This window comes from Mastacembelus armatus, chromosome 2 (assembly GCF_900324485.2).
Source record: "Mastacembelus armatus chromosome 2, fMasArm1.2, whole genome shotgun sequence".
Taxonomy (NCBI): domain Eukaryota; kingdom Metazoa; phylum Chordata; class Actinopteri; order Synbranchiformes; family Mastacembelidae; genus Mastacembelus; species Mastacembelus armatus.
Window position 1 is genome coordinate 9,645,030 of NC_046634.1, and position 283,890 is coordinate 9,928,919.

Here is a 283,890-nt window from a genome sequence, read left to right on the forward strand (position 1 = left end):
ATTAGAGGGAAATTGATGTCAATCTAAACATTTAAAGAATGAGCTTTCTGTGTTTAAGTACTGACATTACTGAGCATCGACTTCTAATATTATTGGTGCAGGCATTTTTTAAGCTTCATCTTTTGATAAATGACATAATCACTCAAGTCGGTTTTATTTTGATTTCCCTATATCACAGATTTGTCACTGAGCATTTTGCAGCCCCTTGTCCCTAGATGAGGAAAACCAATGAGGAGGTGTTGTTCCTGCTACACACAAGCAGCATTAGCGTCATTATAACATGACAATATATAACATGACAAAATGTATTTTCAGTGTCCACAGAGCCACAAAGAGCTGCAGGGTCCACGTGGCTCTAAATGTATGAGCCCAAAGACTGTTCAGATACATAGACACCCAGTGTGGGATCATCCACACCCAAGTTAATCAGTTAATCACTCAGAGCTGATTGTTTTTGACTCACGTTACTGTTGTGTTTGAGTTGTTTGCACTATTCAAACCCTTTGCACCGACTGTTTGGTTCATATTTAATGTATAATTAGATTTTGCTGCTTTCACTCATGCTTCTATGTTTATTCTTAAAAATCTAAGGGATAGTTTGCCCATGTTTTGAGACGTATTCCTTGCAGTGCAGCAAGTCTTTTATATAAAATACATGAGCTGACGCTTTAGGGTGTAGCGAAGAGGCCAGTGGTCTAAGCTGGAAGCAGAACACTGAGGTGTTTGTGTTCGGCTGTGTTTGCCCAGATTAAGGGACGATTAATGCAGTTATTTAAGGGAAAAAGTAAGTCTCTCCTCTTTTTTCCTCCTGTCCGTGTTTTTGTGTCTAAGTCAAATGCTCTGAATAATGCAGAGGCTATGAATGGTGTTTGCTTTGGCAGCGACTTTGCAAGCTACAGGAGAAAGTCACATGTAACGAGGAGCATCGTAGCGCTTTACTCACGGATGTGTTTACTCATGAATTATCACGTGTGTGTCGCCATTGACTCACGATGGACTACATTTCCTTGCTGATGTAATTTTCTTGCGCCCACCACCACCACCCACTCGCTGACACTTATCGACGGCTGCTCCTCTGCACATTTGATGACTCCCTAGATGAAATTTAGGAGGATTTTGCCCAGCCGAAGGTAATTAATTCTTCAATTAAAATGTTGTTAAACATTTTTAATGAGTAATTGGCACCAGGGAATCAGATACAAAACTATGTTTAACCAGAGACAGACAGACAACACGGATGTTTCAAAGTTAGTTTCTGCAAATCTGTTCATTGACCCACTTTTTTTCCTCCCTGAGTATTGCACGGCACAGAAATATAAATAAAAAATCAAATGTGAAGTGTCTCCTGGCACAGAGGATGTGTCCTTCATCTCAGGTGACTACTGCTTCATTTGGCTCCCTCTTTTTTCCCTCACTGCTCCCTAATTAGGACACGAGACGGCAGACAACAACCTGAGATATAGAGCTGCAGTAAATTCTGGCATCACAGGGCAGGAACGAGATCCACTTAACCTGAATTCACTGCAGTGTGAACGCAGACGAGGAGAGATCGAAGGAACAGGGCATGTTTCATTAATCGCCGGCAGATGACACAAATAAAAACCCTTTTATGAAGCAGGGTTCACTTTTTAAACATGTGGCAGTATTTTTTACCTACACAATGAAAAGCACAGGGGAAAAAGTTCCACCTGTTTTTATCCTGGGACTTTGTAAAGTTTTAAAGATGGTTACTTCATTTTCTGCTAAATGCTCAATGAAAAGTGATTTAACTTCTGAGCAGCAGATATTATTTCTCATATAAATATTCACAGTGTGACTGAGCTCAACTCGTCCTCCTCTTTCAGCTGCTTGAATAAATCTACCTAACTAGAATTGACAGTAGTTTTCCATCGGTCCCCCACTGCACTGCTTCCCACAATCCCTTGTAAATCATGGAAACACATCTGTATCTGACGGAGTCCATCTTCCTCTGCAGCAGGAGGAAGAGGGTGAGTGTTTTGCGTATTCACGAGCTGCGACGTAAGCTAATCATGAAGCTGGTTCAGGGAGCCTCAGTTCATTACAGCTCTGCACTCTGTAGGTTCCTGGCATTGTTCTCTCAATTAGAGACTTGTAAATGTGTTGCTTGCTTAATCACCCAAAAACTGGCCCCTAGGACTTCCCCCTAATGCAACCCCATTAAGAGGGGCCATCAAAACAAAAGATCTGCCTCTAATGGCAATAATCCCTCACTTCTGTCACGTCGAAGCCAAACTTGTATCTTAAATGAGCGATGATGGATGAGAGCAGGCCTCTGTGTCAAAGAGCTTTATTACTGGTGATGGATGTACCGGGCACGCCGCGCACCAAACCTCGACCAGGGCCTGTCGCTGTCAGAGCTGGCCCATCCCAAGTGCGTCTCACTTAACCCAGCATCTCTGGAAGTCAGATGGCCGCTTGTGGCACCGAGGGGGAACGGAGGGAGAAAATAAGGGCTTATCCAAACAAGCTCATTAGCACAATTAGCGCTCGTTTCTTGCCGATGAACCCCTGGAGCTCTCCAAAACTTTGACTACACACTGCGAGCTGGACGACGAGTCGCAGGACCCGGGAGGGGGTGACGAGCAGCTGCTTTAACGAGTCTAAGACGTGATCTTGAAGCAGGTGGTGCTGCATATTTCAATCTGACAGTGATTTGCAACAGTGGGTTTGGTTGAAAATGGCATTTTGTCAGGTATTTTCCTTGGCTTGGCTTGGAGCTCTGTGTTTCCAGATGGGCAGGCTCTGCCTAATAGAACCACATCTAATCAGACCTAATCAGAGTTGATTCAGCCCATATCTGTCAGTCATTATGTGGTGGCTCTTGAAAAAGGACATTTTCACCTTGTCAGTTAATTTTCCAGGACTCCATGAACATCTTGAAAGTAGGTCCACAAAGATTTTATATACACAGTTGGAATCTGCAACAATTTGAAGAAATCTTGTCCAACCACGACTCATAGTTGTTTCTAAAGAAAGCTACACCACACTGCTGCAGCCATTAAGGTGCAGCACAAAGACACATAAACCCTCTAACGTCGTATTCTCCTTAATTATATATGGAAGCCATTATATTCCCCAGACAGCCTGGTATATTTAAAGAAACCAGAGTCCTTCCAACACTTCTCCTCTCAGGGATCTCATACTTAACAGGAGATCTGCTCTTAAGGGAGCCTCCTCTGGGCACGCAGGATAGAAAGAGCCAATCACAACCACAATGCGGCTACGCTGTGCCAGCGCCGCCCCAGCACTCCAACTCATTATATATATTTGAAGAGCAAAGTGTGCAGATGTAAATCTCAGCAGAGAAAGGTTTTACTGTTAACATTCACAGCAGCAGAGGACAGATCCATATTAGACTTGCAAACATGAAAATATGATGAGTACAAAGGTGTTGGTTACCTTTAGGTTGTGGTTCTGAATCTGTTGTTTGTGCTAAAGCTGCTACAAGCCACATTGATGAGAATCCTGCCTTTAAATTTGTCATAAATTCAGAAGATTTTCATTTTCAGAACAGATGAGATTTTAAAAGCAGTGATCACAGGCTGATAGAGGGAGCTGTAGAGATTTGATATAGAAGTTTAGGAAGGTGCCAAACGAAACAGAAACTTGTACTGCACTGCCTACTGCAGTTTGGATGCACGTTAAGTCATACGAGCAGTATCTGTGATGTAAAGAAGCTTTGCACATTTACTCAAATACTCTGATATTTACAGTGCTGTGTAGTTTTACTGCACTACATTTCTTTAAGTTATATTATACGAGTTACTCCACATATGTTCAGTTTACCAAGTATGTAAACTGAAAGGCAGTTCGAGTTAGCTACAGGTTGAAGAGAAACTAAATAAATGTTAAAGGTTTTGCTCAGGTAGGATTAGAGTTTTTATATACATGCATGTTCACATCCCAGAACCTCAGACTGTAAAAAAAAAAGCTGTTTGCCGTTTCTACCTGTGCATTAGTGCAGAGTTTGTTTAGATCCAAACTTTGCAGGGAGACACCGGAGGAGCAGAACCAAACCCTCTCCTTCCAACAGGAAGTGCCTTCACACCTCTGTAATTAAAGGCGTTGCAGAGCGGGGCTTTCAGCTGCATTAGCAGGCATTTCCAGTGACAGGTAATAAAGCAGATCGGTTAATTGCAAATGAATGCACACACCCCCGTTCCATTAGGCATAAATAATTTGGCCACTTGGGTATGTGCCTCCCAAATTACTTATTCTTTTTGTGTCTGAAATTACCTATTCTTTCTGATGTTGCCTTTACTTGATTAGTGCGCTGCGTGCGACTAGCCATTGGCTTTTTCCAGGTTTTCAGCCCGTTTTCATTTTTCATAAGGTAAAGGAGCGTTCAGATCAGGCTGTGGATTTGTTGTTGGAGCCGTTTTATTTAGTTTGTGCACATGCACGGGGGCAAACCACTTTCATTACTGCTTTGAATGGTAATTTATGCAGTTAGCCCCAACTTTTGCATTTTTGGTGCGATTCTGTGCAGGCTTTCCTTCTCACACCTTGTATAGTTTTTGCTTGGGGATGTTGGATGAATATTAAATACAGTGCAGTGGCACTGGGCTTATTGCTTTGTTTTCATCAAGCACACACACATATAGCCAGTACATATAATGCCTAATATTTCGCATTCATGAAAGATTTATTGTCCTTGCTTGTCTCTAATATACATAAATATTTTCAAGACAAAGGGATAGTTGGTTTTTTTTTTTGCTGCTTGTGATCCTGGTGGTCTCAGTTTTAAGTTGATTCTTTTCTTGGTCTCGTTGGAAGTCGTGCTCCGGTTGTGAGTGTGAACTAAAAGACCTGTAAATGGGTTATCTCATACATGCATATTATCATGTAAATCCCCTGTGACGTAATCAATTTTTAATTTAACAGACCTATTTTTGGTATTCATAGGAGTTAGTTTCATTTCAACACAGACATGAGTTGATGTTAATGCCCTTTTCTGCAGGCAGTTTTCTGCATTTCATGTTGAAGTGGGATGGTAAAAGTTTTGAGTTTGGTGAATCTTTCCAAACAATAATTCTGAAATGGAAGTTTAGTCCTGTTTTGATTATCACTTGATGGAAAAAGTCTACAATAACCTGTAGACGTGGCTTTGAATTGAGGAGGCCACACATCATCTTATAACAGACTTTGAGATTTTTCTGTCTTGTGTTTTGTCTTTTCCATTTCAGACCTGGTTGCTAAAAAAAAACAAAACAGTTTGTCTTGGTTTGTTTTTTGTTTTTTCAAGTTGTGCAGCATCAGACTAATATGGGATATGAAATATTTGCCTGTGTGCGATTTCACGTGTTCTCATTGTACAATTTAACAATATTGGCTTGTTACGTCAAATGACCTGAAACGTCCATATTTACTGGGTTTTTAAGCCCTTTCATATTATTCTTTGAGCTTTTACCGGTTGTACTTCAGATCAGGATGTTTTAGTAAGTCCATGAAATGCATCTTCTTATTAAAAGCTGACTGAAATCTGTCCTGTCAGGTCAGTTTGCAGTTTGGTTACAGCATTTACTGCTCAAAAACCCAAATCAGAGTCCAGTACCAGGATGACTTTCATTCTTTTCATTCCCTTTCCCTAATTTAATTTAGCTTTGAACTCAATTTGAGTTTTTGAAACAAAAATATGAATAATGTGTCATCATAGTATGGCCTTCTATGCAGATTTCATTTAAAATGCAGCGAGACTTTCACCAGTCAAAGTCCCAGAAGGAGGTGTGATGGTGACCAGACCCCCTCCCGTCCTCCCTCACGCCCCCCGCCGTGCACGCTCACATGTCGTCCCCAGGTTGCGACAGCCCTAATTAAAATGTCCTTCCTCATTATCATCGATTGCCCTGCGCATTTTGGAAAACAACTGCAGTGCTGAGCTCTGGCAGCGGCGGCGACGGCGGCCAAATATAGACATGTGACACTGGTCTTTAGCCCCGTCAGATGGCCCCGGTCCGACATGAGAGCGAGAAAAGTGGGGCAGCAGCCGAGTCTCCCCAGTGGACGCTGGACCACAGCTCTCACACACACACAAGACCGCAGATGGCCGGTGCCCCATTCCAGGGTTCATCAGCCACAGGAAGGAAAAAAACAGACACAAGAAAAACAAACTTCCAGTCATTAATGATATGATTTATTCATTAACAAGTGTCTGTGTTGTCAAGAAAGATTCTCATTTCCACAGTCCGTGACAGTGTTTCTACATTTGTAGTGGACAAACAGTCGTGAACCTGCTCCCCCCGTCACACATTAACCATTAACCCACTAACCATGATTATTAAATCTTCACCTTAATCCCTTCAGCAGTAGATCTGGATGTGTCGGCCTCTGTCAAGGTGACTTTTCTCTACATTTCAGCTACTCTGCTGATGTGTTTGGTTGTTTTGCAGCAGAGAAGTGTTCGTCGATGAGTGACTTTTGTGACTTTACATGCGATGCAAAACTGTTTTTGTGCAGAACATTGTTGCCTCGCACGGTTTTTAGCAGCAATTGTGTTGGTAGATGTGAGACATTTGTGTCACACGTCTGCGTCTTCACAACCAGAACCAAGGAAAGTGAGTTTGGTGGCTCAGTTTTTGCACAGGGCCCTGCTGTGATTGATGATACTGATGAAAAGCTACAGTGATTAGTCAAATTTGCAGAAAGGCTGCACTGTTGAGTTTGTGTGAATTGTGGAGGAACTGGTTTAGGTGTTGTGTTCTAGTTTTAAAATGGGAAAAGGCTCAGTACTGTAACATGTTGCTATCAATCATTCATCAGCCAACGTGGCCGCTGAAACATGCCAGCCGATCAATGATTCATGGGAACATATTTTCTTCCATGAACCTTTTTTAGATATTATTTCCTATCAGGAGATAAAAGTCTGGCTTTGCTGTCCCTTTAAATGCCAGCGTGCATTTTTATAATCTACAGTAGCTTCAGACTTCACCCACTTGATGGACAGATGGATGGTCGAATGGACAGACTGAGTGAGGCAGACAGACACACAGGCATGTCAGAGGAGGCATGTTGCCGGCTGGCGAGGCAGGAGAGAGGGAGCATCTGCCGGCGGGTTTGAGGAGCAGCCATGGGTTCTGTGAATCAGGATCTCCCCTGACGCCGGTGGCAGGCCAAGAAGGGCCATTGTGGTGCCAGTGGGTCAGGAGATTCACAAATGGTTCAAAATATCATCACCTAAAAGGGCCAAATTATCTTATCAGTCTGACATACATAAAAAAAACATTAGAATTAACTTTATTTTCTTCAGAAAACTTAAAAAACATGTAAAGTAATTTAGAGTTTAATACTAATCGGTCGGTCAGTGTACATAGCTCTGAGATATGTGTTTATTTCTTTGGATTTTCTGTTGGACAGAAGGTTGGGGAGCCGTGTATTATAACGTGGAAGCAGCAACAAAACCCGAAAGGGAGTTTTGAAAACCACAGCTTTCGATTTCGACTCCACCGACAGATCCCAGCTGATTTGACTGTTGTCTTACTGTTGAATAGACGTTATCAGTGTACATTAGTCCTGTTTATACTGGAGACACTGGGACTCAATGGCGATTAGCATTAGCTAATGCTAACACAGCTAATGCTGTATGTTTTTGTTCGTTTTATTTCCTAACCCTGACCAAAACGTTTTAATAAAAATATAACCGACTAACTTACGTAATCTACATAATGACGATCATGAAAATCTATGGGATAAAAACGACCTATTGAACCTACCAGTAGGTTCCAGTAGGTGAGTAGGGACCTACTGGCCTATATAAATAGGACTGACATACGCTGAAAACGCTATTCAATAGTAAGACAACAGTCAAACCGGGTGCAGATCCAGTCATTTAGTCCATTTGGGGCAAGTTTTTCATGTTGCTGATTTAACAGGGTAGACTTTAAAATTCTTTCAGGGCAGAATGCAACACCAGAGTCACGCTCATTCGTTTTCTTCATACCCAAATGCTAGAGCTCACCCAAGTCCGTCTCCCCCTCTCTGCTGGTTATCTACAGAGAGCCGCAGAAACCCGAGCAGGGGGGCTCACCAAACACAGCCACAGCCCATTTGACCACAGGGGAGGCCTGTCAATGGCCCAGATAGTTCTGGGAATTTCTCAACCCTGACTCTGCTGCTGTGTTTTACATATTCAGAGAGGGAATCAAATATGTGGGGACTCCCTTTGTTCTGGTGAGTTTGCTGGGGCAGGGCCACGTTCTCCTCTGGTTCTACGCCTTGAAGACAAGAAAAGTGTTAGGTATATTTGAAATAGTGAGGAGAAGAGGAACAGAAGTAAACAGGATTAGTCTTATCAGCTGCACTTGTAAGGGAATACACACACTCGCACATACTGTGTGTGTATGTATATATATATATATATATATATATATATGAGGATGCAAACACACACAAGGAATTGCAAATGAAAGATAAATAAGTAAAGCAATAAAGGATTGTCGATGCACTGGCCTCAGTCATCTGCTCGGACTATGTTGTCGCATAAGTGTTTTTCTTAATCTAAGCAGTCGAGCGTGATCCTGAATGGACCGATAACTGACCTAAATGTTCCTCTTTGTGAAGGCACCGACAGCAACACATGGCTCATAATGGGATGAAAGCGTAGGGGGCAAATACGAGGGAGGCGCCGATCCTTCAATTCCAACCAAACAGACGATCAGTTAAAATAAAAAAGTGCGCTCGCCACTCATCGTCATGTGTGCGTTCCCCCCTGTGGCACCTTGAAGAATGAACGTGATTTTCTGAAACTTGTTTCTGCGTGTTTTCTGAATATCAGATATCAGAGGGGCCGTTATTTTGAAAATCATGCTCTCCTTCCCCTGCCCCTTCCCCCCACAATACAAGCGGCGGATGGTGCTAATTTCAAAAACATCATCTCCTCCACGCCGAGTTCAGGAAGTTGATTTATAGACGGTACTCGCGGAGTTAATTGCAGTGCGCGACACCAATCAGTCTTTGGGGAGATTTCTAAGGCGGGCGAGGATTAAATCGACACCCAGCACAAACAAACAAACAAACAAACATATTCATATCTCCCATATTTATGTATCAATGTTTTAGATTGCACTCTGCCTCCGAGATTGCCCCCTTTTTCTGCCGAAGATTCAATAAGTTGACAGAAACATTGTCAGCACCAGGGTGTCGCTTTATATCGGTGCTGCCAACAAATCTGTCTTTGGGAAAATGGAAATGTATGTGTTAACCATGCCCAAGTGATGCAGACCCCCCACCCTTCCAGCACCCCTCCCTCGTTGCATCCTCGAGAGTTGCTCCTCCACGAAATGATCATCGTTGTGTTTGGAAGCATTCATCTTGATTATACAGACAGAAATGCTTTGATAATGATCTGCGGGAGACGGTCGTCAGAAGTTTGTCAAAAAACACTAAATGTCAAATCCCCGGCGGTGGTATCTAACTATCCGGTGGTGTGACACAGGCTGTCACACACACACACACACACACACACACACACACACACACACTCTCTCTCCCAGCCTTAGCCAATGAGACGTATGCCTCTTATTGCCTCCCGTGCCTCCTCACTGTATTACACTGAGAGAGGGATGGCGTGGAGAGCACGCAGCTGCAGACCAACAACAGCAGCAGTGTGTGTTTGCGTGAGGTCGCCTGGCAGAACATGTATGATCAAGGACACAAAAACACAGCGTGAAAATGGTGCATTTGTTTTAAAGCTGCCAGAGTCTGTGTTGGTGGATTAGAGTATTAGTAGTGTTTGTTAAATGTGTTTCTGGAGCTGAGGGGAAATTAAGAAGTTTTACAGCTTGAGTTTTGTTTTTGTACTAGTGTCCATGTTTGCACTTTATTTACAGGTCAAACTAAAAGTGAGCGACATCTGAAATGTTGTAAAGACAAAGTGCAGCAAGTCATCGATCTGTACCTTGAAGAGTTTGGCAAACCTGTGTGTCTTGTCCTTTCAAACTGTATCTCTGCTCGTGTTTGTTGACACATCTCAGCAAATACCTTAATACAAACAACCAGAATCAACCTGTTGTAACAACAAAACGTCAGATATTTAACAAACCCTCTTTTGCTGTAAATCCAGCTGTTCTGTCGATATTTAACTTTACACTTTAGCTCATGTCCTGCAGCAGCACTTACTAATAATGTGAATATTTTATGCTTCATATTGTTAGTTTAAATGTGTGCAGACGTTTCCTTCTGGACAGTTCAGTTCGGTCTCAGAAGGAAAATCTGAGAAGCTGATTGTCAAATCTAAACTTTCTGGCTCCAGACTAACCTTTGAGACGCAGGAAAGGTGGCACAGATTGTAAAATACTCAGAATCACTGCGTGACACACACACACACACAGAGGAGCTGCATTATAATTTAGATGTTAATGACATCACAGATTTCTGTTCTTCAGTTGGGAGCTGTAAGAAGAGGCGCTCACGCTCACAAATGTGGACTGGCAGGTACTAAACGGAAAACGAGTGGTATTCCTCTTTAAAATGCTAATGAGAGTCGGCTCAAATCTGTGTGTGTGTCTGAATGAATGCACAGGCAGGCTGCCACTGTATATGCATGAGCGCGTGTATATGTATTTGCAGCTTTTAATGAACTGCCAGCTTTCAATACGATTACGATATGTGACCTTTCAAAGGGACTGACATAATATACAGGATTTAGTTTGTTATTGACCAACTTTATGCGGCGCAGGCTTTTCTTTTTGACAGGTTAGATCACAAAGAAGCCAGATAAGGAGCTCAGACAAATGTATTCCAGCGTCTGACTAAAGCTCATTGTTTAAAACCTGCACTTTTAATAGATTTCAGGGGTTTTAGGGAGTAAAAACTGACTGTTTTGTCAATAAATGCTTTCTAGTTTCTCACATATCATGAATGTGTGAGCCCTGAGTTGCCCGCTACCCGCCCACCCCCCGTGTTCGTTTTCTCTCCACATATGGCTAGAGCGGCCGCGCCCGCCACCCACCACCGCCGCCGACAGCCTCAGTGGCTTCCCGGCGAGCAGGCAAACATCTTGAGCGGGTACAAACGTGGACCGACCCTCCCTTTGGCTGACGTCCAAACTCTGTCTCGCGTCTTCTGGGAGAACAAGAGGAGAAATGGAACAACTGGTTTTAATGAAACAATTACAAGACACTAATTATTATGTTAATGTTTTGCTACTATCATCAGCCACCGCTAACAGCCTCCTGCACCTAGAGGTTCAGAGCCTGCCGTGTGTGCATGTGCATGTGTTTTTTCTTTTCAGCTAGGTGGGAAGATAGACATTTTTCAATAGGCAGCCGTGTGTATGGCAGGAATGTGTTGAAATGTAAAAGGGGCCACAAAGCGCCGGCTGTTGTCATTGAATGTCAGGTACATTAATTCCCATAATGCTCAGCACAAATAAATTACCAGCAGGGTTGCCAGTGATTCAAAGCCATCAGTTTTAGGTGTGTGTGTGTGTGTGTGTGTGTGTGTGTGTGTGTGTGTGTGTGTGTGGGAGGTGAGGTGAGGTGGAGTGAAGGCTCAGGAGACAGGCCTGGAGGCGCGAACACACACATGAGGCACAAAACACGTGCACACTCGCAGAAATAAACACATGCATCACACAGACGCATGAATACACACATGTAAACACATGCATCAAAGGCTCGCTCTCCCTCCACACACACACACACACACAGCAGCAGTGTAGTGTAGAGGCCATTGTTAATGCCGCAGCAGTTGTATATGTGTTTGTATTAAAGGATAATTCCGTCTTATTCTCTTCTTCAGCCTGTGGAAGCACCAGGTCAAAGTGGGACCATGATATTTTGTAAATACACAAAGTATTCGCTGCTGAATGAATAAATAAATATCTGCTGGATTTTTCATCGAGAGAAAATTATTACCATCTTTTCAGTCGTCATTTAGTAAAATACAGAACATCCTCTGATGCCAGTTCCCTTCGCTGTAAACTTGTAACTTACATTTTTTTACTGTTTCTCTCACATGTATAACACAAAAGTAAGCAATGAAAATATGTGCAGTGTGAGTGCTTGTACTAGAATCAACGCACATAAACTTGAATTTGGTAAAAAAGCTGCTTCACCCAAATCAAACAGAGGAAATGAAGTTACTTTTATTATTTTCTCCTTTGAGGCAAAAAGTAGTCAAGCTGACAGTTATTAACAACAACTACCCTGGGACATGTTTGTCGAATGACATGTTTCTTTGTCAGATGTTTTTACTTGGACAAGCACAAACATATTTCCGAAACATTCAGCAGGTCAGAACAAGGGCAGAGATTAAGGAGGTAAAGTCCATCAGTGTTTCATTTTGCACTTTAGGACAATTGACCCTTTAATTGTGAGTCGACAGGTTTTTGTGTGTTTGTGTTTGTGCTGTTGTGGCTGCGCTCTAAGCCAGGTCTCTCTGGGAAAGCCTGTTTTTTTTTTTTTTTTTTTTTTTGCTCTCGGTGGGACTACCTGGCTGAATGATGGGTCACTGAAAGGCAGAACAATGTCGCAGACTGTCTGCCATAAGTCAGTGAAAGAGGTGATTCATGAACAGTGGGCACTAGGTCTTGGCTCGGACTCTTTGATTGAAACCTGTTTAGCAACAACTGCTAATTTCATTACATGGTGTCAGTGCACACTGAGCGGCTCCTAAAGGGCCCGCTTTGAACTCTCAGGGTCCAAACAATGACACGGGCCAGTCGGGGGGCCTGATGGGAGTGTGACGGGACAGTGGTGGGTGGAAAAACAAAACCTCCCTAAAAAAAAAAAAAAAAAAGGATGAAGGTTTTTTCATAATGCTGAAGTCTGTCAAATATTTTGATATGTCCCACACACCATGGTGCAGCTCCTCCTGGGCTTTTTGCCTTTCAGCAGGGGAACAATTGACTTTCTTCACGATCAAGTTGTTTGCCTCCCCGCCTCCAGGCAAAACCTTTCATGAGCAGCCATGGCTTGCCGTTGCAGCTGTTGTGCTAGGGTTCTTCCCATGGACACCGGGGATAAAAACTCTTTGAGGAAGCCACTTCAGTTGTGTGGCCTTGCAGGTTCCTCTTTTTCTTTTTTTTTCTTGCATCTAAAACTTGGCTCACCAGAAAGTTTTTTTTTTTCTTTGTTGGGCTGAGGTTTGCTCTCAGCTTCATCTTTTTCTTTTCTTTTCCCCGTGCTGATGTGGTGACACAAAACAATAAGTTCAGTGCAACGACTGGCTCTTGATTTCTATTTCCAAATCTTGGTGCACTGCAATCTAGAGTTTCTTTTATTGAGCCCCATCAGTCTGGAGGTTTTTTAAATCATCAGTAAAGGTCAACAAACTGGGGCAGGGTTCAGCTTCTTTGCTGCAGCTTCTAGAAAGAGGGTGGACATCTCATTTACTGTTTTAGTGTCAAGTAATTTTAAGGTGAAGACATTTCCTAAATGACATTTTTTGCAGTGTGTACAACCTTTTCTAGTGAGTGAACATCCTCTGTAGCAGAGTGAGAACAGCAGACTTCCAGAACATGCACCATGAAGGTAACTTTGTAAAGTTCACTGCGGATAGAGGAGGCGTATGAATATTCATGAAAAATTACCCGAGCTTGCTGTGCCTGATAGCGGGCCCTTTTCTGCTGCAGTATTAGGTCTGTAAAAGAGATGAAAGGCTTGTGAACCATCCCCACTTCCTTGGCCTTATACTGGGACACAATGGCCAACCAGCCGCTCAATTAGTCTGCCATCTTAGACTGACTGTTTGACAGGTCTAGCTAATTGTTAATCCCGCCATAACTGTTGCTCAGAGTAATTAATCATGTAACAAAAGGGCTCTCAGTGAGGCAACCCTACCAGTGCGGATGTGTGTCAAGCCAGGAAGCAAGAGCTGAGAACGAGAAAAGCATCTGTAAAGGTTTCCAATTTACAGCCGAGGTTGATCAACAAATATTTAATCATCATTTGCAGCACCTTTGTGGTGGATAGCGTCTCCATCGCTTGTTTTTTTCCAGATGTAAACAAGTTCATGCGTGAGATCTTCTGGCCTATGTAAATGGCAGCTCCATGCGAGCCCCACAGGAATGGGTTCCAGAGGTCAAGTACCATTCATCATGAGATGGAGTGTCATTTTCTCCACTTCATACGCAGGCAGCTGCTTAAGAGGCGGAAGAGAAAAGGAGGTATTCTTTGAGGGGCGAAAGAAAAGGCAGAGCCGAGCACAATCCGGGCTTCAGAGAGGAGATGGCGGGGAGGTGGGGAGTGAATAGGAACACAAGGTGCCACTGTGTCAGAATTCAAATGTGATGTCATTCACCTCCCCATCCCCACCTCGAGTCATGAGACGAGCTGCGTTCCTGGGAACAGGAAACGGACACAAAGAGCCACCGTGTTTTGGAGTTGTGCAGTCCTGATTCATTTTGCTGTGACCCATAAGTGATTTTTCTTTTCCTCGGTGTGTCCAAACGATGATTAATATCTGTTTTCTATCTCCGCCGCGAATCATCACAGCAGCAAACAAGAACTTCTCTTGTTAGGATGGAAAGGGAATTCTCCCAGGCTATGGGATCTCATAAAGGCCAAAGTGGATAATTTGAGGGAAAATGGACATGGGTCATATCTCATCTCCATCTTTTTTTAGAGATTTAAAGACAGTCACGCCAGAGATCTGGTGTCCGTGTAAAGATGAGACTTCTCTGTGCTGCCAAGAGCCTGTTTTTATCTTAACTGTTTGGAAGTACAAGGTGAAACTCCTGGAACAAAAGAAAAATCAGAAGGCTGATATTTCACCTCATCCACCGTCATAATTCCTTCTTGAAAGTCTTCCTAATTTTCTGACACTGTACCAAACCTCATTTTCCCTCTGTGAGTAACAATCGGCAGTCCAATATGACAAGGGCTGCTTTATTGCTCTGCCAAAGAGGATAAAAACCTGATGATTTGAGCAACAAACAAAAGCCTCTGAGGAGCCTCGGGCCGTCCCGCCGGCCGACCCACCTCCACCACGACGCACAGGACCAAAGCACAATGCCACACAAAACCTGCAGACAATAAACAGAAACAGTAGGAATCCTTCTCTAATTTGACTTGCTCCACAGGTGGTCACCAGCTGCTTGCGAACAGGTTACTGGGGGCCTCAGCGGAGGAGCGGGGATTTTCATTTTAAGTGGAACAATGGGCAACTGCTCAGGTCCCAAAACCAGGAGGTCATTTCTTTCTTTTTTCTTTTTTTTTTTTTTTATTTGGCAGTGCCTGGAGGTAAGTCGCAGCTCCACGGCAGCAGACAGTGAAGTCTTTTGTCTCTATGTCTGTGCACAGAAATGGGGGCTATCAGAAATTCCCCCTGTCTTAGTTCACATGATTCAATGAGAGCCCTGTGTGTCAGTGTGAGGGCTGTTCTTTTCTTGTCTATTCATGTCATACACCGAAGGGAAAGACCCGGCGATGCTGACGGCTGGAGGCCTGCTTTTACTCATCCGACGAGACAACAAACTCTGCAGAACTCAGAATTCATTAACTCGTAATTACAGGGCTCGTCATGCAGAATGGCTCTTCAGTGAAGCCAGGGTGTTTGAAGTGGGCAGTGGTCATTCACCAATCCTTAAATTTCTTAAATCGAACTTGAATTTGCATCAATACCATCACAGAAAATCTCTCATCTGGAGAAATCGCCTCTGTAGCTAAAGCCAAGCATGCAGCTAAACAGATAATAAACACAGAGGAAGACTCTCAGGCAGGCACGAGGTCCGATTCAGGAAACCGAAAGATGAATCTGAGCAGGATGTTTTGCAGGCAGAGGGGCTTTCCAATAATCTCTAACCAGAAGCTTGTGCACTGCTGAGGTGGAAGGAGAACCTGACCACCCAATGAAAGGAAGTGCATTAGTGTAAGAAACTCGTAATGGTTCCCTCTGGAATAATCTGCATACGTACGGAAAACAGAAAAATTGTCGGCAGTTAAAGATGCCATCATTTAAATTTGCTGCACAGCATTAAATAATCCATGATTTGATCAACTTTATGATTTCAAACTCCACTGGGATTGCAACATCATTAGCTCTCTGGCACGTAAACTAATATGAACAATTCCTTTCATGCAAATTGAGGATTATATTGTCCAAAATTACAGAGAATTGTTGAATTTGTCATTGAAACAGCCTTGGAAGGAAACAGTTTTTTTTGGCAGTGGCAGGAACGGTGGTTGCTGGCAAACAGTGTGATCATTGGAATCCGCCAATGTCCATTCTGCTTGGTTTCAACATATCAAACCACAGATCTTCCAAAAGTGAATGACACCAAAATAAAAGAAAAGAAAAACGAGTTAATCTGAAGGTTTATGATGATAAAGTCCAAAAAGAAGAAGCTAAATTGAAGTTTCTTTGCTTTGGAACCAGATTTTGTTTTGAATCGGTGGAGAACAGCACCAGACGAATGAATAGCTGCTCTTTTCTAAAACTGCCTCCAAGTTGGAAAAACGTTTGACAGAACATTGAGAAGCAAAAACACAAAGCAGGACAATTGAATAAGAAAATCATATATTAGACAAGTTCATTGAATTGCATTGTTGGACTGAAAAGTATAAACTAGACAAATAGAAAACACATGTAGTTTTTAATTACTATCATCCTGTGAGTTGATGTTGACATTTTGGGTCCTGAACCATCATCCATCATATACCCTCTTATTCCTTAACCAGGGTCCCAGGGACCTGCTGGAGCCTATCCCAGCTCTCTCTGGGTGAAAGGCAGGGGTCCGCCCTGGACAGGTCCCCAGTCCATCACAGGGCCACATAGAGACAAACAACCTCACACACTCACACTCACTCCTATGGGCAATTTAGAGTCACCAATCAACCTGACATACATGTTTTTGGACTGTGGGAGGAAACCAGAGTACCTGGAGACAACCCACACAAGCACAGGGAGAACACTGTGCTCTGAACCTTCATTTTAGACACATTTCCTCTAAAACATTTACATGTTGTTAGACTAGAATTGTCACAATATGAAATTATCCACATGAGGAAAAGTCAGATGAATATAAAGCAGCACCAACAGAAAACCTAAAGAAATCCAGATTATGCACGTTGCCTCCAACCACAAGTTCTACAACAGTTAATTTATGTATTTTTAATGTACTTTTATTGTTTTGCATCCTTCCCCCTGAGTTCATTTGGGGCTACAGCTTGACGAGCTGTGGCGGCAGGTTCCTCAGGGGTCACCTTAAAGTGCTGTCAGGGCGCTCGGTCCCTCCTCTCACCCTAAAATAAAACTTTCATCTTCCTCATCATCGCATCCCGAACTTGCCCCCGTGTCCCTTCATTTAAATTCACACAGCTGATGTTTGTTGTGAACAGGCGCTGTCAGAGAGGATAAAGAAAGGTTACCTGGTGGCTGAGAGCGAGATGCTTTACACCAGCAGATTTATCCACACTGATGTTTTGATGTCACCATCGGCTCCTCCGGGCACTTTGCTGTTGTAACGAACCAAACCCCAATCAAATCTTTGAAGTAGTCATGTATGCATAAGCGCTGTCTACCTTAATGCTAAATAATTAGCAAGCGAGCGCGGCTCACTGGGATTGCTACCTCAGGGCTAAACTTGCTTTTCCTGCTTTGATCATTACATTAATTAAATCTGGCTCCGTTGACAGGTTGGGGGCTAAAAAACAGGTAGGTGTCATAGGCACCTCGGCAGAAACAGAAGCACCTGGTGTGTGTGAGCGCCGCGGCTGTCAGCAGCAATGCCTTAAGAGTCAGACGTGGTGGCGTTAATTCGAACCGATGTCCCAAAAGGGGAGGGGAACAACTCAGTCGTAAGACACCCTGATTCTCCGGTCTGGAGGCGGGCGAGGCTGCAGCTTTGCAACAGCTTTGGCCAGAGGAGGAAAGAAGTCATGTTGTCAGACCTCAGTGTCAGCTCACGTCATAACCAGCGCCTGGGGGACAAATTAGAAGTGTGTTTCAAGAAATGTGTCAAAAGTGTTCTCGGTCCACATCACAGCAGAGACGTCGGGCGAAGAGGGACCTAAACCAAAGTCAAATGCCAACAGGAGTCAGAGGAGGAGCTCACCTATGATTTATTTACATCAAAATAGCTTGAAACTATGAGTAATTACACACATGTGCATTCATGTGTAGTCTTTTTATGTAATTATTCATATTTAGCTTGTTCAGGAGGTCAACATTAGGCTGTAAACACTGGAACAGCGAGAGGTTCCACTGATTCCTCAACCAGAACGTTTTCAAAATATGTCTTATACATCTCAACATTTATAAGAATTATAATGATATTGTGCAAGTTTCTGTAACATGAACACCATATTTGCTTTTTTAAAAACTAATGAAGATGAGATTTTCACCTCCTGTGGCCAAAAACCAAAAGTTTTATTTTCCCCAACACCTCAGGAGCATTTTCTCTCTTGTACCACCTTCTGTTTGGTTGTTTTTACATGAATAATATCATTGCACATTCTCACCTGTAAAGCAAAATACAGGTCTAGTGATCGGTTCCCATAAAAACATGGAGATGTGGAGTCGTGTCTGTCCACGTGCTGCAGTTTCCAGCAGTCAGGTAGTTATGGGGCCTAAGACCTGGACCCGACAGATTGACTTCACCCCTTGCCGACCTTTAGTTCACTAATACAAACATATCTATTGGTCATTATGTTTCTGCGTTTAACTAAAGACACTCCTTAGCGTGTGTGTGTGTGTGGCACAGTCAGTATAATCCACTTGAAAATAATCAAACTAGAAGCAACAATAATGGCTGATTGTGTTTGGGCAGGTGACTGCTCTGTATCAGCTCAGAGCTCATCTGGAACATGGCACTGTTTAGAGATTCAAGCAAATCAGACTCTCACAGTAAAATCCAGCCAAGTTTAGAGCCAATTAGAAGGAACATGAGACAACTGAAGGTGCTTCAAAGAGGTTAAATCTTCTGTGGTCCAGCTGCAGGTGCATCAGTCCAAAAACTGCTCTGACTGTTGATATTTCAAAATATACATTTATGCCATTTCAAAGTAAAAGTCCTTTTTAAGGAGCCTTTATCTTTTCTTCAGGCTGGAAGTGGGTGTCTCCTCCACAGAAGTTGACACTGGCTACAGGGCGGATAAATCTCCTTGTCCATGATGAAAATGAGGCAAATGACATTAATTTCATATGAAATAATGTAGATTGTGTTTGTTGGATCTGCTCGGATTCAAAGCGACTTTCTGCCTGAGCCCGGCGGCCTTTCCTCCACATCCTCATCCAGCGCCCCACACCACAGAGCATTCAGTAGTAATTAGTGTCTTCAATATGTTTAACCATCCCACATACCTGTTTAATCAAACAATTTTCTGGGCATGTATTCAACCTTCAAAGGCAGCTTTTGAAAAGGACTCGGAAAACACAAAAGCAAGTCGTCTCTGAAGCTCCTTTTGATCTAGATCATTAACGTTTTGGAATCAGAAGTTGACATAAGGCCCGGTTTTGTTGCCGCACTCCTGGATCCATTTCTGTGCGGTGGAAGTTGAAGATGTTTGGAAAATTGCTCCGATTATAGTGTTCATGTGCCATTTGATACCAGTTCCAAGAACAAGGGGAGCTGCAGCCAAACCAGACTACACCAATAAGTGCTGGCGGAACTGGCCGTCCTTTCATAGACCACATGGTCTCTTTACCGAGTGGACACATTTTATTATCATGGTAATCGACTTTGTAATTTCGATGTGAACAGCCCCACCCTGCTCCATTTACAATGGAGAGATCTCAACACCAATTAAAGCAGAGGCTATCAAGGAACAATAGTTTACTAGAAAGGACAAATCAACTGGACACTGACGATTTAAATGGCTACAGGTCCATCATTATCTGTCAAAGACGTCATATTTCAGAGCAGATGGATCAATAGCTGCTGCGGTTTTACCTGGCCCTGGTAGAAAACCTCATTAGGGCTCAGATAAATCCTTCTCTATGTTGGTACAACTTATAAAACCTGCTCTCTGCCAACATACATTAGCTCAGGGTTTGGCTGCGTGCATCAAGGGCTGAGTCGATCATGGAAAAGTTGTTGCATCAAAGGATCCACTCAAAGTGAGCTGATGGGAAATCTTCATCACTGTCCAACGGGAACATCAAATGAGGACACAATACATTCTTGGACTTCACGAAGACAGTTCGGACTTAGGGACTGAAGCTTGCTCCGTGTCCAGGCCTTTCAAGCACGGGCCCTTCATCGTGCGACTTCTTTGAGCGCCGTCCTCCCTGTGACGGGTGCTTCAAAAGTGAAAAGCACTCATCGTCACATCATCAACCTGTCTCTCTCTCTCTCTCTTCGAGGCTTGAAGCGGCAACGCCCACGGGCAGCGTTTCTGAGAAATCACAAGAAGTTAATTTCCTCCCTGGATGGAGAATAACAAAGGCATTCCTTATGACAGGCTGCTCTTCCTGTCATCTGCAGGCCACAAGTCTACTGTCTATTAATAGAAACCCCCTCCTCTGTCCTTCTTTATCACAACCAGACTGCGGTTCTCTCATCAGGTGATTCGATTAATACTTTGCAGGCAGGCAGGAAGTCTGTGAGAAGTTTAAGCGAAGGTAAAAACAGATAAACATATACTGTGGGGAGGGTAGTATACCCTATTAAACCATGATTTCATTACTCTTTACTCAGAAGCAGATTTCTGACCTAGTTCAGAGTAATTAGGTTTACACTGCTCAGCCACTTTAGTAAACAAGGATATTTTCCTGGTGAGATAACTTCCAGCAGCTCTCGATATCTTGGCGCAGAGCCTCAGTGGGGATTATCTTCAATCTGAAGTAGATACCTATCTGTTATGTTGATATTTCTGTTTTAATAACAGCGCTCTGTCCCACTGGACAGGTGCTGAAAGAGCTCAGCGTACTAAGGTTTTCATGTTTTCGGTCTTTATTGCCACTTGTGCTGCACATGCTCACGGCTTTGTGTGGTGGAGCAGGTGCTTTGTTTGGTTTGTTGTAGCTCTGCTCACACGTGTTCGCATCATGAAGCATCTCCTAGTTAGATTTTATGTCCCGACATTAGCGTGTACACTTTATGCATGCAGGTCTCCTCCTCGCTCTGTCCAGTCCACACACAAATGAGTATGGCAGAGTCTGTGTGGTGAGATGCTGTAGCCCGTCCGTCACCCGTCAGTGAGCCTGAGCTAACTTACAGACAGGCAGACGGTCTGTCGGTCCATCACAGCAGTCGATCGTGCACTAATATCTCGGGGCATCAGCAGCTATTCCAGAAGCAGAACTAACAAGTTAAGCCCAAACATTGGGTTTGCATGGCGGTGGGGGGGGGGGGTGGGGGGGCATGCATGCATACATCAAACACAGACGTTCGGTCAATATTGGGGTATGGAGAATCAACACCCTTTTTTTAAAGGAGAGGCTTATGCTCAAACATCACAGTGCCAGTTGCCGGGCCTGAGCGTTTCCTGAGGCCCGGATCGCCGTTTCTCATTTGTTGCATTAGCAGGAAAGACGGCGTACAAATAAAATTTCCCTGAGCAAGGGAGGTATCTGCATACAAAACAAGGCTGTGTGTAATTTTCAACGGGGTGAGAGGGGAAATGAAAGTGTAAGAGAGGGGAGAGAAATATGCACCTTCATCAGCACTGCAGACACAGCCTGGAAAACACATTTAGGAAATTAGCATTTTTAAAATAGTGCATTTTAAGAGAGAAACTGTTTTCCTGATGGGGGAATAAGTAGTGAGAGGGTTAGAGGTTAGAGTTACACACGAGAAAGTGGAATTTGGCAGATAATTTGATTATTTGGGTGGTTTTCATTCACCGTTCTGGGTTTGATAAGCTCACCTGGAGGCACTTCTCTTTCACAGAAAGGCGTCAGCTTCACTCTCTGTCTTACCAAAGATGTTTGCATCTAAAGGTGTAAATCAGGGAGCATGCACAGCAGCTTCTGCCATTCAGTTTTGAGGAGAAGAATAAAATGTCTGCCTCAAAAACAGACTCGACTTTAACTCGCACTTCATTTTTAGAAGCCCAGTTGAGCTTTATTGGCCGTTTGCCGCAACGCAAACACACACAAATAGTCATTCCTCTTCAAAATATTAGAGTCAGTGCTGATTGCCACCACCTGCGTTATCACAGAGGCCACTAAACAGATGCAGGGGAACGATCTCAGTGTAGAAATCACAGCTGAGACATGGCATGAAATCTGGCAAAATGCTGAAAGAATCTGTTTCAGCAGCAGCACAGAGACCAGATCTGCACCAGCTACACACATCTCCCAGCGAAAGACATGAAAAACTATCCAGTCCCTGCCCACAGTGTAAGATGACAGAAGACACCTACAACCGCTGCATGTGCTGTGGACACAGTCTAGTACACCCGTGGTCAAATATAGAGCAGGAGCAGGAGCTGGAGAGTATTTTTGGCGCCGGGTCTGATGTGAACTCTGTTCTCAGTTTCCCTTATGGGAAGATTCGCTATGAAAACTATTCATGGGTGTAGTCTCTGATATGTGAGTAGCTGTACAAGATCAAGTCATCTTTCAGTTTATTGTCCACATGTTAAGTCTGAGCAAAACAGAACAATAGGTGCAGCTTTTACAGTAACCTCTTTGTTTATGACGACATGGTTTCATCAGTAATGTCAGACCTGGATGCAGGTTAAACATATTTAAGCATTGAGATTAAACCTGAGCTGAGTGAAAGTTTTCAAAAAATATATAACTAGAAAAGCTGTGGTATCACAACATGACATTTCCTGTGTATCTGCCTGAACCTATTAAAGAAAAATGCTTCACCTCAGATCCACTTCCAGGTCTGTCCCTGTAGTTACAAATGCCCGTTGTGTTTTCAGCAGTGTTTTATTTTGTGACATTTTAATGAAGAGAAGGCAGACCACCTGTTTCCAACCTGGGGATCCACGAGATGCATTTGAGGCCCCAGATAATTTCCTACGTGTAAGGAAATGTAACGTTTTTATCAAATTGGTCATTGTGTGGAATTAAGTTGACACTTTTATTCATCTGCTCTTTTCTCTTTGACCTTTCCAGCCTCTAAATATCATTGAGATAAAAGAAGAATGACATAAGTTACACAGCCTTCGCACAGCTGTAAACAACCTTAACGATTGGTGACGGAGGGTCGCAAAGTTTGGGAACCACTGAAGCTTTTTGTGCAGCCACAGATGCTTTACAGCACCCATGGCACCGACGCCCCTTCGGGTGTTTCTTTTTCGCTCTTTATCGGCTCTTCCCTGGTTTCGTTGTCACCTTGTGTTCAGAACTACACGGCAAAGGAGGATTGTTGACTTGTTCTGCAGATTCATGCTGGTTCGAGCTACACTCCCTGTTTGAAAGGCAACACCCTGCCATCAATGAAACACTCTCCCTCCACCTCTCCCTCTTGTCATGCCAAATTGTGTTTTACAGCATCTGTTCATTATAGATGGCCGACATGATGGATATGGTCATAATATTAATGTAAGACTGACACAGCAGAGACATGAATCATGGCCAACTTTATTTCAAAGCCAGCGTTTCATTGGCCCACCACTAAAAAGTGATATATAAATGTCAGCGAATGGCAGCCGTAAAGCATTATGAAGTACATTTGATGGTGCATTTTCACCGTTATCAACCCGCGGTTATTTACTAATGTGTCTTCTTCATGTGACAGCCGCTGTGGACGTCCACGTCTGTGTCATTTGCAGATTGTGTACTTACAGAGCCTCCACCTTTTGTCTCTTTCAGGTGCTGCCCCGGCTGTGACGAGATGAAAAGGTAAGAGCAAGCTCCAAAAGGATGTTGTCATTGTTGCCGTTGGCCTTTAGCTGTGGAAGTCCAGCAGTGACTTTTAAATTGAAAGTGTTCAATCAAATTGATATTTCATTTCCCATATGTGAATATGATGTATGACAGGGGATCATCATTCTTTTCAGACTGAGAGTTTATTGGTGTTTTTGTTTTTATTATCACAGACGAGTGAAAATGGGTTGTTTTTTTTTTTAAATCACCAAAAATGGATTTTAAAGATATTTGTCCCACGAACTATTATTTGTTTATAATCATTGTTGTAATTTGCATTTTTCTTCCATTTTTCTTTTTGGCTTTTATTATTTGACAAGCTGTGAGCTGCTTGTTTACTGGGGAATCAGTGTCTCATAGCAGAAGATAGGTGGCTAGTCCCGCCTGGTGACCAGGTAATCACAGTGTCCCATTAATTATGTAATTTCCTTTCAATGAATGTAAAAACAAAACCACAGTTACTGCACAAACTGGCTGTTTATCTAAGAGATTTGACAACTTTAATGTTAATGTATGGCAGGGTTATGCCACCCAACTTTAGTGGAGATTTACTTTTATATTTTATTTCCTTTGGCAAACACGGTAATGAAACTGGATGTCATGCAGACGCATTTGCTAAAGAAAGTTCTGCTTGAAAAGATTTCACTTCTTTCACGTTTCTCCGGTGCGGTTTAAAAACGACTCAAACGTTTATGTATTTCTGCCAAACAAGCTTCAACAGTTTAATATTCATTTCACAAAAGCAGCACGTGAAGTTTTCACAGTCTGCTAAAGTGGGCCGGTTCTGGCCTCGAGACACCTGAGACACCTGAGCTCTTTCTCTGCTCTGGGAATGAGTCAGTTCAGATTAGAGACAACCTGCTTGTAAGTGTAAGCAGCCATGTAATCCTCTGAAATACTGACACATTGGGAAAGTGATTACCTGGGTTATTCATCCCCAAAACAATGTCATGTGACCTGTTCGGTTTAGCCACAGGCACCTGTATTTTACAAGCTGTTCGCACTCTGATCGGAAATTGTTCATGTTAGTCAATTACTATGCAGGAATTATGATTTTCTGTGTTTCCTGTCATTATTAATGTGATATTTTAGGTTTTGGACCGTGACCAGCACAGAACAAGCAATTTGAAGATTTCATTTTGAGCTCAGAAGAAACTTTAATGGGCTTTTTTATTTATTTATTTATTTATTTATTTTTTGATGCTATTTTCTGACACAGAATCGTTAGACAGTAGCACTGTAGCAAAAAAAGTTTGGTGAATTTCAGTTTCATATCACAAAAAGCTTCTTCACCCTCCTGTAAAGACAGATGTATAAGGAAATTACTGAATGCATGAATAGTTAGAGAAAATCTAGCAGTTTGCGGTTATATAGTTACATAGGCTGCATCACCTCTAGTGTCAGCGTGGAAGAGAAACACAAATGACATGACAGGACAACAGGATTAAAGTGAGAAAGGCTTTTATATGAACCGGGTTATTCTGCAGACTGTATGCGAAGCCTCCAGCTCAGGCTGGGATTGGCTGCCTGTCAGTGACGTTGTGAATTGGCTGAAGGTTCATGTCAGTTAATGGCATAATCACTGCAACTTAAGTGGTCAAGTGGCCTGTTAGAGATATGTGTGTGTGTGTGTGTGTGTGTGTGTGTGTGTGTGTGTGTGTGTGTGTGTGTGTGTGTGTGATTCCTATTTCCCATCCTGCATCACTCTCTGAGATCCCCTCCGTCGTGTTACAGACTGCGGATAAAAACAATCTTCATCAAATATTTTTCCATGACATCAAGTAATGTAAATTACAACGGGGTGTTGGTATGTAGTCTGTAATTACACATCACCCCCCCCCCCCTTGCTCCCTGCCTCCTCCTCCTCCTCCTCCTCTTCGTTTCGGAGCGTTAGTGGTTCTTGTGTTCAGGCCTCGGTCTGCTCTGCCTCCTCCATCTCCGGCTCTGTGCTCGGCTCTGCAGCAGCTTTCAGCTCGTCCTGTTTGAAAGACGACTGCTGCACCCTACAGTTTAAAAACCGTCTCTCCCTGCTCCCGCTCAGCCTCCAAACACTGCTCACTCTCTGTTCCTCACTCTGAAGACTGACCAATGTTGATTTCTTTTTTATTTTTAATTAAATATCAGATACAAAGCAGCTCCTCTGGCGCCGCTACAAGGGGAAAATCCTGACTTTCTGTTTGAATCTTTAGTGTTTTTTAAAAAAAACAGGCACAATTTGAAGCACAATAAGGAATGGATTAGGAGTGTCACTGCCATTTAAAACGCGTCCAACTCTGGAATAAATGCACTAGTCGAGTTTCACTGCTTAGTTTTAGTGTCTTACAGTGAACTAAATGAGATACCAAAGGCTTTTCCCTTATCGAGGAGAAAAATCTACAGTAAACAGTGAATATTTAAAATATATTGGCATGAAAAACATGTTTAACATTTCCACTAAAATGTGGACAAATTTATTTATATTAGTCAAAATCTGACACAGATTTTATGTTTTGTTTTTTTTTGAGTGAACATGCTCCAGTGCCAAATATTCTTGAATTGTCTTTTCAGTCAAATATTTTATATATATATTTTCAACATTACACTAAAATATGAATGAACAGTCATAAAGGCTATACACATATCCATAATATTGTTCCATGATGTAAAATGTAAGTGTGAATCCACACAAAGCAAACAGATTATTTATATCCCATAATCTGGTTTCAATCCATAATAACTATACAGTGGCATGTTGAAGTATATTTTATATATCGCCACAAGAAAAATGTCTAAAGTATTAAAATATATATATTTGTATTATGTAACATCTAGTTTCTCCTCAGTGCACAGAATAATTAATAATAATCCTGGTGTATTTTCTTTATTCTGACCAATTTAGAGACAATAACCTTCAATGGGCATATTTACTTCTAATTAGTAAATAAGTATTTCAATTTATTTTAAAGACAATTCCCTGAATTTTGTTATTTAGCGAGATTCTCAAAGCTTTAGAGTAAAAAAAAAAAAAAAAAACCTGAGAGAAGTGATTTCATCCATCTTCATCTTCATAATCTCTTCTGTCAGATTTATTCTCAGTTCAGAGCGTCTGTAGATGGTTGCATCTTTTCTTTTTTTTTTTAGAGGTTGGATCCACAATTAAATTTTACAGGATATAATATAATATCATCTGGAACCTTCGGCATCATCGCATCGTGAAGCAGCTAAAATATTTGTCTTAAATGGTGGAGTATAATAAAGTTTAGAGGGTGTCTTTATAATTTCCATTATAGTCGTTTCTTTAGGCACCAGCACTTTTCTTTAAATTACTGTGACATTTCAACCAAACTTTTCTTCTGTTAAGGTTTTATCCGTGTAAATTAGAGACACCTGGGTTTAGTTCAGACGATGAGCGAGTGCTGTGCGTGTCGGGGTCACAACACTTGACCTTTTGTAAGACCGAAACCTTAACCAGTTTTTAGTTTTCACTTAGGGGGGGGGACCAGCACAGACAAAGAGTGAGACACATGATTTAAATCCGACTGAAGGGAAGGGAACAAACGAAAGCTGTGGCTGTAAATCTCACTTCCGGCAGTGGAACCTTCACCACACACACACACACACACACACACACACACACACAGATTCTTCCTGACAGCTCTGGACAGTATTTCCAAAGCCCTAATTGTACTGTTACACCATCCAAATGTAAATACTGCAGGAGAGGAAACAGCGTTAATTATCACAAACTGCTCCACTGGAGTTTTTGAGGCTTTTTTTTTTTTTTCTTAACATTTTTGAGAAGAGCTGTGACCTTATTAATGATCATCTCGTTAGTGTTTCCTTAGTCTGTTTTTCTCCACCTTTGGTCACAGCATAGACTGGTTTGAACGTTGGTTTAAAGTTGCACATTTTATGGTTAAAGCTTTTCTTAATCTTAAATAGAAACAGTGAAGAATTAGATTAGATGCAGTGTGACTTGTCACACTTTGGTGTCAGTTTTCCCTTCGGGCAATTATTCGATCAGTCACATTTTAGCATTTAAGATAAAAGTTAACAGCATTAATTGTGTCGCAGTCAAACATTTTTAATATGAAAAATAGTTTAAGGGATTCTCCAAGTGAAGTTTCTTCTCCAAACCTAAAATCTTAACATCTTTGTGCTGTACGTTGGATTCAGTCAGTAGATAATGTCAGAAAAGGACAATACTAAGCCAAATCAGATGCTGATCAACTAATAAACTGATCAATAGCTCCAGTAAAAGCAGGGTGGTCTGAAAACACCCAACACAACACAATCCCCCAGAAACACATTTGTTTCCACATCAGCCGTTATTGTTTATAACAGTGAACAGTGCTGTACCGACTGTTATTGAAAATGTTCTGCATATATTTTAATCCAACCACATACTATACTAATACTATAGTAATACTACAGTAATACTACTACTACTACCTGTTCAAATCTGTGTACAACAATTATACGTTTATATGATGTAACATGATTATCAGTGTAGTATTAATGTTAAATACTCAGTTATGCATAAAACATATAAAGACATAATTACAATACATGGTCACCCGCCTGTATATCCTGTACACGCATCGTGTGTGTGTGTAAATATCGATCATCTCGATAAAATACTGGCCCTTCAGTCAAAGGTAAAACCAGTGAAGCGTCTTAATGTTTAGTCTAAGAGGAGCAGACAAACCCAGCAGCTTACCTGTGGTCCGGTTCACACCAGAACTGAACGTCCGACCCGAACAGCCTCACAGACGGAGCCACAATGGAAAGTTGCCACAACCACTGCTGACACAGAAAACCAGGAAACTCACACACTCGTTTACTGCTTTTTTCACTTCTGGTCAACAGTGAGACATTAAAGTCTTTCAGAGAATTTAACGGCACAGAATTACATCTTTTTTTATTTAAAATTTTATTTTGAAGAAAACTGCTTGAAATCAAATTTGATGCTGACTGAAAAGTCGAGCACAGATATTTATTTCAGGCTTTTCTACATTTATCTTTTATTCAGACATCACCTTGTTGCCTGTTCCTGACTATAAAAACAGTAACAGAGTCACAATATTTATAATTTACAAACACATTGACCTCCCAGGGAGCATCGTTATGGACATTTAGCTTTCAACTTTATCATCATTCAGGCTTTTTCCTTTAATTTACACTTCAATCGCAATAAAAATACCTGTTTTAATTGTCTAAGTTCCTCGAATAAACAGCTAATGCTGCTGGAGCCTGTTGTTTGCAGTGTTTTCTGTCATTAGAAATCACATTAAGGATGTTACGATGTTGCAGGTGTGTGTTTGGCTGTGGCTTCACACACTTTAGAAAACAGAGTTTGCAGCATTTTGGATGCCAAATTTAAAAAAATGACCAAAAACTATAAATATGCGTAAAATGGTCCAATAAGTTGACTTAGATTTAGGTTGTGTTGGTCTTTTAATAGTTGCACAAACAAGGATTGAAACTTAAATTTAATCAAGAAACTTCCAAAATAAGGGCAAGTTAATCTGAGGTTTATATAAACGTGCTTTTATTTTGTTGACAAAGCAGTGATCCTTTTATTTGTCTTAAACGGTTTCCTGAGATTACCTGTCACTTCTGTTAGTGATAGAAGTTTTAAATTAAAACCCTGAGTTCACAAAATGATCTGATTGTGCTCCGGTTTGAAATGAGTCCAGCTTCAGGGTCTGAGCTTCTGCTGTGCAAACCAAAGCTACTCAGGGGAAGTAGAGGAGGGAGGTGAAAGTTGAAGAACCGAGATGGAGACGCTTTGACTTATCTGTGGACGCCTTAAGTGAAGCCGTTTGGAGATAGACAGAGTAAATAGAAAACAGCGATTGTCGTCTCGCTCTGCCTCCCTCTCTGTAATCTGATTGGGCACGTTCCCCCGAATTGAGGGCAACGCCAAAACAAAAGATCACCAATCAGATAGAAGGGGCTCCCACTGAAGTTCTTGGCATGGTATGAATGCTTTGCCCTCTCATGTGCGCTAGTATCTAGCGGCGAGATTCCCTGTGTCGCTTTTATGTGTTAATCGTCACCGCTCAGTGAGACTATTGTGCTGTCTGCAACGCTGGGGGAGGAAACCACAAAAAAAAAAAAAATAGAGAGGGAAAAGTGTATATGGGCAATGAATGCGAGCGGCGGAGACTGCCAGCACCGTTTCACACGAGCACAGAGTTGCCTCATCCCCCCGTTGACGAAGGTCCAAGAGTGCAATGTGGTGCTCTGCCACCACAGACGTCTCTAATTGGTGGGAAAGAAACGACGAGCAAATGAAGAGTTCGTTGATATATTCAGGGTGGAAAGACCATTATCACCTGAAGTCCCCTTTTTTTTTTACGGTTCTACAGTATAGAAGAGCCAGGTGTTAAAAGCTCTGCCGACCGCTCGCCGAATTTCTCTGTGATCCTTTAATCGTGTTTATATCTCAGTGTTTCTAAAGACACCGACATGTCAGGATTCGTTTGATGTAATTCTGTTACCGAAAGCAAAACATGGCATCTTGACATTGAGTATTTCAACGATTATATATATGAAGCATAATTAAAGGAAAAGGCCGTATATAGTCACATTCCTGCCTGTGGTTAAACACAAGAAGTCAGACGACGCAGTAAACAGGTCGACCAAGTCCGAGTGAGGATGAGGAGTCGACAAACCAGGACTTCTGTTCTTTCCTTTAGTTTCCTTGTGTTTTTATAATCGGCTCTAGAGGTTTGAGGTACTTGTCTTAAATTAGTGGGCGTTGTGTTTAAACTGTAGCTCAACTCTTTAATTTTCCAACAATAACAAATATTTCAGGAGAAAATATGAAAAAATGTGTGTGCAATATTTTTATTTAATGTAACTGATATACAGCCACGTGAAGTGTTGAATGGATTATATTGCATTATCAATTTTATTTTGAATTATTTCTTTGAATCTTAAAACTGCATAAGCCAGAAGATCAAGTGAAACTTAAATGTTGACTTCAACAGCTCAGTTTCTCTCCTACATTTCATTTTGTATTCCAGTGATTTGGGCTTGATTTTCCTTAAAGAGGCACATCTAAATTAAAAAAAGTCAATTTTTGAGTGTATTTCCAAACATGCTGCATCCTACATCTCCCACATAGCTGGTTACTAGACTCCATATCTGCAGCTTTGTTGTGCATCTTACTGTTAAAATCAAAAATTGGCCTGATAATGTGGGTTGTTTTCTGAAGACGTAGGCCGGGTACTCCCCCAGTGATGACTAAAGTGACATTTATGTGTAAAATTGGTGGAGTGGCCCTTTAATTTCCCCTTTAATTAGCTTAGTATCACATGTGACGTTGTGACACAGATGCAGTTTTTGCATTTCATCGCTTAGAGACTTTTCTCCAAAACCCAGACTGATGCATTTGGGTTTTTAATGTTTTTTTTTTTTATTTATTTGTAAATTGTGGCATCAGATAAAGTTGTTTAAGTCTGAACGGTGCTTTGTTGCACGATGTGAGACTGTAATGAAGGAGCTACTGCAGAGTGACTAGTTGAAGAGGTTAACAGGAATTTACAGTGTGAAGTTAAGTGATTTTGCTCTCCAGCTGCTAAAAAAGCAGGAATACACAGAAAAGCTGCTCAGTTGCAGTTCTGCTCTGAATGATAATATCTCAGCAATGTGTGTGTGTGTGTGGGTGTGTAAAGCAGATGCCATTCTGCTGATCTCAGTCCACATCCATCCGTCTATAACCCAAATTTTCCCGGGGGCCACCGGGATGAGCCGCCCTCCCCGTAGCCTTTTCCCTCCGCAGGTCAGGCAGAGTCTGAACTGCTTCATCTCGTCTCGCAGGTCGACCGACGCCTGACGAAGAACATCTGCCCGCCGAAAATTCACAGGCTGCCACAGAAACAACATCAACAGTCAGTTTGTGTTTCTGCTGCCACACAGTGTCACCGACAGTGTTGTATGTTGACGCATCTGTTGTGCTGTCGAGTCTTAACAAGTTTCCATGTGATCTCTGAAGATTACAGCAACAAAACAGGACTGAGGATGAACTCAGGTGGATCAGTGGCTGCAAATCTGTTTATTTACATTTAGTTAAGATTTCAAGGTCATCTTTATATTATTTATTTTACAGTCAAGTCAATATAAAAAATTCTGTTAGATATAGGAAAATGTAGTATATAGCGGCAACATGCAAAATTAAAATAATTAGCAAATTTAAAAATTACAGAAATAACAAAATAGTGAAGTATTGTTAAAAGGTGTACGGAGAAAATACAAAGACAAAAATAAAGGTAAAAAATAGGAATTGATATTGATATATACAAAATATATCTTTGAAAACTAGGAAAATATTTCAAGTTAAAAATTAATAGATAAAATAATTATAAATATATATATATATATATATATATATATAATAAAGCATGGATAGAAAAAATACATACAAGAAAAAAACTTGTTTTGTTCTGTTTCAAAACATATAATGTCAACTTTCTAAGAAAATTGCTGCAGGTTTTTTAACAGTAAAGCCCTTTGACCCTGATCCACTGTAGCTGACAAAGCTAATCATCGTTTGGTTTTACAAAATCACCGTGATGTTTTGGAAATGAGCTCTAAAAGTGTGTTTGCAGCAGCAGAACAAAGACAAGTTTGGAGAGGTCGAAAGGTCGCGTGTGTCGAAAGTGCAGCTCGTTACGACTCAAACTGCGAGTCTTCTCGTTTGCGGGAAAGAGGGTTTAAAGGTTGTATTCAATGAGACGAAATGCAGTGAAACCGTTTGACTTCCTGGGAAAGTCAGTGTTGTACGAGGCTTTAATGGTCAAACATATGCATATTTTCTGCTCCAGTCCTCCTCTGCTGGTAAAGCTCAGATACATTCAGCATCATTTATCAGACACTGGGAGGAGGTGGGAGACGGCGGGGGGCGACGAGGGGAGGCTGCAGAACAGAAGTTAGGTTTCGCCACGGTACCGAGCAGTTATTTTATTGACGTGAGAAGACACAGGAAACGAGCTGCTTTCACTCTTGCATGTCGAGTCCTTCTGTTGGCGCACGAATCCAAAACAATTTCAGATTTTGAGAAATACGGGGGCAGCTGGCGTTCCCACAGCCGTGCTGGAATTAGCCGTTTACGCGCTGCAACCCTATCTGCTCTGCACCTGGGCGGCTAGCATGGCTGGCCTGCACCTTTGACTCGGGCACACAGGCCACGGCTGCAGTGTGTGTGTGTGTGTGTGTGTGTGTGTGTGTGTGTGTGTGTGTGTGTGTGTGTGTGTGTGTGTGTGTGTGTGTGTGTTCAGTGTGAGTGTGTGTCGTTGCACAAGGAAAAAGTGACTCTGTAACTCCTTCCTGCATGTTTGACATTTTCTTTCTGTGAGCTGGAGGTTTGTTTACTGTGATTTAGTGAGTTTCATCACTGTGGTGTGATTCAGAGCCGTGTAGAAGCACAACAGTCCCAGATACAGCGACGGCTCCTCTCATGAGTTTGACTTTCAATTCAGATAAATAAAAACATTACCAGACTGTGCAGAGCAACAAAACAAATCTGCACTGAAGAAAAAAACAAACAGGCAATACTTTTCTTTTTTTATTCCCTCAACGAAAAAGAGTTTAAAGTCTAAACAGACCAGGTGATGTTTGCTCAGGCGTCGTCATGTGATTCACATAGTTTGAAATGTAAACGTTATCATTTTAATTTAATCGTTTAAAAACTACAAAATGAAGCTTCTTTAAATTGTTCATTAGTAAAATGTTAAAGCCTAAAGCTCCACAAACCAAGACACAGGTAAGTGCTGCCGTGCTCTGCCTGCTGCGTCTCGTTTTCAGTGACTTTGGGTTTTTAAGAGCTGCGTTATGTAAGTCAGCTGTTTGTCAGTGGAACCAAAAAGGCACGTTTGTGTCTCTGACCACTGCAGAGCTGTGTCGCCTTTATAACTGGACTCGTGACCACAGTGTCTGTGTGCTCAGCTGTCAGATATTCAGTTTTCATCTTATCGCATCAACTGAACGAGATGCAACAGAGAAAAAAATAGTAGTTTGGCTCAACTTGGAAAAGACAATAGTTTAAAGTCAGTATGAAATTCATGCAGCTAGTTGTCTGTTGTTCAGTGGTTTAACCTCTAGGCTGTATGTAGGAAATATATATGTATTGAAACTCACTAAAACAAGTGTCAAATTAATAAGAGGATCATTTCTGGAAAACAGCCTAAACTGATTTATTGTCAACTATTGTTTCATTATTTCTGTAAAAACGATCATAGAAATTTGTGAAATATTCAGTAATTACTTTTTGTTAAAGAAACCTGGAGTGGAAGTTCATAAATGCTGCAGTGAATTAATGTTTAATTAGCAGCACCTCATTAGTTTGTGTTGCAGCGGAGACGTTTTCAGAGGTTTGTCCAACCTGCCAAAACCCAAACTCTGCATTCGCCGTCGCCGACTTCACCCTGAGAACCGACTGTGGCGGACCCGAGCGGGGCCGTGTCGCTGGGCCGACGCTGGGACAGCCAGGCGTGGTAAACAGCGGTGACGAGCGAACATGTTGTCGCTCGTGTTGAACATCTGACCTGGCTGGAACCTGCGGCGAGCGGCACAGCTGAACAGGAGGCCGTCTGGATGGGAGCGGGGGGGAGGAGGAGGGAGGAAGGCTTGGCTCTACATGCTTGGCTACTTGCCCCGGTCCCATTGACCAGACAGCTGAACTAGTGAGGGAGGAAGGGAGGGACAGACAGAAGCAGGGAAGGGATGGAGCTTCTGTTTTTTATACATTACACAGTAATAATACACAAACTGTTATTTAACCTGCATCTTTGTCAGCGTTGAAGTGTGTGTGTGTGTGTGTGTGTGTGTCATCAAAACACACACATGGACATCAACCAAATAGTTTTTCATTGGACCATGTTTATTAATCCTGTCATGTCTGTAATTGTGTTGTTTCCTACCCAACGCATTTTCTGTAATTTATATGTAGTGCTCCTGTCAGTCGACGCCTCGCCACGAGGTCCACCACAGCACCGTTATCAGGAGTAACACAGCGATTAGCAGCCAACACTCATTTTAACCCTGTCATCTAGGAATTAGATTCATATAGTAGAAATGACTTGCTGTTGTTTTTATATATGATGTTTTTCTCCCTGCAGACATGAGATGATACCTCAGGAGGTTGACACTGACCCTGGAAGGAGGTCAAATAAAATCCGTCAGTCAGCAGCATTTACAGGACGTCACAGGTATTTTTGATTTTGTCTAAATTTAGTGAATTATTTATTTTTTATTTTTTAATTATTCAGAAGTAAAAATGTGAAATCCTAAAAGCAGTCGAACTGAACCCTTTAAATCTGGATTAGTTAAGTATTTATTCCTAAACACATGAATATATGATCAGAAATCTGCAGTGTTTAGTTTAAACTTCTGATTTATTTGCGTTTTACCTGCAGATTTGGTTGTAAATGTTTGAATTATTGTCATTTGTCTTCACACAGGTGTGTGTGTGTGTGTGTGTGTGTGTGTGTGTGTGTGTGTGTGTGTGCGTGCAGTAAATGATCGATCATACACTTACACAGCATGAGCACGTGTTCATGTTGTCTCTTTCCTCATCTGTCCCCGTCAGTGTGTCCGCATGTTTCTGCCTCCTCTGGGTCCCCGGGGGGGGGGTGTTCAGTTGGCCCCGCCCACCCAGGGCTGGTTCCAGCCAATCAAGTGCTAATGTGTGGGAACAGGAGTGGGCTGCGCTGACAGATGGCGAGCTGACCTGGAAAACCTGCCCCCTTTTCAGGGTTCAGCAGTCGGCAGATGACAGGTATTATTTCATAACCCAAAGACTGAAGACGGGTTGGTGACCACACACACACACACACACACACTACTGTTGAGTTGTTTGCTCTTATTAGTGAATTCTGATTGACTCAAATGTTGTAGCACATGGTTTAACTCTATGTTTATTCATTCTTAATGTCCTGTTTCACATATTCGGCCATTTATTTCCTTTCACTCTGTGGTTTGATATTCTCAGATCGAATTACAGGCACCAGATCTCTTTGCAGAGTCTTAATATTTGTTGTTATGAGGATGCATACACACACACACACACACACACAGTGCACACAGGTTACACACTGGCATACTAGCTCACCTAATTTCACACTTAACCACCAACACACACATTTGTCTGAGGCTCCAACCAGCCATGTAACTTCGATGTCAGGGCAAATCTGTCTGGCAGAAAGTGCTTTTTGATGAAGTCGTTCATAAATTTTAATACAACATGTCAGCTAACATGATGTATAGACTGGCTGCTCATTCATATTTCAGGCTGCCACTGAGAAAACCTTGTACCTTGTTCTACCTTAAAGTGCTGTGTGGTTACGGCTGTCAGGGTCGGAGCCGGGGTGCAGAGAAACGCTGTCAGCATGTCTGATCTTCAGGTATTGGGATTTTATTTCTGTTATTTCAGGCTGCGTCATCCAGGAGCACAGAAAAACGCTACAGCTCAGATATAACCTCCACTAATTCAATAAAAGCTGATACATATTGTCATGTGAAACAGCTTTGAAGCTATAAATCTTATATAAATCCTGTAATTTGACTTTACAAATGAAGCAAACGTTGCGTGTTGATTGGACTTATCAGGCTTTTGGATGCACAGACAGTGACCTGTGTGTTAGTTAATGATGTGTTGGTTTTCAGTTTAAAGTTTGAAACCAGAGCAACATGGAGCCACTTTTCAGATTCGAATACTTGAAAGATCTCAAACATTGAGTGTTAAAAATGTTTGGGGTCAGAAGGAGAAATAAGAAGCAGATAAAAAATATTCATCGTGCGATTCTGCTCTGAACAGCTGAGCCTCATATCGAATTCCCCTGCACAGAACTCCAACTGATGCTCGCTCTTGCTGAGTCGAAGGTGGCCAGTATCTGATTTTCCCAACCTAAGACTCTCGCCTTGTATGAAAATGAGACACATTACCGGTCCATTAATTGATCTGGGCTCTGCTTTGAAATGTGGACCGCCCTGAGAATCAGGAATTAGGGCCGACTCCGGGGCCAATTAGGTGAGTCTGCACCGCGTCTCTGCCGGCTCCTCCGACGCATCTCAATCAGTCGGGTCAGTCCGCAGGTGAAATGCCAGACCGAGCCTCCGGCCGCCGTCGTGAATTCTAAAGGAGGGTCGGGCAGTAATGCTATTCATGGCCAAATCATGCCACGCATACAGCACAGGGGGCAGAGGCTAACAGCTTCTCATTGGCTGGTTTTATCTTTCATGATCCTCCACCTGCTGCTAAACATCATCGACTGATCGGCAGCAGGTTCTTCTCAGTGTGTGATTCCACCTTTTACCTTCACGTTTCAGCTCTGCCAGTAACAGAAGCAGCACATCTAAGAATAGCAAAGAAGAAGAGACGAGGAGGTAATTATCCCTCTGTCCCTCGTTTCACAGATTTTAGGACTGAATGCACAGTGACACGTGACAAGATGCAGGTTTGATAATGTTTTATTGATTCCTGAAGAGGAATTCTTCTTGTTTATATCTGCACAGGGAGGTCAGAGGTCAGAAGTCAGCAGGTAGCACTTCACAGTCCGGTTCATTTCAAACATTTAGAGAAATTTTTACAGCAAAAAAATCTAAACGTATATGTTTTAATAGACAATTCCTCTTCCTAATTATGAGCGCCTGTCTGTCATTTTTCAGCCATATAATCCCTGAGAGCTGACTGGCTGGCCATGTGCTGTGTTCAGATGTGTCCTGCCACTCTAAACCCTGTTGTAATCCCGCGTTCTGCCAGCGTGAGCCTTAATTGAAATAATCCCTGCTGATGAGCGGGGCGGTGCTGCACAAACCCACAGCCCGAGCCAGTTTCATGATGGGTCCAGTTTAACCCACTGTGTGACTCTGACCTTTCCCTCGCTGCTCGCTGGGACCATCTGAACCCGTCCCAGTAAGGACATCTGGTCGGATACTGGGGAGGTCGTTTGATCTGCCTGGCTGGTCCCAGAGGCCTTTCAGACCCTCTCAGACTTACTGTACAATGCTGAGTGCTGCTGGAGGGGCACATGACGGCAGCACCGGGCTGCAGAGCACAGTTTAGTATCAGTGCAGGACAGAGGAGCTTTAGTCAAACTGTTGAACAGTCTGCACAGACATCTAATCAGCAGGTAGTTAGTTTGTTAATGGCAAGGTAACGAGAACTGACCCTGTTTTAGTTTCTTTATTTGCATGACAGGAAGAGTCTTCACTGAGTCTCATTATTCAGTGCCTCATATTCAAAACATAGAAATAACTTTCATCCATTGGCTGGAATAAGCACAGTTAGTGTTAGATAAAGTCCAGGTTAGCTCTCAAAAACTACATTAAAATATTACACCTAGGATGAATGAAGGCCCACCCGGTTTGTCATGGGCTAAATAAGAAGCTGTACCACGTCTCTTATGTCCTGTAAATTATACAACCTGCACCGACTGAAGGTTTTAAACAGAGAATCTTATGTTAATAAACTGAGCGACAGCACAAGAGGAAAACAAGCAAAACCTACACACTGTCTGTTTCTAAGATTTTAAACATACCCACTTTGTTTAAACAGCACTGTTTATAATGCATCACCTCTGAATTATTATCCACTGTGTGTTCTTCACTAATGAATGTGTTTCTCTCTCTGTATTTAGTTATTCTGTGTCTCAGTGGGTCTGTCTCTGCCTCTTTTTCCTGCCACTGTATCTAAAACAGTGCATTAACATCTGCAGCCCATTTAGTGCTGCTGACACCAGGCTAATAACAGTGTGAGTGTGAGAGAGTGTGTGTGTGTGTGTGTGTGTGTGTTAGCGTGTAGCATAAGCACAAGCCAACAAGCACAGCTGAAAGGTGTCACCGAGGCTCCTACGCCTCCTCTAACAGTTACTGATTCAGGGGGCGCTTGTTTTTTTTTTTTTCTTCCCTTCTTCTTCTTCTTTCTTCTGTTTTTTTGTCTCAAGCTGCCAGCTTTAAAGGAACATTACACACAAATGCTTTGTGTTCAACATCCAGTTTCTGTGCCGGCCGAGTTATTATCAAACACCTCAGTAGGTCGACCTCGCCGGCACCTGAGGGACTAGTTTTCCAAATCTGCAGGTGAACGAGGGTGTGTGCGGATGGAGATGAGGGGTGGGTGTTAAAAACAAAAATAAATGTGTAGCACAATGTCCAGACCCTGTGCATGTGCTTCCTTTCTCTCTATGTCACTATTGTTATTTGTCCATTTCAAATTATTGATCTTTTACAAATATTTTTCAAGGTATCTTAATTACTCGCAAAAGAAGCGGTGCCTTGGCTGGCGGACAACACAAATAAGTTAATTTGCATTTCTGTGTTGTGAGTGTTTTGGCAGGCGCTGTGCTGGTCCAGATTGTAACCCCTATTTCTGCCTCCAAAAACCTGCCTTGGAGGAGCGTCCACGGAGGGATTAGGGATTTAGTGGGGAAGGTAAGTGTGACTACAAGCTTTGGCTCGCCATCTGCTCCCCAGCAGAGTTGAGGCCAACCTGTGCAGCCTGCAGCAAAGACCTGGGCACTGTGCTAACTCTGGCTCGAGCCAACCTGGCGCCCGCGGCCCCAATCACCAACAGTCTGCTGATTAGTTGTAAGAAGCACTCCATATGTAGCAAAGTTTTTTTCTTCCTCTCTGTCTCCTTCCCTTCCTTCCTCTCCTCCTCATGTGTTCTCTCACCACATTAAATAAATATGGATGTATGGATTTGATTTTTTTTTTTTTTAGCAAACGACGGGCTGCCTTCGGTCGTCTGTTCTTCTTCTCTCTTTCTCCCTCTCACCTCTGGTAGAATACCAAGCCAGGGAAGGAAAAGAAGAAGAAATCCTGGCTGTCCTCCTCTCTTCTTCTCCCTCCTTCCCTTGCTCTCTTTTGCCTGGCAGCTCCGGGAGACAGATGACAAGGGTTTGTGGCCGTCTGATCACCCCTGGGTGGGTATTTTCTAATTTATTTAACGGCAGCTTATTAAAGAAAAAGCACGAGGAGGAGGAGGAGGAGGAAGAATAAAGAACACAGGCGGAAGACAGGTCTCTCGCCCCAGCAACCAGGGGAGTCAACCCAGCCAAGGAAAAACCAACGAAGAAGAAGAAGAGGATGCACCAACTCCCCTGGTAGAGATACCCAAGAAGATCAAACGACACTGGAGGAGGAGGAGAGAAAGAAAAGTAGGGAAAAACACAAGAAACATAATGCTCATTATTAAATTGCAGCTATTCCTGTTGCCAGGAACCTATTTCTCACTATCAATTATTCATATTTTATTTCAGTAATCCAATACTCAGGTGAGAGCGGCTGCTTGTGATAGAACATGTAATTTTGAAGCCTAATGGCAGCAGAGCAGCCTGAGCAAGGGATTAGAAGCAGAGTATAAATCACTAATGGCTGCGTGAACGTATGGCGGCTTGAATCCGTCTTGCTTTGTGTTTACTTGTGTTTTATTGCACTACGTTGCTCCGAGGGAAACACTTTGTGATGACCTCTCTCCTGAACTTGAGAAAGTGAAAGAGAGGGTGGGGGTGAAATCATGTTCTACAGGCAGAATAAGATGTGTAATTTCCTGATTTGTCTAAACAAAGAGTTCATCAGCATCTTTCTCTCTTTCCCTGGCTGACAACGAATATACAAGAGCAGAGGGCAGAGGAGGCGTGACATATTTGCAAATGCACATGTGGCCTGATTCATACATGTTTTTCCAGCAGAATAACGCCATCACTTACGTTTGATCCGATTAGCTTGAATCTCCCGTCTCCCTCTTTTCTCTTTGCTGCATAAAATTCATCTCTTCTTCTCCCAAACACCTCAATTTGTCTGCCCGCTGAAACACTTCATGATATTAACAATTTATGTTCTTGCAGGAATTTGGGGAAGATTATAAACATACAGTCAGCTAACTGTAAAGCCTGAGGCCATGCCTTTTTATTTTATGCTCTCACATAAATGTCGGTCTTCTCCTTCCCCATCACTGTTGGACAGGCTGACTTTCCATCCATATTCCCTGCAGAACACTTGGAGAAGAGGAGGAGGACAGGTGAGACATGTTTGCTTTTGGATACTGTAATGTAATGCCATAAATCTTTTTCTACATGCTTCTAATACAGGAGCACATTTACGTCATAGAATAAAGGTACCACTCACTATTAAGGCACATAAATGGTTTAGTAATGGTCTTATTTACCGACTGAGCTCCGTCTAAAGTTACCACACCTGCCTGTCATCATCTCCAAAGCTCACAGAAACCCCACAGTGTAAAACTGTAACTGGCTTTAGTCTTTTGTTTAGTGTCCAGATGTGTGAATGAAAAAATGAGTGGCTGCAAACCCACCCAGGGTCAGAGGTCGTCAGTAAGGCGTGCAAAACTGGAGCGACTCAGAATGTCCAAAAGTAGTACTGTGCAAAGTACTATTGGTATTTAGTATTAGAGTGGAGCTTTTAATTGTCATCGAACAAAGCAAGCTGGCTAAAAACACCTCCGCCCACAGGGAGCACAAACGTCTGTGAATGTAAACCAACTGTAAATGTGCAGTAGGTTTTACAATGCACGTGTGAAAAGTGGATTTTTGACATCCACTTCTCTTTTGGGGAGGGTGGGGGGGGGGGAAGGTGCTGGCCAGCATTTAGCCTCACAAGAAAAAAGGCAATTAGGTCATCGAGTATGCACACATCTTGCATGCTCTCTGGTCTCCCGCAATTTGGGCTAAAAAAAGTAAAGGTCAGCCACGTTAGTCACATTGCGCTCGACAAATTCTAAAAAGGCTCGCTGGTCACGTCGAATGTATTCCCTGCAACATAATTAGCCCCCTCAATTCCCTGTAGGGCCTGGCTACCGGGTGTCTCAAAAGCCCCACCCCTTTCCCCCCAAAATGCCTTTCACCTCTGCTTGTTCTGCAGCGATGCCCCCCCTCGTTGTCTTCCCCTCACCGCTCTGTCACACATTGTTGCTACCCTAAACTTGCTGCAGATGCATAAATTAGTCATCAACATTAGCATTAGCCAGCGCGTGGCACCCGGTGCCAACTGCTCTCCGAACGGCCATAAAAGGTCATGTTTTGATGACTGAATGCCACACAGGCACCTTGGCTCCCCGGAGGAGGGTTCCCCAGGTGCACGTGAAAGGTTAAAAATTACCTACCCGCCGCCGCCTGTCTCTGGCGAAGGAAATAATTAGGGGGTTTTTAGGGAGCGGCAGAATGCCTCGCTGTCAGATGACAGAGCGTTACCTAATGGTCGTATCTGGGGAAGAGTCAACCGGCCTGTCATTCTCTTGACAGGACAAATGAGCATAATGGTGGCAGGGAAATGGGCGCCTGTTCCCCCTTTTTTCCAGCCAGGGAGGGTGGGAGGGAGGAGGGAGGTGGTGAAATGGCAGCGCCTGAGCAGAATAACACAAGGACGTTAACCTTTTACATAAATCTGTTAACACGTGTATGAGTGCTGTTTAAAAGTGAGGCTTGATGCTCTGGCCCTCCAAGGTGGGCCGAGCCTGCAGCAGTTTGTTCTGCTGCTTTCTGATTGAATCTTTTTGCTGCTCCAAACTAGACTCTTCTCCTGTAAACGCATGTTTGACCTGGAGCTGCAGAAGAAGAAGAAACAGCAGCAGGACTGTAGGTTTGTTCCACTGAAGCAAAAACAAACAGTAAAAGTACACGCAGTAAGTTGGTAAATACTGAAAATGCCTACTTTACTGTGTATTTGTAATACTAGGTTTTCAAATGCAACACTTCCTTCCTATAACAGCAAAGACTGCTAATGGTGGTGTTGAGTGTGCAGCAGTTCGAGGTAACATGAAACTCATAAGTGAATTTCTTTAAATTGTGTAGCCACGTGTGTTTCCCCTCCGAGGCAGCAGGTGGCAGTGGTGCACGTCAAACATTATCACTAGTTTGCAAAAACCTCATGAGGTTTGTCAGATTTTAATCAGGGTAAGAAACATACGGGGTTGCCGTATTTATAAAGATTTTCAAACGGACATTAACGAAGGTCAAACAAAAATCAAAATGTTTGAATTATAGGCATCTGTTTGTTGTTGGTTTCATCAATTTGTCCTTGTCTGACTGTAGCTTCAGACATGTAATATGGAAATAACTACAAATCAACCAAAATTATACGATTGATTATATCTTACATGAAATTGGAGCCACGAGGTATTTATAGAAATATCCTATTTTTTCTGACTGTGATTTTCACGTTTTTATTCTGTGGAACGAAGTATGTGAAATAATGTTAAATGTGAGGGGGTACCAAGTTAGACTGTTTGTATTAAATTAATCCGTGACAATTTTATTGAATAACGTGGTTTGGGTTTATAATTGACCAGCTATTTCCTATTTGCTATTGGAAATGTTTTGTATAGATATTTCATATTTTTTAGTTGTTAGTTTTTGTCCAGGATTCAAGAGCTGGTTCAAATACAGACGCACAATGTAGCACAAAGCCACCTTGTGGATTATGCCTTGGGGAACATGGGCAGTGGGAAACATATATACTGAGGAACACAAGTATTGGGGAACATATAGATGTAGGAAACATATACTGGGGAACATATATACAGAGAAACATATAGGTAGTGGGGAACATATATACTGGGGAACATAGGTAGGTAGTGGGGAACATATATACTGAGGAACTCAAGTATTGGGGAACATATAGGTACTGGGGAACATATAGATGGTAGGGAACATACACTGGGGAACATATATGTAGGTAGTGGGGAACATATGTACTGGGGAACATATAGGTAGTGGGGAACATGTAGGTACTGGGAACCATATAGGTAGTGGGGAACATATAGGTAGTGAGGAACATATATACTGGGGAACATATAGGTAGTGAGGAACATATATACTGGGGAACATATAGGTATTGGGGAACATATAAGTAGTAGGGAACATATATATTGAGGAACATATGGAACATATATACTGAGGAACATATAGGTAGTGAGGAACATATATACTGGGAACATATATATATTGAGGAACATATATACTGGGGAACATATAGGTAGTGGGGAACATATAGGTAGTGAGGAACATATATACTGGGGAACATATAGGTAGTGAGGAACATATATACTGGGGAACATATAGGTATTGGGGAACATATATATTGGGAACATATGGAACATATATACTGAGGAACATATAGGTAGTGAGGAACATATATACTGGGAACATATATATATTGAGGAACATATATACTGGGGAACATATAGGTAGTGGGGAACATATACATTGGGAACACATAGGTACTGGGGAACATATAGGTAGTGGGGAACATAGGTACTGGGGAATATATAGGTAGTGGGGAACATATATACTGGGAACATATAGGTACTGGGGAACATATAGGTAGTAGGGAACATAGGTAGCGCCAGGATAGCATGTAGTTGATATGACATTGCTAATTAATATCCGTGAGATTTTTTAATTAAGCTGGTCTTTTTTAAAGCTCAGGCAGTGATGATGCACTCAGCTGACAACAAACTGGTCAAAGATAAAATGGAGGCAACATTTCAAGACCAAGCCACAGCCTCCATGGACAGATTCCTGGGTATAGCTCGGTAAGAATGAGACTGAATTGTTGACAGTTTTTGATCGTGTTACTTGTTTGCTCTAATGTTTTATTTCGTGTTTAAGATTGGTCAAGACTTCACAATGCTCTTTGGAAGTGTCGGGGAGATTCTGCAACATTCTTCAACCTGATGGTCATTGCAAACATCTTCTTCACAGTGTGCATGTGAATTACCTGCTGTTGGCTGCACAATATGAAGATACTGGGAAGTGTAAATAGATTAGATTGCAGTAGCAGACAAGCCCCTACATTACCCATCTTCAAAGTACAATTTAAAACTTATTTGTATACTCAAGCCTTTGGACCCATGTACACTTCCAAAGTGTTGAAATCAACTCTGATAGTGTTAATTTGCTGATTCTGCTGTGTAGAGTGAGGCTGAAGACCATGTCGGAGCAGTTACATGCAGTTTAAGGATTTAAAGATCAGTGTCTGATCTTGTCATTATTTTCCAGATTCAGCAGCGTTGGCTGTGGTTGCAGCAGCACCTGGATTCTGTCGACTTTGACCAAGTCTTCCTGAAGTTCCACCGCTCACTTCCAGTCGGGTGAGCCGTATTTTCCGTTTTCCATTTTCAGGTCAGAGCAAAGTTTCCTAAGACGCCTAATTTCAGTCTTAATTTGAAATGGACCACATGATCATTGTGTGGTCTTTTGGGTTAGCCTCAGGTGGATGTTGGATTAGACTCGGGTGTGCTGGTCATGACTTTAGTCTACTCCTGTCAGCTCTTCACACCTCTGATCAGCATCAGATCTTTCCCTGAGCTTGTGAGGTGCATCTACACTCTGCTGCTCTTCCCCCACACCGGTGTCATCTCTGTTCTCCCTGTGCCACATCCTGCATGCTAACAGAGGGGTTATTAACATAACAAACTTAAATGCCCTATATAAATAATACGTTCGCAGAAATGCAAACTGGCTCAGCTGACACTGTTTAGGCAGCGCCTCCAACATCTGTTTATGAGCACTTTGCCTAATGATATCATCCGATATCATTAACTGTGGCAGTGCGTGCCGCAGCAGCAGGTGCAGCTGTTTATGCTCCCCCCAAACACCTCCCTCACACACACACACACACACACACACACACACACTCGAAGAGAAAAGACTTTCACATTCTCCTCAGACACCAGCACCAACCCGTCCCTCCCTTCTACCCCAGGAATCGCCAAACCACTCATTAGGACAATTTTCCTCAACAAAAAAAGCGGGCCCTATGATTTCAATCTGTATATCACCTGTAATTGTAGTTTTTAGCAAGAGCCTGATTCCATACATTTAGCGTGAGTAAACTGCGACTGCGGGTGCGGGCGCTGGAAGCACGCCTCTCGCTGCAGCCGCCAGCTGCAGATGCTGTTTTTAGATGGCAGTCGTTTTCCGTGGGGAGGCTCTCACAGGCCTGTGTGTGTGTGTATTTGGGAGGTGGAGGCGGAGCTTGGCGGGCCCCTGCTTTGTTTCCTGACTTGGTTTGCTCTGTTTAGATGCTAGAAATTATAGAAAATTATTGAAATTATTATTTCTGGCAGCAACAATGAAGCTGCTTCCTCTTCCTGACCGGAAGGCCACATTCAGGGTCTTCACAGGTTCTCTGGAGCCTGATTTGATCGTGCGCTGCTGTAATTAGTCAGATGGTGGATTCAAATGTTGTGCGACACAGAGCTATCTGTTGCATTAGCACTGTACCCGAGGCGATTACAGTATTTATAGATCCAAAACAAACAATGCATATGGCAAAATATGAACTGGCTCTTTCTTCATTTTTATTTCGGGGACAGAAACAAAATAAGAACAATCACTTCTCAGTTGTCAGGTGCTACACTGAAATATTCGTTTCCTAACATTTCATTCAAAGTGCTTACTATTTTGGGAAAATAAGTATCCACTGATTTTGCAAAAAGGGAGATTTGTGGTTTTAAATTTACGCATGTAGAGGAAGTTGCGTGTTGACACTTTGAATCTGTCGTCTTCTGCATTTCTTATCCTGTAAATCTGAAATTCCTCGCTCTGACAGTTTTACCCTGAGACGAGCATGTGGGCACCCAGAGGAGGAGTTTTATTTGCAGGCAAAGACCCCGACACTGAACCTGCTCTGAGCATTGAGGCCCAGCAGGGAATACACACCAACCACACACACACACAAAAAATGATGTGGTTCACAAGCTCAGATCTGCTCTCGTTGATGCTGGAGTAGTCGTTCCCACACACACACACACACGACAGATCAAATATCTCTGGACCTGAGAAAACACACATGTAGACAACAAACACACTCCTCCTCTTCCTTCCAGCTGTTCTGTAAATGTTGATTACACAAGACACCAGGGGGAGTCTCCTCAACCCCCCTCAATCCCTCCTCCATCCTGTAGCCAGGCAAGGAGGCTGATCGGGACCGGCTGACCCGAGGTGCTCGGTGACCTGGGGTTGGGGGTCCAGAGAGGGCCGTGGCCCCGGGGGCCTCTTGGCTCGGCTCTTCTTCCCCCTCTCCTTCCCTCAGCTCAGGACGGGAGACATGGGCAGAGACAGAAACGGCCCAGGGACAACTGGCCGAGGACCAGAACCCAAAAATAAAAAATTAAAATCATGAAACTCCTCCTCTGTCGAGATGCCCGGGCAACTTTGTGTCAAACGAAACGTAGACGGCAGTGAATTAAAGTGAGATGATTCTTATTTGTCGTGATTTTGTTCAGAGGAAGTTTGTTCACTTGCAGGCGTTTAGCTGAGGTTTTTATCCAGCAGGAGAATAAGATTAAAGCACATGATGCAACGTGTTTAGAAGAAAAGTTTAAATCACCAAGTGTAACTTGAAGAGAGGGAAGTGTAGATTAATGTTTTACGACCTTACCTGCCATTAGATGAAAATTACTAGTCTCCTATCAAATCTTCCATTAGCTCAGACTATAGTGTTGTTACCAAACAACAAACTGGCTTCAACTTTCCAAAGTTAATGCAAACGATTGCAAAGAGGGAACAATAAGTCCTAAACCTGACACCTCAGTGAGTGAAGCAGCAGCAGAAATGGTTCGTGAGGAGGTTTCAGGTGATGAAAAGAGTTTTTGACACCAGAAATAAAAGCAGTGGCTGAATCTCTGTGATCAGTGTTGGAAACTTGGCTGAAGGTTACGAGATGAGACTTTTGTTTTGTTTTTTTTCACCAAGGCCGTGCTGCTTTTGTCTTATTACCAGTTCAGTGCAGACGGACAGTTTATTGTTCGGTCTGTCTTCTCGGACTCTTTTTTTTTTTTTTTTGTTGTACTTTGAGCGTCTCGGCACGTTGGCATAAAGGGCCTTAATTTTCACTTCACTAATTTTCTAATGGGGAAAGTGAAGAGATCTGTGCTTTAACACCCTCAGGCCGGAGACAGTGCAGCTGAGGTTGAAGTTAATGATCAACCCGAGCAAGAAAAATAAAACCGATCAGAGAAGAAAAAGAAATGAAGATGTTTTTGATTTCTTGTGTGTGTGTGTGTGTGTGTGTGTGTGTGTGTGTGTGTGCTGTAGAGGTGAAACAGGGCAGCGGATGCACCTGCTAAATCCACTAACAGAGCTGTTAATGCTGTTGTGTTAGGGAACAGTGAGAAACAGACAGTGCTCCATGCTAGAAGTTGCTTTTCATGTCCATGTACATGTTTATTTAACCCTTTACTAGACCCTGACCCACTTCTCCTTTAGTTGACTGGAAGTCTCTGTGAATCGTAGGCAAAGCAGAAAGCACGTGTTTCATGATATTATTTAAAACCTTGACACAGAACTGGTTCCGACTTGTGTTTTCCAAACCAAAGGTTCAACTAAGGGCCCTGTTTTCACTTTATTCTGCCAGAAAACAACAGCTGAGGCCAAAAGCCAAAAATCACTGTAGTCCAACCTGTCGTGGTCGGATCTTTACACTCCTAAATGTTGACAGCAGTTGTGACTTTACGCCACATACTCTTGGCCCCATGGGAGCTATTGTTATTAGGCCCCTGCTGACTTTGCTTGTCCCATATAGTCTTTGTTTTTCAGCAACAGTACCTCAAAGTTACTGTTTCCTCTAACAATGATCGGCCGACGCGATAAAGACAAAACATGTTTTATCAAAATAAATCCATCCTTTTCTGCACTGCCTGCTGAAACGCTGCTGCTCAGCTTCAGCTTCCTGTCTTGACGGCCTTGTTTAATTAGTCGGACGTGTGTGTACTTTTATACATATTCATCGGCCGCAGGTTTCAAGCCGATTGATGTTGTAATTGATTTAGAAGGTTTTATAATTCCTGCAAAAGCAGACTGAGAATTTCAATGACTGTGCAATTTGGGGAACAGGAATCGAGGGAGGGCAGAGGGTGAGGAGATCTGAGGGGTGTCGTGTCTGCACCTGAGGAAACATCAACACGCCTCGGTCGGTGTGATTTCTGTCATTTTGCAGAGGGAGAGGGGAATGTCAGCTGCTTTGTTGTTCCTCTTTCACGAGTAAATTACACATTTAGGATTTATTAAGACAAGAAACAATTTTCAAATAGTGAATCTGTGGAAGCCTCCGTGGAGATGTGCTCATTACTCTGTAGCCCCAGGCCATGTTCGCTGCCTCGAATGCCTCCTTTTTTTCCTTTTCCTCTTCCCCTCTGTCGGTTTTTCCAGCGCTGCGCTGCCCTGCCTGATGCCGTAAAGTCACAGTGGTTTGTTCAAAGCTGCGGCGATGATTTGGGCTCCCAGCAGGTGCTGCCCCGATGTCTGTTCAATTATTAAAGTGAGGGCCACATGGATGCATTACAGCCGCCACACCCATTAGATAAAAGGATGACGTCTTTGGACATGGCGCTTATTTCCTCAGTGCCTCACAAAGACGGCGCCGTGCAGCCCTTTGTTTCTTTTTGTTTTATTCATCACAATTCTCATGATTTTTTTCTGATAGTACGCATAGAAATATTTAAGAGCCATTTGTTCCCTTTCAGTGTTATGGGCACAAGAGCTATCATGATCTTTTTGATTCCCTCTCATCAAACTGAGGTCATGTCTAGTAGCTCCCTCTACTCTTTTAACTTCCCAGCAGCCCCCCCCCCCGTCGTCCTAATCTAACCATGCAAACGGCCGTCGTGCTGATAAATAAATCATGTAGTGGATGCAAAGTTAAACCTCATCACAGCCGCTTCTAGCAAACGCCTTCCTTTTCTTTTTCCTCTTCCTCCAGCGCTCAGATGTTCCTACTTTGACACTGTAATGACCAATCAATGCCTGAACAAAGCCCCTGCAGTTGCTGGAATCAGGGATCAGCTTTAAACTAAAAAATGAATTCTTTATTTCTTCTCCCTCCTTCGTCCCAAAAAACATCCCCTTAAACTTTCCTTTTTGTTAACAAAGTCTGAGCAGCAGCAGAAAACACAATGACAGGGTCAGATCCACACGAGCTGAGTGCGATTGAGGAGCGGAGGCTTTAACTCCGAGCCTATGCATGGCGTCTCTGTGAGGCGTAAAGATGGCGTGTGCTGGACGGCGGTGAGCACGGAGCAGATTGTGTGTGTAGAACTGAATGCAGGAGAGGAAGACTCAGCGGTCACTGTGTTATTGTGTTGGTGTGTGGTTGGTGCTGAGGCTGAAGTGTGATTATAAGGTCACGGGATCCTAAGTCGGCACAGGCAGGAATCTTAAACGATGGAAAAACTCAGGCCTGGGACTCTGTAGCTAAACTACAGCCATAATGAAAGCAGCAAATAATGACAAACTGCCTTTAAATAGAAAATCCTTTGGGCAGGGTTATATTCTGATGATCCAAGCTGACTTGGATTTTTCAGTTTCCCTGTATCTCTGTGTTAAATGTGTGGGCTAAAACATTTGCTTCTTTGGTTATTTGGATTTGACCGTCTGAGTTTGCAGCAGCCAAACTTCTGGTGTCTCACGTTTGAAGGTGTGTTTTTTAGCAAATGCTTGTCTGTCGTCTGTTCGAGCGAAGCAAAAAGTAGTGGAGTAGTATCAGGCCACACATGCAACCCTCCACTCCCACACCAACACACCCCAACCTCTCCTCCTCCTCTTCTTCCTCCTCCTCGTCAGATTCTTCACTGAGTTCTGTACATGCCAACAAATCCTAATTGCACCCCACACTCTTTTCTTCCCACCGATGCTGCGCGCTTCGTGCCACCAAATTCCTTGTGTGCTAATTAGGCACGCAACCACGGTGGATACACTCCTGACAGGTGCTGCTGGCCTGCCGGGGTCACACACACACACACACACACACACACACACACACACACACGCACACACACACACACGGCGAGAGAGAACGAGAGAGACGCTCATGCTCACAGCATTAAAAATAAATGGAGAGAGGAGAATAACGAGAGAGGCAAGACGTGTTAATTTCTAGCTTCCATCTGTTATTACATAAGCACTGCCAACAACTACGCATCTCTGGAAGAACGGCGAAAGGGGAAAGAGAGGAGGAGAGGAAGATGGAGAACTGAAAAAGCGAAACAGCCATAACTGAAGTCGTCCTGCATGGAAACAGAATTCCTCTGGGAGGCCGGTGGAGTAGGAATCAGACTGATCGAGCAAAAGCAAACTTGAACATTCATTTGAAGGCTTTTGCTTCCAAAACACTGTGAACACATAACCTGGTGTTCCTTGTTCAAAATGTGGCAAAAACACAAAACAATGTGGCGTCTAAAATGCTTGCTGTTTCATAAGTTAAGGCCTCCAGAGAGATGGTATCTTACTGAGCTGAAACTTGTTCTTGCCTAAAAACAAGTTTGTAAAATGGAAACAAATCCAGAATTATAGTTTAAAAGTTACTGCTTGATTTTACAAGATGCTTTTGGGAGCAAGAGTTTCTTCAGAAAATGTTTGAGAAAGGATGAACCTGGTCCTGATGGGAAACACAAGCAGCACTTTAAGGCCTGGTCTGTCGCTAAAAATAGATCTGTGTGGAATAAAACAGTGAATTCTCATTTTTACACTTACAATTATCAGTCGCAAAGTTCATGCACTACGACTTTAATCTATTTATTGGTATCAGTCCCATTGACAATAGTAACAAAGGAATATGGAGCTGCATAGTTTCACTCTCTTTTTGTAGCTGCCATGTTTCATTAAAACATTTCACCAGCTCTTTCCCACTGAAGCTGCTGTGGAAAAATAATCCCACATTCGATTTGTCATCTAACAAAAACATTTTTCCATCCGAGGAACAATGGGATGAGCTGAAAACAAAGAGCTCTGAGGAGTGACGGACACCTGGAAGGGCCGCTCAGGTCTGTCCCGCGTGTCTGGGTTCAGGATCTTTTCCACCGCCGAGGCGCTGAGGCCCGAGACGTGTTGATGTCCTGAGGTGGCGTTTGTTTCCTGTCAGCAGACATGAACTGTGCCTTTGTTTTTGTGCATGGAAAGACACTAGCGGAGGCTGCGAGTGTTTGCAGGGATGTTGCAGAGTTTTTCCCAGGGCAGAGTGACGGTGCTGTCAAGATACTCACTGCCAGAATACACACAAGTCCTCCATGGGTCTTTGCAGCTTTTCAACACTCCTGCAGTGATGTATTTTGGACTGGAGGGAAGCTAAACAGCACAAAAGCCTGTAGCTGCTCTGTGTCTATCCGGCAGTGTGGGAACGCACATTATAATTGTTTGTTCAATTATTTTTCTTGGACGCTGCACCTGCACTTCACCAAGTGAACTCCTGAGACCGAGTGCAATTAAGCCCCCAGAGCAGCTCTGATGCCTGTTTAAACAGCGGGGAGGGAGCCAGATAAATACCTTTTTAGTACTCAAGGTAACAAGCAAAGGGTGACAGTGAGAAAGCTCACAGGGAGCAATTTCCTATTTATTTGTCTTCTGATTTGACCTCTCTCTTGACAAGGTTCCAGGGCTTATTATTGTATCTGTCCTGCACTCTAATCGAGGTCCATTACAAATGTTCAGCAGGCTGGAAGAGCCAGATGTGGACGAGGGATAAAAGAGGCAGCTAGTTGTGTTGACACCCTCTGAAATGTTTTGTGCAGTTCGAAATTTCACGGATTAGTAGCTCAGATGTTTGCAGGAATTGTAGATTGTGTTTTCTGACCTCCGCTGGCTGTTTTAATGAGAGTCTCTGCGCAGTGAAGTGCAGAGGTGTGAAGCTGCTTCGTAGGAAAGAGAAAAGTTTACACTTCGTGCTTCTGCAAAGGTTCAAGCACACATGGATTCCAGTGTGACCCTCACAAATGGCTCCGTACGTGGCTGTGATCAAATATCCTTTAACCAGAACAGGGTTAGAAAAGATCCAGTTGAAATGTTTTGTGATACCAGAGCAGGATCAGAAATAGTTTCAAGGAATGAACTTTTTCTTCCGTGGAGATATGTAACTGTCTCATTTGTTAATTATGGCTCCCCTCAGAGTTTTCATGTAAAGTACTTTGAGTATTATATGTAATACCTTAATTTATACCACATTTAACCAGTATGTGAGCTGGTTGCTTTTTTCCTTCTCACCTTTTTCTGTCTTAGCGTTGGGTTTTTTTGGTGCGTTAGCTCGACTAGTCCAGCCTGACATGTGTCGTAAACCCTCTGCAGTCCGCATCGTGCGGCTGCCTGTTTCATGTTGTCGATTAAATATCTCTGGTTTTAGATGGTTGGTTGGACAAAAGAAGCTGAATGTGGGTTCAGTTAAATGAAGAAAGAGGCCTGTTCTATGATGAGATCATGCATTAGCTGCAGCTCTTTTCACCGTGTTCCGGGGAGTTAAACACTTTGGATCCTTGCCCTTTTTTTATTTTGCCGATGTCTCACAATGCAGTGGATCTAGAACTCTTTGGGAATGACCGTTTGCATTCGCGGCATATTTCCCGTTGGCACTGGGCTCATTCTGCAGGAACAGTAGGAGCCAGTCAGTGTGTCACAGCTCGCTCTGCTTTACTCTGTCTTCAGTCACACAGCTATCATCCCAGCCATGCATACTTTTCTCTGTGCTTTCCATGCTCGCCTCCATGCATTATTCACAGCCACATTAAAATACCAGGCTGAGAGTGAGAGTTGCATGTTAAAGCAGCTGAATTGGGGAGGTGCCGTCACAACAGCTGAAAGTGTCTGTCACAGAATTATAACTTTTTTTTTTTTCACCATAGTTCCCCGGCAGTGCAGCTGCCTAAATGAGAGGGATTAAGTTAACTCCCTGCTTAGAGGAAGAGCAGGTCCTGGATTAGGGCACTGGGCATGGACACAGAGAGCATTCAAGCAGGAGCCACAGCTTTTTAAAAAAGAGATGTGGGGGAGAGAGGAGGCAGCGGTGCACGGCCCTCGCGGGGACCGCCGGCCGAGTTGCTTGAACAAATACATTGACAAGGGTAACGTCGCACCCGCAACATGGAAAAGTGTGTTGGAGCACAGACGGGAAACACTGGCAGGCACGCCGACAATCACAAATGCTTCCCCCCCCCCCTACTGTCATCGCACCCCTCCGTCTGCTGTCACAACCTCAAACACTGGCTCTCTAAGAACAAGAAATACCGTGTCTCCTGAGAGCCAGGCAATAACACATAGTACTGAAATAAATGGTGTTTTCCTAATACTCATCTCCATCGGTTTGTCTCGGGGCCCGCCAGGTGCTTTGACGAATATCCATCCTGCTTAGTCCTGTTTGAAAGGACTGTAGCAACAGGTCCGCTTCACCTCACACTTTCTACTAGCAGAGGAGTGTGTGCAGCCCTGAAGGAAACCTGGATGTCCCTCAGTCATCACGTCACATCAGCCCATCAACAGCTTCCTGAAAATCTTCCTTTCCAACTCCCCAAAGCTGTTGTAGTCAGATTTTATTACCGCTGCTCAGATTGTGCTGTTTTTTTTTGTCCTTGTTGATGAGTCGAACTGCATGTTGCTGAGCAACGAATAGTAAAGTGAAAAATATCTTTAATTTGGAGAAAAACTGAGTCATTTTGATGCTGCGCTAATGCAACTCCTTAATGGAAACGTAAATATTTTATGATTTATTAAAATTTACATGCAAATCTGATCTTTTCTTCCATCCTTTTCACTCGTGACATGCTGATATTTTCTAATGCGGTTAGAGGGCACGTGGTTTTTGTTCGGAGGTAAGTGTGTGTGTGCAAACCTTCTCGCCGTGAGAAAGAAACCAGGGAAGGAGCAGAGAAGAGAACAGGTGGTGAAACACGAGGGAGGAAAAACAACAGGCACCTGCTCGTGAAACCAAACCTGGTTCCTCCATCACATTCCAGCAGAGGTCGAGGTCGGGGGGGCACACTCCTGAACTCACTGACACACAATGTTTTTTTTAATCCGTCAATTGATTTTTCAGATGATCAAGTGATGAAAAATAAGGAGCATCATGTTCTTTAATTTAATTTGATTCCCAGACGTTTGCAGTGATTGTTAGTGTTTCCAGTCAAAAAGTTTGTGGTGTCCGTTCCCAGAAATCCCTGCAGGCTGTTTCAGAACCAGTGAGATCAACCTGGATGTTTGAGGAGATAATTAACCCGGCCTGATTTTCTCTGTCTTCTTCTGTGTCTTTTTCTCGCTGCAGGGAGAGGAACCAGACCTCAGTCACGTCAGCTCCGTGACATCGAAGCGACCGTGACACCTCAGCCAACCGGCGCTGACTGATGCCTTTTTGTCTTCTGCAGTCAGGCCGGAGCGTCTGGTCCCTGGACGACCGTAATTGCGCCGACAGGTGACACATATGTGGAAACCAGAAGATGATGGCAGAGACTACTTAGATCATGTGACCTGCACCTCACATGCCTCCTCCGAGTGCTGTAAGTGTCTGAAGACTTTCACTGTGACATTTAAAAAAACAAAATGGCCTCCTTTAATTCATCAGTTTTAATGACACATAACACAAATTGTAAAATGAACTGTGGCTGATTTTGAAGTGATAAATTTGAACAGCTTCCACAGTCATGTTTGTTTTTATGACACATTACCCATCATTCCTGCTGCTTCCTGTCCACTGTCCTCCCCTCCATTAATATTTGAGTCTTCGTCTTACTTTTAAAAATAACCAGAGCAGTTTTGTATTTGAAATCAAATGCTTTATTATTAACCCTGCCATCAGACGTGCTCGAGTCTTTACACGAAGGCGACTTGGACACGTCTGTTGATGCTGATCTCGTCTGTATTTTTAATAGACACGTAGAGAAATTCACAAACGCGTTGTTTTAAAATGCAACTAATAATGTATCCGAGAAAACTGAAATATAGATGCATCAGTAGTTTCACTAGATTCTGCAGAAGTTAAGTAAAAGTATTTAAAGTAATAGAATCAGTGTTTGCAGTCACAGACCATGGAAACTACAGTATTACTACAAATTAGGCATTAAACCAGATAAAACTGCACAATAGAACGTTTAAGTATGTATTGTACTACATACTTACAAATCACAGTATACGTACAGAATGATGAATTTTTCTGCTCTATGTTCAAACTATATTTTCTGATTTGGACATTGAACTAACCATAACCTTCAGTGCAGCCTAATTATGAGAGTCCCTGTGAAATGTCTGCTGTTTGAAGCAGATATTTCTATTTTGCTTGACAAACTTCAGCAAAACTTTGCAGAGCTTTTTTTGTCATTTGTGGCCCAATTAGCAAAAAAATTTCCCTGCAAACAGTGAAAGCAGAAAAATATATATTCCTGTAGGTGGATCATTAGCTGGAAATAAATGAAAATCCCCCTCAGTGCTTCGTCCTCACACCCCAACTGTTTCAAAGAGCAGCAGCTTGTTTTGTGCTGTCAAATCCCCTCGTTGTTTATTAGCCGGGGCGTCCTCGATAGGCGCCGCAGAACCGAATCCCAAATCTTTGCCCCAGCTTCTCGTCTGAAACACATCTAAGCTGGCCAGGCTTGTGATAGCCCCCTTCTCCTCTAAACAGAGCAAAAGGCCCAGGGGCCGAAGAACAAGATGCAGCTTGGCTTGAGCCCAGGGGAGGCAGGATCCGGTTCTATTTGTCAGAGCTTTCCATCGTCACTTTTCATCGACGGCGGGCGAGGAGGCAGCAGGGGGCTCTAATGTACTCACACAGTCTTCCTCCCTGCATGAGTGTCTTCTGTTTGGCTGCTGTCACTGAGAAAAGACACATAAGTACTCGCTCTATATCTTTTCACACACACTGCTCTCTCGAATACACACTCCGCGGACAGAGCGATGTGCTCTCCAGGGCTGAGAATTCTCCCTTCTCTGTCTTTATCTGCTGGTAAATGTTGACAGACCACTGAACCTTGATGTCGGACTGTGACAGGCTTAGTTGTTTGTAAAGTGTTGGGGTGAGAAAAGAGAGAAACAAAGGGGCCTCTGGTGTGGTGGTTAGCCATCATGGCTGCTCAGCTCACAGCAAAAGGACCTCTAACACCGTCCCGGCTCCACCGCGGAGGAGAGCGCTCGGCTGCGCCCGGGTTGACCGGCACGCAGCCCATTAGGGAAATGGCTGAAGGGTTCTTGTGTTTCAAACTCGGCTGCACTGTTCAAATTAATGAAGGGAGTGTCAGCATATCAGAGCTGATGGGTGTGACGAGCGAGGCCCCAGCCGGAGCCCGAGAACAAGAATGCTCAGGACAAAATTGACTTTAGTGAAAAGCTGAAGTTTGTCGTCAACTTAAGTTTTTGGGTTTGTTTTTTTTTGTTTTTTTTTACCTCATCATTGAAGCTAACAAACTGTGTGTTTTCATTAACGTTGCTCTGTGCATGAAGATACGTTTAGAAACCTGAACCCAACATCTTTTGAAAGGTTGATATTTGCTGCAACTGGAAATGGAAATGAGGTCTGTTCATGGAAGGACCAGATCTTCACCTGCAGAATATCCAGGAATGAGGCGCCAAACGACCACAGAGGAGAAAAGCAACTGCATAAAACGCAAAATGACCAGCAACAGTCTCTGAACGAGCTCTTGGGGATTTCAAAGAGACATTTTCACAATAACCACAGATGCAAACATCTGTAAACACACGCACCAACCACTCGTTTTTCTGTCTGTTTGGCCCCTGTGCTGGAGGTGTGGTGGCCCCCAGGAGCCTGCTGTGCTGTAATTCATCTGCGGTACTACAGCTGTGATTCAGGAGTTGCAGAATTGTTGGGGTGCACTTAGAGAATAATTTACCACATAGTAAACATGAAGTAAATACTGTATGAAAGCATTATGTGTGTCATTCCCAGCTGAGATGGCAACATCTAGTAAACGTGTGATGGGATCCACAAGAGCTAAAGTCTCTTTGGCGGCCTGACATTATGTTCTTTTCAAAGTAGAGTCACGAGCAGCTGCCAGATGAGCAACATGTTCCTGAACCCTGAGAAGCAGCAGCATCGAGCAAGACGGAAATCAAATGTGGTTCAACATGAAACAAGTGTGTGAGACTGTGGATCTGATGATTTATTTTCTTTTTCTGAAGCCGCCAGCTGCAGCACGGTCTGCTGCTGCCATGTCACAGGCGCTCACCTCTCAGTGTTTGATATGCTTCCCCCGCATCTCTTTCCCCCCTCGACTTCCTGTGGGAACTGCGTTTGTCGAGCAGGGTTTTCCCTGATGAGCCGGACTGGGTCATGCCTGAACGACCCGCCGGCGCGGCAGTCCATAAAGACACAGAGACACAAAGGTGAGGACAGACAATGAGGTGTACGGTTCCCGGGTCTCGACCTGCTGGGGCGCCCGGGCTTTGACAGTGACAGCGTCTTCCGGCCAGGATGTGGCCCTGACACAGGAGGAGGAACAATGGAGGCCGGCCGGGAGGATGTACCTAAGCAAATTAAATGGGAGTCATCTGGGTTTCTTTGAATGAAGATGAAAACGTGGCCCACACCTCTGTATTGTAGCTCCATGCTGCTAACATGCCCCACAGGGACTGAAGAGAGAAAACTGGATTTCAGCTGATAATGAAATGTGTCCTGGGTATCCAGCCCTGCCAGGACACTATTCAGTAAAACATCACCTGGTTACTTGTAGTTTTTGGAAGAATGTAGAATTACAGTGCGTGGACCTTTGTCAACACTGACCCCTGAGGAGTCAGCACCGTGCTACAGGAGTTGACGTGTTGGTGCATCTGTCGCCTCCTCTGTGTTGGATTTGCAGTTTAGATTAGATTAGATTTTTTAGATTTCAGCAGATCATCAGGGAACGTTTTGATATTTGACCATGGAGGTTAGTGAGGCAGGTAAATCAGGTGTGCAGTTGTCCATCATTTCTCAGTGGAAGGTAGATGAGGCTGAAACAAGAGCCACATTATTTTTCAGCATTTTATTTGCACTTATTTGAGCCTAAAACTGAAGTTGGACACATCAATCTTTTTTTTTTTTAACTGAAAAATAAAGAAACCATAAGAAAATGGGTAAAAACCACCCAGCAGAGCTTCTATATCTACATTATATATCTATATCTGATATTTCACCTGCTGCTGGAAGTTCCAACCAGTTTGTCTGTGGTTCGTTTCATTTAGCGTCCCAGCAGGAATTGAGGTGTCATGCATCTGTTATTAACGCCAGCTGATTAGCGGCTGAGGAACAGACTTAAACGTACAGTAATGACCCCTCACCCTCTGATCTGAGCCGTCGGTGTGGAACAACATGCAGGTCCTCAGACGGTTGTTCACACCAGCGATTCGACTAAAGCTGAGATCATCATTTCTCCTCCACATCCTGAAGGGAACTGTTTTCTCCATACGTTTCCAGGCCTGTCCACTTGTTTTTCCTTTTTTATCCCTCTCTCTCCTCTCCCCCTCCATCTCGGGGAATTCACTTCACTTTAATTGTTTGACAGTCTTTTCCTGCCTTTATGCCACGGCTGCAGAAGGTGCCGAGGATTTTTTCCTCCTTTTTTTAGGCATTAATAACATTCCGCTCCACTGATTCCCCAGGGCACAACCTCATTATGGCTTATAGGCAGAAAAAATAAACTGTCTGTACTGCCTGGCAGCTTTTTTCCCTCCTTTTCTGAGAGAAATGAGAAGTTGGTGTAAAGTGGCTGCTTATAAAACAGTCTCCTTGTTGCTAACTAAAACACATGTCCAGGGTGTTATCTGTGTCTGCGACAGAAAGTGACTGGCTGCTGAGAGCCGGCTGCTGTTGACGGCTGCCTGCACTGGGTGGCAGCACTGTGAGGAGATGATCAGGCCTGACTTCAGGGTGGAAATTTGTGAGCCAGCATGTAAAGCAGGCACATTTAAAAGGGAAGCTCTCTGTTCTCCTCTACCATATTTAGCCTTTCTGAGCATTGAGGAAAACATACATTAGTTTAAAATGTAGTTGTAAGCAGAACAGTGTATTAAAACCCCAGTTAATGAATGTTTTATATGCGGTTGTGATATTTATTTAATGATATGTGATTGCACGCATTTTCTAATTGTGCACGGGCAGGTTTACAACTGTGCATGTTGGAAATGTGCACAAATAAAGGTTCGTTGTCGACTCTGAGACTTTGAGCTGCATCTCCTGACCTTCATCAGTGGAGTTTCCCAGTTTCTCCTCTAGTAAGTTGAAGTAAAGGAGTCCATGCTTTATTAATTAACAAATAAATATTGCAGGAGTAAATGATGCAGTAGTCGACTAATGCTGCTTACGTCCACATTAAAGGCAGCAATAGTCTGTTATCAACCGTTGGTTCATTTATTTACTGCCTACAAATGCTAACAAGCTAAAGTGTTGCAGCAGACAGATACATGACTGGGTGTGTGTGTGTTTATAATCAGTTATTCCAAAGTTAAAGAGACTGTTTTGTCCAGTTTCCTCTCAAATGTAAAGTGAGTCTTCAGTAAAGTCTAACGAACTATTTCATAAGCATCAAATCATCAGAGTGCAGAGGAGGCACATCAGTATTTTCATCTCGTGCACTGGGTTCAGTCCTGTGCCGCCGACCCACGGCAGACTGGGGTCAAGTGCCTTGCCCAGGGGCAGCAGGCTGAGTCCTCGTTGACGCTGTGATGCTTTAAGACTGGAAAGGCCAAACGTGCGGTCGACTGACAGCCGATGTGAATTTTACAAGTGAAATGTTTCAACTTTGAAAACGTCACCTTTGTGACTTTTTGGTGAACTTCCTCTGACCTTCACCGTGACCTTGTGCTTACCAACCTGCTTCTTCACAAGTACAGAGATTTTCTTGTTTTGTGATCGTTTTATTAAAATTGCAAAACTCAACGTGAACGGGAAAATGTTTCCTTCGGTTAATGACTGTGCCTCAGAAACATATTGTTGGTTTACGGTGATCCCAGTGACCTTATCCTGTGACCTCCATAACAGCTTTCATGCATGTGCAGCTTTTAGAATTAGTTGATGTTTGTCTGTAGTGGAGGGGGACTGATCAGGATCAGCACCAGTGCTGACTTTGAAAACACGCTCTGCTTTAATGCATTAGACCTGGTGCCATTTTCTCTTCATAAAATATCATTTCACTGAAAATTAGTCAAATGTGACATTGGAGTTCATAAAAATATATCAGAATTTATTCAGATGCCCCCACCCACACCCCTGAACAATCAGAAATTGAATATTTTTTCAGCTTCTTCATTTCTGTCCGTGTTTCCACCTGACAGCACTGACACAAAATGACTGATCCAATGCAAAGCGTGGAAATCCGAACCCTACAGACCCTCCCTGCTCTTGCTCTTTGACAGCAGCAGCCACGGTTTGTTGCTGCCTGAATGCACACAGTGACTCCACATAAAGCAGATTTATCATATGTACAGTCTACAGTCTCTTCCTGTTGTCCAGTGTCTCTGTACTGTCACTGCTTTAGTCTCCAGCGTCTCCGCTGCTTCTTCACAGACACACTTACTGCAGAATCTGTTTCCGAAAGCTTTTCTCGCACTCAATTTATATTCATTCAGTTAGATTAAGGGTTTGGTCTGTTGGAGAGGAGTCAGTCGTCAATAAGACTTCAATCAACCTGCATGAATTTGAGAGAGCATCCAGGCAAGGTCTGCATCAAATCCTACTAATGTGCCTCCAAACAGATTTTAGTGTTGCTCTTATTGAGTGCAGGGTTGTAATTAAGGGCAGGTTCACATCGATGAATATGGGTTATTTAGCTCAAAAGATAATTTCTGGTGGTGCTTTACATAATCCTTAAAATATACAAGGAAGCCCCGCTCTTGAAGGAAAAAAATATAAATTAATGGAACAGCTAATGGACATGTTGATGGCATTTCTGTAAACCTAATAAGAATTGATTCTTGGTTGTGAGAACATTTTCATTCCTCAAACCTCCCCCATGCTTTACATGTGTAATGAACCTGCCTGAGCATTGATCAAAAACAAAAATTGAAGGAGTAAATCTGCTTAGAAAGGCCGTCTCCCCCTCATCTGCCTGGGCTTTGTCCTGGCAGCAAGCTGGCCAGCACTTACCGAGGTGCTATATGTCTCTTAAATTACTATATTGGCTTCTGGCCTCTGTGCTTTTTTCCCCCCACGATGGTTTGCGGGCATTAGTCGAAAGTTTTTCCGCAAATATTTAATCCTCGCTGTGACTGACAATGTTGTCAGACCTCCGGACGGGTTTTACGCCGTTATTACAAGTGCTTCTCCGTCCGTGGCACTTTGGATTATTCAAGATTATGTTGTAATCCCTTTAATCCTCATTGCATTAAGATTTCAGTCAAAATACGGCAACAGTAAAGTAGCACTCAGAAGCAATGAGGTCTTAAGCAGGCGTCATGATTGGACCGCCGCCTTCATTTCCTTCCTTCTTCTCTTTATTTGTTCTCTGGTCTCTCTGTGTTGTCAATAAGCCAAGCAACAGATATGTATTTGCTTTTCAAAAGCAACAATGATTTATTCCGGGCGGTGGAAGCCACAACACGTATTTACCATCTTGTGGTGTCAAGGCGAGGCGAAGACAAAGTGAGGGCGGGGTGCGTTCACAAGCAGAGCTTGCTCCTGCCTGTATCGGGGAACTTTCCTGATGAAATATTTGTCTCCGGCGGTGCGTCCTGTGGTTACTGTTCAACTGTTTCTCCTCCAACCGTCGGTCTCCCGCCGCTCTATCCAGCCCTTATCTCTCCTCGCTCGACTGACCGCCATGCCAGAGAGCTTCCAGCAGACTCCTCTGTCTGCGTCTTGAAGCTGCATGAATAAAACAACCTTCAACTTTAAGACTATGTTTTGTTTTGTCTTCTTTATGTATCTATACAAAGCTAATCTGCATCATGCTGCTCTGCGATAGGATGAGAGGATGCTAATCCATGCAAAGATGGTCAGTTCTGGAACGAACTAAAGCCATTTTATTTACACAGCACAATAAAAACATGTAGCTCTCAGTGAACTATTCAGCAAACAGCACAACACAGGTCTGATCAGTAGGCTTCAGCTCTGTCCCAGCCTGGTATCTGACATAATAATTACTGTTGTTCCAGTTGTATACACCAGTGTGAGTTTAATTGTTTTAGCTCCACAGAAAAGATGAGCCTTAATGTCAAACCTTTCTAAACCTGCAGCAGAAACACTTTGTGGTCAGTCAGCAGTGTAAGAATTTTATTTTCCTCAGATATCGTCATCAAATGGTGTAAAAAAATAATCTTAAATAGTGATAAATAAACTAAAACTACTAAAGACGACACAGTTAGGTTGTTTTTATCTGCAGACACATTTCAGTTTGAACATTGGAAGAAGTTTAATCCTATAAAATAAAAAGGTTAAAGATCTAGTGCACACTGTAAGATCAGATTTCCACTCTGTCTTTCCAGCTGCTCTACAGTTTCTGGTGCATGTAGAGAAAGTACAGAACAACATGCTGTGTTTTTTATTTATCTGTGCTGACATGTTTTCACCAGTGCAGAAAAGCTTGGAGGCCTAAGGAAAAGACTGTGATCAGGTCTGAGATTTTTAACAGCGTCGTTCTTAATGTGATCAGTGATGCTGCACTGATCCTCACCAAGCACTAGAAGAAACCACTCTGCCTCCTGGAGATACTCTGTGTTCTTCCTCCCTTTTGCTTGATCTGGAAGATGCTTGACGATCTCGTTGCTTTGTTTCAGGGGGTGGAAACGCTAGGAGGTGAAAGGAGAAGCGGGTAGCTGCCGGTGCGGCGGCTTTTGACTTCAAACCCTATAAGATCTCTAACACGCCTCAGAGTCTAACTTCAAACTAGCAGCGAGTTGTTGGGAGAAGACGAGCAGGATGATCCTGAGTGGAGCAGATCTTGTTCCTGGTGCTACAGGCCAGAGGTGTCTCTGCGTGTGTGTTCATGTTGGTGAGTTTTCATCGAGTCTGTGCTGCACTGAGGTTAGCAGGAGGGTCAGCAGCCTGCAGGGCAGCAACCAGGCACAACAACCTTGTCTCAGACAGAATGCTTTTATGTGCTGCTACTGTGCTTTGCAAAAATGGTTTTTGGAGGAAGTATAATTGCTGCCAGGTTTATGTTCAACAAAGTCTCCTTTTCCCAATCCAGCGTGATGTTCTTATATGCAGGGAGGTTGAGGTCAGACACACAGCTTTTACACTGAAAACCAGGGTTGTTAAATATTAAAAAACATGTCCTGCTTTAATTCAGGTTAGAGTTTTTGAGAGAGTCTTTTGCCAGGTGTAATAGTTTCGACATGTTCGGTGATGTGAATATATGGCAGCAATCATTTGAGTCTGTCATCACCTTCAGTAACATGCTCAGTATCTGGAAAAATAAAAATCCTTTGTTCTCTCGTCTGGGCGTAACACAAACAAAGTACCTGAACATAACATTAACTAAGTACCTGAACATAACACTAACAAAGTACCCGAACATAACACTAACAAAGTACCCGAACATAACATTAACAAAGTGCCCGAACATAACACTAACAAAGTACCCGAACATAACATTAACTAGGTACTCGAACATAACACTAACAAAGTACCCGAACATAACACTAACAAAGTACCCAAACATAAAATTAACTAAGTACTAAGTACCTGAACATAACACTAACAAAGTACCCGAACATAACATTAACTAGGTACCCGAACATAACACTAACAAAGTACCCGAACATAACACTAACAAAGTACCCGAACATAACATTAACAAAGTACCCGAACATAACACTAACAAAGTACCCGAACATAACACTAACAAAGTACCCGAACATAACATTAACAAAGTACCCGAACATAACACTAACAAAGTACCCGAACATAACATTAACTAGGTACTCGAACATAACACTAACAAAGTACCCGAACATAACACTAACAAAGTACCCAAACATAAAATTAACTAAGTACTAAGTACCTGAACATAACACTAACAAAGTACCCGAACATAACATTAACTAGGTACCCGAACATAACACTAACAAAGTACCCGAACATAACACTAACAAAGTACCCGAACATAACACTAACAAAGTACCCGAACATAACACTAACAAAGTACCCAAACATAAAATTAACTAAGTACTAAGTACCTGAACATAACACTAACAAAGTACCCGAACATAACATTAGCTAAGTACCTGAACATTAACTAAGTACTAAGTACCTGAACATAACACTAACAAAGTACCTGAACATAACATTAACTAAATACCTGAACATAACATTAACAAAGTACCTGAACATTAACTAAGTACTAAGTACCTGAACATAACACTAACAAAGTACCTGAACATAACATTAACTAAGTACTAAGTACCTGAACATAACACTAACAAAGTACCCAAACATAACATTAACTAAGTACTAAGTACCTGAACATAACATTAACAAAGTACCTGAGCATAACATTAACTAAGTACCTGAACATAACATTCACAAAGCACCTGAACATAAGTACCTCAACACAATGGTAATGAAGTGCACGAACATAACATTAACGAAGTACATGAACGTAACATTAAGGAAATACCTGAACATAACATTAAAACTAAGTACTAAGTACCTGAACATAACATTAACTAAGTACTAAGTACCTGAAGATAACACTAACAAAGTACCTGAACATAACACTAACAAAGTACCCAAACATAACATTAACTAAGTACTAAGTACCTGAACATAACATTAACTAAGTACTAAGTACCTGAACATAACACTAACAAAGTACCTGAACATAACACTAACAAAGTACCCAAACATAACATTAACTAAGTACTAAGTACCTGAACATAACACTAACAAAGTACCTGAAGACAACATTAACTAAGTACCCGAACATAACATTCACAAAGCACCTGAACATAAGTACCTCAACACAATGGTAATGAAGTACACGAACATAACATTAACGAAGTACATGAATGTAACATTAAGGAAGTACCTGAACATAACATTAACTAAGTACTAAGTACCTGAACATAACATTAGGTAAGTACGTGAACATAACACTAACAAAGTACCTGAACATAACATTAACTAAGTACTAAGTACCTGAACATAACACTAACAAAGTACCTGAAGACAACATTAACTAAGTACCTGAACATAACATTCACAAAGCACCTGAACATAAGTACCTCAACACAACGGTAATGAAGTACACGAACATAACATTAACGAAGTACATGAACGTAACATTAAGGAAGTACCTGAACATAACATTAACTAAGTACCTGAACATAACATTAACTAAGTACCTGAACATAACATTAACTAAGTACCTGAACATAACATTAACGAAGTACCTGAACATAACATTAACAAAGCACCTGGACATAAGTACCTGAACATAACATTAACGAAGTACATGAACATAACATTAACGAAGTACACATTAAGGAAGTACCTGAACATAACTATACAATCACTGATTGTAGGAAAATGGATAAATACAGTCTGAATGTTTCTTTATCTTTTCTGATCTTATATTTCTTACTAAATGTTTTACCGTGGCACATCAAATGGACATGGAGGTCAGCTTTAGGAGAAAGTGCATTTGTGGAGGGACTTTGTTTGGGTTTGCTTTAGCCTGTGATGCAGCCGGCTTTCTAGCGGGTCACTGGATTGGTTTTTAGAGTTTTTGTTGGTTGTTCTGGGACAGTAGTTTTTCTGAGACGAAGATCTTCAGTCTCTCCCTCAAAGGTAAAAAAGTCTGAGTCTTCAGTATGACACCATCTCATCATGTTGGTATGTAAAATGGATTCTAGCTGCAGTTGTGTAGAGGACACTAACGCTGCAGGGCTGAGGGATTGGAGCCACCCACACTGAAACCAGCGGCACTCAGGGAACTCTGCGGCACTTTGGTAGATGCCCCAAAGTTTGTTGAACTACCTCTTCTCTCTTGTGGCCTTTTGACTTTGCAAAACAGACAGAACATCAAGAGTGGACTCTGTGGCAGGATGTCTGACTGGCTGTGTGTGGAGGGGGGGGTGAAAGTAGGTTACAGTTTGCTTTTAGGACATGTATCTAACCCCCTGACCCTGGCTTGGATCCTGCTCCCAGACCCCTTCAGCAGCAACACACACGCCTCCCTGACGGTCAAGGCCTCCAGGACTCGGCTGCCGGTGTCAGAGTGCACGGGCAGCCCGGAGAAGCTTTCACATAGTGGCAACACTCCAGCAGCCGCCCGTCCCTCCCTCCTCTCCTTCCAACCACCACCCTACAGATGTGTTTTTCTTCGGCTTGTCCCCAAACTCTGTCCTCGTAACAACCATCATCATCATCATCTCCGTTATGTCGCAGCACATGAGCTGGGACTCTTTGCTGGTTGAGGCTGAAAAGGTTTGAGTTTCGTTGAGTCAGAACTGCAGCAAAGCTTCGAATGCCCCTGTCGTTTTGCCTTTGGCTTTCCCACATCATGTTGACAGAAGTAACAGCGGCGCCTGCACCTCAGAGACACATACATTCGTAAAAAAAAATGTCCCCATGATTATGCTGAAGGGTTAAACTGACATGAAGACGATCGTAGAGGGTGTTTGTCCCCGTTCGTCCAGCTGTATACAGTGGTAGCTCCTGACTAACTTTTATTTTGTTTGTGTCTGTTGATGTTAGCTCAGCCTCATGTTCATCCTTGTTAGATCCTTCCTTTATTGTAATAGTAACAGCAGTAGTAGTAGGACAACTTTCCCTAGTAGCTTTTGAAATGTGATGGCTGGAAATCTCTGTTGTCTTGTTTCAAAAATAAAGGTTTATAAGACGATAATATTCTTACAGTGTAGTAGAGCAGTAGGTGGCACTGTCATTAGACTGATGTTTAAACCTGAGTCTTTTTAGGCTTTTAGCCTTTAGCATTGGTGCAGTAAGTTAGGATAAAAGGTATGACTTGAGCTTTGAACGCTTGAGGTTTGCAGTGAAGGAAAACACAGGTCATCAGTGTTTTTATCCAGAGAGCTTTCCAGGGAGCACTTGCGTGAAATGGGCGATGTTCCCGCCAGCGCACTTGTGTTTCTTTTCCAGTTTATACGAGTCGCAGTATACACATGCCATAACACAGAAATATTTTGTCAATAGGCGTATACAGAGCACTCTTTGGGCCACAGGAGAGCCATGAGAGAGTGTCCAATGTTTTTAAGAGGTCGATTCTGTGTTAAAAACAATGGGCAGTAAAAAATCCCCTCGCCGGAGGAAAATAGCCACTTTCACCGCAGCTCCCAGGATGAGTGTTTACACATGCTCAGCTGGATCCGTCGGACCCCACCTCGCTGTCGACCTGCGCCGCCGTACAAATAAACAGGAAGGCCACAGGCACTTGGATGAAGGCCACACTCATAATTCACCAAAAGCAGTATATTTTACAGAGGGCCAGGGCGCTTTGGTGTGGCTCCAGCAAAAGGAATAAACTGTTAATCCATAAAAAGGCACGCTGGTTATGCGATACAGCACTTAGGTGCCATCTGAAAGCACCATATCCTTTTAGCACTGGCCCTCTGTGAGCAGCGCTAGTTGATTTGGATGGAAGTTAAAAGAGAACTGTTAACAATAGGGATCATATAACATGGATGTTATAGTTGTTTGTTAGAAGCATATTTATGTGAACGGGGAAAACTGCAGTTGAGAAAAAAGCCGGACACTTTATTGCTGGGTAGAGAAAATGCTTGAATGTAAAAATGGCCAAAACAGCTGGCGGCTCATTGAAGTTTCCTCCACCAAAATTACTATTTCCATCAACCCCTGACTGTTGCCATGTGTAATTTAGCGTGATGTTAGAATCTGACACCTTAGGAAGAAGCTCTGATTGACAGAAAGTGTTTATCTCGTTAGCAAAACAATAGTAGAAAATTGGCTGTAAAGCTGTCGTTTTCAGACACTTCAAGTTGTCTCCGGGCTTCATTTAAGGAGCCAAACTGTGGCACAAAAGAGAAAAGTGTCCAGATCTTCTCCGCCACACTTAGACTCTCAGACGAACGCAGCGAACATGAAAAGAAATCTTCAAAAGCTATCTTTATCCCTCTGCAGTTTGAAGTGCTGAAATTAAAGTTGCATATGGATGCCATCGAGACGCGAGCCACTCGGGGAGATTAATGACACCGCGAGGCATCTGTGCATTCCTAAACCATGTGTGTCCTGGCCGTCTCCACACACAGCTGACAGTGTCGAGGAGCCGCACATCCACACAGATCAGGCCGTGATAATCTGAAATTGCCTCTTTTTAAAGATCTCTAAGTCCAGACTGGGCTAGAGTAGAAAATCAGCCGCAGTGTCATGTGGTCAAACGTACATACAGACTCTCTGAATTACTCTGCCAGTCAGCATCAAAACAGATTCATACTGAATGAAGCCAAGTCCTTCAAAATTAAGAATTGGTTTTAAAAAAATCCAGCTTCTAAAACGATGTAGTTTATAAGTTCTATCATCGTTGATGCTTGGTGGATTAGGATTGAACTAAATCATGCACATCTTTAAGATATCTTTCAAACTCTAACTTTTGGGCTACAGCTTATTAATATTTACAACTGCAGATGTTTTATTGCGGTGGAAGACCCTTTATTGATGACTGCTGTCACTGCAGAACTGAAGGCTCATTGCAAAGAGTTTTTATTAACAAATTCGTCATTTTCTAATAAGTTATAAATGTTAGCAAGTTCTTAACAACAGGTCACAGACCTTTTTGATTTTAACAATCAATTGTTCAGTTCAGATGTTATATAATTTATTCAGAAATTTACATAATTCTTTGATGCAGTTCTTTTGTAGACCTCTAAGAGGGAAAAGATAAATCTGAAACAAAAGTACCAATGTTCATTATGAATGGAATATTTTTTCTGATTCATAATTACTTCAACAGCATCTTTAAAAAACAAATGTGGCTCATTTCTCATCTCAAAAGCTATTTTTATAAAGGTTTTAATAAACCCTTCATGTATGACCTAAACCCTTTTATGAAGTACGTCTGATTAGGAAGTGGTAAAAAAATGTCCTGGCCAATAAATCCACTGCTGAAGGTGCATTATGGGATATATTAGGCCGTCAGGACATACCGGCAGCAGGAAATATTTCACAATTAAATATACAGCAGGATGGGGAATAAGGCTTACAAAATACACCTCTTTTGCAATATAAACAGGATTTTCATCTAAATTGTGTACACAGTCACAATAGCTCAGCTGGAGAGCCTCAGGTCTTAGCTCACTAATATGGCAAACAGCACCGATGCAGATATCACTCACACAGACCCAAAGTAAATACAACCCGGTGATTCATCCAAGGTAACAATCGAGGTTGTGTACGATATGATGGAATGCACAAAACTCCCCATTAAACGCTACTTCAAATATTTATATTTCTTTTTGGTATAAATATAACAGAAGGTTTCACAGTTCTGGCATTGTTTGGAAGGGCAAGGAAGCCACTCGGCTTATAAATGAGAGCTCGGTGACAGGTGGCGATGCAAAAATGAAGAGCGTCGGGGCCTGAAGGTAAACAGAGCACTGTAACAATACGGACTGATGTGTTTGGAAGCTGAGCAGCAGACCGCGGCGACGCTGCAGTATATTTCACGAGACTGAGTCAGACTTTTATTGGCTCAGTCTGTGAAGGAGAAGTCCACACAGCGAGGGAACAGTTCTCAGGTCCTGGATGGGTTTCAGTCTTTCAGCGTGTTTTCTGTTTCCCCACATCCACAGAGTTAAACATTTCCAAGGGGATAAATCCTAAAAACGCTCACACACCCGTACCCTCACAAAGTGTATGGCATGTACTGCACAGAGCAGAGCCACACACACCTTTCCGATCCTGTTTTCAACTGCATCAGTTCCCAAACTTATATCAGAGCTCAAACCCAGATCCTAACCCTACTTCCACTTATTAAACAACACTTTCCAGGAGGAAACAGTGCAGGAATGTGGACACACCGTTTCCTATGTTTGGGGGTGTTTTTTGGATCCATGTTACATCACCTTTACTCCTACTGTATGTGTGGCACAGTGTTTGTTGCACTGAGGATATTGTGTGTCGTGGTGCATGCTGTGAGAAAAAGCAGCGTCTGTATAACATTTTGCTTCACTGGAACTGTTTCCTGCTTGTTCAGGCTCTGCTGTCAGAGTTGGACACTTTGTGAGCGTCCACCCTTGTGGCACAGTGTCACTCTTCTTTTCTTCTTTTACCTTTTGCTTCGTCGTTACTCACACAACCACAGGAGGGCGCTATCTGGGAAAATGTGAGCAGGTTGTTGGGACACATAACCAGTAATAATGCAGTTTCTAGTGATTTGGTGCTTTTCTGTTTCATTTTGCATGTAACTAATTACTAACAGTGTAAGAGTGTTGAGTGTGTATATCCTCTTGAACTCCTAATTCAAATCGGAGCTACAAATCTTTAAATGTCAATCCTTCAAAATCCCCTTAAAGATTAAAAAAAGGGAAAATCTTCACTGTCACAAAGTTATTTGAATTGGATAGGATATTTGAATTGTAATCTGTCGCCTTAAATACAACATGAGTCCAAAAGCCATGACTGAACAAATGGTCTTTTTGTGATTCAAGCACCAGCAGAACCACCGTCATCAGCTCTGGTTTCCTTTGTTTGGAAAAAATGAAAAACCTCCCAATGCTTCTTCTTGCTCGTGAAATGAAATTCATTAAGGTTTTGATGTGGCTGGATAATCATTCTTCAAAATTTAAGCAGCACTGGTAAACATGAATTATCAGGAGAGGAGGAGGAGGAGGGGGGAGGAAAATCCAGCAGCAGCAGGACCTCATTGGTAATGCAAAACTTTAGTACTGGCAACTGAAGAGGCCTGACATGCCGACATGTCAGCTATCGATTGATCGGTGGTCGGGTGTCTCAGTGTTGGTCCCCATTGACATTCTCTCATCTTACAATGGAGGGAGCTTGTTATATCTGTTTACGTCCGTGTGATTGTGCCAGGAATTCCTCGTCTCAGTGGCAGCTCACTCTTCTTCTCGCCTTTTTCTGGGAAGGAATCGTAACGGATCTTCCAGCGTGTCAGCTACGGCCCGAGCTGTTGACTGTAAGTGCAAAGGCAAACGATCCTCCTCCCCCTTAACGCGCCAACACACACCTCAAACACACCGAGAGAAGAATCACACATGCGAACGAACCCTGCACAGTTTCCCTTTATAGAATAAACCTGCACGCTCTCACTGGTCTTGTCACTTTACTCCAAACTGATGCAGCACAGAGAGCAATATCCAAAACCACTTAATCCTACACTTCCCATAATGCAACTCCAGAGTGTAGACCCTTGATGTAATGTAGTCATTTAGTTTCTTAGTTATGGATCTGACTACAGGTACAACACTATAGCTTGAAACACCCTCACTGCAGTAGAGCCTTAAATTAGTGTGTAAACACAGCTGATCTTGGTGTTTTTGTTCTTAGACACCAACCTTTTCCCTTCTCTCCTCCTCTCTTTTATCTCCCCACCTCTCTCCCCCCCATTGCTGACACACAGTTTATCACATCACGTATCACACCTCTAAACCTCACTGCCCGTGCATGCCTGCCCGTGCAGAGCGCATATGTATTTTCTCAAAATCCCAAACACCCGGAGCGAGCGTGTGTTCTTAGGTGACAAGTCAAAGCCACCGCCCCCTCCTCCCACTGCACTAAAATAAAAACACACAGAGAGGTGGCATAGAGCGTCTACACCCCCTGGTCCATCGCCCTCAGCAGGGGTTATTGATTGTGACGTGCGCTCGCAGTGCACCTTCCCAGTCGCCTGTCAGCCAGATGCGTGCTGGCAGGTCCGGTCCTCCCCCCCATGACAGCTCCCACACAGCAAGGGAGGTTGTCGGGGTGGTGATGGTGTTGGAGTGGGGAGGCATTTGTCAGTGAGCAAAACAGAGGGAGAAAGACTGCTGCCGGGGCCCTGGATTTTCCCCGTCTCCTCCACAGAGCCTGCAGAAGGTGAACCTCAACCCCTCGACCCTGTTCGACCTCGCCGTTGCGTCGTCCTCGGTGGCGCCATAAGGTGTGTGAAGCTGCCGGTGTGGGTTAGCCTCTGTTTGAGGATACCTAGGTCTGTCACAGTAGATCTTTTCTGGTTTTTCACCCCAAAAAGCCCCTCAGGACAAGGATGAACCGTTTCATTCTGTGCCCTGCATTACTGTCGCTTTTCACCGCCACATTTAGTCCAACAAACCCTCTCCTCCCTCCTTTCCCTGGAACAGCCAACCAACCCCCCACCTGCAGGGCTTGTTTAATGCCAGCATCTCCAGAAGGTGCATCCTGTGCGTACTCGGCGGCTGAGACAGGTAATGAGTTCGCTCGGGGGAGGCCGACATGACTGCACGCGTGTGAGAGTGTGAAATTACCTGACACAGCTTTCATTGACGCAAGGTGCTTCCACCCGTCTGCCATGGGATTTGTACACACACACACACACACACACACACGGTGAAAGGAGGTGGGAGAACATAACATATGCCATTTGGTGAACACTTTACTCCAAACTGCCTAATGGTGCTGTGAGTATATGATGAGACAGAATAGAAAAGGATCAGTTCACACAACAGTGAAAACACAGAACGTTCTACTAAACAAGTCACACATTAATTTCATTGCTGTACCTCCATCCACCCCCCTCTAAAACTAGTATTTGCCACACTATTTAAGTTTTTCTGACATCTTTTAGTTGAAATATGCCCCAAAAGCATCCAAAAATATAAAGAAGTGCTGCAGATGTTGCAAATGTTTCCTCGCCATGATGAGAAAAAATGTCGTAATAATTGTCCAACAACATGCAGGTCTCAGCTCTTTTTACAAAAGTTCCTCAGCTCTTATTAGCCCTGGTTAAAGCTCCATTGTGTCGCTGTGTTAAGTCTTGCTCACTAGTATCAAAGTTGAACACAAAGGTGAACAAGTAGCAGTGGACTGAGAGTAATAACCAGCACATGTTGGGACGAGCCTGAAATACTAAATGGATCATAAGTAATAATCACCCGTGTTGCAGACAATAACCCCTCTCACAGTATCTCCATCCATTCATCTTGGAAAAGGAAATTACTAAATCCAATACAGTTCGATAAAAATCTGGCCTGTCTGGATCGGCTGCTGGAGGATAATGTGGCCTGATAAAGGCGCTTGTTTCCGGGCGTACGCCATCCGTCATCCGGGGGTTGCTCCCCTGGTCAAGCTGTCTGTTGCTCCAGTACATGATGCAGCAGTTCAGCCCTGTGGCCTCCACTGCTGAGGTGACAAAGTTTTGTTGTTTGAAACATCCCACTCTGTATTACACAGAGTGGGAGTGAGGTTTCCTGCAGGACTTTCTCTTTACTTCCTTTAGTTACTGGGCTGATTTTGCAGCAACAGAAACCTGTTAAGTGTCAGATCAGAGCCTTGAACTATGAACCTACTCTTCCCCATCTGTTTTGCTTTTTTGGAGAATATTTTGAGTCACCTTTGTTTAAATTTCTGCCCTTAAGACTAAGTTACTTTATATTTTATGCATTTCCTTTCAAAACTGTGGTTACAGCAGCACATAGGTAGAGATATTATCGAGAACCATCAGGTGTTTTCCTGAAATGCAAATCCTTCTATGTTTCTGTTTATCCCTGACATTGTGTTTGGCTACTTTGGGGAAGCCATGTTGACTCTTGCTTAATAATTTTGTGTTGGGGAGCACCCTGATCTCTAACCCCTGTAGATCTTTCTACTGCTTTGTTTTTGCAGAATATGTGAGCATATTTCACTGTTGCAGCAGTTTTAAGTGGCTGGATGATGAGCACTTCAGCTGAATACCTGAGACGCTCTGTAATCGAAAACACTGCACATCCTGCAGTCTGACCTCTAAGTCCTCACAGCTGTAGGCATGTGTTGTTGGCAGAGAGCGTGAGAGGCTCCACACTTTGAAAAGTGCCTGTTTAACTGAGGTTAAGTGAACCACCTTGTACTTTAAATCATCGGGACTCCTAAAGGCACCTCTGGAATCCTGGAAATCTTACTGAGGCTTGTCTGAGTCCTTTTTACAGACAGACCTATGAAGTTGCAGAAGGATGCCATCTGTAGAAATCGGACAGAGAAATGAATACTAATTACCTTTTACTATGCAGATTTAGCTTTACATCTCGTTCCGTGTGGCCTGAGGGAGAACAAGATGTGCCGTCCTTTACTTGAGGTGCTGCCTGACCTCTGCACATTCTGCTATTAAAGAGGGACAAATGTTGTTGCTGGTAATGAGCAAAGAGCAGCGGAGCTCATAAAAAGGTGTAAATATTAGGACACTGTCTTGGATGGAGAGAAAGTGGAGCTTCACTGTGTGGAAGGGAAAGTGTTGAGTGAAGTGTCAAAGCATTAACGCTGATACTTCTGTTCCAGATGTGCAGAAACAACTGGATACGCCCTTTAAAACTGTGGTTTCCACCCTGGTGGTGGGGGTCATGAGATGCAGCTAGTTGTTAGTTAGTTTTATCTGTATATGTGATGTTGATGTGTCTTTCTATACTTTAGACTTTCACTGCTTTGTGTCTTGCAGACATGAAGGAATCATGCACAGACTTATTGTTGCATCCAGGGCTCACAAGTTAAAACGTTCAGTTATTGAACCTCCAAAAAGCAAAAACATCCTGTTTTCCCTGTAATTAAATTTTAGCAAGAGGGAAATCTGATTCAGATTTTTGGTTCTATTTTGTCTTTTTGTCTCCAGAGCTAAATATTAGTGTTTTCAGACACCGAGCAACATGTTTGACTAATGTTCACGTTAAAACTTTCACCTAATTTATCTCTCACAGTTTGCTGTGTGATTTGAGGTGCGGCTGCAAACTCTGATCTTATTGTTACCTAACAGTTTCATTTTCTTAGTTCAGAAATGATGTAATCCCACATTTCTACAATCAAATGTCACTTTTCCTGATTGTTTCCACAGAAACACAGTTAAATGTAAAACGTGTATTGATTTTTAACATCTCTAAGTAAGTAAGTGATGAAAAGTTGGAAACAGTCCACCTGAACTGTGAACTGGGGCCAAAGTTATTTGTGTTTACTCCAGTTCTCCTCAGGATCACGTCTAATCACCCAGCCTTTCCTACACTGAGGAGTTCTTGCTGTCCTCTTTGTTTTAGTCATTATGGACCAACTTGAAGTGATTTGACTTGAGAGGCCACTCTGGTCACCCGCCCATCCTTCTGAAGCCCGCCAAGGCTGAATAATGTGAGCGTCTCAATTCGATTCACGTCCCTGCCTCAGCATTTCAAAAGACACTTAATTTCATACTTGTTTATGGCTCTCTCCGGAGATCTAAAGTTCAAAATCGCATGCATTTTTAATTCCACATTAAGCCAGGGGAGTAGTAGAAGGAGGAGGGGGAAAATTCCATGTTCACTTTGCCACATTTTGACAAACATGACCTCCTCTCGCTGGGGTGGAGGGATTATGCGGAACAAAAGTTGGCCCACTCGCCGTACCAGGGCTTAAGGCTATTGGGGCGACAGATTAGAATATCTTTCACCCTCTCGAGGAGATAAGAGACACAACCATCAGAAACCAGTGCAAAACATAATGAACTTGTGATCTCCCACCACCAAAGAGCACGTGTGAAGTTGAGATTCATAAATCTTAAAAACAGTCATGCAAATTTGTGGATCCTTCTCCTCCCTGTTTTTAAAAGCACTGCCTATGTCTCTCCTTAAAATATGATCTGCATTATCAAAGGTTGGATTCTTTTCTTCCTGCGCGTTGTCTTTTCCTGGAGGAGTCCAACACTGTCACCCTCAGCTCCGCCGTATTATTGTCCTGTTTCTCTCTTATTATCCCAGATAATTATAAATATGTCAGCGATGTCCCGTATGACGTCTGCTGACGGCGGCACGTTGGCGAGCCGTGCGGCTGAAGTGACACAATGATATGTCTCAGCCTCTCCCACTCTCAATTAGCTCCCTGTGCTCCAGGTTAATGGAACTTTTGATTGGGAAAATGTGGGTTTCCTGGACGCCCAGTTTCCTTGTAGATGGCACGTATGGGGGGTCGACCCCGTCCTTATCTGCTGCTGCAGAAAGACGAGTTACACTGCTGCTCTTGTGTGTGTTTCACTGTGGAGGAGAACCAACCGGCGTGCTTTATTATTTAGCTTTGTTCACATTTTACTTCAGCATTTCCTTTAATCGGAGAAAGCTAGAGTACACTGTAAAAACTGCAATACATTTTAGGTACTGCAGTAAATTTGACAGACTGGGCCACAGATGAAATAAAGCTGCTGCTGTAATAGATTTGAAGGTGCTGTTGTAGCACTAAATTATGATCAGCGTGTTGTTACTACGTCATGTTTCATCGTGTCGTCCATCAGATCTCCTATCACGTGCACCACGACGCCTAACTCTGGAGAAAAAAGAGATTTTTGGTGCCAAGTGTGTAAAGTTTTGTGTAATGTAAACACAAACACGCATCACGTGTATCAGGTGTTTAATTGGACCAAAGAAAAGCAGGTAGGTGGTTTCTGTCTTTTACCTGTAGAGACACATTTTGGCAGAAGTCAGACTCAAAGTTTTATGGATTTGAACCATTTTCTGCTTTTCATCAACAAGCAGTTGAAAAGTCACACAAAGTTTTTGTTTGTTTCTTTTATTATTTTATTGTTGTTGTGAGGTTCGTTGTGGAATGAATCCTGTCCTGGATTCAGGTGGTTCTAGTGTTTTGTTTTTTTTATGATCCTGTGTGACTGTTTGTTGCTAAACACAAAGTTTGGAGGGCTTGGATTACAGTGGCTCAGCTCCAGTAAACGGGCAGCAGAGAGAGGAAAACAGGCAGCAACTCAGCCTCATGCTGTTTGCTCCTCAGCGGCCGGGCAGAGAGGTCAGTGAGATTACTGGACACGGCGTCAGCCTCGCGCTCAGCATCCCTCTGCACAAACCTCCTCCAGGCCAAACAAAACCCACTATCAGAGGACGACACGAAACACCAGCCCGCCGGGCATCTTCCTCCTCCTATTGCTTCTCTTCCTCCTTCCTCTGGAGCAAACGCATCAGTGAGTTTCACTTCAGCTTGTTTGCAGCCATGTTGGAGGCAAGGTGACAAGAGCAATACAAGAGAAACATCCCTTTAATTTCCAAAAAGCGCTTAAGGTGGAATTGTTCTCCACGGGGGGAAAGCTGCCACCTCTTTCTTTTTCCCCTCCTTCCCCTCAGTTTACCTAACTGGCCAACAAAAACAGGGAGATTTACCCACACACCACACACACTGCTCTCCTGAGGAATGGCTGGCGAGCAGGGAAGAAATGCGCCCTGACAATCTCCCCTTCCCTCAGGCGGCCGGATGCCAGAAACGAGCACTGTTTCTTCTGAGAGATCTTTTACCGAAGATGCCAGGGATTAAAAGACTGCAGGACACTGCTGTGTCACCTAGCATTAAACTGCCCTAAACTCTGCGGTTATGAGATACTCTGCACAAAATAGGTCAGGCTGGGCAAAATGAGAGGTTTTGATTTTCTTTTTTTCTTCTTCTTCTGAGCCCTGGCACCTCTGGACTCTTCAGCTGGTGGTTGTTGCATTCACACACACATACTCAGCCCTGCACCTACAAGCTAGTTTTCCAGGCAAACTAGAACAAGCTTCGATGTTCTCGTCAGTTAACAAAACGATATTGACAGATTCTTTTTGTTAAACTTTTCTACCACTGACACTGAATTTTGTGTCTACAGGCGAAACCAGGACTAAGAAACTGAGCTAAAGTTCATGTCTGCTCAGAGTAATGCAGTCAGTCCTGTAAGAGATCTGTCCAGGGTGGACTACGCCTCTCACCCAGTGTCAGCATGGATGGATGGATGAATACGATGGATGGATGGATGGATGGATGGATGGATGGATGGATGGTTAAATAAATGGATGGATGGATGAATAGATGGATGGATGGATGGATGGATGGATGGATAAATAAATGGATGGATGGATGAATAAATGGATGGATGGATGGATGGATGGATGGATGGATGGATGATACAAACTTCTGCCCAATGGCTTCCCCTTCATATCAGTTTGCAGGTCATTTCCTGTTATATATTCCTGATTAATATTTGGTTTTGTAAAATCAACAGTAAAAATGCCTGTTGCAGTTTCCTACAGCCCCAGAGTAATATCTAACATTCAAATGTTCTGCTTTATCCAGCTGTCAGTCCAAAATCAAAAGATCATCACATTCATAACGTCACTGATTAACGGATTAATCACCGATGTAGCTGCCAATTAAAGTTCTGCTGATTAATTGACCAGTCACTGAAAACAGCTGAGTTTACAAACAGTTTGACAGTGGAGGTTGATGAAAGCTCTACAGATGTGAAACCCTCCAGCTACAGATGTTTTTAGACGACATCATAGCTCATCTGGAACTGTTGTTTTTCGTGCTTGACTTATTTACAGTTAGTTTTAACAAAGGTGTATCCAGGTTGGCTTCCAGGTTGGCTTGTGTTTAACTGCCAGTGAGTCGAGAGTGAATTTTGACTTAGCGCACGTTGTTGACTGAGCTATTGTTGCTCTTTAAAGAAGCATCTGGTTTTGTGTTTTGAAAGAGAGGCAGCCAAAAGTTTCTCGTGGTCTTTGTCATCTTTGAGAAGCGGCTTGGCCTGCTCTGAATAATTCAGCGGCTGCCTGGTTGAATGCAAGCAAACAGAATAAAACATAGATAGTTATGAGGCATAAATATGAACAAACAGCATCTAAAAGCATTAGGAAACACAGAGCTCAGGGGTTTGGAGCGACAGATGAGGACAGTGTGTTTGACTGGCTGGACGGAGCCGTCACCTCCCCCCGATCTCCTTCACCCCCCTAATGATGTGTGGCCTGTCAGAGAGATGCAGCCAAATTACATTCATGACTACAAAGCCTTCGTCTGAGGTTTTCTCTCTCTGTGCAACACCCTGCAAAACAATAACTGGGATTCAGCAGCTGCAAATTGCACTAAAATTTCCCAGTCTCTTTCTGTGAATTATTAATGAGAGCCAAACCAAAAAAGACAAAAAAAGAGGGGGGGGGGGGTAGAAATATCTACAGCATGCCCAAGCAGTGGAGAATGCTATAAAGCTGTAATTATGCCAGAGAATGAGAAATGGAACAAAGTTGTTGGAGCCAGAAAAGGCGAGGCAGAAACTGAAACTAAGAGCTGGAAATGCAGAGCTGGGAGGGGGAAGAGAAAAGGAGTTTTATTATATATGCTAAATGCCAAAGCTGCAGATCGACACACAATTAAAACAGGGAGGAACAACAGCATTTGCATCCGTCTCTGTCAGGTTTGTTCTGTGTGAAAGTGAAGGGAGGAGAGGAGGTCAAAATGCCAGAACATGCAGGGTCTGAGTTGGAATGAAAACACTGTCGATGCAAACGTGCAAGTAGGAAAACAGCAGGAGTTTAAAGCCACGAGTGGAGCAGAGAAATGAGCGAAATGAGATTTTCTCTTCACAGTAGCAACATGACAGCTGGCCAAAATAGCATTGAATCATTTATAAATAAGTGCTGACCGTCGGTACGGTTTAACTTAACCATTTAGTTTCTTATTATACAAACGTTTTGATATTCAACATTTAAAACTTGCGGAGTTCTACTTTGGATATCTGTGTAAACATGAGCTCATCTCACAAACATTAACACTGATGTTTAACACACCTGAACTGGAAACCACTAAGTAAAACACAAAAAGACCATCAAATAACTGACTTGATGCAGAAGGTTTCCAAAAAATAACAACAAAAAGACAGAAAAGTTCGTTTCAGTTCCAGTTTTAATATCTCGTTCTTCGAGAAAAGACAAAGCTTTCTGAAAATTATGGCCTTTAAAATGTTGAGTTACTTTCAGGTGTGGTCCTTTTATAAACCTTTACTTATTGCAGCGTGATTTATTACTGGAGAACATCATGTTGGTGCTTTTCACCCACAAACAGCCTTAAATGTTGTTGTGTTTTGGTGCATGTTAGACACACACACACACACACACACACACACACACGGTTTGATCCGAGGGCCTGGCATGGATCCTGTGCTCACAGGAGGCAGCAGCGTCCCTCAGGGATCTATAACCAACCACACACTCTGAGAGAGTGAGAGAGTGCTGAGGCCCAGCTGGGTGTGGGTGTGTGTGTGTGTGTGTGTGTGTGTGTGTGTGTGTGTGTGTGTGTGTGTGTGTGTGTGTGTTTGACTGTAAGGACCCCTTCAGAGTTTGAGGGTGGAGCTTTGAGGTCAGAATCAGGGTTCAGGTTAGCTGAGAAGCCGTGCTGGGTCACGTGACTCTGTGTGTCTCCTGGTTGAAGATGAACTTGGTTCTGTTCCAGTCTGGGTCAGCTGCTGTTGACAGATGGCAGATAAAAATCATTGTGTGTCAAATGTAAAGATGAGAATTTCTAGTCTTCAGGTCCAGCTGCACTCGGGAACCTGACCAGAACACAGTCTCTGTGTTTGTATCTGCTCCTCAGTTGTTGAGTTCTTTATGTACTTTTAATTGTTCAAAATGAGATTTTTGCAGTTTTCAGGGAGAAATCTAAACATTTTTTTCGGTTTAGTAGCAGAAAACTTTAAGACCTGTACTTCTGCACGTGTCAGGATTTCTTTGTCAACATGAATCAGCCTGTGATATGAGACACACATACTGTAACAGTGTGTGACATCCATTACAGGATCTCCAGGATTATGACAATGAGTTGCAGATGTGATGTTTTTTTAAACTAGAAGCGTTTTTGACTGCCAGTAAAAACGGCTCCATGGTCCCTGAGTGAAAACTGTTTTACGGTGTTTCCTGAGGAAAGTTCAACAATGTGCAGCCTGGATCAGGGGGTTAAACCGTTTAAAATGGTTTCTGCAGCCTGCCGTGCCAGGCGGGAGGAGTCCGACTCAGTCAGTTGTGTATGAGAAGTGAATGAGCCGGAGTTTTTCTGACTGACGCGTTACCTGACGCAGTTCCTGGTCAGGGTTAAAGGTCACGGCGTGTGTGTGTGTTTGAGGCTCAGGAGTTGAAGGCTGGTTGGTGCCTGAGCTGCTGCTGTTTCCTGGTGCTGTTCTGCTCTCTACTGGCTGCTCAGTGAAACTGTGACATGAGTTACAACAGCAGAGCAGAGTAGATCCTTCCTTTGGTATTTATTTGGCTTGTGCTGCAGTATCACTGCTGGTGCGTAGGTCAATGTTGTAAATTACACTTGGTTTAATGAAGTACTTTGAGGAAAATCTTATATACTGCGTACAGTACCTTCAGTACTGCAGCACTAAACATTGAATGACCCGTCGGTGAAGTGTTACTGGGCCTAGAGATGAAAAATCAATTAACTGATTAATCGATTAGACAGAAAATGAGTCTGTGACTTTTATTATCAGGCCAGAAAGTCCTGAATTACATAAATTAGTGTTGGGCAGTTGTTTGACAAGACATTTAAAGGGGTCGCCTCAGACCGTTTGTGACAATTACATTAATTGAGTCAATTGCAGATGCAGAAAATAATCATTAGTTCAGTTATTTCACACAGTAATCAAACAGCTTTCACTCCCTTTATCTGACTAATTCACTTATTTACTTCTTTGCTGTTCCTGTTTGTTGCAGCTCAGGTTATAATGTGTGTGTGTGTGTGTGTGTGTGTGTGTGTCTTGTAGAGCTCCTGTCACTCACATCTCCTCCTCCAGAGTTCAAGGTTGCCATGTGGCTATTTCCAGCTCATCTTCGCTCTGATCTGTGTTGCAAAATGACAAGGTAACGCAACTCGAGGGGTCAGCCGTGTTACAGGAACACTTCCACGGATCGGGAAAGAGGAAATCAATCCCGCCTGACAGTGTCTTCAGGATACTCCGACCTGACTGGACCATGACAAGTGCGCACACACACACACACACACACACACACACACACAAATGTATGCATAGATAAACACTGAAAATCACAAATAAATCACATGTAGAACACAAACACAAGCTGCAACCAATATACGCACACTCCAGCTGTCTGACCTCTGTCAGCTCTGGTTTGTCTCTCGTCTGGTCAAGGTGCATCACAAAGACGAGGTGTCTGCTGAGAAGTTCATCACAAACCAACTGCATCTGGAAAGTTCAGCTGTGAAATCCTGAACAAATGATAAAACTTCCACTTGCTGTTGTTGGTTAAGACCATGCAGGGTGAGTTTACAGTAAATGCAGTAGTAGTTACTTTATGCCCAGTCCTTTCCACCTGTATGTGTGATCATTTTCTGTCAATGCCGTATCTGCACCAGCGTCTTTAAAAGAACTGTGTCTGTGTGTGTTGGCTTTTGAAAAGTGACTGAAGAATGAGTGTCACTGTATCTACTGACCTCCCTCAGAGGTTGTAATGTCTGTTTCTGTGGCCAAACGACGCCCATGAGCGGCGCTGCCGGTGCTTACAGACATTAGACTCCCTCCCAGGTCATCGAGCATTCCCTGCTAGCTAATTACAACAGGGCCTGTAGTTGTCTGGGCGCACCCTCCACCCCTGACACCCCCATGTCTGGAAACACACACGGGCATCTGTGGAGGACGGTGGGAGGGTCGCACAGGGGTTGCGTGGGGGACATATTTCTGACGAATGTGCCATCTCCATAATTAGCTGGGAAGCAACATATGAAACATTAAACAAGCCAGGCGCCGACGACAATCAAAACATTTCATTTGTTGTCAATTATTCATCACTTTGAAGGTTCTGAAGGGTTGTTAATATGGAAATAAGCCTGCAGTGCTAACAAGGTTGTAGTATCTGACTCCACATCATCAGAGCACAGAGCACCCTTTTTCTTTCAGGCTAATATTTTGCCTTTTCTCGTCTTTTTGTTGTGATTTCTTCTCATATTCATGAAGCTTGTTCTTCAAACAAAACCATTTTTTTCCGACTTAAAAACAAGCTTTTTATTAAACGGGTCTGATGGAACTCCTTTGATAGCTCCAAGTTTGGCTCGGCCTCAAATGAAGTTAAACCACCTAAAATCGATTGTGCTAGTTTTCTATTCACCCCACGCTACATTCAGGTCCACCTTTATTCAGGTCCACCTTTATTCAGGTCCACCTTCATTCAGGTACACCTTTATTCAGGTACGCCTTTATTCAGGTACGCCTTTATTGAGGTACATCTTCATTCAGATCCACCTTTATTCAGGTCCACCTGCATTCAGGTACACCTTTATTCAGGTACGCCTTTATTCAGGTACGCCTTTATTGAGGTACATCTTCATTCAGATCCACCTTTATTCAGGTCCACCTGCATTCAGGTACACCTTTATTCAGGTACGCCTTTATTCAGGTACACCTTCATTCAGGTACACCTTCATTCAGGTACACCTTCATTCAGATACACCTTCATTCAGATACACCTTCATCCAGGTCCACCTTTATTCAGGTACGCCTTTATTCAGGTACACCTTCATTCAGGTACACCTTCATTCAGGTACACCTTCATTCAGATACACCTTCATTCAGATACACCTTCATCCAGGTCCACCTTTATTCAGGTACACCTTTATTCAGGTCCACCTTTATTCAGGTACACCTTTATTCAGGTCCACCTTTATTCAGATACACCTTTATTCAGGTCCACCTTTATTCAGATACACCTTTATTCAGGTACGCCTTTATTCAGGTACACCTTCATTCAGATACACCTTCATTCAGATACACCTTCATTCAGATACACCTTCATCCAGGTCCACCTTTATTCAGGTCCACCTTTATTCAGGTCCACCTTTATTCAGGTCCACCTTTATTCAGGTACACCTTTATTCAGGTACACCTTTATTCAGATACACCTTCATTCAGATACACCTTCATCCAGGTCCACCTTTATTCAGGTATACCTTTATTCAGGTACACCTTTATTCAGGTACACCTTTATTCAGATACACCTTTATTCAGATACACCTTTATTCAGGTCCACCTTTATTCAGATACACCTGGCTGTCATAGAGAGTAGGTCACTCAACTGTTACTGTTTAGTTCCACTGTTTAATTTATTATTATTTAATTTATTTAATGTTAAGAAATGAAAGCCCACCTGCAGCACCTGGGGTCACCTCTGCCAGTTCTCAGTCTCTATGTACTTAACCAAAACTTTATCTTTGCCCACAGGCTGTCAGTTTTAAAATGCACAGTTCTGATTTAATATAATGATGTTCCTTTGTCATTACTGTCCTTGTGATCTGGCTGCGTGTGTCATACATGTTGATAAACTACACGGTAGCTAACAGAAGAAGAAAAATACAGGTGCTTTCTGTGATGGGAAGAGGAATCTCGTATTTCCTTGGAGAAATACGAGTGTGAGCACGATTCGTGCACAGGAAGTTGAAGTCTGCTCATGAGGGAAAGAGGTCGTCGACTACCTGGAATGCATGGAGTCCTGGCTTGCAGAGTGCGAGTGGTCCCTGGGAGTCCTGGGAAACCCCAGCAGCTATGTTGTCTGTGGATATTCGAGTAGAAGCTTCTCTCTTCTCGTTGGGCTATCACATGGCAGGAGCACCAGTCCACAAATGAATTGAAAACTACTGTAGAGCTGGTGTAACGTGATGTACAACCTGCTGAGCTGAAGCTCCCTCAAGGCTCACAAGACAAAACGACGAGGGAATGTGCAGCAGGAGAAGGTGCAGCTGTGAAATGGCTGCGACCATAAGGAGGCATCTCTGGGACGGGCCAGCAGCTTTAACTACTGAGCTGAAGTTCAGCTAAAAACAAACCACACATGCAGTTAAGCTAAGACACATCACCTACAGAGTCCAGGATAAAACCAGTGTGACCCTAATTACTGTATCAGACAAAACCTGTGCAACATCTGCAGATGTCCAGCAGGGGGCAGCATATCTGAGAGAAATGCGACATTGCAAACCCTGTTGTCTCTTCCTGGATGTGCAGTTTGTTGTGTTTTGCTAGAGAAAAAAAATATTCAGTTAAAGTGAGCACAACATTCAACCTGCACAGTAAATTAAGGCACATTAAATCTACCTACTGGGCTCAAACCCAACACAAAACAAAGATCTGAGTGACTTCATAAGACACACACACACAGGGACACCTTTACCCAGGGGGTTGTCTGTCTGTCTTTATTTACTAAGTTCAGCAAAAGCCTGACCGGACCAAGACGGGCCTCTTAGAAATGGAAACCACTATGATCAAATTGAATAAAACTAAAAAGAAAATCACTTACAGAGCTGAGGCTCAGGACAAAAGCTGTATCAACGCAAGACATAAATATGTCCAGCAGGGGGCAGCAGGAGACCACCGATGAGATGAAAACTGATCTGAGTGAAGTACTCACATTTGGAGTGTGCCCTATCAAAACTATGAACTGAACTTAACAGCTGACCTTCATAGCTGTGAGCTGATCCACCACAATGATGAACCTCAGTTTTACCAAAACAACAGCAGGCGGACTAAGACAAGCCTGTGTAACAAGGCTAGTTGTCCAGCAGGGGGCAGCAGGAAAACACGAATGAATGGAAAACTTTGCTATACCCTGCTGGTGCTCAGACCCAAGATAGATCCATGCATGTACAGTGAAGCAGTACTGTGAAGCAGTACTGTGAAGCAGTATTGTGAAGCAGTACTGTAGTGACTGCAGGTAACTAACTCTAGTGAAATAAATATTAGACGTACAGTCCCTGAGAACTGAGAAGGTTTTGGTTTTTAAAGTCTGTGTGGTGATGGATAGAATTTATAAATCAGAATTAGGAACCGGTTTCCTCCTGCAGAAACTCACTGAGCATTGCTGTCTCACAGGTGATCCGGCTCAGGTTGCCATGGGAAATCCGTGGACAGAGGGGTTTGTGGGTAATTAATGCTGAGCTGAAGTGTGCGATGGCGAGGCTTTACAGAGGAGGCCCTAAAGAGACAATTCAGCTCTTAAGCACAGAATCACATTACCTGGGCACACGCTCTGTATCTCCGTCTGCCTCCCGCTATCGATCGATCCAACGTCATTTATGGAGCCTGAGATGAGGTTTAGACCTCAGCCGTGAATCATCTGTCTGAAGTGATCAGCTCAGACCAGATTGGAGCCAAAGTCAAGTTTCACTTTCTAACAAGAATTTGAGCTGTAACTTTTTTTTAACCCAAATTCCCCTCATGAGACTTTAAATGGATTAAAGCTGCTTCCAATCAAACAAGTCAACAACTGCATTATCTTAGTTACTGCGGTCACAAGGGCTTTATCTGTAAACTGAATATCTTGATTTGAGGAGAGTATTTGAAGCTGTGACACCTGAGGACTAATTAATTGTTAGTTTCTGCCACAGAGGACAAACTAGAAAAATCAAACGTTTAACTGCTGCAGAAACACTGAAGGTCTGAGTTATTCAGAGGAGCTGATCATCACAAGTGCAGGAATAAGTTCTGAGTGAAATGAGCTTTTGTTTGAGGCTCACGAGATGAATTTGTATCTTTTGAAGCTGCTGCCGAGGGAAACGTTTATTAACTGCTGGTGTTGATCCTGCATCTCGTCCGAATGTCCTTCAGTCAAACTTTGTCTTAACTTCCTCTGTGTGTAGGATGATTATCATTTAATAACCAGGCACTTGGGGATTTATGGATTTAAAGGTCGTCCTTCGGAAAGTGGCGTTTGGTTTCATCGTGTTGACAGTGGGACAGTTAGACCAGCGAACTACAAGAACCACAAACTCAGGACTTTACTTTTCTGACCCCTCTAAAAGATCACTGACATGATTTGTGGTTTGCTAAAATGCAGCGTTTCTACTTTATAATGAGGAGTTAACTCAAAGCCCTAAAAATGCTGCCTAAGGAGAGAAGAGCCTGCAGGTTTCAGGTGTGTGTGTTTGCCTGAGGATACAGCCCTCTAATCCGTGGCCTTTTCCTGCTGCTGCAGACGGACGAGATGATGAATAAGTCATTTGCCATGAGCAGGTTTGGCAGCCTCAAGTGTGGAGTCGTAGTGAATGAACAGATGGCGGCTGGAGAGAGAAGAGGAAAACAATAGGAAGCAGAAAAGGTCTTGAAGATGGAATTCCTGTTTTGTGCATAATGTGTTTTTAATATTCCCTCAAAATGAGCAGGTCTACCACGGCTCTGGTTTTGTCTGCAGCCTTTTCCTGTCTTTGATGGTATTTGAAGTCTTTTAGAGCAAATTCTTGGTTACCACATTTCAGGAGTTTCTGTATTTGCATCCAGGCAGTGTCTGAATTGAACCACATTCCTGGCGTTTCTTCCCATAACCAACCTGGTTGACAAGCAAACTCTCAGTTATTCTGATGCAAAGCGACCTGTGCTGATAGCGAGGCTCCTTGATAAAGCAGTGAAAAGAGGGCTCCTTTTCAGATCCCTCGGTTCCCATTCAGTCCAGATGAATGGACGCGTCAAATCCAGTCTGGGCCTCTAATAAGAGCTTGAACTACAGGGCAGCAACGGCTGCGCTGAGAGAGTCGTGTTTACCTCTTTACACACACCCCCAGCTCTTTGTGCCAGGTCTCTCAGGGAGCGTCTGCATTCAGGGCGCTGGAAGAGACTTTGGGTTTACTGTTTGCTTTTAAAAGTCTGGGAGTCTTCAAATTAAAGAGATGTTTAAGTACAAACTGCTGAAATGTTGATAATTGCAATGATCACACCCCAGATCATTTAATGCAGAATGATGTGTATATAACTGGTTTCTCCTGAAACCCGTTCGCTGTGTCTGATTTGTTGGATGTTAAATGTCATTTTAAAGCATTTGGTGGCAGCCACAAGGTCAAAACCTTCATCTGCCCAGCACTTTGGTTCTGGACTAAATACCTGGAAAACAAACATTCCCAATCTGATTTGAAACAGACGGTGGATGTTACACAAGTTACTACGTTTTTGCAGGTTTCCCTGTGTGGAAGCAGTTTGCTCAGACGAGCTGTTTCTAGCTCAGGGATCCAGGATGTGTGGACAAGGATGAAGCAAACGTTTCACAAATATTTCGAAATAAGGGAATTTCAGATGGTCCTGGGGAAAAAACACTCAAATCTATGAACAAAGACATCACTGAATAATGCGCTGTGCAGAAATTGATTCAGATGCATCAGACTTTTTGACAAATGAAAACCTCTGAGACTGAAAATCTTTTTCTAAGCGTGCAGGTCCAAGGTGACTCCAGTCCCTTCATCGGTCACCTGACAATATCCATCACATCCTCCAGGGCCCCTGACGCTGCAGAACGAGAAGACATGAGGAGGCCGTTAAGATAAATCACATCGGTTTCACTTTTCACAGCGGCTGCAGCATTCATCACGCGCTCTGTGTAGGAAACCAAAGGCAGCTAGAGACGTCTGACAGCTTTTGGGGACGGGGCTGAAATGTTTGAGTCCTCGGGCCCGTGGCGTGTGGTACACAGTATGATATGTGAGTCAGAGTTTAAGTTTAGTTTGGAGCTTTGGCTGCATGTTTGATGTCTCAGGCATTTTAAAGAGAGAACTGGGTCAAAGTGCAGAAGGAAGCACAGTTTGTAAAGTCTAAATACATTTCATTTATTTCATTTATTATTTATTAATATTGTTACTCAAAAGTATTATGTGATTTTTACAGTGTGATTCAAGCAAGTTGTGATTATGTGAAGTTAGATGTGGGTTCAGACGAGTCAACAGCCGCAGCGTCCAACCACAGGTGTGTTGGGTCCAATAAAAGGCGTCAGTGAAGGATGGGTCCGTGTCTCCTGGATCCTCTGAGTATTAAAAGGACAGAGACATCCTTTATGGTGGCAGACCGGAACAATTTCACCTGTACCTGAACTGAGATAATGATAAACACATTATGGCTCTAATGGAGTTTTGCACTTTTCTTTCAACGTGGCCCTTTAGAGCGTTTCAGATCTAATTCTGGTCCAGGCTGAATGCATTGCCACACTCCCACACGCACAGCAGTGATAGGAGCTTTGAGGTGTATTTACAGCTGCCAGACAGTGTCACTGCAGGACTGGGGTGCTGCCTGGGTCCCATGGGAGAACATACTCTGGCCCCCCTATACATATCATGGTCCCTGTTAGTCCTGAACGCCCTTCACTGCAGGCCCCTGTATCTTTGCAGTTTTTATACTTATATCATGAAGAGAAACAACAGATAGTGGACACACTTGGTAGATGTGTGTTTGCATCTATGACCCCGCCCCCTTCCGTGACGTCACCCCCGTCTAACCCAGCAGCTCTCCTCCAGTCCTCCGGTAGACCGGAGCGGAGACGCACGGAGCCCGGTGCGTCGGTTCGTCTGTCACCACCGTTAAAAACTTCTGGGACTGGAAAACATCTCTTCTTCTTCTGTGTTTTAGCTCCTTTGTGTGTTTTTATGTTTTGATCTGGAAGACAAATGACAGGAGGAGAAGAAGAAGTGACGGCGGATCCTCCATCAGCTCTTATTCTTCCCCTTCTCGTCACTTGGCGTCTGAGCCAGCAGGAGGTCAGTTCACATTACAGTCAAATTTAAGCACATTACTGTTTATTATCTAACATACACAATATTCAGAGTTGTTTCATTGTTGGTTTACCAGAGCGATATGTACACAGAAGTTCGGCTACAGTTAAAATTGGAAAATCTTTGTTTTTATATTTATTCATGTTTGGTGATCTGTAGTAATTTATTGTGTTTTTATGAGTCTACAGATGTAAAATGGGTTTATATTCACGTTTATTACAGCTTTTTAATTATTTCTAGAGAATATATTTATAGTTTTAATGTTTCATGTTTTTATTCTAATTATATTATTTTTGTAGTAACTAATACGTGTTTTCTGTTTAAATTACTGCAGTTTTCTTTTCTCTCGCGTTTATTCACTGGCAGTGATCGATTTGCGTCAACACCCGTTTGCAGATGAAACTTTAGCAGCCGATGGAGGAAAAATGATAAGTTGACAATTAGCGCGTATTGTCAATGCGTACGCGGCTATGCGCGTGCACGCGTGCGCGCTTCAGCGGTGCCAATAAGGTCATTTGATAAGCTGAAAATCCTCCCCAGCCTCGGCGACGCAAAGTGTGTTGCAGCCTGCAGCTATGGGGCTGAGCTCTGTTTAATTAGATGGAGCCTTGTTTTCTGCGCGTGCACGTGTGTAGCTGTACACACACGTTTGTTTGTGTGTGTGTGTTGAACCTTTTGCTGTGCCAAAAATATTTTCTAAGAGGGATGAGTTATTTTTTCCCATGTTCCTTTATCCTTCCGTCATTGTTCTCTGCAGCCTCTTCTTTTATTTCTTCTTCGAGCTCAGAGCGAGGCCAGGTGGTGGGAAAACCAGGCTTCATTAGCTAATAACTTTGAGAAGTGCAACACAAACATCCCTTTGAACAGCTGATATTATATAAAACTGCACCAACTGTGATGATTAACAACTCGGGTCTGATGTGTGTTGTCACTTCGTTAATCAGTTTAATGACATCATTACCGCACAGCCATTTTTGTGGAATAATAAAAGCTGGTTAATATGACAATTAGCTGCTTTTACATTCTCCCCCTGGTTGGTCACATTAACAGGCTTTAACTCATTTGCAGCCTCTTTTTCATCCTGTCAGGTCTGTTAATGCTCTGTGATTTGCTTTGCCTTCTGCAGACATGGATGTCGGAGGTGAATTACTGCATTCACAACACTTAATGTTGAAAATGAAGCTATGTGCTGCCCTGGAGTTGACCTGTTGATGTGCTAAAAATACCCGTCTCTCCTGCTAAACTGTCTGAATCTCCTTCATCTCTCAGGTGGAAGCTGCACTAAAATCAGCACTTAGCAGGCTCATTTACCTGGAGATTCATCCTGAGGGCAGAGACGGCCGATTGTAATATTTTATGGATGAATTTCTCCAGTGATGAACTGTGGCCGTTAGGGCGCACTGCCTCTGCAGTCTGATGTACTTGACCGCGTGCCAAATGGGAGTTTTTAAGGTTTTTTTTTTTTCTGCAGGTCAGGTATCAGCAGGTCTGCAGGGTAAAGGAAAACTCAAGGCTGCAGCAGCAGCTACAATAAAAAGCCATCTGAAAGGAATGAGCCACCAGACCTGCAGGAATTAAACGGTTTTCTATGAAAGAGCCAATTTTCACATCCTGTGCAAAACATATTTAGGACAGTTTTTGCCATATGTCACTGACACTTGTCTAAAATTGAAGTGGAAGTGAAGAGGAAAAACCTTCAATATAAACCTCTTCAGTTTATGTAATTGGTTATAAATCCATAACAGCTTGAACTTTGCAGCAGCATCCATTGTTTTACCTTTATGTTATGTTGTTATTCCTACATTATCCTGTTGGCATTGTGAGCACATTTGCAACCACAGCTGCGATAAAGCACATTGAGAGTTTGGTCACAAAGAAGAAGCCTTTTAAATATGCATTTGTTGGCTGCATGCGTGAGTGTTTTCCAGCGTTACTTGCTGAGGGTAAACAGACACAAAAGGTGAAAACACTAATTACTGGTGACCAGTTCCCTCCATCATCTTTAAATTCACCGGCAGTTCAGGGACCTTTATTCCCTGCTCTCCTGCTAATTTCTTCTGCTGTGTCACCTTCACGACACTCAGGTGCAAACGCACGTCCTGGTGCATGCTGGGAGCAGAGCTGCATCGCTTCAGGCCAACGGAAGGAGGCTGGTCAGTTGAGTACCTGACGTGTCTGTCCTTGAGGTCAGGATTGAATTAAGCCCAAAGACTTAGAGACCCAGTTCTGTGCAAAACAGATTCTGACGGTGTTTGGTTTAAATCATCATGTAGAGGAGGACGCCGCTTTGTTTGACTGGGATCTAAGGTTTCAGACCATCAGACTCCTTGTCTGGTCTGGGATTAATACCTTTGGAAATGTTTAATTTCACAGTAGATACATGTGAATATTCAGCTCTGTTGGTGAAGTTTAGATGGTTTTGTTTTTCTGGCCATACTGTGACTGGTCTAATCTGCTCATTAACAGATGTGATGAAGAATAATAAACTCAGTGTGTGCACATGGATGCTGAAAGTTCTTATTATAGCAACATTCATCCAGGGATTAGGACCATCTGACTCTTGGCTAATTAATCGTTCCAGTCCCCGGCGTCCTCACCGTCCTTTCCCTCTGTCAGCCTGACTGAAATGAGTTAACAACACGGAGTCGTTCACTGACTTGTTAAGGAAAAACATCCCTGTTTTCAGTTTTGAGGAAGGCTAACCCGTACGCCCTCCAGCAGTCTGCTGCTGATCCCCTGAAAACCCCCTTCAGCATTTCCTCGTCTCCTGTAATTGAAGTTTCTCTGCTACGACACAAAGTTAAGCAAAAGTAAAGAAGGGGTTCATTTCCCCAGATGGTGCATATCCCTGCTCTTATTATTCAGTATATCTGCAGTGTGAAGAATCCTGTCAGTAGTCTGGATGTTTTTCAGTTTTCAGCTTCCAGGGGGCTCAGCGTGGACCTGCAGCAGTAGTTTGGAGGAATCCAGTTTGCTCTGAGCCGAACCTCCTGCTGCATTTCCCATCACAGAGAACAGCAGCCTGCAATTGTTCTTATTTTCCTTTGCCCCTGTATCTGTCAGAGCCGTCCTCACCTCCTGCTGCATTTAGCGGAGATCACCTCATTGTTTTATCATAGCGGGAGACAGCGTGTCTGCCGGCTTGTTATTGATCGCAGGCTCGCTCTGGCTGCCCGCTGAGTGCTCGTTTTCGAGGAGGAGGGCGTTTGTATCAATGGCCAACACTGAGAGGAGGGGAGAGGTGCAGGGAAATGAAATGTCACCTCAGAGGAGTCTGACTCGCTTTCAGAATGAGCTCCCAGGTGAACAGATTCAGCCATTAAACAAACCCAACTTTCTCTTCAGCTTCACTCAACTTCCCAAGAGGACCTGCTCACAAGTAATTCCAGTTTTTAGTCTTTTCCTTTTGAAGTACGAGACAAAAGTATGTGCTGACTTACTGGTTTCAGAAACAGCTGAAGGACTGATGTTCTGTAGTGCAACAGAAGCAGGGTGCCATTTCAGCGTTACATTGGAGATGATTTAAACCTGAATCTTCAGCTTCTTTGATCCAGGATGAAGCTGATTTCTTAGTCATTTATTTGCATAACTGCAGTTTTAATTAGCGTTTTGCATGTGAGCACGCTCAGCACGACGACATCAGAGAGGAAACGTATAACTAGCTGTATTATTTTTTACATCAGAGAGAACTACAATAATGAGCTCTCACAGGAACCTTCACAATCTGGCAAATCATTTTCGTTCATTTTGATTGTTCGCACTGATGTGTGTTGGCACAGTTAATTTAATCCTTTTTTTTTGGAGGATGTGCCGTCCAACTGTTCGGTCGGCTCAGTCATATGAGAGGACTCGCAGCGCCCAGCTTTGAACGCACAGCTTTCATTTGACCCTGGCTAATAATAGCCTGCAGGATGCTGGGACGGTGAAGTGCGGCTGCAAACACCTGATCATCTTTAATGTGAAAACAAGCAGAAACTCAGCTGCAAACGTTAAAGCTCTGATAAAGATAATCAGTGAGAGACATTTCCATGGAGGCGTCTACAGTCTGTGTTGCTTTAATCTGATTAAAATGGCATCATTAGTGTGCAAATGCAAATTTTCCCACTGTCACTGTTCCCCACTTCCTTCAGGAATAATACAGTCTCTTGTGAGTGAACGGTGGCTTGCTGCAAAACAATTTCTTGCCGGCTCTCTAATCAGATTACGGTCGTCTGCTGACTGTGTGTTTTCATTCACAAATTGAATCACAGCTCAGTCCTGACCAGGGAATTGGTTGGTTGGTTGACAGGCTGAGGATCCAGAATAATAGAGACAGAGGAAGGAGAGATGCTTGGGTCTGAGGTGCGAAGGTTGCTGGTTTGAATTCGCTTTTGGAAAATGATGGTGGGTATAAACCTTCAGTTTCTGTCAGCTGAGGTATTAAATATATAACGTATGTTATTTAGTTTATATGTTACATAGCAAACATTTGTGAACACATGTCCAGATATTTAGTTTGAGGCTACACTGCACCTGGTTTAGTCTGCAGCTTCCATCTTTATTGCACAGGTTTTCCCACATATCCAAAATGTCTTTCCTTGAGGAGTGTGCAAACTACGTCTGTTATATTTCTGATCTTCTTTGCTGCTTTCAAACTCAAATCTCTTGGATTTCATTTATTTATTGCTTTTCGATTTCTCTCCACCCTAAATCGCTTCTCTCTCCTTTTCTCTCAGTTCCCTCTTCATGCTCTTTGCATTGATTTTGAAAAATTCTCACTGTTCATCTGGGAACTCATTTCTTTCCCCTGCACATCTTTCATGCTCGGTTCCTTTTAAGATGCAGTGATAACTGTCAACCTTATTTTCTGCTGCTGCAGCTTTGACTTTTGTTGCCATTAACTGTGTTACTGATCTAGAAAATTAAGCTTCTTACTCCAGCGTTGCTTTTCCTCCAGAGCATCACATAAGTACTTGAATGTGTAGGTGTGTTTAAACCAGGCTGGTCCCTGCTACACTGAAATGTTTGGTTTCCCATCCAGACGCCAAGCCGCCAATGAGCTCAGTAAACGCCGGCCATGGCTGCCCATCGCATCATCAGAGTGACCAACAACCACCACATCCTCCCTCGCTGTAAGTCTGAGGGGACGCTCGTCGAGCTCAGCGAAGGAATCACTGGAGCCAGTCTCAGCGAGGTCAAAGGTCAGTGTCTCACTGCATTTATGCCTCTTCTACATCCGTTAGGTATAATGTTCTGTCTGGTACGAGACTCGGTTATAAATGTGAAGTACAAGAGTTCACTCTGTAGAATTTAAATTATTCATTATTGCTGTTTCTATTGTGTTTTTCATCTTCTACGATTAAATTATTCAGTCTCTGGCTCACTGGTTGCATTTCATTTCAGCTTTGTTTACATGCTCCATTTACGGTAATGAGGTGAACTAAAAATAGGAAGTAATGAGCTCGTTCATTTGAAATGAAATTTTGGAATTATTAGGAAAAAAGCTTTTGATTATTTTGTGTTTTAGCTTAAAGATTTCCTCATATTCTGAAGTGTCTTCAATAAAAGCTATTGAACTGTCTCAACACAAACACGAAGTTTGTAGTACCATCACCTCATTAGTTCGACTACTCCACTGTATTTCATTTATGTATCTTACAATAATATTTTGTTGAGTAGTTTTTGGTGTTAAACCCAATTTGTTTTGGTTTTTTTCCAGTGCCTTCTCCCAGTGCCTTAAGACTGGGCACGTCCTCTTCCTATGGCGCTGCACATGAAGTGGTTGCCATAAAGGATTATTGCCCCAGCAGCTTCACCACGCTAAAATTCTCCAAAGGTGACCGCCTCTATGTGCTGGACACGTCAGGTGGAGAGTGGTGGTACGCCCACAACAACAGGGAAATGGGATACATCCCGGCCGCCTACGTCCAGCCGCTCAACTTCAGGAACTCTTCGTTTAGTGACAGTGGAATGATTGACAGTCTCGGGGAGGGATACGAGGATGGGTCGAAGGACTTAGGTGGTCTGGGGGAGTGGACAGGGGTGCCCCTTAAGCCTGCCCCGTTTTACAATAACAGTCCCATCTCCGTGAACCCGTTTATATGTCCATTAGATCAAAACTGCAAAGACACAGGTACGAGAAACTCCACAGATCTGATTCTCTTCGACGCTCTGTCGTCCCCATCTTCCTGTTCTAACTTTAACACCAGTACAGTCTGGACCAATGGGTTCAGCAGCTGCTACATTAACAATACAAACCCTACCAGCCCCAGCCAAGAAGTTGTACCAGACCTCCACAGAGATAATCCGTTTTTCAGGAGCAAACGTTCTCACAGTTTGTCAGAACTGTCGGTCCTGCAGGCGCAGACGAATCCAACCTTACCCTCTTCGGGATTTTTTACCGGCCTTAAGGCTCCTTCGCCAGAGCAGTTTCAGAGCAGGGAGGACTTCAGGACTGCTTGGTTGAACCACAGAAAGCTAGCCAGGTCCTGCCATGACCTCGACTCACTGGGCCAGAGTCCTGGGTGGGGCCAGACGCAGCCGGTGGAGACCAACATTGTGTGCAGGTTGGACAGTAATGGAGGCGTCGTTCAGCTCCCGGACACCTACATCAGCGTGCACATTCCTGAAGGCCATGTTAGCCTTGGAGACCACCAGCAGATTTCCATGAAAGCCTTACTAGACCCCCCTCTGGAGCTCAACAGTGACTACTGCTCCACTGTCAGCCCTGTGGTGGAGATCAAGCTCAGCAACATGGAGACCAAGTCCTTCATCACACTGGAGATGAAGGTATCAGTAACCATCAAGACAGAGAGCTGCCACACTGCCGAGGTGCTTTGTGTTCGAAGTGATTGCAAAGAAGGGCCTTACACACCGATCCCTAATGCTTACATCTACAAAGACACAGTCCAGGTGCAGTTGGACAGTCTGGAGCCTTGTATGTATGTGGCTGTGGTGGTTCAGTCCCAGTACATCAGCCACAATATGACAGTTTGGGACCATGTGCAGAGGAAAGTAACTTTGGGCGTGTATGGACCCAAACACATCCATCCGTCCTTTAAGACGGTCGTGGCCATGTTTGGGCATGACTGTGCCCCTAAGACATTGTTGGTGAGTGAAGCAGGTCGACAGGCTACCTCAACTCCACCAGTGGCCCTCCAGCTGTGGGGGAAGCACCAGTTTGTACTGGGATACCCTCAGGACCTCCAGGTGGGATTGTATTCCAACATGTCCAACTACCAGGTGAAGGCAGGTGAAGGCACCGGGATGATTCGGGGGTTTCAGCTTAAACTGGGGAAGGTCTGCAGGCTTCTGTACCTGATCACATCCCACAACTCAGACAGCCTCTCGGACTTCACTCTGAGGGTCCAAATCAAGGACGCCCTCGACTGTATCCTCACGCAGTTCTGCGTTCAAACACCACAACCGCCGCCAAAGACCGGAGCGAGAATAACAGGCCAGAGGAGGTTTCTAAAAAAGAAGGAGGTGGATAAAATTGTTCTCTCGCCATTGGCTGTAACCTCCAAGTACCCAAAGTTTCAGGACCGGTGCATTATCAACCTGAAATTTGGCAAGTTGATCAAAACAGTGATCAGGCAGCACAAGAACACGTATTTGTTGGAGTACAAAAAGGGTGATGTTATTGCTTTGCTCAGTGAGGAGAAGATCAAACTGCGAGGGCAGCTGTGGACCAAAGAGTGGTACATTGGATTCTATCAGGGGAAGATGGGGCTGGTCCACGCCAAAAATGTTTTGGTTCTGGGTAAGGTCAAGCCCATTTACTGGTGCGGCCCAGACCTAACAACCACCATGCTGCTGGAGCAGATCCTGAAGCCTTGCAAATTTCTTACATACATCTACGCAACTGTGAGGACGGTTTTAATGGAGAATGTGGGAAACTGGAGGGCGTTTGCTGATGCACTGGGATACGGGAATTTGCCACTGAATTATTTTTGCCGGACCGAGCTGGATAACGAGGCGGAGAAGGTGGCATCAGTTCTGGAGAAACTCAAAGAGGAGTGTACCAACATGGAGAACAAGGAGAGGAAGTCCTTCCAGAGGGAGCTCATGATGGTAAGACAAAAGGAGGGTCTCCTGAGTCATTTTATGCTAATGATAAGGTCCAGTTAGTTTTTACCTTGGTCTTTTTAACTTTAAATCACAGTTTCCTTGTTTATCTCATAAAACAAACCAGTAATATTTTAACAATTCAACATGTAGATGTCAAATATTCGTGTATTTGCTGAGACAAACCTGGAGAGATTAGGGGGGTCCTGAAGCAAGACACGAGGTGCAAGGTCCCTGTTTTAAGATGTAGACCTCTTGACCTCCAGCAGCAGTAAACAAAGATCCAACTTTAGCTAAAGATTAAAACTGGGCACTGATGAGCTCTTAAAACCCGGTGAGGGAACAGAATATTTTCTTTCTGAAAAATCCCTATGAAGAGGAAGAATCCACAGTTACTGAATTGATCGGAGACGTAACATAAACACTTCAGTGTTTAAATGTTAAACACTAACAGGCTTGATCGGCCAAATTATTTCCTGCCCAGAGACGTGAAGAGTAAATGTCCTGTATTACAGCTTTTATTCTGAAATGATACACGTCATCTGAGCACTGATTGATGGGTGTTCCTCTGCCGTAACAGAGATTCTCTTCCACTTCAGCCTGTTGTGCTGTTTGACACAGACCGAAGGGATTTGAGTCCTCATGCTCAACAGTAAACAACTTGTCTTAAGGCCTGAGGTGGCGCACAGGGCGAACAGCCAGCACATGAAAAATGAAGGAGATGGGGAGAAAGTCCAGCAAAGGGGAAATGTAGAAATAAAACTTAAAATCTGCCAAAATGTGTTTTTCTCCTTTGACACCAGCAGCACCCTCGGGGGAACCAAAGCAGTCCCGAAACATTACCTCCTCCAAGAGATCATTATTCAAAAAGTACTTTAGCAAAGTACATTTTCCAGCTGCTGTTTATCCAGGCAGGGCTGATGGAGCGTGCTTCGCTTTTGTTGCAGCGACATATTTACTGTGGCCGGAGCAGCTGGGGGTAAAGAGCCTTGCTAAATGGGACTTTGACAGTCGTGTTAAGGTGACAGCTGCGTTTCATCTTGCTTTTTACTTCGCAGCGGCTCACCTGCAGCAGTCTCCCTGTACGACCATAACTCCTGTGTGCGAAGCTGGTCTGCTTTTATGTTTTCTCAAAGGCAGCTACCTTCACCTCCTGCTGAGGTGCTTTAATTGGCTGTATGCACAGAGAGGCTGTCTTGTCTCTACACCCTAACCCCGCTGAACTCTCCTTTTAACAATATTCATTAGAAAATGAAAGGAGGACACTCAGATGGCTGTCATTGTAGATCAGGGCTTTGCTTCTCCCTTTGGTTTGTCTATGTAGTATAAGGTTTTACAGCCTATTCCAAGAATTGGACCTGTGATGCTGAACACAGAAACCCTCACAAAAATGATCCATATCAGACATTTAGGGTTCAGAAATGAAAACAACAAACTAGAAATGAATTGATTTGACTAAATTTCCGCCTGATGTATAGAGGAAACACTTTTCCTTGTACCACCGACACCCTCGGGGGGTGTAGGGCCAGTTTACGGTTTGATAAGTGGTCGTTTGTCTGATGTTTTGGGCCTTGGTCTGTTTCTGCAGTAAAGACGTACCTGTGGTTACTCCTAATACACAAACATAATACACACAAACATGGACATGGATTTCTTCATAATTTATTCAGTCAGGGTTTGAACAAAACCGGCACAACACCCTAAGACGGAGCCATCGATTGTTGCTGCAGAACTTAGCAGATTAGTAGATGAGGTTGTTAATTAGCTGCTGGCGTTACCCCCACTGTTCATTATCTCTTGGCTTTGGTGACAAGGGCGTCTGGTTCTGGAAATGCACTGATAACTTTGAATGAAAGACGTAATCTGCTCCGGTGTGACCCAGTCTCCCTGCTCGCCTGGCTGCCTCGCTGTCTTTGTACTTTTTACTGATAATTAATTGCAGATTTTTGTGTTTCCTTGAGAATGTTTTTCTTGTTTGGGCTTGAGGATATATCTGTCTGTTTTTACTAAGAAGTGGATTGGGTTTTTAAAGAAGAACCTGTTGTCTCCCCTGGAGAACTTGACATCAGGCTGAGGGAACAAGGTCCATGCTTTAATTACCAAAGGAAAAAAACAGCAGCTTATCTTACGTAACTGTTACTCAATGAAACATTTCTAAACATCAGAATCTGATACATCACAGAAGGAGTTCATTGTTTCTCTCAGTAATGTGGCTTTTATCCAGACGTGACCTTTTCCTGGGCAGGAATACTCCAATCCACTCTGATCTGGTCTGCCCCCCAATGTATCTGTACCTCTGTGTGTTGGCTGGTTTTTATTGAACAATAACGTGCAAGCAAAGCTCCACTGATCCTGTTTGTCTTTAGTCTCAAGGACACACACACACGTGATGAGCCACCGTGGTCTCGCTCTGAAACAGGACCACATCATCCTCCTCTGCCCTGCTAGTGCAGAGAAGCAACAGAAAGATGTGCATGAAGTCTGGAATCTGAATTTCAGATCTGCCGTCTGTAAAAGTGCAAATGGTCGCAGCAGAGATGTGTTTCTGCTGCGACGGCCTGGCTGCAGTTGTGCGTCTTGTTCTGGTCTCCGCTTTGAGGGTTAGATCAGCTCTTCATGCCTGACACACTAGCCAACAGCTGTTCCCGTGTGAAATGTGAGCAGCATTGATCTGGACGGAGCTTAGGGCCTGGGTTGGGCCATCCGACACCACCGGGGCAGATCTTTTCACTCCACAACTCGAGTTACAAAGAGCAGAGATGCTGAAAGGGCGAGATAGTGTCATTTAATAATAGATCCATGCAGAGACGTGAGGAGACACCGTCAATCTCCTGCTCATAGCCTCCCATTTAAACCACAGCCTTACTGGACTTTCACTGCACGAAGCAGCATGAGAACCAGTCAGTCCAGGGACAGATCACAGTCTGGGTGTGGAGCAGAAACAACAATATGTACTGTAAAAAAAACAGTCGAGTGAACTTGTCTTTGCTCCGATATTTAGTGTTAGAGGTCAGAGGTCACCTACAACATAACAGATTGAGCTGTAACGTTTGCAGGCAGCACAAAAACAAACTGCAGCTGGATTGTTTTGTGAAGAGACATTTAAAGGTGGAGACGGAAACAGAAAATACTAGAAAGACAAATAAACTCATGGACTTATTTTTCTTCTTGATTAAAAAATGTGCAGTTAAGTTTGACTTTATTTTCTTGAGTTTCATCGTGTCTGTTTCTGACTCGGCTTCTTTTTTGTTTTGTTTTTTCCAGTCTTTCCTTCTCAACGTCTCATGTTGTCACCTGATAGGTTTCACCTGGACTGTCTCCTTTTCGTTGCTTCATGATGCTCATTGTTAGCGTTTGGATTAACACTGTTATCGTCCGGTTCTGCTTCTTGATCTTTCTCCTCGATTTGGACTCTGGTTCGTTGAGCAGGATCATTTGTCCTGCGTGTGTTTTTACAGTCCCGTGTCCCTCTGCTTGGTTCCTTGTGTTGTGGTTAAGTTCAGTTCCCCTCTCAGACCTTACCTACCTGTCTATGTTTGGGTCCACATCCAAGAAGCAGATCCTGACAGTTGCGCTCATTTACAACGACAGCCGCCCGCTCAGCTGTCAGCTCCATCTGTCCGTCTGCTTCAGGGCTACCTGCAGGCTGCTGCCACCTCATATTGAAGAGCAGAGTGTTTTCTATTTTTAGATGAGAATCATCTTGTTAGTAAAGTGGGAACATAAAAACCAGGCTGGAAACAGGACTAGATAGAGACAACTGCACACACACACACACACACACACACACTGTATTTTTGCTTCATGTTGGCATTTCCCCTGTAGAAACATGTCATAAGTCTTTTCTAATGTTTTTATGATTCTTATAATTGTTTTAATTCCTGTGGGTTGTCTGACCTCAGTGATTAAACAGTGTTAAATGTTAAATACAGGATTTAGAGACAAAGGGCAAAAAAAAAAAAATCAAACCAAACTGTTTTGGGCGACTGAAGTATAAATATGACTCCAGCTGAACTGAACCAGCTGCGTGCTGACCTCTGACCTCTGTCCACTTATGTCTCCTTCAGAAATAAAGTTTTTTATTGAAGCTGAAGCTTCACGACTGTGTCTGTCTGCACTCCCTGACCTCCTGACCTTTATTTTGAAGCACCTTCCAGCTTCCTGACGTGCCTCCCGCTTTAATCCTTTCCGGCTTAGATGACACATCCCTCCTGCACCTAAAGGAGCTCCTGTTTGCTCATTTCCAGTCAGCAGGCTGTTGTTCCCTGACGTGTGTGCGTGTGCGTGTGCGTGGTCAGCCCAGCCTGACCTGCTCTATATTTAGACTGAAACCTGTGTTAAGCCTGAACCTGCAGACGGAGCTGAACATCACAGCAGAAGGTGCTGGAGCGAGATAGAGACAGAGAAGAGGAGTCAATGCAGAACAACAAGACTGTTCTGTCAGAACCAAATGTCTCACCAGCTCAGGTCAAACAGAGAAAGAGATTCAGGCCAATTGACTTTGTTTCAGACCCGATAAAAGGAAAACATAAGAGTTCGTTATTGTGCTGCAGCTTAAAAACAGAAGAAGCTTCTGGACTGATGATTCAAGATCCTCATTAAACCACAGTGTCCTATAATAGACTTCCACAGATGTTTTCCACAGAACATGTGACGTGACAGACTGATAGACTAGCTACTGTTTGGCTGTGGAGGAAAATGTCTTTTTTTTTTTTTTTTTTTTTTACAGGAATTTGGTTGTTTGTAATATATTTTGGGAAAATAGTTTTATTTTTTAGCTGTTTAAAAACAATAATTTCAGAGTGTTTTTCCATTAACTTAGATCAAAATGAATTTACAGGTGTATCTCAGGTAGTTTGAATGGGATTGTGTGCTCACAGCACTGTCTCTGTGTCTTGTGCTCAGGAGTTTTAAATAATGAAATAAATAATATACAGGTTTTATTGAGCAGCTGTGATCAGATCATTGGTCTCCAATAGAAAACAGTCCAGGTACCTTCATTACATGGAGGTTTGGTTCATCTGTCTGTAGCTTCTGTCATTTCCATCTTCCCCAACACTTTGATCAGTAGGTGGACAGAGTGACTCAGCCCTCATCACATACTGTCCCTATGCTCATATTTTATTTAAAAACCAGTGAATCATCTGGATTTTTTATTTGCTCTGCAGCTCTGATTCAAGGAAATATCTTTATAATATTCCTGTGAAATTGTTTTTTTTGTAAAATTATCTCAAAAATACAGGGTCAGAATAGCTTCCAATGTGAGCTCTCTCATTTTTGGTAATTACCAATAAATTAGAAAGTGTTTCAAACTGGAAACCATAGAATAGATATCAGGTTCAGTGAATGTGTAGATATGAGAAAATAAAATCCTGTTGCTTCTCAGAATAAAACATGTCTGACTCAGGCCTGATATCTATTTTGAGACAAATAATATCCCAGGAATGTGTGTTTTCGCTCTTCCACACTCTCCGGAGATTGTTTTGGACATAATTAAGTCAAAAACATCTTCCACAGAGTCTGCTAGGTCACAGGCAGCAAAGAAAGACCTCCCCTGCGGAAAACCTGGATGGTATCAAGGGACAGTCCACTGAAGTAGTTGAGACCGCTGCTTTCCTGAACCAACATCTTATCTGTGATTGGACACACAAATGCAAACACTGCACTTTTTAGTCACAGTCAAAAGAAAACCTTCAGTGTTTTGTGTCTCTTCAAAAAAATAAAAATAAATCTTGCCTGCAGCACATTTTCCAGTCAGCTGCTTTTATTAATGCTCAGGATTTGAACCCTCATACGACCACATAAGTCAGAACGTCTTTCCAGCAGCTGCCTGAGGGACGTGACTCCTCCCAGTTATTCTCGTATCTGTCCTTTATGCTTATGTCCCTTCTGTTTTCTTCACGAATATGAAGATTTACTGCAGGTAAGAAAGTCTGAAATGGGGTCTTTGCAGCTGGATTTGCAGCTGGAGTCTTCACAAGTCCACATGCAGCATTAAATCAAAGTGAGCGTATGTGAAAAGATGTTTTATCAGCTCGGATCAGGAAAAGTCCATAAATACACATGCTGTTGGATAATTGGTGGAGCATTGTGTTCCTGCTCTCTCCCTAATTTTAAAATTAGACCTGGGGAAGTGCAGACTGACACACAGCACGACGCTGGTTCTGATTAGTGTCCAGGTCCAGTTATCCACAGGTCAGCTCAAAACTGAGTCTGACTGAGCTCGACTCCCTTTCGGATCTGGTTTTCCACCCATTACCAGCATGTTTCAGATCAGGTCCTCCACTTCAGACCCCCTGAAGCCTTTTGTTTCAATATTTCATTTCATTGCTGATGTAATTCTTCACAAAAACCTAAGAAAACAGAATTAGACAGTCCTGGAAAAAACTGGTTCTGTCTTTTCTGATGCAGCTGCTGGTTTCTGAACATGAATAAATAAATATTGCACTTTTTTCCACTGAACAAGAGTATAACAAGCTCAACCTGCAGACTTTACATGAATATGAAACCAATCTCACTCTTGTCTTCGTCTCATCACAGGCGTTGCTGAAGATGGACTGCCAGGGCCTGGTGGCCAGATTGGTCCTGGATTTCGTCTTGCTGACCACAGCGGTGGAGGTGGGGTCCCGATGGCGGGAACTGGCCGAGAAACTTGCCCGAGTGTCCAGACAGCAGATGGAGGCTTATGAGGCTCCTCATCGTGACAAGAACGGCATCCTGGACAACGAGGTGAGAGACTCTGACAGTGAGGGTCCCGTCCTGGACGGGACAAATATCTGTGAATGAGTGACTTCATTCTTCAATCTGGGCAGAGATTGTGCTGTAAGTTTTAAAGACTACAATTCCCATAAGGCTTTGGAAGATGTAGAACATCATTGTTATAGCAAATAACAGTAAATTACAGTAAATCCATTATTGTGGGTTTGTTTGTTTGTGCTGTGTTTAAGCCAATAAGTTCTTAGTGGACCCTTATTTTGACAGGGAAGAGAAATTAAAATCTTTTCGTGTTTTCATCTTAAAAACTTTTTCTCTGCTCCCAAAACTTCAGTCCATGTGGAAACCAGCCTACGACTTCCTGCTGACGTGGGCCGCCCACGTCGGGGACAGCTACCGGGACGTGATGCAGGAGCTCCACCTCGGCCTGGACAAGATGAGGAACCCCATCACCAAGAGGTGGAAACACCTGACGGGCGCACTCATCCTCGTCAACTGCCTGGACACCCTGCGTGGTGCCGCCTTCTGCCCCTCTGGATATGGAGACTTCGCTGTCTGAGCTTCTTCTCACCAGCGTGGGATGATTTTATTTTTACGGCTCGAGGTGGAAGCAGCTCAGAGATTGATCTGTGGAGTTTGGTGGACAGACACCTTCAGGTCTGTGGATCAGTACTTGCGGCGACACTGACTGTTTGTTGTTTAGCTCCAGGGGTCCAAACACCATCGAATGAGTTCTCGACGTGGAACTGGAGGATCGGCTTCTCGTTTTGATGCCTCCTGTCTCGTTTGCCCTTCGTTTCCTTCTCTCTTCTACCTCATGCTTTTCCTCCATCACTTTCTCAGTTCATATCGCAGACACACAGAACAACTACATTTTGATGTGGTTAATTAAAGTTTAGTGTTTGCTCTTTCAGCGCTGCCCTCAGGACGACATCAGAGACCTCAGCCACTGCAGCACATAACCACACATGCTGTGAACTCTGACCTTTTGACCATCTTTCACTGTTGATTTCAGCCTCCACCAGCCATAGACGGAAACAAGCGCCCCCCCTCAGCTCTTCTATAAAAGATGGTAGCACAGATGGATTTTAAGAAATGTGCAGTCTAAACGAATCAGATTGCTTTCACACGTTAAGCACAGTAATGTGCTTGCCAAAAACAGTTAGCCCAGTGCTAACCTTACAGCTTTGCAGTATATTTGTTGATATACTTCTATTTTTTTATACCTGCAGACCAACGGACGGTGTGTCGTCACTAGTGTTATTGTAATTTTCATCAAATGTCGGCACACGCGTTAAGATTTTTCAAAGACCAAGTGATGAAAAGATGTCGTGGATGAATAAATCTGTGAAAGGAGAGTGACGTTTGCAAAATGCACAATAAATATAGTTTGTGTTTTGTTTTAGCCCATGGCTCTGTAAACATTCAGTGTTGTACGTCTCACATTAATCACAAATGTGATCAGAAGATTTTGCTAAACTTGCTAAAGAAGTTCATGATCTCAGCAACTACAATCACTTTGTTTTGTGTGTGATTGATTTTAATGTCTGTTCATTTTTCCTTCAGTGTTTGTTGCTTTGTTTAATGTGCGTCCAGAGCAGAAAACAGCAGAGGACTTTTTATATTTGTACCAAACGCACATTCACCTGTGACGGTTTGCAGATCTGAAATCTACCCAGTTCTTCTGTTCAACAAACTAAAATAAAAATGGGATGAAAATCACTGTGTTGTTGTTTTTTTTTAAGGAAATGCAGGTTTTGATAGGCCTGTCTCCTCAGAGCATTTTATTCTTTAGCTTCCCGTGATTCCTGGTGGACTGTGTCTCACCCACTGCATGCTGGGATTGGCTCCAGCCATGTTGTTTCCATGAAGGCGGCAGTTTCTGTGCAGATGCAGCAGCGAAAGGCTGAAAAGCTTTTTCTGCCTCGATGGATTTTGTGTCCCAGCTGTGACTCTTTCTGTGACACTCATCATGAATTCCACACAGGCCACACAGCAGAAGCTTGCATGTAAACACACACACACACAATAAACACACGCACGTGTCACACATTAATGCACAAACAATGACACAGATTAGTGTGTGCACAAACGGCACACATGAATGCACACAAAGTCATTCTCCCTTTCCCAGCCAAACACAATCCTGCGCACACACACACACACACACAGTTTAATGCGCTTAATTAAAGCAGATAATTATTCTCCCTCAGAGGACAGGCCACCTTGACAGAGCCGTCCTTTGCCTCTGAATGACTCACCCTCAACATTCCTGCTTGTCTCCTGGATTCAGCCCTGCACAAACACAGCCCTCAGACATTATCACACCGATTTCACCTGCTCATTTCTTGCATCGCCTTTGAGAAATATTGATTATAGCTGCTTTAACTACCCTGATAATTACATGACTTGGCCTTTAGGATGTACAGCACTGTGGAAATGTCACACAGGGGGATGCTTTCACATAAACTACATAAATAGTTTGTCATTTATTAATTAACTTCCACACAATTTGCAGAAAAGGGAACAAACCTAAATCTAATCAGTAACTGCAGCTGTCCCCTTTCCCTTAAACCACCTGGTTGGACCTGATACAGTTTGTCCTGGGGCTTTGCAGCATCTTCTGTCTCCTCATGTGGTCCCAGACTGACTCCACACTGCCCAGATCAGGGGGGTCAGACCATCTGCTGTAGGACTCCTGCTTCTTCTTGCCTGTGGAAACAGTTCTTCATGAGCTCTAGTGGGTTCTTTATGGGCTTGTTGTCCTGCACAATGAGCCTGGGATCAGTCAGACAAACATCCAAAGTACCTAACCCTCCTGCACTGTACTGTACTTTACAACAAGTGTTAATTATGTAAATGATACCAGATAGTAGACAGACGGCTCAACTCCACTTCCAGTAGGGAGGTGTCTCTAAAATCATATTTTAAAATCATAAGTGCAGCCATTTCTATTTACATTCTCCCTTTGTACAGGCAGAAATACAGTATTTATAGGGAGATCAAACCAGGTTCATCTCCAAACTCTGAACTTGCTGTTTTCTTTGGGGACGTAACAGCAGAGCAGAGTTCTTACCTGACACACCTCCAGAGGTTTTAATATTTTCAGCTTATGCACAAACAGAGAAAACCAAAAGCATCACAGGTGTCAGGCCCTTAATCCAAGAGTCTGTTTCTGTCCATCTAATCACATCATGTGATAGATGTGAGAGGAAAAGCAGTAGTTTTTTTTTCTTTGTTAATTCCGGTTCAGAGCTTCTTTTGAAAATGCAAACCAGGTGGTGAGATGAAAAGCTTTGGATCAGGCTGTCGGTCTGTTTCATCTGGAGGATGTGTGTGGAAACAGGCCGGGCTGGTTTCACCTCGTGGGTCTGGAGGATGCAAAGAGCCTTTGGAAGATAAAAATAAAACACCATCGTCTGCTTTTCGTCACGTCTCGCCATCGTTTTATGTGGGAACCTCATGGTGATGCATGAACACCACCTCAGCTCAGCTGCTACCTGTAAGAGCTGTTCACTGAACTTCCTTCTTTGACACGTCAGCTGGAATTAGTTCCACTTCTTAAGGCTTCATTGCCGACTTCTCTGTACTTTTGACTTCTTCAGTTGCAGGATGGTTCATTTATGCCTGTGATACACCAGGTGTCCCCTTTGTCCTTCAGCTTAAGAGGCATCTTGTGTTTCCTCTTCACCTTCCACATCTGGCTGCTGTCTGTACCTGAGGAGCGATGAGGAGACACTGGAATAAATTAGAAGCAAATCAGGGAAGGGTGCTCGTGTTTTATGGATGAGAAGAGTGTATGTATGGGTGGGTGGGTGGGCGAGAGACATTCAGGTGAAAGAGAGAGAGAAGGGGGAGTACAATTAGAGTGGGTTGTGCTTGTTTATGTGTGTGTGGGTGTGTGTGTGCCCGTCCACAGCCTGTTTATGATCTGTTTTGCATTGATCTCACACTCGCTGATTGGGAGGGAAATCTATGGGGGAGGAGGGCAGAGGCAGCGGTTAGTGAGGTCCTGATGACTCAGGTTGTGTTGTTGTCGTCGTCTGTGTGGACTGGTGTGTGTTTAGGGACTCGTCTGTCCCTGATCCTTCTTTATGCTAAAACCCCCCACCCTGATATCCTCCACACAGGGGAGGCCTCCTGCTCTTTCCTGATTAGACTTTCTTAGTTTTGATGGGCGTTAGCTAAGGTCACCAAACTTAATGTGTTCATAAAAATGACTGTTCTCCATTTGTTCAGGCCACTGAGCCGAATGTTAAGTGGCTGCCAAGAGCAATGAAAGCCACTGAAGTGAAGCGGAGGTGGAATATAAGGTGACAACTACCTATCAAACACACAGCAAACTGTGCAGACACTACAGGAGCATCTAATTGTTCCAAACCTACATGCAACCTATGCAGCAGCTTTTGTGTTTTTCATTTGGCACAGACTCTGCAGGACTTTGCATTTCACGCTGGGTTCAATGTTTGATGTTTTCTCTTCCTGATTCCTGTTGACATTAAAAGCATGTGTCAAATCAAAATCATGTGGAAAGATGCTCGAATTGAATTGAATTGAATTGTATTGTATTGGTGTATTGGCTGTACTGTGCAGAGTTGGTATGTTGTGTGAAACGGGTGCACAGCGACACCTGGTGGAGACTGAGAGCAGGACAAATTCTCTTTGACTGTCCTGAACAGAAAAACTGAATCCAACATAAGCCCGGATGTTTTTTGTTTTTTACCACATCCAGTGAAGCCGGAAGAGGTTTGCCCACTAACAGAAACAAAACATCTGTCAGTCAAGTCTGCGTCCTCACCTGACGCCTAATCAGCCTCAAGTGGAGACACCTGTGAGGGCGGGGCTGCTCGGTTTGTTGTGCGTCCAGGTCAAGTCAATGTTGCGTTTCCAAATGGGTTTATAATCTGTACAAAGGAAAAATCTTGGACCAAGACCTTAGATCAAGTAAAACTCTCTCCGGACCGACATGTGACAGGTATTTAGAGTTTTTAAATGTTTTCACATCTTCATCCTCATCATCATCATCATCCTGCGCACTGTTGGTGTTTTTAACCAAAATCCCACTGACACTTCACGTTGTAGTTTCCAGTGTCTGCAGAAAATGTGTCGCTGTGCGGGAAAATGTTGTGCAACCATCCAGTGATACAAACAACAACAGTATGTTTATGTCTGTTTTAAAAGATCATTTACATCGATGCCATCAGTTTTTTAGGTTTTAGGATTTCTGTCCGTCCAAAAAGAATCACAATGTTTGTGTTTTCTTGTTATTTTCATGTTGAGATCATCTTGATCATTAACTCTCTGAATACTTGTTACAGAGGTGAACTTTGCTGCGACCAGATCACAACCTGACCGTACAACAGACCATCATACAAGACATTTGAGGTAAGAGATTCAGTGTTTTTCAAAATAAATCTGCTGTCCAGACGAACCTGGTAGAGTTGAATAATGTAGGAAACCCCAATGAAAACAGACCAAGTGTGTAAACAAAACTGCAGGTGATTAAATGAAAGATATTTGAAATGATCAGAGATGTGTCAGCAATCATTCATGTTATTGTCTTATAGACACCATCTATGTTGGTGCACATTAGATCTTTCATTTTGAAAATACATCGTCACACACACCAGCGTGTTTTTCATATTTCACCAGTAGGTGTCAGAGGTTCTGCAGCTCAGTGCGCAGAGGAAACACTGCTGCAACAACACGCATGCACACGTTTCACATTAAGAGACAGTTTTTAAGAGACATTCGAGCAGAACAGAAGAGGCTTTTATTTTTAAGGGCCTGTCGCTTAACCGGAAATCGCGTTTGGTGCACTTGACGTATCTCTGCATGGCAACGTTTAGAGGCTGGTCCACGCGTCACACATCATCACTGGTGTTTGTGTGTGATGCCACATGAGCTGCTACGCACTTGGAGACACACAGACAGATACAGAGACACGATGCGACGTTCGGCCACGCGTAATTTGCGCATTTGGAGAGCGGTGCGCACGGTAAACGCGCCACTGCGTGTGTGATGATTTGACTGTTTCTGGGCGCCTGATGCTGTTGGAGTGAGTCCAGGGATGTTGCGGCTTGTCTGGCTGCCGGAGTGCCGCCGCGCTACGTGGGGCTGCGCCTTCCTCGTCTGCTAAACGGGAGAGGCTCGGATCATGGTTTCTGTGCGTTTTCCGACCTTTTCCGACCTTAGGCTTTAAATCTCACCTGGGAAATAACGCACTATGGATCACTCCTCGGACCTTTAGGCACCTCCTGCGGTAATATCAGTCGCTGCTGGGACTGTGGGTGTACACCCTCTTCCTCCTTCCCATCCTGCAAGATGGGGAATAGTTTCTCTAATTTGGCCGCTTTCCAGTCCTTGCACATAGTCATGCTCGGTTTGGACTCTGCGGGCAAAACCACCGTGCTGTACCGGCTGAAATTCAACGAGTTCGTCAACACAGTGCCCACCATCGGTTTCAACACGGAGAAGATCCGACTGGGCGGCGCGGGGGCCTCCAGGGGCATCAGCTGCCACTTCTGGGACGTCGGGGGCCAGGAGAAACTGCGGCCCCTATGGAAGCCCTACAGTCGGTGCACGGACGGAATCGTGTACGTGGTGGACTCCGTGGACGCCGAGAGGCTGGAGGAGGCCCGGACCGAGTTGCACAAGATCACCCGGTTCTCGGAGAACCAGGGAACCCCCCTGCTGGTCATCGCCAACAAGCAGGACCTGCCCCGGGCGCTGGATGTCGGGGAGATCGAGAGGCAGCTGGCCCTAAACGAGCTGAGCCCCTCCACCCCGTACCACGTCCAGCCGGCCTGCGCCATCATTGGAGAGGGGCTGGATGAGGGCATGGACAAGCTGTACGAGATGATAGTGAAGAGGAGGAAGTCACTGAAGCAGAAGAAAAAGAGACAGTGATTTGGGCTGGATGAAAAATACTCTAATATAAATACTTAAAAAAATGAAAGCAGATGGTTCATGGAATATTTTATAGTGATACACAGCTGATAAAAACATAATGAACCATAAATATTATTTATCACCATAAAATCATTGCAGGTCTCCACATGTGATAGAAGATATTTATAGTTTTGCCACATAAGCTGAAGTACATAGTGCCACTATAAACTCATTGGGATTCACGTTTGTTCCTATGGGAATAAAGGGACAGAGTGAAAATAAACTTTATTTGTAAAACGCAACAAAATGATCTAATGACATAATCATAGATGATATCAATTTATAAAATAATCATCGTAATTTCAGTTGAATGGGAGAGATGTAGGAGTTTGCCTTGATCGATGACTGTTTTACCCTCTTTCCCTGATGTGGGGACAGGATTGGGACTGTTTCATTAGGGATGTCTACATTATAGTGGAGATATTTTATAAAGTTATGGATCCAGTGGCCGAGCTCCCTGTTGTGCCGTGCACAGATGTGATTAGAGATGCACTGATGCACAGGCTGGGGCTTGAACCTCCTGAGATAAAGTGACACCAAAGATGATTCCTCTGACGACACACACAATCGATTTGATTCTGAATAGTGATGTTTAGTTGACTAGTGAGATGTCTGAAGTCTCAGTCCAGTGGTGGACAAAGCTGCTGATGGTGCGTTAACTGTTCACCAAGATAATCTTCAACGTGACGTGTCTGACACAATTATAATTTGCATCAACAGTGGTTTATTGAAACAAGCAATTTCACAGAGGAATTTCCAAAACTGCAGTGGTTTGAGATGATGCAGTTCAACCACTGACCCCTTACTTTTTGCATCTCAGTCATTTTCTCAGTAGTGTCTGTCTCAGAGAAACTATCTTTGATTACGCTGCCCTGGAAGCCATATCAGAAGTTGAAAATGATCCGCTCTGTGAACAGCTGACGATGTTTCTGGCTGGAAACTGGAGAATTTATCACTGCTTCACCTCATTTGTTTGGACTATTCGGATTCTTGTGCTTTGTATTTCCAAGGTTTATCAGCTATTCATGTAGCTCTTGGTTTCGGGTGTTAGCCTTGGTGCAGCAATGCCAGTTTCCTTCTAAGAAAAGCAACAACAAGCTGTTGACAAAGTTACTGTGTGTTAGTTTACAGCTGCATGTATTATTAGCTGTCGGGAGTCAGGATCTCCGCCAAATACCTGAGAGCACAAAAATCTTACTGTTTGTTGCAAGTAGCTTTTAAGGAGATGGAAACAGAATTATTGCTAAACAGTGGTTTGTTAATGTTTGGTGATAGAGCATCAAGTCCTGGATTATTGTGCCAACTTAGCTAGCCCTGATTTGTTTTTCCTCTGACAACTTAGAAGAATACACTGTAGTCGTCTGCATAGAGTGAAAGATCTAAGATGCAGCCAAGAACAAACTCAGATTCTGTCTGTTGTCTATGGCACAGGCAGTTTAAAAGGTCAGTGTCTTACCTTTTGTAAAGAATGATTTTCGTGTATCAGCAGTTTCTCAGACTTGTTCAGAAAGTGCATCCCAGACTGTGTCGACCTGCTGGCAGTGACAGGACAGAAAGATTTGGAGCAACGTGTCTTCCGGTAATAATGAAGCGAAATAAACCGACAGGCTGGAACCTGTTCAGCTGCTCCTAAAAATGACTTTTGCTCCTATTGAATGATATCTAATCACTGACTTTTCCTGGAGGTGAAAGATAAACCAAAATGTGCTGGGTGCAAGAGCTAGTTTGTTTTAAATTAAGTTCAGCTCTAACCCTGATAGCGTTAGCATTGTTCTCCACCCATATGGGAAGACAAACTGTCATAATAAACAGCTTGCAGATGAGTTTGTAAGGAGTCACTGAGCATTTTGTCTCCACTTTGGTGACAGGACTGTTGAATGTCTCACATGGACTGCTGTCTTATGCCGCGTTCACGTCAGAACAGAAGAAGAAACGGGATCAAATCCTGTTCCTGCACAAAATAATCAACCTTTGTTCATCTGAAACCATTTACTGCAGCATGTTACTCGGTTTCTAAGTGGAGCTGATTGTGTATTGAAGGTAATTTCATCATTTAATACCTTGGAATGCTCCATGTCATAACTGCCACTAGGGGGCAGACATGAATGTCATTTTTCGCAGTCAGAACATTTGAACCGGACGTGAACGTGGCATCCTTTCCTGCAGTGATCAGCTGTGTTCAACATTGCATGACAGCCACTTCTTCAGACAATATCACTTATACAGCATAGTGTTACAGCCAAGATACAGCAAGACCAAACAATGTATTACATGCCAAAATGAAATAAAGACAAGAAGTATTTTTGGGATTAAACTCTTTGTAAATGAACGTCTGTGTCGTCTTTCACTTCTAATTGTTTAATCAGCAGCTCTCAGCTACAAATTCTACTGTGCATCTTCAAGGCACCAAGTTACTGTCAAACAATACGTCTGCAGTCAGGCCTGATGTTTAGCAGCTAATATTTAGCATTTTATTAGCTTAGTATATTAGCATGCTAATGTGCTAAATAGACACAAAGTACAGCTGTTCTGTAAACATGTGGTCCTAACATGTTCACTTCCCCCTATCTCGATTTATTTCTGTTTTTAATTTATGAATGTGTTTAAGGAACAGAAAGACTAACTGTAGGCTTAAAACCACAATGTTGGTTTGTGTGACTGACATCTATTTAATTAGGGAACTGTTATTTACCCAGTCTTTGTGCAGTAGCACCGTACACACTGCGTTCCTGAAATAAGACTTTTTATCGCTCCTCTGGGGTTAAGCTGTCTGGAAGGAGATGTGTGTTTGTTGACTGATAGATCTGAATATCAGACATATCTGCCGCTGGAGAACAAAAGGTCACTGGTTCAGTTCTCAGGCATGAGATTCACGTCATTGTCCGCGCAAATAAATATTTAAAGCTCTGACTGGATCTTCAAGGAGTCAGAAATGGTCTCATTGCATGACATGTAAGTGCAGTGCTGGTGGTTTTGCATGTTTATTTCCATATACTACAGACTGTGATTCCATTTGAATCTGTTTTGTTTACTGTTCTTATGGTGTCCAGAGTTTCCTACTCACCTGTCAGGTCATCCCGTCCTGCTAAATTAAATGGTTTGGTTACCCAAAGGTTGAAATTGATCCCTGAGAGCTTAAACCTTTAGCAGCAGGTGAAGTTATTATTGATTCACAGCCTAAAATACCCAAGTATGTATTGTATATTTTTGATTTGGTGGAGAAGAAACCTAATTTGATGCCCAGTTAAAGCCTCAACAATCCCTCTAGTCCAGTTTCTGTTCCTAAATGTGCTGTGAATGCAGCACTGTCTGTCATTGAACAGCTCTGTGTTCAGCCTCATCTCAATATGATTCTCTTTACCTTCTGCTCCAAGTGTTTCTGTGGGCGGCTGTGAATGGGAGATTATATTTTATCAGTGTGTTTCTCCTCCATGATAATCCCTCGCTCCTCTCGGTGCAATCCAACGAGCTGAATGTCATGTTTCTGCTGAGGAGGCAAAAGCTTTGAACATCAACATACTTAAACATCCACTGGTGTCTGAATGTGCAGCAGTGTGAAAAAGCAGGATTTTAAAGGAATAAACCTTGTGTCTGATGGAGATGAAGGCTGCAGCTGGTGTTTGTGCTGTGAATGAGGTTGGATGTGTCTGAGAGCAAGAACATCTTCAGTAAATTATTAGGAACAGTCTGATCTTCAGTCTTTCTTCTCTTGTGTCGAAGCTGCTGTTGCTGCAGAACCCTGGGTCTTGTTTAAAGTCCTTAGGCTCAGGTTGTGTTGAGTCAACAGAGGCTTTCAGATTTGAATCCAGTCTGGGAAAAGATGTTTAGACACCAAAGCCTGACTGTTGTTTTTGTTTTCTGCTTTGTCTTGTTTGTTTCTGGTCTTGATCTGTTATTGCTCTGATTTCTAACCTCTGATTAGTCTTCCTAAAATCTGGTCTCTTCTAAATCCAGGTCTTGGTCTTTCTAATCTTTCGACTGCTCAAGATCATTCAGCTTTTCAAGATCTGGATTTTTAAACTCTGGCCTCTTCATTTTTCTCATGAACTTTTAATATAACTAGTGGGTAAACGTGCTAAAAACTATGGTGAATACAGTGAAATGATAAATGCCAAACATCTGAATTTGATTATGAACAACACAGAGCTGCTGACTGTGCTGATCTTTTTTTTTTAAGTCTCTAAAACCCTTAGTTTAAGTCTGTCTCTGTTAAATTGGCTCATCTGTGTAAGTCAGTCTTGTTCCTGGATTTAAACATGTCGGAGACATTAAGTGTCAGTAACTCGAGCATCACAGCAGTTAATCCAGTTCCAGTCTGAACTCCTCATTTTCAGGATTTAAATCCTAATGTCTTCCCTTGTTCTAGTTAACGCTGCATAACATTTACCCTTAAATCTAATAGTCATCCCTTTAAATCACTAGTGTGATATTTCGTTTTTATAACTGACCGTTAAAATCCAGCCATATTTGTTTGCGTGGACATTAAAACGCAGCTCCTGTGTGTTGGTCTGTGCGTGGTGTTAAAACGCAGTATGTGTTGTGCATTCAGCTGTGATCTGGTGCGTCACAAACAGCAGCAGCTGCAGGTCACGTCCGTCTGCTCGGTTTTCTGTGGAGGTGGCAGCGAAGCTCTGATTCTATCTGCTGCTGTCACAGTCTGCTAAGACTCCTTTCCAAGAGAGGATGGACAAGAAAAGACTCTTCTTCATGTGTTTTTCAGCTGAGAAAGTGAGAACACAAGAGTGGCTGCATGCAGAGGGACATGGCCTCAGATTTATAACTTTAATGACGGCCGCTTTGCTGGAGCATGTCATTAACATGTTAAATTACACAGCTCACCTCTGTAATCCAGAGGGCGGGTCCCTCTCCACTGGGACTCTTCCAGAGAGAACATGTGATGGAATTAAACCGAGGCTTGTGTCAGAAACTCATCTATTTGGAGTCTCTTTGTGGTTGTTGCTTTTCTTTGTCAGTGGGTCTCGGTTCTTTCTCCCAAATCTAAATAAATGGGTCGTGCTTTTGGTTGAAAATTACCTTTTGTGGTTGTTGATGTTTTACACCTGAAGTTGTGAAACTAAGATCTTAATTTGAATTCGTGCAGCTGTGGAGTTGACTGTTCTCTCATGCTGACGGTTGCCAGTGCAGTCAGAGGTGCAGGAATGAAATAATGCCGTAGACATGACACATTTGAGCACTTTATTTTATTCGTGAATACGCACAAATGTTTCCTTTTATTCCAGTTTTCAATCATTTCTCATGTGTGTTCGCCGCAGGTCAAATCCACAGCTTTTTCCAATTACTCTGGACATTTTTTCATGACATCCCCTCATGTTCTGAGTTTTTAATTGGCAGCCAACTAGATAGAAGTGGTAGTTTTCTCACTTGGCCCGGATGAGCTGTACTTATGGAGGGAAATTATCTCCCACCACCCATCAAATGTGGCTGAAAATTGGCCATGCAGCTCAGGCCTGTTGACTGCTCGCAGCAGTTTGCTGGGTCACAGACTGGTTTTAAAAGTGTCTTTTGTGACACCGTGGGGCTAGAAGACAAGGTCAGATCTTAGTTTTCCACTTAAGGTTGAATGCTTACTTTATACTTCAGGTGTGTAGTGGACAACAGTCGAAACAGCTTTAAATTCTAAAGTGAAGATCCCACATGAAAGTACAGCCAGCTGGGATTAAAAATGTGTTTCTCAAGCTGAGACGAAGCAAAAGATAGAAAACTGATCGGTGGGAAAAAAGAGGAGGAGGAGAGAGAAATGGATTTGTTGATTTTCTGATGACATGAGATGGTCGAGTGACGCTCAGCCCAGAATAACTTCATATGACGGAAGTGGACAAACAAACTCCCCCATGTTCTGCACGACAGGTCTGGGTCTGTGTACACAGATATAATGTACGACAGCAGCTTGGTGTCAATACAGATGGACAGTAAAAACCCCAGAGCACATCACACCTGCAGCCACGTATGTAGAAAACCTCTGTGGAATAAGGGCTTTTTAGGTTTTTTATGTAGGTTTCTCTTAAACCATAACATGTTGATGCACTTTCCTGCTTGTAGCTTTGGATTGGTCCCTTTATCTGTGTGTGGTTAGACTAAACCTTGAGAACCACACATGGACACAAATAAAAATGTTTTGTAGACTTATTGCACATCTCTGTTCTGTTTATTTTTTTTAAAGTTCATTCTTTTCGCCCTGAAGTCTATTTAGTTTAACTCTTCGGAGCTTTCGATCGGAGGACATGACCTTTCTCAGCAAACAGGATGATCGTAAATGACAGGATGATTGTGCAATCAAAAGCTCCAGAACAGCTACTGAACAGGCATGTTTATGGAGCATGGTGCAGCACATAATGATTTGGCTTTGGATCATGATTGTCAGAGTCTGTAATTTGTAGGTGGTGCCATCGTGTTTCCAAAATAAACGAAGTATTGACTCCTTCTTATTTGAAAAACCAGAAGATTAGGGAGTAAAAATGTAACACTGAAGAAAGAAAGAAATAATCAAAGAACCTAAAAGCTTTTTCACTTTGCAATCATTTCCAAAAATGTTCTAACAATCTCAACAAATGAGAGTTTTCATTTTGGGAATCAACCAAGAGACTGACTCCTGAGAAACTGTATGAACCTCAGTGTGTGTCTGTGTTTTGCTGCTGGGACCCTTTGCCCCGTCTGCTCTGTCTTAAGCTGTAAATCTCAACCAAACATGCTGTGACTTGTTATATAAACTGAATCTGTCTGATATTCCCACAGGAGGAATGTGCGAAACCTGACAGTTTGCAGAGAAGAAGAAAACACGCAGATTAATCCTCTGAGGTTAGAGGTCAAAACTCACAGAAATGAAACATTTCAGAAAATGAAGCACATAGAGAAAAATCACAGCTAAGCCAGAAGGTAAGACATGTTTCGTTTATCCTCAGGAGTCTCACCTGGTGTAGGAAACTTAATCTACTGAGAAGACATCGAGGCATTTACATTCACCCTGGAACAAAAGCTGAGTAAATAAACTCACAGGGGATCAAAGTGGGACAGGGCTGGCTGAGAGTTCACATCGTGGTTTCCGAGGTCCCACTGATGTGATGTGTTGTTTTCTCAGGTCCAATATCAGCCCTCACAAGGTTTTAGTAATCTGAAGGTGACCTGGAGCTGCATCCACCCTGTGGCCCAGATATACCTGAGAATTATTTTTTAATTCAAAGTCACATGTGTTGCATAAAAAAGTGCAGTATTGAGATTTTTCATTATTTTATGAATTAATTCCTTCTTTTTCCTCTGCAGTTTTTTCCCCTGTTATGTTTTTAGCTCCCTCCTGTGGCACAGCTCTAAACCTGCAGCCTCATTTGAAACAGTCCACGACACTCTAGCAGGAAAAATGCACCGTGAACCCACTGAAAGCAAGTTTTTAATTTTAACTTTAAGATTTTTTGTTTAAATTAGTTTTCCATTATAATACATGTACATCTGAGACTTGTTGGTTGTTTCTTTCACCAAACTGAGCTCAACGTTCAACCACCTTGTATGAATTGATCCCTTTGTCATGCACATGGCTACATAATGAATGAGCATATGACATTTAGGAGTAAACATCTTGATCTGGAAGAAAGAAATATCTGGTTTTGACAGTAAACAGCCTCCACTCGATGCACCTGACTGGCAGAGTTCGGGTTAATTATTAGAAAGTACAACTTGTGGTTGTATAACAGGCTGCAGAGGAAGCAGAGCCAACAGAAACTGCACATAAATATGGACCAAGAAGTTAACAAGAAAACAGCTGTGCACAACAAAAGAAACACAATACGACTATTTGCAAATTAAAAACTAAAACTAAAATCACAGATACTCTATTATCAGTGTGGTAATTTTTCATTGGAGTAAGTTATAAAATTGGCCTGAGTGTCTGAAACCTTCTTTAATGTGTAGCGAATGTTTATCATTCATCTCACATAATGTTGGAGGGGTCATAGTTTTAGTGTTGCGCAACCAAGTTATATAAAGACAGAGTTTAGCAGCAGTGAGGGACAGGAAGTAAAACAGTTGTACAAAATTATAAGTGCTGTAGTATTCATTATAATAATTGTAACCTGGTTACTACTTAACATGTAACCCAAAGACTGTTAATGTGTGAGTATTTTTATAATTAGATAGATATAGATATAGATATATGTATTTAAAACCCTGGTTTGCAGTAAACATCTGAAGGAAGAAAATCACATTCATACACTTTGCACTGTGTATTTATTTGTAGTGAAGTGCTGGGATCGTTTGTCTTTAAATATATAATTATATCTCTGCGAACTTTAAACAGCAAATAGTAAATATTGTGTAAGATTTTGATATATTTTGTATATGAAACTATGATGCTCAAATTAACCACAGCTTCTGAACTGTTTTTTATGTAGTAAGTGGAGGATAAATATTTACCAGTACTTCAAGGCTGTAATTAAGGAACATACTTCAATAAATCTAGTTTATTTGTTATTTTGTTTATTTATTCTTTCTTCGTTTTGTGGAGTCAGTTGTTTAAGCATGTTTGTCAACATAGCTTTTATTTTGAAAGTCTTCGCAGACGGAAGTGCAGTTAAACTGTCTTTGCCGTGGATTTTATTAATTTTTTGCAGTTGAAAGATGTCTGCAGGGAAAGAAGGAGATAGTTTGTGCTTCTTTGTCAATGGGAAGAAGGTACGTTGGGCATTTAACCCATAAATGTAACAGTTTGTCGTAGGAAGCTAGCTAATTGTAGCTGTTAGCTTCTGGTTTATTTTCCGTAACGTCCTCTAAGGTTTTCAGCGGCTCATTGCTGGTGATTTAAAAAATCCTGCAACTCACAAAACACCGTGAGGAACTTTATCAAAGTTAAGTTAAAGTTCAATAGTTTAATTGGTGATTGGTGCAGTGAAGCAGATTAAACAGAAACTAGTCTAAGTCTGTAAAATCAGTTTCCGGTGTTACGCGGAAAATTGTGACCCTTCAGATTCGGTGACGGACAAACAAGAGCTGGACTGACCACTGTTGTTTTAGGACACAGCTTTTGTCAACAGCTGAAAAATATAATAGATAAAGGTTTAATTTGTTTTTATAAACGGGGAACTAACGACGTTTGGAAACTCTTCTTCACGTCTTGCATAAAGTGTCACATGCCTCAGAAACACATGTCATTGGGACGGTTTTTGCTGGGGGGTGACCAGTGAAGCGCTGAACCACTTTGAGACAAGTGGACTGAAAACGACACACTGGCTCGAAGTGTTGGACGCAGTCAGAGTGACATCTGCTGGGGGTCTTTGAGAACTGCATCCGAGCCTCGTTGCTTCCTGCTGGAGTGCACTGGTCCCCAACCCTGGTCCTCAGGGACCCCTGCCCTGCTTGTTTTCCAGCTATGCCTGCCCTACCCACAACTGATTACCTGGATCAGGTGTGTTCAGCCAGTCAGAAGCTGGAAGTGCAGGAATAAAACAAGCAGGGCAGGGGCCTTTCAGGACCAGGGCACAGGTGACCCAGTTTGAGCAGAGGTTCAGACCCTTTTAAACCCTTGACGTGTTGAAACGCTCAACCCCTTCAAAATTCACGCGAAGCACTTTTGTTAATTACGTCCAAGTCTTCAGTCTTCACTGTAACTTTATAGTTTTTTTCTGTCAAAACAGGTAACAGAGGACCATGCAGACCCTGAGACGATGCTGCTGTCCTTCCTCAGAGAGAAGCGTATCCTTCAACTCTTCCAATCTGCCTTCACATATGAGCTTTGTGGTTGTTCACAGGTCAGATCTGATCATATGACATTTCTTTAATAACTGTGACTTCAGTGAGGTTAACTGGGACCAAATATGGCTGCGGTGGAGGAGGATGTGGGGCGTGCACGGTTATGGTGTCACGGTATCAACCTGCCAATAAAACCATCATGTATCCTTTTATGCATCTATCACTGTGTCCCAAATGAATCCTGTTTGATAGTAATGTGTATGTATATGTGTGTATACTGGTCACTACAGAGTCTGAAGGTGATTAACAAGTTGAGAAAAGAAAAATAATTTTAGTAGCAGTTTTGCCTCTTCAGGCCTTATAAATTATTCAGATAAAACAATGTGTGATAATTTAAGATTCAGGTTCTACTTCAACTGCCCAAATTGTCATTTAGCACGTTAAATCAGTCACATATTAAAGCTTTAAAATGTAACAGGAGATAAGTTACCTCTACCTAGTAGAGTGCATGTTTGAGTGAATGTCAAACTAACATGGCAGATATCTGTAGACTATTAACAGACAGAAAATTCCTCAGGTCTCCTTCCTGACAGAGACACCAGGAAATCAGTTCCTCCTGCCGTGTTGCTAAATGACATAAATATCAAACATCGTCACTGTGTTATTAAATAAAATAAATTCAGTTTTTAGAAAACAAGAGCAGAGTGATCTGAATTGGAGCTGGTTGTCTATGTCTACATAGTTAAACAGCATCAGCAGTTGTTCTGGTTCAGTTGTTCTGGTTCAGTTGTTCTGGTTCAGTTGTTCTGGTTCAGTTGTTCAGTGTCCTGTAGCAGAGGAACCACACACACACACACACACACACACACAGCTGTTCTCAAAGATGAAACCATGTGTAATGTTCTGTCACATCTGTAACAGCATCAGTATAATAATAAGCCGTAGAATCAGGGTGCACAATATGGAGCTGGGTCCTGGTATGTGCAAAGAGAAGTTACAGGCTCATAACTGCTAAAGGACTAAAGCAGCACTTCCACCAGTATATTAAACAAAATGAATGTAAATGCTATTTGTGATCAGCTCAGTGACACGTTCAGGACCTCTAGAGGACCCAGACTAAGGTCAAGACTAGAAGCTTTGGTAGTGGCTCCGGTCTGACACAGTTTGCCTTCACTGCACCGTCAGACACTACTCAGCCAACGCCTGCCTCCTGCCTCTCTGCCAGCTCCACGGAGCTGCGGTCACCACGGTGGAGGGCATCGGCAGCACCAAGACCAGGATCCACCCTGTACAGGTCAGAACCGGACGCCGTAGTCCTTTTGCCCTCCGCTTTTCGTGAAGTGATGGTCTTAATGCTGCATTAGTATTGTTGTAATGGGTTTTTGTTGGTGTATTTACAGGAGCGAATAGCAAAGGCTCATGGCTCCCAGTGTGGCTTCTGCACTCCGGGGATGGTGATGTCCATGTACACCCTGCTCCGGAATAAACCACAGCCCAACATGGAGGACGTCACCCAGGCTCTGGCTGGTTTGTTTGCTTTGATTTTTCCATATCAGTTGTCTGTAATTCCACTATAGTATTTAGAGGTTTATGACGATGTAAATATTATTTGCAGTGCTGTGTTCTGGGTATAGTCACAGTATTTCACAGTATTGTAAATAGTTTTACATGAATATAAGCACACAAAGCTGATCTGCCCCCGTCCTCACTGTGTTGTTGTCAGGTAATCTGTGTCGCTGTACCGGATACCGGCCCATTGTTGACGGCTGCAGGACTTTCTGTCAGGTACTAAGCTCAGCTCTGCGTCCGGCACAGGTTCACATAGTTCAGTGATAATAAACATTCACCTTAGTTATGTGTCAACCATAATATGAACAGTGACAGTTTGAAGTCTGCTTTGTGTATCTGTGTCGTGTTGTGTTGTCACAGCCTCCACTGTGTTCAGCTTCATTAAATCACATATAAATGGCACCAGCCCCACCCAGTAGGTCACACACTGGTTTGTTATGACCCCGGGACATGTCTGGTTGCAGCAGCCTCCTTTATAACTAGTATAAGAACATCTCATATCATCTGAGCATTTATCATGTGTATAATAGACAGTATCATCAGACTCATGTCCATACAAGTCTACATGTCTTTATTTATGTCAACCATCACTGTGTAAGTTACATAAAACCCTGCACCATCTGGCTTTGGCTGCAGGCTCATGGAGAAGCTTCTTTTTATCTGCACATGTCCTGCCAGCTGTTACTGGCACAGCTGTTTTGGAGTGATGAGCTCAGAGTGGATTTACAGGACTGTGCTGGAGTTATAGTCTCTTATGACACGACACCATCAGGTGTCTGACTGATCCCAGGTTCATTGTGCAGGACAGCAAACTTAAAGAACCCACTAGAGCTCATGAAGAACTATTTCCAGAGGCAGGAGTCCTGCAGCAGATGGTCTGACCCCCACAGAGCCCTGATCTGGGCAGTCTGGGACCACATAAAGAGTCTGGACACACTGGGACAGCCTGAATCCAGAACCAGCAGCTTGTCCAAGATCCTGCAAAGCCTCAGGAGAAACTGAGTCGGGTCCAACCAGAGAGAACTGCTGCTGGTTTAAGGAAAAGGAGTAGTGCTGCAAATACTAATTAGACTTAGGTCTGCTCCCTTTACTGCAGTGTGTGTGAAGCTAAAAGCCTCATAATGTGTGTATTTATCTCCACACCCTCTGTTTACTGTTCCACAACAACATTTTTGCTTTTTGTGTTGCTGAACCAACATGAACCACAACAGGTGCTCACACAGTCTGTGAATCCAAGACCTAACACTTAAAACTAGAACCCTGAATCTGTCTGTTATTGTCAGACACAGTGACAAACACAGCAGCTGAGAAAAACAAACGTGAAAATGTGTATTTGCTGTATGTAAACTATAAATGTGACATCATATAAAACAACCTCACCAGGAAACCAACTGCTGCCGAGCCAGTGGAGCTGGAAACTGCTGCCTCAATAGAGAGGAAAGAACGGACGGACCAGAGGACGTAAGTGCGTTTGTTACCTAATAAAAACCAGTCACCTTTTTCAGACATTTCAGATTTTATTTCTTTCCTTTCACATCACTCTTTAATCCTTCCTCATCCTCTCGCGTCCTCCAGGAAAAACCAAAGTTGTTTGACAAGGAAGGTTTTCTGCCTCTGGACCCGACACAGGAGCTGATCTTCCCTCCGGAACTGATTGTGAGTCTGACACAACAGGAGCTTCATTTATCTGAGGCCACCGTGTAAAATATTGTTGGAAAACAGTTTGAATCAACATGTTTCACTTTTAGACTGTTAAAGCTTTTAGCTACTAGCACAGATATTTTTAGCACTTGTTAAATAAATGTCTCGTCTAAAGTGGGTCGATTACTGATTACATTTCATAGGAATTGTAGTTAAATGGCACTTTTCTCACAGCTGATGGCAGAGACAGCAGGCCCACGAACACTGACCTTTCAGGGGGAGAGGATGACCTGGGTGTCCCCTGCCTCGCTGCAGGAACTGGTCCAGATGAAGTCCAGCAACCCTAAAGCTCCACTGGTCCTGGGAAACACCAACATAGGTGACCAGTGAAAACAGTTTCTGTTCTTCCAGTTGATGTTCATTCCAGAGAAATATGCCAAAATTAATTAATCAAGAAGTAAAACAAATAAAAAATAGATTTAATGGATCTTTGTGGTGCCTTTGTGAAGGTTTACCAATACACACACACACCTTCTCTCATCTACAGTTGATCCAGTTAAAGAAACTCTGGTCTGTCTGCTTTGTGTTTAAGGTCCAGATATAAAGTTCAAAGGTGTCCTGCATCCACTGATTATATCTCCGACCAGAATCGCGGAGCTGTTTGAGGTCACTCACACGCTGAACGGTGGGTAACGTGTTTTTTTTTTTTTTTTTACTGACATACAATTTGTTTAAAAGTACAGTGGGCGTTTGTAGGTGCTCTGCAGGGCTTTGTGTTTCAAACTCACCTGTCATGTAAGAAGCTCTAAAGGTCACAGCCTTCACAGTTTGTGGTCTCATGTTTCTGCAGGAGTTTGGGTCGGAGCGGGGTTCAGCCTGTCAGAGGTTCGGTCTCTTCTGGAGAAGCTGGTTCCACAGTTCCCGGAGGAGAAGACTGAGCTGTTCAAGGCCCTGATCCAGCAGCTGAGAAACCTGGGAAGCGAGCAGATCCGCAATGTTGCTGTGTGTAGACTTACACAGAGATGTTCTGCATCAAATAGTTTTTCTTTTAACTTTGTCAAAAAAGATAAAAATATCTAAAAATGACATGTTCATTTAAAAACAAAACTATGTACCTTCCATTACCAACAGCAGCCTTTATCAATGTGACTGTATTTAATAATAGATATGAAACACTCTCCATAGATTTATAAGAATTTCACTCATGTGGATATAGATATGAGGAAAGTGTGTATATTCTAACTTTCACATTTTTAGTCTCTTGGAGGCAACGTCATGAGTGCGTACCCAAACTCAGACCTGAACCCTGTTTTGGCTGCTGCAAACTGCAAAGTGAGCGTCATTTCAAATGGTGAGCTGCCATTAGTTTGTTTTTTTTAGATGTAGGCAGGAACCTGTAACAGCTGCATGAGCACGATTTGCTGTTAGACTGTAGAAAAATGCAGCTTGGAGTCAGACATGTTGATGTTTTTTGACTCCATGTTAATAATCAGCTCTGAATTCCCCAGGAGGAAGACGAGAGGTTCCTCTGAATCAGGACTTCTTTGTGAGCTTTGGAAAAACCGTCCTGAAACCAGAGGAGATTCTTCTCTCTGTCTTCATTCCCTTTTCCAGGAAGGTACAAAGCTTCTTTCCATGGTTTTTTGTTTTGTGTTTCTTCAGGTCTTTGCCAAAGTAGCTGTGACCCACACCACCGGTCTGGTTTCATTGGTTGGAGTCCAGGTTTTCTAAGTCCTGACTCCGGTTCGATTTTGTTCTGTTTTATTGCCTGTACTGTATAAAACCTCCTGTTTGTCCTGCAGGGGGAGATTGTTCGAGCTTTCCGTCAGGCTCCGAGGAAAGAGAGCTCCTTCGCCACCGTGACGGCAGGGATGAGAGTGGTTTTCTCAGAGGGCTCTAGAGTTGTGCAGGATGCCAGTATTTATTATGGAGGAATGGGCCCGACCACTGTCGGTGCTCCTAAAACCTGTGCAGCGATCATCACAAGGTCAGAGTGACACAGTTTGACCTCCTGCTATAATCCTTCCTTCTGTCTGTTTTTGTTTCTCAGTCCAACCCACAGCTGAAAAATAATCGGGTATAATCTGCTCTAATAAAATTTTCAGGCCGTGGGATGATGAGACTCTCAGCCAGGCCTATGACGTCCTTCTGGACGAGTTAGCCCTCCCTCCTTCGGCTCCTGGAGGGCAGGTAGAGTTCCGACGGTCTCTCACTCTCAGCTTCCTTTTCAAATTTAACCTGGAGGTCCTGCAGAAGCTCCGAGAAATGGTAGGCACACGGCACAGAAATGGATATGAAACAAAATCCAGATTTGAATTTGTATGTGTTGTAATGCCACAGTAGCAGAGTTTGTGTTTGCAGAATGTGATTACAAATGAGCTTCCTGAGAAGATGCAGATCCAGCCCTTACCAAAAGAGATCCAACACAGCCTGCAGGAATTCCAGGTCAGAAAATCCCATTGTCCAAAACCTCAAAACACATAAACTAGTTATTTTAAGATGAGATAAATTCTGATTATGACAGCTGCTCCTACTTCTTTAGCATGTGTCCAAGGACCAGAGCAGCCAGGACCCAGTTGGGCGTCCCATTATGCATCGCTCTGCCATCAGCCAGGCCACAGGTGAAGCTGTCTACTGTGACGACATTCCCAAAACTGACAGGGAGCTCTTCCTGGTTCTGGTCACCAGCTCCCGAGCAAATGCTAAGATCACGTAAGGACGGAGTGATGGTTTCACGAGTTGCCGGTTTTGCAACCAGTGATCTCCGACCCAGTTTCATCTGCACGTGTTGCCTTGTGTCCCACAGAGGGTTGGATGTGAGCGAGGCTCTGCAGCTTCCTGGTGTTGTCGACGTCATCACGGCCGGAGATATTCCTGGGAAGACAGTCCGTACGTTCAGTGGCTATGATGAGGAGCTGCTTGCTGACTCACAGGTACAGTAGGTTTATTTCTCTGGATGTTTACATGTAGGAGTATGTGGATTTGTGTCAAAAATTATAAGAGGATTGGACAAAATGTGCTAAATTATATAAAACTGGTTCTAATAGTCATAAAATATACTGTAATTCTGTAAAATGAAATATTTCATACATGGTCAACTACAGTTTTTTGCAAATATTTATTTAAATAAATGCTATAATACATTGTTGGATATGCATCAGTGTTTCTGTTGCTGTTTATTCCAGCACAGTTATGGAAAAGTCCTGTGATTTCAAAAGTACTGTAAGTTCTCATCACTAGTGTTAAGTGTCGATCCCTGTGATCGTCACGTTTCATTAGCTTGTTTGCCGTTTACCTGCAGGTGTCCTGCGTCGGTCAGATGGTGTGTGCGGTGGTGGCTGATTCGAGGGTCCACGCCAGACGAGCAGCGTCGGCCGTGAAGATCGGCTACGAAGACCTGCCGGACTCTCTTTTCACCGTGGAGGTCTGTGATACTCAGCTGAGCTGTTACTGTCACCGAAACATCCACAACATTCACTGAATCTGCATCTGCGTAGGTTTTTATTTTCCTTGACCATCGCAGCTTCTCTCACCGTGACAGGAGGCCACTGAAAAATCATCCTACTTTGAGCCACGGAGGACGATTGAGAGAGGAAATGTGGCCGAGGCCTTTAAAAGTGTTGATCAAGTTTATGAAGGTAGACGTCTTTGTTTCAGTGTAACATAGTATAAATGCCTCAACACATCACTTTTACCAAATATGAATCTAAATCTCACTTTTCTGTTTTTTCCTATTTTCATCTAACCCTGTCCACCTCAGGAGAGATTCGACTGGGGGGCCAGGAACATTTCTACATGGAGACTCAGAGCATGCTTGTTGTTCCTGTGGGCGAAGAGGCGGAGTTTAACGTGTATATCTCCACTCAGTGGCCGACTTCAGTGCAGGTGCACAGATACACCTGGACACTGGAAATTATTGGCTTTCTTAGACTTGTCTTCTTTTGGTGACTTGTCACTGCTAAGGAGTCATTTTGGACTTGGACAGAGACGACTTGTGTTCTGACTCAGACCTAATGCAGTGTTTGGTGGAGCCAAGCTGGGTCAAGATGACTGAATAACAGTAATATTAACTTAGTAATGTAGCTGAAAGAGAATTTGTCTTCTTTTCCTGACTGCAGGATGCAGTTGCAGAGACCCTTGGCATCCCGTCCAACAGAGTAACCTGTCACGTCAAAAGGATCGGCGGAGCGTTCGGAGGAAAGGTCACGAAAACCACCATCCTGGCCTGTATCACCTCTGTGGCTGCATGGAAGTAAGTCACAGTGGGCTGGAAATTCCTTTTCAGGCTAAAGAATAATTGTCAGTGAAAAAACATCAGCAATCATAAGGAAAAACTTATTAGGGGCTGGTTTTCATTTTGCTTTGAGCCAAAATTAAATGACTTTATGAGAATTATAATTATGAGAGTTCTTTCTTGTTTATAATTGTCCTAAATTTGTTTTAGGACCAATCGTGCCGTCCGCTGTGTTCTGGAGCGAGGTGAGGACATGTTGATCACAGGGGGCCGTCACCCCGTCCTGGGAAAATACAAGGTACACCCTGACTTTCATTTCAGCAACTTTGTCAAGACGAATCCAGAAGACGAGGAAAGAAATAGCCACCTGTTTGTTTCAGGTCGGATTTATGAATGATGGAAAAATCGTGGCTGCAGATATCCAGTACTACCTCAACTCTGGTAACACTGTTGATGATTCTGTTGTGGTGAGTATGAGAATGTTTACGTGGTTCCTAGAGGATGGCAGTGTTACAGATATAACGTCCTCTTGTGTTTTTTGCAGGTGGCTGAGAAAATTCTGCTTCATATGGACAACGTCTACAACATCCCAAATCTGCGTGGCTACGCTGCCGCCTGCAGGACCCACCTGCCCTCCAACACGGCCTTCAGGGGCTTCGGCGTGCCGCAGTGCCTCATGGTCGTTGAGAACATGGTCAACGATGTGGCCATGGCTCTGGGGCGTCCTGCAGACCAGGTCATATTCCATCTTGTCAAACCATACGTGTTATTTATCTTATCCACTGGTTCATCTTATGTTTAACAAAAGTAAGATAACCACATCCTGTTCTCAAATTCAGGTTCGGGAGCTCAACATGTACAAGGGGCCATCGGTGACCCACTACAAGCTGGAGTTCAGTCCGGAGAACATGCTGCGCTGCTGGGAGGAATGTAAGCTGAAGTCTGACTACGGCGCCCGCTGCAGAGCTGTCGACCTGTTTAACCAGCAGAGCCGCTGGAAGAAGAGGGGAATCTCCATCATCCCCATCAAATACGGCATTGCTTTCTCTGAAAGCTTTTTAAATCAGGTCGGTTTGATGCTTCGTCATCCTGAATCAGTCTGTTCTGTGCCATGCTCATCCACATATTCACCTCTATTAAAATGTTATTATTTCAAAAGGGTGCAGCTCTCGTCCACATCTACAGAGACGGTTCTGTTCTGGTCAGTCATGGCGGGACGGAGATGGGTCAGGGGCTCCACACCAAAATGCAACAGGTGCTGTGACAAAGAACAGAAAACCCTTTACCTGTCATATGTTAATTAAAGAGAGGTGGCGTGAAGATCGTTGTGGTGACATCGGGGTTTCTGGTTAAAAGTCAGTTCTCACAGTGTCTGTCTGGGTTTTATTCTGCTCTTAGGTGGCGAGTCGGGAGCTTCATATCCCGCACTCTAAGATCCACATCAGTGAAACCAGCACCAACACTGTTCCCAACGCCTCCATGTCTGCTGCCTCCTTCGGCACAGACGCCAACGGCATGGCAGTCAAGGTAAAGCCCCCACCCCCTGTGTTCTAGACAGCAAGTGTTATGTATTTGTTCTGCAGGTGACACATTTACTGTTTCTCTCATTCAGAACGCCTGTGAGACTCTGTACCAGCGACTGGAGCCGCTAAGGCAGAAGAACCCCGGAGGAACATGGGAGAGTTGGGTATGAAATGACAAGTACAGAATTATCTTTGTAGGAAACCAGCAGCCAAAAGACATGAACTTCTTTTTGACATTTGTTTTCAGGTCAAGGCAGCATACTTTGAGAAAATCAGTTTATCAGCCACTGGGTTCTACAGGTAAGGGTGAGATCAACCTAGTCTCACTGAAATATTGTATGAAAGAGACCTGACGGGGACTTCATGTGTGTCCTCAGAGGTCCAGACCTTTATATGGACTGGGACAAGATGAAGGGGCAGCCATACGCTTACTTCACCTTCGGAGCGTGTTGTAGTGAGGTGGAGCTGGACTGCCTCACGGGAGACTACAGGGTCAGAGATCAGTGTTTTTAATAATCACCAAACGGCTTTTTCACACTTTGTGAACTTAGAGACAACACTGAGAGAACAATTCTGGATTTTGTTTGTTTCTTGGCTTCTTGTAGACGGTGAGGACAGACATCGTGGTCGACATCGGCAAAAGTGTGAACCCCTCTGCTGACATCGGCCAGGTGAGACCAGCATTGTTGTGAAGGATATTTTTTGTTTGTTGGTTCAGTTTTCTCTATTTTTTTTAAAAAATATTTTTCTGTTCCATTTCTTCTCATCTTTTTTATCGTTTGCTTCTTTTGCTGCCCAATCCTCCATGTTTCTGTCCTTCGCCTGCTTTTTCCCCTCCTCCTCTCAGATCGAAGGAGCGTTCATGCAGGGTTTGGGCCTCTACACTCTGGAGGAGCTGAAGTTTTCGCCCTCTGGGCTCCTCTATACTCGAGGCCCGTCTCAGTATAAGATCCCTGCCATCTGCGATATGCCGCTTCGGTTCAACGTCCATCTGCTTTCAGACTCAAACAACCCTCATGCCATCTACTCCTCAAAGGTCAGAGGTCATGACGTACAAATGCAGGCCTACATTTAGCTGAATTTGCTTGTTTTTTCTTTTCGAGATTTTCTGTACACTGACAAGTGTCAAATGCTGATGGTGAGCAAATGTGTGTTTATACATTAAATATGTTTATTTTTAAGGTAGTAACACATTGATCCTTTGGCTCCGCAGGGTATTGGGGAACCCGTCCTCTTCCTGGGCAGTTCAGTGTTCTTCGCCATCAAAGACGCTGTGGCTGCTGCTCGCTCTGAGTCCGGTCTAGTCGGCCCTTTCCCCCTGCGCAGCCCTGCGACAGCAGAGAAGGCCTTTCTGGCTTGTGCCTCCCCCTTTACTCATAAGGTAATAATACTGAAATACTGGTGTTCTGATTCAAAGTACAGAGGAAAACACTGATCAATAGGTTGTTTGGCCTTTTATCAGCACAGTTTATTATGATACTTTGGATTTTTCCAGTAACTGTCATTTACAGATGATATCTTTTCAGGTTCACCGTGTTTCTGTTACATTTATTACTTTTGGTTCATGTTGTTTTTGTTTTTTTATTTTGTTTCCAGATTCCAACCAGCAAACCAGGATCTTTCAAACCGTGGGCCCTAAATATTTAAAACTGAAACTGTGTTGATTTTTATATGATCAATCTAAAGAAGAACTGACAGTGAATTAAATATAACTAATCAACTAATGCTAATTATTTCACTAATAATCACCTGTCCTTATATTCATTGTTAGAAAACAACCAAGACTTTTAAATTGAATTCAATGGTGCTCTAGTTCTCTCTCATGCATGTATGGTATAAAATGACATTTGATTTTGCAGAACATTTTGAATGTTTTTTCTTATTTCTTAGAGCATCTATTTCAATTGTTGAAAAACAATCAATATTAAATGCATATTATTATTACATATAAATGTTTAATCTGTATTGACCTAATAACATTACTGATGAGAAGAAATTAGAAACTGTGGCGATCATAGCTTCTGTACAGAGACCTGAGATGCAAAGACCAGAGCTTTACTAAGTCCATAATTATCTGTAACCTGACACAGATTTGTGGTCTCGTGGACCAAAGCTGACATTCCTTGATGCACCATGGGGGTGCGGTCACATCCATCATAGATGGCTCCTGTAAGAGCAATGTGCTGATAATTTAACAAGAGGTTAGGAAATGCAAGGGGACAGTTTTGGGTGAAAACATCTCGACTTGTCCCTCAGCAGTGAATGTGCAGGGAGTGGGAAAGTCGAAAAGAGCAGTTAGGTTCATTTGCAGTTTTTTAACCTTTTGAGGAGAAGGTATGGAGAAATACTCTGTTTTCAGAATTTATGGCACCACTGTTACTGACTCGATCCAAAGCTAGACAACAACAAGCTTTTCCAGCTGTTATATTAAATTATACTGTCTGTCATCGGTTTGATAACAGCTGCACCAACCTTTTAAAGAAAAGCTGTATGAGCATCTGTCCTCCATCAGATGTCATTGTACATATATTCCTATAAGCACAAGGACATTTGACTTATTAAATAACCTCTTTGCTTTTACAACAGGTGTGTGTGTGTGCGCGTGTGTGCGCGCTGTGTGCGCTGACTCTCCTGAGGCACAGGAGACTTTTCTTTTTAACCTTTTTCATGTGTACATGTAAAGGAATTATAACACTTAACACTAATCAACTATTACCTGGTTTTTGTTGGATAAAATGCATTTTAAAAAATCAAAAATGTGAATTTAAGTTAAGGTGCAATTAGCCCCAAAAAACTTTTTTTTTTTAATGGGATACATCAATAAAGGAATAATTCAACATTTTACAAGTATGCATATCAGCTGTTAATCACTGATTTAGATTAGAAACTCATTTCCACTGTTAGTATGATTATAGATTATGGTGGTTAAAGTAGCAATTAAAAAATGAATCTGTGCCTATTTTGATAAGAAGGTCAGATACCCTGTTGTCTCCTGAATGTAAAAATATTAGCGTAGATCCTCGATGTCATCCCTTCCACCTAATTAAAATAAACAAAATATTGATTTTTTTAATTTATTTATTTATTTTATGGTACGGAAATCCCCCTCAAATTGCGCATGCGCAGAGGGCGGAGCCTGCAGACGTCCGAAGGGGAAGGTCTTTTTGTTTGGGCCGCTTACAGACTCGACTCCTGGTTTGATTCCCCTGGTTCACAACCGTTTTTTATCTGCATTAATTTCGGTGAGTACCTGTATTTCCACCTTGTTTGCGTTTCCTCGCACCTCATCCTCCTCGGGTCGAGGCTCATGCTCGGGGTTAAAGACGGTAAATGATCGTTTTTAGGCGTCATGTCGTCGCTTGAGGGCGAATTGAGGTTTGTCTAGTTCGGGTAGTGAACTTAGCAGCTCGACCAGGACCGACGTTATCCTCATATTAATCCCGTTTTTATCGTGACATTTCGACAACGAGTAATGTTCAGGTACGGATTTGGCTCTTCGTGCTGCTTATCGATGTCTAATCAGCGGTGTCGGTGATTAATCAAAGTGGTTGGTTAGCCTGCCAGCTAGCGGGCCCGGCTAACTAACTAGCCCGGGCTCGGCGCATGGTGAGGCCCGGAGTTAGCTGATGCTAACACGTAATTAGCTAGCTGTCGTGTGAAAAATCGATCGATTCATTTTAATCGATACCTTTCACAACCCTCCGAAACCGTCGACAGAAAGTTTTCTGCGTCACAGTCACGCATGTTAGCTTGGATGTGAATAAAAACTACAACACCCACCAGCCCGGCGGATTGTCTTTTGTTTGTCTGCCTCCCTTTGTTTTGACTTGACAATAATTAATTTATGGAGTTAGTGTTAATATCATTGAGGTTTGGCTCCACATGACGTGAGACTGCAGAATACCTGTGATGACAAAAGGCCAGAAAATGTAGGAAAGTCCTGCATTTAATTTACATTTAAGTATTAGATATTATATATGTTATAATTTAGCATTGGCTGCATATTTCTGTCATAAATCTTGTGTGTATGTAGGAGGCTGCTGAATTGTTTTTATAGGCCTTATTGTCCCTACTTTGACTTGACAGAGTTAAGACTTTATATATATATATATATATATATATATACATATATCTATATTTATGGCATTTAAATGCCCTTTAATTTAACCTGGCAGACATATTGAAAAACTATACTGATTATGTATTTTTACAAGAGTGTAATTTTAATGCCTTGGGGATAAATGTGTTGATGTAAAATGATGCCCTCTAGTTATTTGAAACAATTAGTCATTTGTAGTACACTGTAGTAAATATTTGCTACCTCATTGAATATTTACGGCAGCAGGAAGAGAGCGTGTAGAGCTAAGACTGACTAATAGCAGTCAGCTGTATGTAGGACCATACTGATTAGTAGTATCTGTTTATTGTTGGTAGTGCTTCACATATTTGGCTACAGGCCTTAAGCTTTAGTCAAACTGGATTTTAACAGGCATTTTTGTAGCAGCAAACCCAGGACGTAAACATGGAGCTCAACCAGGTTAACACCCCAACGCTGGCAATGCAAAATATAATTAAAGGGAACGGTATGTACTGTGTTCACTTGTTTGTACAGTAGTTGGATAAACATCAACTGTTTGATTTTTCTCAGGGTGTCTTTTATGAATAATCAAAAGCAGCAAAAGCCAACGCTAACCGGCCAGCGTTTCAAAACGAGGAAAAGAGGTCAGTGTTCATCACTGCTGCTTTACATGTTTTGTGTTTTGCTTGTCTTATGATGCACACACATTGCGCTGTGTCCCTCAGAGGGTTTTTCTGACATGTACGCTTTGTTCCCTTAGATGAAAAGGAGAGATTTGACCCAACTCAGTTTCAAGAAAGTATCGTACAAGGCTTGAATCAAACTGGCACTGATTTGGAAGCGGTTGCAAAGTTCCTTGATGCCTCCGGCGCCAAGCTTGACTACCGCCGGTATGCAGAGACACTCTTTGACATCCTGGTGGCCGGCGGCATGCTGGGTGAGTAATCGGAAGAAAAAAGTGTGTGTTTTGACCATGTGGTCGGCTGGCGAGAATTGAAAACCCCCAGAATAACAAATCCACATTAACAATTTTAAGTCTCTTGTTGAAGCAGGGCTTTGTTTTTAGTTTTTTAATCTTAATTTTTTGTCTCCACAGCCCCAGGCGGGACTCTGTCTGACGACATGACCCGCACTGAGTTCTGTCTCTTCACGGCACAAGAAGACCTGGAGACAATGCAAGCGTATGCTCAGGTAGAAAGCTTGTCCAGCTACGGTTTTATCAGCTAAATATCAGTTATATATACCAAACAGCCCAGATACTGTGACCGTTGTTTCCTTAGAGGTAATATTATGTTTATTTTTCAAAAAAAAGGTTTTTAACAAGCTGATTAGGCGCTACAAGTACCTGGAGAAGGGATTTGAAGAGGAGATCAAGAAGGTGAGTATTAATTTGCCTAAATCCTTATCAGTCTTTGGGGGAGGAAAAAAAAGGGGAATCTGAGCTTAAAACTCGTTTTGCTGGTTGGACGTGAAACGGAGATGAGGCGTGTGCCACTTTAATAAGCAGTTTGTTCCAGCTGTGGCACAAACCAATAACAGGCAGTTATGTGATTCTGTATTACTCAGCGATTTCATGTTATTCCACTTCAGACTGAGTAATGTTCATTTCTAAAGCCAACAAACCGAATTTGTAGCCCCAACATGAGATAACACAGCACGTTGGCTGCAACTAACTTGTTTTCAGTAACCTTTAATCTGGTTATGAAGCACGTTTTGTCAGCTGTGTTTATCTTCGTGTTCTGATAAAGCAGTCACGTGTTAAAGCAGATTGTTTGCCAGCTACGAGGCAGTAAAGTTATCAGCTTGATCCACACCTGCAGGGTTTTGAGCACTTTGGATTTGCCCATATTCAAATCGATGCTGCTGCATGAATCAGCTTTTCACTTATACACACAACAAACCTTTCTTTGTTTTTTCCTGGTCTCGTGTAGCTGCTGTTGTTTCTAAAGGGGTTCACTGAGTCTGAGCGCAACAAACTGGCCATGCTCACCGGCATCCTACTGGCCAACGGCAACATATCAGCCTCCATCCTGAACAGCCTCTTCAACGAGAACCTTGTCAAAGAGGGTGAGAACCATCATTAGTTTCTAACATTTCAATTTGGAGGCTGCAAGGACACAGATCAGTGCTCCAAAACATTTTACTCATTTGAACACTTTATATCTGAGAGTGTTCCCCTTAGACCCAACATGTGGTGTTGTCCTTGTACAGGAGTATCTGCAGCCTTCGCCGTCAAGCTGTTCAAGTCATGGATCAACGAGAAGGACATCAACTCTGTTGCGGGCAGTCTCCGCAAAGTTGGCATGGACAACAGGCTGATGGTAAATGAACCCATTTACTCTAAAAAAGCTTGTAGTGGGTTTCTGACCCTGTTACTCATGTACAAGCTGTCGTATTTGTTGCTATGACTTTGAACCTTAAAGTGTCTCTGGCCTACAGGAACTCTTTCCTGCCAACAAACGAAGCTGCGAGCATTTTTCTAAGTACTTCACTGACGCCGGGCTGAAGGAACTGTCCGACTTCGCCCGCAACCAGCAATCCATCGGCGCCCGCAAGGAGCTACAGAAAGAGCTCCAGGAGCAGATGGCCCGTGGTGACCCTCAGAAGGAGGTGAGGCTTCTCGGGTAGAAAAACTGTTGTTAACTGGACCAGTACTGACGCAGGCAGTAACTACTGAGCAGCACAATGAGCCATTAGCTGAATAGAAATTAGCAGTGTGTTTATGTTAATGGAACCCAGGCAGTAACAGTTTGACTGCAACTCACCTGCAATGGCGCACTAATAGACTGAGCCCTGTGTGGCTTTAAGTGGCTGAAGCCGGACTCCATGTCCCCTAATGCTGTGAGCGGCTGTAGCTGAGACAATGACCAGGTCTAAGAGTGAGCACTTGTCTCCCCGTTGTTTCAGATTATCGCCTTCACTCGAGAGGAAATGAAAAAGGCCAGTCTCTCTGAGCAGGCCATGATCGGCATCATCTGGACCAGCGTCATGAGCTCCGTGGAGTGGAACAAGAAGGAAGAACTGGTGACCGAACAAGCCATCAAACACTTGAAGGTATGCAGGTGCAACAAACATGGAGCTGAATCCATCAGACACAGTTATTGAACCAGTGTGTTGATTCTCAGGGAGTCAGCAATGAATCATGACTGTGGGTCTGGGCAAGTCTGAATGTTTGTGCCTGATGTTCTGGCAGAAACCTGTGCGCTCTTTTCACTCCTGTCGCGTTCTCCTCAGAATTTTTTATTTAGCCTTTTAGTTTCATACTGACAAAATCCTGAAAATCTAGATAAAGGTTAACAACATGGAGCTGTCATAAATAAAACAAAGCTATTACAAATGAGAAAAGTCTAATCTTGGGGCCCCAAGTGTGTTTCTCTGTTAGACGGGAATAACAACATGATAAAAATAAAGCTGCTGGAGGAAAGTGTTCAGCTGATTTTAAAATCTTGGTCCTACTGTAAACTGATGCACTTTAATGCATCAACAAGCTTTTACTGCTGATGTAATTTTTCAGAGTGCATTTCCATCTCTGCCTCTTGTTGTTGCAGCAATACAGCCCTCTGCTGAAAGCCTTCACCTCCCAGGGTCTGTCTGAGCTCAGCCTGCTGCTGAAGATCCAGGAGTACTGCTACGACAACATCCACTTCATGAAGGCCTTTCAGAAGATCGTGGTGCTCCTCTACAAAGGTCGGTGTCCCGTCCAGATGCTCATTCAGCCACATGCCAAATAAACAATCACAGTCACAGTTTGATTAGAGGGTTCATGAAAATCCGCACACAGGTCCACCTTCGCTACAGGCATCTGTAAACTGTTGGTTTCTTCCATTGCAAGAACTGTTTGGTGTGAATGAATGAAACGTTCCAGTCCTCCCACACAGCTCTCACACTTGTTTTCCTCCTCTCAGCGGATGTATTGAGCGAAGAGGCCATACTGAAGTGGTACACTGAGGCCCACGTCGCCAAGGGGAAGAGCGTTTTCCTCGAGCAGATGAAAAAATTTGTCGAGTGGCTGAAGAACGCAGAGGAAGGTAAAAAACACACACACATACCTCCACCATGAGGCAGTTGTCCTTTCTGCAAACAGATATTTTGACTTATAGCAGGAGACGCACAGGTAGAAATGAAATCCTTCAGTGAACAAATATATTGGAAATGAAACTCACCTGCTACTAGAGGGTGGAGACTATTGTGGAGGAATAGACATTAAACTGTCACGTGCCCAGTGATGCCTCCAGTTTTTACGTTCAGCCAAACGTTCAGAACTTAGAACTTCAGTTTACTGTCAAAGATGAACGGCACTGTGAGAAGCCGTGGAATGGTACTGTTCTACTGAGCTGCAATGTTTTCCAACTTTATTTATTTGCAATATGAACAGAATCTCACATGATACGGTCCACCTCTCTCAGGTGTTCCTAATAAAGTGGTGAGTCAGCTTGACTAAATTTAAGGAGCCTTCTGGGGGAAGAGTGTCCAGAACTTAGTCTGTGGATTAAAACATTAAAGGCACCAGAGTTGTGATCAAAAAGTTTATACCTCTTCAAAATGATTAGTAAATTCTAGTTGACTTTTTTCTCTTCTTTTCTCTAGAGTCAGAGTCAGAGGAGGAGGAGGCGGACTAAAACCTCCATCGCCAGACGATCTCTTTGGTTTTTTTTTTGTTTTTTTTTCTTCTGTTATAAGTAGCAGCAGGAGCAGTAGAATGTCTTTTTTCCTTCTTCTCTTCTACCTCCTGTTACTTCTTCACCCACACACACACACACAGACACACAACACACCCTTCCACCTCTCCAAAACATAAGCGTTATTTAAACAGAATTTAAAAAGGGCTCAGTCCTTGTTCTTAGTCTGTTGAGGCGTTGCGGCTCACCGTGGAAGCAGAAAACAGTCAATTCTCCTGTTTTCTTTATTCTTTGGTATCATTTGATGTCACTGCTGTAATGCCTTCTGTAATTTGGATTAAAAAATGACATTCCCTGTGATCTCTATGGCCGCCACTTGTACGAATCGGAACCAGGATTTTGGACAAAATTCGAGTTCACCTTCTTGCCGTGTGACTACGATCCCGATAAAAACGTTAATGCCGTCAGCAATTTTTTATTTTTATTTTTTCCTCTTCCTCCGACTTTTTATTTCACTCAGCTCATATTTTGGCTCCTGTTCTCTCCTAAACGTCGCCTTCTATCTCGACTTTTGGATAAACCCGAACGACACGTTGAGATCTCTCTGGTCAGTCCGTCACAAAGACACGCACCCTGTGAGATGCCTCGCCAGCTAACTGATTATTATTGGTTTCTACTTTCTTTAATCTGATATAAACCGATTGACTTTTTTATGAAATAAAGATTATTGAATGATTAAAGTCTCCTGGCTTGTATTCAGTATTTTTTTTTCTTTACATTGAAAACAACACAGACAAAAAGGTTTGATATTAAATGTTAAAGCACATTAACATGGTCAACACAGTTTTTCATAGTAACTTTCTTCTCTTGACTGCAGGATCTGTTCAGGAATGAGAATCCTAACATGTAAATCGGTTACTGTTCAAAATATTTTCCATGTGCATAGAAATATTTGTTTTTCAAAGCTCTTTAAATAGATGTTTGATGCTGCGCTGTGTTTTTAACACTAAATGGAAATAACAGGTTGCTGTTTTAAAAAAAAAAAATTGCAGCGTCACCATTTTGTTAGTTCACAAATGCATCTGCAGAGAATAGACTGAAATTCAGTTTTTTTTATTGTACAAAAATACATTTATCTTCAAGCAGCTTCTCGGTATCGGCGATGTGCAAAGGACAGTTGTCAGATATTCAAGTACGTTTTCCTACAGTCATGTTACACAACAGATTTAGAGGTAGGCCTTATATTTAAAACAGGATTGAGGTAGTGTGCAACATTTCTCAGCTCATCCATATGTGCTGTGTAATAAATATGGAGGGATCCAGTTGATTGGAAAAGAATTACATTAGTATATTTGCCGAATAAGTACAAAAAGCCAACCTGATGCACTTCGAAAGGGAAGGGATCCCACATTAATGCAGGCGCAATGTGCTGCAGTCTTGTTTTTGAAAGTTGTGCAACAATGCATGAGTAAACATTTAACACTCCGATATATTTCTCTCAACATTAAATGATGCGTTCAGGGCAACTTTGGACAATCTGCTAAAAATCCCAGCTGTTCCTGAGGTTAAAGGCCATCTCAGGTTCAGATCACTCATCAAAATCCCAATTAGGTAATCCCACATCCGAAACAGAGTAAGGTTTTGTGTCTCAACATGTGAAGTTGGATAAAACATCAAACAGGCAACTTTTAGGTTTAAAACCACACAGATAAAATGGGCTGCCAGTCAGGGATTTTTCAGGTGTCTGTACCTTTTCAGTTAATCCCACACTAAAAAGAGATAATTTCACAAAATAATCAAATCAGTGCTGCTCATGAAGTTCTAACCAAAACTTCATCAGGGGCAACAAATGTAAAATAAATCCAAACCTTCCTGAGCTTATCCAAATAAGTTTCATCCTTCTCTTGTTTCTGATGTGTCAAAACTTAAATGTTCCGTTGTACAGAGGCAGTTCTGGGGTTTGAGGGCCTTTGTAAAGGGGCGTGCAGAGGAAGCAAAGCTTATTTTCTTCTTTCTCAGTTTCTGTGTTCACAAAGTGGCTAATTTGCATTTAACCTTCCATGGACTGGGTCGTCATGTTGTGTCTAAAGTCCCCTTGTTTTAGTCTGAACACACGTTAAGCCTTTATTATACCCCTGTAACAGTGGGAATTAACTTGACAAAAACACAAAAATGTAGTAGTGCTACTGCGTTTTGTTTGCATGTCACTACAAACCTGCTGGCCTGGTTAACCTGCGAGATGCCACATTTAGCAAGAGTCTGGTCTGTTGTTGCAGTTCCTGCTGCTCAGAGCTCATTTAGGGCCCTTCAAAGCACCACTGCACAATTGTGACATGTCTGACAGCACCTGAACGCAGCGTCATGGCCACTCAACTGACAGCAACCCCTGCAGCATCTGCTCTCCAGTTTACTTCATGTGACTCGTGGGGGAGGCTGGGACTTCGTACTATTTGTGGGACCAAAATAGTCCCCCCCTCGTCAGGTGCAACTTTACACATCGGCTCAGGTTACAGCTCAACCAAAACACAGAGGACGTGAACAGAAAGTGCTTTTCAGTGTAGTTTCTGTCTGGTGTTCTAGTCTAGTCCAAAAATAAATATATTTATATATGTACAAAGTCCTACGGGTGTATTTTACCCCACGTAAACAACAGGAAGGTGAGGCCTCACACAGCAGCCGAGTGCTTCCCTCCATCTTTGAGCTGTGGAGGCAAAGAAACCAGACACACAGTTTAGTGATAATGCTGGAGAATCTGTTTTACCAACCCACTGGCCCAGGCAGCGTCCTGTCTCATACATTCACTTCCTGTCATGTTGATATTTTTAAGTCTGGTTATTTACATGTAAATAAACAGACTCTAGTGAGTCAGACTGAGATCAGATAAATATACTGCCTACATTTAAAGCAGCTTCCTCATCTTTAAGGAAATGTACCACCAGACTGGTTTAGTTCCTAAAGGAAGACCCTGCTGTGATGTATGTAAATATTAGGACTATAATTTAGGTTTAAATGTAATAAATGTGTAGGTCTTTCTAGTCTTTATTGGTAACAGCGAGTTGTTCTTCCGGATAACACCAGCTCCAGGTGTGTATTTAGGAAAAACAACCATCACTTTTGGTTCATTGGTTCTGTTGGTGATGTTTTAGAACCATTAGCCTGTCCAGACTGTGCCGAACTTTAAACTGGAAACATTATCATTGTTGTTAATGGTTATTCACCAGTTTCCTCTGGTTGCTGAGGCAGAAGGTGCAGATGGGGCGCAGGGAGGGCGCGCTGAGCGCGGCGCGGCCGTGCAGGATGCTCTGGTAGCGCAGGCAGGGCTGTCCGTCCCGGCTGTCCTCCCCCAGCAGCAGCACGTTGGCCAGGTGGGAGATGTAGCTGGAGGCCAGGCGCAGCGTCTCTATCTTGGACAGTTTCCTGTCGGCGGGCTCGGTGGGAATGAGCGTGCGGAGCGCCGTGAAGGCCGTGTTCACACTGTGCGTCCTGTCCCTTTCGCGCGCGTTGGCCGCCTGTCTCTGCTTGTTCACCCCGGACAGACGCGCGTCTCCGCCGCTGTCGCGTCTTCGCCTCCGCATCCGTCTCGGCGCACCGACCAGAGAAGCACCACCGGCCGCTGCCGCCTCCCTTTCAGCCTCCGTGGGCTCCCTGCGCGGGCTGCAGCCGCCGGTGGAGCTGTCGCTGCAGCTGTCCAGCTCGTCCAGGTCGGAGGTGAAGCCGTCGGGGTGCGCGCTGCTGCCTGTGGACTTCATCCTGGCTGTGGTCGGGTCTGTGTGGAGCTGCTGGGGCCGTGCTGGCGGGCGGCGGCTGCACATCACTTTATCCTGAGGGTGAAAATAGCACCGGGGGCCGAGCAGCTGCCGCCGATCCGGTGACCGAGGGGGTCTGCGCCGTCCGGCGGATCGGCATACCATTTCCAATGAATGACGGCTGCTTTCTGGGTCGCCAACCCGCCGCGGAAAAGGGAAGACAGGTGGAGCCTAAAGGGAGGGAGGGGGGGGCACCTGTTGTGGTCTGAGCACAGGTTTAAATTAGGCTCGACCGATATCCCTCAAGGCCAATACCGGCAGAAACTGCTGATATCTCGACAGGATCCATCATATTTGATGATGGTGACAGTAGAAAAAAACACTCCCTCTACAGAAAAATCACAAATTAATGTATTTATTAATTTAATAACATAAAAATCTGAATTTGAAAGGCGGTGTACCGATATTTAATCGGGAGCGACAGGTATTAGATTAGTTTAATATCAAACTGCAGAGAGATGAAAATTTTTTTCTAGGATCAGAAAAATCTGAAATAATCACTTCAACCTTGCATTTCTCCTTAATTATGAATGCATCACTGAAACCCTGCAGCCTGTGGGGAAACAGTGATAGTTCTAGTGTTCTAGTCTGTTTCAGGACCCTAATTATGGTTTAAATTGAATAAAACAGGATGAACAGCTGTATATGCAGTTGTGCTTTAGGTGTGCACGCCCTGCTCTCTGCACAAACACAGAAGGTATGAGCCTGCTGGGTGAATGTTTGAGTTAGAACAGGTCTGGCAAAGGGGACTCCGGTCAGGAAGCAGATGCAGCTGTTTAGCAAAGGCTGAACTTTAACCAGTTCCACCCCGACTTCCCTTTGCAGCTGGTTTTACCCAAGAAAAATCATTTCACAGAGATTTCAACAGTTAAACTCTCTCTCTGGTTTCACCCTAATAACTGGTCGGTCTGTGTGTTTGTGTCCTGCCCGTCCAGGCTGCAGAATAACTTTGCTGCCTTGGCCTGCAGCTCTGAACTTCCATTGAGTGAACAGTCCAGGTGTGGCCTCCCGTCCCGTCTGTGCCCACCATGGTGCGACATACACCCCCTCCCCTCCTCATCCACCTTGCCCAGTGCCATCTTTGGGGGTAGATATAAATATCTGTGAATGGACGATGCCTTGTGTGTGTGTTGCTGCAACAGTGCGCCATAGCCTTCAAATCAGGTTGTTAAATTTATTAAGATCACAACAGATAAAAGGCAACACAAGTGTGTTCATGTTGGCTTGTACATGAATTTAAATGTCAGCTCGTCTGTTTAAAAACCCCTGAATCACTGAGCTGTGAATTGTTTTTCTGTTTTCTGTCAGTCTGAGCAGTTTTATATTCTTGACGTTTCCATTAGTGCCACCAGAGGGCAGTACAACCCTAATCATTTGTGGGAGGCTGCAGTTTGGTTGTTTTCTTGTAAAATGTGGATGATTTCTTCCTGTTTTTTCCCACAACTTAAAAATAAGATGTGCAGTCATTTTTTGGGGTTAGACGTCAGCGTACTGCAGGATTACACCTGACACACGAGGTCAGTTTAGGGCGGGCTCTTCTTGATTAGGGAAAGAGAATCATTTCAGGACATGTGTAAGAAACCAGAGAGTAGTGCAGAGGAATTAGAGCAATAGCAACAGATGTAAACAAACCAGCCAGCCTCATCCTAATCGCTTAGACAGGGCCAGCAGCGTTTCAGTTTTTGGCTGAGCAGAGGCAGGAGTCAGGGAGAGGGGCTGGCAGAAGGGAGTCCTAATTGGTGCAGAGCTAATGTGACCTCATTAGTCTTTTAATCCTCAGCTCCTCGTGGCCCCTGTGGCCCTGACCCACTGGCCGTGAACTCGCTTGACCCTTGCAACAAAGTCAAACGCTCTGCTGCCGATGACCAGCGAGGCCCAGGACACCTCAAGGAGCCAGATCTTCAGGTGTCATGAACATTTTGCCTACAATCAAACTTTTGAACACCTTTTGTTGAAACTGTACTTTCAAGTGATGTAACATGTCCTCTGGTGGCCAGGATGGAGCTCTGTGAACAGCTGCTAGCAAAGGATTCTGGGTAGAAGATGACGCTAACCAGGTAAGTTACAACGATATGTCTGATACTGTGAGGAACCTGCTGCTTCAAATGAAAGATCTTTCACTGTGTGACCATCTAATCTGACACAGCGACCTCCTGAAAAGACCAAAACACAAGCTGTTTGATATTGGAATCAAAGAACAAACGTCACTGAATCTGCTTCTGGTTCACATGTGACTGTGGAGCCTCATATTGAACAAACCTTAAGATCATTACCTAAAAAAGGAGCTTTATTTGTTTTCTTAAAAAACAACCAACATACAATGTTTTAATGCGAAATAACAGATTATAAAGTGATTAAGATATATACAACAATATATGAATTATAGACCAATCAAATAAATAAATAATTAACCAGCTTTACAATGATCTGCCTCACCATTTGGTGGAATCCCAGCTGATCAATCCAGTATAATAACAGGTCATCTATTTATGTTTCATATGAAATCTGCCTTTTCTAAGCAACTTGTGTTTGTCCTTTTTTAGAGGCTGCCGACTTGTAAAAAAACCCATTTTTCTCCTGCTTCCAGTTTTTTCTGGTGATTTTTTTTTTTTTTTTTTTTGAGGTTCTGGGTCACCTGAAGGGTTTATCGGTGCTCACTGAGCTCCGACTGTTGGGTATTTGCTGATGTTACTGGGTCTCAACCTTGGACAATAGGGAGCTGAAAAACAGAATACAGGGATTTATAATGGAGGACACAGATCCAGGCTGAAAAATAAAAAAAACAGCAAAGCAGTACTTTGAAATAAAGACAAAGTTTTCTCCCCACTGTGATCCTAAAACACTTTCTCCTTCCCACTGCCAGTTTCCCAGAATTGATCTGCCTGGTAATAAATCCCTAAAGAGTTCTATCCTAAAGATTTGTACCCATAAGTTTTGTTTTTGCTCTATTTTTCATGGAGGTATCTTCCCCGGCTGAAAAGGTTTCAACCACCAAGTGCAACAATAAGTTTAGAAACGGTGTCTCGTCACAGGACAGATTTCCCCTGAATGCACCGGGATGCAGCATTTGTCACATCTGCACAGATAAACTGTCCACAAACATAACTGAGTTGTTTGATCACTGCTCCGTTCCCAGACTGTCCACTGACTCCTTTCCCACTCTTCTTCTTTCATGTCTTTGTTCACTGACCCTCAAAACATCATCATCTGTTTCCAGTTGTCTGACTCTCAGAGCAGCTGGGGAACATGTAGCTGTGAAAGTAACTGAGGTGTTTGTGCTTCCTTTCTCAGCAGAACTCCCTATCTTAAGTCCGTCTTACCCTCCTGGAGCAATCAGAACCTGAGTATCCGCTCCGGCAGGCGCAGACATTGGGTCGGACACATCGACTGCCATAAAGACACTTCTGTTCACAGAGAGCTGAGGGATAACAAAAGAGAAAAGATAGATCCACAGATACAGTCCTGTGATTCAGCCATTGGTACATGCAGTATCTTGCAATTTGTCTCTGTGTTTCGTTGTAACACTCACGGATCTGGCACAGCATGCCCTGCCACCCTGGGGTGCAGTGGCAGGTGTTGGGACCCACACACTCCCCTCCGTTCAGACACTTCTGGAGACAGCGAGCTGGGAGGCAACAGAAGACTTCACATTAGAGCTGCACAGGTCACAGGGACTGACCCTGAATCATTTCAAAATTATTCCTTCAGATGCAGCAGTCTGCACGATGGTGCTAAATTATATCTAGTAAGTGTCTGAAATCTCATTTTAGTGCTCATTATGAAGTTTACAGAACACAAGGGGTGTTGAAAATAGTGTGTGTGTGTGTGTGTGTGTGTGTGTGTGAACATCCCTAACGTTTAGATTTTTGCCAGAAGTGGATTCAGCAGCGTCACAGACGATAAAACGCTGCAGACACTGGAAATGATGGTTCCCACATGTGAAGCACGTGTCAGCCTGGAGGCCTCACCTTTTCACATCTCTCAGTGTCGCTGCACCTGCTGCTGCTTTTGTTTGGTGAGTTTTACACACAAATGGTTAAAATGCAGACTCTAGGACTGGTTTGGAAGTATGGAATGAGATGACATTAGTAAATGTAAATGTTTCAGCTTCAAATCTTCAAGTCCAGTTTGAATTTAAAATATATAATATTATAATATATATATATATATATTATAATAATATATAATTTTAAATTTTCCAGTTTCAGTTTAAAATGTTTTTCTATTTTTCACCCGTTTTTTTTCAGGTCTCCTTTTTTCGGTTTCAGTTCCGGCAATAACGTATCACGTGTTACAAGATCGTGTCCTCATTGGCCAGCTGTTTACGAGGAACTGTCAGAGAACCTTGTTCTCATTGGCCAGCTAAATGGCGGGAGTGTCACAGGACCGCGTTCTCATTGGCCAGTTACTTTTGAGTGACTGTTATTGTACTTCGTTCTTATTGGCCAGCTGCTGTTGCCAGGGCTGAGAGTCTGCCTGGAGACCGATTAGCTGGAGCACTGAGCCTATTCAAGGCGACGCTGGTCCGGTTTTCCTGTAATAGAGTCAGAAAATAGACACTTGGTGTGTTTTTGTGCTAGTACGAAGGTCTGTCGTTGGAAAACTTGTATTTCTGAGGAAATGGTGACTGAATAATCATAGTGGAGGCCAAAGGAATCAGCAGGTAGGTGTTCATTCTTCCGTTATAAATACAATATTTGTGCCAGAACTAAAATCGAAAAAAGGAGAACTGGGGAAAAAAAAGACGACCCTGGAAAATGGAGGATTGAAACTGAAAAATGAGTATTTAGCTAAAGTTACTTTCACTGTCCTCATTTTTGTTCTTATCGTTTCAAATCTCCCTCAATATTTGGAAGGGAAATTTATTTGAATACAACCAATCAGTGCTGGAATAATTAGAGATTAATAGCTCAGTAGCTTTGCTATTTTTAAGACGTTTATCAATATAAAATCTAAAATATTCTTGTTTTTCAGTGTTAGGATCTGCTGTTTTCCTCTCTTTGATATATTGTAAGTTGACTACCTTTGGGTTTTTGATTTGAAGACGTCACCTTGTGTGTTTACTGCTTTGTATTTTCAGTTTTTGCTTGTAAGATTGTTTGTTGGCTGAGGGAACAGGGGTTGTGGTGTCAGGTTGTATTTGTTGTGAAGAATTCTGTCCATTTCCTGTAACTTACGTTTGTCACATCTCTTCCCTCGCCAGCCTGACGTACAATCACAAACATCTGGACCAACACACCTGCCGCCATTCATACACATGGGTTCACACACACCTGGAGATGGAGAATTAAGTTTTGTAAAGCCACAAGTTAAAACTGCAATTTAGAACCATAAAGGTATTCTAGTTCTAGAAGAGTCAGAGGAGAATAAAGAGGAGCGTCAGCAATAGGAGCATAAGGAAGTGACAAAGAGGAGATGGGGATGGAGGGAAGGACTGACTTTTCTCACAGCGTCTCCCTGTGTATCCCTGCAGACAGGAGCAGACGTTGTTCCTCATACAAAGACCGCCATTTTTACAGGGAGGATTGCAGACGGCTGGGGCCAGAAGAAGAACATAAAACACATGAGAGAACTGAGAAGGTTTTGGACTCAGTCTGACCAGGCGTTATTTTTTTTTGTCAGGCTTTGTAATTGCTCCTGACTTTAAGAATAAAAGATGTGTGAAGTTGTGGATTTACCGTTCTGACACTGTGCTCCATAGAAACCATGAGGACACTCGCAGGTATTCGGCCGAACACACAAACCTCCGTTCAGACAGACGGGAGAGCAGAGAGCTGGACAAAGAGAGAAGCATCAGCACTGACAGTTTAGTAACACACACACACACACACACACACATATAAAACACACTCACCAGTCTCACAGGACGGTCCAGTCCAGCCTGATGGACACAGACACTCGTCTGGAGACGCACACTGACCTCCATTGTGACAGTGACGGCTACACACCACTGGGGTCAACAAAAAGTAATATCTGTCATGATAGTGAGATCATTTGCTTTTCTTCTAAAGGAAAAACTGTGCAGAATAAAAATATACCTTATCTGTTTTGTACAGCATGCATGCATTTTACTTTTGTTAAATAAATTAAGGAAATTGTTTTAGCTGCAAACTCACTGGTCTCACATCGAGGGCCAACATATCCATAAGGACAGGAGCAGGTCTGCAGGCCCACACACGTGCCTCCATTCTCACATGGAGACCTGCACAGAGCTGCACACATGGATTTCAGCTGATCAGTTATAGTTCATTTAATGTGTCGACATAATTTTTGGATATTTTTTGTTAAATGTGATGGTAAATAATCTTCAATACAACTTTTAGAAAATAATTTCTCCCAAAATGTGTTTGTAACCTTATGAGAAAAGGCAGGAAACTGCACTGAGGAATAACTGGACAGCTGGGAATCAAACCATACCTTCCTGACACGTTTCTCCATGAAAACCTCTGGGACACTGACACACACCTGGAGTCATGCAGAAACCGCCATTCATACACTCTGGCTCACAGATCGCTAATGGAAACACAAAACTGTAAATGTGCCAAATAAAAGCACAGACATAGATCTGAAAGCTTTGGTAAAATAATTATTTTATTTACCTGTCTGACAGTCAAATCCAGTGTAGCCCAGTTTGCAGCGACAGGTATTTGGTGCAGCACACTCCATGTTTCCTCCACATGTATGCCTGCAAACAGCTTTAAACACAGACAGATTGATCCTGGTTACAGTTTGTCAGTGAACCCTGGCCTCTGTAGGAACAGCCATGGTCAAGTCGCAGCAGTCGTATAGTCAGAAATTTGCTATAAGTGACTTTTCCCGTTCTGACCAGCTGTACCTCGACAGGCCCGTCCATCTCCAGTGTATCCTGCAGGACACCTTCCACAGCGGAAACCTCCATCTATGACCGGTTCACACTGGACACCAGGAAAACATGGCCGGTCGGTACAGGTCATCACTTGTGTGACGGTTGTCCTAACCCCTGGCTGGATGGAGGTAGCTCTCTGGAAGGGGGAACTGTAGACTGTCCTGCCTGGCGTTGTGACGTTCAGTACTGGGACCATCTGCGGCATCTCTTCTGACCCAGGCTCAGCCTCGTCTCCATCTGCCGAGAACTCCGACTCGGGCAGGGAGTGGGACAGAGCCGTGAGGGCGGCGGTAAGTGGGGGGGCAGGTCTCAGAGGGGTCCAGTGTTTGACCTGAGTGGATGTCCAGTGGTTGAGCTGGGGCTGGATTGTCTGTCTGGTTTGAGTCACATCAGCAGACTGAGTGTAGAGGTGATGAGCAGGAGGAGTTACCTTGACTGGTGTCAGTGCTCCTTCTGCTGCCTCCTGCTGAGACATGATCATAGAGAGAAGGAAGGTTATTGGATGTGTGACACCTACATACATGACAGCTTTCATGAACTCACCTTGGAGAAGGTCATATGAGCTGTGTCAAACTCTCTGGAGCCAGTGCTGCTAGTTCTCACGTTTGTCCTCGTGTCGGGTCTCAGGTTGGAGGTTTGTTGGGGGATGTGGGTGTTTGCTGTGACCGCTTCTCTCCTCCCCGTCCCACCTCCTCTCCCTGATGCAGGCGCCTGGCGTGGGGCATTGTCTCGGTTTGCTCTGGCGACAGACATGGAGACGTGTTTGATTCGGTGTCTGGTGGGCAAGTTGGGCAGGTGGAGCTGGGACGCCTTGCTGCTGCTTCCATGGGGAGGTCGGCTGGTCTTCCCTTCTGTCTGCTGCTGAGGAAGATGATTGGATGCTGTGGAAAGACAGGAGGGGACATCAGTTTACTCCCCAGGAGCATTTCTAGAGGAGGGGAACTTTAGTACCGTTGAAACCCTAAAAAATAAACTAGGAAAGTAAAAACTAATGTTTAAAGCAGGGACATCTGCTTAAATAATAGCATGCTCCTGCAACAGACCACCCCGTCCGTCTTTGGACAAATAAAATGATGAGACGAATTTGACTGATCTGCACAAACACTTTGTCCTGTCCTCTGACTCTTGAGACAAACACGATGTCCAGTAAAGGGATTTAAGTTGGACTGAGACAGTCTCTCCTGAGTTGTCAGGACCCCCCACTCCATCCTATGAGAAAAACCATAAAGCTGGCCTCGGTTGAAACTTTGCAGCACTGACTACTGAAGGTGGTTGTTGGATCCAGACAGTCCAATCGTTTACACTGATTTATCTACTGCAGTAAATGATGTTCTTTCCAACCAAGAAAAACACATAAAACATCAGGGAAACCACAACGTCATGTCTTCATAGAGCCACAATCTATTACTGACTGATGTTTTCATCAGATGTGGGATTTTCTTTCCCTGAAAAACATCAAGTGGTGGATTTTTCAGTAATGTGTTGTGTAATAATCTCAGTGTGTTTAAGCTTGTGTAAATGATCTACCCTTACCTGCCTTGGCATTCTTTGTGCAGATGCGTCCGTTTCCGTACAGACCAGGCGGGCAGCGGCCACAGACGTAGCCGACGTGTGGTGGCCTGCGGTTGATGCACTGAACCCCGGGGAAGCAAGGTCTGCTGGCACATGTAGCTGATGTGTTGATAGTAATGGACTGACCCGGTCCTGGAAGACACAAATTGTTGTCTGGCTTCGTTTTTGCGTCGTGTATTCTTGACTTGTGTAAAAATGCACAGCTGCTTGAAGGGTTTCTTGGGGGTAAAAAGGTCTGTGAAGTTCTGCTACTGATGAATATCTTCAGTGATCAGCAGTCCTTTAGTGGGTGATGTCGTGCCCCCTCAACCCTGTACGAATTTAAATGTGTCTGTGAAAGAAATAGGATTTGTAGAGGTTGTTGGAAAGGTTAGACTTACCTGAAGCAGGTCTGATACTTCCTGATGGCTGGGCTGCAGTGGACATCTTGTTGCTGATTTTGGGCTGATCAGACTTGACCTGGTCTGGTATAATTCCTGTGATGTGTGTGAAAGTGTACGTGTCAGTCCTGGATAGGTGGAGCTTAATTTTCAGGGTTTTTCTCAAAGCATCAGTCTCAGGTCTAGATACGCTCGAGGCATTTGCTGTGATGCTTTTGTTGGTGTCTGCCTCAGTGATGGTGGGATTCAGGATGATGGTGGCCTTTGGTTGTGATTGGCTTGGGTCGGTTCTTGGAGTTGTCCTCCCTGGCTCAGCCCACGTCTGCGGGGACCTGGCCTTCAGGAAAGGGTCTGTTTGTGTTTTGGGTGATTGCAGCAGAACATCTGTTCTCTTGTAGACAGCCATCTGAGGAGCAGATGTGGGAGTAATGGTGTCCGACCGGATAATCACTGTATGAAAAAAGACAAAACTTATATTTTGGATTTCCATATAACACTTTAATCTACCAGCAATAACTTTCTATTCCATTTGTAGAGCACACTTTGCATGTGTGCAGCTCAAAGAGTACTGGGCTCTCATCTGTGCACTGAAATTACTCATTGCTTTTTATCAGTGAAAATTAATTTAGTAAAACAACATCCTGCATAGAGTGAAGTTTAAAAGCATATTAGTGATTTAGCCATTAGTAGTTTTAAATAAAAATGTACTGCATTAATCCTTCTTAATAATGACTTAAAATAAAATATGTCCATACTTCAAAAAAGCAGCAACCTGAGGCAGGTCAGAGGTTTGACATATTATCTGTAAAGATTTATATTTGCAGAACATCTCTAAACATGTGCAGTGTCACCACACTTACTCGTACACATTGTCCCATTTCCCAGCATGCCTCTGGGGCATGGGCCACAGCTATAGGAGCCAAAGTTATTGAAGCACTGGACTCCTGGGAAACAGGGCTTTCTTTCACACTCGTTGATGTCTTCCAGGCATGTTACACCTGCCACAATACACACATACACAAAGTTAATTCTGTCATTATAAACAACTGATGCCACTGATAATTTATGGATTACAGCAGAGGCAGATTTTTGAGGACTGTCTCACCTCTCAGCCCTGCAGGACACTCACACCTGAACCCACTGGCTGAGTTAACGCACCTCCCGACTGGGCATGGAGCTGACAAACATTCATCAACATCCTCAGTGCAGAGTTTGCCCTGCGTACCCTCAAGACACACACACAGGTATTTCCCACTGCCGGCAGGGTAGTTGACATCCGTCACACATGAGCCTCCGTTCTGACAGCCACATGGCACCACATCAATCTGTATTACCAAAATGAGAATTTCCTGTTAGTATAAAACTCTCCGTTGCAGAGATAGTCATTATACTGTGCCCTAATTATTGTTGACAGTGGTAATCTGTTGACTTTTTTGAAATTCTGTCTCCTTTTCCCCTCCAGCTCTCACCTCCACAGTGAAAGTGCTCTGGGCGTTGCATTCGTCGGACAGCGTGAAGCGGAAGGAGCGGCTCGTTTCACGTCCTTCCTCATCAAGAACCACTGGGACCCTCCAGATGAGGAGGCCAGCCGGAGACAGGACGGCTCCCTCTGGTCCATCCTCCAGCTGGAAGAGGAGCGCCGAGCCCTCGGGGTCTGAGGCTGCAAACTGGAAGACGAAGTTCTCCCCGGAAAATGTCCGCAGATCATTTGGAGGTGGGTGGAACGCTGGCGGCTCGTTGACTGAAGACAGAGGAACAGAAATAAAGGTGTGCTGACATATATTTATGATGCACTTTATGCCAAAGAAGCAAGGCGTTGTGAGCAAATACCATTTGCTTTGCATGTATTTGCATCAACCTACAGTCAGTTATTCCCACCCCTCATCTATAATACAAATCTTAGTGTTTTGATGACAGATTGTGCTTCCTGGCCTGAAATAAACTCTGTACGAGTCAGCTTGGTTTGGCAGGAACGTCCCTCCAGGCACTTTCTGGAGGAATCACTGTAAACTGTTCCAGCTCCAGCTGGAGCTCATTTCAACTTTAACTTTGGATGTTTAATAAGACGATGATAATCCTGGAAAACACCTGCTCATTGTGATGGTCATATGTTAAGAAACCAAGAAGGCTTATTAATAAGATTATCACTAAGTTCAGTTTGGCCCTGGTTACCAGGAGAGGGATGATCTGACCCCACTGATTGAGAAGCTGATGTTTTATAGAAAAATTCAGGTTTTAATTCTGAGAGTAATACTGGTCAGTTATTGCTGCTGCTCCAGCCTCAGTGTCACAGCTGACTTGTGGTTTATTGGGTGTCAGTAGGGATGATTGTCAGTCTCAACCATGTGATTTACCCCTCTGCTTCCCTCACCGACAGGTCAGGGCATGCTGGGAATTTAAACCTGCACTCGTTTGATCTGCTGCTGAGACAAACAGGACCACAGTTGGATGACGACCTCTGCGGTAGCATTTTCTCCTGCTGTGTCATCATTAGTGGGCTGCAGGCGGAGTAGGAAACATCTCTGTCCATACAGTCAAAGATTTGTGTTTCTTATCTAAATATGATGCATCTGAGAGGTCCAACCCAGGTGCTGAATTCATTATGGTAATTTTAAAACAGTAAGTTGTGTGTACCTTGGTTTACAGACCAGGTGAATTTGGAGGTGTCCGGGTCACAGATGAGGCAAGGGCTGCTGGGATTGGAGTCTCCCTGTGCAAAACACATCCCATCGATGTTACATGTCCGCTCCTGGCCAACAGAAACAGAATTAACCACAAAAAGGTTTGTTTGTGTGCTCATATTTACAGCGCTGTTTTTGTGTGTTGACATGTTGATTTCAACAGTATGAAACATGTTTTTTTCAAGAGGTTTGTCATCAGTCGGTGGGTGGGAACAACAAATTCCATCCATCATCTGCTCTAATTCAGTTTAGTTCGGTTTTGGGAAGTGCAGGCTAATCTCTTGGTGTCTGCAGCTGTTGCACATGTGGGTGTGCATATGTCTTCAGTTTTGCTTGTTTTTAAAGGAACATGTTTTTCTGTCGCCGTTCCCATAAAAAATTCTTCCAGTAACAAAAGTTCCACCTCGGTGTCTGATGATTTTGAACAAATGTAGGTTTTGAAATAACCAGCTGCTGCATGTTGTTGGGAAATCTCTCCTTTAATCATTTAAACAGCTTCCAGTTGTTCACAGCAAACAAAGCAAATAAAATGTTTCACCACACTTCCACCCAATGAGTCATATGTATCTCCTCAGTCTGCATCTTGTAAATGAGATTACCTTTAACTTACAGAGCCCTGAGCGTGTCGCCTCGCAGACCTGGCAAACACCATCATAGATGGTCAGCACTTTGGCCTGACTGTACTGGGAGCCGTCATTGGTCACCTGAATCAGGAATAGAAGGAGATATTGGAAATAGCGTCATATAAAACAGCCAATAATCCACTTTAAGTTGCAAGTTATACGAGGAGACACGTTACCTTAATCTCCCACCGAGCGTAGGGTTTGTCGTCCATCATGAAGTCTTCAGTGCTGATGGCCGTGTTGCTCAGGGATGGGATAGCACAGTCTAAAGCTTTGGAACTGAGGAAGGTGGCTTTTGTTCTCTGTTTTTCTCCTGGAACCCAAACTCCATTCATGTACTGTGGAGGCAGATGAGCGTGATTCAGAGGAAATATTTGTTTAGTTTCTGCATTGAGGGCTCTCAGCCTGTCTGACGTTGCCTGTCCTCACCTTCAGTCTGGTGGCATGGCAGCTCAGGTCAGGGGAATCGATGAAGCTGAGGCCAAAGACCCGAACACTGCGACAGTCGAAGGCTCGGATGTCACACAATCCACCGTTCTCCAAATCTGTTAACTCTACAGGCTGGCCTGTTACAGGACGTATTATTGTTAGTTCTTCAGTTAATTACAGGTCATTTAAAAGAAAGTTCATTATTTCAGTGCAGTTACAACACCTCACCAATGAAATGCTTCTATACTCACTGATGGTCAGGCTGCAGTCATAAAAGCTGTGGCTGGGATAGCACTGACAGCCCCATTCTGTACACTCTCCATTTCCATTGCAAAAGTTGGGGCAGCGCAGCGCCGTCGCCACTTCTCCAGATGTTCCTGATGGATCAGCAACCTCCAACGCCCTGTGGGTCCTATTTTCCAGGAGCCTCCTCTCACACTCATTCTCCAGGTATGGCAGCAGTGCGTCTTCCCAGCCCAGGTCATCTTTGAGCTGCAGGTCCAGGATGCACAAATCCACTGCCTCGTCCAGCCGGCGTCCTAGCAGGCCCTGGCACACTGCACCAACAGTGGAGCTGGTCAAAGCCATCTGGCACACCTCCAGAGCTTTGGCTGACGTTAGGCCGCTTGGTGTGGGCCACTGGGGTTGCGCCTCTGGGCGGGCCTCTGCCTGATGATCCTCAGGGAAGAAGTAGGCTAAATTCTCCAGATCAGCCTGGCTAAGGCTCTGGGCAGTGAAGACTGGCTGGAATTCAAATGATTCCTGTCTCCTCTGTCTGTCAGCAGAAAACAGAAGCTCTTCCCTAAACTCACTATCTAGTTTAAAGTCACTGTCACTGTTTTCATTGATTTGGCTGTGAAACTGAAGATGCCTCCTCTCCAGAGGATGACTGTTAAATGCAGACAGATCCAGGATGCTTTCCTCTCTTACTGGACTCCTGATGTATTCCACTGTAGTGTCCATAGAGGGAAACACAGATGTGTAATCCACATTACTGTAAGCTATGCAGTCAGAGTGAGCAGAAGGATTGTACTGGTTCCTTATGCCTCTGCCAGTGTGATGGGAGGTGCTGTATCCTTTGTGGCACTGACAGAAGGGCCTCCTGACCTCCTGCATCGTTCCAGGAGGTGTCTTGTCAAATAAACTCTCACCAGGAGCTATCCTAGCACACATACAAGAGTAGGGAAACTCTAAATAATCTACCATTTCAGCCACAGGTTTAAAGAAAACAAACACACTGACCTCCAGTCTTCTATGAAGCGATGCACATCACTGGGGCCATAAAAGCCCCCGTCAGGGTCGTGGAAATCGTTGTTGCCATTGCGATCGAAGGTGCCACAGAGGCCTCGTGTGTTGCCGTAGTCCACGCTGGGCGCCCGGACAGAAAGGCTCATTCCCCAGTCGCCAACATCGGCCCGAACAAAGGCCCCGGAGGGAAACACCAGCTGCAAGAGGAGAATCACATCCAGAAACTAATTAACAAAATCCTGAGACTTACAACCTAGAAGAGCTGCACGTTCTTGATCAAATTCATACAATGGCAATAATTAGAGTGAAGGTCGAGTATGAAAGAAGCAAGAGCATGTAATGATTCTCCAAACAAATCTACACTGGTGTCAAAATGCTCGATACCTACGGTGACCTTCCTCCCCTGATGGGACTCCAGAACCCTGACCCGACTGCCCTCCTCGTCTCCCAGGTTCTTCAGGCTAAGCTGTGGCCTGGTTTCCTGTGGCTGACCATTGCACATGTCAAAAATGCCAACCTCATTTCCTTCTCGAACCGCAATGCCACAGTTGCAGGCGACGGCATAGTGTCGGCTGCCACAGTCCCATTGGCGAGAATGGACCTCAAACTCCCTAGTGAGGCTTCGGTAAAGGACAAAGGTGCCAGTCTGGTGGTTTTCATAACGCCTGCATGCAGCAGATTGACAGAAGGATAAACCAGTATCCGCGTTAACCTGTTGTTTTGACAAACTGAAAATGTACCAACTGATTTGTTGATTACTGACAACGTATGAGGGAGTAGATTACCTGCCATCCAGTGTTATAATGTGTGGATCAGTCAGAGAGTAGCACATGGACGTGGGAATGTCCTGGACGGTGACCTGGGGGCAGAGGTCGGGAGCACAGAGATTAGCCAGGGCCTTGGGCTTTGATGTTTCTGTTGAACACAGATGGGAGAACTCCTCTGCAGTGGGCCCCTCAGAGACACAGTGTCTGCAGGTCTGACATCAAGTCTTACATAACGCAGTAGCTTGTGTGAATGCAGCTAATGACCTCTTAGAGCAGCCACACTTTGGGCTAAAACCCCCCAACCACCTCCTTCAGTTTCATAAAGCCCAGTATGACTGTGTACATGTAAACAGTTTGGCTGAGAGTCCTGTAATTATATCTGTCTCTCTAATACTTTCTAATTAAAGTAATACTTGGATTATTATATTACATGGATGTTTCTGTGTCTTTCATTTAGTTATGGAACATTCTATACTTTTGAGAAACTCTATCCCTCCAGGATTCCTGGAAGTTCACTGGAACCACCTCAAGAAACCCCAGTGAGATACATGTCCAATGTAGTTAGCATAAAACTGGTCTTAATATCAACAGTTCTTGAAACAAAATCACTTTTGGACTATCCACATGGACTGAAGAACACAAGATAACGTCCCAGAAACCGCTGCAATTACCATTTACAATTAAAAACTATCCTAATGTATAAGATGCCCCAGAAGTCCGATGCCACTTTCATGCCTCAAAGTCCAAGTTCCAGTACCACTGAGAGCCACTTCAAGATTCTCTTTTTTGAGTTTCTGGAAAACAGGAATCCTCAAGGATCTCCTGTAGTCCATGCAGACTACATCAGAACACATTTATCTGTAGTTATGCATAAATATCCATAGAGTTTTGCTTCAACTCACTTTAAGGGACACAGGAACGTAGCTTCTCCAGAGTCGTGGTGCACCGGGTCCAGGCAGAGCGCTGATCAGGCTCAGGCGGTTCCCATCCCGTGTGAAATCAGTGACAGCAGTGACAAAAAACGTTGCCTGACCACAGCTGCTGTTACTGCAGGCGCTGGACTGGAGCTCCACCTGGCAGGCAGACATCGCCACGTTTGAGGCCTCGCGTCCAAGACTGTCTGCGGATGTCAACACAGCAGCACGTTAGTGTTAATGGACAGAACACAGCTGCCTGCAGAACTGTAAGAGTTACTGAGCTGGCTTTGATGTGATGATGTACAAGGCAAGTCAGGGCACAACTGAAGGAAAACCCAAACAGGAAGGAAAGAGCACTAAAGATGCCAACTTGGCACATTAATCGTCCTTAATAGAGCCAGAATATTTGGGCTCATCTAAAAATGACACAGCCAACCAATTAGGAGCATTTTTTGAATTTCATTCACTGTGATATTATTGTGGTGATTAAAGTTCGAGGAAGCTTGTGGTGATGCTTGTGTTTCTCAGAGATTAAAGATTGGTGTGTTTGGTTGACTGTGGTTGGCTGCAGGCTCATTCCATTCGGTTCCACCTCCAGCCAAAATGAGGATTTTCTGCCTCCACACACACTCAGACTGTGAGCATCTGTGCAGACAGATAAGTCAGAGAAGATATGTCCTGTTTTCCTGAAGGTCTGACCTGGGTCATGGATGCTCAGAGCCAGAGGAAGTCCACAGTGGTGGCCCTGGTCAGGGCCGTAGCAGGGGATGGGCACTGTGCTGTGGACGGTTACCTCATGCTCCTTACTGTTCTCTGCTATGTGGAGCGAGTCTGGAGAAAACTGATGAGCAAGGGGGCAAAAGTGAGAATTTGGTGAGTTTAACTGGAAACGTCTCAGCTCTACAAGGTTTGTATTTTTTTTCTCAAATTGTTCCTGTACAAAGACAGACTGAAGTTAAAACACAAAACAAGAACGTTTACCTTCAGTCCAGTGTAGAAACTCTCACTTTCTTTTGGAGTTGATCTGGTGTGGCTTGAGTTGGCAATGAAATTTGACACACTGCAGGAAAACTGAAAGGAAAGATAAAGGTAATAGTTTTTGTCTGCAGATTTTTAAATGGCCTGGGGTGTTATTGTTGAGCTGTTTAGTTTTTCCTTAATTCCTGCTTTGACATTAAACATCAGGAACCTAGTCATTTTAAATTCTGCAGAACCTCTTGGTCCCACTTTTGATTACATTTCCAACGTGGTTATTAGTCATGAAAGAGTCTAACAATGTGTGACTGACACTATTGGTGTATTTGAAGCTCCAGCTCAGTGTCAGGGTCAAAAAGGAAGAAATTGGAAAAACTCCATTGCAGCATCAACATATGTTAAAGTGGGGCCCCGTGAGCTCAGCCCGGCCCTCTGCAACATGTTCCAGATTCAACTAATACGAGCCAAATATGGCAGTACAGTGGGAATGGTCCCCAGCTGCACGAGGACGTCACCTCATTTTCAAATAGCATCATGTTGAAAATCTAATAACCTAATGTCTCCTGGGAATGGTAGTGTTCAGCATCCTCTGTGTTATGGCTGGAGAACCAGCTGTTTAATCATAACACAAATTATCTCAGTGGAGGAGCTCAGCCTCAAATTGTGCTAAGGAACCAATGCCTTCGTTTAATATTAAGATTCTGGTTTTTGTGATTTCATGAGATTTCTTCCTCTATGAACTGGAATAACTATTCAGGAGTCTGTGCCCCCTTTTCAAAAAACAAAGTATAAAACTGAACTTGACCATTTTGATGCCAGAACATTAACTTGACCCTCCCCTGGCTTTGTTTTGTATGGACCCTGTTGGCTGTGATAATAGTAGATGGGTAAAACACGGGAGGACACCATTCACAGACTTTTTCTCCACCGAAGGTTAGAGCGTAATCAGCTTATTTGTCCTACAGGATATGGAGATACTGCCATTATTGATTGATTGAATGATAACCGAAGGATACTTGACTACCAGTCCTCTCTGCAGGTCTAGAAACTTGCAGAAAAGCATATTCTCAGCCAACAAAGCAGTCCAGCCTCACTGCACATGTGTATATCTGCCCAGAGAATCCCTTGAGTTTACTGTGCAGATTTCAGTAGAGAGGTTGAAATGGGAGGCATGTGGAACGAGGCTTTTCCAACCTGCAACTGATTTAACTTCCCCACCCTCCTCTTGCCTTGTCCTAATGGAATATGACGCATGTTTTCTCTTTGCGTTTGCTTTGTGAGGCTGAACCCAGGCAGACGGGTCAGCATGATCCATGGCTTAAGGTGGATGCTCAAAGGGTCAAACCCTGCGCATGTGCTTTCAGCACCGTCTGGCAGGAATTACCGTTTCTCCGAGCCGGAAGTGAACGCCATCCATCTCCACCAAAGAGAAGGGCTTCAGGGTGGATTCCTGCCTGATCTCAGCCTTCATGCTCTGGCCGATCCGTCTGGCCCAAACCACCTGGAAGCCCAGTGGTTGGCTCCAAGTAGGCGGGATGAAGGAACACCTGAGGTGGACGCTGTGGCCGATCAGCTCCGCGGTGATCACTGGCCGAGACGGCGGAGACGGGGGTGCAGCTGAAAACAGAGGGTTAGGCGGCGTTTGGGTTTTTGGTTTCCACAGTAAATGATTTTTGAAGCAATACTGAGGCCTAGTACAATCACATGAATTAGTTTAGGCTGCAGTGTTTTATTGTTTGAGGATTAGAAGTGGAGTCGTTTTTAGTCTCAACTTTCCTCGGTTTTTCTTCAGTAGGTAAAAACATCTGCACGTTGATTCAAAGAACATGTTGGATTTGCAGATGATCATAGTGCAGTGTAGTGGGGTTCTACATGACAGTAAATCTCAATGATCAAAGTGCAAACAACACTGTAATTGCAGATAAAAGTTGACATTTTTATAGTCTCTTACCTTTGCATTGGCCGTTGACTTCCACCTCACCTGGAGGGCAGAGTCTTGGGCCCAAATCAGGAACAACTGAAACATGAGGTTTATCAGACACCCTGTCTGAGGCTCAAACATATAACTTTATTTGCTTTTTACATCCATCAAAACATCTTAACTAGGCAAACACTCACATCCTGAGACTTTGTAGGACAACAGTCATGTCTGACCTTTGACCTATGCAACCAACACAAAGCAGAGTAATACCCAGCCTATCCAGCATGTTCACCTTTAGCACAGTATCCCATGCACCCCTGCGTGGGCTGCAGGTAGTACAGCAGGAAGTCACCACAGTTCCGCACCGTGACGGGGATGCGGAACAGGCAGCAGTCCTTGGCACTGCCCTGGAAGAACTGCCAGGTGGCGCAGGCGGAAAGCTGGCTGACCTCGCCGGGTCGCGGCAGGGAGGCGTCCTTCAGTGACAGCCATACCGGAGCCTGTGTACCACAGCGGTTCATCTGCAGGGGGTGGCGATAGAAACAGTCATTATCTGCAGTGGGGGGTTATTATGGGCTCAAGGTGTTCATTATACCCACCTGCTGCGTGTTTTCACAAACTGAGGTTTTTTTTTGGCTGATAAATAGATTTTTCAAAGGATTTTGACACTGAAGTCGTCACAGTAAAGACACAGGAGAGAGAGTGAGAGCAGAACGAGACAGTCCAGAACTTGCCTCAACACAGGTGGTCGGCATCTCCGCCGGCTTGTTGTTGATCCTGAATCTGTACCAGCCCGTCAACAGCGAGTGGTCGCAGATCAGGTCCTGAATGGCCGTGTTCTGGATCTCTGTGGAGTCGAAGTCAACGCTGCGATATGGATTACGCAAAGTCCGGTGGCCACCTGGGCGACACTCTGGAGCTGAGGAGGAGAAGGAAACAAGGAGGGTGTCAAACTATGAACTCCAGGCTGAGCTCTGCTGCAGCTGAAAGAGGAAGAAAGAGGAACAAACTGTTGCTGAAGACCTTCATCTTGGTATCAAGGTCCAAGAACACGAAAAGAGTGAAAAAATGTGATAAAATAATTTGGATCATTTGCTCTTTGACCTCTAGAGGGTTTCTAACAGACGTTCCTGTAAGCCTAAACCTGCCCTGGCAAAGGACAGTGAAGCGGTTTTCCATCCCAGCTCACCATCAGACCCTCCACATGTGTGAAGTGAAATGGGTCAAAGTCGTCAACTGAAGCCTTTCAAACCTAAACACAAAGAACAATTCGGTCTTTGACTTCCAGAGGACAAAACTTTCCCCTTGTTTGAGTTTGATTGTGGTGGCTGAGTAAAGTCGTGTCAGGGAGAACAAACACTCTGGGTATTTAGGATGTTTTAAAACAGGTAACGCCTGGAACGGACAGGGCAAAGTTACTGCCAGTGACCCTAAACCTAAACAAGTTCTTTCAGGCTGGTCTTCGTGTTGACAGCCCTTTGAAAGCGAATGCCCGTTTACATTGTCACCCGACTGCGTGCATGCCTCGTCTGGAAGCTCCACTGACGTGAGTTAAGGTCACAGGTTGTGCAAACAGCCAGGCGTTCGGGGAGAGGGACAACTGATGAGACTGGCTGCTGGCTAAACTCTTCCTGTTGGCATCTTAATGAGTTTACAGAGCTGCAGGGGAGGGGGGGGCAGTGAGCTAATGAACCGGCCCCTGGGGAAGAGCAGATCCCACTGGGAGGTGGGCCCTCAGCAGCCCAGATGTGTAGGGGCTTCTCCAGTTCCTCAGAAAAGAAGATTAATTTGGGAGACCGTGGCATTAACACCACATTATTGGGGTTATGAGTCTTTTTCCCCAAGCGCCAAACAGAAACAGTCACAGTAGATACAACAACGACATATAAGGCTAACTAGGACAGTTTTATGGTCAAAAACACTGAACATGCTTGAGGTTGAAGTTTCTAGATTGTTTTTTTCTCTCACTAGTAATAGGAAATGTTTTAAGCTGAAGGTCCTGATGCCTAAATCACTTGTCCTTTGTATTTTTTTTTCTTCCCAAGGTGGAAAAGCAGAAGTTCGGCTGCTGAGGGACATGAGAACAACCTCAAACAGACCTGAGGAGGAAGACTGTCCCTACAGTTTCCAGTACAGACACATGTGAGCGTGTTTTGGCCAATCTCATATCAAAGCTCATGTTGATGTCAGTCTGTTTCTGTCATCAGTGAACGGTGCACTGATGCTTTGGTTGTGTCCCAGCAGTGTTTTCTGCTGTGTCTCTTCCAATAGTCCACCTGTGGCATTTTAGTTTTTCATCACCAGTGGCGACTTCATGCCACTGTGTCCTTCGCTGAATTGATAACTAGCTCATCATTGCCAAATCTTCTGACACTGGGAGTTGAAATCAGGTAAAAACTCAGAACTAAATGAACTTTTTACATTTAAATGTTTCTTGATCAAAAGTAGATGCAGACTTGAACTGTGCTGAAAAGGACAAACACCTGAGGAGGCCATTAGAAGACAATGTTTAAACAGGCCTGCTTCAGATAAACACATACTGCTTGGAGCCCTCGAGTTACAGGAGTTGTGGTAGACTTTGCTTTGGCACAGATATGCCTGGTGTTCTTACAAAGCATTTTGTTTTATGATGGTCTGCCTTAAAGTTTACGACAGCGTGCTTTGATCTGTTGTTAGACGCCCTGGAGACAGAGATACCCACAGCAGCTACATGTCAAATAAAAGCCGCTGACTGAAAGTGCTAGTCAGAGGATGAGCTGCAGGACTCCAGGCCCCAGTGTGGAAATGGAAAATAAAATCAGAGCTGGGAAGCTTTCAGTTGCAGTGTAAACAGAGCCTCAGTCGACTGAAACAGTAGAATTAGATGTCACTTTTGTGCTAAAATCATTCAGGGTTCATGCACGTTTTACAGCCCTCTCTTAAATGTATGGCCTGACAGAGAGAAAAGCACAATGGGAGAAATCTGAGAAAGAGGAGTGGACTGTATAATTCTGGATCACTAGTCTGTTTGTTTTCTGTCTTGTTTGAGTTGCAGCTGCATGTTTGAGGCCTCATTTAATCAGTTTTCCCTCCGTAATTAAAAACTGTAATTAACATCAAGGTCAGTCAGTCAGACTTCTTCCATCCAGGCCTTTGTCTCCAGTCAGTGGCTCCTTGGTTGAATTGATCACTTGCTAATCATTTCCACAGCTTCCTGACAGTGGTCACTACAGTTGGAGCAGGTAACATGTGCTGCATAAATGATTAGTCTTTTATATTAAGTGCTTCTAGTTGTTAAAGCGTTATTGATTAGACTCAATTGATCTGAAGCTCTGGTTTGCATTAAACATCTGTTTCTAACTTAGATGCCCCAGATCGTGAGGATGAGTTTTATCTGAGAGGTGAAACCATCTGCTGCGTGGCGGCTGAGGGCTATGTGGAAATCGTTTATGCTAAATCGATGCATTTCAACGAGTCGCAGAGCAACGTGACAGAGTTTTCCATCCACTCACCAAGTTGCGCGAACGCCCCAAAGTGCACGACCCACAGCAGCGCGATGCGTAAATATCCGGGGAACGACAGGCTCACCGAACCAAATGCGCAACAGTCCATGGCTGCAGCTCCGGGTTAAGTAGATGCAGCAGTCTGGCCGCAGTCGTCTGGTCCCATTGAAAGTTTGGAGAAACGTCGTCGTGAAAGTGGCGCAGACTGTCCTTAGCTCTCAGCTCCCACTCGGTAATTAGAGAAAAGCTCGCTGCAAACTCCGGCTTTGTTGTGCAGAGCGCGCAAAATGACAGGGAGAAGAAGAGGGTGGAGGGTGTGTTCCTGTAGGTGGGTCCTCTCCGACCCCCCAAACAACAGCGTATCCAAATCCAAATCAACAAATGCGCCATACCGAGCCGAAATCCTCTCAGCGGCGTGTCCGATGCGTCATCACGCTTTGTTACAGCGCAAACACTTTGTGCTCGGTGCGCTCCGGATTTCTGTTTACACTCACTGCTGGAAACACGATCCGTGCGTGAGTTCGAGCAAAATCAAAGAATAACGTCGGAGAGCATCAACCTCTGGGAACATCTGGATGTGTCCGAGCTCCTTTAGCTCCTCTGTTTAGAAAAGTTTTAGTTTTTCCAGTCGTGGTTTATTTGAGGGGATAAATCTAAGCACATGACATTAAGCTGTACTTTTCCAAAAGCAATGATAAAAACCAACTCCAATAAATGTTTGTACTTTTAACAGATTTAAACAAATAAAATAAAATACATATGTGTGATTTAGCACAGGCACACAAATCAGACCATAGACTTTCCCTCCTCACCCAACTAAGGAACAAACCTGCTTTATGTCTCATTTCATTTTCACAAAACTTCCAGAAATGCCCTTTAAAGGCAGGAGAACTCCAGACAGCAGCCACAGAAAACATCTGTTGATGTGCCTGGAAACAGTGCCAGAGGATTTTAAGTGCAGGTGGATGTGAGAACCTGCAGAGCAGGACCAGAGTAGGTCGGCCTCTGCAGCAGAGAGTAACTATCAGGTGCTGCAGCCTGCAGAGACAAAGACATACCTTTCCACTAAATAAAAGACCTGAGAGGAGCAGCAGGTGTTCTGCTCTCACCTTTTCATTCCAGCTTTGCTTCAGTCCTGTGAGAAGCTCTCAGGCCTTCCATTTCCAGGCTGAGACCTGACTAGATGCTTGCACCCCTGTTTATGTTGTCACCCTGCTAACCTGCCTGATGACAGGATGGAGGGTTAAAAGTTCATTCTTCTCTCATCCTCCCAGCTGCTCCTGCATCCTAATGTCCCATAACTCCAGGCTTCTTAACACCTGGTCACATGACGTCTGTGTGGTTCCTGGAGCCCTCCCTGGTCTGAGACCGCAGCGGTGGTGGCGTCTCGCTGCAGAGAAAACATTACCTGCAGCCTCGTCTGATGTTTGTGCCAAGAGAAAGGAATCGGGGTGGGGGGGTGCGGTGCTGCCTCCTGAGAGCTTCCAGATGTCACATCCTCTTTTACTGTAAGAACAACAAGGGAACAACATGGAAGAGGCATGTCAACAGTTACAATACTCCCCCAAACATCTTGCCCCCACATTGTTTCTGCAGTCATTAAAAGGTGAGTCATCATGTGTGCTCAGCTTTTCAAACAGCGACCAACACAAGTAGTCAGGACATGTTTTCTTAACGTGTAGCGCTGACCAAAGGCTGTAATGTGCCTGTTTCATGTGTGCAGGGCAGGAAAATAGTTTCATATTTCAACAAGGAAAGTTGTCACCTGGTTAGACATTGATCTGAACCCTCCAGCGTTTCTCCTGCTCTCACAGGATGAAACCAGCTGACAGACTTTGAATTCACACGTTAGGACTATGAGAAGGGATTTTATTGATGAGACTGATTGAGACCTTATTTATAGCTTATTTTGGAGACATCACTGTATTTTGTTCTTCCAACATGAACTAACAAAATACCTGCTGTAAAACAACCAGTACTGTAAGATACACACATACGTATATTATCTATAAACCTGTTTTTTATAGACTAGACCTGACAGTACTTGTCTGTTTGTTGACCCAGATAGACCATATTATCTGTTGGCAAAGGGCAGGTGGACCATGCGGAGGCCTCACGTGTGACGAGTAGATTGTAGTGAGAATAGATATGTCATAGTTTCATCTGTGCAGCATGCATTTCATTTGAGAGGAGGGACAATGTGTTTTCCCATTTACACAGGAAATGTTCGATTCAAGCGCAGCACCGTGTCATAAAGTCACCGACTTTATGAAACCTGTTTTGCAGAGGAAGAACTCGACTGTTGTGCACAGCCTCAGGGTCGACCTGCAGCCACCACAGTGGAGTCACAGCCGTGGGTTTGGTGTCAAGTATTTTTCTATGGAGCTTCACAAATGAAACTGCAACCACAGAAATAGGGAAGTCACTGTCTTCTGCCTGTTGGACAGGACTTCACTAACAGGAATTAGTCTGAGCTTATAAAGGGAAGCTCCTCCTTTATGTCGGGCTGGAGGTTATTTGGTTAAAGCAATGATTAACCTGATGTTGTCGTGGAAAGTTTAAAGAACATTACCAGGACAGAGATTCACTCAGTCTAATTGCTGTAAACCGCAGATCCAGTGGTGAGTTACACGCTTCACTACACGCTTCACTTTATGAACAACTGAACAACTCAATCGTGTGTTTGTGTTGCTTATGGAAAAATGGTTTTAACTGAACACAGGGTGTTCCTGTTTATCTCACTCTTTAGTACAAATGGGCTGTTTAAAGGTCAGAGTGCAGGCAGATACATGATTCAGTTAGAAAATGCTGTACAGTATTTCCAGATATACCCAAAACTATGTACTTAAGCATGAACCTAAGACCCTGTGTTGACAGTAGGTGTAGCTTTACTGTTAACATTGACACCACGGCCTGCAGGTTATTGTCACAGCCAGGTTTTGCAGATAAAACCCATCATGAGTTTGAGCATGGGGGGATTTTAATAGATCATCAGTGTAATAGACACTTGTAGTTTATTTGTTCATTTTGAAGTGATGCTATATTCCCTCTCTGCAGAGCAGCAGCCTCCCTGTCTCACACTAATGGATCCGTTTGTTGGTTTCACTCTGAGAGAAACGTTGGAGCGGGTTTCAGCCTCTCTGGGCTGCAGTCCGACCTCTGCAGAAGTGGCTTCGTACCTCGACAGCCGCGACACTCTGCGACATCTCCGAGAGGAATTTCTGTTGCCCAGAATTTCAGATTTGCCTCCTTGTGGGTAAAAGATGGTGGTGATTTAGATTTGAGAGTGCAGTGTCTATTTTCTGTGAAAATGATTGGGATTTCTTTCTGTTTTGATGCGTCTGTAGCTGATCTCTCAGTGGTCGATGGCACCAAGGAATGTATCTACCTCGTGGGAAACTCACTGGGGCTTCAGCCCAAACTGACCAGGAAGTACCTGGATGAGGAGCTGGACAAGTGGGCCAAGATGTGTGTTGACTCTCTCATTTGACATTTACAGAAAGGATTTACAACAAGGCATGCATTTTCTTAGAACGCCTCTTTTTGCAGGGCTATTCATGGTCACACAGAAGGTTCTCGACCTTGGGCGTGGGCTGAAAACAACATAGAGGACCTCATGGCTAATGTTGTTGGTAAGAGACGTATTGGGCCAGTGTTACCTCAGTATTTATTATTATAGTAGTGGTATTGGTGTCATTTCACAAAATCTGGATTGATTTGAAGCCACTGAAAACTTTTCACATTGGTTTTAATATTTCTGACCAAATATGCTAAATTCCATCTGCAGGTATTATTTTCTTCAGGGTCTAGCACCTAATAGTTGCTTTGCTAAGACTGTTCATGTGTATCGATCATACTGGAAAACAAGTCCCTACTTTCAATCAGACTATGAATTAAAATGGTCTAAACTCTTTCCAGCTGAGCCTCAAATCAGAAATGACCAGATTAGTGGAACAGAGAGAAGCTGATGGAGAAAAGTTGACACACAGGAAATGGGTTTGGCACAAAACCTTTTTAGGGAAATAACACACTCACTGCATGTTATGGTTCAACTGCTGAGGGTGCTGCAGCCCCCCTGCTGGTTGAGGTTGCACATAAGCGTTTTTCAGGTCACTGCACTTTTAGGGTCCGAAGTGCATGTGCCAGTCTGCAGTTCCATCCTCAGACTCTGCATTGGGCTGATCTGTCATCTGATTTATTTCCACTGTTTGAGTTTATACTCATCATCATTTCCTCAACTTGCTGGTTGGTTAATTTCTCAGATCAGTTATTTCTCAGCTGATGATTTTCAGACCAATATCTCAAAGAGACAGAGCCATAACTCAGTCAGTAAAACTTTGTGTTTCTACTGGTCCATGCAGTTTTAAAATGCTTTAACATCTTTGCTTGAACAAATGTGCACGACATGACACAGACATGTCTCTGTTGTGTTTTTACAGGAGCTAAACCTGAAGAAGTGGCACTGATGAACGGCCTGACAGTGAATTTACACCTCCTGATGGTAATTATTTCCCACCACACTGTTACAGTAGGTTTATTATTATCAGAGTCAAGAAATCAGGAATATTCTTGGTTGTGGTTTGTTGGATAGAAAATGTTGGTTGTTAAACATTTTGTCAGACATTTTCTGAACAGGCCTTAAAACAGTCCTGTAAAATATAAACCGTAAGTTTCGTCTATTGCAAAGAAAAAAGCAGAGCAAATATTTTGATCCGTTTCAGTGCTAACACTCAGTTTATGCCATCGTACACTCGGCAGCTTTCCTTCTACCAACCCACAGCGACTCGGCACAAAATCCTTTTGGAAGACAAAGCCTTTCCTTCGGATCATGTGAGCAAACCTGCAGATGCTGTTGTTAAAGGCTCTGCCACTGAAATCAGACTTAAACTTGATGTTTACTGGATGTGTAGCTGGTTGCTGAGGCCTGACTGGTTAGTCTCCTCTCACCTCGACTGTCTCCTGTCCTCAGTACGCTGTGGAGTCTCAGATCCGGCTGCGTGGGTTCGAGCCCCAGCAGAGCATGCTGCTGCTGTCGCCCAGACCGGTACGTCCCACTGGAGTCGGACACAGCTGATGTCTTCTATTTCTGTCCTGCACTTTTGTTTTCATTTGTATGAAATACTAAAAAAGCCACCACAGAGCAGCCGTGTCCCTGTCACCAGTCTGAGCAGTGATTGTTGCTGCCACCTGCCCAGGGAGAAGAGACGCTGCGAACCGAGGACATCCTGGAGCTGATCGAGAAGGAGGGGGACTCCATCGCTGTGGTGATGTTCAGCGGAGTTCAGTACTACACAGGCCAGCTGTTCGACATGGCTGCCATCACTGAGGCCGGCCAGAGGAAGGTAAAAGTACCATAAGGCAACTTTCCACTTGTCTGCCTGCAGCTTTTCACAGTAAACACATTGTATCTTTCAGGGCTGCTACGTCGGTTTTGACTGCGCCCATGCAGCAGGGAACGTAGAGCTGAAGCTGCACGAGTGGGGGGTCGACTTCGCCTGCTGGTGCACCTACAAGGTCAGCTGACAGGAAGCAAATATCTGACAGAAAGATTTGCATTATATCAACACCTGAACATCAGCACCTACGTTTATTGCAGTGAAATGTCTGACTTTGTAATTCATGTTTCTGAATTTACGTGGTCTGACATTTCACGTGACTATGTGAAATTCTCAATAATCAAGTTGTTCAATGTCACATCCTTAATTTGCTGTATTCATTTTGCTTTTTGTTCATGATCACTTTGTATTTGAGATGCAAGTTTTTGAGTTGGCTTAAACCTCTAGAGCCAAGTGCACTGGAATAGAACAAACAGAATATAATTCTTGAATATTTAGGGATGAGAATTTTCTTACTTGAAGTTGAGAATCCTAAAGTTTATAATTCAAATCTTTGTCAGATATTTCAGACTCCAAAATCCAAAAGAATTTGTCTGATGTGGTGACTGTGTTTCTGCAGTATCTAAACTCAGGTGCTGGGGGTCTGGCTGGAGCGTTTATTCATGAGAAACACAGAGACGCCATCAAACCGGCGTAAATTACAGTTTGTACTTACATCAACACACACGCTTCAACTCAGTGCTGGAAAGCAACTTAGTACTTTTACTCAAGCATAGTTTGATCCTTTAGCAATTACCTAAATGTATATAGTTGGAATTGTGCCATCTGAAGACTTTTGGAGATGATCAGGGGATAAATCTAATAACAGACCCATAAAATAATGATTTAATCATTTCATTTTCTCTGTAACGTGTCCTGCAGGCTGTTGGGATGGTGGGGACATGACCTGAAAACACGATTCCAGATGAATAACGGTGGGTTAACAGTTGAACCGAAGTGTGGAAGTTCGACGGGAGCTGGGGTTGTTAAAGTTGCTGTACGCTGCCATCTTGTGGTGTCTGCAGATATTACAGCTGTGGTACAAAGCTCTGAGTAGGTTTGGTAAAAAGACACTTGTATATTTCTGTGTAACAATCACAGTTTTCTTCTGTTGTCAGTGATGGAGCTGCAGCCTGGTGTGAGCGGCTTCAGGCTGTCAAACCAGCCCATCCTACTGGTCTGCCCCCTGCAGGCCAGTTTACAGGTAATAATACAAGATTCCCAGTTTATTTTGTGATGTTGTAACTACAAATACAATACAAATATAAATACAAAGTTGTGTATTTCTTTTGCACAGGTGTTTAACAAGACCAGTATGCAGGTGCTGCGCAGGAAGTCCCTCCTTTTGACCGGTTACCTGGAGTACCTGATCCAGCACTACTACACCGAGGACCCCAGGCAGCCCAGTAAACCTCACATCCACATCATCACGCCCTCTGACCCCAAGCAGAGAGGCTGCCAGCTCTCCCTCTCCTTCTCTGTCCCCATCCGAAAAGTCTTCCAGGAGCTGGAGCGGAGGGGAGTCGCTGTGAGTAGCTGACCTGTACAAAGTATTTTTATAGACTCCTGAGAGGAGAGTTGCTATGGAAGAGAAAGAAAAACACCCAGAGGTAACTGGACCTGCACAGTCTTGGGAAAACAGAATAGCCTGGAGGTTGTGTGTTTTTTTTGTTTTTTTTTTATCCCTACAATGAATATATGAGGCGTGGTGTTGTAGATTTTAGTGGTTTTCTCTAAAAACCCAGAGTTTTTAATAAATTCCTGTATGTGCCTAAAGGTTTATTAGTATAATGTAAAGTATCAAAGGTAAAAGTAGTAATTGTCCATCATGATTTATGATGGCTTTGAAAAAAACTCATCTCCCTAAAAACTGATCACACTTGGGCTCTTGTCTTGTTTCTCAGTGTGACATGAGGGAGCCCAGCGTGCTGCGGGTCGCTCCGGTGCCGCTCTACAACTCGTTCACCGACGTTCATCGCTTCGTAGAGACGCTGGGACGAGCTCTCGCCGCCAGCAGCCAATGAGCGACGGCGGTCTGCTTTAATGTGATCACGTGATTAACTCCAGGGTCAGAGGTATAGAGGTAATGTTTGGAGGCTTTAGGCAACTTCAATTCAAGTAATGGATGCAACTACAAATACATAGATATTTCTGAGGTGAAGACTTGCTGAGATAAAAATGTTGAGTCAAGTCAGTTTAATTGTAGGTTTGACCATTTCTCTGGTGCGTCTGCCCATATTGAGCTGAGTTGGGTTTTACACTTACTCTACAATATGAGTATTAAAAAAATTAAAACTGAGATATGCAAAGTTATGAATTTGTCAAAATATGAAATAAGTCAGAATTTTGAGATGAAGTTAAAATCAGGACTGATCATTGTTTTGGTCTCCAAGTTCTAAATAATGAGACAAAACAAATGGAAGAAACTGCAGAGACAAAAGGGAAAATTATCAGTTAAAGTATTTATTTTTGCTATTCAGTTATTACATAACATCACAGATATGAGACAATAAGGCACATTTTTACATAGTTACAGCAAAAATACGTTGAATTATGAATCAGACATGTGGGCTATTATGAATTCTGAGCAATAAGATGAAAGATAATTAACCACAAAAATAAAATTATTTTTCTTAAGCCAAAATAGTTTTATTCTTCTGTGCTGAAATATATTATAAAAACGTTATGTCCTTATCATGAGACTGTATTTTTGAGCCATGTGAGTTAAAATGATGTGGATAAAAGGTCAATGTTGTGATTTATTGAGTGAAACTATGAGATTAGACTGACTTTAGTTATTATCGGATCATTTGGAGCAGACAGACAGACCGAAGGTCAGACAGGAAAACAAATGAAGAGCGAGAATGGGACACGGTGCTGTCTCGCCTGGCGGTGCGACTCTGGTTTCCAGTATCTCTGGATGTGTCTCGGCCCGTTTCCCCGCACAGTGTTTCAGTGTCCGAGGCGAACAATGACACAGCCTGTAGTCGTCCGCGTGAGCAGAGTATTTCACACAAACAAAGACACAGTTTATTGTGCGGTAAACGGTTCTGCTCTCCAGCAGGCTGCCTGACCCAGAGCACAGAGTGGACGGGGGTCAGAGGTCACGTGGGGCGCTGGAGGAAGTCATCTGAGGAATTCAGCGCATGGTGGAGATTATTGACGGATGATGCTGGATAACATTCAGATACACCTGCTCTGTCATAATCTTAGAGTAAAACCAGCAGCTGAAAGCCTGAGAACATGAATCCATTTTATTGTGTTGAATAATTATTCCAATATATAAATATTCACATGGACAAAGAGGCAGAAGTCAGACTGAAAACGCAAACATTATGAGCTTAAATTTCTTGTCCTGTAGCTTTTCGTGACATAAATGCATCTGATAAATAAAAGTCCTAAAAGTTTGTTTTCAGCGTTTCGCAGTGAAAACCTGGCACTGGGTCATCTCAACTTCTGCCTGCTTGGCCGGCACAGATGTAGTGTTTGTGAGCACACGTCTGGCCAACTTCAGCCGTGAAAAGAACGTCTTCATTGACATGCACGGCCATCAGCTTCCTCTGAAACGGGCCTTTGTCGCCCAGCAGATGCCGAACACTATGAAGGCAGGCAGATCCGGATCAAAGGGGGGAGCACGGAGAGATGGTATATGATCCAGAGATATAGAGGGAGGTGCTCGTGGTATTTTATTGGTTTGTGACCATGTATGGTGAAACTGTTTCAGCTGAAAAGACCTGCTGTTTATCCAACATGGTGTTTTATATGAGTCATTGTGTCAGGATTAATGACAGGGCTGTGCTTCAAATTTATTTAGACACTGAAGACTTTCTCTTTTCACTTTAAGGCTTTGTGTTGTTGTGTATGTCATGTTACATGTTCAGTTATTAATCAGCAGTTTGTCAGATATTTGACTAGAAGGTTCAGATAATCACCAAACACCCTGGTCCCTGTCAGTGTTTCACTCTTCTCTGGATGAATGTCCCTGCTGCATTAATGTACATGTTGAACTTTACTGCAGTAGTTAAGATTGGACCAGTTTGAAGTACTTTACAAACTGTGGATAACTTCATCATATCTGCCTCTGGACACATAGAGTGCAGTAAAAAGTACTACATCTGGCTCTGGACACAGGTAATGCAGTAAAAAGTACTATATCTGCCTCTGGACACATGGAGTGCAGTAAAAAGTACTATATCTGCCTCTGGACACAGGGAGTGCAGTAAAAAGTACTATATCTGCCTCTGGACACAGGTAGTGCAGTAAAAAGTACTATATCTGCCTCTGGACACAGGTAGTGCAGTAAAAAGTACTATATCTGCCTCTGGACACAGGTAGTGCAGTAAAAAAGTACTATATCTGCCTCTGGACACAGGTAGTGCAGTAAAAAGTACTATATCTGCCTCTGGACACACGGAGTGCAGTAAAAAAGTACTATATCTGCCTCTGGACACACGGAGTGCAGTAAAAAGTACTATATCTGCCTCTGGACACAGGTAGTGCAGTAAAAAAGTACTATATCTGCCTCTGGACACACAGAGTGCAGTAAAAAAGTACTATATCTGCCTCTGGACACACGGAGTGCAGTAAAAAGTACTATATCTGCCTCTGGACACAGGGAGTGCAGTAAAAAGTACTATATCTGCCTCTGGACACACGGAGTGCAGTAAAAAAGTACTATATCTGCCTCTGGACACAGGTAGTGCAGTAAAAAGTACTATATCTGCCTCTGGACACATGGAGTGCAGTAAAAAGTACTATATCTGCCTCTGGACACAGGTAGTGCAGTAAAAAGTACTATATCTGCCTCTGGACACGTGGAGTGCAGTAAAAAGTACTATATCTGCCTCTGGACACAGGGAGTGCAGTAAAAAGTACTATATCTGCCTCTGGACACGTGGAGTGCAGTAAAAAGTACTATATCTGCCTCTGGACACAGGGAGTGCAGTAAAAAGTACTATATCTGCCTCTGGACACAGGTAGTGCAGTAAAAAGTACTATATCTGCCTCTGGACACACGGAGTGCAGTAAAAAAGTACTATATCTGCCTCTGGACACAGGTAGTGCAGTAAAAAGTACTATATCTGCCTCTGGACACAGGGAGTGCAGTAAAAAAGTACTATATCTGCCTCTGGACACACGGAGTGCAATAAAAAGTACTATATCTGCCTCTGGACACAGGTAGTGCAGTAAAAAGTACTATATCTGCCTCTGGACACACGGAGTGCAGTAAAAAAGTACTATATCTGCCTCTGGACACATGGAGTGCAGTAAAAAGTACTATATCTGCCTCTGGACACAGGTAGTGCAGTAAAAAGTACTATATCTGCCTCTGGACACAGGTAGTGCAGTAAAAAGTACTATATCTGCCTCTGGACACATGGAGTGCAGTAAAAAGTACTATATCTGCCTCTGGACACATGGAGTGCAGTAAAAAGTACTATATCTGCCTCTGGACACAGGTAGTGCAGTAAAAAGTACTATATCTGCCTCTGGACACAGGTAGTGCAGTAAAAAGTACTATATCTGCCTCTGGACACATGGAGTGCAGTAAAAAGTACTATATCTGCCTCTGGACACATGGAGTGCAGTAAAAAGTACTATATCTGCCTCTGGACACAGGTAGTGCAGTAAAAAGTACTATATCTGCCTCTGGACACAGGTAGTGCAGTAAAAAGTACTATAATCTGAAACTGATGACAGTGTATGCATGTACCTCAGGTCAGTCCAGTAGAAAGGAGACATGCTAAAAAACTAAACTAATAACTGACCCAATTCCAACCCAGGCACCTGGTTTCATCACAGAGTACTTGAAGTACTTCAAACTGGTCAGTTCAGTAAACTTTTGCCTAATGCAGCTGGGTACAAACATGGGTAAAGTACTGCATACTCTCCTGCAGGCCTGGATGTTTGTGTATCACAGGGAATTGGTCTTTGTTGGAGTCAGACAGGCCCATCGGTGCTGCAGAGGGCAGGGTGGCAGTGGAGTGAGGGGAGGGGACTCTGCTGGGATTGGTCTTCTGTTTGATTGACAGGCCGGCCGACCTCAGCGCTGCACCCTCCACACCACCGCCCACCGTCCTCCACCCTGCTGCACTTTAAAGCCTGCAGTGCATCCTCAGCCTCGGCTCTGCAAACACCCAGCTTCTGGTCGAGCACACACACTGAGGTAAGGACGTCAGGCAGAGAAAATGTCGTCATTCTTCATTTAATCTGTTACTTTCTTTTAAAATGTCATTAAATTATAAAGAACTGTTTAAAAATGCATTTCCAACATATTAACTTGACTCACACTGTGTAGCTGATGTTTTTAATCCATTTTCTTCATTTTATATCTTAAAAAACCTAAAACAAGCCCTGAAGTGAAGTCGAGTTAATGCAGCTGCTCAGACATGTTTCACTGCTGCTGTTCAATTAACCTGATTAGTGTTTTGTTTTTTCACTGATTTTCATTTCATTGATTTTTAAAACTCAATATATCAGAATGTAAAGTGTTTGAAACCTTATTGAGAATCTTTGTTTCTGTTTTTAAAGTAAACTCATGCATAACAACAAATGATGGAGCAAAACACTTTGACTTCTCAGTCTCTGAAGTTCTCATCAGTCTAAAACTTTTACCACTGGAGTTTTAACATCAGGTCCTGAACTCTGCTGCTCATTTTGGTGTTTTAGTGAGAAGGTGAAGACAATGACTGACCTGGAGACCTCGATGGCGACCATCATCGCAGTGTTTCAGAAGTATTCAGAGCGAGAAGGGGACAAGCACAAACTGAAGAAGAGCGAGCTGAAGGATCTTCTTCACGACGAGCTGCCGGCCCTGATGGCGGTGAGACAAAAACCCAAACTGATCCAGACACAGGGCAGAAATAAAACCTGTCAGACCGTGTGAGTCTAGTTTGGCCAGTTTATAAAGGAGAGGAAGGAAACAAGTTCAGAAAGAGAACAGAAGAAAGGTTGTACAGGTTTAGTATTTTTAGCTTCCTTCCCTCCATTGTTTCTTCTTCATAGTATTTTATACTCCAACTCAAGTACAATTCAGAAGCAAGTACTGTACTTTTTACTGCACTGTTTGTTTGACACTTCACCGCCACAGTTTGACTTTTCCTTCTTATTTAAATATTTCTTCTTGAAGCCTCATAAAGGGCACCGGCCGAGTACATGCAGCTACAGGAAGTCCAGTGTTGTCTGGTGTGAAGTGACGTGTGAAGGTTTCGTCCAAACGTGTCAAACGTTCGTTGTTTTGTCTTTGTCCTGAGCTGAACCCTCCTCCCTCCCCGCAGCATGTGAAAGACCAGGCCACGCTCGACAGCCTGATGGAGGGCCTGGACGCCGACGGCGACGCCGAGTGTGACTTCCAGGAGTTCATGACATTCATCTCCATGGTTACCGTCTGTTGCCATGAGTTTTTCGAGCACGAGGACGAGTAAAGGAGGCGGATGGAGACAAAGGGGGGAGCTAGAGTAAATGATATAGAAGCAGAAGCCTAGCAACACACAACCTGCTGATGCCTTCAGAGCAGCGCAGGGTGGGAAAACACAGCACCGTCAGTCAGCAGCCTGTCAGTTTGCATCTCACTCCGAATGTCTGGATGGCTCGTAGAGTCTTCAGATCAGATTTGAGATTTCTCTCTGATATTTTGGTACAAAGATGTAAATTAAAGTCCTGCTCAGCAGTGCAATTTGTGTTTTTAACAGCTGCTTTAGCTTCAGTTCCAACCCCCATTCAACAAGTCATTACTTTGCTGTTGTACACAGAAACACTGGGCCTGTCCAAGTTAAATTCTTTCTTCATATTCAGATGGTTGATAAACAATTAATCGGCACATAAATCATCAAATGTTGGGATTTTAGAGCTGCTGCTGCCTTTAGTTTAGTGAAGACTTAGTTTCCCTCCCTGCTTCTGCTGCAGGTTTGATCCATTTCAGTAGAAACTATCGAATAATCTGAAAAATATCGCAGTTTGTAGCTTTTCATGCAAAGAAACTTATCGTAGGTCTGAAAATGGGCAGGTGACAATGTGCATTTTTGAAATGTGGAGAACTGGTCTCTTTGGATGTTGGTGATTTGAATTAAATTATCACTGTGTGACTGATGATGTGGAGGATTTTTGTGATTCAGCTCATCTAACACATGAACTCACAACACATTACAACAAAGTCCAGTGACTCAAATGCAGCTTTTTGTCCTTTAAACGTCTCTTCTCTGCACGTCCCAGCTCAGGGTTTATGTCAAAATTGAATCTGAACAGTTGGAACCTAACAGCACTTTCAAGAAGGAAAGATGATCCTGGATGAAAGAGAAACAGTATCAGACCAGTAGTTTATTGCTCTAATATGTGATTTTAGCAAAAATGTCCTGTTCTGTTTATTGATGAGAATAATTCCAGCTGAAAACCAACCGGTGCAGCATAAAAACCTAAAATGTGCAGCGTCACTTTGGTATTTTGGTTTGAATGAGTTAGTTTATCCCTGTTAGGTCACATTTAAACTAAAGAGACATCTTTTCTTGTCTGCATGTGGAACAGCCCGGTTAACATGGTGATCACGTCCCATCGGACCAAACAGACCGATGCAGAAAGACCCACATGGGCAGCCCAGTCTGTGGATCTCCTGTGAGACTGTCGGGGCTTTTCACATGTTCGTTGTCGCAGCCTAAACCACTTTAAAAGCTATTGTGAGTCACGTAATCGACTTCACAGCTGCACAGATTCAGCTCGGGCCTCCACAGACCATGTTCTTCAGAGGAAGTGTCCCCAGAGTTCGGCCGCAAACAGGATTTACCCACTTTCAGACACGTTATGAAACAGAAGGGTTGTTCTGAGGGATTCTGGGAAACGTAGGAAACCTCTAACTGAGGTAATAACCTGTGAAACATGTTTCTAATCCACAGAGGGAGATCAGGATTAATAAAGACACTTATTAACCAGTGTGTGCAGAAAAACACAACCATAGTGATGAAAGACTTGTCAGCCGCAACAGTGTCAGACATCTGCAGGCTGTGAAGCATCAGGGAGGCGGAGTCAGCTCTGCCATTGGTCAGAAGGGGAACAGACCCCGACCCTGGGGACTGACACCACACCCACTGGTCTGTGTGTGTGTGAGGGAGAGTTGTGTATGTGCTGTCCATGTGCTGTTGTGTTTCTTCATCTCGTCCTTTGCCAGTGAAGCTCTGCCTGCAGACTCTCAGAGCTGGTGAGTTTTTTACCTTTTACCTTTCGCACTTTGACGCCTCGTTCGCTTGTTGTGATATTTCACTGTGTTGTCCACTTACAACTGCTGCCTCTTAGGTTATGTCCCTTTTTTTTTTTTAGTAATCAGTCAGTAAAACGATGCAGATGAAGTCAGGCTGTTTGTTGTATATGTTTGTTTTTTACAGCTTATCTATGCACATTCATCTTCGCCCATTTCACCTTAAGCCTTTGCAGCTGTGCTGTAGTTGTGCAGACACTTTGGATTCATTTTGGAGTCGTTCCCTCGAGCTCATCATTCAGGAAGTGAAAACCAGGAACACTAAGTTCTCTGCTGTCTTTTAATGGGATCCATTATTTGGCTCAGTTTAGCAAAACCTCATTTGACAAGAAGAATGTGACTCAGATGCTTCAGAGCCGTTCATGAGGTCAGCATCAACCCACGGATCTGCAGCTGCTTGTTAATCTGAAGCTTTAGAAGATGATCCAAGTGTTTTGGTGTGTAGATCTTCACAGCAGTTTGCTGTCAGGGTTTACCCTGAGACAGAGCCGGGTTTAGGTGATGTGTACCCCCCCACACACACACACACACACACACTTATACAGAATCTGTGCTTTTCTTCTGTGCAGGTTGACGTCAGCATGAATGTGCATACGACTCCTGCACCTGTGCGTCCATTTTCAACCGGCACGCCTAATCCTCTTTCAGAGGTCGTGACCAGGATCGTCATGAAGGGTATGTGGATCATCCCTTTGCAGGAAGAGTTCACAGTTTTGGAAAATATTCTTGTTTGTGTGGGAGAGTTCAATGAGAGCATTGTGGCTTGTTAGCGTATCTTAGCATAATGAGTGGAAACAGGTGGAAACAGCTAGCCTGGAGTTTTAGGAAGCCATTAGTCCCAGCTGAGGAGAGTCACAGAGTCCACGTTCACACTTTGCAGGGATGAATCAGCAAACGGTCTCAGTCTTTATGCCGAGCTAAGCTAAGCAGCTGCTGCTTGACTTTTTAGTTTGGACAAATATGAAAAGATGAAGACCAATCTGTCTGCTGGATAAAGTGAAGTTCATCCACGTTTGGGAACATCTGGAGAAAATTCAGATTCAGATTAGACTTTTCCCTTTGTTCAGTAAATTAAAGCTCCAAAAGTAAAGACTAATGAAACACAGTTTTGACTTCAGTAAACTCTGTGATCAATATGTAATCAAAGAAGAGACCTTAACTAAATTTAAACACACACACACCGTGTGTGTATGTGTGTTGAGCAGGGAGTGTCTTATCAGCCTGATGTCAGAGAGGAGCATGGGAAGGAGCGTGCACGGGCCCTCAGGGGTCTGTCGCTGTGGAGATAAGAGCTGGTACACCGATACCCGCCGGCCCTCGTTTCCACAGCAGGGCCGACGCTGGGCTGGCTCCCCAGGACCTGTCTGCAAAAAAAGCTCCTCTGCAGTTTAACACCTAAAACCCACAGTTTAACCAGGAGCAACAGCATGAGGCTGTTTCCAAACCAGAACAGAGTCTGTTGTAGTTCGAAACACCTTCATGTAACATCCACTTAGAGCCATGAAGCAGAAACTAAATAATAAATTAATCCTTTGAAAGGTTTATTTATGATGTCACCATATGTCAAGATAATAAGCTGTGATCTTATTTCATTTTAGGACCTTTAGGTTTATGGTTCATTGAAATGTGACATTTTCTAAGCCCCACACTTTCAAAACACACTGATTATGTTAGAAGATGAAATGTCTGTGGTGGCTGTTTTCTTGCTTTTTAACAAAAGGGGAGAGTCTGTTGTTTGGCTGTTGTTTTTATGGAGGGTGTGTTGTGACGGTTTGTGTAATTAAATCAGGTCCAGAGTTCGGTTTTGGCCGTGCAGAGAGAATCCAGCCTCTGTCTCCTGGTCTCTGCACACACCGATGCTCCAAAATACACTCCGGCCTCTTGAATACCAGACATGGTTGAATCCTGAGCCGAGAAATAACGTCAGCTGCCCTGCATCCTCCAAATAACTTTATAATGTGGGCTGCGTGTAACACGGGTGTGGCGGCTACATCCTGACACACAGTCTGCAAGAGTGAATGGCAGTTTTGTTCCATCGTAAAACTCGGTGTTTGTCTTCACAGGCATGGACATGGATCATGGAGATTTTGCAGCTTTGATTGGAGGTGAGAGACAAACCTTTCTCCCACTACACCGTAGGCACTGATGCAAAGAGACAACACAATCCTAAACTTTATTTATGATCCTGGTGTGGATTTGTATCAGGAAATCTTTATCAGAGCGTGTCTGCTCAAGTGGGATTTTATCTTTATCTCTTCAAATTAAAAAAGTTTTGAGATGCAAAAAAGTCTGACAGACACAACAGCAGCTGCCCGACTCTTTAAAATGGTCAAACTAAAATATCTCTGCAAGTGGACGAATCTGACTGTGATTCTGTAATTGCAGCTGTTTGCAAACCTGAAGTCCTGAAATGTGCGATGGGCATTTTGTTCCCTTCTCCTCTCTCAGGCATCGTCAGCGCGGTGCTGCTCATACTGATCTGTATAATAGCGTTCTTGCTGTGGTGCATGTCCAGACAGAAAGGTTCTTATGTCACCAACGAGACGGACGACTACGATGATGATCTCGACAACAACGATGACGAATCTGTCACTTCCGACACAACGCTCCAAACCAAGGAGCGTCTGAAGGCCAAAGAGGACGATTAAGACTCGAGACCAGCAGCTTTGTAGCTTTGTTACAGTAACGTGAGTCTGAAATTGAGAAACTTCCAGGGCTGTCGTTTTCTAAAAATAACCCATTTGCTTAAACCGCACAGAGAAACTGTGCAGAGACGAAATCAACATCAGTTTGATTAAATTGACTTTCAGTTAGCACCTTTTTATGTGGTACCTTACACAGAGGCTGAGTTTTTACTAGAAATATACTCAGTGCAGTTTAAAATAACTACAGAGTAATGACCCTAAACTTAACATTGGTGGCGTTTCCCTTTAAATATGAAGTTGTATTTTTTTAGTTTCTCTCGTTTCCATGATGATGGATCTGAATCATATGTGAGAACTGATGCTACTTGTTTCTAAACTCTGACTCCTCCGTCAGACTTTGTAGGTTTTATGAAATAGATTTTCTGCCAAAGAAGCTGCAGGTTCGAACCAACAGACACTGAGAAACATTTACAGCCTCTTTCAATCTGGATAATCTGCTGCTTGCTGTCATGTTTTAAACTCATACCGATGAACCACTAACTGCAGACTGACAACCAGACCAGAACCAACAGCAGTGAATTTATTATTATTTTCCAAATTGCATATTTTCCCCTGTAGTTTTACTTTGTGTTTTATTTCAAAAAGAGAGAAAACAAGAAATCCTCAAATCAGTTACAAAAACAGTTTACTATTTAAAAATAGCAGCAGTTTATCTCTATTTTTCAATACTTATTACAGTCTCTTCTTGTAGTTTTACTTATATATAAATAAATATATATATATATATATATACACAGTATATGCGTTTATAAGAATAAAGTTGACACTTTTCGACACGTTGCATTTCTTTGTTTGTATTTTGTGGTTGTGTATATTGAAAACCAGTTTAAACTGCTCCCTCTGCTGGCTGAAATACAGAACTGCACTTTGCATTTTTCATCCACAAACCAGCACTGAAGCAACAAAACCAACCAAAGACACAGGATCCCCATCAAAATAAAAGCCAAGGGAAGACTATGGACACAAGAGGTGAAGATCTGGATTAATGCTCTGAGAGCAGCGATTTACTGACTGACACTGATCATCAGTCTGGACCGGTGAACAACAATTTACCGGCTCCTGTGTACAGAAGATTGTGTCATGGCAGCAGCAGAAATAAGAAGGAAGGATTGAAGTATTTCTGTGCAGAGGAAACAGAATATCTGCTGAAGGAAACTAGAGTCACAATGTGACAACAGCAAAACACTGACGACAACAACAGCAACATCATTGTTGTGGAAGCAGCAGATGTTTTTTAGTGTCATCAGACCTGATGGCACCAGTGCACAGAAAAACCAGTCTCAGAAGGTGCTGGAACTGGAAGGCAACAGCAATATGGCAGCCTGACCTCATTGGCAACCGAATCCTCAATGTGGTTTTTGACGTCCGAGCGTGGATGGTGTCCGTCTGTCTTCTGCCTCCTCCATGGAGTGAGGAAACCTAAACCTGAACCGAGCACAGATCATCACAGGACAGGTGGTGAGAGAGTGTGTGGTCCTGTTGGATCCACATTCACTGATCCCTTCACTGATCCCCTGTGGGTTTTGTTTTATGTCTGAGTCACTGTGGAAACATTAGACAGAAACTAAAGCAGAGACAGACGGAGGTCACTGTGTTAACCAATGTGCCTCACAGAACAAATAACACAAACATGGATTTTTTATTTTTCTATTTACTGTCTTTGCTGCTCTGACGCTGCCCTCCAGTTAATTAACAACACAACCCATCAACAATGATACTAAAATAATCTAACTCATTAGTGCTGCATCTTTAATTAGCTTTGACTGGTATTTTACTGTATGGTGAGGTTATATAGCTGCTACACTGACCTACTAAAACTGCATTAAACTATAAATAGCATTTGGTTTCACGTTCCATAATTTGTTCATATTTTGGTAGAACATTTATACCAGGACACAACTTTATATGGACTTTATGGTCAGAAAAGTATGTTTTTTTCCTAATATGGGTGATTTTATAATGTACGTTTATTCCAATTGCAGCTGAATTTATTATAATTACTGTCAGACAGGCTCACTCTAATGATTTAAAAACAGGACACAGTGAAACACTGCAAATATATGTATATGTTAAAGCACCTGCTTAAAGAAATAACACTTGAATGATAATTATACTGCAGACACTAACAATAATTTTATTACTTCTTCAAAGATATACATTTTTATGACTTTTATCTAATGTCTGCTGGTTTTTTTTGCATATTTAGATTATTTTAAAAATAAATATGAAAAGGTAATTTTAAGACTTAATTAAAACTTAAAATTAATGCTCAGCTTTTTAATCTTGAGAAACAAAACTACAACGATTGGTTGTAATACCTGCACAGGCCTGCAGGTGGTGCTGCTGGAGCAAAACATAGCTAAAGCGCAGACCACTGATTTGAGTCAATAGTTCAAATTATAATGAATAGTAATCAATATTGACTGAAAATAAAGACAAGAAGAAAAGAGATAAAAGCAACGGCAGAAGAGAAAGTCGGATGTAATTATCCAACACAAAAGTAATTAGAAGCTTTATTTTTAATTGGGCCTCATTAAACACTTAAACACAGGCTGAGTGTCAGAGTAAATATAACAGGTCTGTGTGTTTATCGGCTAATAAAACCTGCAAATTAAATCTGTGTGATGCTTCTTAATGAACTGCTTTTCCACCAAACACACACACGGACCAGAGCAGCCCTGAAAGCATTTAGGAAGCATCTGGGTCATTTCAGAGACTGATTATTAAAACACTAACAGGTGCTACTGTCTGACAGTTAGCATCTTAGCTAACGGCACAAGCCTATTTATTTCATTAGGAAGCATCACAGCATCAATGTGAGGTTTGAGGAGCTAAATCTTTATATCTGAGTGAGTTTTAATTCTTCACATTTATTCAAATTAACAATAACCTGCCAAGACCGACTGTCCGTCTGAGCAATTCGTTACATAAACTGCAAAATATAAACTCAACATGTGTTTAAAATATCTACAGTGATGCATGTGTGATGTTTGTGTATGCAGACAAATATAGTGACACTAATAATAATGTGCCAGTAATTGGAGGGAATTGGTGACTAATGCTGCAAACAGAAACGTTAACTCGCCCACGGGTGGTGACAGGGAAGCGTGTGGGTGCGTTAGCTGCTGGAGCTGAGCTACGAGGTCAGGGTTAGGTCGATTTTATCTCATCGCCTTTCTGTCTGAAACTGAAGTGAAAGCAGCAAATCCAACGGCCAAACGGTGTTTTGATAGGAAATGTGAATCCCGCAGTTTTTCTCGGGTGGCATTTCACAGGTCAAAGGTCATCCTGACACAAAATAAAAAGCATTAATTAAAAAAGCACCTGGATCCAGTGTGGCAGTGTAATATAGTGTATATTGCATATATTTTTCTCTTTACAGCCTGGAAAAGTATTTTCCACATGAAGTCGTCTTAACTGAAACTCTTCAAGAACGCGATACCTTGATAATCTGATGAAAACACCTGTGCAGGTGTGCAGGACGTCCAAGTAAAGGTCTAAATGTGTGTTTGACCCCGGGCCACGGGTACGAGAAAACACAAACCTGAAGTATTTACAGTAGAAGAGCCAGAAATTCAAAGTACATCAACAAAAACTTATTTTTCCATTTCAGCTTCTGTAATTCTATTGGTCTGTAATGTCATTGACTTTTCCATCTTTGGTATTTAGACCTGATCAGCTGCTGAAGTGCTGCTGTTTGTTTTTGGGTAAATCAGACCTATGGTTGATTAACCTTTAGTTAAGCATCTCCATCGGTGGGAACCGTCTGCCAACTGAGCAGGTGAGGCCGTTAAAAAAAGGTTGGACTCCATCAGGCTCTTTCTCTCCTGGTCTCAGTCAGAACCACATCCATTAAAGCTCAAAGCGGTGCGGATCCGAGGCGCCCGGAGCCCTGCCAAGGTGGGAAATTTCATCTGTGACTCACATGCTCGCAGTTTGTCAAATCAATTTGAGCACTGTGCTGAGTTAACGGTCTTCTCGGTAACAACGGCCCGGCCGTGGCCAAGGAAAGAATGAGCTGAAATTGTTTTGAGGAAAGAAATCAAAGAGATAAAATACGCTGTGAATTTCCCCGGAGAACTGCTTAAGTAACACTGTCTTTTCCAGAGAAGCAAAGATTTGGCGGAGTCGAGTTTCCCAGCCGGCGTCCCTCAGGATCATTACTGGAATGTGAAAATATATCAGTTTGAGCAAGTGATTTATTTAACCTGGTATTGAGTCTAAAAAGGCGGCTGCAGTGCGGTTGAGGGGCCTGCTCATTTCCTGCCGCCTCATCCTGTTTTCCATCACTGCTGATAGTTTTCCAGCTTTTATCTTGCTGCAGAAATATTCAGCTTCCCTCATGCTCTAAAGTTGATATGACAAAGCCCTTCCAGGAAGGAGGAGAGCAGCAGCTTCGTGCTGTAAATGAGTAAAATGAGGCTTAGATTTCCTCCCTCGCTTGTTTGGGCAGAACAGTTGCAGAATCTAAAAGACCCTTGAATGTGCCTGATGCTGTTTAATGGCACAAACTTGGCTGCTGCCTTAACCCACAATGTCATCACTTCGTTTTCATTGATTGTGCAGCGCTGCACAGAGCAGGGCCTTTGTTTCCAGTGGGGAGAGTTCTACCCTGATTCTGCAGCCGCAACTGCTACTTCACTGAGCTAAGCCGACCCAAAAATGCAGGCTCCACAATGCATGTCACTGAGACCCACGCCTTGTTGGGAGACGGGATTACAGCGGGACGGTTTCACTGTGGATATGTTCATTTTGGGCATTTTTGGATTCTCTCACTTGAAGTGTTTAATCTGCAGGAAATAGAAGAAGAAGAAGAAGTCTCTTTGACTTTAAACTCTTGTTTCAACAACTGGTTGTTTGGAGCCTTTGGACCATCGAGGCGTCAACAATCCTTAAATCTTTGAAAGGCTCCAACAAAAACGTCGTATCAGCCACAGACCAGTTTGGTTTTGGTGCCTCCATGTTTCTGTCCCTCCCAGAAACTCGTCCCGTCACCTAATGTTCCCCCCACGTGGGTCAGACATGAGCAGGAAGAACCTGTTTATTCCAAGATGGGATCAAGTGTTTCCATGGCCAATATTTTCCTATTGATCGGATTATTAGCAGCCAGTCTGTCCCCACTGAGGTGGTCCCATGATGCAGTTTGATTCCCATTATTAGTGGAATATCAGACTCCATGTAAACACAGCTACTATCATTAAATATAAGAAAATGACTCTGCTCTACTAAAGTTTTTTTTTTTTTTCTTCCCAGTAAGTGAAACCCAGTGGTTTCCCAGCCACAGAGCTATAAATGTTAGCTTTCTCTTTACGCTGGTTACATGTTTAAATTCAAAAGCGATTTTCTATTAGGGGCTAAATATTATTAAATCACGAGCGACAGTATAAACAGGATATATTTGGAGCAGTCCTGACTTTTGAATCCAGTCCTGGAAAAGTCCCGAAGAGGCAAATTATCTGAGAGCAGGGAAAGTGAAGAGACGAAACCCTCCGATTTTATTCTGAAGGGGTGACTCAGTTCATGGGAAGCCGCCATGACATTGCTCGTGTGTGTGTGTGTGTGTGTGTGTGTGTATAGTGCTGATGAACCCCTCCATCCATGCAAACACACACACACATCGTCCGGCCTCTTTGTTCATCTGGGATTGATTAACATCAAACACACACACACACACGCTGTGGTGTATGGCTGTGTAAACTGTGTGTGTGTGTGCATATCTTTCTATGTTTGTGTGGACAGACTTTAACTGGAAACCCTTGTTGTGAGGACATTCCTACATTGTGAGGACACAGCTATAGTGAGACCAACCTTTGTGTGTGTGTGTGTGTGTGTGTGTGTGTGTGCAACTTACCCTGAACCATGACAACTGACCCTGATCCTCACCTAAGAGAGATCTGGACCTGAAACCTTCTTAACCCTCAAACTCGTCTTTGGAAGTGTGAGGACTGGCCAAAATGTCCCCATAATGATGTATTAAACAAAAATGTGTCCACACAAACATAAAAAGTCATGTTTACACACACCCACTCACAGTCAGTCTGGTGTCATCGTGGGTGGTAGTATCTCTATTTGTGTGTACTTCTATCTTTATGAGGACCATTTTGCTGGTCCTCACTTTTCCAAAGACCTGGTTGAGGGTTAGGATTTTAGGGTTAGGGTTAGGCATGTATTTGTGATAGTTAAGGTTAGTGAATGGTGCCAGGGAATGTAGTCTGTCAATGAGCAGCCTCACAAATATAGAAGTGTAGGATTGAGCGAGTGTGTGTGTGTGTGTGAGGTCCGGTTTCCTCGACGTCTCGGCTCAGCTCCTGGGTCCAGTTCCTCGCCAAAGTCGGTGAACATTTCTCCTTTTCCACTAAATATCAAACCTAAAACAACAAGTGAGTCACGCTGCATTCAGGGTCAGTCCGGGCAAACCACCGGCATGAGCTGGTACTAGAAAGTAACAGCTTGGTGTCATTAAAACTCCATGTTTGTAGTTTTTTGTAGAGCTGGGAAATTCCATTTCTTACTCATTGATGATGCAGATTCTAATCAAATGCAAAATAAACACAGAACAACCGATGATGGTCTGAATCAGAAACATTTACGCAGGCAGCAGCAATGTGATTTTTTCCTAAAACCCATTTACATACAAGTGCTGGTTTAACTCCAACCAGTTGCAGCTATAATCTCGAGTATCTGCTAAGCATTTAAATGTTTTCTGTAAACAAGACCACACGGGCCAAAAGCGCCTCAGCTCCTCAAAAGTTCTTCTAAAAGTGAGACTGGACTTGTGTGACTGATCCCGTCTCTCTGGGGATTGCACCTTACATGTAGGTTGAGTTGTTCCAGGAAAACCCTCCTCATCATCGGGAATAATTCAGTTTGTTTGCAGCTTGTTGTTTTGGCAACCAGCGCTATCGGTCCAAAGACATTTTACTCACCGGTTTAGCTCCTGAGATCTGGGAACGTGATTTTGTTGCTTGTCAGGCGGCGACACATTCAGGCTGTAAACAAACCAGCGGTTTACACTATAATTTAAAACGTGGCTCACTTTGAACATAGACATTTGCCAAGTGGACTAAATTCGATTGAAAAGCCTTTTATAAGAGATCAGTGTTATAGTTTGTCTTGACAGCATGAAATAACTTGAGGTAGCATCTATAAAGCAGTGCTCACTTGTTATGCACTATAGACATAGTTGGGACCCAGGTGTTTTTAATGTAGAGATAAATCACTGAGGTTTGTGTTCACCAGTCCGACCATCTGTTGTCTGTGTTGGTGAGGCAGGAATAATGACTAAAGCTACCACAACAGTGGAGATTTCCATGTTTTCGATGTGTCGGTACTCACCGAATAACCAAAAGCCCAGAGTTGACCAACTAACGGCGACTACAGACCCTGTTAGTCACCGACCAACACCAGATATTCTTACCATCCTAACACGCGGTGGAGTTCAGGCCTGCAGCGGTGAAACTGACGCTGGTTTACTCTGCCTGATTAAATTAAATCCATCTCTGACAGAGACAAAAGAGCAGACTGGTCCAACCTGAATACTTGTAGTCTTGGTTGGATTTAGATTGGGTTCAAACTTTTGTGTCTTAAGGGCTGTGCAGAACCTCAGGTTGTTGTTTTTTATTTTCCTCCGGAGTCATGAGACACTTCTCATTTCATCGCTTACCAAAAACGCCAGTTTCATTTTCCAGACGGTTTTATGTTGGCCGGGAATGAGTCATCAAATCTTCAGGGTTTGGAAAGGATCGCCACTGACGAAAACATTTCCCAGCATGCTTTGGTTAGTCACATAGCAGGGTGATGGATTGAAAACTCTTCCAAATAAATACATGAAAACAAAGATCCACTACCCAGGTCAGCATTGAGGTTTTTATTCACCCCCTATTTATCCAGGGGAGGTTTGCTGGGCACATTCACTCTCTCTCAACAATGGCGTGATTCAGCTTCATAAAGCTGCACACATTATCATTTGAGAGCTGCCCAGCACAACCACAGCCTGCTGCCGCCGCGGAGCCACTTCACTGAGCTAATTGGAAGTTAAGTGTCTTGTTCGAGGGCATAACTGTGGAATCTGCAGAGACTGGAGCCTGTAACTGGCTCACACACAGCACAACACAAAAGTCAAAGCTAGATCCAGTCTCCTTTGCAGTTTTATTTGTTTTGCATGTGCTTTTCCATTTGCTGCATTTTTACGTTTGCAGTATGTTGTTTTTTTAATGTTTGTGCTTTTTATCTTGCATGTGCTTTGTCCCTAGGGGCCACCGTAGTTTTATTTTGAACACTGAATCATATGCTGAGATGATTTTAGCAGATGCAACAGCAGGGGTGTTCTTTTTCAAATATCCCAGCCCTGCCAACCCAGTCCACCCTCACCTGAGATGGTATCTTCCAGCTTCTGATTGGCCGAACACACCTGATCCAGGTAATCAACAGTGGGTAGGGCAGAGAGCACGAGGACTATAGGTTGGCCACCCCTGATCTAAATCATATCAAATGTCTGCAATATTTCTGACCAGCTTTAGAGTAACTGAGCCCAAACACAGTTCTGTTGGTAAAAGCTTAAAAACGGGAACAATCCTGCAGAAGAAACTAGAAACTATAAATGTGAGCAGCAAAACGTGTGTGTGTGTGTGTGTGTGTGTGTGTGTGTGTGTGTGTGTGTGTGTGTGTGTGTGTGTGTGTTCATCCTCTGGGAAATGTAAATATTTGGGCAGTAAATTTCATGGAAATTCAGTCTGATGACATTGTCCTTCAAACTAAACTGGTGGACAGAAAATACCGGACCCTTTGTGTTATAGAGATATTACACAGTGAATTTGAATATCTTGTGTGATTTGCATGCAGCGAAGATCAAAGGTGCAGCCTGATAAGTCCCCCCCCCCCCCAAAACAAATTGCTAACAAACTGCGCACCACAAGAGTTGGGCTGTGTGGTATAAATAGGAAGTGAGGTTTCCAGAGGCTGCTGGGTTAAAGTACAGGGTAGGAGGCTGTTAGGTCAGAGGTCCAGACAGTTTCATGAGAGGGAAAGGACTGGCAGGACTACAGTAGACTAAGTGGGAGGGAAAACACAAAACTTATCTTTATTTAGTTTGAAAGACTCTTCCTAAAACATGCAAACAGCTTTTTGAGTGATATGATGAAGTGATTCACTTCAGGTGACGCTTATTTACCGATGTTTGCTGCTTTACAGTGATGCACTATAGTAATAATAATCGAATTTAATAAAGTTAGTGCATTAATTGAACTAATTTACTGTGAGTGAACTTCATCCAGTAGCATCACGCTAATAAGACCAAGGCAGAAATAAACACATAGACAAGACACAAAAACAACACAAAGGGCAGGAAAACTCAAATCCCAGTTAGAATAAAAACAGCAGCCTCAGGGCCCAAACCTCCTTCAAACAAATGAGACTTTAAAACAAAGTGACTAATAAACTTGGATGTTTTCTTTTCAGCAGTGTCAGGCAGCTTTAATACACAACACTGTGACTGTTTTATCACCTGATCTTTCCGACGTTATTAACATAACTGGTTATTTAATACCTCTGGTATTTCTTTAAGGATTATGGTGCCCTTTTTTTCATACAGCTGTCAACTTCTGCGGCTTGATCCTGTAAACAGTGACTAATCTGAAGGTCATGAAAACAAAATCCCAGCTCACTGTGACTCATCAGGCACCGCTATCTGACACCGGCCTCCCACATGACAAACCAGACGCCATCACTCGATTGTTGTTGTTCTTCTTCTCCTTTTTTTTCCCCCCAAGACTCTTCACTTTCTTCAATAAAATGAGAAACTTTTTCAGGTCCACGAAGGAGGAACGAGGCAGTTCACTTCACTGACATTAATAAAAATGACTGAAATGATGTTGGATCATCTCACCATTACCAGACTTGCTTGGAGAAATTAAGGATTTTAGGGTTTCTGCTTGGACTTATACAGTCTGGATCAGTCTGCTTTGCTTCTATTTTTGCATGCGTCCGTGTCAAATGTGTGATTTAACAGAGTGAATGAGAATCTCTTCACTGGAAATGCAAATTCACACTGTAATCTGTCAGAAATTCAATAAGGTTCAATGAAATGTGGTTTGTAGGCAGGAATTTCCAGTTGTAAACACTTGGTGAAAACATCTTATAAAAAAAGTATAAAGCCACAGTAAATAAACTGTGAAACCACAATAAAAACAAAGTGCTGGAAGATACAAACATCAGCTGATAAGACGACAACATTTAGACATTCATGGGGTCAGTTTCAACGTCTTCACTCGAATAATAAAGAATAAGAATTGACTTGCTAGATAATGTGATGGGTAATTACTACAATCTGTTTCTGGGAAACAGACGAGACTTTCTTTTACAGTCCAGCTTCAGCTCACTTACCTAGTAAATAGTCGTGTTTTACTTAGTATAAATATATCTGAGTTGTTACCAACATAATCCAGTTACAACTGAAAGGTACTTGATGGGTAACAATGGAGGTTTTTCTTAGTATTTCATCTGTAGTTACACTGTGTTTACCTACTTGTTACACACAATACATACATACTGTAAGTTTCCCTTTATTTACCAAGTAAATTCTTGGGACTGTAAAAGGAAGCGTTACCTAAAATGACAAGCTGAGCAGCTGTAGATATTTGCTTTAAGGGTCATGGAGGTAGTTTTGCTTTTAACCGTCAGTAGCAGCGAGACGTCTGAAATAGTTTCCAGACTGAAGGAAAAATTGGAATAAATGAATGAAGAGAGAAATTCATATTCAAAAAGAAAGAGGTCACCAGGTCTCACTGAACGGACGTAATGTGAATCACATGCTGCGGCCTTGACGGTCCACAGATCTCAGTGCAGCTGAACTCTTTTGGTCTCCACCGCTGTCATCAAAACACCAATTTAGGGAATATGTGTTGTAAAAACGGAGTTCTGAAACTCGGAGAATCTATTATTAAGTACGTTGGCGCTGTTCTGCAGACTGGAAGTGAAACAACGCCCAGTGAGGATACTTATATAGTTGTTATTCTGGGTTTGGAAAAAGATGGATATGAAGGAATTTCATTGTGTTGTGAAGCTGAACAACAATGTCCTAGTTTGCTTTTGATGATCCAAAACCACTTTCTACTGAGAAACTGCTCCACAATTAACCAGAGTAACTTTGGTTCTAGAAAGTCGGGCCCACTTAGAGAGGCCGACGTCTCAAAATCTCAACACATCAAATATCAGGGTGAAATAACCCTTTAATGGATGAACTGCGGTGGTTCTACTGCAGGTTTATGGTGAGCTACACTACAGGCCAGGACTCATGGTGAAGCTAAAGCACTGAGGAACTTCAATAACAGCCTTTTTCCAAATGAAGCAGCAATACTTCATGTTTAAATAAACATCAGGGTGTGTGTCTGCTGCACCTGGAGAACCGTGTTTGCTTTGCACTTCAACGGGAAACATGTCAACTCAAATTGCTTGAATCTGGGCCCTCGGTGTTTGAAATCTGTCACTTCTAACTGTGGCTTTAAAGAAATGTAAAGCCGTGGAAACCCACTCAGGTACAAGCTCAGACAGAAAAGCCCCTGGATTCCAGTAATGAGAGGTTTTTGATTCCTCTTTTTCCAGTTTGATACAAACCAGTCACTCTCCCTCTAAAAGCCTCCACTTGCATCCAAACTCACCAACAGCTGCCACCAATTTACCAGAACACGCCTGTCCCGGATATGACTATTAGCCAGAGCTGCAGCCCGCTGTGTCTCCTCTGGCTTTCACCACTAACCAGGACTGAAGGATGAGCCGCAGGTCCGAGCCTTTCCAGACCGGCCTGACATGGAAAATAACATGACTGCAGCAGGCCTGTAATTTCCAGTGGCTGTGACCTTTAATCATATCTTGATCTACGTCCTCTACCCCTGCGTCTGGCGGTGGCTAATTTGAGACCTCGGATGTCTGGAGGCTTCGACCTGATCGCTGCGCCTTGTTTGGTGTCCTCTTATACTTTGGTGTCAAAGCGCCAAGAATGACCAAATGGAGTCAGACGCTTATGCACTTTTGTCAGCCGTGTGTGAAACCACAAAACAACCAAACATGGGTTCGGTAATCTCAGATTTATATCAGCAGCTTGAAAATATGACATTTGAATGTGGATGGGGAGCAGATCTGAGACGATGTGCCTCAAAATGTCAGGGATGTATGTGGACACCTGAACCTCAGACAGTATTTACTCTTTGCAAAACCCTTCTGTGCTGCAGATTTCACTTTAAATAAATCGTCACTTTCATTTGTTCAGTGCAGCATAACCAGGAAGTAAAAACATCAGAGGATCCCCAGGAAGAAAAACAAATACAGGTGTGTAAAGCTCCCACATAAATGTAAGTTTAGAGTTTGTCATTATGGGCTATTGAGTGTAGCCTGCTGGACAAATGACAGGTTATGCATTTACAACTAAACTTTAAAAGATCTCACCACTTTCTGAAACTTTATTAGATTTCATCATGGCAAAGGTGATGAACAAAACGAGTCTCAGGCAGATGAGCCCAGTTATAAACTCTCAGACGTGAATGTGTTTGAGCAGTAAAGAGCAGATGGCCGAGGTGCGTCTGAGCCGAGAGCTGACAGGGTCCGAGCCCTCCCCTGCTTTCAACCAGGCCTAAAAACATGACGGGACAGAAGGCTCGCAGGTTGTAGTCAGACCTCGGGAGCGTGTTTACGGCCGTGTAAATGCCATGTCGCAATAAAACGCTGCAGCAGCCTGTGGTGGCACAGTGGAAAGTTACTGCAGCTCTTCGACCCGTTTCGGTGCTGCCAAATATATAAAGCGGTGGAGTTTAGTCATGCAGCAGGCCTGGGATGGGGAACAATGGCTGCTGGCTTCCTAACCACTCTGCTCTCTGTGCTGTTCATCCCAGTAACAGAGACACAGGCGCTTGTTAGTTAACAACAGCAAGAAACTAGATTCTTAATCATTCTGTCAGCTGAGGACATCACTCATCCCTTATCCTTTAAAAAGCACTATCATTTAATTTAATTACCTGACATAAATCACTTCGTGAATGTCTCAATTAAGGGCAACAACTGCTCGGCCCCATTAGCGTCTCGGGATCACAAAAGCCATTACATCCAAGTTGTGCGGGCACAAATCAACCTGTCATCCTCCCCAAAATCACACGAGTTTAAGAAAGAGAACAGGGCCGAGCTGCAGGATCAGAAAAGGCTGCGGCTCTTTAACAGCGTCTCATAAAGAAAAGCGAGCGAGCGCAGCTGCCAGACACTCGGGGTCCGAGCCAAGCTGAATTAAAACAGGGTGTATTTTAAACAAAGGTTGCGTTTTAACAGGGCCAGAGGCCAGAGGACGGCATGTCGCAGATAGCTGCTGCCTTGCAAGGGCAGTGTTTGGCGTTAAACACGGCGTCCTGCCATGGCAACACGGATGCCAAGAGCTCCCGCTCAGAGCTGCAGGCCAACCTGGAACAATTTTATATGCAAAGCAGTCACAAATGAGAAGTAGACTTTAATTATGGGGAAGGAAAAAAAAGAAGAAAATGTCTACACAGGATAGTTTATATAACTACAGCCGATCAGACATGGTGACCATGGTGATAATGAAGAGGCTGGGGTGGGTGACATATCCAGCTCTGCTACCATCAGGCCTAAATGCTGCTTAAAGATTCTTTCTTGGCATTTTCACCTTCGCTGACAGAGTCCGGTCTCTGGTCTCCCAGCCCGGAGTCAAAGCAGGGATGCTGTGGTTGAAGCATTCAGCCTCCAGTCGCCCTCAATGCAAAACTAATGACACTTGCATCAGTGTGTTTCTAAGCGCTTGTTGTGTTACGTTAACTCACTGAGACTACAAAGTGCATGTACCAGGCAACGTGTTCTTACCAGCCGCTGATCCACAGAGACGATAAAGAGCATCTGTGAGGTCACACAGTTGTTTTATTCTAACATCGCTGAGTCTAGATGAGGAAGTCAAATATTTCCTCTGGCACATCTGTCTGTCGTGGCTGCCGCTGACCAGATTTTTGGATCAGGGCTTTTTAACTTATTCCTCGTAATAAACATGTTAATGAAAGGACACTCTGCAGCATGGAGCGAACCCTCTGGATGCTCCAGCTGTGGAAACCAGCAGCACGTTACACAATAAGGCATGAAAATACCTGTTTACTTCACATCCAGCAGATGCTGCTCAACAGATAATCAGACTGGACCGATGAAGCTTTTATTTTGAAGCTGCACTGGGTCACGAGCCATGAGCGTGTTTGCCTTTCAGGTTGAGAAGTTCGGTTCATGGCGTGCTGGAGCAAGTCCCTCGCCGAGCACAGACGCGCCATGATATATCAGGCTGACACCGACTGCAGTGAGTACAATGAACAATACAGGGATCCTTCAGATCCATGACCCTGTAAAACCTGGTTCACCTCACTCTGACAGGGCGTAGGAGGACACGGAGACTTACTGCCAAATAGCCGGTTCATGTTGTCACTGCAAACTTTTGCCAGGACAGGGAGTGTGCAGAACCTGAACCTTCACCTGTCCATTACCACCCTGTGTGACGGACACATTTACGGTGTTTACAGCAATCGTGTCTTTTTACGGCGTCACCCAAAAATCTGGCCGACGTTAGACGTTTGTTTTCCCCACACATGACAACACAGTCCTGGGAAAATCTCCTAGATGTCAGCTTTTCAGTAAGAACTTTTGTTTTCGGCTTGGCCACCAGCTATTTTAAGGACACATAAACAAACCTGACGTTTCATAAGAGTTCAGAGTCTGGATCCTCCATCATGGTGAGGGGCCCACAGCTGGACCTGAGGGCTCAGCTCAAAGTCTATTTCTCTCTATTAAAATAAATCAATGCGGCTTCATTTCATTCATAAAACACAGCACAGGAATGAAGTGACATAGACTGCAATGCAAAATAAATGACTCTAAAAACTCCAGTTCAACTATTCGGTATGAGCAGGGAAGGATTTGAACATTTTAACTATATTTTATTTAGATTTTATAATCTCAATAGATGTATGAACTAAACTATGTCTCACTGTAATATTACAGTAATATTCACAGTAGTAAATTTAACTGCATTTGTGTGTTTATATGTACATTAGTGTCCTGTCATGAATCAGTATCATTCATTTATCAAAGTGTGCATTTATTTTGAAGGACTTTAATATTAAAAAAACAAACTATCATTATTTATTGAATTATTTTTATATAAAACTTTATTAGTATTTGTAAATGTGAATATTGTTAATAGTGTTTTGGTCGCAAAGTGACCTGCTCCTTTCTAACCAGGTAGGAGAATGGGCTCAGTCAGTGCAGCTGCTTTGCTGACGTGGCTAATTAGTGAATCACGTGACCGTGCTCACACCTGTACGGAATTTGGTTAATGAGCTTCTGACAGTCGTGACTCCACCGCAACACACGCAACCAAACCCGCATCAGCTCCAACACTGTTTTACTTTTTACAGCCCCAAAGGAAACCTTAGCACCATGTTGTGGATCTGCTTTGGGCCTTCTTTACTCTGGACTTACCGGGACCAAGGTAAGCACTTCCGCTGAAAGCTCTTAATGTGTTTTGTCATAGGCCACAATATGTAAGAAATAAATACTGGTGGATAAATTGACAAAATGAAGAGGGAGAAGAGTCTCCAGATGAGAATATCTGGGCAGATGTTTGTCACCTGTATAAACAGTGTAGTTTGTTCATTCATTTATTTTCTTATCTCTGCACAGGTCGTGTGTTTCACTGGTTGAGATGTTGCACCAAAGCTGCTTTGCATGACACAGGAAATGTGACTGTGCCAGTAAACAGATTTGGACTGGTCAGACTGTGTTTTCTGTTTGAAAGTCAAAACACTGTACAAAATATAATTGAGTTCAGAAAATGTATATTTGTCTACTGCTCATGTATTAGGATCAATGACAAATAATCATGAATTTGTAAATAAAAAACTTTATTAGTATAACAGAATTATTTGAATTATATTTAATTTATTATGTTATACCCAGAACTTACTAACTTGCCAAAGTATATCATATATTTATACTTTTATACTTATTATAGTTAAATAAAAATTTGATGTTTTCTTATTTATGACTTAAATGTAAGAGTAAACAGATTTAATGTGAATATGTAAAGATTTATAATATTATGGTAGTTGTATAATATTGTTGTCTGAGGGAGGATAATATGTTAAAAACAATTATTAGTTATTATTATTATTGTTATTTAAATGTAATACTGTAATATAATAGGATGACAATGTGGGGAAAAAAAAACAAATATTCCTCTTAAGGTCTTCCGGTTGGAATGCGGTTTTCCCGTCAGTCCTCGTCCGCGGGGCCGGTCCCGGTTGGCCCACATTCGGACCACCTTAAATATTCCTGCTCTCTCATTACAGCGACTGACACGAGCGCGCGTGCACGCAAACCGCGGACCGAGCTCGCGGCCGCGGCGGCAACCCTGTCAAATCACAACGGCGGTGACGCGCAGGCAGAGGACGTTCACAAAACCGTCCGAGGACTTTTTGGAGTCGTTTTAACGGCAGAAAGCCCCGGTATTCGGGCCGCACCGGCGGGGGGACACGTAAACACCGAGAACATGAGACGTGGTGACAGTTTGTTTACGTCAGTCTCCTGCTCGGACTAACTCCGCGACAGAAAGTCGGTTTTCTCTCCAGCTCAGACTCAGCCCGGGAGCGTTAAAGGCTTTTCTCTACCCCGTCTGGTTTTTTAAGGCGATTTTCAGCCGGTTTTCGGGGAATGTGAGTCTCCCAGACCCCTTTGGACTTACTACCCTGCATACAAAACCACCTAAACAGACTTTTTCACACTTTGTCGTCTGTAAATTCGCCACATGTCTACCACGGCGCTGTACGCGGCGAAGAAACGGAAGAAGCCGGTCCAGAAAATGTAAGTGAACAACAGACCCGCACAAAATAACAATAATAATAATAATAATAATATAATATTATAGTGTAATATAAACACACAGCGCCTCAGTCTGTGTCTAACATGAGACTGTTGTGTTTGACTAATCTCTAACATTACTAACACATACCTGTTGTACTCTCTGTACTGCAGTACTGCAGTGTAGTACTTTGTAAAACTACAGCTGTGGTCCACACTTGTGATTTTTAGGGCACTCAGGACTCGTGTTTCTAGAGAACCAACATGCATCGGTGCCTTCATGCCTTCGCCTTCTTCACACAGTCCAAATGTTTTGCAGTTTTGCACCTTTTTTCACGCAAATTAGTGTGTTTGTGCAGATGTTGACAGCTGTGCAAACATCTGCAGACCAGTCAGTCAGTTTGCATTGCAGCCTGTGTTACATGGGAAGTTCTGCTGTGTGTCTTCGATGGTGGCGGCCCGAGTTGTCCTGAGTTGAATCCATAAGGCCCGTAAAGTCTATTTTCCCTGCTGTGGTTATGCAACGTTGGCCAGCCAGACCGACATGATGCGAAGTGTCCAACAACACTGCAGGCCTTTTATTTTCCACCATGGAAAATAAAGAAAACTGTTGCTTGAGTTAGATTCAAATCTAATTATACCATCTGAGACAACTGGGCTTCCCAGACTGGTGCGTGCAAACGGGCCCCGGGCTTAAAAACACCAGAATCTCATTTTACCGACGTGTCCTGTGAAGAACCGTTCTCTGGGGGACATGTAATGACTTAGAGTTCATTATTTATTCGAAACTGTTATAGGCGGGGAGGTTAAGCAGTGGGAGAGAGAGTGAAACCCCACATCAGTAAGATCTTCATGCCACTTTCCTATGATTGTACTTCTGATTTAAGCAAACATGCTCAGCATCTTGTTTCCTCCTGGAATCCCCTTCAGGGCCCGCGGGGGACCCAGACCACAATTTGAGAAGTGCTGGTGCGTATTGTAGCAACAGAAAATTATTCTTCAGTGTGTCTGTGCAGTCGCAAATCATGTTTCTGTCATCTGGCTGAGTAGAAATCCTAAGGTGGTTCTTTATTAAAGTTCCTGCTAGCACTTTAGGTGGTTCTTCATGGAATCCTTATGGTCTTCATACACCTGCAGTGGGGATCAGAGTCTGCTAGAACCCTGTGAAGGAACTCTGGACCCCATTTTGGGAACCAGTGATTCCTAATTGAGCATATAAGCAGAGCGTTTCTTTGCCCCATAACAGAAACCAGGTCGCTGCATAGAAAGGTTCTAAACTGCAGGTTCTTCTGCTGTAAGAACACAGAAGAATCCTGTCTGCTTTGCACAAAACACAGACGTTCTTAAATCGATGCCTCCTGGCTCCAGAGAGGCCTTTACTGTATGTGTAAGGAACCCTAACAAAGGTTAAATAGTTCTGCATGGTGCTGCGGAGAACTCTTCATTCTCTTTAGAGACGTATTCTGATGCAGCATGCCAACTGCTCCTTCCTAGACCATTCATGGGCCTATAGAACATGCAGAGATCTTGTCCAAACAGTTTGTTATAGACCCTGCAAGGCACGTTAATAAGTTATAAGGGAGGTTCCCTAAAGCACTGTGTTAAAGTAAAATGCTACTCAGAGACCTGCAATAGACTGGAGACCTGTCCTGGGTGTACCCTCCCTCTCCCACCAGTGTCAGCTGGGATCAGGTATCAGGTCCAGCCCCCCCACACCACCACCCCTGGTTCTTGAGGGCTGCTGCCTTGCTTGTTTACCAACTATCCCTGCCCTTCCAGATTCTGATGGGTTGAACACACCTGACCCAGGTAATCAGCAGTCAGTAGAGCAGCGTGGTGGCCTTTGAAGACCAGGGGTGGCCACCCCCCGTTTATAGGATAAGCAGTATAGATAATGGATTCTTCATGGTGCTGTAAAAAACGTTCAGGGATGTTCTCTAATGCAATGCAGGCATGCGGAATAAAATTAAAGAACCTGCTGAGGGTTCTTTTCATAGCACCATGCAAAAAATCATTTGTTATAAAGCCTGTTTTATTTATTTTTTTTTTAATTCAAGGTGTTTCAGTGGTTCTTCTTAGACCCAGAGAGCCTTTGCGTGGTTCTCTGCAGCACCATGCTGAAGTGCACATAATTCCTCATTGTGTTTTTTTAAGTTTAACAAGCCAGACAGAGTGTTAACTGCTCCATACAGAACCACAGGGCCTGAGCAGGGAACCACGGCAGAACCGTGCCAGAACCGTGGTTTGAGTGTGTGTGTGTGTGTGTGTGTGTGTGGTAGTACCTGCATTAATCATAATCAGGACATGGAGCGAGAGCGCTCTCACGAGATGTTTCCACGAGGGAGGAGGGAGGATGGCGTAATCTGAGACTCGCTCTGTGTTTTCTCCTCCTCCTCCTCCTCCGACTGCCACAACATACTTTTTTCCTGCCTTTCCTTCTGTCTCTCTCTGTTTTTTGGGGGGTTGTTTTTTTTTTTTTTTTCCCCTCCCTCCCTCGACTCAAATTAACATAGTTCTGTGTCACGCAAACGGTTACGTAAGTCCGCCATGTTCACTCGCCTCGTCTTTGAGGAAAAGTGGCTCTCGGAGAGTTTATCTTTCTTTTCTTTGGGAGGAGGGTGTTAGTGTTGGTGGTGGTGGCGGCGTTGCAGTGAGGTATGAGTGAGTCTGTGTCGCCCACGGACGGGACTGGAGGCGGTCTCGGGGCAGTCTTTCCCCCCCGAGGCGCTTTACCTTTATGTTTACACTGCAGTGTAGAGCCAGAGCAGTTCGGTTTATGGTAACGCCTGAGGAAGGAAGGAGACACAACATTATTCACCTGCACTGAAGTTATGAAGCTAAGGCTGAAAGCCTGACATCGATACACCGCGTGGCCACAAGTATGTGGACACCTGCTGAAACTGCTTTTTCCTTTGCTGGGTAGTCTTTCCATATCTACACTGATGTCTGGCTGCTAGACCCCCAAGACAACAGCAGCTGCTTATAGTTCATTTAAAGCAAAAACAAAACAACTTACAACAGCACATCAGGAAATAAGAGAGCAGGTTACATCAGCTGTCCACATACTTTTGGCAAAGAAACGTATATACTTGTAAAAGCATCTGTCAAAATGTCCATTAAGAAAATACCAGGATTTTTGGTTTCTGTCTATTCCTGCTGCTTTTCCATGTTAGAGCAGGTACAAGTACCTCACAGTTAGTGGACTTTAGAGAACAGAGTTTTAGCACAGCGGCTGTGGAACATACATGCGCTGGTGCTTGTTCAGTGTTGGCCTGCAGATGCGTCTGAGTGCTGGTGATTTCGGTTTGACAGCACAAACTCAATGAACTGGCCTGAGCTCAGCTGGAATCGGACGTTGCTGCTTGTTGTTGTGGGTTAGAGCAGAGGTCATGCTGATGCTGATGGAGACACGCTGCTTTTCTCATGACTGACATGTGACTGACGCCGACCAGTGTCAAAACGCGGTGATCTTTCACTCTTAGTAATAAACAAACATCTTTTTTCAGATATTCCTATCTGCTTATCTATTTAAAATCTCTTACTGTTTGACTGAAGGTGTTTTTTTTTTTTTAAAAAAAACCACAGGAGGTCGACATCATCATACTTATGATTTTTTTTATATTTAATGTGAAGTAGTTCTCTGAACTCACAAGTTGTTTCTCATAGTACTTTAGGATGCAGCCAGTCCAGTACGATATGAAACTGTGGGAAAGACGAAGTTAATTTAGGAAATCCAGACGTGTGTGCACAAATAAAAACAGATGGACACATTTCAGAATAAAATCAAGGGGGAAGTAAAGAAGCATTTGTCTTACGTAAACGTTGAACATTCATATGCAGCATCACTGATCGACTATAACGTATTAGCTGTTGTTAGCTTTGAACCTTTCTCAGCCTGATACCAGCAGAGCTCTCACACTCTTGCTCTTTTTCCGGTATCATAACTCCATCAGGGAACAGACACTGAAATCGTATTTGGTTTCTTTTGTTCTGGAAAGGTGTCGTTGCCCCGTCGGAGACAAAGTGCCTTTGTACGAGCACAGGGGAGTGTTTCTGCAAGCCCAACACAACTCCACACACTCTCTCACACACACACTCTCTCACACACACACTCTCTCACACACTCACGCCCCTTCCAGGACAGATTTGGTAGATAAAACGAGAAGCAACAACACTGGCCGCTCATTGTTCTTGCAGGGAGTTGTGCCTGTCAGGAATGCAGCGATAGCCATCTCTCCTCCATTTCAGAGATGTTGTGTTCTGGAGTATTATTGGAAACAGATGTCTTATTTACAGGAGTGGGGGAAGGAGGGCTTCGTCAGGGCGAATGTCCACATTTTACACATGTATGTTACAGTGCAGCCGTTCCACTCAAGACACTTTCCTTTCACCTTTACTGTGATTTATTTACATTTCATTTTCCAGTCTGTCCTTAAATTTCTTTTATTTATATATATATATATATATGTGGTTCTTACTAAGCTTATATGAAAGCAGTAGACTTCAGGCGTAAGTTGTTCTGGTTTGACAGCTGGTGACCTCCTACATTTGGACGCCATCTTCACATTCCTTTTTACCACACTGTCTGTGGTATTTCATCCACACTCAGCCTTTCACAGGAGGCTCTTATCGTTTAGTTTGGGCTTGTTTCGTCTGAAATTCAGCAGTTTCACAGAGCACTGATTGTAAGGTAAAGACGTGAGTTCATCTTATTTTACTGTACTCCATGTCCAGCTAGTCTTTCTTTAGACATTTAACACGTCTAACTATTGATTTGATCAGTAGACACACGGTATTTTATTGGGAAGTAGTTAAACTGTGTAATTATACATTAGGTGTGCATATTATACAGCATCAAATGTCTGGCATCTACTGTAAAACTTCACTTTTTTATTGTACTTTTCATTTTCATTTGTTTTCTGCAACTTCAGGCAGCATTTAGACACTCCGGGCACCTTAGGTGATCAGAGGTTAAAGGTCAAAGCCACAGTAGAAAGTACAGACACACACAACCAGCTTCACACAACCAGCTTCACACAACTGGCTTCACCTGACCTGCAGACCCCAGCAGGAACGTCTGAATGTGGTTTAACCTTAGAAACCAGAACACATCAGTCCTGTTGAGTCGATCTGGTCTGTAACTGGTCACTGGTTCCATTCCCACAACCACATGCTCTGCTGAAGTGTCCTTCAGTGTGCCACTGAAGCTGTGAGCTGCTACTGACAGTTATTGCCCATATTATATTCCTGACAGCTGGTGAGGATTTAGTTGAAACATTCTTTTTTTTTTTTGCATAGAAATTGACAGAAAATAGTAAAAACGATCCCTGACAGCTTCCTAAAGCCCTTTCTGACAACCTCATGTTGCTCTTGTTAGTGTTTATATGTGAGTCCAACAAAAGAAGGGACGACCTTTGCTCTTTAGCAAGGCAGTAAATGTCTCTGAGGTGATTTTCTGCAGCAAACGCTGAGCATCAGTGTCGTCTTGGCCTTATGAGCTTTTCAGTCGTCTTCGTTAGATCGAGCGGTTGCTGTGTGAGCTCAGTAGCTGATATGATTTCAACACACTTTTATCCAAGTTGGCTCAAAGTAAAATGTAAACGATAAACCAGCATTCTTTCTCTGTTATGTTGGGGGAAAAAACTGCTCTCGTTTCGTTTTACAGGCAGTAGCTTGGATTTGTGTTTCAGCTCCTCTGGTACAGTTTGTGACTTCATGGTTTAATTTTGGTGAGACTTTGTTCAAGTGGATGCCTGTTTTGGTCTGAGAGTTCAGAAAATAATTGAAAACCATCTTGAATCATCTCGCCTACAGGTAAAAATGTTCTTAACCTTTTATTGAAGAGACTCCTAACCTAAAGTCTGTCCAATCAGATACCAGACTGTGGTTTAACTTTATAAAGTGAAAATCACCACGTAGCCCCCGTCGTCTCTGCAAACCAACCAGCCGACGGTGTAAATGAGAGGCAAATCCAGGGCGGGTCCGAGGTGCTCCACAGCTTCGCACCTTCTCTGGATGAAAGAAAAGCCCGTCTGTGCAGGGAGAGTCTGGTTTGAGTTACAGACGAGGAGCCGCTGGGTTTACCGCCGGGCACCGGAGTTTCAGTTACAGATACAGAGCTGCTTTCTGCTGCTCAGCTACATCTGGCCTGATGCAGCTGACCTGCAGCCCAACAGCCTGAGCGATCAGGCTTTATTCACCACATCAGAGCAGTAAAAACAACAGAGCTGCTGTGTGTGATGTGATGAGGCAGATATGGAAACTAATATGATTCGACTGAAGCGGCTGGTGTCATCAGGACTTTTGAATGCCCGTCTATAAATATATCTTATCGAAGCCGTTCTTAAAATTAAAATGGGTAACTAGGCCACCGGTGTGCAGGGTGATGAGTTTTTCTAGTATCTGCACACAGGTGGGCACAGTAGCTGCTTCAGAAATCTCTGGGAGAAATGAAAATAGAATTTTATTTATTTTTTTAAGGGTTTGATAGGAAATGATTTATCTACATATAATTAAATAATTGGCAGGTTATATTAACTGAGATCTAACAATCTAAAAGCTGCATTGGTAACAGGCAAACTGGAAATAATAAACCATTAATAACGTGAATGTAGCTCAGGCTGCAGTTTGCATTCAACCTCAGGAAGCAGCACTTTGTTGTAAATCCTGTGCATCCTAATGTACACGAGTCTCTGACAGATCACAGCTGAACACACAGGTGATAAACAAGTCCTGGAACAGGTGACATCATTGCACACCTGGTTCCCATGCCAACAGTGGATAGAGCGAGACAGCTTGTTCCTCTGCCCCTGGAGGGTTGAGGTGGTCCGAGCTTTGTTTTTTTTTTTTTTGTTGTTTTTTTTTTCATCCCCAGCGATCAGTTCAGCTCAGCTCGACTTGTGTGGACGTAGATTTATTCTCTGAACTTTGATTACATGAAAAAGCAGGTAAAGAGACTGTGAAAATTATGGGGTAATATAATTACTCCTCAGGGTGAAAAATGGAAAGCCTGTGTGTGTCATTGTGTGTGTTGTTTCATGCAACCACATCACACAAAGCCGTGAATCACCGGTAGGCTCAGCTTCCATCCACATTAAGTGCAGATTTTTAGCTGAATTTCCAGGAAACCCACAAAAGAGTGAATGCACATTTATATCCCCTGCAAATGTGTAAACAGCTGTTTGCCACTGGAGCTTTACAGAGCAACAAGGCACAATTTAAAGAGCAAACTGTGGGAAAACTGATGGGAATATTGTGTTTATGTCATATAATAATTCAGTGAAAAACACAGCATCACTCCCAAACACTGGACAGAATATTTGATGTTTTCCCTTTTTTGCCTCGTGTTTCTCTGTTGTAGTTTTCAGTGTCTGCTGTGTTATCTGTGTGTCATCTCAATTTATCCCAGCTGCTGTTGCACTGACGCACACGCACGTTGCTATACAGAACACATTTAGCCTCGAGCTTGTTTCTTGTACTCATCGTGACCTTTCTCAGTCTCAGCAAAGCTTTGATTCAAAGGAAACTGACCTTTTTGAAAGAGAGAAGTTTAGACTTGGATGTTTTTACCCCCGTGTCCTTCTGTTTGTCCTTGGCTAACCTGAAAACTTTGTCCGTTAAGTCACCTTCCTAATTTTCCTAAAGTAAGTGTTGTCATTGGGTCTTTGTCACTGTGTTCATGTTTTTTGCCCCTCTGTGTCCGTAGCCCCAAACCTCCACCTCCCGATGGCATCAAGTCGAACCCGTCCAAACGCCACCGTGACCGGCTCAACAGCGAGCTGGACAAGCTCACCAGCCTGCTGCCCTTCAACGAGGAGGTCAGGGCTCGACTGGACAAGCTGTCCGTCCTCCGCCTCAGCGTCGGGTACCTGAAGGTCAAGAGCTTCTTCAACGGTGAGTGTTGAAACTTAACGTGACGTGATGTCAGTGTTTTCAAAGCTTCAGCAGGTTAAACCTTCCAGCTTGCAGTGATTCACACAGGGTTGACTTTGTACCACTTTATCCAGACATGACAGGTCATTTATTAGAGTCAGAGCCGCAGTCTCACCTAATGTTTGGCTCCTGGTGCATGAGAGGATTGTGGTAAAAGGATGTTTTCTCTCTGGCTGCATTGTTAATGCCTTCTGCTGTATTCTTAAAGCCCGATGATGTACAAGGGGAATATTTTCTGTATGAGTGTGTTGAGAGACATTTTACATTTCGGAACTAAAACAGAGAGAGCTAAGGATAAGCAGTGGAGCAGGGATGATGCTCTCTAACCTCTTTTAAAAATCAAATCTCACCCGTGGGAGTCAGGAGAGTATTTATATTTAATAAAAAAAGTGAATTCTGCTCCATTTCTGTCAACATGGAGCAGCGAGGCTCTGAGCTTATTGAGGTCATTTCAGTTTCCAGCGAGCTTCCTCACATTGTTCTGCAACCTCTTTTGGAAACGGCAGCGATTGGATCCAGACGGCCTGAAAGACGAGGTTCCTGTTTCCAGTAAATAGAGTTTGGGGTGTGGTCATCACCAGCTGAGAGGCTATATCAGTGCAGGCTGTGAAATTTGGCCCTTCTGGCTTACCGTATATTTGGAGCCTAGCTCCTCAGCAACAGGAGGTGTGAAGTGGAACGACGAGAGGCGAGCATTTCTCTGCGTGCATGTGTGAGGACATTTGTGTCCACCTGCTCCGAGCTGTAGCTTCAGACGCTAACGGACATGTGAACGTCCCGAGCGTGTGAACAACGTGCACAGGATTTATGTCTCTACAGAAGCCTGAAGGCAAACATTTCACAGCGCCTAATGTCAGTATTGAATTAGTCACTGAGCAGAAAGGCTGCTTTTCAAGTCATTTATGCAGAAAAACAAAAACTGTGATTAAGTCAGTATAGTTTTTAATTGTTTGTTGGAGAAGTTTTGAGATGACTGTGGTAAAAATTTTTATTTATTTATTTTTTTTAAATGCATCAATTCAAAAGAAGTTTTTTCTGGTGTTTGCACATAAGCATCAGATTTGAGTGACAGTGCAGTGTTTGAGGTTTAATCACTGAAATTACAAATACCCTTTTGAATTGTAAGTGCCCACAGGTACTGATATTTTTGAAAGTCTTAGCTTATTTACAGTTAATAGTTATTGTTTAAATCTCTAGCTCTTCACGTGTGTGTGTGCTTTTTGCTGCTGAGCAGGTAGTGAGTGGACTGTGGCTTTTTAGAGCTTTTATTTTGAAAAAAGCTGCTTCCTGCCATGGTCCAAAACAAAGCTATGAGAGCGGTGGGGTTTTAGCTGGTTCAAAGACACATGTTACTGCTAGTATTAAATGTTCAGATCAGATTAGGGATGGGAAGATTAATCGATTTGTACCGATGTGCCGGCAAGACGCGAGTATGTTGGTAGAGCTGCTGTGATACAATCTGAGATGAAATCTGGATGCATCGGTTCATGCGTCTATGCATCCGTATAAAAAGGATCAATAGAATTGTTAGGGGCTGTATCATTAGATTAGGTAGGTTAGGTATGGCCTCTGCCTCTGCCAAGTCTTTCCTTATCTATTTTAAGCAGCATTTATGAAGTTAATGTTATTTTTTATGGTTCATTATATAGAATTGGGTTCCACTGCTTACTAACTTGGTTAGCACTGTTTCCTCATTGTTAACACTGAGCTTGTATTTGAGCTCGGTGAGATAAATGCGTCCATATTGTAACTGTACTAAAGCTTCAGACACAGCAGTTACACAGGACTATTTGGTTGTGTTGAATTATTATTGTTGAATTATTGGGAGTGAATCGTATCGTGTCACATCGGTAGTTCATGCATTAGTATCTTTAAAGAATCAGATCGAGGCAGCGTATCGGTCTCAGAGCAGAGATGCATATAGCTCATATGTTCACATCTGGGTTAGCTTCTGTTAGCTTCTGTTCCATGGGGTTTTAGGATAAGTAGGTATTTAACACTCAGCTGGTTGATGAATTTAGAGCAACTCATCATTTCACGAAAAGTTAGTTTCTGCTGTAATTGAAGCAAATAATAAATTCTCCCAGCATAAAGCAGTAAACAAGGCAGTCACAGTTTTGATCCAGCACAAACATCTAGGAAAGAGGTGATATATCACCAAATACTTCATAATAAAACTGCTCCTGCGTTCCCTCGAATAACATGAGAATGAGGCCTTCATTGCAGGAATCAATGGGGCTTTGTTTTAAAAGAGAGTTCAGGATGAAGAGTGAGCCAGAAGTCTCAGCCGCCGGCAAATAATCAATGAGTCACTGGCATTGACTAACAACCCTATCAACTCCCTGCATGCTATAGTGAGAAGCCGACTTACTGCAGCTTTCATGCATGTGGGTATCTGTAGAAACACCGTGTTCCTCGCCGTCTTCGTCAAAATAAAAGATTTCCAGTCATCTTTTTCCAGCAGCCTCTGCCTGTTGCCAAAGGAAGCAGACAACGGCGCCCGTTGCTTTGGACTCATCAATTATTTGGCAGCGCTGGTCACTTAATGTCGGCTAAACAAATGTGTTTGGAGGCAGCATCGGGAGTCTGGTTACTTTCAGAGTACTATGTCAATGTGGGGTTGTAGCGCTTTTGTTTTGAAAGAACAGATTTGACTTATTAACTGACGTGCCGGCGTGGAGTGGAGCGCGCACACACACACACACACACACACACACACACACACACACACACACATGCTGTACGATAGAGATTTAACAAATAATCAGCAGCAATTTGTTGAACTGTCACAACTCACCTTTTGTGCATTTTATCATCCAGATGACAAATGTATTAATGAAGAAAGTCATAATCATTCAAAATAATCATTAGCTGCAGCAGACCTACTTAAATCACTAAAGGGACTCGGAGGTTTAGATGCACACACCTTTGAGCCAGAGATAATACAAACCACAGTCTTTTAATATGTATCTGCTCAAATCCATGTTGACATACAGCTAATACAAACTAGCCAACTAACCATTCATGATCTGACTGAATTTAGTATCTGTGCTCTCTAACAGCTTCGCCCAGTAGCCAATCATTTTGTTTTTGATTGCAACACACACACAGCATCCATTATTTACGGGAGTTATTACAGGCCGAGAACAGATTTATCAATAAGTCGTGATGATTTCACTGATTTGGCTCCTTGTCTGGAAGCAGCGCACTGGAAATACTCATGTGCTGCATGTAGTAGACAGATATTTGAGTTGTTACAGTAGAACACACACACACACACACACACACACACACACACATACACGTCTTCCCCCACCCCGACCTACACCTCCACCCATTTCTTGGCCGCTGATCCGTCAGTCTCCCTCCTACTGAGCCCCACCCGTTTCCTGCAACAGCCCCTGCAGCACCCCGGGGCCCCTTTTCCTTCGACTGTTCAGCGTCTTCCTCCTCACCTCCTACATCTGAAGTTCACAGCTCCTCCAAACTCCAAACCCGCCTTCCCACCTCAAACAAACGCTGCACGACTCCAACTTGTTGTTAAAGCGGGGAGAGCTGTTCGCACGGCAGGCCCTCACCAGGACAACTCGGGGCTTTATGCATTCATGAAACTCTCCAGCACACACTGTGTTCCCCCGGTTTCTCCTCGTCTTCGCTGCTTCAAAGGTTTCCTTTCAGGTTGACTTTTAGTGCAGGCCTCAGACTTCATTTGAAATGCATTGTGGGGCATGTCATCCAGCATTTTAGGCATTAGAAAGACCTCATTACTGTTGCTTCTGAGGTTTTGTGTAGTGACAGGTTTGATTGTGCACCTTCAGATGAATTCAGAGAGCACTGAATCTGAAACCAGTAAAAACCCGTTTTCATGGTTCCTGATGATCATTTATGGTTTCACCATGAAGTGAAAACTTCAGAAGAAATGTGGTGTGACTGGGCTGAGACGTCACTTGGAGAATGTTTTTCTTTGCCTTAACCACCAATAGCTGTGAATCTAAGTGTGAATGTGTTTATCAATATGTCTGATAGATTATCAGATTCATTCTCCAGCCATGCTGTGTCTAGTTGATATTAATATCTCTGTGTCCAGTTCTCTGCTCTTCTCTGATTATAAACGAAAAGAACCTTATTTGCTTAGCCAGTTGTTTTCAATATTGAACATAAACGTGTGTCAAGAACATTAGGTCTGTATCCTCACAGCTCTGGTCCCTTCCTCTGTGAAACTGGCCTGTAACCCTGCACTGTGCTGCTGCGTGTGGCCCCTGTGCAGCCCAGACGCCGAGGGCAGCAGGAGTCTCTCAATTAGATTATTCTTCATGAGGAAGTCAGATGAACCACAGGACCTCCGAGGCTGAGAGAGCCTGGTGTTCACTACCAGAGACATGCTTCTCCCACATGGACTGACGTCTTTATCTGCTGTGATAAAACCCTTCAAATACAGTCGCCCACCTCCTGTACCTCAAGGTTAGGAGAACTGAGTGACAGATGCAAGCTGGTCAAAGTGGCCAAGCTTTTTAATCAGACCCACATGAACGCATGAGATAAAATATCACAGACATGGTGGTGGTTTGATGCATCACTGAAACATATTTGCAAATGTGAAACCTGACCTGAAACCCAGAAATATTCAGCTGACAGAGACATGCATCAAGTCCTCACAGTGGAGAGGCTGGAGTTATTAATATTATTGATCAACTAATCAAACTTCTCATTTCTAATAAATTGGTAAATCAGTCAGGAACTATCAGATATTTCTCTCTCTGACCAAAATAACAAGGATGGTTTTTCCAGTCTTCTGAGAACTGTTGCCACAACAGCGACGCTTTTAGCTGGTCTGTTTTGGTTGAATGTTGGATCCGGGTGCGTTGTCGTCGTCAGCCCGGGGAGGAGAAGTGAGTTCATTTGTCTGCTGAAAAAGAAAAGGACATTCACAGCTTCAAAAACAGGCTGAGTGAGTGTCTGCAGCCTTGGTGGCCCCTTCATTGTGACTGCAGCGTTACCAAACACACCAGTCAGAGTCCCAATGATGGCGAATTTCCCAGCATGCCTGTCAGCGAACAAAGGCGACCCAGGAGTGTAAAGGCTCATGGGAAGGCCAGGCCGGCGTGTCGGTCCAGCAGGATGTGGCTGAGAAAGGAACGCTCTGTGTCCGTCCCCTCGTCCCCGTCTCTCCCCCAGGGCCGGGCCACAGGACTGGGCCGCCAGCTCAATGGGAAACGCCCGGAGGTTCAGTCTCATGGCTGACGCTCACAACGCCTGCATTGTTCAACGCTGCGAAGATATTCGGATCCAGACCTCCCTCATCTTCAGTCATGGCTCTATTTTTGTTCTCAGTGTCTCTGTCTGCGCCTCCTGTCTCTGATTCTTCTCCTTCGCCTTCATTTACCACGTCTTTAACTTGTACAAACCTAGTTAATTAACTTTTTGTGCTTTTCATATGTGGAAGAAGATTCTCTACTGGTTTGTCACTTGAATATCTTCACGTATACTTTGTCTACACATCTGCTCTATTGATTTTCGTGGGGTCAGTCTGGGATCACACAAACAAACGGGGACAGCAAACCTGCTGTACCTGCAAACACTGTGCAGGTGAACTGAGGAGAACTGCTGCTGCTTTAAAGGCACAGGATGCTCACAGAAAGACTTTGGGACTGCCGGCATTATTGGAGAAAGCATCCTCGCTTTGTTTTTAGTGTCTGAAACTGCACTGACTGTTGGTATTGACTGAGAAGCCGATCAAAAGACCACAAGGAGACACAAATAGGCTGCAAAAAGATGCAAAAGTGCAACAAAAAGACCATAATGAGAGGCAAAACAACTATAAAGAGACACAAAATGTCCAAAGCTAAAAGGCCAAAAAAAAAAAAAACAAAGTGCAACAACCTCAAAGAGATGCAAAACTGGCACAGCGAGTCACAAAACAACTACAGACCCAAAATAACCAATAAGAGAAGAAAAATATGCTGGATGACTCCAAACAACATCTTGCTTTTATGTAGGAGTGGTGAGGGGTGTTTTACATATCTGAGCCTAGGGGCCCGTGCCTTCATAACCCCTCCATGCCCAAACCATATGCTGCTAGTTTCTAAATATGGACCTAGACATAGTTGGTGCTTTACATCTAACCTAAGTAAATTAACAGTGATGAAGAGCAGAGAGAGCCAGTGTAATTTAGCAAAATAAAAGCACACAACGCAGGGCTCTGACTGCGTTTCAGTTACACTGATCTGAAGACTGTACTTCTTTCTTCCGTATCATTGGTGTGGGAGGATGTGTTTACTTTAGCACACCTGAGATCAGTTACAGTGACAGATGTGAAAGTGAAGGACGGTGTGTTTTACAAGACACGGGGGAGCAGCAGCTGCTAATGTGCATAGAAAATAACAAATGCTTTGTATTAGCAGACTACGAGGGATTCATGTTTTCCTCTCATTTTTTAGTTGAGTGAAGTATTTGCCTATAATGTCGTTGCTTCTGATGAGGATCCTGTGATTCCTGAAATCCAGTGCGATGAATCTGAGGTTGCAGCATTTTTCCAGAGGATATGTTTGGGTTTTGGAGTGAAGTCTTCATTCTGCTGTTGATGAGGCCCCAGCAGAGGAGAGTTCTGGCTGTGGAGAGCCATAATTTGTGGTCTTATAATAGCTCAGCTGAACTTCCCTCTTCTGCTGGGCCTCAGGAAACACACACACACACACACACACACACACACACGTACATACACACTTGCTTTTTTTTTTTTATTTCACATTTGGTATTTTCTTGCTCTCTCCCTCTCAACACCCGTCCATGCGTTTTCCAGATGTGTTTCCAGCGGAGAGTTTCGGGCCTCAGTCAGTATTCCCAGCAGATTAAAGCTGCTGGAGGTTGTTGGGTTTCCTCTACCTGAACCCTCCGACCCCCGGCCCGACCTCTGATCAGTCTCATGGCTGACCAAGGAGATGGGTGCAAAGGTCAGGGGTCACTGTGTTGTAACGGATACTGTAGGCTTGGAGCTTTTAGGCACAGACTGACAAAACAGTCAGCAGCTGACAAAACACTCACTTTACAGTATTTGTCCATTTTGGCTTAGAAGTTAGACTTTCATATGGGCAAAAGCTCCAGAACCAGCCAGTAAACAGACATTGAGGGATGACTGTTTTGTCAAAGTCCTAAAAGTAAGAAAAAGTTTGAACATCTGCAGTTCCATCACAGCTTCGTCTGCTCATGAAGCCTGTGATTTGGTCGAAAGCTCCAGAATAAGCACGTAGTTGGAGCTGGGGTTGTTTTGGCAGAAGCTTTTGGAGCGCAAACCTCATAAGTTCTTCAATCAAGTGAATCTTTTCTGTTGAAGATGCTAGTTTTTTCTCTGCAGCCGACCTGACAGTAAAATGACTTTACCTCTTAACTGCAGGAGTGGTAACTTCGGTTGTGGACGTGTCTATTTTCCCTGCTCTGTGACTGACAGGCTGAGGTTTCTCATGCCGTGCCAATGTACGGTGTCCTGTATGATCCAAAAGAAGAAGAACCCCGCTGTATCAGTGATTCTGCTCTGAAACACAAGTGCTGCAGCAGACTCACAGTTTGGCAGGACTCCCGAGCTGAGTAACCGCTGTTTGGAAACAGATGCCCGCCTTAACGACGTTTGGTGGGACCTGCCTGTGTCCTCAGGCGTTCTGGGTCTCACTGATGTGCTGCAGTTAGGCAACTTAATCAAAGCTGGGATTTTGGTCAGAGAGAGGGTATTTTTTTGTCTCAAATCACAGGATTGAGCTGGTCGTAGCAGCTGAGGAATGTTAGGGACTTTCTGAGGTGTTGCGGTCTGATCAGGGAAGTTATTTTCCTCTGCTAAAACATCAGTAGATTTGGGAAAACCATGATTTTGACCAGTCGCCATCACCCTGAAGATTGTCCAACCCCACTGTTAAAGGCTTGGTCCTACAGTTATTCTTTATAATAAGTGTCAGACTCGTTCCATCTGTTTTGTGATGGCTTCTATTTCTTCACTTTTTAAAGCAAGACACTAGTTTTAAGATAAAACATTTAGACATTTGAAGATACAAGATTAAAACCCTCAAAGTGTCACTGGCATTTAGGTTTCCATTGGTCTGGAAGTGATCAAATAATTACAGTCATTTATTTCTATTTATGGACTCCTGCACTTCTTGTACAAAGGTAATTAGACTAATCAGAAAGCACAATAACTTATAACAACTATACAAAAAGCAATACGCTCCAGGGTTTGCAGGTATTTTATATATGATGCAAATACATTTGTTGCAGCTGTAATTTCGAGACGCAGATTTACTTTGACTCCTTTCTGAGTTGATTTGATTGATTTCTTTCCACAGTGACTCTTTGTCCAGTGTGTCCCTTTGTTCGGTGAAGAGGATTAAGAAAAGAAAGAAAAAGAACTGGTTTGTTTCAGTGGAGTCTGAGCACCGATGTTTGCATTGGCAAGAGACAAGGTCCAACACAGAGAAAGACCTTTAAAACACTGCAACAAACCGGTTTTGTCAACACAGAAGAAAGCAGAGAACAGGACAGAAAAGCAAAGCAGGCCATGTTTTAGAGTACGACATGTGCCAAACCAGCAAGTTGGAGAGCGGTAAATGGTTGTTGATGATTTCATGTCTGAGGGCTTTGTTATGAAGGGAAATGTCTGGGAATCTGTCTTCATACACTGCTGTAGTTTGGGTCTTGTATTTTAGTTACTTTTGTGATTCAGGTGTAGGACTGGCAGTTTTTCTGTAGTTCTCTCCCACACCAACCTTGTGTGTGCGCGCGCGTGCGTGTGTGTGTGCGCGTGCGTGCGTGTGTGTGTGTGTGTGTGTTCTTTTGTCGTCCAAAATCTCTGAATAACCTGAGTGAGGGACCCTATTGCACTGGGTGACATGTTTCTTTGTTATGAAAACATGGACACAGTAGTTTATCTGTAAGCAGCTCCGCAGACCAATGGGGGCGATGACTTTGAAAGCCTCTGTAGAGTAGTAGTTACTGAGCATGCTCAGAAACCACGTTCTGTTGATTCCCCAGCTTGTTGCCTGATATCACCACCTTCTGACTTTGGACTTAAGTCCTCTGAGGAAATACTCTGAAGATGTTGTTTCATGTGATGGATTTATCACAGTGGACACTAACATTACCCTGCTGACTAACAGAGACCACCTGAGAGCCCCAGGCCGGTGGTGCAGCTGCAAGCAGTGCTCTGCAGCGCCCCCTGAGGCCAGATTTAGGTGCTGCACAAACCACTGTTGTCCTGTTTCCACATCCAGGTACACAGGACTTCATTTTCTAATGCTAACACAATTAAATCCACAGGAACTAGCTCCTGTCGTTAGTCTTTGGAGCTGCTTGGAGATAAACCCTGCTGGTCCACACTGAGTCGTTATCTGATATCAGGCCGGATACTTTCCGATTAACAATTCGGATTCGGTTGTACCGAGGGGAATTCAGTGAGTTATATAAGTGGCTGCAGTAACAAACAGAGGATGCAGTGTATGTAGCATGAGAGTTGTTGACTTGATGCATTAATCAATTAGAGCTCACATTTAACCAGTTCTCAGTGTGGGTACTGCTGTGCATCTCCTCATATCTCTGTATCCCTGCCCATCCTACAGAGTCCAGGTCTGTGCAGCATGCCAGGCATCACTAATCAATCACACATGCGTGGCCCTTTTCATCGCAGTATCAGTGACATCATGCGTTACTGGTAGGCGTGCTTTGTTTCCGTGCCACGGTGTTGTTTCTGCGCCGAGCTCGATTCCTCATGCAGAGAACAATCATAAAGCTGGCAGACAATGAAACGGCCCCCGTCTCTTTCATCTGTCCACTCGCCATCAGTGACTCAACACTTAGACGCTGGATCCAAACATCCAGTGTGTGTTAGTGTCCAACACCTGACTGCTCCACCTGCTGCATGGAGGACGGCTGAGCAGTAATAGTAGAAAAAGTGTGTCTGTTGTTGGTTCGAGGTGAGATGTTGCTGCTCAGCCTCTTCGAGTTTTTTATCTCCACTATGCAAATGTGTGATTTGCATCGCCGTCTCGCTCAGCTGTCCTCATGGGACCTACACAGACAGGCTGCAGTGATGAAAACTGGGTTTGACACTGACTTTTGTTAGGACAGCAGGAGCAAAAACACGCAGGAACGAAAACATGTTCTCTTTGCTCTGGTTTGTTGGTTAACACACGAGAAATCAGACATTTTGGTTGTAAATAAAGTGTTTGAGTTTGCAGTAAAATGCGATTAGTTGGTGTTACATGCACTTTAGGCCGCGCAAAATCAATGTTCCAAGGTCATAAGCTTCTTCCTACAGCTCTGAAGATCTTTCACCTAAATTGACTTGTGTGCAAATCCTCTGCAGACATCACAGCATGGCAACAAGGCATTGTTTTTAAATGTGTACCATGCAACACAGTCTTCTTTGTTTTTTTTTTTTTTTTTGTTTTTATTTCACTGAAAGTAACAACAAAACCACAGAGGACCTTTCACCAGAAGCCCCCGCAAACAGAAACCCAGCAGAGGCTTTCTGTTTGCTTTGTAACGCTGCACAGCTCCGTTGTTCTAGCACAGTTCGTACACAGGGTAGTTAATCGTGCAAGAGCAACAGAATGAATTACATCAAGAAGAAGAAGTTAAGACAATAAAACAGCAGGAGAAGTGAAAGAGTGAAATTTATAGGGCAGATTTTAAAAAACACTTTAATGAAAAGCAGCGTTGAGCAGATGGGTTCAGATCGATCTGTGCTCGGGCAGCTCCACGTGCTTGTCAGTTAATCGGGGGGAAACCTGTAAAGCAACGTTGACTAATCTCTCCTGTGTCTTACAGGAAGTAATGTTTGTCAGAGGAAGTCAGGACGGGAGGAAGCGCCTGGGGTGAAGTGGTAGTGGAGAGAAAGGTGTCTGCTAACCTCTGATCCAGCCACAGGCCGGGCCAGACTGAGCTTAATGGGGCTGGACCTGGCCAAAAAGACAGGCGTTGTTTAAAAGAGAATCACAGGATACGATGGGCTCTGGGCTTTGTCTGCACACGAGATATATCCTATCCAGAAAGATGCCAGAATGTTCTATGGAGCCCAAATATCAGCTTGGTCCTGACGGTTTTCTCTCCCGTCGCATGTGTCACTCCAGCTCCACGTTTTTAATCTTAAATATTTTATAGCTTCTCTTTGTGTCGACTGTCTTCAGGGTAAAAAACACTAATATAAATCTGGACCATAGTTTCCTGCAGTAACAGATTTAATTACTGGGAATAAAACACACCATTGTTATTCTTCCTTAGTGGAAGGTTTGGCTAAACTTCTCAGAAAACAAGCAGATTCATCTCAGCAGCAGCAACTGCCACATATGTAAATAGCAAGGCGAGTGTTCACACTATCATCTGGTGACTAATTTAACCGCAAGATGCATCATGATCTGCCTGATTAGATGTGTTGAAGGTTGTTGTTAGGTAAATTAATCACAACAGGACATTGCAGTGACTTGACACAGCCAGTAAATCGTCTTTTACATGTGAGGGTTCATGCACACTTACAAACTGACGCATTTGGTAACAAACTCAGACTCACACTTTTGGTTGGTTGGTTTGTTTGTTTGTGGTGTTTCTATTAGAAACCGCTTTGACATGGCTTTGTCGTCAGAGGCTTTGAGCTGTCATTCTGAAAATCAAGATGCTCCATGATTTAAACAATCTCCTCCTTGGTTCTGTAAAATCTGCTTAGAATCAGTTAGAAACCAGTTCTCAACACGGATAAGAGGTTCTGAAGAAAGACTCTTATTCACGCTGTTTTTACGTAACGGGCTCATTAACACTCATATTGGCACCTCGAATGAGGAACCACAGCCTTTAGCCTGTTAGCTTAGCATAAAGAAGGGAAATGTGCATCTGACCCAGCACCTCTAAAACTCCCCTGTGATATCTTGTCTGTTCAGCTGAAGTGGAAAAACAAAGTGGGTATTTTTGAGGCCTGGCAGCCTCATAGAAGATCTTTGTTGTTTGCATTCATCTCCTTTATCCGTAGGTTCTGTTAAAGAAGAGCACAGCTCCTTCTCCAAAACATCCAAAGCTCTGTCGCTTTAGCAGACACAATCGTACCAGTTTGCTCCTGCACTTGAAAATGACACAAAAAACCAGAAACGGTAAATGTGTTAACAGTGGTCAAAAATTAACTTCCAGTTTGCGGCCATGAGAAGCTCAGAAAAACTAGACGGTATGAGTGAAAGCTCCATTAAAGCCAATAATGGACACTGTGGTGAGCTTCTGTCCACAGGAAACTATAATTTTGATTCAGATCTCATGTCAGATGGCTGCTAACGTTGTCTTTGTTTCTGATGAGTTAAGGTTCTGCTTCAGGCTGGTTAACCTCAGTTCAAGTTCCATTTTTCTCAGCGGACACATGCTCATATCTGGTGAGTTGTCAGTCGTCACGTCAGATCAGCAGGTTTGGAGCATTTGAGACTCACTTCATCGGAGTCTGGAAACCCCTGGACCAGGAGAAACCTACAGCTCTTCAGCCTGGTCCCCCGTAGCTCAGAGCTTAGGAACAGACTTCTGGTTCTGTCGAGAAGCTTTTTTGTTTTTTTAAAAGAGTGGAACAGTGCAGACATTTTCAGGGTCAGGATACAGTTTCGGAGCTGTCATGATCTCATTTTCCTCTGAGGAACAAGCTGCTTCCTGACTCCACTTCCCTTTATCAACCTAAATGTGTCGGTCAAAGTTAGCATCTCCTGTCCTTAGATAATTGCTGAGCTGCTGATGGATGTGCCTTATATAACGAGAAGCTCCAGCCAAGTGCTTTGATCGGTCTCAGACACTTTCCAGCAATGACGATAATTCACACATTGACAGCGGAGTAGTTATCAGTGTTGATTAGCTTCTGCTGTTTGTCGGGCACTTTTGGATTTTCTCATCACTTTCCAGTAGAATAACGGTGTTTTTAATGGAAATGGCAGTGACAGAGCAGCGTTTCGGATGTTTCTGTTATTGCACTGTGCCGTCTGTTTTCACATCACAGCCACGATCGGTTCATAAGGTAGTTTCAGTTCTAATAGTGTTGGTCTCTAAGCAGGTTCAGCTTTACTGAGGGCACACAAGAGGTTTCATGTAGAACAGGACTGCAGCTAATGATTATTTTTATTGATTATATTGATAACTCCCCATCACAGTTTGCTGTTTTGTCCGTATTCAGTTTCTCCAGGGAACTTGTGGCATTTTTGGATTGAGAAACTACAGAAATCTTGAATCTGTGTCACTATAGTTAATTTAATATCAGATACGTCGGTTTTCTGTCACTTGCAGCTGTAACACCTTGTGTTCAGTAGACGTGGCTGCTGTTTAGGTGTCATCGACCTGTTAATTTGGTCAAACAACATAAAGCATATTAACTCTGGTCACTGATTTGTCACCTGTCCAGGGTCCACCTGTTTTTCTGCTCTGTTTTGGTTCTCTCTGTGCTCAGACCACAGCAGGTGTAGAAACACGCCGCGCCGGCTGGTCATCGGGCATCCCTGCACACGCTGCACGTCAGCGCTGCCGTCGTAATGACAGGGAAGTGAGTTTGTGTAGATCCTTACGGTGGAAAATTACTGGCAGCGTCTCAGCCCCGCCCCTCTCCTTATGAATGAGAGTTTACATAGGCAGAGAAACAAGTTATGTGTGGGTCATTAAGGAAACAAGAAGCTGCCAAAATGCAAAACAGGAGGTTTGGTGCTGCAGGAACTTGAGCCGCTGCTCAACACAAATGATACCGTCACAGCTTATATTATTAAAATATAGATTATAGCAAATGTAAGATATAACAAATATTCATTTCTCATGTGTTGCCGTGTCTGCATTTAGATGTTTTAGTAGTAGTTTGGTTTCGAGTCTGGCTGAGGAAAGACACAAACTAATTCATTATCACCCATTAACACTTGGTCTAGTATAGTAACTCTGAGAATAGAATAACCACAGCTCAGCTCGAGTACATAAGCAATGACACAAACCAGCCCAGTATAGACCCAGAGATGTTTACGTGTGTAGCTATGCATGATGCAATAAACATCAGAAAGCAGGAATATTAACCTGCCATGGTGGTCTCATGAGGTTTTCAACAGAGCACAGGATAATGTACGTTAATAACTTCTCTTCTCTGACTTCGGTCATTCGATCTGCTGCGCTAATGTAATCAGCACTTGACGTGTTTCATCTTTTTCTCGTCTTCTCTTCAGAGACACTTGAAGCCGAAGCATGAAAGACAAAAAAAAAAAGAAAAGCCTGTCAGAGCAGTTCACCCCCCCCCCTGCATCGTTCCCAGCTGCCTCTGTGTTAGTTTCTGGGAATATTTTTAATCTCTGAAATCAAAGTTGTGTAATTGATAGGGATATGTGCCACAAGGGAAGGCAAGATGGTTTCAAGTAAAAAGGCCTGTTAGGCCAGGCCTGCTTCACTATCTGAACTGTCTTTTTGTTTTTTTTTGTCACGTGTGCCTCAGAAAACTCCCCGGCTGTGATCGGACACCAGAGACAAAATAACTGTCCCTCTGAGCAGAAAGAGACTTTTCAGCGTCACTGTTATCTCAGTAAATGCAAAGGAAGCTGTCTTGTGAAATCGGCACAGAGGCGTTTTGACATCATGCAGAGTTTCACAACACTGCAGTACTGCAGTACTCATACTTCATCCCAGTAGTTTTCTTTGAACCGAGTCTGTTTTCACTTCTCGTGTTTGACTTTTAAAGCGTTTTCAGCCTCATGCATGGCTAAATGTTTTCCCTCTTTCTCATTAACTTAAACCGTGACATTCGGCCCCCGAATTCCCTGCTGTCAGCTGACATTCTTCTGCTGCACTGTCATTGCTTCATATTAGTCTGGCTGTGGCGGAGCTGCAACGTGGGCGAATAGGACCGGGTGTCAAAGGTCTGTACAAACCCATCAGTGCTCAGTCTGAGTGCCGGGGCGGTGGCCTGTGACCAAACGCAGCTTCGTGGTAACTGCAGGATTTCACGGCGCAGACTTCAATCCAAATACTTAGCCAAGAAATTAAAACATCTCTTTCAAAACACACACCGCAAGGTATTAATGAAGCAGCTGTGTGTGTGTGTGTGTGTGTGTGCGTGTGTGTGTGTGTGTGCGCGTGCGCATGCACGTGTGTGTGCGTGTGTGTGTGTGTTAGTTTACAGTAGATAATCCCAGCTTTAGGTGTTGGCGTGTTGCTGCAGGATTCACTTAAAAGACTTAAAATCAACTCGTCATATCAGGGAATTACCACAGTTTGACATGATCGATATCTGATGATAATCCACTTTAACGCAGCTTCAATTGGGGGATTAGTTTGAGTCAGTCATTACCAATTAAAGTGAATAAAATTATGATGGGAAGAATTGGCTCTGCAAGAAAAAATGGCTTTTATTGTCCAACACGGTAATTAAAATTAGATTATTTCACCTTTGCGGGGAAAAAAGTGAGTGTAAGTGGTAAATCAAAGATTTTAGTGCAGAGTATATTAGATATTAGAAAGAAAAGTTAGTTTGTTTTGAGACCTGATTAAATATTAGCAAGTTTAAGTTTAAATAAAAAGTAAAGTTTATTGAAATATCTGCAGGTTTAATCACAAAAAGCCTGTAAACTTTAGCTTGTTGAGATTATTAAATATTTTCCCTTGGATTAGAGCAGCTGCAGCTTCTTTTGGTTCAAATTACATCAATTAAATGATGTAATTATGAAGTGATACGTAGAGCAGTAATGTAATAAGTCAACCAGGGCTGAATATTTCAGAGACCAAACAATTAATTGAGGAAAGTTATCAATGCCAACAATAATCCTTAGTTGCAGCTCTGTGTGTGGCTTTTCCGGTTCACCTGCAGCAGGATCGCTTCGGTCCCTCCACCTAAGTGTCTGCAGCATTTTTGGATTTCTAAGCGGAGCACTAGAGAAATGACCTCATGTCTCCCTTCCCCAAAACAGATTTCTTGGGCCTGGTTTTAAACGCTGCAGTCCTCCAGTGATTCCTCGCCGAGCTGCTCCTCTTGTTTACATACTTGAGCTCCTTCAGATGAAAGAGGAGCCGGCGCCTCCTTTGAGCTGGTTCAGACATGTCGGCAAACTGGCCATCCTCGCCGCCGGGCCCAAACACCAAAACAATAGCTGGGGTTGTGTAATCGCTGTGCATGCTGCAGAGGGCTGCTGTAACCCTTCAGTGGCCTGCAGGTTGCTGCCTGTGCAGAACGAGTGAAGCAAATTTCAGATTGTAGGTTTTCGTTTACGTGTGACGCTGCACAGGAATAATGGAAAACATTCGCCTCGGACGTTTGCTCCGGTCCGTCCACCTGTTGAGAGAACTGTGCTGGAAACAGCTTGGGTCGGGATAATTAATCCCATCATTCAGCCCAATCAGACACACGCTCCTCAAAGCTGCGTCCCCGAACGTGCACATTGGGCTTCGGTTGACTCAAGAAATTGTCTTTTACATGCAAAGATGATGGCTGATATCATGTAATTATAAATCCAACCTGCAGGTTCACACCAATGATGCACTTCCGTCACAAACGGCTTCAGCCTGTTTGTGGTCAAAGTGTTGCATGAATCGTAAATGGTACATGAATTGTTGTGTGCTTTGTTTATCTTTAGTGTCCTGCACCTGGAACCAAACTCAAAAAAGAAATGTTTAGCCTTTTAAAGGACTTGATTGTTGTAGGGTCTTTTTAATGCCTCATAAAGGTCCAGAGTTCAGTGTGCGGAGCTGCTAGAGATTCAGTGTCTTACTCACAGACACTCAATCAGACTCAAATTAGCCCCAAAAGGATTTTTAGGGTCAAAAACCGATTCCAAACTTACTGCAGGTGGATGTTTTTTTGCTGGCGAGCAGGAAAACCTTGGATTTATTAACAAATTAGTCGACATGACTTGAACTTACCAGCATGTTGAGCTGTTTACGTGCACACAGGCTGCAGGGCAGTCACTCACGCAGAAACCAGCCCCCCTGCCCCCTTGATGGTTTAAAGGTAGCTTATCATGTGTTTCCTATTGGGCTTCACGTAGCAGCAGCTGACGGAGCTCTTGAAGCCATCGGCGTCCATGTGTGCAGCACGGCCTCTGCCAGAATATATTAGGCCATGTGGTGTGTATTTTTAGGAGGCTGAAAAACCTGTCGCCTTCTCCCTGATGCTGGAAAGGGAAGGTGACAGATTCACAGCTCTGACAAACTGATCCAGTGTCTCACATTAGGCTTTTTTGGCTCATGTGCCTCGAGATAACATCCAGATCCAAAACTAAACCGAGAGATATTTGATATGTCACATATATTTGATACAGACACAGCAGAAGAGTTAGTTTTATTGATAAAAGGATCTTTGATTTCAGCTTAAAGTCTTAGAGAAAAGACCTTTAGACTGTCAGTTTCACCAAAATGACAGAATGTTTTTGTAATTTCCATAAAGTCCTGCAGAAATAGTCATTTCTCTTTTTTTTTTTTTCCCCCCTTAACAGATGAAAACATCAAATAGTTGCAGACTGACTTTCTTTCTGTTGTGGGAGTTATTAAATTAAAACCAGCGCATGGAGTCAGTTGATATTAGTTGGGAAGTGCCTCTGACAAACAGACGCCCACCACAAAGTGCTTCACAGACACGAGGAGAAAAGTTCAAAGGAAGGAAAGGGGGCAAACAGGGAGGGCCCGAGGGCCAATCCACAGGAATGAGGGCACAGAACGTGCTCACCCTGAGTCACACAGCACCAGGGGAACGGGGGCGAGTCTTTACTTTGGATTTTGGATTTGGTTGTGATCTAAACAGATACGCCAGTTTGCTTTGTTGTTTGTTTATTTCTGACAGTATCTGCTCAGCGGTTTATGTGTCAGAGCTAATGGCACTGCAGGATTTGTTAGTATTCAAATGCACCTGCTGCATTTACCTGCAGCTAATCACCAAATCAACCAGGACTCATAGCATCAAATAGAAAATAATTACTGGGAACAGTGTATTTAAGCAAATGCAATGTTCTTATTTCAAAGTTGTTTCACACGGTTCACTGAATGTAAGTAGTTTTTAAATCAGACAGCACATCTGGGGACTGACCTTGGTCCTTGGGGGGCTGCAGGCACTAGCAGGCCTATTTTACGGTTTCTTGAAAACTGACTGCATTTACTTTGGCCCCTGTGATGCACCAAAGCCACAGACCATCATCTGTCCAGTTTCTATTTGATATGACATCTTTAATAAGATCCCAGATGATGCCACAGTGAGTTCCCAGAGGCGCTGTTCCGTTGCGGTCGCTGTGACGCGATGATGGCGATGCCGGTTTGGCCAAACGTGTAGTTACGGGGTTAAAACCTCGCTGGTCGCCAAAGACTGTGACTTGCTGATGGAAAACGAGCTTTGCTGCTCCCGTGCCATCCCGGTGCAAAATGTAGGCCTCCTTTCTTTTCAACCACCAGTGTTTACTGAGGGTGCAGGCCCACAGTCACGCTCGGCTTATGGTTCCTAAGCCTGTTTCTGTGTTGATGCCATCCAGAGGCTCTGTCACTCTGTCTGGGGATGAGCCGCTCGCCTCCGGTCCCACTTTGGACTGTTTAGGTTGGGAGAGTTCTGTGGCGAGGTCGAGCTACAGTTTACATTGGAAGAGTTTCATTCCAAAACACTATAAATCTATTTAGGAAAAGAAAATTGATGCCCGGTTTGTGTTGCCCAATAATAATGAAAGAAAACATGTTCTCTGTCTTGTGAGTGATGCTGTTTGGACTGAAGAGCTTCAGGGAACTGAAGTTTTACTTTGATGTGAGCAGTGAGTTTGGCAGACAAGGTGTCTTTGCTCTTCAAACGCTTGTTAAAAACTGAAGACTGGGTTCACAGGGTTCACTTTTCTTCACGGATCCCACTTTTTAGTCGAAGAGGTTTCCTGGAGCTTCGCTTGGTGACTTGATGTAAAGATTGTTTTGTTTTCAGAGTCGCCACAAAATGGAAAATGCCTGGTTGGCATTTTCCCAGGAAATACCAACAATAAGCAAATTAATTATCTCCTCTTATTTTAGTTTGAAAATCCCATTCCTGTTGCTGTATGACAGCAGAAAATAATCAGCTGCAGAACTCTGTTCAAACCCGCAGCATTTTCTTTTAAATCCTAGTGGAGATCCCAGAGATGTCAGCATAGATTTAGTGGAAATGTGTCTTAAATATTTCCATTGGATTGGGTGGTGCAGCCATAAAAACATGAAGTCTGTGTAAACACCATGTAGCTTTGGTGATCACATCTTCATGATTTAAATAACCTTAAAAAAGCCTTTCTGAGATGCATAGCGGTAGTTTTGAATAATCTGATATGATCAGGATTTGTTTTTAATAATCTGAAACGCAGCTGTACCGTCTAATCTAACCCAGAGTTTATTTATTCCTCATTTACTGTTTAAATCAATTATCTAGGTTACTCACTGAACACTTTCTGTCACTGTGTTTATGTGCCCTTAAATAACCTGCTCTCATCAATGTCATGTCGACAGCACATCCGGTTTCTGTAGTCCGGGTAGGGGATTAAAAGGCGCCCTGTGGAGTTTATCTGTGGTTGAGTTGCTGCTTTGTCTGAAGCCAGTAACATCCAGTTTGGGCTGGATAAATCATCTTCCTGCGCAATGATCAACAGTGAGACAGCTAAAGAACCTTGACTTCTCCAGCTCCATCAGATCAACAAAGATTTTTTTTTTTTTTTTTTTTTTGGCTTGGCCAGTTTCTGATCTGATGTTTATATGAACATGTGCTTCAGGCAGGAAAGTGACAAGAAAAGACAAATCTGAAACAGCCATGGGTTCACAATGATTGATCCCCAGTGCACTTCACACTCAAACATACAGGAAATGTTGGTTTCCAGCTCTGTGGTTACTGACCTGCTGCAGGTGTACTCAGACTTTACAGGACGTGCAGTGTGTTGTCCGATTACCTGCATGTCTCCGAGAGTCTTGGTTTCTTGTGTGCATGTAAACAAAGTGGATGTGAAAGGAAACCTTCATGGGATTCATCCTGAAGGCAAAGACTAATGGCACCTTTTGGATTTTCTCTTTCATGTCAGCTGCAGGTGAGACTAAAAATACTCAGATATTTTTAGAGCAGGTGATTGATGAGTAGCTGTGACTTCTGCTCCAGGTGTTCATCGTCATGACGAGGGAGAAACCAAGTAGTTTCTAAGGCAAACCATTATCAGCACCTACCAGTAACAGTAATGGTAAAGGAGCCGTAAGTCCCTAAGTAGTGTTATTGTGACAGCACTGCAGATGTGCTGGAACAAACCCGTCTGGCCTGTTTGACTGCATTCACCTGTGTTACACTGCGACGGTGTGTGTGTGTGTGTGTCTGAGTAATAACAACATTATCAGTGAGCACAAAGAGTTTCATGCTTCAGGCTGAGCAGAGGAACAAAGTGCAAAGCAGCACTTTACATGAATCACCCGTGCAGGTTCCCTGGGACTAACCTAAACCTCAGACTTATGGAGTTCACTTTGTGTTTCCTGATATTGACTCAGTCTCGCTGCCAGTAGTTTCTGAGTAAACATGAAGGCCCCGGTGTGACGGTACGACACACAGATTAAAGCGCACGTCCGTATCTAAACACGTTCGTGAGGATCTTTGTGCACGTGTTTACAGATTGTTCACCGACACGTGGATTGGGTTACGTTTGTGTGTGGATGTCCCGCCATGGTTTACACTACTTGTCTGGGCATGATCCTCTTGTTGCCTGCAGAAGAAGCAGTACTCTGCCACCTTGCTGTAGAAACCCAGACATCTTTGCACAGAGTAGTTTTTAGGTATTAGAGTGTGTGAGACCACACTGTCTGCAGATGAAGCAGTCAGATCAAGCTCAAGGCCAAAAACACCCCCCCAACCCAGGGCTGTGCAGCACTTTTCTAGAAAGTGTTCAGCCTCTCTCTTCGGCTCAGAAAGAGGAACTTTGCCTCGTTGCTGCGGTAACACAGTTAGTCACAGCTCACTAAACATTCACCGTGATATTACGAGACTGTTTGGGTTAGGTCGCGCTGTTACTGTCAGAACGTAAAGACCAATCATATGTAGAGGTAACACATTTTAAACACAGAGATGCTCATGAGATCGTCGTGCAAGATAAAGGAAAGACGATTTAATTCTGCTGCTCTGCTTGGTGGAAATGAAAGTGTGTGTTGGAGCAGAGATGTTGTTTGTCATCATCTATCAGCCGGAGTGTGTTGTTTAGCTACAGACAGACATCAGATATGCTTCACTAGACTTTGTTTGATGTATTTGATGCCAACATCTAGAATTCAGTGTTTCAGGCCAACACCAAAACTTTCCACCAGTGAGCAGCTGTTAAAGGCATCGAGGCTCGCTTCGTTTAGTCGAGGGGAAAGTCAGAGACATAATTGTTTAAGTAAAAAAGATCTTATTAGTGATTTAATAAGAGAGTCAAATGTGCAAAGAAGATCAAGTGTCTTGTTTCAGGGTTTCCAGCCTGTTTTCCTGCAGCTGTGGCCAGAGGTGGATGGTATCTAACGTTTAATGAAAGACCAGTATTGGCTCTGTGTATCAGGTTTCCATGTTATTCACAGCTGTGCAGATGTGCAGTCTGGATTTGATTGTGTGGGAATCTGCAGGGAGCGAACAGCAGGAACAGAGAGAGCATTGATCTTTAATCGGTGCTGTGTTCCTGCTGTTCGGCGGCTGATAACTCCAACGCTCAGACATCCAGGCGAAGCTTTTCACTTCCCGTTTGAGCGACCGCTGTCTTGGAAGCCTGTCTGTGATCCGTTCTCTTCAAACGTCCTCAAGTCTGCGTCTCCGTTTGTGCTTCGGTAAATTCAACTCCAGTCTCGTCTGCTTTCATTTAGTCACGCTGGCTTCAAGATAAAACTGTTCATTAAAGGCTCATCGGTACATATAGTGTGTTTCTGTCCTCCCAGTAGCAGTGCATCCAAAGTACATCTTGTTTTTTTTTTCTTTTTTTTGGAAACAACCTCTTGAAATTTGTGTTTTTCTGCCTGAAGCAAACAAAAGAAGAAGTGATCACGTTTTATCAGCTTTTGGTATTTCCCCTTTAGTGTTAGAACAGAGCTGCAGAAGCTGAATTAAAACCTCAGTGGTTAGTGATCGTCTTTACACACTGATATGCTGGGACAGGAACAGGACTGAGTAGTGGCACACTATTTTAAAAAGCAGGCCAGGTGTGTGTTGGTACTTCCTACAACAGTTCTCTGCTCAGCTTGTAAAACTGTGTGTTTTATTTGCAGTCAAACCGCCCGGCACCTGTGGAAATAATGAAGCATCACTTACATTATCTAGTGTGTGTGTGTGTGTGTGTTTGTGTGTATTTGTGTGTGTGTTTCACCACAGTGGCGACTACGTGCCACCACTTCCGCCTCATGGCACCCACAGCACGTGGCATCACCTCTGCAATGAAACCGGCTCGCTTGAGGGTTTTAAAGGTGCAGGCTGCTGTGTCAACCATCCCCGGACTTTGTGTCTTGGCATCACAGGAGGGAGGTGACAGGATTTCTCTCGATGAAACATTCACCAATTTCTAATCTTATTTAGAGAAAAGAGTGTTGTCTGGTGGGGAAAGTTGCAACAGCAGAACTGAAGCAGAGCGTAGTAAGTTTGGCTGTCATCAAAGCCACAGCTGGGGTTGGCACAGCAGGACGTATGGGGCGAAGAGCACCCCTAACTCTTGGGTCCACCTTAAAGAGTCCTGAAAGTCAGTCACAGGTGAAAGCTGGGGGAAAGGCTGAATCATGACGTTGATGATGTCATTTGACGGAAGCTCTTCGGGGTTTCACCACCTGACGCAGGAAGCTGCTGAGGTCGGCCGGGTTTTCCTCTGCAGAGCTCGTTTTAAAAGTGACGCAAGAGCTCAGAGCAGACACACAAATACCGGGAAAACCTCGGTGAAATGGCATCTGAGTGACTTTTCATCCCACTGCCTTTGACGTTAACCCAATCACGCGGCCACAGCCTCCAGTCACCTCTAACGTGACCGTTTCATGAGGTCAAATGAGTCATTTTGAGTGAGAAGTTATGGCTGATGGGTTTAAAATAAGTTATTCTGCCAACTTCACTCAGCCCAGGGTGTTTTAGCACTGCTGCAGGACTGAACCTCGTCTGTCTTCTGTTTTACTTTTGATATAATATAACAGAAGAACATCTTTAAATATGTGGGTTTGTCACATGGAGGAAAAAATCCAAAACTGGACATTTGAGACTCTGAAAGCAGAAAATATTTGACATTTGTTTGTGTTTTTTGCAACATCAGCCTGATTTCTGCAGCAGTGTCAGATAGTTTCTGTTTCTAGCTCCTCAAAAATGAAGATTTGACGCTTTCCCTCATCCGACATGGTAATAAACTGACTATCTCTGTGGACGTTGGACTGTTGAGCTGATAAGGCAAAACATTTGAAGAGATCAGCTGGGCCCTTCTGGTAATATGTCGATGACTAAAAACACGTTTCTCACATCCGAGCATTACTTTCAACTGAGTGAAAGGAAGAGAACGGGGTGAAGGGTTGACATGAGTGTAAGAAAGAGAGACGATCTTTGGCAGCGGAAGCTTATCAGACATGATCAGACACACACACACACACACACACACACACACACACACACACACACACACACACACACACACACACACACACTGCAGAAAACGGATTAGAGCCAGCCAACTCCTCTGATCAAACTGATAGTTTCCATGTAACACACACACACACACGAGCACCTCAGTCCTTGTGTGTGTCTGTACGTGATCATGTGACTCCATGTGTGTGTGCATCAATACGTGTTTACACACTTAGTGTGTTCATAGATGCATGTTTGTGTTTACAGATATGCTTTTATGTGTGTGTGTGTGTTAGTGAGTGTGCAGTTGCATGCATGTGTATATCAGGTTACCATATATGGTTGCACATATGTAATATGAGTAAACATGTAGCTTCACTACACACACACACACACACACACACACACACACAGTTTATGTGAGAGTTCGGTTCTGAGAGCAGTGGGAACCTACACACACACACACACATGCACACACACGTCTTTTGTCTAAATAAACTCTTTACACGCAACTCCACTGGCTGCCTGCCGCCAACAGCACCTGTCAGTCAGCACTCAGGGTTAGAGCCCAACTGCTGGGCCAGGGTGCTGACTGACTGGTTTACTGACGAACTGCCGGGATCATTTACTGACTGACTGGCTGGCTCTCTGATTGATTGACTGATAGATACACTTAATGACTAACTGAATGAATTACTGGTTGACTGGTTTTCTGACATCCTGACTTGATAAATGACTGACCCGATGCTAACTGGCTTACAGACTGCGTTACCAACTGGCTGTTTTCTAGACTGATTTTTCTTTTTTATGCATTTATTGACTGACTGGTTGAATTTACCAGCTGGTTTCCAGACATGTTGCTTTTGTAATTGATTGACTGATGGCCAGACTGCCTTCCATTCTCTGACTGACTGGTTTTACAGACTTCTCAGTCGTGGGGGAAGTCAGATAAGAATAATCCGCCGTGAGACTGATTTATCAGAACAAAACTTATGAGACTTTCCACTAAAACTGTTAATGCTATTTAAAGTTTGGTTCACACATGATTAAAGTGTGGCTGCATCATTTTAAAAGTCATGTGATCAGGGCTCCACTCACAGCTGCTGTAATTAGAAATCACACAGCCTCCTCCAGTAACACTTCAAGTCGTCACCACGAGACAGATCGGCATCGTGGGAAACAAATGAATGCAGATCAATGGACGGGCTGAGATTTGCCTTCCTCTAGATTCTAGGCTGGAGCTTGTTGCTGTTTCTGGAGAACCTTTTTTATTAGAGGTTTTCTTGCAGCGCTGGACAGAATCAGTTTGAGTTTGGGTGGAGGTCTTAATGTTCGAGCACACACACTGCAGACCTGTTGAAACACTGATAGTTACAATGCTCTGTCTTAAATTCATACGTTTTTAAACCAGGTTTGGTGCAGACGTCACTTGTTTATACGAAAATAGCCTTTAGGCCCTCTTGCCAAACTGATGCTGGAAAGTGTGTGTGTGTCTGTCTGTGTGTGTGTGTGTCTGTCTGTGTGTGTGTGTGTCTCTCTGCGTGTGTGTGTGTGTGTGTCTGTCTGCGTGTGTGTGTGTGTGTGTGTGTGTGTGTGTGTGTGTGTGTGTGTGTGTGTGTGTGTGTGTGTGTGTGTGTGTCTGGGGGTGGTTTCCTGTCCTCAATGGGTTCGTGGCACGACAGCGATAAGAGCACCGGAGCTACTTTATGCTTCAAACTCCATTACAGATTACTGCTCTATTGCCTCCTCCCCCTTTCCTCCTCCGGTTTCTCCACCACCTCCTTCTTCTCCTTTTTCCTTTCTCCCACTTTTACAAGCCTTAACTTCTACTTTACACCTCCTCCTCCAGTCTTTCATCACCCTCTCCACCTCCTCCTACTAACCTCCTGGTACAAAATCTTCATGATTGATTTTTCTAACTATTTTCCACCTCCTCCTCCTCCTCTTTTCTCCCATCTGTCCTTATTTCTACTGTACCTTTCACCTCCTATCTCTGCCTTTTCCTCCTCACCTCCTTCCCCTGTGCTCCTACTTACAAACTCTTCTCTCTGCACTCTCCATCTTACACCTCCTTCTCCTCCTCATCGTTTACCCTCTGTTCTCCACCTGTCTCCTCACCCTTTCCTCCCATTTCCTCCCCATCAGTATCGAGTGTTTAATAACGTTAGCTGGAGCATTCAGAAGGCGGCAAAAGGCATATCAGACACTTTGGCTACCACAGTAATCACGCTCCATGTTTTCCCTCTCTCTTCTCGTCTTTTCCTCCACCGGCCTCCTTCCTCTCCTTTCTCAGCTCAGGATGCCGGGGGTTGAAAGTTCGCACGCAAGGGTGTGTGTGTGTGTGTGTGTGTGTGTGTGTGTGTGTGTGTGTGAGTGTGAGGAGAGTTCATTTAAAAGTAAGCAGCAACTATAGCAAATTAGCCGTATTTCCCTCAGTTGTGTTGAAGCGAATAAAGGGCCTTCCTGAACATCAGATGTTCTCTCTCTCTCTCTCTCTCTCTCTCTCTCTCTCTCTCTCTCTCTCTTTCTTTCTTTTTCTTTCTTCCTGTGTTAATTCGTCGCTCTGGGTCTGGACCTACGTCTCGACCTTCCCCGAACTCACCAGTAAACTGTTTTTGTTTCACGGCTTCTGTTCTTCCTTTTGTCTGGAACTGCCCCAGTTACTCTATTTTAATCTCAACTCTCTTCTCTTTGCCATTTACTTTACTTTTACGTGGAAAAATATTATAGGGATCCGTTTTCCTAGAAGGTTTTTGGACACAGATTTTCAGTAACTGTAATGATTCATTCAATTATTCAGTGGCGTCTTTTATTTTCGTGTCAGGCGTCAGTTTGTGGAATAAAAACCTTTTTGTTTGACTACTACACATCCACAAAAACCACAGTCTTGTGCTGTCAGCTACTGGGTTCATCGCTTTGCTCCAGGGCACCGAGATGTTAGATTTTTCAAAATAAAAGCTGAATGAATAGAGACACCTATTAGTAATGGACTGGGCTATTGATACAAGAGCTGATGCAAGTCTTTGCTCGCTCACGTTGGAGGATGCTTTGTTTTTTAATTGATGCTAAATGTTTAGTAGGTGCGGTTATTTTACAAAACTATTAGTAGAGACGCAAAAACATTTCGCACATAAACAAAGATGTTTCTGAGGTGGGGTGGTATTTTTAGAAGATGGTGTGGAAGTGCTTCAGTCTCAGAGACGCTGAGTGATGAGCTTCAGCTAAACAAGATATGAACATCTGTGTGTGGGTGTGAGGGTGTGGTAGGTCGTGTGCAGTATCACCCGAGGGTGACCTGCTGTTCAGGCAGGAATGTAAACACTGAGACGTCTCCGCCAGACTCCGCTTTATCGTAGCATGTCGAGGTCAGAGGTCAGCGAAGAACAGGTTTCAGGGCTGGAGCTGTGTGTGTGTGTGTGTGTGTGTGTGTCTTTTAATGAAAGAAGTACTAAAAACCTTAAAGGAGACATTCTACAGTATAAGTGGCTTTGTGAGGACCATCAAACACTGATGCTGCTGATCAGCTCTCAATAAGTGCTGATTTAGCAAAAATCGAGATGCCGGTTGCATCAATGTGGACAATTATGTGATTATGAATTGTTGTTGTTGTTGGGAAGACGATGTATAGAAAATGTGTATGTGATCATGTACGTTGGTATAATTTTAAGTTTAGTGCAGAAAAGCCCTGTAGTGTGTGTGTGTGTGTGTGTGTGTGTGTGTGTGTGTGTGTGTGTGTGTGTGTGTGTTGGGTTGTGTTTTTGGGCCAAGAACAGGACGTAGTGTGTTTACAGCACATCTGGGAATGAACCTGCTTAGTCTCTGTGTGTGTGTGTGTGTGTGTGTGTGTGTGTGTGTGTGTGTGTGTGTGTGTGTGTGTGTGTGAGGGTGTGTGTGTGTGTGTGTGTGTGTGTGTGTGTGTGTGTGTGTGTGTGTGTGTGTGAGAGTGACAGATTGTTACTGACAGCCAGCAGGAATCATCAGTCAGTTCCAGGCCTGCAGCAAACTGGAAGTTACTACCCAGCCTGAAGACAGAAAGGCTGTAAATACAAATCTTTGGCACTTTCCCCCATTACAGCAACAAACAATCAAGCTATGCTTCGCATGAAGAGGGTGCACTGACTATCGTTCTCACCTGCGCTCGTCTTTCATGTCCTTTCATGCTCGGGACGATGGGTTGTTTGTCTTCTGTGGGCTCAGTGTTTGGGTGTGGCCCTCAGTAAAATAGTTGCGGTTTTCAAAATGAGACTTTTGACCACAGAGCAGGAACTCACAGTAACGACAGCCTAGGCAGAAAAGAGGCTGGAAAACAAAATCGAACACTGGCGTCGCCTCAGAGATCGAGGCTTCGTAGACGCCTCGCCGATGGATGGTGGCTCGTCAAGATGAGTGACAGGTGTCAGCGGCGGGAAACTGATCAACTGAGATGGATGGTGTTTCAAGAGGATGTTTTTGAGCACCAAGGTTAAAGGTTACTAATAAATAGTGTTACTAATAAATAGTAGCGTTAATAAACACAAATTTCAGCCAATACTAAAATATCATCATAGGAATCACAAGCTGTTAAAACCTTGCAACACGTTTCTTGAGTCACATGCTGAAAATAAAATATAATCAGCACCTTATTCTTTAATTGGAACATAACAGTATTATTTATATTCTCAAACATTGAGTAGTTTTTTAAATATCTTAATCTTTGATATTTTAACAGCCCATAGGAGCTGATGGTGAGAGTTTCCATTCGTAAATATCTGTAGGTGAAACTGTGCAGAGGTATGAAGGATGTAAATATTCCAGATAATGATAGCACCCTCTAATGGACAAATGATGTAATTTTTTTGGTGCCGGTCACGTGATCTGTGTGCTGTGTATGCCAATGTGAACAAACAAAAAGCAGCAGCAGCAGCAGCAGATAGCATGCTCCAAACACAGCAATGATGATGTGAAGACACTAAGAGGGAACCACGAGCTGTGACTCTGAAACTCTTTTCGATTTCCAGGCCAGACAAGGCCTTTTCTGTTCTTCGTAAAGTCCTCTCGCTGTTCGTGTCCAAACCTGCACCGGGAGGTTCACAGAGAGAGGGAGAGCGAGCATTACTGTGAGTGAAAGGGAGAAGGAGAGAGAGAGAGCACAAGTGTCGGTGATGCCGATCTCCTGTCACCCCCCCCTCCTCTCTCTCCATCCTGCAGTCCAAAGGGATGGAGAACAATGACTCCATTCAGCTCTTGGGTTTCAAAGTCGAACCAAACCACAAAGTGCTTCAGAGTGGGTGTTGGGGGATGGAGGGATGGGGGGGTATGTTCGCAAATATGATAGAAAGAAAGAAAAGGGAGATGGGGGGGGTGGGCGGGGTGTGAGGGGACGCATAAGCCTAAAATGATTTCACATACTGTGGATTTAATGACAGGGTCAACAAGTGCAGTCCACACCCAGAAAAGAAGCTGGAATAAAGGTTCTGTTGTCGACTCAAAGGACGTATAGAAAGCCATAAGGCACACATGGAGAACGGCTCATATAACCGGTACAGTATTTCTACGCTGGTATTAATACTCTTAGTGTAAGTACTGAGCAGTTCTTCCACTGCTGGCATACTTTGTGTAAGGGAATTGATTTTATTTTTCTATACTAGTAATCATCTCACAACCCATTGTACAGTTCTGGATTAGGCAAGTCTCACATAAACACTCGAAATAGGTCATATGAAGACGCAACCGTGCACTTTGAGCTTCCTCAGAGCCCCATAAAGTTAATGTCAACCCACAAGCAATGCTCAGTGAAGAACCATACGAGCATATAAGAGGGTTGTTTGATCAGTGTTCAGTGTCTCCAGATTAAGCTGCAGGGCTCCTCTTTGTCATAAAGCCATGGGATAATGGAAGAAGATGAGGCGGGGGGGGGGGGGTTTTGGGGAGTTTCTCCTGTTTTATGAGGGCTCCGGGAGCTGCTAGGACTCAGCTGTTTCTTGTTAGAAACCTCAGTGTTAAGGGTGGAGGGGGTTAGATGAAGTTGGTTATTACATGTCAGAAACAGAGCGGGGGGTTCCCCAGGGCACTTACAGAAGACCTCTCGGGTTTGATCTTTTTTTTTTTTTTTTTCTGCGCATCAGACTTTGTTGGTGCAGTTTTTTGGATGAATTTGTATAAAGTTTAAGGTGCATTTGATTTGAATTTTTCTCCCTTTTTTTTCCTTTGGTTCCTTTGTCCTTTTAAGTCGTGTTCTTGCTTGTGTGCTTCATTATCTCTCTCTTTAGCACTTTGACACTTTCTATATTTATACCCTCACATATTTCTTCCAGCTTGTCATCTTGATCAAACTTCTCTCACCCTGTTTTTCTTGGGACTAAAATAGCTCATTGTTGCTGTACTGAACCACTAAACCTGATGGCCTGCAGCTATGAGTGTGTGTTAGCGTGCCCAGACAGACCCCCTCCTTCACACACTTAGACCATAACCACGCTAAGACAACAGCGAAACTGACAAAAGACAAAGACGCACACTCTAGTTGTGGGTAACAATACAGTGCATCTTCAATCAGTGTAAGTTAACGAACCACACACGCCACATGCTGTTTGTATTACGTATAGGCACAACTGTTTTTCGTTTGCACTTAGAGTCATTATCCATTCTTGTAAGTGTGTCTCATTTAGTCGGAAAAAAGAACAAGTTTAGTCCTGTCCAGTTTGTGTTTGCACTCACTTTATAACCGCTGTTGTCACTTTTTTCAGGGGGTGGATATCTGAGTTTAGAGTCTTCATGATGAGAAATGATAGTCCTGTAAGATTATCCCCCGTAAGCGTCGCCTGTCATTCCTGCACCATGAAGGAATGTTGGTCTGTGGTCAGGTTACAGAAAGGATGTCAAACCAGGTGTCATGAGATGGAGTCTGAAGCATCATGGTGCCAGGTGGAGCAATGAGTTCATTAACCAAGAATTAAAGATTTTTAGAGGAAAGTGATTTGTTAGCTGCAGTAATTAGAAGCATTCATCTGATTTTATTCTGCAAGAGAAACTACACCCTGAATTGATCTGTGTTGGTATGTGAATCTGATCTGGACTCTGTCTCTGAAAAGTCTGACAGTAGCTTCTCCTGGCTGTTAGCTCCATGTTGGTCAGTCGACTTCAGCCGAGCAGCATTTGGGAAACCTCAGGGTCTTTGTCGAGCCGTTGTACATGGGAGCTTCTTCATCACACCTGTCAATGTAAAAGCGTAGAAGTGGAATATCTTCTTACCTCTGTGTTTTTCTTCTGCATATAGCAGACTTTAGGGGAATCCACTATGCTACTGATCAATTCAGTTACTATATTGATGTACAGACAAATGAACCAATCTGCAGATGCCACTTTGGGTTCCTGGAAGTTGTGATGTGCATTTTTGACTAACCATAGTCTCTGTCAAGAAAACAGTTTGGAAATTCATGATGAAAATAATCATCTTTTGCAGCCCTGAAGATTCTCAACACTGAAGTCATCACTTTGGCAGCAGCTGTTTTTGAGTAGTTGCCTGCAGATGGTCTCTGGTGAAGCTGCTAAGTTCCCAGAAGTAAATTGTAGTGGTTTTACTGGGAAGTTCTCAGGTGGGAATCGTATGTATGCGTGCTCAGCAAAGGCATCCTCAGATCCATAAGCAACATCAGAGTCGGTGGTGGTGTGTTGGGGCTGCTGTAGGCCTCAAAGTGCATGAAGTCAGTTGGTGCTGCTGCTTTTTGCCATAGATCATGTTAAATGCAGTGAAGAGCAGTAAAAGGCTTGGCAGGCCAGAGGGAGCAAAGGAGCATGGGATTAGAAGTAAGACGTTTAAACATGAAGCTCACGTGTCCACAACAGTAATGGGGAAGGTCCGAGTCTGATGTTGGCTGATAATTAATCATTTGTTTTCAACCTGTTTGCAGCATCGTGTGTCTGTTCTTCATATTAGTGATGAAGTCATGTTTTGATCAAACCTTTAACTGTCAGTGTGATGGGGAGTTAGTCTGTCGACAAATGAGACCAGCTCCTTCATTTAAACCGGTTTATTTATAGAACATAACACAGGAATCGATATTTCTGTCAGTGTCAGCCAGCTGTTGGTTTTCAGCTGCGGGCCTGTGGTGAGGTGTTTGAAACCACTGCAGTATAGCTAAAAATCTACAGCCAGAAAACACGATTTCATGAAGTCAGCAACGGAAGCAAAATGAGCAAGACGGCAGCAGGAAGCAGCAAAACATTAGTACAATAAACTGCAGACCTGAGCGAAACACAACACAGCTGAGAAATGCTGATTCGAACCATTTTTGGCATTTTCACACGTGCAGAACAGGAAGAAAGGCAGAAAATAAATATGACACCACAGTCTGTGTAATATAAAAATGTTGGTCGATACAGTTAAACATTGTTTACAACGGTTTTCACTGAGTTCCTTATATATTTTCCTATTTTCCACCTTCTTTTGTGTCATTTTGTCAGTAGACGTGTTGAGGCTGAGCTTGCAGGGTGGCCGTCCTCCAGTCAAATGTGGCTTTGGGACTGTGAGTTGTAGGCAGCACCAGTAAATCTCCTAAATAAGCCTCGTCGTGGTGTAAATCAGCATTAGAGGGCATCTCGGAGTAATAAAAGAGAAACGACTGAACACTTACGGGCTGATTTATGTCTCCTACCAAATAACACTGGATTTTTCTGGCTCCCATGGTGCTTTTTGGACCAGCTGTTCCTTAATTAAAATGATGTGTTCCCTTCATTTTTCCAAGGCTCTGATCAGACCAGCCGCTCGTGTTTCCTTTGAATAGCGCTGGCTGAACAGCCGCACTATTTGCATTTCCTACTGCACAAGAATGTGTCGTTTGATATCAAGCTGAAATGTTAGCGCTCAGAAAAGAAGCGCCACCTGGTCTTCCTCACACAGATACACTGGAGTGTGTGACCAGTTTTAACCACACTGGGATGTTTCCTTCCTCTGAGCTTTGGTGTGTTTAACCATCCCATCTGTTTTGGTTGTCCTTTGGCATGTTCTCAGCTTTGTTCTGACGGTCTGACTTCCCTTTCATGGCTCTACCCAAACTGCCTGAGTCTTGTCTCGTAAATGTCTGTGTGCAGAGGTTTTTGATGATGTTAATCTGTTTTTGTCTTTATTTACTGGACCCAACTGTGGATCGACCAGGAGTTAAAGGGATTATTTTATATTTTTTGGAAATGTACCTGTTGGCTTTCTTCTTGAGGGTTAGATGAGAAGACAGTGGACAGGTTAGCTTAGCTTAGCATACAGGCTGGAAGTCCAGCAGCTGCTTTATATGTAATATCCTTCTTTCCTACATGGAACAACTGAAGCTGTGGCTCTGACATTATCACACGTTAGAAACCAGTTGGATTCATGTCGGGTTTAGAGACGATATGTGACTCGTGAGTGAAGGAGACACAGGTTTACTGGTTTAGAGAAGATCAGAGCATGAATCTTCCTGCTGTCGACCTTCAGCTTTAATGTGCCAAACGTCTTGTTTCACAGCATTAATGAGCTGAAACACTGAAGCACGACTCTCACTGACAAACAGCAAATATGTCAGTGATCAGATATTAGATATGACACGTTCCTCGAGGCTTTCTGTGCCATTAAGTTTGGAAATTGTGGGTTTCATTCCTAAGCTTCATGCTAAGTCCAAAAAAAACCATCTTAGGACTATAATACTGTTCAGTTTTTTGTTTTTTTTTCTCTGACTCTGTGCTGTATGGCTGTTAACCACCGAAAACATTATTATATTATTCAAATTTAATGGAACAAAAACACACATCAGAGGGCCCAAGAAGCTGGACTTACACCACAGTGCGTAAAAATCCAAAGCAGCAGTTTTCTTTGGAGGATTTTGTGCTGACAGTTTTAAAGATGCACTTTCAGAGAAACGCTTGAGCCTGCCACGTGCAATCACTCCGCTCTCTGTTTGGAAGTGAAGTTATTATCTGAGCGTTGTTTTGTCAGAGACGCTGCACGTTTCCATTGGTGGCAACCAGTTATTTTTATTATCAGTTCATCCACTGATGGTTTTATGATATCTGTATTTTTTCCTCAGTTTGAGAAACTGGAACTACTCCTCATCCTTTCTTATTTTGGCTGGTATGGCTGTGGAGCAGGTGTTAAAACAGGTGTTAGGTTTAACTTGGTGACACCTTCAGAAACCATATTACATTATAATATCAGTGACACTGAACTGGAGCTTGACAATTATTCTGAAATCCTCAGTCCTCAAGCCGAAATAAATGGAGTAAAGGCATCTGTCCTCCTCCTCCATCAGTCCGTCCATCATCATCTAAAAGGGGTTTCCTCCACTGGAGTCCACCTGCTTCCTCTCTGAGGGTATTTTAAGGTGCTCGGCCCAGTTATTTTTTCTCTTGTTTTTCTGCTGCTCTCTCAGTGATAAGAAGCACCAGAGGAGGAAGAGTTGAGCGACAGTGTTGTAAGACGACCGGAAACATCGGGCGGCTCCACCCTGATACAGAGAGGCAGAGATGTGCTCTTCCTCTTTCTGTTGATCTCTGCCCATACTTCAGATTTCACCACATATTTTCAGAAAACTTAAACATATCAGCTGCGTTACGCAAAACTTTCTTAAAATGTTTCTCAGATTTGTACACTGAGTGGAGAAGTACAAATTTATTTCTTCAATTATTTTCAGTTCCTCTTCTGTTTTGAACATTTTGGATGAAACCGCAGATGTTTGCATCAGAAACATGTTTATTTGAAAAGGTGAAACTCCGGGAGAGTATTGTCAAACACAGTTACAGAGACCTTGTATAACAAAAATAAACTCCTGTCAGGATATTTAACGTCACATACAGCTTGTAAGATCTGATTCTTCTTCTGTGCATTAAAAACTAATCAAACTTTTCTCCTGCACCTGCAGCCACCATGAAGAAAGGCCCGAGCAGCTCGAGCTGGACCAGCGAGCGGAGCCTGATGTTCGGGGGGAACGTCCAGAACGTGCTGACTCCGCCCTCCACGTCCTCGCCCTCCTTCTCCCATATGACCTCCATCGACGGAGTCAGCTTCTCTGAGGGAGAGCTGCTGCTTCAGGTAACGCCCTGTTAGGTGTCACTGTTACTGCTAACCAGGTGAAGGGTTAACGTATTAACTCCTACAGCTGTTCCTCCTCATATCAAATATGTCTTCACATAAATATCTACAATGTGCTTATGGCTGCAGGGATGAAGCTTTTCTGTTCTTTGGTTTTCAGGCGCTGAACGGCTTCGTGCTGGTGGTGACGGCTGAAGGTTACATCTTTTACACGTCTCCCACCATCCAGGACTTCCTGGGCTTCCATCAGGTGAGAACATGATGGGGGGAAAAAAGGGAAACGCCAGTGAATCAGTTGTGACATGAGCTGTCACATAAAACCATACAACTGTACAAAAACTACAAAAAAGTACTGAAAAGCATCATTAAAGGTCATCATGCATTTTATACCCACACTCAGACATGAGACACGTCAGTGTGTGTGACAGGAACAAGGTGTTGGCATTAAAAAGTTGTGAAAAGAGCTGAAAATTTAGGAAGTCGGTTTGACACAAAATAAGAAATTACCTGTTTTCACTTCACTGAACTCTGATGTTCCTCTTAGAACATCCTTTAAAGGAGTGTTTCCTGCACCTATAGAGCAGCTGGTTTCAGTTCATGTTTGTCAGTCACCTCTTGTTTTCTATGTAGTTAGACTCTTTTCTTAAGGACACATAACATTCGAGGACAAATAAATTGTAGAACATCATAAACATGGTGAAAGCGAAGCTTGGCCATAATGTGAAGTCACTTTTAAAAATCATTGTTGAGATCAGGCACAAGGTGGAGCAGTGACGCAGGAAACGCAGGATGAGAAGGAGGCAGGTACCACCAGTTTCATGAAGCTGCATCTTTTAGAGCAGAGGGTGCCCAATCCTGGTCCTCCCTTTGACCTTCCACCCTCATCTGATTGACTGAACACACCTGACCCAGGTAATCAGCAGTGAGTAGGGCAGGGATGGTTGGCCCTCGAGGATCAGGACTGGGCACCCCTGTTTTAGAGTGTGTGAAGGTGCTCTGTTGTTTAAAGCCGCTCCGTTGCTTCCTCTGGGAAAAGAATGGACATTGTGCATCTGCATGTCTGATTAAGTAATTCAGCTCAACACAGGAGGACAAACGTGTTGGTCTTGTGTGTGTGTGTGTGTGTGTGTGTGTGTGTGTGAGAGAGAGAGAGAGAGAGAGAAAGAAGTGAATGGCTTTGTTGACTGTGAACTCTTGACTTGTAAACACATCCGTTTGAACCAGGGTTAAAGATGTCTGTGGACTGGGTCAAAACAAAAAAAAAAATAAAAACTACCCTGAGGGGGAGAGTGTGTGGTAAAAAAAACTTACACACACACACAAAAATACACACTGCTGCTTTTTCATGGCAGCGTCTGAAATCAGGATGCTAATCAGGGAAGGAAACGCTTTGTTCTCGAGGCTGCAGTTGCTGGTTCAGCCAAAATTTTCCAGATGTTTGGCCTGTTTATTAGCATTATAAACCTTATTTAAAGAGCAGCCTGAAATGTGGTCATAGAGCAGATAAAAGAAGAAGGCTGAAGATAAACAGGCCAGATCACACCAGGGATCCAACCGGATATAAAAAGAAGAAATCTTTGGGAAGATTAGCTGATAGGAGCTCCATGATGTAAATATATATTTTAGCTTGTTTATTCCAATTTCAAGGACCTGAAACTAACTTGAGCTACACGTTTCTCTGTCTGTGGTGGTAAAAAGCTAAATTTAACACTGGAGAGAAAACCTTTCAGTCGAACAAATCCTGACTTCAGGGCTGCTTTGAGCTCAACAAAGCCTCCTGAGCAGTTTGACGCCATTTTTCATCGCGGCTCACAAAGGAGGTTTTGTGTCGGCTTTGTTTGTCGAGTGACTAGAAAGAGTGAGAGGTGTGGTTCACTCAGCGCTGTAGTCCTGCAGCACAACGGCGTCTCTGTGACTGACTGGCATCACTCCAGCCAACGGTGTGTCAGCACTGAGAGCATTGTTCACGCCTTCAGTAAGTGTGTGTGTGTGTGTGTGTGTGTGTGTGTGTGTGTGTGTGTGTGTGTGTGTGTGTGTGTGTGTGTGTGTGTGTGTGTGTGTGTGTGTGTGTGTGTGTGTGTGTGTGTGTTTACACTCGCATCTTTGGCCTTAAATGCAGCTCACCAGCTAAACACTGGAAAGGACTTCAGCTCGCCAACAAAACCCGGAGCCTCAGGAGGGCCAAGACAGCACACACATGTAAAAACTAGTGGCCAAGGATTTTAAGACTCACTGAAATCTCTGATATCAGTCAGATGTCAAATGTAAACATGCGTCCTCACTTTTGAAGAATGCAACATGCTGAGACCTGAGGGGGATTTGAGTCATTCTGCAATGTGGTTGTATGTTTAAACTAAAAAGATAAATCGACATGAGACATTTATTTATAAGTTACACTGACACATCACAGAGAAATGACACTCGTTTGTTTTCGTGTTTTCAGTCGGACGTCGTCCACCAGAGCGTGTTCGAGTTGATCCACACGGACGACCGAGCTCTGTTCAGACGACAGCTTCACTTCGCCCTCAACCCAAACCCCAGTCAGCACGACGGCACCGCTGAGGATTCCAGTAAGTCCAGAGAAAAGCTGGAGCTTTGGCTTCGGTAGCTTCTGTGCAGCAGCAGGAGGAAAGACGTCCTCAGTGACTTTAACAGCAGCATGTGTTGTGACCGTGTTACAGGTGAGAGCTCTGCAGACATCAGCAACGTGATGACCTACAACCCACAGAGCGTCCCTCCAGAGAACTCGACCTTCCTGGAGAGGAACTTCTGCTGTCGTTTCCGCTGCCTGCTCGACAACTCCTCCGGCTTCCTGGTAACACACACCGCCCAGATTACACACACCCCGTAAAAACTATCTAACAGGATTTCTTACTCAGTAAGGAATCACTGACCCATTAGTCAGGTTGTGACAGCGACCTTAACAAATTCTGCTCATCACAAAAGTACTAAAGCTGTTTTAAAATACTGTATTTCCAGAACAACTGGGATAATTTGATCCAAGTAAACCGAGATGTTATTGTAAACATGTAAAGAGAAACCACTGTCTGTAATGTAGACCCTTAACCCTTCTCCATGTTCACACAAAACAAACTATAAACTAGACTCCAAACCAAAGTCACTGATGGGGTCATGAGAGTTTTGAGACCTTAAATGTTTAAAAAGAAAAGGCTGAGATTGTTGATGAACTCGACTCAGACACGCGTTTCTTCTCGCATCTCTTTGTGTGTAAATCTGCGTCTGTCTTCAGGCCCTGAACTTCCGCGGCCGCCTGAAGTTCCTTCACGGTCAGAACCGGGTGTCGGAGGACGGGACGTTGGTTCCACCTCAGCTCGCTCTGTTCTCTGTCGCCACTCCGATGCAACCACCATCCATCCTGGAGATCCGCACCAAGACCCTCTTCTTCCAGACCAAACACAAGCTGGACTTCACACCCATGGGCATTGACACCAGGTAGACGCAAAGCAGACGCAGGCACAATAGGTGTTACAATGTCTTATAATTCAGGAAAAACAAAGCTAAAGTAGCAAATGACTGCAGTAAAAAGTGCAGAACAAACAAACGACTCAGTCCAATATCTGCATTTAACTGCAGATAAACTCGTGTCATTCAAGAGAAACCTGAGAGGGAGAATAAATGGAGTCAGTAAAACCATCAAGAGCCAGAACAACCATCACTAATATGACGTTTTTGTTTGTTCGTTCCACAGAGGGAAGGTGGTTCTGGGCTACAATGAAGTCGAGCTGTGTATGAAGGGTTCAGGCTACCATTTCATCCACGCTGCAGACATGATGTACTGCGCTGACAACCACATAAAGAGTGAGTAACTGTATGAACCGCCCCGTTTCTTGGTGGTGTGATAAGTCGATGATAGGTGTATGTGGACACGCAGTGTGTGACTGTCTCTGTCCTGCTCAGTGATAAAAACCGGAGAGAGTGGCCTCACCATCTTCAGGCTTCTGACTAAAAGTAGTACATGGATCTGGGTCCAGGCCAATGCCAGGCTGGTCTTTAAAGGTGGGAGACCAGATTTCATTGTGGCCCGGCAGAGAGCTTTGACGTAAGTATGGCAAAGTTGACAACCAGAGAGCTGAAGTATTATCGGATCATGTTGGGTTGGGCTGCAACAGTTAATTTCTTCATCTTAGTCTCTCGATTACGTGTCGTCCTAAAAGAAAAAACCTCTTCTCGTCTTTTTTCCACAGAAATGAAGAAGGAGAGGAACAGCTGCGCCTCAGGCGCCTGCAGCTGCCTTTCAACTTCACCACTGGCGAGGCGATGCTGTATGACGTGACTCCAACTGTTGACACCTCTGACTTGTGTTCCGCTCCAAAGCAGAGGAAGCTCGACAACTTCTCCGTCAGCCCCAACTCGCTCCTTGGGTGCATGCTGCGTCAGGATCAGTCCGTCTACTGTGAGCACAACAGCGCCAATGCCCTCAACTCGCTCAATGATGTTGCCTTCAAGGACACCCACGCCACACTCAATGTCCCTGGAGACTCCTGGCAGCACGCTTCACCCAGGCCTGTGGGAAGCCTGGTCAAGTCGGAGGAAACGGTTCAGGACATGATGGAGACCCTGCAGCAGATCCTCGGGGACAGTGACCTCACCGAGTCCCTGAATGTGGAACCTGACGAGCTCAAGAGCTGGGAGAGTATGCTGCTGAAAATGAATACCAGTAGCTGCGACCTCAGCGATGACCTGAACGACATTCTCAGCGACGACATCCTCTCCTACGTGGAACAGCAGCTCCAGAAGGAGGGTGGGCTCCAGCTCCCAGATCAGCTAGATGATGTACCAGCCTGCCTCTCTACTTTGGACCTCCAGAACCAAGATCCTGACCAAAGTGGGCAGCAGAACCTCAGCTGGCATCTGGAGCCCCAGAACCATCTAATGCCAAACGGAGTACAGCTGATGCCTGGACAACTGACTCCAGGCGTGGGGACGATGAAACTAAACATGGATCTCCCTCAGTTGAATTCTCCTGGTTTAAACGGTCCCACCCTCCAGGAAATCACCTCCCGGCAAACGCTCCCTCCTGTTGGTCTCAGCAACACTGGGGCTCCAATGACCTTCAACCCCAACATGGGAAACTTTGCTCAAACACCGAAACAACTTGCTAAAGACAACAACTTTGGGGTGTTCAGACAAGCCAGTCAGCATCAGCCCAACCAAACAGCTCAGCCAACACAGAACCACCTTCAAATGAGTACATCCAACTTCCCAATAGCCTTGCAGGACCAAAGCACAGAAGGGCAGTTAAATCCCATGTTCAACATTCAGGGCAACCAGTGGAACTCCTCTGCCCAGCTGGACAACTTTGTGGGAACATACAACCAAAATATGTCGAACGAACCAGGTTTTACTGCAAATCGTCCCTCATCAAACTGCAGCTTTGCACTTCAGACACAAAACAGTGAGAATCAGAGACAGTCTTGGCCACTGGAGCAGCAGCAGCAACAGCAGCTGATCTCCAGTGGACGCCATCAAATGGGTTCCTGCCTCAATCAAATGTCAGGATTTCAAAGGAATCCCCTTTCTGGAGTCCTTGCCCCCCAGAATGCTGTCAATGGCAGGCCAGCGTTCAGAGGTCCAGAGACGCCCAGTGCACCATTTTCTGTTCCAGAGGACTTGGAGCTGCCCTCTCTGGCACCTTCCAGCAGTTGCATGTTCAGAAATGCCACCTCGTCTGTGCCTGTAAGCGGAGGGCACCTCAATCAGCCGTCTTCTTGCCAGAGGGCAAACCTTGCCACCAATCAGATCCCCTCCAAACCCTCCTGTTTCTATCAGGGTCTTCCCACAAGTAGATCAGTGAAAAATATGATGGTCCCAAATCCTGATCAGACAGCGCTGTCTTGCCAAATGACCACTGGTCTCGACCCGAACGGCCTGCAGGTGCAGGAACAGCCATATCTGAACTTCGGTGAACAGACACAGGTAAAAAATAATGGTTTTACAACATTAAAGGACAGAATAACACGTGAGCAGTTTACAGAGTCCTTGTCCTTTCTGTTTAAAGTTTGTATTTGAGCCTTAGAGCCAGATTAGGGCTCCAGGAGACACATTCTGACCAGATAGACCATAGATCAGGAAACTGGGCCAAACAGATTTTCTTATTCCTCGTTCTGTCTCAAAAATGCAAAAACATTGTAAAATTGCCTGTTAATTGTTAAATCAACAGAAACTCATTGTTTTGAGTCATCTTATAAGACAAATTCCACTTGAGCACCTGTTGATTTTTGTCTTTTCACAGATAAACAGCTGTTCAGTCGTTGGGAACGAAGGGTTCCCCTTCCCGCTGCAGAACGGGAACCCATTCTACTCAGAGAACAAATAGGAATCAGCCGTAGTGACTTTAGACGGCAGAGGATCCAAACTTCGACTGAAGCAGCAGTTTAAAGGAAAAAAGTAATCCTGTCTCTAAATATGAAAGTGGCGTAGATTGAAGAGCAGAAACGTGCCATGAAAAGGACAAGAACACAAAATTGGACTCCCCTCCTTCTGTTTTCTTACTAGGTAATACTGATGAAAGGTTTAAAAGTTCAGTTTGGTTAACAGCCGGTTGAGGAAGAAGAAAGTTTGGAGTTAGAACTGAATTCCCTCCGTAGAGCTGGTTGGATCATACCAAAACTAGATGATGGATCACCTAAATCAGTGATTTGTGCAATCATGGGCACATTTGACACATTCGATCATGGGAAGTCCAGTTTCCAGATGTCTGGTGGTTTTTCTATCACGCCACGGCCCAGCTTGGTACCATCGTCAGCACTGCTCGATTGTCCCGCCTTGACCCACGGACTAGAACGGTCATTTGACGTATTGGATTCTTCCCCTGGAAACGTTTAACGAAGGAGGTGTGTGCTGCTCTTTATTGGAAATAGGACGTCACCCAGACAGGTGCCAGTGTTTTCTCTTAAAAACAAATTACTCTTTAAAAACAATTAATGTGTTAGTTCTGTTGTAGTTGCTAACAGCTCTTTGTGTTCAAGGTTTTTATTTTTTACTTAAAAGTTAAAAGAACTACAAAAATGGCAGCAAACCTGTGGCAAAATGCTGGCAATTGAATCCCAAAGGGGTTTTTGACGCAGCTGATAAAGGCGGTTTAAATGGTGGAACTCAGAGCCCAGTCCTGTGGGTCAGTAAATACTGAGGCCTGGCTGGTTGGTGTGGGAAATGTTCATGTGATTAACGTCCAGTAAAGAGCAGCACATGGAGGATGAGACAGTTCCTGACGAAGCTACGAGACTGACTGACCTGAAAGTTAAAAGCAAGCAAGCAAGCAAGCAAGCTGAGACAACCTCCTGCCCGTCGTCTGCCTCTCTGACGCACAAACACGACACTCTGCTCTTTAAAAGTCTGCTTTCTACTTTGAGCGCTCAGAAGGATAAAACACAAGTCATCATCTTCTTCTTCTTTTTTATATATATATAGCTGTTTTTGTCCTTTTGAAAATGCCTTGAGATTAAATTCATTTCAACTTTTTGCTGCCCCAGCGAGGGACGTTTGCTTTGCAGACAGGGTATAAAGAATAAGAAATTAAGAAACGCACAAAACGTGATAGCATCATTCTGCTAACAGATGTATGTAAGAGAACAGCTGCTTCATTCAGTCACTGAGCCAGTTTCTTCTTCTTTAATGTTTCTTTGTTGTTGTTTTCCTGTTGTTGGTGAAAAAAAATACAGACGGTGCCTTAAACTGACAGAACTGGTTGAAACTGTAAAGGGATAGTCTGTTCAATTTTTCAAACATTTCCATCAGGACTATTAGCATACTGTAGAGAAAAGTAGTGGAAACTGACATTTGATATATGACCGAAACCAAAGTTAAATCATTGCCTGGATTTTTTTTACCAAGCCATCCTTTGAAAGACATTTTGCACTATTTCTGTTGCCAAAGCATAGAGACAACTATTTTCAAAATCCTCCATCTGACAGGACACTAAGAGCTTTATCACAAAATGACAGTTTTAGTATTTCATTCATAAAAAGATGCTCTTAGCCCAATGGGTACTCTAGATGTTGATATGTATTGAAAAAATTTATTATGGCTTTTTGAGTAGAACTCAAGTTGAATTAGAAATTATTTTTAATAAGAATTTTAAAAAGACCCAGACTTATTTGCTGCCTTTTTTAAAAAAAAAACAAAACTGGATTGTTTCAAATCTTGGCATTAAACTAAACCTGAAGATTAAAGACCAGCACGTTAATCATTTTCTTCAAAAGATACTGATTGTTAGAGTGGACCTTTTTATTCATGCTTTCCACAACAGGTTTCCGTCCTCTTCTTCTTTCCCGTTTCTGTCTTACGGTTAATTTATCGACCATGTCGCTCGGATCGGGAGAATCAACTAAACTCATCCCATCCAGCTGGAAACACAGAAGTAACAGAGTTAAAGGCAGCTATTACATATTTTAAATGAGGAAAAATGGAAAAAATGAACACTTCACAAGTCATGAAAAGGGCGTGGAAATTCAAGTGCCTTCTCAATGAGCTCTTTTCGATTGTCTCTTGACCATAAAAACACAACTCAGCACCATTTTAAGACTCAAACTGCGGGAATGTGCCGCACCCAGTCGCTTTATCCTGTTCTGAGCTGTAAAATCTGCTGTTTTTCCAGGCAGGTTTTCTGTCACTTAGTTGTTAGCACTTCTGAACTGTTTTTTAAAGAACAGGTCTTTAGAAAGAACAAATTGCAAAATCTGCAAAATCACAAAGTAGCAACAGCAAATCAGAATACTTAAATACCACCACCACATTGTTTAAAAAAAGCCACGATTGAAGCTTTATTCTCGAGGATGCCAAAGGGACAAATGTACTGTTTGGTTTTTGAGTTTGTAGAGAAGTAGAAAGAAATATCCCAGAATGATTGTAGTTGTGATATTGTGTCAAATGGGAGTTAAAATAATTGGCTTCTGGTTTTATCAGTTGTTTAATTATTTAAGCAAAAAAATGTGAAAAGGGCAAAAAATTCTCAAGTTCCAGACTCAAGTGAGAGAGCATTGTGCTTGTCACATCATTAACTGAATATATTTGGGTTTTAGAAACAGCTGGACTGAGAGATATTTTAAGACCACCTGGTGCTGTTGGCTTTGAGTCACTTTTCAGACAGTCCAGTGTTGTTTTTATGCTTTAATTTGTTTTCAAAGTGAAAATTAAAGTCAATTTATTCGAAGAACAAAGTCAGATTTATGAGTGTTCCCAAAAATCTAGTCAAAATTACAACTTGGATTTTGATCAAAGCCCTGTTTACAAGCTGGAAATTGTCAGTACCGTGCAAGTGGAGTATGGCATTAGAAACAAGTCTGGACTCTTTCTGTGAGGGATGTAGAAAGGCATTCTGGGTATTGTAGTAAAATATTAACTGTGGAAACAGACTGAGTTACTGTATCTTATTATTGCTTTGGTTCAATTTTCAGTTTCATTGTTGGAAAAAAAACAAATTTGTGTTGAAACTAACATGCATCGTAACATTTACTACATTAAGGAATGCTTCAAACATAGTATAAGATATTGCATTTTAAAAGTTATGTGGTAGAAATGAGTTGAGAAAGTTCATCCTATAAAGAAAATTTGTAGTATTTTAAAGACAAAGTAAGAATTATTTTGCAAATGTTTTGTATTGTAAAACCTGGATCTTCCATTTTACTGTAAATGTAGATTGTTATACTTTATTCTTCAATAAATCCAATTTACATATAACTACAATAATCCGATCACAAAATACAGTGTAGTAATAAAGAATAGCACTGTAAAGCAGTATACCAGAAGCTCAATAAAAATATTTTGAGTTAACATAAAGACAGAACTTTTTTATATTTTGTATTTTCTGTTTCAGAAATCTAGTTGACATATTGAAACTGTAAAAACTGAGCCAAAGCAGTCGTGAGATCATGTAAATTGTCATAACTCTCCACGATTCTCCCCATGCAACTCGCTGTTGATATTCTTTGTGTATGTTTTGGAACATCAGCCATGACCTGAGAGCAAGTTTTTCACATTTCAGTGGAGTTATGTAAAGTTGGAACAAAAATAACTGAGTGTATTGTCAGTTGATTCACCACAAATTAGACCAAAATCATCACAGATTGAAGATGTTAAACAAAGGCTGAATTTTTAAGACTCAGCACAAAATGAAACGTTACATTCAGAAGTGTGAGTTTTCACAACACACCTTAATGCCTTTTTAAACGTGGAGTGCTTTCAATCAAAGCCTTTTTCCCATAAAAGTATTCTGCATGTAGAAATATAAATTCATGTTGTTGCTTGCTCTTAGATGAAAACAACAAAGCCCTTATATTTTCAAACCCCAGGCTCTTAAATGCAAAATGCAGTATCTTTGTGTACCTGTACATAAATGTTTCTTTTTTCAAAGTATGTATTGTCATATATTGCTTATTTTAATATTGTATTGCCTTATTCTGACTCACACCTATCATTTTTGTACATTTCTGCACACAGTACATACACATGTAATCTCTTCATATCATGTTTTTTTTTTTGTAATTCATTTCCTTGTGAATTTGTTTTCAATATTTTTGCTTTGAACAGTGTATGAGTGTTTTCATTTGGCCTTTTCATGCTGACTATATTAAAGGTGATCTGATCACACTGCAGCGTCAACATCTGTCATGGCAAAGGTGTTTAACCAAGTGTTGAAAAGCTGTGGATGATATTTTTTTCTTTCTCAAACTGCTGTTTGATGAGAGAATATAGGAAAATCTAATTGGCATGCTAATAATTTACCTTCTATAGGCGATTCTCAGTTCTTCTTGACTGTTTGAGCAGTGTTATATTGCCAGTGATGGTCTGCAGTGTCCACTAGATGACAGTGTTACTGTTTTGGTAATGTGCACTGTGATGCCTCTGCTCCAGTTTGACAGTCTGCTCCCAGTTAAGCTTCAATGGTTTTCACTGCAAAACCAAACTGGACCATAAAGAATCAAACGCTTATCCTGTCAGTCTGACATGATGCATTACAAAACACAGTAACAAGAATAATTGATAAGAAAACAAGTACAAATTTGTTTATTTCTATTACTGATGCCTTATTTTATGCTGTAGATAGTCAAGATGGAGACTTTTTTCACTCCATGTTGGTTGTCCTTTGTAGACACTGTGTGCAGGCAGATGCACATTTTAGGGGTAAAATCTTTATCTGCTAATTAACTATGTAGAGCTTAACGCCTAAAGCCAAACCAGGTGAGTAGTTAAATAGAGCTGTGTTCATTGTTTGTTGTCATTTCGAAACAGGGTGAATGTGCTTTGTCTGCTTTTTAAATGTTAGCTTAAAAAGCTTTAAACTGGCTTTAAAACAAGTACAGTAAAAAAATTATTAGCTCTGAGCAAATGGTACTGTACAAAATTAAAACAATGTCAAATTATTAAAAATATTACTATAGATATTTAGCTAGTTATTCGATTAAATGAAGGCTCTTATTTTAAATTAATATATTTTAACGTTGTTATTCTGACCGTTATTTTAAATTCAGGTGACCGTTATTTTGAAATAAGATGACCGTTATTTTAAATTCAGGTGACCCTTGACCTGATGCGCGCTCCCGACGACAAAATCAGTACGGTTGCCGGCGAAGCGCGCTCCGGTCGGGGCCAAACCTAAGAGCGCGGCAGCGGAGAGGAGCGGGAGAAGAAGGTAAGAGGACTCGGGGTAGAAAACAGAACTTTACCCGGGTCGTTTATCCGTTTTCGGTGGAAATTCGCCCGCAGGATGTGAGACTGAAACGGAGACTTTTATTGCGGGACGTCCGCGGGCTTTGACGCACCGGCGGATCTCCAGGGACGGATACCCGGAGCCAGAGTAACGTTACCCTGATACTCCTGAAACACTTGGAGCTCCGGTGTGTCTGTTTTACACAGTGACATTATCGGTATTCAGTCTGGTTTACACCGACTGACCACCGGAATACAAGTTTTAACGGCTCCCGGTACGTTAGCTAACGGCACCGCCACGCGTTACCGTTATTTCGCGTTTAACGCTGTAACGTTAGCTTAAGCGTTTTCCGGTTTGCCCGTTAGTCAAAACAGATGAGTCTCATGGTTGTGGTTTCTGGGAGTGTTACTGGTTTCTGTGGGAAGGCGCTACTGGATTCTACCGTCTGGAGCTGGTGCGAGTTTGAGTTCAACAAACCTACAACATGTTTGCTGGACGGAAAAGAAGAAAATCGGCGCAGAAAGGGTGAGTTCTGGATTTTAATGCTGTTAAATAATGACATGCATTTATAACTTACTCTAGAGCTCATCAATCCTGTTTGATCAATGGTTTCAGCCTGATCAATAGCCCGAAATTATTAAAGACATAACTGGTTTTAAAGGTTCGTATAAAAGATCTTTATTTGATTTTTATCATTGATTGTAAAGTCAATATATAAAGTTTCTAAAGTTAGAAGCACATCTATCTGACATGTTCACATCTGAACCGAAATATGTTTTCTAATATAATATAAGAATATATTGGCGTGGCATGATACCAGCTGGGCTCTGATCACTCAATTGATAATTAATGATCAGCTCTTCTTTGTGTATATTGTATAATGGCAGAAATGTCAATGTATTTTGGGTAATTTATAAGAATAAATTTGTGATTATAAAATGAAACGTCAATATCAGCTCCATATATCAGTGTTCTGCTTTTTGTGATCCTCACGCTGTGTGATAATGAAGAATTACTCAAATGTCACCGTGCTTCTTTCATATCCAGTGTCAAACAGAACCCCGCTGAAGGCGCCAAGTCCAACCCATCCAAACGCCACCGTGACCGTCTGAACTCAGAGCTAGACCGCCTCGCCAGCCTGCTGCCCTTCCCCGAAGACGTCACCACCAGCCTGGACAAGCTGTCCATCCTGAGGCTCAGTGTCAGCTATCTCCGCACCAAGAGCTTCTTCTCAGGTAGGAAACACAGCTTCCATAAACCATACACAGTCGAGAACCGCAACTTCACAAACCTGTGTTCTTTTGCTCTCCTCACAGTGATGTTCAGTCGGCTTAAATTGGACCAATCTTGAATCTTAACTCCATGCTAACTGGGAGCAGCATATTGTGAGTGCAGTGGTTTCAAAAGAATGGTGGTGTGGAAGTGGTGAGCGTTATAAATTTTGAAGTTGACACAGATGGAAGAAGACAGGGAAACTGTTAAATGTTATTTTTCGTTCATGAAACAGCTGCTTGCCCTTTTTCTTTCTCCACCTACTGAAATAGTGAAATAGCTTTTCACACCTCACACGGGACCCGCGGACACAGGCAGACATGCACAGACAGAGGTGGAAAGAAACGAGGTCAGAGAGAGTTTCTGGAGGCAAAGGTGGACATGAAACATTATGTGTTTCAGTTGTTTTGAGCCAGGAAGGTTGAAACCTCTAATTCACGATAAATTAAGCTGTGGATAGACATGAATCTAATCCATATCTTAATGTTCAATGTTTGAGACCACATTTGGCTTTCATTTAACTAAAAACATAAGCCAAAGCTCAAAAACACAACTACAAAGAGCTGCATATTAAAGTGTTAAAGGATTTTTGAAGGGATGGAGGTCCTGACCTCTGTGTCAGGCTGTGATTTAGACTGTGTTTAACAAATGGCGAAGCACAGAGGACTGGCTTTGTCGAGGAGTTAGCAGGCTTACAGGCATAGCACATGGATTTGGGGCTGTAGGTGTGTGTGGGTTTTCTCAGGCTTGAATGTGTTCACAGATTTACTGTTAAAAGCAGATTGGCCATCAGTCCAAAAACAACAAACAGCCGTCAGAAATCTGCTCAGCCACAAAAATCCTTAAACCTCACTGAACATCTGGAATATCTGAATCCTTGTTTAATGTGGGAGCCTTAAATTAGCATGTTAAATATGGAACAGTTGACTTGTATGATAACTGAGACTGTATCCAGTACTATGCTGCACATTTTATAATTGTATTCAGTTCTGATAGTGAAACTGCTTGGAGCTCAGCTGATTCAGCTCATGTAAATATCCAAGCACAGCAGCCAATCAAGCATTAACCTGGGCAGCACAGGCTTTTACCTGTGTCTCTGATTAACATCAGGAACAGGCCAGCTCCCCCAGCTCGACCTGAGCTCGATCCCCTGACAGACCCCCTCATGTCTGAGTGTGTTGTAGGTCAGCTCCTGTGGCCTGTGGCCATGAGGCAACTCAGTCCCACACTAATGTAGGTCTGAGGAGACGGCCGTGTTACATCGAGCAGGGAGGAGGAGATGAAAGCTTTGGAGAATAAAAACACAGCGGGATAATCCACTCAGGGCCCATTTCCAGACCCTTTGAAGAGGAGGAAGGGGGAGACAGGTCCCCACTTCTCAACTTTTGACCCATGCAGCCACAGGAGTCAAAACTGGTTACCAGTACAGAAATCCTTCTCCATTTCTGTCACTCCCAAGTTGAAAGGACTAGGTTAGGTTTAGGTGAATAACACACAGGCTCACAAATTTCTCTGTTGGTTTTTGTTGATATTGACTAGTTATGTGCAGATTAAAACATGGGGGATGAGATGCTGCATTAGACGGGTCATTCAAGCCATTTTTCTGGTGAGATAACAGATAAAGATGAAGAAGTGACATAATCATTAGGTGTAGGCCCAGATGTGGGGGGTTGATATAATCACATTGTTTTATCAGTTCACAAATGTTAATATCCAAATGAATAATTCCCAGCACTGAGTGGATGGTCTTTCTCTCATAATATACATTTTTTTAGAGTTGGATTGAAGCCCAGGATTTGATTTGGTTGAAGAGCATTTATATAAAAATAGTTTTTAGCTTCCTCAGTCTTTTCCTGCTCTAAATGACGTGGGGAGCTTCCTTGGTGTTTCCTGTCTACCTCTTCAGCCTGAGACAGAAGACTGAGAAGAGTCTGTTGTGATGTTTTTATTGACTGCTGGTGTCCTCGCCACCCTCCGTTGTGCTAACAGATGTTCCTTCTCCGTCCTCCTGGTCGCCTCAGGGTGTTCTTTTTTGGGGGGTTTTTCGCCAGCGGCTCCCATTCATGACGTCAGGGCACATATCCCCCTCCACCCCGTTGCTTTATTTATTGATAGCTGACATGCTTTTACTGCTCTCCCATGGCCTCGTGAGCTTCATCTGCACTGAGTTGCGTACCAGCACAGCTTTGGGTGCAGCTCCATCAGGATTTTCAGTTTCTTTTATATAGGAGAGTCAGTTTTGACTTAAGGTCAATGTTTGAACTGTTTGAGTTAAGGTTGGCATAGTGTAGTCCCAATCACACACACACGCTGTCTATGAAAGCATCATTAGCATCTCTGCAAATTGACCAGCAGACCAAAATGAACCAAACATAGCATTGATAAATGTCAGTGATCATCATCCATCACTCTCTGCTTCCTTTTCTATAGTAACACTAAAGAAAAGCGGTGATCAGAAAGATGGCAGCGGGACAACAGGGTCTGTGGACGGCTGCATACCTGAGGGGGAGCTGCTGCTGCAGGTTGGTGAGAAACAACACATGCTACCATCTTACGTCCCTCTGGTTCATTCACACGTTCATTCTTCCTGGCAGGTGCTTCAGAAGTTGATTTGTAAATATTTATTTTTATGAGTTTGCAGAAGATATAGAACCACACATGCAGGATAAGCCTACAGTCAACAAATGTACCATGATGTGTGTTTTGAGTGGTTTGATCACTGTCCTACTTTACTACATCTCAGGTGTGTTTATGAGCTTCTGACCACTGATGACCCCCCCCCCCCCAACCCCCAGCTCTGAGGCTCTGAGATAGTTTGTGGTGTGTTTCTGTGGATCACGCAGAGGCTGCACACAGCAGCAGCACAACAGGTTGTTTAGGTCGGGTTTAGCTGTGTGATGGGGGAGAGGCTGCTCTGCACAGCAGGGCAGGAGGAGAAATGGCTTGTTTCTGTGAGCAGAAACCTGTCTCACCTTCTCTTGCCAGTGAGATGAGTTTGATTTGACCACAGCGGTCAGTAGTTTTTCTTTCAAATACCTTTCATCTCACACTTTTATTATTTACAAATGCCAAAATAATTTTGACTTGACTGTAATTCATGTATGTGTAAAATAAATGGGGAGTAGCTTCCCCTGACTGTTGTTCACTCAAAGACAGACGCTAACACAGGTAAACACAGGTTTCTCCAGGCAGAATCAGTTTGCTGATATTTGCATTGATCCCAGGAAGTAAATGGGTCACTGCAGCAGCAAAGAATCAAAGATGTGTCAGCATGAAGGGCAGCAGCTTCCTGCCTTCCATTACAGACACTGGCCCATCAATTATACAGAGCCGGTGAACACATCTATTATTGAAGTGAGGGGGGTTTAGTTAAAAGATGTGTGTGTATTAGTGGAAATCAAGTGAAAGCATTTAGGGTATTCTTGGATTCTTTCACAGTATATCACCAAATCTTAAATACAGCCCTTAGAGCTGTGTGTGTGTGTGTGTGTGTGTGTGTGTGTGTGTGTGGGGAGCAGGGATAAAGTGGATGGAGAGTTAAGTTTATTTTTAAACACTTGATTACAAGATCTGCTGGGTCTGACAAACACACCAATCTTTTGTCACTCACACACTCAGCCTCAGGAGACAGGTTGACCAAACCTGAGTGTGGGATCTGCAGGCAGTAAATATTTACATACATGCATGTACAGCATGTCACTGCACAGAGTGTATGTTATGTATGTGTTCGTGTGTGTGGTCACATGCAGTTGATAAAGAATGGATTTTCTTTATCATTTCTCAGTATTTATATATTTCTCAGTAGTACAAATTAATAGGAAGTCAATCACAGTAGAGTCTAAGTAGATTGTGTTATTAAAAGAAATCAGAGTTTGTCTTCTTCCCAGTCACACATCACTAGTACCCAGTGTGACTCTCCACACTCCTCAGTGTGAATTATTCAGCAGCTCATGAAACTGTCACGTTCTAACCTGCTGGTAGTGCTTTTTTGACATCTGGTAATGGATTGTCAAAAGGTTACAAAAGGAAGTTTTTGGAAAAACGTTTTGACCGAACATCAGTGACAGGAACCTTAGAGAAGCATGTGGGTCTGTGTGTGCAAATGAGGACGAGTGTCTGTTCCTACAGAGGAAATCATCCTCATCCTCATCGGTGAGGTGTGGTCGGATGCTGGCAGGACGCCACTGTGACTCAGTCAGGACTCAGTGTCATCACCTCCTCTCTGAGCCTTCGAGGCCCGAGGAAGACGGTGATGGTGGGGTTAGTCATCCCGCAGTGACCTCCCTCCTCCTCTACATGACTCTTTGAACTGACGTCTACTTGGCTCCAGACTTTCCTCTTCCCATCCTGCGCTCCCTGCCTGGGGGAGAGCTCTCGTCCCTCTTTGTTTTTTCTTTGGCTTTCGTCGTTTCATCCACTCTGCTGTTCCATTTCTTCTTTCTTTCTTGTTTTAAAGTCTTCATCCTCACTGGAACTTGATATCAACCAGGTCGTGTCTTCTCTACAAATTAAAGATGTACGAAAAAGTAAAAAAGACTATTTCAACACATGCAATTTCTATCAAGCAGGTTTTGAGATTTTTCTGTATAACTACAAAAGAATTTCAAAAATGGAGCCAGTCAATGTTCTGGTTACACATTTATTCTGCTTCTCAGCAGGTATAAACAGGATTATATTCATGATCAACATGAACAGAACAATATGTCTTCTCTCTGCAGGCCCTCAACGGCTTTGTCCTGGTGGTGACGGCCGAGGGAATTATCTTCTTCTGCTCTCACACCATCCAGGATTACCTTGGCTTCCATCAGGTAAGACCTCCTTTACACTTACACTTGCATTTTGGAAACAGCAAATCATTTATCTCAGGATTTTTCCTGAAGCAGAACTGAGATTCCTGACAACATTTCTGTTGATCCAGCAACCTGCAGCACATCAGATTGGTCAGATAGTCATCTACAGAAAATGACCCTTACAGGTAGTTTTCCTCTTGTAAAGCAGCGAATAACAAAACAAAAGCTGTTGATGGCAGGTTTACCCAGAGCATCAAGGGACTGCATCCTCCTCACTACACAGAAGACTGAAGCTAACACTCATGGAGTGAGATGTTTAATCCGGTTGGCTTCACAACTAAGGCTGCTGTCTCCAGTCTAATCTCATTTTGGAAAATGTGATGACACTGTATATCAGCATGCTGTGCACAAACAAACACACCTTTCTTACCCCTTTGACACAGACGTTCACAGGGTGTGAATATGACTCCTGAGCCCTCGTTTCTCCGTCCACCTGAGGCACGTCACCTCTCATTTACATTCTCAAACATTTCTAAATCTAAGGTGAAGCTGCTGTCTCTGCTGAAGTGGAGGGCTCAGAGACAACAAACAGCAGCACGCATATGAAACCGAAAAAGAGTGGCACCAAGGGTTGAAACAACATGAAACAGGACGCACCTGAGGAATGAGTAGGCAAAGGGTGATCAGTCATATAGGAACAAGCAGAATCTGTGGCGACATAGAAAGAAGCTAACCTAGACAAATGTTTATTGGCCACCGATAGACGGCCGTGGCTGTAGAGTTAGCGTCCAGAGTACATGAAACACCAGTGCAGTTCATGAGAGCACACAAACATAAACTGGGGGCGCTGGTTCCACTCTGGTCCTCAGCCAGATCATGCTGGGTCTGGACAACAGATATGTGGGTCACAGCAGGGATTTGGCTCCATTTCAGCTATGTGAATCAAACATTAGGTGACACTTGATTTCTGTTGGCCACACTTCAAAGCAAACTGAATCAAGCGCACCCTTCAGGGCACCTGCTGACAGTAATTGCTTCAACAAAACACCCACCTGAACTCACAGTCTCTGGTGCAGCCTAATAACTGGATTATTGTAAGGTTCCCCTAGTACGGTTGTGTAATTTCACCACTAACCAATGCACCGTCGCTTCTTTGCATATTTATGTAAACTTAGCATTTATGAACGATATAGACTTCACTCCATATTTAAGCCCTTAGTTTAAAAAATAACTGTTTTCTTTGTGGTGTTGTTCTGCCAGACTGATGTGATGCACCAGAGTGTGTTTGAGCTGATCCACACTGAGGACCAGCAGGAGTTCAGGAGGAACCTGCACTGGGCCCTCAACCCTCCTTCCAGCCTTGGACCCCATACAGATCCATCACCAGGTCTGTGAATCGCAAACACACCAACTTCCATTCAGCAGTATCTTCATGCTCTGTCTGTGACAAGCTGATCCAGGACAAAGATCTAAATTATGCTAAATTCACAGCTGCTCTTGTGGCATATTCTCATTGTGTTGGTCACAAACCAAACTCTAAGTCACAGATGGCTGAGAGGTGACCTTTAACTAAAGTCTCCTGAGATGGGGTCTTAATGTCACACACACAGACAACACAGTGTGCATACAAAAACACAGCACTGTGCACATCAATCACTTCCACCAGCACACACATGCTCTTACTGTACATGCACATACAAATGCACACACCTGTCGTTTTGAATTAGGTGTGGGTTATCAGTTAAATGGACACACACAAACAACAGACAGGTCAGACTGTCTGGTGATGTACTGCTGATTTTAAATAGTCAGGGTTTTGCACAGCCTTCTGTCTCATACTTATGGTGTATATCACAATAAAATGGTAATAAAAAGCTTTTTCTTGTCCTCAGGTGGTGAGTGTGCATCAACATCTTCCTGCCCAGTGAGCTACAGCCCTGACCAGCTTCCACCTGAAAACTCCTCCTTCCTGGAGAGAAGCTTCGTCTGTCGTTTCCGCTGTTTGTTGGACAACTCCTCTGGCTTCCTGGTAGGACTGAGCCTAAAGCAGATATGCAGTTAACCAGGAAAGACATTTCAAATAGCCAGTTTTAGAGACATAGTAATAAATAAACACATGCTTAGTCAAATACAGTGAAAAAATGAATCCATGGTAGTGGTTTGTTTTGTTTTGAGGCCTGTGGGTGCTACCAGCAGTATGGCGTGTAACCTCAGAGTACCTCGGGGATCAGAAGCCACCGTGTACTCCTGTAATCCTCCTTAGGGTCGTGGGGAATTGGCCCTTAATCTCCCCACCACCACCACCACCCAGAGGAGATGAGAGCAAAGGGAGAACTAGCTTGGTGAGGCGTGGTAACTCCAGACAGTCCACTGCTGCTCCCACAGTTCAATGGCTGCACAAATAATGATAGAGGTTAAGGTCTGCAGCTTTAAGTGATCCATAGTCTTGCTTGAGAGCACTCCAGCAGGGCTCAGTAAGGGGTTCGGCCCTCAGTGCTCTGTGTGTTTGCGTGAGCAGTAAGCCAGGTCTCTGTTCTGTCCACTGGTCATTTATAATCCCTCCTGCTATTCAGGGTTGCATTCCTGACATCACGGCTGCAGGCCCTTAAACCCACCAAGGTCAATTAACCACAGCTAACAGGTTGTTGGGGGGGGGGGGGTCTTCACACGAGGAGGCAGGAGAAAGTCTTTCAGAGGTTTTTGAGTTTGTTGAACCTCTGTGTTGGCTTCTGCTGGTGCTTTGATGGTCATATTGAAGGTTTTTGCTTCACTGAGAAGATATAAGGAGTTAAAGATAAGAATGTGTGGGGTAATGCTTGTAATGTTTGGGAATAGGTTGGTAGTAAAAATCCAAATGGGCCTGTGTGGCATGCTCCTAGTGTTCTGTCATAGTAGCTTTAATTTTGGAGTCTTTCCTTATCAGTTAAAAATGTTTTTATTTCACCAATATCCGGTTTATTCTTGTTTCCCAGACTCTGAGTTATGTTTTCGTAGCCAGCAGCAGGCCAGCTGTTTGAAGATTTTAAGTTGTAAGCTGAAAGGTTTACTTGCTTGTGGTTTGGTTAGAGAAAAGGTCACGGCATCTCCAGCAGCAGCACCGTGGGAACACGACTGTGTACATCAGATTTCATGTATTTAAACTCACTGCAAGACGATAGTTGCTAAGACTTTCCAGGGTCAAGTTATCTCAGCTTTGTGCCTTGACTAATAAGATGAACAAGTCTCATGTTTAGGGTTAGTAGTAAGACCTGAATTTGCTTTGTGTTGATCTTCATTACCACTGTGGAAGTCACACTAAGACTCTCTGAACATAGTCCTGTCAGCCTTAATCTGTCGTTCTTTCTGCTCAGCTCACCTGTATGACACACAACACTCCCAATCAATACAGTATTTAAATGGCAAGTCATGTGACTGGAGGGAGAGCAGCTGGAGGGGTTTCCAGTAAGTGACACCAATGAACCCAGTGTGTTTACAGTGTATAATGAAGTGGTTTTGCTCACACCATTACGCAGCAGGATAAATGAAACTAGTGGTTCTTGACAGGGAGAAAAGACACAGCACTCGCTCATCCGTGGAAGCTTGATGCAGAGAAAAGCAAATGAAAAGCTTCAGCATTTGTCTCGTCTCTGTTTTCACAATAGTGATGCTGAAATCTCAGAATCGTTGTAGTCATGGTTCACTGATACGAACTCCAGCTGTGCTCTGCCCTCAGGCGTTGAACATCCAGGGCCGCCTCAAGTTTCTCCACGGTCAGAGTCGTCAGCAGTGTGACGGTGAGAGCAGTACCCCGCCTCAGCTCGCCCTGTTTGCCATCGCCACGCCCCTCCAGCCCCCAGCAATCCTGGAAATCAGGACAAGGAACATGATCTTCAGGACCAAACACAAGCTTGACTTCACACCCATGGCCTGTGATGCAAAGTACATAAAGTCAAACCAGCACACTTATGAAGGGTTTTATTCGAAATTTAGTTTGTTCAGTTTGTTGAAGATTGGAATACACTTGACTGCAATGATGTTTAATGAATATATCTGCTGGTTTTCTGGACTTTCAGGGGTAAAATAGTTCTGGGCTACACTGAGGCAGAGCTGAGAGTGCGAGGTACAGGTTACCAGTTCATCCATGCTGCCGACATGCTGTACTGCGCCGAAAATCACATCCGAAGTAAGTCCCAGCTGTTCACAATTTGCATGGTTTACTTCACAGTTAACTTCATAGTGAAGCCAACTGAGACTGAAAGGCTGCGGGTGAAAATCACTGGAACCACTGGAATTAAAATGTGGGAGGGAGGGGAACTGATCCATCACAAGACACAAGACTGTAAGGCTGTAGGTGCTTCCATGGACCTCCTCAAAGACATTTTCCTGGGTGGTCCTTTGTTTGGAATCATTACTGATGAAAATGAAGTAAAAATAAAGCAGAGGCCATAAATGTTTCAAGACATTTTCTAAACAGAAGCTGACTTTAGTGAAAACAGTCAGTGCAGTTTAAAGTTTAGTAACAGTGAGCAGAAGGACATGCTACAATACTGTAGCTGCTTTCTTTATATGTATATGTATATTAGGTATGAATATATGTTTTTTTAACACAGTTTTAGTTATGAAGACATTTTATTGTTGTGTTCCTCCATCTAGGGGCTGAAAGTCTGACAAAAAAAATCTGGTTTAATGTAAATTTGTTCAGTGTAGTGGTCCAATTTGTGAGAAAGATGAAGGTACGACTGTAACTAGTAATCATTTCGTCTCATTATTTTTTATTGCTGCTGGTCCCATCCTGACCCAGCATGCTCAGTAATTGGTTCGACAGATACATGTTTTAGGCAAACGGGGGTTTATACTGTAGGCCTGGATACAAAGTGACCTTAATGAGATCCATGACTTTTTCTGCATTAAACCCAGGGAGGATCAGTTTATAATCTGAGCTAAAGAGTATTGAGCCGTGTGTCATTTGACTACATTACATTTGTAACACATGCAACAAACAAACAAACACTGTGTGTGTTTGTTGTTGTTGGAGGAAACCTCTGAGCAGGAGCCAAGTGTCCTACTTAGCTTATGTACCGAATGACCCGGTTAGTCGTAACCATGGCGCCCAGAAACGTCACGTCACAGCTACCAGACGTTCTCACACATGCATGGGTGATTACATGTATACATGTAGTCATTGCTTGGCTGATAACAGAAAAATGTGTGGACATATTTAGTTATGAAACAGGAAAACAGACATTTTTCAATTTCTTCTGTAAAATAGATCGTTTTAATAGTTATAAATAAAGAGTGACAAAAAAGAAAGGAATACAGTGTGTTGAAGATCCCAGAGGTGCAACACCTACGCTTTAGTCTGTCTGAGGACCAGGACAGAGTTTGTCCACAGACATAAATATTGCAGTTCCTTTTAAAGGTCAGTAGCTCATGGCTTTTACTGCTAAAATAATGCAGTGATGTCTCTGAAACTCTGCAGACACAAGACCTGTTTATGCGTGTTACATGGATAAGCAGTATTCCTGTTTGGTTGAAGCAGTTCTGATTTTATATTTCAGGATTTTGTCATTTCACATTAATGAATACACGAATTTGGTGTTCTATCCCGAAGAAGCTAGACAGCACAGAAACATGAGCTGCACCACAATTATACGCACCAGCAGACTAAACACAGAGCTGTGGAGATGAGGGTGATGGTGCAGGTGTGGGTGTGTGTTGGGCTGCATTAGTGTGTGCAAACAGGACTTGTAACTCGCTCATGTAGCCAAAGTGAACATCAGCATGTAGCCTCCTTCACAACATCAAGCATGACTGAGCAAATGCGGTGTGAGTATGTGCACACTGTGGGGCGTACAGAGCGCCAACAGCGGCCACACCGAGCCTCTGAAGTCGCCTCTGATGTGATTCCAGTGATAAAGACGGGCGAGAGCGGCCTCACCGTCTTCAGGCTGCTCACCAAGGACAACCGCTGGAAATGGGTCCAAGCCAACGCCCGGCTTGTCTACAAGAATGGAAAGCCAGACTACATCATCGCCACCCAGAGGCCTTTGGTGTAAGTTCCATGATTCCAGCCTGATTTCTGAGTTTTAGCTAAGTTATCTGTTAATTTTTTTTCTCTGCAACATCTGTTTCCACAGGGACGAGGAAGGAGGGGAACACCTGAGGAAGCGATCTATGCACCTTCCCTTCACCTTTGCCACTGGAGAGGCTCTGCTCTATCAGACCAGTTACCCATTGCACGGTTTCCCAGATTCCTTCCAGGGCAAAGCCAAAGGTAGCAAATCCAGGAAGGGCAAAGTGGACAGGAACTCTTCGGACGACCTGGACCCAAAGTCTCTGCTGGGAGCGCTAATGAGCCAGGATGAGTCTGTGTATGTCTGCCAGCCGGACACAGAGCCAAAGTTGTCTTACCACAGCAGCCTTTTTAGTGAGCAGCACAGTGAGACTGATGGATTTGGTGGTTTGTTAAGTGGCGACAGCTGGCATATTGTATCTAACGTGGAGACAGGGATGTGCAACAGTGAAATGACCAATTGTGATCCACTTCTGGCCACTCTGGACTCACTGTCTCTGGACGGAGATGAGACATGTTCCAACAGTGAGCTCTTCAATGCCCTGGAGAACCTGGGCCTGAACGCTGAAGACCTGGAGCTCCTGCTGCTGGACAAGAGGATGATTCAGGTGGAGCTCGACCCCAACCACATCCCCACCCTTAGCGATCTTCTCACCAACAACGAAATCCTCTCCTACATCCACGACTCCCTGGAGAGTGTCACTGATAGAGAGGAACAAGGGCCCAGAGGTGGATTTGAGCCTTCAGCACACCCCCCAATCCCAGAGTCAGCCCAAAGTGTTTCCCAACAGGAATGTTTTACAGCTGCTAACCCTGCAGCTCTTCCTAGCAGCAGGCAGCCCATCGTGCACCTGTCGCAACAGATGCAGCAACATATCAGTGCAGGTGAGCTGGTGAAAACTCACATCCAGTCTGAAACTGCTGACACTAACATTTTACCTGGGATTCCTAACAGCCAGTGGTTGGCCACAACAGAGAACCACCATCACTCCGACAACCACACCCATGATAACCCACATACTGTCCTTAAAGCCTCACAGCTGAACGGTGACCATAACCACCTTAATAAACTTCGGGAGTCGAGTGAACAGTGGCAGGTCCAGCAGGACCAGCCCTCAGTCCACCACCAGTCTCTGCAGCCCGTAAGCAGCCAGAGCACTTTGTTGCCTGGCTTCCAGAATCCGCTCGGACAGACGACAAATGGATCTTACATCCCAAATGGCCACACAACCTTTCTGCCAAACGTGGGGGTTGCTCACTCGGATTACACACATGCAGGTGACGCAGTGCAGAATGGTGTCACCACACCAGACGGTTGTCACTACCAGACTTTGATGGCCTTCTCACGGCCGCACCAGGTGCAGAAACACCAACAGCAGCAGATGTTGCAGCAGACTCATGTTCCTCCATCTTGTTTACCCCAGCGTCCCACCCAAAGCCCTGCCCTGGATTTAGAACAGTTTCTGGGACTGTGCCAGCCACAGCAGAGCCTGTCGTCATTAGAGGACTATGGCGAGTTCAACACCAATATGGAGGATACCACTCACAGCAAGGTAAGAGACCTGGTCCAGTACCAGGTAAGGTGATTGGCAATTGAACTGTAAATTAATTACAGCTGAGATTTTGGCTGAAATGAACATTTGTATTTTTACATTTTATTCTACCCCAAAGTGACTGTTTCATACATAGAACCTCAAGAATTATATGTGCTTTGCAGAGAGGACGGTACAGCTGCAATTATACTGAACCTCATCCAAAATAAAATTTGTGACGAGTACAGAGAAAAACACAACTACTGGAATTTGTCCCTTAAAATAACTAAAACAATTGTGTGCTGTGGGACCTTGGTAAAGAGGCTGGATGGGAAAAGCATGTTTTCAGGGCCTTTAATCCCATTTAAATCTGTCATGCATGTAAATTCTGTGGTTAGAGTTTTAGGTTCTGTGTGAACTAAACTGCAGTTTTATTTATATTTTGTTTGCAGCAGTGGCTTGTCATTACATTTTGTCCTTCAGTCAGTCAGATCAAATAATAAATCTTGACAATGTAGAGGTTAATTTAGTGGCAGGGTGATTCCTGTAAACCTGGGTGATGCTTTCCACTCCCTAAACAGTCCCCCTGAGGATGAATCCCACTAAAACCTTGTTTGGCCTATTTGGTCCTTCTCTTTTCATTCTTAACATCTAAAACGACTGAAGCTGCCAGCTGTTCTCAGAACTGTCTGCTCCGGGGGCCGCGCTCTTTATTCTTGACCACTGACGAGGCCTGAAGTCTGTGTTGTCCTCAAATATCAGTAAACATTAACAAACCAAGGGCTGGAGAATCAACCCTTTGCTCTTCTCTCTCACCGTCATGAAAATGGATTTTTTTCTGAGTCAGCACACACAGGCCCCCGGCTGGCATGGGGCTCAGTGTAAACTGTGGTGATCTGACTAGACAGGCCATGTAAATAAGACAAGAGGGAGATGGGTCAGAGTGCACTGGAAGCTAATGCAGCAGAGTCTGTATATGTTTTATCGGCTTCCCAGGAGAGGATCTGTGGACACTTTATTTGTGACAACTGACTTACCTGCTTGTCATTCACGTGCCACTGAATTCAATGTGCCAAAATTACGTATAATTTAAAGATCAGTGTAGGAAAACTTGACAGATTGAGGTCAGACTTCTGATTGTCCAGCAGTAATCAAAGATCAAATGGACAATGTGTCCTCTGTATCTCCCATCATCATCCACCGTCTACTTTTCCTGTGCTTTTGTTCCATAGCGCTCTGTTTTTCCGAGCATGAAGAGCATCGCTGGTATTTCTGGTGAAAAGCAAACTCAGAGATAACAAAGGACATACAGTTAAACGTGAGAGAATGGAGCAGAGCGAGGACAGAAAAGCAAAGAGGCAGCATGAGAGCAAATCCTGAAAGAATAATGAATAGAACAAGGTCGGGACGGGCTGTGGACGGCCCCAGAGAAGGCCGACCCCGGCAGGCATCCATTCATCCCCGCCCCACTCAGCCTCCAGTGTTATTCTTCAGGGTCACTAGCTGTCACTGAAAGAAAAATACTGGCAGGCTGGCCAGTCGAGCATGAGCAGTGCTGACCTACAATTTGACTGTCATCATTACCTAACGCTGAGAACACAGGGGTGGAGGGGGGCGGGCGGTGCAGCGAGAGACTGCTCTGAGCTCACAGAAGCAGCTCTGCTGGAGTCCGAGCTTCTTTAAGTGCAGCAGGCAGGGGGTTTGTCCTGGAAACCTTCACAGAAAATATCTGATGGTCATTGACAATCTGAATACACAGTCATCAAGTCTGTTGTGGAAATCTCAGTAAAATAAACTCAATAAACTACCTGTCAGTAGCTTACCGTGGTAATGGTATCACACAACCGAAACAAGAGCACACCCATAAGGTTTCATCTGGGTTACATCAGCAATTGAAAACATGTTTTTGTACCTTTTAATTGAAAAGCTGAGACATCAGATCCATTCAGAACTCAGTAAAAGTTACTGGTTTGAAATTGGCTTACTGGTATTTTGCTACATGCTTTATGTGACAGGATCTAAGACCTACAATGCAGCGGCAAGGAAGAAAACCAGTCTGCAGTATGTTTTAGACCTGGACTGCTTCAGTGCTAATGACCTAATCTGTTTAGACTGTCAGGGATTAGACACTGCTCGGTGCTCCTCCCTCATACCTCCCCCCTTCTTCCTCCCTCTGTCATGGCGTCTCAGGACTTTAGGTCTGCCCACTAAACATCTGCTGCTCGGTGCTCTCTGTCTGTCCTGACCTGCTTCATGTGATTAAGGTCAGCAGCGAGTCCAGAAAGACACAGTTTCTGATTGCCATGAATCCACCTGCAGTTTAGAGACTGACACGCGGCACTGTGGATTCATTATAATTGTTTATAATAATTATTGATTAATAGCACATTGATTTTGGTTTGATTTTGGTCTAAACAAACAGGCATAGCACACAGTTACCAGTAACAAGGGCACTACTACTTATCATGTTTGTGGGAATATACAGTAGTATCCTTAAACTGTGACCACATTGTTTTTCAGCTAGACAGCAGTTACCTCCTCAGTGCCACCAACGCAGCGTATGTCAGGACGTGTCTGATGCCCAGTGGAAATGCTGTGGCCACAGCTGAAGTCCCTGTGTCCTGCCCCAGTGGACTGGCCACCCTGCAGGACCCCCAGAAGTCGGGGTTTTTCCTTTGAAAGGACGACAAAGGTTTGACGAGAAGAGAAGGTAGAGAAGGAAAAATAGAATGAAAGCTAAACCGAAACCAAACATTTACACTGTTTTCCAGAAAAGACTTGAGATTCAGTTGTACAGCATTTGTGTCAGTTTCTTGTCCCATGGAGAGACAAGTAATGAAAAGTGTTTTATGTCACACTGTTTTATAACATTACTGGTTGTGCAGTCACTGAAACCTTTGTTTTTCATGTTTGGATAAGTTTTGTTGTTTACTGTCAGTCACACTAACAGATTATTGAACACCATGTTTATTTGACACCAAGGAGCTGATAAAGTGTAGGTTAGTAGATGTTTGTCCCGGTGCTTTACCTGTGAACAAAATAGCATTTCATTGTCAATATTGTTGAGATCAGACTTTGGTAAATGGTTTAAACCAAGAACGAGGTGCAGCTGAAAGGTTTTAACTTAATGCCACTGCTTCTGTAGCAGCTGCATCACGACTTTTATCCTAATGCTGCATTTTAGCTTGTTTGAGGTTTACACTGATGTTGTGCACTTATATATTGTTATTGAATTTAAACAGAAAGAGCATTTTTGTTTCCTGAGGGGAGACTGTGAGAATCCTGCGTTAATGCCTTGTCTCAGTGGCCTCGTTCAGTCTTTCCCCCCTGACTTTATCCTGCTGTCGTGTTGTGTGGGAAACTGTCCCATTGTAAATAATAGAAGCATGGATAAGTGAAGGCAAAAGAGGATGTGCGTGTAAGTTTTTCTCAATTTTTATTTTCTTTAATCACAAAAAAGTGATTTGTTGACTAATCATTTCAGATCAAACATGCAGGTGACACAATCGGGCAGAGTGAAAGATTATCTTTTACATACTAGTCAAAATGTTAAACTATGGCAGACTTCACAGTTTGCTTTTAGTCTATCAGGCGTTTCTTCAAGAAGAATCAGCTTCCTTTTCTTCTTCTTCATCAGAGTTTCCCCGTCGGACTGGAAAATACTCCAAGCACCAACCCTACTGTAGATGACAAAAAGAACCTGTAGTAAAGCTGCTACTGTATATGTAATGTTTGGAAATGTTTGCTGAAAGCCTGGTATGAAACACACACTGTGACAGCCAATACATGCTGCTCTTGAACACGGTTATTCAAACTGGCTGTTCTGCGGAAGCTTCCTCAGCCGCCAGAGAGACTGGAAGCTCGTGCTGCATTCATGTCCTGCCATGCTAACTGTAAATAAGACACTTCTGATAAGGCTGGAAATCAGAATTAACAGTTATCACTAGGAAAAGTCGCACAGCAGTATGCAGAGGAATACATGCCAGGGAATAAAAGCTTTTCACACGTAAGATGAAGATTTGGATCAGTCACATTTATAAAATGTCTCCTTGTGCTGTGTTTTCGGTCATATTTTAATTCCTTATTTTAATATATGAATAATCTCAGCTCTGACCGGACATGAGTGCACCGAAGCTTAAAAAGAACCTGAACAGTAAAAGTAAAAGTACTGATGATGGACGGGACAGCGTTAAGCATTTAGTACTGACTCAGAAACCAAATGAAACGTGAACACGTGTCTGCAGTTGCTCTGTTGTTGAATGTCCTGTGTAAAACTGTAAAGACATTTGAAACATGAAGCTTTTATTTCGCTTTCACAAAGGTGCTGACGAGTGATTTATCCATATTATCTGAAGACAAATGCATTTACTGATTTGCCTCTTTTCTTTCTCTGCTGTTGTGAGATCGGATGCTGTATGAAAAAAAAAAATTTAAAATAATTTTCCATGCGCTTTAAAAACAACTAAAAGAACAGTTGTGTATATGTATATGACTGTTTTTAATGGTGTTGTTACAAGCACTACTTTAAAGTCACTGTTCTTCTAAATGTTCTCCAGCACTGAAAGTAGTCTTACAGGAAAAAAGCATTTTCTGACTCCATGTTGTATGAATATTGTGTGTTTTGTCTTCATGTGATGTTTGAAGATGGTTTGTCACAAAGCAGGACTTTCTCCATGAAGAGATGAAATTTTGAATTTGTTTCAGCCTCTACAGAGCAGAACTCGAACTCAGTTTTGAAACCAAATTTCCACAAGCTGTTTTGTCTTAGTTCATTTTTTAAGTCACACAGACTTTATTTTGCTACTTTTATCACTGAAGGTTGTTGTTGTATGTAAGAGTTTTTTAAAAATGCAGTTTGTCCTGTTTGAGCCATGTGGTGCAATGTGCTCTGGGGTCCTGAAAATAAAGGACTTTGTGCAATCTCACTGAATCGTCTCCTCTTTCACAGTTTCATTTTGTTTGTGCTAACATCTTATGTCTTTTCACCTGTTCCCACCCCCAGGCAGCTCCATCCATCACCTGACCTGCTCACCTGTTCCCACCCCCAGGCAGCTCCATCCATCACCTGACCTGCTCACCTGTTCCCACCCCCAGGCAGACACGGCCTCCAGTCTGAACGTTGACAGCCGTTAGAGGGAAGTTAGGTGAGACAGGATGTGAATGTTAGTGAAATACTCACAGTGAGAGGGTGCTGTAGTTTATACAGGAGGAAAACAACAGTCATATCTTTAGCATCTTAGTCCATGTGGCTGAAATAGATTTTGGATTTGGTTTTCCAGCAGCTGTAATTAATTAATGACAAGCTGACAGACATTTATAACCAGGTCCAGGTGAATCAGTCATCCTTCTTTAATAATAATAATAATAATAATGGAGCTCTGCCAATATTGAATTTAGGAGTTTTAAAAAGCTGTTAAGTGTAAATATTCATGTGCAGAGTCCCTAAAATAATTTTTAATATTAAAAGAACTGTGACTAAGATATTAGTAAGCAGAGCATTACAGACTTTAAATAGGTCCCTGTTCTCAGGTGCACAAACAGATACGTGTATTTAAAGTATATTTATGCATCAGCTATTTTAAATTTAATGACAACTTCAACAGTAGATCATAAAGAGAAACAGGTCCACAGTAAAAATCCAGGACAAATATGAAGCCTGATGAAAAGTAGAAAACAAAAATGACAAATGCACAGATAAAACTTGAAAACACTTTAACACTGTACCTGAAAGTCTAAGTTGATGTCCAGCCTGAGCTGCATGATGGGAGCAGATCACTGCAGTGTTGTACGTCACCGACGACCTGAGGATGCTTTTAGCTGCTGTCACTGAGCCCTCCCTGCACACACACACACACACACACACACACAGCACTCCTGTCCATTTTTATCCATCTGTTCTGTCGCTTTTTGCACCAGCAGATGTGTGAACTCACACCCTGCTGAAAGAAAACAAACACTGGTACCGAAGGCGACCTGCTGCTTTTACTTACAGCGATTTTTAAAGGAAACTGAACCAAAGCCAAATCTTTTCCATAAGACCAAATTAGACGTCGTTATCAGGTCCAGTTCTGCTACAAACTGAAAGGATTTCTATATCCGATTTTTCTCCTCCAGCCCAGGATCATATTTATTTTTGCATCCTGAAAAAAAATTCATGTAGAAGGTTGTTTAAACACAAAATACCTGAACGTGATCTGTTTAAGTGATATGTTTAAATTTCCTTTTCAATGGTGAGAAAATTGGACCAAAAAATGTAAATATTGTTTTTATAAAACAGACTGAGCAGCCAGAAGGAGCCTCCCCCAGTGCAGCACGCTGTCTGCTGCCACTTTACATCTTTAATGAGCCGTCAGAATCATTTATGAGAGTTTTTCTTCTCCCGCAGCCTTTAGCCGGTTAACTTTGCCTGTTTGTGACGTGATCAATCATCCAAGCAAGATGTTGTGTGTCCCATTTTACCTTCCTCATGCCGCTGCATCACGTAGCTCGACACCGCAGGCCGCCAACAAGGCCCACCGGGAAAGTTCAAACCTCAACAAGGATGGTGAAACAGCAGCCGAGAGCAGAGATGTCGTTTCTGTGTTGGTCACTGAGATGATTCAGTAGAAATGCTTTCAGAAAGAAAGCGTTTCCTGTGTGACACTGACGAAAACCAACACAAGTTGAAATGCAAATCTACAGAATGTTTGTGCAACAGTGACGTCTAAACCAGTTTATAGATTTACAGCTTTTCTGTCTCTGCAGTGTGAAGTGTTTTTAAATGAGCACTACATCATTTTCAGCCCCAGATATCCTCAATCGTTGATGACCCAACACACTTGGTGGACTGTACTGACACCTATTGGTGTATACTGTCCTGAAATAGTTTAGCAATGCTAAAATCTCATGGGGGTGGCATGGTGGAGTTGTGGTTAGCACTGTCACCTCACAGCAAGACGGTTTCAGGTGGAGCTGTGTGGAGTCTGCATGTTGTCCGTGTGTCTGTGTGGGTTTTCTCCTCCCACAGTCCAAACACATGCAGGTCAGGATTAGGGTCTGAACCCAGGTGGACCCGGGGCCTTTCTGTGTGGAGTCTGCATGTTGTCCGTGTGTCTGTGTGGGTTTTCTCCTCCCACAGTCCAAACACATGCAGGTCAGGATTAGGGTCTGAACCCAGGTGGACCCGGGGCCTTTCTGTGTGGAGTCTGCATGTTGTCCCTGTGTCTGTGTGGGTTTTCTCCTCCCACAGTCCAAACACATGCAGGTCAGGATTAGGGTCTGAACCCAGGTGGACCCGGGGCCTTTCTGTGTGGAGTCTGCATGTTGTCCCTGTGTCATATGTGTATGATGATATTTATCACCTTTATGGCTGCAGTGCATAAACTACCATCATCTGTATGAGAACCAAACTGGTTCAGTACTCAACAAAACGTACTAATCAGATTTTCAATACACCATCAAATCTTCTTTACCATCAGAACACTGTCGGTCCAGATTTTAGTCTGCCTCCTAAAAACCTGTTTCAGAAGTTGCAGGTGGTCGAAGTCGACGAGCGTTGAGCTGAAAGGTCACCAAACCTCCAGACGACGGGTGTGTGTCTACAGGGAGCTGCAGCTGAATGTCCTGACCTTTACTGAGCTTCGCTGTTCGGCCTGCTGGCTCCGACCTCAGCGTGACGCCACACGCTGCAAAACCCACCCAGCGGTGAGGAGTCACTTTAACCCAAAAATTATTCATTACTGTTTTCTTGGCATCTGAAGGGTTTAACACACAGCAGTGTGCAGTTAACAGCTTCTCTTCCTTAAATGTTTTCAGCTGTTGAAGTAAATCAGCACCTGCTGTGGAACTTGATTTACTGAGAGTTAATGTGATTCCAAAGTCTCTATTCAAAAAGAAAATCAAAATACAAAATGTTCTTTGTTTACACTGGCTGTGAATAGAAAGTGAACAGACTGAAGGTGCTCAGTTTACACAGTTTTGTGATTTAGTTCAACTCTGACGCTTCACTGAGCAGCTTTACCTGCACGGTTTGACCTTTAACCCCGCCTCCAAACATACTCACACCCCTCAGTTTCCACCTTCGTGTCAAGATGCCAGAACAGGTTGGATCAGTGTTCGTGTTGTGTCGAGCCTGAAGCTGAAACACACAACTGCTCCCCATCTGTTCGAAACATGTTCATCTGCTTATTGACTGCACTCAGTTTGTATTAATGCCTGAAATATGAAAAAGCTGTGTTGTCGTTCTCCATTTTCCTGCGGGTCTGTCTTTAACCAAACAACCAGCAGGTGAAACCGAAGCCTTTAATGTGTAACTTTTCCTCTGGTTGTTTGTTGTGTTGACTTTGACACAATGATGCTGAATAATTCAGATTTTTCTCGGCGTCCTGCCGATGGTTTTTCAGGTTTCCAGGAAGCTGCTGAAGCTCACAGATATGCCTGACCTAAAAGCTCTGACATCTCAAGGGGCGATCACACACTGAGCTGCCAAAAATACTCTGTGTGCTGTCCAGGCTGGAGATCACTGACACAACCTTGACCCACATACTGAAAGAACCAGTGCTACAATGAGACATGAGAGATGAAAGATGAAGAAGATAAAATTATCAGGACAAGCCTGGATGAAGAAGAGGAAGCAAGAGGAGGAGGTGATGGGGATGAAAGAGGAGTGAGTAGAGGAGGTCATGGCCTCAGCCCCCACCCCACCCCATGTTGGTCTGATGGATCCACACTGACAACCAGAGACCACTGGAGACTGCGTGAGGTAGCGCACACACACTTTCCTCACTTTCCTGTACGGCACACACACACAGGTCAGAGGTCGCACAGGAAGGATGCATTATACAGTCGCTGTTCACACATAGCACTGGTGCCTCCACGGTAAATTCATCCATGGACGACAGCAGATTATTCGCTGACGGGGTTTAAATCTCCTAAAATCAGTGTCTGTGCGGTTTGGTGCCGAGGACCTGAACCCGTGATGTAGATAAAGTGATGACAGCGCCGACATGCTCAGCTACGACGACGACGATGATGATTATGATGATGACAGCAGTGATGATGTTTATTCAGAGAAATGGGTTCACACTCAGTGAGGAGTCTGCATCTGACTGTGTAATGTCACTGCGTTATGGACACGTGTGGTCTTTAGAGGTCCCATCTGATGTTGGAAATGACGGAGACGTCAGGTTGAAGATGGAGCCAACACACTCTGAGAAGCTTGTTGTTCTGATCCACTTAACCTGGATTCTGTTTTTCATGTTTGCACCAGCAGCTCTCAGGTCCTTTACACAAATATGGAGAACTTAACGACACGTCACAATGATGTATGTTCTAGTTTATGTTTATGTGCAGTTGTTAATTGCAGCATGAATGAATGAATCAATATCAGATGTAAAAGTTGTCAGCAGCTCCTCCAGCCACCGTCTGAGGACCTGATTGAGGACTCGACAGCGGCAGGAACAATCTGCTCTGGCCGTCCCGCTCCGTTTTGTCCTGACCTCTGTGACCTCTCTAAGTCGCTTCCTGTCATGAGTCAGAACTGCCATGTCGGATCTGAGGAGGTGCGAGAATGAGCCCCCCCGCTGGACCACTGCTGTCGCATTCATTAGCCCCCCGTCCATCACACACACACACACACTGCACTGACTGCACAGCAGTTTCACGTCCGTCTCTGTTAATTTGAATTGACTTTATTTACTAAAGGTGTGAGCAACAGGAAGTGGGATGATTGACTGCAGCGAGTACGACTGCTTCTACTAGCAGTAGCAGAAGTAGTACTCAGATCCTTTACTGCAGTAAAAATAACAGCCACCTTATGAAAATACTCTACTACAAGTACAAGTCCTGCATTCAAATCCTACTTCATTAAAAGTATTAAAAGTATTATCAGCCCAATGTACTTAACAGTAAAAGTACTCTGTGCAGTAAACTGGTCCCTGTTGGTGTTTTACTGCTATAGCTGATATTCCTGGATAAATATTCCTGCTACATCAATGTACATGTTGAACTTTACTGCAGTAGCTGTTTAAGAGTGGACCAGTTTAAGTTACCCTTATTAGTCCCACAATGGGGAAGTTCCATTACCACCCAAAGTGCACACACACAGCAGTGAACACACACACCGTGAACACACACCTGGAGCAGTGGGCAGCCAGTGCTGCAGCGCCCAGGGGGCGGTTTGAAGTACTTTATAAACTGTGGTTAACTTCATCTGCAGCAGAGCATCACATTCTACAAGATCTCACATGTTTGAGGTTTTCACTGCACAGAAAATCTGTCATCGGAAGAGTAACTGCAGCTGTCAAACACATGGAGTGCAGTAAAAAGTACTATATCTGCCTCTGGTAGTATAAAGTACCTCAAATTTGTCATGAAGCACAGTATTTGAATAAATGTGCGTAGTTACATTCCACCACTGAAGTTTTTATTATACTGCTCTTGATACTATTCGGTCTTGATATTGTTACTACTGTAACTGATAGAATTACTACCAGTAGGCGTGTACTGGTTTTATGTTCACTTTCCATTTGGTGTGTTTTACTTCAGCTCCACTTTCAGGGGGAAACTGTTTCACTGGTGACATGTCTGCGTCGCCTCCTGCTGGTCACTGGGACAAACTACACTTTGAATCCTGCCCAGGTGTTCAGGCTGATGACATCACAATAAGAAGCACATAGAAAGGTGAGACAGACTCATACCTGTGGTCAGTGTTGGCTCCTGGGGCTGTTATTGGAACCTGATCTGAATTCAGTTGGACATTTGGATCATGTTTCACATTGTATGTTAAATATTTATCTTTGTGAATTTGGTGTCACACAAACAAAATACCTGGAGAGTCTTTTATTTCTTCATAAAAAATGTATGTATTCTAATTGGTTTTTTTAAGACCTCACATGAAAAAGTACATTTTTACTTTACATTTCAATGTGATATTCGACCCCTTTGTTCAGAGACGGCAGCTGAGTACTACATGGACTGTGTACTGATACCATTAGGACGCTGTGCATGGAGACCTTCACCTGGAAACGGTGTGTCCAGGCGATAGAACAGTAAACTACACACAAACCCCAGTGCCCACTGCATGTTTCCCACAGTCCGACACAACATGTGATGATCAATAAATAATCCCTGATCGATTCTGGCACTGATCTAACGTGATCCAGGAAAGAAAGTAGAAAAAGACGGGGAGCTGTATCTGGGCCGGGGATTTGGGCGGGTTTAGTGTAATCTGTCTCTGTGACCAGCAGGTCTGCTCATCATCCTTCAACACATCCCCACCCCCTGCTGATAAGTAACGTCACATCTGGACTGCAGACAGAAAATAACAAACCTTTGTGTTCACGTCTCAGCAGCTGCTTCACACACATGACAATAGCGTCATGTCTAAAGACAATAGCTGACTGACGCCACCGCTTAGAGAAGCTTTACTGCAAAACCAGATCTCTCACTGTGTAGGAAAGGAAAGTCAGATGATGGACGAAGCTTTAAAGGCAAATACACATTTTATTTATTCATTACTACACAATAAACCACTTGAATTGAATTGATAAGCAACCAGGTTTTAGGTGTTTTCCTATTCTTATATAGCAAGTGTCACTTTATTGAAAACATTCGTATTAATTGTTTGAACAGTCTGACAGTACCTGAACTTTAAATACTAATACAGTCTTAAATTATTACTATAGGAAATGACATTTCCTTCTGTTTTTGTGGTTGGATGTTACAGGCCCAGTCAAATCAATGTGGCTCTGCTTGGCCCCTCCCACAGCTCAGCGTGGTCAATAATTAACCAGCTGTCCCTCCTCTCCCGTCTGTGTCTCTTTCCATCACCGGCCTTTGTGGCGTCGCTCATCAGGTTTTCCCAGCCGTAACGAGCTGCTCTCCCCCGCCCGGTCACGTCCAGCTGCTGCCGGCTGGATGTTGACAGGCAGCAGGTGAACAGACGCAGGAGTAGCTGCAGGTAAGTCGTGAACTCTTTACATCTGACCTTGTCCAGGACTTTTCCTCTGTCGCTTTGCTTTAGAGATGATACAGCACATGATAGTTGAGTCATAGCGGTTTATCAGAACGACTTTTGGTGCTTCAGAATATACTTATTCCTCTCTGTAGGATCCAGAAGTGACCCCATGAGTGGAGCTTTTGGACGTTTCCAAATCCACTGTATTTAAACTCATCACCAACCTGTCAGGCCCTGGAAGGATTAAGACGAGCGCACGGTAATGAAGTGACGTCAGCCAGGTGTACCTCAGCAGGAAAACTGGTCTCGATGGGTGTTAAACTGCTCTCTGGTTGTTTCCAGGCAGCTGTGGGGATGAAGACCTTCTTGATCTTCCTCTTTGCCCTGACGGACGCGTCCTCCGGGTCTCACGGCAGCTGGTGTGACGTGGGCCGCGGCCGTCAAGGAGATCTGAATGTCACCATTGGCTCTCGGGCGCGACCCGCACGTCTGCCTAGCACCGAGGTCCTGGACCTGTCCGGAAACCACATCTCTGTCATCCCCACACACTGTTTTATCGTGAACCGCAAACTGCGGGAAGTGCTGCTGCAGAAGAACAACATCAGCGCGGTGGAGGACGGAACCTTCTCCCAGCTGGTGTTCCTGCAGAAACTGGACCTGAGCTGGAACCGCATCTCCACCCTGACTGAAGGTTTCTCCATCGGCCTAGTTCGCCTGCGGGAGCTGCAGCTCGCCCACAACCGCCTGACGATCCTGGACAGCCAGAGCTTCATGCACCTGGACGGTCTCCAGAGGTTAAACCTGAGCAGCAACACCATCCACACCGTCCAGGTGAGAGCATTCTCCTCCATGAGCACCTTGCGGCAGCTGCACCTGCAGGACAACCAGCTGTCGGCTCTGAGGAACGGGATTTTCTCCATGCTGCGCTCCCTGGAGGTCCTCAACCTGGCTGGGAACCGGATCAGTGAGACGGAGATGGGGATCTTCAAGCCCCTCTCCAGCATGACATTACTGAACCTGGCCAACAACCAGCTCTCCACCCTCTACTTCAAGACCTTCCTGAGCATCCACTCCTACAGCACCCACATCCTGCTGGAGGGGAACCCCTGGAACTGCGACTGCGACCTGCAGAGGGTGTTCCGGAAGCTGCGGAGCATCCAGAGGCTCTTTCTGGACGACTACTCCAACCTAACCTGCAAGGCGCCGGCCGCGCTCCTGGACTACCGGCTGACGGAGGTGGACACGGAGCTGTGCATGGCGGAGACGGTGACCGTGCTCGTCATCACGGTCACCGTACTGATCACCGTGCTGGCCGCCATCCTGATGGGCGAGAGGAAGAGGAAGAGGATCAGGAAGGGGAAGCACTGGACGCAGCAGGGAGACTTTTCAGACGAGTCGGACTACTGATCCATCTTCTCTTCTGTTTCCACCTGAAACTGTCCTTCTGGCTTTTTCTACCCTTTATTTACTCAAACTGCAGTTTGACCTCCAGGCAGCGTTTTCAGGGAATCAGCTTAGTTTCCTAATCCCTGTGGAACATCTGGAGGCCTGGCCAGACTCTTCAGATTCATTAGGGCAGATTCTTGGTGGCGGGACGGCCCATCTGCTCCAAACGATCAGGCCTGGAAAAGGTTCTTATCAGAAACGCTTTTACTTCTTGGTGCATAAATTAAAATGCTTTATTTTAATTTTTGATGTGACTGGATGTCATGAAATTAGATTTATTCCTAATGTTCCAGATTGGATGTTAATGCCTAAAATCCCTTGCATACCACAAACCTTTACGCATCCTTTAATATTTTCCAGTAGAAACCAGATTTCAGCACCCCCCTGCAGAAAAAGGGTTTAATGCACTGAAAACAGTCTTGAAGGATCTCCAGGATCCACCTGGTTGTACGTCATTTTTTTAGAATTACTACTGTTCTAACCATCTGCAGGTTTTGTGTTTGGTTATCGTCTCGTGTGGACGATTGTCACACAAAGGTTTTCAAAAGTCTTAACAAGTCTGAAGTGAAGAGTAGAGAGTTTCCAACAGTAGAAAATATGAATTTAATCAGCTCAGTCCGGGACATGTGCTACCTTCAATGTTCTTTACGTTTAATTTGTAGTTCAAGAACAGTTCGAGCTCAGTGTCTCTTACTGGGATGTTTTCACTGGGATTAATGGAAGTTTCCCCTTTAATTGACACTGGAGACATTTAGGCGGAGTCGCTCTGCTGCGTCGACTCACCGGGATTTAACACGGGAACCTACTGGATGTGGGCACAATAAACCAGCTGGAAAACAAAATCTCCTGAATCGATTTTTAGATCAAATATGGACTCTCAATATTCCTGCCTACATGTAAACAAGAAACATGCAGAGGGAGGTGAACTTGTGCTGTGACAAATGATGTGGGGCTGAAATACTGTTTAATAATCAATAAATGACTGTAAAGATATGAGTATACACACTGATCAATTGGAATATTCTGTTATTAAAAGTGCAAACTGATGTGACAGATAATAACTTTAAAATTCATAACAAGGCCAAAGTTCCTTCATCACACTGTACTAGGGGGAATTATTCCATTACTTTGGTTAAAGTGCTAAAAATAATTGGATTTTATATGATGTAATTGTGGCTTTTACTTTGAAAGCGCCGACGGGAAGCTGTCGCCGGTGTCGGTGTGGGTTTGACTGATGGTGTCGGGTCCAGGACAGGTGGGACCTGCTGTTGTTCTCAACACAAAGAGCCGGTAAAAGACGACAGATCCTTAGTAAAACAAACACCTGGACCTGAACCGCGGAGGATCCGGACTCTGGGGGTCAAATAAAATCGATAATTAAAATACGGTTTGCGTGAAAAATGAGCGAGCGCAGAGAAAAAGCGACAGAAACTGCGCAGTCATAGTTTAATGGGAGCGGTGACCTGAGCAGGTAAGAAAATTACTGCGTTTTGTCCGGAAACGACAGGTTTTGCTGCAGTTTAGTGGATTTTGTTGAGGCTGTGGAGGATAAATGAGAGAAACCACAACGTCAGAGTCGTTTCCTGTCGGTTTATTTCGTTTTTAAAGCGGAAACGACATTAGTTTGTCTAATTCACTGCACTGAATATAGTTTATTGTGACTTTAATCAATACGGTTTATTTTAATGCCCCAAATAAACCGGAGGTTTGTTAAAGAAAATACTTCCGCATGGGAGCGTCAGTGACGGACAGACGGTTTCCAAACTGGGTTCGGGGACCTACAGCGGTCCCTGTCTTCAGCTGTTAAAGTTCATGTTGTTTAGAGGATCAGTTTTAATGCTCCTGTGATGGGGGACCGGGTCAGGAGAAGTCCAGGACGGTCAGGTGACCAGAGTCAGGATCATCAATTAAGACCTTTAACCGTATCTGGACTAGATTAGTTTCCTTCATCCAGACCACAAGAGACCAGGTCTAGATCAGGAATCTGTCTCAACAGTTTCCTGTTTGTGAAAGCTTTGTTGTTTTTCTCCCTCCATACCTGGTCTCATATGAGACCATCCAGACCTCATGAGACCAGGTCTGCATCTAAATCCACTGTGGATTTGACAGACCTGCACCTAAAACTTAATTTTATTAGCAACAGAAAAAAGACTTTTCATTTAGGCTCTTTTATATTTTATAAAAGATGATTATATGTTGATTATAATTAAACTTTTCATATATTTATTTGGTTTATTATCAGAAATACATGTTCAGTGACTCATTAGACTAGTTGGACCCTTCATTTGATAAACCTGTGGAAAGGCTGGTTTCACGTTTGCTAACTAGCAGCTCTGTTTTGGGTGTAATCACCCTTTTGATTAGTATCTGTATTTGAAGAAGCAGTTTTATGCCACGGCCTGTGTGTCCATGTCGGAGAGTTGTTTCTGCAGCTGTGTTTTTGTTGTTAATCACAGACTTAGTTCACTACAGCTCAGCACAAATTCTTCGTGGAGTGGTGAGCGGTCACAGCTGAATCCAGCATCGTTTTATTGACTCTCACCCTCATTTGCTTATCTTCCAGATATGGCAGCTGACGACAAGGTTGCCATTCTGACGGATGATGAGGAAGAGCAGAAGAGGAAGTATGTGTTGGACGAGCCCTTCAGCACCCTGTCCATGGATCCACAGGCGGACGCCACGCCTGCACCCGGCTCGGACACGCCACCCGAGCAGCCGGAATCCCTAGGCTGCTGCAAGAGGATGTGCCTCCGCATGAACACCCACCTCCTCGTGTCCAAAGTCTTCTACTTCTTCTTCTACGCCGCCTATGGCTCGCTGCACCCCCTGCTGGCCGTGTACTATAAGCAGCTGGGCATTTCCGCCAGCCGCAGCGGGCTGCTCGTCGGCATCCGCTACTTCATCGAGTTCTGCAGCGCCCCCTTCTGGGGCGTGGTGGCCGACCGCTTCAAGAAGGGGAAGGCTGTGCTGCTGTTTTCCGTTCTGTGCTGGCTGATGTTCAACTGCGGCATCGGTTTTGTCAAACCAGCTGAGATGAAATGCGTGGAAAAAGACGCTGCTGCGACGGTGGCGCCCACCACTGAGAGTCTCCCTGATGGTAACTTCACACATCCGATCAACTCCACCAACCACACCCGGAGGCGCCGGAGCATCCTGGACCTCTCTGAGCTGTTTGAAGTCCCAAACTTCAGCCTGCTCTACAGGCACCTACGAAGCGCTGATGATGCCAACACGACTTCAGCCCCCTTGATGCCAACCAACACCACCCAGCTCCTGCCAAACACCACTCTGTCCACCACCACCACCTCTCCTGTTCCAACCAAAGCCAAGGAGTACCAGATCGTCTACAACAACGACCAGGTGGATACCATCTTCCTGCTCATCCTGCTCGTCATCATTGTTGGTGAGTTTTTTAGTGCCCCCGCCGTCACCATCGTGGACACCGTCACCCTGCAGTACCTCGGTAAAGCCCGTGACCGCTACGGTCTGCAGAGGATGTGGGGCTCTCTGGGCTGGGGCCTGGCCATGCTGCTGGTGGGCATCTGGATCGACCACACGCACCTCACCGTCCTGATCGACGGAGTTGGCTGCATCCTGCCAGACTACCACAACTACCAGCTGGCCTTCATCGTCTTTGGAGTGCTGATGGGCCTGGCGTTTGTCGTGGCCACTCAGTTCTACTTTGAAAAAGGTGGCGACTACCGGCAGGAGCTCCCAGAGGTGGTGGAGCAGGCAGACAGCCCAGGATCGGTGCCAGAGTCCAGCTCCTCTACCCAGACTCCCACCAGCCCCGACGCCACTCAGGAGTTCCACTACAGTGACCTCCTGAAACTCCTCTGCACCGTGCGCTACAGCTCCGTCCTCTTCGTCGCCTGGTTCATGGGCTTCGGCTACGGCTTCGTCTTCAGCTTCCTGTACTGGCACCTGGAGGACCTGAAGGGGACGACCACG

At 43.6% G+C, this 283,890-nt stretch overlaps 13 protein-coding genes and 1 long non-coding RNA gene across 37 annotated transcripts in view; 12 read left to right on the forward strand and 2 right to left on the reverse strand.

The window, feature by feature from the left end:
* The first annotated feature begins 35,510 nt into the window (after nt 1-35,510).
* LOC113127407 (SH3 domain-binding protein 4-A-like) lies at nt 35,511-106,003 on the forward strand. Of its 7 annotated transcripts, XM_026301937.1 has the most exons (17): nt 35,511-35,520; nt 37,039-37,095; nt 38,655-39,869; nt 40,678-40,732; nt 42,241-42,309; nt 44,152-44,263; nt 44,730-44,821; nt 54,751-54,982; nt 63,180-63,394; nt 82,064-82,278; nt 82,451-82,579; nt 89,718-89,811; nt 94,077-94,209; nt 94,847-95,006; nt 95,525-97,878; nt 104,413-104,601; nt 104,921-106,003. In XM_026301937.1, exons 14-17 carry the CDS (start codon nt 94,883-94,885, stop codon nt 105,143-105,145), a joined length of 2,892 nt encoding a protein of 963 aa, XP_026157722.1. In that variant the 5' UTR covers nt 35,511-35,520; nt 37,039-37,095; nt 38,655-39,869; nt 40,678-40,732; nt 42,241-42,309; nt 44,152-44,263; nt 44,730-44,821; nt 54,751-54,982; nt 63,180-63,394; nt 82,064-82,278; nt 82,451-82,579; nt 89,718-89,811; nt 94,077-94,209; nt 94,847-94,882; the 3' UTR covers nt 105,146-106,003. The 7 variants fall into 7 exon arrangements, with proteins under 7 accessions (XP_026157722.1, XP_026157720.1, XP_026157721.1 ...); XM_026301935.1 differs by lacking the exon at nt 94,077-94,209; XM_026301936.1 differs by lacking the exon at nt 94,077-94,209 and having other exon boundaries at nt 42,241-42,305.
* A 4,466-nt stretch (nt 106,004-110,469) lies between these two features.
* Nucleotides 110,470-113,866, forward strand: arl4ca (ADP-ribosylation factor-like 4Ca). The gene has a single exon (XM_026301944.1). It carries the CDS (start codon nt 110,911-110,913, stop codon nt 111,493-111,495), a length of 585 nt encoding a protein of 194 aa, XP_026157729.1. The 5' UTR covers nt 110,470-110,910; the 3' UTR covers nt 111,496-113,866.
* A 4,865-nt stretch (nt 113,867-118,731) lies between these two features.
* aox6 (aldehyde oxidase 6) lies at nt 118,732-132,933 on the forward strand. Of its 4 annotated transcripts, none has more exons than XM_026301934.2 (35): nt 118,732-118,931; nt 121,176-121,233; nt 121,335-121,431; nt 122,416-122,524; nt 122,631-122,757; nt 122,954-123,015; nt 124,183-124,260; nt 124,375-124,455; nt 124,675-124,819; nt 125,033-125,125; nt 125,291-125,442; nt 125,698-125,791; nt 125,949-126,058; nt 126,243-126,427; nt 126,546-126,708; nt 126,784-126,885; nt 126,983-127,152; nt 127,247-127,373; nt 127,742-127,864; nt 127,982-128,078; nt 128,201-128,325; nt 128,559-128,692; nt 128,885-128,972; nt 129,055-129,141; nt 129,219-129,410; nt 129,514-129,741; nt 129,834-129,929; nt 130,073-130,201; nt 130,287-130,361; nt 130,445-130,497; nt 130,575-130,689; nt 130,803-130,868; nt 131,045-131,233; nt 131,411-131,578; nt 131,794-132,933. In XM_026301934.2, the coding sequence occupies exons 2-35, from the start codon at nt 121,206-121,208 to the stop codon at nt 131,842-131,844; spliced, it is 3,939 nt and encodes a 1,312-aa protein (XP_026157719.1). In that variant the 5' UTR covers nt 118,732-118,931; nt 121,176-121,205; the 3' UTR covers nt 131,845-132,933. The 4 variants fall into 4 exon arrangements, with proteins under 4 accessions (XP_026157719.1, XP_026157716.1, XP_026157717.1 ...); XM_026301931.1 differs by lacking the exon at nt 118,732-118,931 and adding an exon at nt 120,115-120,216; XM_026301932.1 differs by lacking the exon at nt 118,732-118,931 and adding an exon at nt 120,115-120,216 and having other exon boundaries at nt 126,787-126,885.
* Nucleotides 132,934-133,302: 369 nt separating this feature from the next.
* On the forward strand, nt 133,303-139,634 carry bzw1a (basic leucine zipper and W2 domains 1a). Its single transcript, XM_026301943.1, has 12 exons — nt 133,303-133,439; nt 134,846-134,919; nt 135,036-135,212; nt 135,372-135,466; nt 135,588-135,653; nt 136,207-136,342; nt 136,487-136,596; nt 136,715-136,885; nt 137,183-137,329; nt 137,824-137,962; nt 138,181-138,303; nt 138,863-139,634. Exons 2-12 carry the CDS (start codon nt 134,856-134,858, stop codon nt 138,892-138,894), a joined length of 1,260 nt encoding a protein of 419 aa, XP_026157728.1. The 5' UTR covers nt 133,303-133,439; nt 134,846-134,855; the 3' UTR covers nt 138,895-139,634.
* Nucleotides 139,635-139,991: 357 nt separating this feature from the next.
* On the reverse strand, nt 139,992-142,895 carry LOC113127119 (transcription factor 15). The gene is made up of 2 exons (XM_026301379.2): nt 142,113-142,895; nt 139,992-141,595 (listed from the first exon to the last, which is right to left on the reverse strand). Exons 1-2 carry the CDS (start codon nt 142,803-142,805, stop codon nt 141,560-141,562), a joined length of 729 nt encoding a protein of 242 aa, XP_026157164.1. The 5' UTR covers nt 142,806-142,895; the 3' UTR covers nt 139,992-141,559.
* Nucleotides 142,896-145,257: 2,362 nt separating this feature from the next.
* LOC113127056 (von Willebrand factor D and EGF domain-containing protein) lies at nt 145,258-164,951 on the reverse strand. 6 transcript variants are annotated; one of them, XM_026301243.1, is made up of 34 exons: nt 164,570-164,951; nt 161,813-161,997; nt 161,371-161,599; nt 161,109-161,174; nt 160,542-160,774; nt 159,164-159,253; nt 158,882-159,023; nt 158,168-158,385; nt 157,284-157,357; nt 156,887-157,163; nt 156,493-156,695; nt 155,502-156,412; nt 155,251-155,387; nt 154,998-155,159; nt 154,798-154,902; nt 154,152-154,227; nt 152,987-153,258; nt 152,623-152,842; nt 152,378-152,515; nt 151,518-151,967; nt 151,099-151,269; nt 150,978-151,010; nt 150,109-150,446; nt 149,536-150,031; nt 149,300-149,395; nt 149,118-149,213; nt 148,817-148,912; nt 148,555-148,650; nt 148,379-148,474; nt 148,140-148,235; nt 147,878-147,973; nt 146,230-146,325; nt 146,021-146,118; nt 145,258-145,419 (listed from the first exon to the last, which is right to left on the reverse strand). In XM_026301243.1, the coding sequence occupies exons 1-34, from the start codon at nt 164,667-164,669 to the stop codon at nt 145,399-145,401; spliced, it is 6,213 nt and encodes a 2,070-aa protein (XP_026157028.1). In that variant the 5' UTR covers nt 164,670-164,951; the 3' UTR covers nt 145,258-145,398. The 6 variants fall into 6 exon arrangements, 5 of the variants coding, with proteins under 5 accessions (XP_026157028.1, XP_026157026.1, XP_026157025.1 ...); XM_026301241.1 differs by having other exon boundaries at nt 149,536-150,028; nt 154,152-154,266; XM_026301240.1 differs by having other exon boundaries at nt 154,152-154,266.
* On the forward strand, nt 147,188-149,664 carry LOC117152706 (uncharacterized). The gene is made up of 3 exons (XR_004463181.1): nt 147,188-147,363; nt 147,904-148,505; nt 149,544-149,664. It is a non-coding gene; the product is annotated as an uncharacterized LOC117152706 (long non-coding RNA).
* Nucleotides 154,177-172,690, forward strand: kynu (kynureninase). Of its 3 annotated transcripts, none has more exons than XR_003295371.2 (16): nt 154,177-154,299; nt 163,124-163,220; nt 163,323-163,468; nt 165,835-166,166; nt 166,847-167,181; nt 167,618-167,812; nt 167,908-168,028; nt 168,110-168,192; nt 169,000-169,061; nt 169,319-169,390; nt 169,530-169,604; nt 169,756-169,902; nt 169,976-170,074; nt 170,516-170,599; nt 170,818-170,870; nt 171,054-171,135. XR_003295371.2 is itself a non-coding variant. In XM_026301245.1 (16 exons), exons 4-16 carry the CDS (start codon nt 167,644-167,646, stop codon nt 171,957-171,959), a joined length of 1,392 nt encoding a protein of 463 aa, XP_026157030.1. In that variant the 5' UTR covers nt 163,452-163,468; nt 165,835-166,166; nt 166,847-167,181; nt 167,618-167,643; the 3' UTR covers nt 171,960-172,690. The 3 variants fall into 3 exon arrangements, 2 of the variants coding, with proteins under 2 accessions (XP_026157030.1, XP_026157031.1); XM_026301245.1 differs by lacking the exons at nt 154,177-154,299; nt 163,124-163,220 and adding exons at nt 171,233-171,463; nt 171,840-172,690 and having other exon boundaries at nt 163,452-163,468; nt 170,516-170,589; nt 171,054-171,139; XM_026301246.1 differs by lacking the exons at nt 154,177-154,299; nt 163,124-163,220 and adding exons at nt 171,233-171,463; nt 171,840-172,690 and having other exon boundaries at nt 163,452-163,468; nt 167,623-167,812; nt 170,516-170,589; nt 171,054-171,139.
* A 2,869-nt stretch (nt 172,691-175,559) lies between these two features.
* On the forward strand, nt 175,560-178,024 carry s100b (S100 calcium binding protein, beta (neural)). Its single transcript, XM_026301249.1, has 3 exons — nt 175,560-176,101; nt 176,605-176,758; nt 177,213-178,024. The coding sequence occupies exons 2-3, from the start codon at nt 176,621-176,623 to the stop codon at nt 177,357-177,359; spliced, it is 285 nt and encodes a 94-aa protein (XP_026157034.1). The 5' UTR covers nt 175,560-176,101; nt 176,605-176,620; the 3' UTR covers nt 177,360-178,024.
* A 981-nt stretch (nt 178,025-179,005) lies between these two features.
* On the forward strand, nt 179,006-182,660 carry gypc (glycophorin C (Gerbich blood group)). The gene is made up of 4 exons (XM_026301248.1): nt 179,006-179,122; nt 179,749-179,854; nt 181,243-181,284; nt 181,628-182,660. The coding sequence occupies exons 2-4, from the start codon at nt 179,761-179,763 to the stop codon at nt 181,825-181,827; spliced, it is 336 nt and encodes a 111-aa protein (XP_026157033.1). The 5' UTR covers nt 179,006-179,122; nt 179,749-179,760; the 3' UTR covers nt 181,828-182,660.
* A 15,644-nt stretch (nt 182,661-198,304) lies between these two features.
* Nucleotides 198,305-251,261, forward strand: ahr2 (aryl hydrocarbon receptor 2). Of its 3 annotated transcripts, XM_026301437.1 has the most exons (12): nt 198,305-198,771; nt 206,474-206,661; nt 241,075-241,244; nt 241,405-241,494; nt 243,688-243,814; nt 243,926-244,059; nt 244,495-244,697; nt 244,954-245,063; nt 245,163-245,304; nt 245,450-245,993; nt 246,249-247,181; nt 247,498-251,261. In XM_026301437.1, exons 1-12 carry the CDS (start codon nt 198,716-198,718, stop codon nt 247,579-247,581), a joined length of 2,781 nt encoding a protein of 926 aa, XP_026157222.1. In that variant the 5' UTR covers nt 198,305-198,715; the 3' UTR covers nt 247,582-251,261. The 3 variants fall into 3 exon arrangements, with proteins under 3 accessions (XP_026157222.1, XP_026157220.1, XP_026157221.1); XM_026301435.1 differs by having other exon boundaries at nt 245,450-247,181; XM_026301436.2 differs by lacking the exons at nt 198,305-198,771; nt 206,474-206,661 and adding an exon at nt 240,899-240,917 and having other exon boundaries at nt 245,450-247,181.
* Nucleotides 251,262-252,840: 1,579 nt separating this feature from the next.
* On the forward strand, nt 252,841-271,579 carry LOC113127219 (aryl hydrocarbon receptor-like). 5 transcript variants are annotated; one of them, XR_003295404.1, is made up of 12 exons: nt 252,841-253,437; nt 253,960-254,147; nt 256,615-256,706; nt 258,903-258,992; nt 260,235-260,361; nt 260,867-261,003; nt 262,687-262,892; nt 263,027-263,136; nt 264,864-265,005; nt 265,091-266,579; nt 269,079-269,976; nt 270,196-271,483. XR_003295404.1 is itself a non-coding variant. In XM_026301605.1 (12 exons), exons 1-11 carry the CDS (start codon nt 253,397-253,399, stop codon nt 269,235-269,237), a joined length of 2,781 nt encoding a protein of 926 aa, XP_026157390.1. In that variant the 5' UTR covers nt 252,841-253,396; the 3' UTR covers nt 269,238-269,268; nt 271,561-271,579. The 5 variants fall into 5 exon arrangements, 4 of the variants coding, with proteins under 4 accessions (XP_026157390.1, XP_026157389.1, XP_026157391.1 ...); XM_026301605.1 differs by lacking the exon at nt 270,196-271,483 and adding an exon at nt 271,561-271,579 and having other exon boundaries at nt 269,079-269,268; XM_026301604.1 differs by having other exon boundaries at nt 269,079-271,483.
* A 2,196-nt stretch (nt 271,580-273,775) lies between these two features.
* Nucleotides 273,776-279,979, forward strand: LOC113127220 (leucine-rich repeat-containing protein 15). Its single transcript, XM_026301608.1, has 7 exons — nt 273,776-274,241; nt 274,940-275,298; nt 277,083-277,217; nt 277,487-277,564; nt 278,263-278,496; nt 278,646-278,752; nt 278,836-279,979. The coding sequence occupies exon 7, from the start codon at nt 278,848-278,850 to the stop codon at nt 279,898-279,900; it is 1,053 nt and encodes a 350-aa protein (XP_026157393.1). The 5' UTR covers nt 273,776-274,241; nt 274,940-275,298; nt 277,083-277,217; nt 277,487-277,564; nt 278,263-278,496; nt 278,646-278,752; nt 278,836-278,847; the 3' UTR covers nt 279,901-279,979.
* Nucleotides 279,980-281,144: 1,165 nt separating this feature from the next.
* Nucleotides 281,145-283,890, forward strand: part of LOC113127371 (major facilitator superfamily domain-containing protein 6-A) — a 10,128-nt gene continuing 7,382 nt past the window's right edge. For both annotated transcript variants that reach the window (XM_026301856.1, XM_026301857.1), the window contains exons 1-2: nt 281,145-281,410; nt 282,503-283,890. The exon at nt 282,503-283,890 is cut by the window's right edge and continues 92 nt beyond it. In XM_026301856.1, the coding sequence (XP_026157641.1) occupies nt 282,505-283,890 (1,386 nt within the window). In that variant the 5' untranslated portion in view covers nt 281,145-281,410; nt 282,503-282,504. The remainder of the gene's footprint in view (nt 281,411-282,502) is intronic.

Bases quoted from the DNA above. Each gene is read 5' to 3' on its own strand.
- arl4ca (XM_026301944.1), top strand. From the start codon at position 110,911: ATGGGGAATAGTTTCTCTAATTTGGCCGCTTTCCAGTCCTTGCACATA.
- aox6 (XM_026301931.1), top strand. From the start codon at position 120,163: ATGTCTGCAGGGAAAGAAGGAGATAGTTTGTGCTTCTTTGTCAATGGG. The intron at 124,261-124,374 runs GTAAGTGCGTTT...CGCGTCCTCCAG, and splicing joins GAACGGACGGACCAGAGGAC to GAAAAACCAAAGTTGTTTGA. The intron at 126,709-126,783 runs GTAGGCACACGG...ATGCCACAGTAG, and splicing joins TGCAGAAGCTCCGAGAAATG to CAGAGTTTGTGTTTGCAGAA.
- LOC113127056 (XM_026301240.1), bottom strand. From the start codon at position 164,669: ATGGACTGTTGCGCATTTGGTTCGGTGAGCCTGTCGTTCCCCGGATAT. The intron at 156,413-156,492 runs GTCAGTGTGTTT...TATGTGTGCTAG, and splicing joins CGCTTCATAGAAGACTGGAG to GATAGCTCCTGGTGAGAGTT. The intron at 148,236-148,378 runs GTAAATCCACAA...TTCTGGCCCCAG, and splicing joins TGGAGCACAGTGTCAGAACG to CCGTCTGCAATCCTCCCTGT.
- LOC113127219 (XM_026301605.1), top strand. From the start codon at position 253,397: ATGTTTGCTGGACGGAAAAGAAGAAAATCGGCGCAGAAAGG. The intron at 253,438-253,959 runs GTGAGTTCTGGA...TTTCATATCCAG, and splicing joins AGAAAATCGGCGCAGAAAGG to TGTCAAACAGAACCCCGCTG. The intron at 260,362-260,866 runs GTCTGTGAATCG...TCTTGTCCTCAG, and splicing joins CCATACAGATCCATCACCAG to GTGGTGAGTGTGCATCAACA.
- gypc (XM_026301248.1), top strand. From the start codon at position 179,761: ATGAATGTGCATACGACTCCTGCACCTGTGCGTCCATTTTCAACCGGC. The intron at 179,855-181,242 runs GTATGTGGATCA...TTGTCTTCACAG, and splicing joins GACCAGGATCGTCATGAAGG to GCATGGACATGGATCATGGA. The intron at 181,285-181,627 runs GTGAGAGACAAA...CTCCTCTCTCAG, and splicing joins TTTTGCAGCTTTGATTGGAG to GCATCGTCAGCGCGGTGCTG.
- kynu (XM_026301245.1), top strand. From the start codon at position 167,644: ATGGATCCGTTTGTTGGTTTCACTCTGAGAGAAACGTTGGAGCGGGTT. The intron at 168,029-168,109 runs GTGTGTTGACTC...CTCTTTTTGCAG, and splicing joins CTGGACAAGTGGGCCAAGAT to GGCTATTCATGGTCACACAG. The intron at 170,590-170,817 runs GTAAATTACAGT...CGTGTCCTGCAG, and splicing joins AGAGACGCCATCAAACCGGC to GCTGTTGGGATGGTGGGGAC.
- LOC113127220 (XM_026301608.1), top strand. From the start codon at position 278,848: ATGAAGACCTTCTTGATCTTCCTCTTTGCCCTGACGGACGCGTCCTCC.
- ahr2 (XM_026301435.1), top strand. From the start codon at position 198,716: ATGTCTACCACGGCGCTGTACGCGGCGAAGAAACGGAAGAAGCCGGTC. The intron at 244,698-244,953 runs GTAGACGCAAAG...TTCGTTCCACAG, and splicing joins CCCATGGGCATTGACACCAG to AGGGAAGGTGGTTCTGGGCT. The intron at 245,064-245,162 runs GTGAGTAACTGT...TGTCCTGCTCAG, and splicing joins CGCTGACAACCACATAAAGA to TGATAAAAACCGGAGAGAGT.
- LOC113127119 (XM_026301379.2), bottom strand. From the start codon at position 142,805: ATGGTATGCCGATCCGCCGGACGGCGCAGACCCCCTCGGTCACCGGAT. The intron at 141,596-142,112 runs GTGAATAACCAT...TTGCCTCCACAG, and splicing joins TCAGCAACCAGAGGAAACTG to CTCAAAGATGGAGGGAAGCA.
- s100b (XM_026301249.1), top strand. From the start codon at position 176,621: ATGACTGACCTGGAGACCTCGATGGCGACCATCATCGCAGTGTTTCAG. The intron at 176,759-177,212 runs GTGAGACAAAAA...CCCTCCCCGCAG, and splicing joins AGCTGCCGGCCCTGATGGCG to CATGTGAAAGACCAGGCCAC.
- bzw1a (XM_026301943.1), top strand. From the start codon at position 134,856: ATGAATAATCAAAAGCAGCAAAAGCCAACGCTAACCGGCCAGCGTTTC. The intron at 135,213-135,371 runs GTGAGTAATCGG...TTGTCTCCACAG, and splicing joins GGTGGCCGGCGGCATGCTGG to CCCCAGGCGGGACTCTGTCT. The intron at 136,886-137,182 runs GTGAGGCTTCTC...CCGTTGTTTCAG, and splicing joins GTGGTGACCCTCAGAAGGAG to ATTATCGCCTTCACTCGAGA.
- LOC113127407 (XM_026301937.1), top strand. From the start codon at position 94,883: ATGGCTGCCCATCGCATCATCAGAGTGACCAACAACCACCACATCCTC. The intron at 97,879-104,412 runs GTAAGACAAAAG...GTCTCATCACAG, and splicing joins TCCAGAGGGAGCTCATGATG to GCGTTGCTGAAGATGGACTG. The intron at 104,602-104,920 runs GTGAGAGACTCT...CCAAAACTTCAG, and splicing joins ACGGCATCCTGGACAACGAG to TCCATGTGGAAACCAGCCTA.